Genomic DNA, 288,358 nt, shown 5'->3' on the forward strand with positions numbered 1-288,358 from the left:
CAGAAATAGAACATAATATTTGGATAGCTGAAATCAGCAAAGGACCAGAAAGAAAACGGTTACCTGGCCCTTTAAAGAGAAGATTGAAGTGCAAAGTATATTGTGTTAGTCAAAGATACAAAGCAGAGGAAGATATTGACTAAGCCCATGCTGAGAGACCACATACTTGTGGAAACAGGTAGTCACAAAAAGAGTTTGCCAAAAGAGTAAGGAATATTTTGGCAAGTGACAGACATGAGAATGCAGGAGTACCTTCTCATTCAGTGCACAACAGACTTATACTGAATATACTCAATAAATATTGTTGCATAGGCTTTAGGCTTTGCCCTTGACAGACAGATGTACCTTCATTAAAGCTTATTTGAGTTTTAACTTCACATACAGAGAGAGAGAGAGAGCAAATATTGTACTGTACATATTGAGATTCTGAGCCTACATACTATGCATACAGCTAATTTGTGTAATTAGTGTGTAAATTAACATTGTTTAACAATTAACAATTTACATTAATTTCAAAAACTGTCCAACAAAAAACAAAACTGACCTCTTTGACAAAACATTTCACAATGAGGGCCAAGATCTTAATTATTTAGCAGGGAACTCATCAGTTTAATGATGTAGGAATACCACAGTTCTTATCTGTCTGAAGGAATACCTCACTTTGTTATATGTCTGGGTTCTCATTCCACTAACAGGGATGTTGCCTTTCAGACATGCTTTACCTACATTTGCTTGGAGATTTTGGAGAAAGTCATTTTAAGTATGTTCCTCTTGTTTCAATTATGTAACTGAAGGTCTCAAGTAAGTCATGGTCTCGGCCTGTGTCCATTCCTAAGTTTGGCTGTATAGCAACACATTTAATAGAAATCACCTCATTCATTTACTTAATCAATTATCCATTTAATTGCCAGCACACCTTCACACCAAAGAACTATAAGCATTAACATTTACATTTATCCATTTGGCAGACACTTTCATCCAAATCATCTCCAGGTGAGGTACGATTTGGAGGGAAGGTAAGGGGGCAGGCGGATTCTTGTAGAGAGGGACACCCCAGCTCTCATAGCAATAGGTAGCTTGTTCCACAGTCAGGGAACCATGGATGAAAAAAGCCTGGACTGTGAGTGTCTTGTGTGAAAGGATGGCTGAGTGGAACATTCTTACAAAAGTAAATGTTTGACCTCCAAGTCCATGGATTTGTTGGTATTTAAAAAATGACTTCAGAAGGGCATTCAACCTCGTCATACTTATTTTCTTGTTTCAGACAAAAGAGGCATTCCGGTTTTTGTATAGAATCGACCTGGGGAGTTGTTATAATTATGAAGAATGAAGAAAGACTGGTAAGATGTACTGTAACCATTTGTGGAAAGAGTGTGGACTGGGATTGTGTGAAAGCATGGCTGAGTGGAACTGTTTTGTTACGATGTGTCTGGTTGGGAGGTGAGAGAATAGATGTTTTGTCACAATGTTTAACATTCTATTGTGTTTCCGTTATGGTTCGTGCATTTCAATAAGTGTTTTTATTTCAAGTTGTCATTTTACAAATCAAGCCTTAACTGTCAATTCGCGTGACCCGTTTATAACTATAAATAAGACAAACGAACTAATCAGTTCAGCCAATTCAAGCGTATTATTTAATGTTCGTGTTATCTACAGCTAACCTGCATACATCTGGACCTTAACAAGGCATCGTTGGTATGTTTTATCCTTTGTTGTGAATTTTGTGAGATACAATATATGTTTATTTAACCTATCGTAACTGTATGCAATGACTATATGTTTATGCTAGAATTTATTTGTCTATGTCTTTTGTAAATTTCAGTTTACACTTCCTATCTATTATCATTAAACCTGTGGACTACGTACATCTTCAGAGTCGTGATTTGTAGGAAGAGTTTAGCTGGCTGTCAGCGTAGAGCTTACCGAAGACGGCACAGTAAACAACGAGCTTTCAACAGGCAAGATAACGCAAGCTAACAGCTAACCGCCATGTCGTCGCCAAGGGCAACCAGTGGACGCACATCTTTAAATACACGCTCGGAAGCTCAGTGCTCAGTGAGATCCAGCGCATCATCCATAAGGTCTGCGGCAGTCCAAGCTAGAGCAAGAGCCGAAGCAGCAAAGGCACGTCTGCTCTACTTTGAAGAAGAGGCTAAATTGAAATTGAAGTTGGAATTGCTTAGGCATAAAAGAGAGGCAGCTGCAGCCATTGCTGAAGCGGATGCACTTGAGGCTGCTACTGATGAGAATAGTGAGGGAGACAGGTGTGGGCTAAACATGGACTCTGTCCCATTGGTGGCTTCAGAACGCACAAAGCGATATGTGGCTGAACACATCAAAGCTGAGTCGTATCTGCATCAGAACAACACTACTCCACATCCTCTCCCCTCACAGCAGCCTCTCATCCACACAGAAGAGTATATCCATGGGCCACTAGCCAGGATGTGTGAAGATGCTGATCCGCCTCGCGTCGGGTTCAGCGGTGAGCATGTTGATCCTGCACGCCATTCCAGGCCACATAGTTGCAACAGTCCTTCTCATGCATGTTATGCCATACCACCGAGCTCTGATAATGGCTATTCACATGTAAATGACTTTGTAAGATATTTAGCCCGCCGTGAACTTGTGGCTACAGGCCTACTTCATTTTAACGACAAGCCACAAAACTACAGAGCATGGAAACGCTCCTTTCTGAATGCCATCAGTGGCCTTAATCTGACACCGAGTGAGGAGATGGATCTTCTGTTTAAGTGGCTGGGCAAGGAGTCAGCAGAACACATTGAACAGATAAGAGCAATCCACATACACCACCCAGAAGCAGGACTGGCCATGACATGGAACAGGCTCGAGCAAACGTACGGCTCAGCAGAGGTAATAGAAAATGCTCTGTTCAAACGCATTGACAGCTTCCCAAAAGTAACAAGCCGAGATGGATCTATGCTGACGAAGCTGGGCGATCTATTAATGGAACTGCAGGCAGCTAAGGGTGAAGGAGACCTGCCCGGCCTCGCTTTCCTTGACACGGCGAGGGGCGTCAACCCAATCGTACAGAAACTCCCATCTCGCCTTCAGGAGAGGTGGGCGACAGCAGGCGCAGCCTACAAGCGTCAGCAACAGGTGAATTATCCTCCCTTTGCCTTCTTTGTGGATTTTGTCTGCCAGCAGGCATGCATTATGAACGATCCCAGCTTCAACTTCATCGCCAGCACAGACACGGCTCCCTGGACAGAGAAAACAGCATGGAAGCCAAACAGACAGCGAGAGGTCTCCGTTCACAAGACACAGGTATCCCCCAGAGCCACATCTGACATGGGTGAGCCACCTACAAACAACGGTGATAAACTGTGTCTACTGCACAACCTGCCACACCCTCTGCGTAAGTGTCGGGCATTTAGAGAGAAGCCCATTGAAGAGCGCAAAACACTGCTCAAAGATAACAATGTGTGCTTTAAATGCTGCTCTTCATCGTCCCACATAGCAAAGTACTGCAAGATCAACGTACAGTGTTCTGAATGTAAGAGCGACAGACACAACACAGCACTTCACCCTGGACCTGCACCCTGGAAACAAGAGGTCGGCCATGCTTCTGAGCACGGCGGGGAGCAGGAGGGAGCTTCACCACAGTCTCATGTCAACAACAAATGCACTAAAGTCTGCGGTGGCGAGCTCACAGACCGCTCGTGCTCGAAGATATGCCTCGTCAAAGTGTATCCGACTGGCCATAGAGAAAAAGCAGTGAAATTGTATGTGATCCTGGACGAACAGAGCAACAGGTCACTGGCTCGTTCACAGTTCTTCGACGTGTTCAACGACCAAAGTCCAAGCGCTCCATACACACTGAGAACATGTGCTGGAGTGAAGCAATCAGCAGGCAGAAGAGCCAATGCTTATGAAGTAGAATCCTTTGATGGAACTGTTCGCATACCATTACCAAGTCTCATAGAATGTAATGACATCCCGAACAACAGAGAGGAAATTCCAACCCCCGAAGTGGCTCTCCATCATGCTCATCTAAGGTCATTGGCACACCGCATCCCAGACATCGACCCCCAAGCCCCAATCATGCTTCTCTTAGGACGGGACATTATCAGAGTGCATAAAGTCCGCAAACAGGTGAATGGCTCTCACAACCTGCCCTTTGCACAGAAGTTGGACTTGGGGTGGGTCATTGTTGGAAATGTGTGCCTAGGCAATGTCCACAAACCACTGACAATCAGCACGTTCCACACGAACACCACAGAGCTGAAACGCCCCACTCTCTTTGCTCCATGCCCCAACGTGTTCCATGTGAAAGAGAACTTCAGCAGCGTCAACATCACTGGTCAGCCCCCAGCGTATCCTGCGGACCACCTCACCTGTGAAGCCGATCACCTTGGATGCACGGTGTTCAAGCGGACCAAGGATGACGATCAGGTGGCTCCCTCCATTCAGGATGCCACTTTCATGAAGATAATGGATGAAGGCCTATGGAAAGACTCAAACAACAGTTGGGTGGCACCATTACCTTTCAAGAGTCCACGCCCACGGCTCCCAGACAACAAGCCACAAGCGCTGAGGCGCCTAATGTCTCTCAAGCGGAACTTTGACAAAAGCCTGAGATGAGAGAACACTTTCTCAGTTTCATGGACAAGATGTTACAGAACAGCCATGCTGAGTTAGCTCCTCCTCTCAGTGAAGATGAAGAACGGTGGTATTTACCAACGTTTGGGGTGTATCATCCGAAGAAAACCAAAGAAAATTCGTGTGGTGTTCGATTCCAGTGCCCAGTACAACGGCGTGTCACTCAATGATGTGCTGTTAACGGGACCTGACCTGAACAACACGCTGCTCGGAGTGCTGATCCGGTTCAGAAGAGAGGCTATCGCCTTCACAGCCGACATAGAACAGATGTTCTATTGTTTCGGGGTAAGAGAAGAAGACCGGAACTTCTTACGTTTTCTTTGGTTCCAAGACAATGACCTCTCCAAAGCCATCGTGGATTACCGCATGAGGGTCCACGTCTTCGGAAACAGCCCTTCACCTGCAGTAGCTATTCACGGCCTACACAAGTCTGTTCAAGTCAACGAGTTCCACATCGACCCAGATGTGAAACACTTCGTGATGCGGGACTTCTACGTCGACGATGGGCTGAAGTCCCTGCCCACAGTTGAGGCGGCTGTCGACCTGCTAAAAAAGACACAGGAAGTTCTCTCCAAGTCAAACCTGAGACTGCACAAGATCGCAGCGAACAGCAAAGAGGTCATGGAGGCCTTTCCATCCAGTGACCACGCAAGTGACCTCAAAGACCTTGACCTCGATGCAGACATGCTTCCGCTCCAACGCAGTCTCGGACTCGACTGGAACCTCCAAACAGACAGTTTCCTGTTCAACGTCTCCTGCGAGACAAAGCCTTACACCCGCCGCGGTGTCCTGTCAACCATCAATAGCCTCTACGACCCGCTTGGATTTGTCGCACCTGTCACAATCCAAGGCAAGGCTATCCTGCGAGAGCTCACCGCTGAGAACGGCGACTGGGATGCACCCTTGCCTCAAGCCATGGAGGATGCCTGGACATCATGGAGAGCCTCTCTGTCCGAGCTCTCTAAGCTTTCCATTCCCAGATGCTACACACAGGCTTCACCGTCAGCAGCAGTAAGAAGAGAACTGTGCATCTTCTGTGACGCGTCAGTCAAAGCCATCGGTGCTGTGAGCTACCTCAAATGGGATGGGAACCACCAGATCGGATTTGTCATAGGAAAAGCTAAGCTGGCCCCCCGCCCTGAACACACAGTGCCAAGACTTGAACTTTGTGCGGCGGTGCTTGCTGTTGAGTTAGCAGACTTGATTTCAGCAGAACTAGACCTGCAGCTTGACACCATAACCTACTTCTCAGACAGCAAAGTGGTCCTGGGCTATATCTGCAATGAGACCAGGCGCTTTTATGTCTACGTCAGCAACCGGGTGCTACGCATCCGAAGATCCTCCGCCCAGACCAGTGGTGCTACGTGCCAACAGACCAGAAACCCGGCAGATCACGCAACACGTTCTGTTCCTGCTGGCCACCTGAACGACACCAACTGGCTGAGTGGACCCAAATTCCTGTATAAGCCAGAGCCCAGCCTCTCTGAGAGTGCCTTTAACCTTGTTGACCCAAGCTCAGACCCAGACATCCGCCCTCTGGTGTCTACTTTAAGCACCATAGCCTCGTCCAAGCAGCTTGATTCTCAACGCTTCGCCAAGTTCTCCACCTGGAAGTCACTGTCTCGTGCAGTCACTCGCCTCATCCACATAGCTCGTCACTTCAAGACGACTCAGAGAGAAAACAGTACATGCAAGGGCTGGCATTACTGCAAAGCAGAACTCACAGTTGAAGAATCAGAGAAAGCTTCAGTCATAATCATCCAAGCAGTTCAACAGGAAATATACAGTCAAGAGATAAAGTGCATTCAAAAGCAAGAAAAGATGCCAAAAACAAGCCCTCTCAGAAATCTGGATCCGTTCATTGACACACATGTCCTTCTCAGAGTCGGAGGTCGCCTTCTCCTTTCAAACCTTGAACAGAGTGAAAAGACTCCTCTGATTATTCCCGGTCAGCATTGCATCGGCACTTTGCTCATCAGACACCACCACGAACAAATCCATCATCAAGGCCGTCACTTTACAGAAGGGGCGGTCCGCTCAGCTGGCCTTTGGATAGTTGGTGGGAAGAAAAGAGTGAGCAGCATCATCCACCAGTGCATAACCTGCAGAAAACTCAGAGCTCCACTCAGCATCCAAAAAATGGCTGATCTGCCAGCTGATCGTCTGTCAACAGACCCTCCATTCACAAACGTGGGTCTGGATGTCTTCGGCCCTTGGAACGTTTCATCACGCAAGACCAGAGGTGGCTTCGCACACAGTAAGAGGTGGGCGGTGATCTTTACGTGCATGAGCATAAGAGCTGTGCACATTGAAGTCATAGAATCCCTCGACACGTCTAGCTTCATCAACGCGCTACGGCGCTTCCTTTCGGTACGCGGGCCAGTCAAACACATTCGTTCAGACCGCGGCACGAACTTCATCGGTGCCTGCAAAGAGTTGAAGATACCATCCAACATTGACAGCTCTGCGGTAAAGACTTACCTGTCAGACAAGGGCTGCACTTGGACCTTTAATCCTCCGCATGCATCCCATTACGGCGGAACATGGGAAAGAATGATAGGACTGACAAGGAGAATTCTGGACTCAATGTTCCTCCAGCTGAAAGACAAGCTCAGCCACGAAGTGCTGGTGACTTTCATGGCAGAAGCAGCGGCGATCATCAATGCCAGGCCACTTGTTCCAGTGACAACGGACCCTGATGACCCACTCATACTCACGCCAGCAGCTCTTCTCACGCAAAAGATGAACATTCTTCCTGCTCCTGCCGGTGAGTTCGGAGTTGCTGACCTCTACAAGTCCCAGTGGCGACAGGTTCAGCACCTGTCAAACACCTTCTGGGACCGCTGGAAGAAGCAATTCCTCCCAACACTACAGGCGCGCAAGAAGTGGCAGTCCACCCAGCCAAACATTCAGCCAGGAAGTGTTGTTCTCCTTAAGAACAGACAAGCACCCAGGAATGAATGGCCTCTTGGACTGATAACACAGGCCTTCCCTGGCAAGGACAGTAAAGTGCGCCAGGTCGAGGTGAAGACCATCAAACCAGGAGGGACTAGTCTCTTTCTTAGGCCAGTCACTGAAATAGTGCTCCTTCTACCTCCAGAGGCCCAGTAAATGAATTGTGTATGGACTTTTGTTGTGACGTGTATCCACGTCAGGTGGGGAGTGTTTTGTTACGATGTGTCTGGTTGGGAGGTGAGAGAATAGATGTTTTGTCACAATGTTTAACATTCTATTGTGTTTCCGTTATGGTTCGTGCATTTCAATAAGTGTTTTTATTTCAAGTTGTCATTTTACAAATCAAGCCTTAACTGTCAATTCGCGTGACCCGTTTATAACTATAAATAAGACAAACGAACTAATCAGTTCAGCCAATTCAAGCGTATTATTTAATGTTCGTGTTATCTACAGCTAACCTGCATACATCTGGACCTTAACAAGGCATCGTTGGTATGTTTTATCCTTTGTTGTGAATTTTGTGAGATACAATATATGTTTATTTAACCTATCGTAACTGTATGCAATGACTATATGTTTATGCTAGAATTTATTTGTCTATGTCTTTTGTAAATTTCAGTTTACACTTCCTATCTATTATCATTAAACCTGTGGACTACGTACATCTTCAGAGTCGTGATTTGTAGGAAGAGTTTAGCTGGCTGTCAGCGTAGAGCTTACCGAAGACGGCACAGGAACATTCTCACAAAAGTAAATGTTTGACCTCCAAATCCATGGATTTGTTGGTATTTCAGGTGAGGAGTGGGAAGAGAAGAGAGATGATCTGTATAGATTTGATGGTGTTTACACTTCAACATTAACGTTTAGATGGTTAAACAATGGTTGACAAGGCAGAGGCATTCAACCTCGTCTTACTTATTTTCTTGTTTCAGACAAAAGAGGCATTCCTGTTCTTGTATAGAATCGACCTGGGGAGTTGTTACAATTATGAAGAATGAAGAATGAAGAATGAGCAACACAAAAGCCACTGCAATTCAGACATAGAGGCCTAGGTTGGCAACACAAGGTCAGTGGAGAGTGGTGCTATACAGTTTTGCCTATATTCCACATTTCTCCAATTCATTCTCTGCCAAGCTAATTTCTGACCCCGTTGACACAAGGCCTTTGTATCTGGGTATACTTAAGTTGAATAGCATTTACTTGAAATAGTGCAATCAGAAATGTCGTTTAGTGATTTTAGAACATATTTAGTATACATTGAGTGCACATATGTTGTTTCTGATTAAACTTTTAGTTGACAAGTCTTAAATGGTGAAGGAGAGAAATGCCATATAGCTGTTATATATAGCTGTCTAATATTAGTAGTGGTTAGAAGATTCACTGATGAAGGCTGTCATTTTCTTGTGCACGGCAACACAAAAACTCTTTCTACCCATGTAATTCATTGGTTCAAACAAAGAAAACACATTTGCAAGTGTAATTTTGATGAATGTGGTCAAATGTGAATATGAACAGTATGATCCAGTGCTATCTGCTCACAGGAAATGGCATAAAGGCAGTGGTGGAGGAAGTACTGAAGTTTAGTACTTAAGTAAAAGTACAAGTACCCAGGAAGATAAAAGTAAAAGTAAAAGTAAAAGTACTACATCAACAATCCTACTTAAGTAAAAGTAAAAAGTACTTACTTTTAAATCTACTTTAAGTATTAAAAGTAAAAGTACTCACGCAATGGGTTGTCTCACAATGTCTAGGCTGTGCCATTTTGATAAAGAAATAGCTACTGGTAATAAATGCCTCTACAGATGTCACTACTAGTAATAATTATAAGCAACAACATTTGTTAATTGGAAAGGTTGGTGTACTTATTGTGCCTACCATCTGTAATACTGTTCACACTATATCTTACAATTCTGCGGATGACAAGTTATCTACCAGGGATTATTTGCAAAGTTAATACCATTAAGCCAAACCAATAAAGACACCATGTGATATCTTTAAATCTTTGTAATTTGTAATTGTAAAAGTGTAAAAAAGGGAAACATGGAACATGAAAAACAAATGTGATTGTAAAACTGGACAGAACAAGGCACGCTAGCTTGACATAGCTAACCTACCAGCTTTATCTTACCACTACGTTAAATATATAATGAAGGTCCAATCATGTTTTTTTGATGCTATTGCTGTATGTCAACATGCATTTCGCTAGATAACATTATAATATCATGTCAGTAAACTAATTAAATACATATATCAATATTCAAAAGTCAGGGACATTAACTTAGCATAGCAATCACTCTGCTTACCTCGATATGCTACTTTAAATTTGAGGGCGAATTATTGAAGGCTAGCAACTCCTTTTTTTGAGGGAGACAGGAAACGCATTGAAACCTCCAGGAGTCATTCTTGGGGCCTTTGAACTCGAACATATCTTTTAAATAGGGCCACGGGTGGCTCATATCAGAGGGCTCAGTTCAGGCCGACTCTGGATCCATGTTGAATAGGCAGTAGTCAGGCTGAATGTTCAACTATAACAGGCAAAGCTACCGCTAGTGCTGCTGCCAAACGCGCACTCTGATATCATTGGAGTTGATAGAGCCACCTGATTGGTTTAAACTTCCAAAACAGTAACGCAATCCATAGTTTTGTGTAGGCAACATTTTGGCGAAACTATGTTCATAAAATGTAACGAGTAACAGCACATATTGTAGAAATGTAGCGGAGTAAAAGTATAGATAATAGCTAAAAAATGTAATGGAGTAAAAGTAAAAAGTATTCACTATTATTTTTACTTAAGTAAAGTACAGATACGTAAAAATTTACTTAAGTAAAGTAACGAAGTAAAAATACTTCGTTACATTCCACCACTGCATAAAGGGGGCCTCTGTTGAGTCTATGACCCATGTCTCTATCAACTGAAGGGAAAAGTATTCCAATACTTGATTGTTCTGTCCTTTGTTTGATTGTTCTCTCCTTTGTACGTCGCTCTGGATAAAAGCGTCTGCTAAATGACTAAATGTAATGTATGTAATGCACTTAATTCAATTCAATTCAATTTTATTTATAAAGCTCCAAAACAATACAATTGTAAAAATGTGTCCTTAGCTCAAACTCAAACTCATGGTTTTTCAGCAGTGTTCCACAAAACTGTGGTTTAGCAGGTAAGCTGTGTCATGTTATTAGTAGCTAGATGACTGATTGAAAGGGACTGTGGACTGTGGACGGTTTGATATGATCCTAGACTTCCTCTTTGAAGCTATTGTATGAGCTTTTGTCATCGAAAGAAGTCCATAAGATCAAGTGTGCTCTAGTCACTACTGATTGTTTCCTTAGTGTAGTGCTTGAAACCAGGGTTGTAAGATCCTAAAGTCAAGTCAGAAATCATCTGCATTCAGATTTCAACATCAGGAGATCAAATCAATATTCCAATGCACCTTTTAGCATTTCAGGTCTCATGTGTATGGAGCGCCAAATGGAACAGACATGTGCAACTCCAACCGTCACTTTTGTTGCCTTCCTAAAGAAAACCATTAAATAGTTACTGCTAAGGTGGCTGGTATACTCCTGCAGACTCGGTATGACGCAAATGTCATCTTCAGCAGAGTTTTGAGTCAGCACGGACTGTGCATGTGCTTGCAAGTTTTCAAGCACTGGATCAGGGTCAAGACAAAACTAGATCTATTTAGGCTATTTGTCATTTAGCACAGATTGAGATGCAGTACAAATGCACATTTGTATTAGTATTTTTGCTCCTTAGAAATAAAACTACGGGAAACCCACAGGTAATATGACAGTATTTTAAGGTAGGAAGGGATTGCTGTTTAGATAGAGAAGTAAACGGTTATGAAAGAGCAGAGGAAACTATAGGCCTATAAAAAAGTGTTTGCTGTAGATTCACATGACGCAGAGATATTATTTCAAATTCTGAATGATTGAAATTGTGTGCTGAGATGCGTCTCCTTTGGAGAACGGATCTAGTGTTTTCTGCCTTTTCAGTAATTTCCATTAAAAAGGAGGATTTGTTGTTCACTGTCATGACTTACTAAGAGCAAAGGCTCATGGTAAATGATGATACTGCAGCATTTAAGTTCAAAGTGAAAACTCTTTTTGTTCATGCTTGAGATGCTGACATGGTTGAGTGCAAGGCAGAGATCAGAGGCAGCACCTGGAAATTTAAAAATCAAACGCCTCCTCTTGATCAAAAATGAATGAGCTCTGGCGAGATCTGTGACTTTCATTTTCTTCTGGGACGAGGATGTCGGAAACTTGAACTTGACAGTCTAATTGTAGCTTCCTTGGTACAGAAAATTGCTTTCATTTAAAAGCTTCTCTCAACATCTTCACATCAGTGTAGCTGTAAGAAGAGAGGACATTTCTCTTGTGGTTCCAATAAAGAGCAGCAGTGAAGCACATGGAACATACTCTGGATTCAGCTGTGTAGGTCTGAAATACAAACCTCCCAAACTCTAGCCATACTGTTTAAGATACCTCATGGACTGTTAACATAAATATCCTATGCTTCTAATGCAATCAGGTCTGGCAACATTTTGTTGTTATGTTTGATAATTAAGCTTCTCTGACCCTTTGTCTGATATGATTCTCAATGGCCTACTTCCATTCCCATACTACAATTGGTGGCTGTCGCTCATACCTCAGTTTGTTTCCTGAGCCCCAGGTGTCTGAGCAATTCCAGAGTGGGAACCTTTCCTTTGTTACCATGACAAGATTACCATTTGAAAGATTATGGTGACCATATGTTTGGTAGTCACAGCAGCTGCTTTGCCATGTTTCTTCATCACAGCTGAAACTGGAAGGGCACTCGGAGAGTGCAGACCTCCACCAAGGCCAAATGTCTTCCAAAGTTAACGAAAGTGAAAATAATTGTCCCTTGATCTGCATCGGCTGCTAGCTTTGATGTTTTTTTCCCTTGGTCCATGCTCCACCCCTGCACCAAGTTTGATGAAAATCGGCCTGGTAGTTTTTGCAAAATACTTGCTTACAGACAAACATTCAAACTATGAGAATAGAACCTCCTTTGTGGAGGTAATAAACAAGAAAACAGTTGACTGGGCTGAAAAATAAGACAGTACCCAGGCCCATACTTGTGTTGGTCATTCTTGCAAAGATGGTGTGCTTTATAGTCAGGCCACAGAGCAGGTTCTGTGGGTCAAATATCCTGACATTTACATTAATTGTTAGGGCTTGCAGAAAAAGACCCAAGTGCAGACCAGATGCAAACAAGAATTTAGAATTTATTTTCCAAAGGGTTAAATTTAACAATCCAAAAAAAAGTCAACACGCAAAAGACCCAAGCTAAATTAGAATTCCAAAAAGAGAAAGCACAGAAGATCCCAAACTTAGAAATCCAAAAGGTAAAAAACGTATCCCACACGGGCAGAGTATCCATGGAAACATGGCAGAGAAATAATCCAGACATTCGCAGGGTTAAACAGGACTCTCCCGACTTAATGTTACATTCTGACAAAGAACAAAAGACAGACTGAAATTAAATAGCAGAGGGGAAAACAGATCATTGGACGAACGCAAACAAGGGGCAGGAGAAATCAATCAGGCTAATAAACAGGTTAATTAAACCGAGCAGGTGTGGTAGAAGGTGACGGGAAAATCCAGGAAGTGGCAGAAGGCAGGTGGGGGCGGAGTTCAGGACAAAACAAGAAGGCACATGGCATAACAAACAAACACAAGAAGCACATGGCAGCCAGAGTCCCTTGGCCCAGCAGAGGGGATACTAACATTAATGACAACAATCAACTTCAATCAATCTCTCACCTCTTCCCTGCTTACATACAAATCAATCAAAGTATGTGAATGTCTTTCTTCGAAACTGGAAATCAATAACACAGTGATGTTTTCTGCACATGTTGTTAGCTTTAATAATATGTTTTTTTTTAGCTTTAATAGTATGGTCGTTAGCTTTAATAGTATGGTTGTTAGCTGGTATATGGGGAAAAAATGATGTTCGGTCGTTGCAACAGTACAATTTTGGTATGGTTCCCGATTCTGTATAATCAAGTGCAAAGTTTTCTTCAAAGAAGCTTTCAGTGCAGAGGTTTCTGTGTATTGTGAATCTGAATTGTTGTCAACTTGAACTGGCACTGGGATGACAAATAAGAACATCCCAGAAAGATCTGATCATTTGATTTTAACACCAGTGCTGCGTTGGGGCAAAATCTTAATAAGAATAATAATTAATAAGACGGTTTGGATATTTATTTATGTGTGGTCAATCAAAGCAACAATAAGTCATTCTAATCATGATTTTGAGAAAAATATATGCGCACCAATGTTTCTGTGAAAACTGCTTATTTTAAAAGATATGGAAGGAAAGAACTTATACTGAGGAAGAGGCATATCATGCATTAAATGTCTGTCCAAATAATTGCTATCTTAATTGCTATCTTTCTAAACTGGTTGATAGGCAGATTGATGACTTGTTTAGTTGTTTGATTATTGTTTAGTTGGTCCGATAGATCGGTCACAGTGCTATTGTTAAATGTATACAAATGCTAATGACATTATAACTGAAATAAACAGCAACACTAGCTTGTTTTACTATAGTGCTTATGTCTTTTGCCAGAGGAATCTGATGGATCTTTCTCTTCGTCATGCACAGGCAGTGCCATCTCTCTATTTCACCCTGAGAAGCTCTCAAAGTTCGGGACAACATGGATGAAGTAGCATTGGAGATGGATGTCTGGTTAGACCCTGCTGTGCCCCTTATTGATATACATTTTTCCTGGACTGGGAACTATTCCAATGGCTCAATGAGCAACATCTCCGCTGGCAACAGCTCTGATCACCCATACCCTTACTATCAGCATTCCCCTCCTGTGGCGGCCAGTTTGATCTTGGTCTATCTCTTCATCTTTCTACTGTGTATGGTGGGAAACGGCCTGGTGTGCTTAATCGTGGTAAAGAACCGGCGCATGAGAACCGTCACAAACCTCTTCATCCTTAACCTGGCTGTCAGCGATCTGCTCGTGGGAATCTTCTGCATACCCACCACCCTTGTGGACAACCTCATCACAGGTAACACTACACTAACAGACACTCTTACAGAAAGAGAATGAGAGTTTAGTTCTATTTGGATAGATGTCTTGTCAGTCTAGGATTATATGGGAAAAGTGTACCTTGAAACTGATCTCTGAAAACAAACTTTGCTGTAGATTCACACAACGCAGAGATATTATTTCAAACGCTGTGATTGAATGATTGAAATTGTGTGCTGAAATGCGTCTCCTTTGGAGAAGGGATCTATAGTGTTATACATTTTCTGCCTTTTCAGTGATTTACATTAAACAAGGAGGGTTTGTTGTACACTGTCATGACTTACTAGATGCAAAGGCTTATGATGGTAAATGATGATACTGCCGCATTTGACTGAAAAACTGCACTAAATGGAGACCATAAAATGGAACCAGTAGATATTTCACAATATTTGGGCAATTTCTCTATTCCTCTCACTCATCTCCAAATAGTTATTTGTGCTCCTGAGTCATTTCTACATGAGGTTTTTGTAGTGTGTGTTGGTAAATCATGTCATTGGAGCGGGGTGCATTTCAATCGATTTGATTGATCCATTGTTTTCTCCAATATATCAGCCTCAAACAACCATGTGGTCCAGGACAGGGAGCAGAGAGGGCTCTTAAGTTTTGCGTTGACATTGACACATTTAGGTTACCTCCGTTTTCATTCATGAGGGACATTTTTTAAAAGCTTATGTTGAAAAAGTCACCTTCTGTTACGTGTAAGATGACAGGAGGCACATTACAACTGAGTCCCTGTCACATTGTTGCAACCTCTCAGAAATAGCCACCTGATGCTTGTGAGAAGTAGATAGGGCCCCCAGTACATTTGGGCATAATTTATGTTAATGCCAATACCAGGAATTTTATCTCTGCAGAAGATTAGTATTTGTATGCATGAATGGTACCTGAGCGAACCACACTCGTGTCTAGTCTGAGAGATCCCAGCAAGGGCTCATTTAAGGCTTGTTTATGTACAGAGGTATGGATGTAAAAGCGTCCTGGCCATTCAGTGCTAGAAGGGGCAGGTGCAGCTCAGATATGAGAAATCAAACCATGTTTGGTTCTGCCAGGGGGAACACTATCAACCCACTTACTCAGATAATGGACTTGCAGACCTTTAATCAGGCCCTTTGACACCTGAATTTGCAAAATATGAAGATAGACTGTGGAGATGAAGGGATGTCTGGCACTCATCAGAAAACCATGCGAGAGAAATCCCAGAATCCAAATCCAGCTGCTTTTTTCAGCCCAACTCTACCATAAAGACTCGGGAGGCAGATGTGATTGATTTGAATGTTCAATCTGAAAGAGGATGTTACAAAATATAAAAGAAACAGATATGTGTGTTTTATGTAGGCCCTGTCCTTGGTTCCACATGAGAGGTAACACCATTCTCTGAAACCCTGCCGACAGCTGTGAACTGAGTTATCAGGACAATGAACAACTGAGAACAACTGATGGCATTGTGAAAACAGGAGAGAGGCCTGTTGGGCAGGAGTTTTAAGGGAAGGATTTGAAATTGGTCAGAAGTAAGGAATGAAGGACACAAACGACAAATTTTTCCTGGTAGAACTTTCACATAAGCTGCCATTTCCTGGATGTGAGGAGAACTGTAATGGCATGGAACTGTAGCTCACACAAACCGACCTTCAAACATGTGATCCAAAACATATAAACTTAAACATGACTTTGCCTTTGCTAAAGCATGAAACAATTGAAATGAAACAATAGTTGTATAGCACGGAAAAAGGCAAAAACAGTTATACCTAAGAATAAAACACAACTTCCCAATGTTTGCTCATACAATATGGAGCGGTCACCATGAGGGGTCACTATGAGAGGTCATGCCAATAACTGCCTTTTCCCATACTTCCACCTACACCATATCTACATGTGTTTTAAATGAGTTAATCACATACTTTTGGAAAAAAACTACACAAGAAGGACAGAGTTAGACTCTATAAAGGTAGACAGAGATAACATGAATGTCCTGTGTGCAGTGTTCATTGTTCATTGTTGAAAAAAATACTGGGTCTAGAGAAACATTTAATAATGAACAGAGAATGACAAACTCATTGTCATTTTAGTTGTTTAGCTGAAAGGATAAAGATTTAGGGAAGCACAGCAACTGTTTTTTTTTCACCCAGTGGACTTTTTAGAGTTCCGTAAAGCAATTTTCCTATGTTTTGTAAGACAAGATTGAGACAGACATAGTATACAGCATATCTTCAGCTATAATAGCAGAGGCCCAGGGATCAATGACATGTTTTAAAACAAGCACAGAAAACAATAGGCCCTCGCAAACAATCGATCTATTGTACCATTTCAGTCCATCTTTCTATGAGACAGGCTTTGTTCCAATGAAAAAAGGAAATACCATCTCTTATCAGTGATATTTACATTACCTCTACTCTAGGCTGGCCGTTTTCCAACATGGTGTGCAAGATAAGTGGCCTGGTGCAGGGGATGTCTGTGTCAGCGTCTGTGTTCACCCTCGTGGCCATCGCTGTCGACAGGTTTGTGGAGATGGAATTGTGTAAAGATTACATGGGTGAAGGTGTGTGCACACATGGGAACTGGGAAGGTTAACAGAGACATATTAGAATCTTGAACAAAGGCAAGATCAGTTCATATTTTGTGAGCCAAGGCATAGGAATACCAAACCTGGCCTTTATTATTATTATTATTATTATTATTATTATTATCATACTACATCATCCCCTCCAGCTGGAAACAGGGTAATTCAGTAGAGGAGGACATTATGTGCGTTATAACTGTGCAGTCTGCTTCACATTTGTAGTGAGCAAGCCCCTTTAGCTCATTGCCTCTATCTCCTGATTCAAAAATTGTGTAATGTAGTTGTGTAGATGGTTGACGGAAATGTAGGGAGGACCTCAACTCTCTGAATGAGCCCCAGAGTTTTAGGTCTGAGATGGGGATGCAAAGGTTTGCTGCTGAGCTTGCTGTCTTAGATCAATTGCTTAGCTGTGCTAATTAGCCAAGACACAAAGACAAACAAAGAAGAGTCTTCTTCCAGGTGTTTTAAAGCTTCTGTAGGCCAAGTTATAAGCGTTCTAAATTCAACCCTGAACATGCTGGAATGCTGATTTGGATCAACGGCTATTCTGAAACACCTGCCTGCTATTTGTATTCCCCAAGTACTTTTACTTCTCAGGACACAGCATACATATGTAAACAGCATTTACTCACATGTTCATGGCTCTAGAGTTTGATATATATGCTGAGGAAATCCCCATTGATTTATTTTCAATCTTTTCCAATCCCTCCCTTAGGTTCCGGTGTATTGTGTATCCTTTCCAGCCTAAACTAACTCTGCTTGTTGCCAAGGCAACCATAGGAATGATATGGGTCCTGGCCATAGTGATAATCAGTCCATCTGCGGTGATGCTGACTGTGGAGCGAATGGAGAACCACTACATGGTCCACAATCAAGACTACAACCACACTTACCCCATGTACAGGTGCTTTGAGAACTGGCCCGATCCCAAAATGCACAAAATCTACACCATGGTGCTGTTTGCTCACATTTACCTGGTGCCGCTCAGTCTGATCATCCTGATGTACAGCTGCATCGGGGTGAAACTGTACACCACCACCGTGGTGTCAAGCGGGGAGCCTCACGAGACGCAGCCACACGGGGCCAGGCCACTGGTGTCCAACAAGAAGATCAAAATCATCAAGATGCTTAGCATGGTGGCTCTGCTCTTCATGCTGTCATGGCTTCCGCTGTGGACTCTGCTGCTTCTGATCGACTACGGCGACCTGAACAAGGACCAGCTGGAGCTGCTGACGAGCTACTTCTTCCCATTCGCTCACTGGCTGGCCTTCTCCAACTCCAGTGTCAACCCCATTATTTATGGCTACTACAACGAGAACTTCAAAAGAGGTTTCCAGGCCATCTGCCAGACCTACTCCTGCTGCTGCCACCTGCAGAGTGGGCTCAGGCCCAGAGACAGCAGAGAGGGGGGCCAAGCCAACTTAGCTTACGGCCTGAGAAACATGGCGACTAACACCAACGCCCTGAACTTCGCAGTGAGAAACCGAGTGCACACGGGCAAGGACCTGCAGGAGTCGGTGCACATCGAGCTGGAGCCACGAAAGAAACCCTGGAGATATGCTGAGACTGGCGAGTCGGAAACAGTGCCAGGGGACAGCTCCAGAGCCAGTGACATGAACAATAAAAAAGGTCCTCAGACTGAGAATGTGGAGATGATGAGCCCAAACAGTGCCAGAATAAGTCAGGCCTGGGACCATTAAGGGCTGATGAAGTGTGAAGAAGCACAAAGACAAAGTGTCATGGAGATGAAATATACACACCTTGACCAGTGCAGTATTGTTGTTTGTCATGTTCATGTCATGTTCTCCTCGTTCAAACTACTGAGAACAAGCACATGAAGAAAAGTACTGTAAGTGTATGAAAGGACAATGAGCGATAAGGTGAAGAACAATTCAGCCTTTCACAAATGTGAAAATGTATATAATTTTCTCCAAAAAGCACTTTGGGACATAAAATGGGTTAAGTTTTCAAGATGCCTGTTTAAAGGTGACACTGAACTAGAGTTGTTGTAAAAACAAAGGAAGCAAAGGATAGCCTTGGGTAAGGGCATGGATCATAACAATGTTGGGTGAGTGTTTGGGTTGCTGTTTTTTGTGTGCACCTCGGGTGTGTGCGTGAGTGTGTGCATGCCAGTTTCTGGCTGTGTGTATGTGCATTGAGTGTCTGTGTGTGGGCATGATGTAATTACATTATATGCTTGGTGTATTTTTCCAGTGCTCTACGCAAGTCTTGTTATTTCAGTGTCGCATGCCAATATTGTGGCATATGACAGAAAAAAATATGTAGACAGTTTATTATTAAATGTATGCATAATTTAAGTGAGGTGTGAATCTCATCCCAATGCCCTCTACATCAGCCTGGTGATTCACAAAACGTATTGCATTAGCACCTATTCCAGGAATACTTGGGAGTTGTGGCACTCACTAGAGCAATTCAACCGAGACCCTTAGGGCTGAATTTAACGGAGTACACAACCTCCAATCCAACAATGGTGTCACTTCTTTGATGTTCTTGAAAAGTAAAAAAAAAAAAAGGTGTTAGTTGAAGACGAATTCAGTTTGTCATTCTAGTGATTGCATAGTTTTACATAGTACATAGTTTTGCTCCTGGTCTTACAGCAATGAATTTAACACTGCCTGATAGGTCAACTCTTTGTGAACACAGATGTTATGACCAGGATCTACCAAAAGCTGTGAAGCAGAAAACTATGTCAATGATGGCATTTGATTGTATTAAGGGTAACTAGGCTGGCAAACAATATGTATATAAGATGTAAATAAACAGAGGAGAAATTGTGAATAGCATTAAGTAGCTGTAAGCAGAGGGTTTCTGTAAGTGGATCAGGTAGAAAAGACTGCAGCAGCATCCCACAGTGGAGATGGTCTAGAGCAGTAGGGTAAGAGACAAAGTGAGTGGACAGAGCTAGGTTGCCTTATATGTGTATATGTAATTACAGGTTATGGTGATGAGGAATAATGTAATCACAGTCATCAGCATTTGCTGGCAAAGGTCCTACTATATAGGAGAGAACATGTTAGTAAACAGAATATTATACATACACAACAAAAGATTTCACATGTGTGTATAGACGATGCACTAACTTATACCTAATTATCTAAACATCAATCTCATTACACCATGGCATGCCACAGGCTATCCAGGGTAAGGGGTGTGAGGGTAACACCCTCAGGAATACAAACCCGGATTCGGGTAAGGGTAGGAATTTGATACAGACCTAGGTTAGGGTAAGGGAAGGGGCTCAGGAGAGCCTCCTATTGTGCTTTTTGATACTCTTGAAACTCTAAGAAGACTTGCACTCTGGGAACAAAGAGGTCTTGGTGGGCATTAGTGGACAATTCATTCCTTGAAGTAATTTGGAGCAAAGCCATTTAGAGCATTGTACGTTAGAAGGAGTACATTGACATCAATTCTACTTTTGACAGGGAGTCAGAGTAAAGAGGCAAGTACAGGTGAGGCATGTAGTAAGTGTACGAGGAGCAGCGTTCTGGATTAGTTGGAAGCTCTTTAGTAAGTTGTTGCTATATCCAGACAGGAGTGCATTGCAGTAGTGTAGTCGCGAAGTAATACATGCGTGGAATTAGGGCTGAACGATTAATTGAATTTGCGATTAAATCGCGATTTGGTAAAACGCGATTTTCTAACCGCAACGTCCGCGATTACAACGTGGTTTAAAAAAAAAGAAAAAAGATGGTTTTAAAGATGGAAAAATTTGCACACAGTGTTTAAAAAGTGCATGCCTTGTGTTTATACTTAAATTACTTAAATGCACAGTGGCAAAGCCACCGATTTGTTGTTCTTGTTTCTGTAATGAGCAGTTAAAGAAAAATGTAAAATGTGGGAAAGCATATTTTACACTAAATGTATCTAATATTGTGTTGGTCATATTTAAATCAAGTATTACGTTTTGTTGGGGAAAAAAAAAGGATAAAATAAAAAAAATCGCATATTAAATCGCAATCGCAATATTGGGGGAAATAATCGCAATTAGATTATTTTCCCAAATCGTTCAGCCCTACGTGGAATCGTTTTTTAGCATCTTGAAGGGATAGGACTTTTCTGATTTTGGCATTATTGTGTAGATGAAAAACTATTCCTTTGAGAACTGTTTAATGTGTGAGTCGAATGAAGTCTTGGTCAATAGTTACATCAAGATTTTGGTGGATGTTAGTAAGATGCCATCAAGTGTGAGTAAATGGCTGGACAGTGTCATTCTAAACTAAAGTGTCCAGGGTCTACAATCATAACCTCAGTTTTATCAGTGTTAAGGTGTAGGAAATTGTTAGCTACCCATGATTTGACATCTTTCAGGCAAGCTTCTATCTTAGGTAGTTGTATAGTTGTGTCAGGTTTCATGTTTAGCTGGAGTTGGGTGAGAGAAGAGCAAGGCAGTTTACTGAAGAGGAGCAATGCTGTTTTGTCAGCACATGTTCCATCTGTACAAACCCCTTTTTCTGCAACAGACTGGGCTATCTTCTATTTGCCTTGTGTGATTGAGAGTATTCAATTCAATTCAATTCAATTCAATTTTATTTATATAGCGCCATAACAATACAATTGTCTCTAGGCGCTTTACAGAGCCCAGAGCCTGAAACCCCCTTAGTGCAAGCACAATGGCAACACGGGCAAGAAAAAACTCCCTGTTAGTCAGGAAGGAACCTTAAGCAGAACCACGGCACATAAGGGGGAACCCATCTACTTGAGGTCGGCCGGGTGGAGATAGGAAGGGGGGAAGGGGGGAGGGTTGTGTGGCAGAAGGGGAAGGGAAACAACAGGTGTTGTACATAGCCTGCATTTGGTAGATGTACATAATATATATACAGACATCCAGTGGTAAACACATGATACAGACAAGACCAGTTTAGTGGATATACACTGTGCTGATAGGGTTACTATTACAGGGGTAAGGGGAGTAGGAACAGAGAAACATGTCGATGGTGGCAATAATATATATTGTATATAAATACTAGCATAGGGTATGAGGTAGCGTAAGTGTACGGCAGTGCGGTGGCGGTGGGTGCAATTGGTCGAGGGTTTTTGCAGGTAGACCGGGTAGAGAGACTACAGCAGCGTCCCATGGCGAAGATAGTCTTAGTATCTAGGATAGGATAGTATTCCTGCACTGATTGGAAGAAGCAATGCTAGAAAATAACAATTATGGTAATGAGTGTAACCGTTTGCTATGATGACCGTGATTATGTTGTGTTACGCAAAGAGTAGAATATTTTTTAATATTTTGTGTCATTTCCATGGAAAATGTGTGTTGTTTTTTATGATTCTGACCACTGTATGAATGAGTCCTGTAAATCACTCTTAAAATATGTTCTTAGCTAGATTTGACTCAGTGTCAAGTGAACATTGTTAACCCTACACTGATTATAAAAATTGAAGCTTGAAAGTCTTCAAGGAGTTGTTTTATAATGCACCTGGTTTCTTTCCAACGGCAACACCTGAAGATGCTCTGACAATCTCCTAGTCCTTGTCTCTGTCTTCATCACTTCAGGGACTTCACCTAATTTGAATCACTTCAGTGCCATTTACAGAAAAGTATGTGGGTGAATTCATATTTCATTCTGCATCAGATTTATTTGAATCATTTCTAATGTTCTGAATTTCCCTAGAGCACCCAATACAAGGTACTGTGTGGCACTTACGCACAATGTTTTGTTTTGGGATAAAAAAAACGTGTCTAAATAAATTAGGCTTTGTTTTCAGTCAGTTAATTCAGAGTTAATTCCCTCAATTTCAGATTGTGTTTTAGATTAGACTTGCTATTTTTCTTGCCTGTGTGACAGTGAAATGCTTAGCTTTAAAGTGGTTAATATTGCTTGATAAAATATTTTGTGCCTATTGTCATTACAATGTGTTACTGAAAGTGCTCCCTTCTAACAAATGTATTTGTAGTGTGTGAGGACAGTGTTTCATAACTTTGACAAGATATTAGCCATGGTTTCCTCATCAAACTTCATTGCTGCCAGCTGAAATCACAAGTCTAACAATCTACAGTGCAGTTGTTTGGATGACTCTGCATAATGCATACAGTGTTGTATTTATATACCCTCAAGGGACTGCCACATTGAGTGTGTAGCGTTAGGATAGTTTAAGTCACATGGTAGGGAAAGCACTGATTGACAGGCGGAGCTTCAGTGATGTCACTACCTGTGGCTAAATGGGCGAAACCGCACCTGTCCTGTTAGGAGGCTCAACATGACCTGGAGCCGGCAGCTTTGAAGTCCCTTATTTGTGTTTGCTGTTTGTGAGTGAGGCAAACCTGTCCACCATTTTGCTTCGTTCCGGGAGCACCACCACCTACAAAAACAACATCCAAACCGGAATCCAAGAATATAACGCTTGGAATGGCCCAGCTAAACAGAGCCACCGGGCAGGGTGCGCTACCCAGCCACCAGGTGAAGGACCACTCTGAGGCTCCGCCAAGTTGTCTCACACACACATCCGCATCCACACACGCCCGGTCCTATTTTCACAGTTTACATGGGGCAAGTGTGTAGGAATATGTATTAGATTGTTGTTCCATCGTTCACCTTACTATGAACGGAGACATCTCTGTTTCGAACAGCTCTGGACAATTTGCCTTTCCTCAGCGTCGTAACAGTGGCATGGACATCAAAGATCAACTTCTGAATGTTTCCTTGTGCTTTGAATGTTAACTTACTTTTCCATGTCTTCATTGTGATACAGTGATGAAATAAAAAGAAAATGTTTTCTTCTGTTTTCTGTTGCTTGTATTGTGTCACCAACATTAGTATAGGCTTAGTCATTTGACATATAACATGTCACTTAATTTTGTTCTGACCTGTATCAACCTGTTTCAACAAAATGCTTTTAAGTAGCTTAAAGATGCTCTTGATGTATTGATTTATATTTCAAAGATAGTTAGCATATATGCCAATTAATGCACCCAAAATATTGAAACTGTATATAATTACAGATACAACCTTTCTGAAGGTTGACAGAGTTTTAGCCCAACCGGTGCTTTGTGCCCAAATTTTACCAGCTCAATATTTACTCTAAGTGTTGGCCGGGAGTAGAAAATTGGCCATCAGCAATCTGCAGTGAACATTGAAAGTTATGTTTCTTGAGGAAAAAGATGTGAACAAGAGTGGCCGGTTGATAGCTCAGTTTTTACAACACAGTATTATGGTACTAACTACCACTTAACAAAATATCACACCTTGAACGAGTGGTTTACAACACGGGAAATTGTGGGGAACACCAAGCTTTCTCTCGACACTTTTGGGTTGTAGTTTGGCCAACATTAGCCATGAACTACCTCTAGATACACCTATGAAGCTTTTGATGAGAATGTACACCAGACACCAAGACTTTTGATGCAGGAACTGGACTTTATTCTGCTCAAGCAGTTTGTACATGTTTGACACACATGACTGTCAACATCAATATTACATTGAATGAAGAATTGAGCTATGCATTAAGTTATGCAACATGACCGAGACGGTTAGACTGTGTTTGTCCAAAAAAGGTAATTACCTGAGAGAGGCAAAACCCACAGCATTATCACGCATGTTGAAGACAGTGTAGTACTCTCTGATGACGATATCTCTCAGAATCCAAAGGCCAGAACCGACTCCATTGCTGAAGCTACTCTCAAAACCAGTACTGCACCCACACTTTTGAGTCTGTAGAAATAGTAATTAATTGGGTTAGATCAGTAAACAAACTCCCTGTATTTAATAAGATATTCAAACTATTGTTTTGATGAAATTACACTGGGAGCATGTCATTTATTGCTGACCATCCATTCTCTGCACTGCTTTTCATATAATTATTCATATTATTCTTTGATTAGAATCCTTTGATACAATTTCATTTTATTTTCGTGTTGTGAAGTATAATAGAATAGGTATATAGAATATGACATCATGTGGCTTATAACATACATATGATAACACACCTGTCCATTTTGATAAGTCTCAGAGAACAAAGGAATCAATCTAAGATCACCATTGTAATGGTCAGGGTCATATCCACCAAAGACCATCTCACTGCCAGTCTTTGGGCTCCTGTAGAAAAACAGATTTGACTATTTTTATAATAGTGTTGATAAGCAGGGACGTGCACAGGAATTTTGAAGGGCAGTTGCTCTGCCCTGGAAAAAAGGGGCAACACGTTAATTTTTGTCACTGCCACTGCCACGCCCCCGTCCCCTGGAGGCATATTTTGCCTATATAATTTTAAACTCTCACTAACCGCTTCCGCCACGCCCCCGTCCCCTGGACGCTTATTCCGCGATTATTTTATCTAGGCATACATGAAGTTCTGCAGCCCTAATACTATTTTAAAAATATATATATTTCCTTCGGAGGGGCAACTTCAGTCGAGGAGGGCAAACAGGCAGTTGCCCAAGCAACCTTAGCCCCCTCCTGTGCACGTCCCTGTTGATAAGGTTTCTAGAGAGAATTGAGATGAACCTAAGAATTTGAACCTGCTCAGGTAAACTGAGAAGTAGTTATTCTCAATCACACCCTGTTTCACCATATTGTTGAAGACTGGCATGACCCCTTCCACTGCAATGCAAATCATTTTCAGTAAATATTTGAGGAACAATTACTTGATTACATAAGGCACAACATGACACAATTTTGAATCTTTTTGAAGTGAAATATTTGGTCTGATTAGGCTACTGAATCTTTTTGCCCAGGACAAATGTTGCAGACTCAGCGTGCCCTCACTATTAGTGTAAAATTCCAGTGATGAAAGTTTAACACAACAGGTGTAAGACCAGCAAGTCTTTTAGGAAGAGCTGTTTGGGTGTTTTGTCCACTAACAACTAGATTTTTTCTCCGTGTCACTAATGGTGTGGATGGGCTATATAAGCCATGCATGTTACATTAGCCTCTGAAGTCTTTTCAATGCCTCAGGGGGCTTCAGAGTCAAGTAAGGTTGGCACTTACCATAACCATAACCATAACCCTGTGAGAACACTAAGATCCACTGGAGTGGAATATACATTATTGCACATACTGCATTAGGGTTTCATTCACTTGGAAAGACTGCACTGCTGTGTCAGACTTATGGACCTAGACCTGTTATGCATTCACTTTTGCATTTAGTTTTGCATGTGTTCTATATTTGTGTATCACTGTTAGCATGACAACCTAATTTCCCTACTGAGGGATCAATAAAGCCCTACTTTAACCCTAATGTGTTTTTTTACCTACAATGACTTTTACCCACCTACGAGGACGTTTGTCTGCAATTTATGAACAAGATATAGCAGTTTCAAAGAAACATTTAAGTTTTCCAATTTTGTTATCCTATATCAGACCTGTAGTGAATCACTTTTATCACTGTAATCAAAATTCATCGTATCCATCGCAAAAAACAGCACTGTAATTGGCATGTTCATGTACTTATGGTTGGAATTATAGTCAAAACAAATTATTCTTTTCTTTCTGGGGACCCCCTGGCACCCCATCAAGAAAAAGGATCCCTAGGCTATGGGCCCTGGATCCCACTTTGAGAGTTTGTTGAACTATTCTTAGGTTTGTTTTTGATTATCTAAAATATGTAAATGTATACATACATACTGTATATGCTGTGCATCATCTATTAAGAGGATATTATATTAAAAAAATGAATGTTAATAAACCCGTTTGTACTCTTTACCCCCCCCCCCCCCCCTTGCCCAATGAGAATTGATAAGAGAATCAATAAGGAATCGGATCGATAGGCAGAATCGAAAATGGAATCGTAATCGATTCCCATCCCTTTTCATCGCATCCATCGCATTCACCGCATCCATCGCATTCACCGCATCCATTGCATTCACAGCATTCACCGCATTCATCGCATCCATCGCATACTTTGAGTGTACCATCAGCACACATAAACGTACTTATTTTAGTATTTTCATATTTCTTAAACATACAGTCCATTTAGTGTTTGGTGCTGAAGTGAACCTGTATTTTATATTTAGCTTATGTTGAATACTGATATTCCAGGAGCAATTCCTGATGCTTTCTTATTTTTCTCACTGTACCGTCTCTCTGGTGTTATTGTTCAAGAGATGAGGCTCTGCAGAGAGCAGAGAGGTGCAGTGTCCTTGGCGGCAGCCCTCAACCTGCCTGTGTCATCCATCACTTCATCCCTCTTCTCATCACCTCCGCTGTCCCTACGCAACAGCCCAGTCCTGTCAGATTATAGACCTGCGCGCCAATCACAATGGACTTGATAGCACAAGAGTCTCCAGCATCTCACACAATAACAAATGTCCCAATTACGATGATTGCAACAAATCACTTTAGGTTGATTGGCTATTGGTGGGACCATGTCTGTTACTTTGTCAAGCCTCTTGTACCATTTGTTATACTTACCATTGTTTTGGTATCCCTCAAATTCCATTTAGATAGTCATTTTAGCACCAGGATTAAATTAATTGAATCAGTCAAAACCCTTTTGGTCAATGTATTACTGCTGCCAGAAATCAGAGGACAAATAATGGAGTTGATGATTTTAAGTGCAGTGTTTATGTTTGTGATATTTAAACATTTGTATTAGTTTATTTGAAATTTTTAAAGGTGCATTGTGTAGGATTTATTGTCATCTAGTGGAGGTGTTGCAGATTGCAACCAACTGAATACCCTTCCGTCACCCCTCCTTTTCCAAATGTATAGGATAACCCACGGTGGCTGTCAGATGCCATAAAAACGCGATAGGCCCTCTATAGAGCCAGTGTTATGGTTGTCTGTTGTGGGCTACTGTAGAAACATGGTGGTGCACCATGGCTCCATGGAAGAGGACCTGCTCCCTATGTGGATAGAAAGGGCTCATTCGAAGCTAAGGAAAACACAACGATTCCAAATTACAGGTGATTATGCACTACTGAAAACATAATTCTGAATATTACATTCCATTTCTGCTAGATCACCCTAAATCCAACACACTGTTCCCTAAAGCTGAAGATGATAAAGCCCCCCCCCCCCCCCCCCGCATCTGTGATTAGTACATTGTCCTCAGTGGTTATCTATTGGTAAGGTGGCAATTCTATGGCAACATCACTTTATGGACTTGTGTTTAAAATTGCCAAGATACATACTGTATCTGCGGCATGCACAGTGAGGGCTGTTTCACTTGTGGTGATAGTATAATGCTCTGATAATATTGAGAATTTCTGCACTTTCTGTAAGATTGTGTGTTCCGATTAATCGCATAGTAGCCTTCTTTGTATAAATCACCAATCTACATGCTGACACTCTTCCACTTCCTTGCATATTATACTTGGCTGGTGCCCTGGCAACCATGAGAAGGAGTCTTTCAACTGAAGTGACATGTCACTGTGTATCTGCGAGAGTCTGGAGATCAGGATGTGGCAGTCAAGAGTCACAAAAACTCAAGATAAATAGATGAATGTGCTTAGTTTATGAAATTGTTATTCTGTTTGTGTGTCATAATTATTGTAGTTTTGAAATTTTCTCTAGTTTTTGTTTAGTCTTTGAGGTTGGTTTTTGATTTTACTTTAGTTTTAGTTAGTGAAACAGAACAGGACAAAGTGCTATAGCAACCAAAAAGTGCAAATCAAGGGGAAATTCATTTTCTTTTACCTGCAATTCTATTTCATTTTAGTTCATGTTCCATTGAATTATTTGAAAACTGTCTTTTATTTCAGTTAACAACCTCATTAACTATAATAACCCTGGCATGTGTGTGGTGGGTGCAATGATGTGTGTGTGTGTGTGTGTGTGTGTGAGAGAGAAAGAGAGCATGTGAGGGGATTGGCATGTGTTACATTCATAGAAATAGTTTTTTGTAGTATTCATATTGGGTTCTATTGATATAGTAGCAACACACGTGAAACCACTGACTGTAAGCCTTTTGAAAATACTGCAGCACAAATATGAAGACATAATGAATGGAATGAACCTTCATGACTTTAACCAAGAGCTCACTTCACCCAGTGGGCATTTGTCATCACCTTGGAATAAGGCGAATGGGTTGGCCATGAACCTCTGTCAAAATGCCAAACGCATCAGTGGGATAATGACTGGTACGGCACTGGGCAATTTTGGACAAGACTCTTGTAGCACTCATTATCCCGTTTGATGAACTTGATGGCAGCAGATGTCATCAGGTCTAACTTTTGCCTGTGACTCACTGTCCATTTGATTTTAAGCCTCGGATCAATTCCTTTCACTGGTCAATTAATCACACCAAACTTGAAATGTTAATTAGTGCGCAGTGGCAGGTCACGGTAATTGTGTTCCTTAGTGGCTGTGAGGACATAAATTTCACACAGAAAAAAGAAAATTGTCAGGGTGAGATGGCTTGCACAACATTGGAAGCTCTATGGGGGTGAAAGTGTTTCCTAAAGCAAAACATGCATATCTGAGATATTCTATTGTATGAATCGTTTGTTGTGTCCTGCTGCTAACTGGCAATCTGCTTGGCTTTTGATTGCAACATAACTGCCTGTATGAAATCAACTGAGGGTTTGACAGGCTAATAATTAGTGAATTAACAGAGTGGGCAACAATGTTGGTTGTGATCAGTTTAATTGCACCACATATTAGGACCTTGCTCTGCAGCAAACAAGACATCATAATGAATATGCTGAGCAAAAACACTGCTACTCATCTGAATAGTACTGATTTAACTATGGAGATAGAATTTTGCTTGAGGTTACAGAAGGAGCTATTGACTATCTCGCTAATATTATTTGCACCCTTGCGAACACTGAATAACTAATCAGAAAATCACCTTGAGAAGGTTTTTCTTTGATAATTCAAAAGGTGAGCCAACGTGCAGAACGTAAATTGAAGATGACCTTATAGTAGACCTATCCCTTACAAAAAAGATGATTACACTTTCCCATTGAAAGACAGGACTGCAAATGCTATAATTACATGTATGGAGGGTAAGAAAAGACTATGATGACAGATGTGTGCAAATCATGTAAAACATTACTGAATTCCACAAAAGAATGATTGACGCCATCACTGTCCATTCAGAAATCAGACTGCATTAAACTATATAACTATATTTTGAAATTTCTGTTGCACATTATATTATTTTTTGAATTGTATTACTTTGCTATAATAATATGTGCCTTCCATTTTTACCCTCTACTTTGTACGTACTAGTATGCTCTTGTGAACCTTGCAGACTTTAAAATAGAAATTTCTTTTCACATATACAACAGTCTTAACGCTAATCCTTCTTGTCCATCTGACCTGATGCCGATGCTACAACGTGTACAATGTGTCCACTATTAGGGAGAGAGAAGAGAGAGAGATAAAGGCCTATCACGAGGCTGCACTTTTCTTTTTTTATAGAAAAAGTCTGAGGTAGCCTAGATGCATCAAAGCAAACTTTATCTATGGGCTAATCAAGCTTATTACAAGGCTGGGGAGTTCCCGTGGACAGCCGTTCTTGGTAGTGCGGGGAAACTCTTGTAAGTTGGGTTGAGTAGCCGGCTCCTGAAGTGCAGGCAGGTCTGCGGGTGGACTACTTTGTGGATTCCCACAGAGAACAGATTAAGGAAGGGTGAGAGGGTGCAAGGAAGAGGTTGAGGGCACAGGGTCATCATCAGATGGCATATAGGTCTAGATTCGCTCTCTCCACATTTTCCTTTGTGTGTGAGTTTTAAGGTAGTGTCAATCTGGGCCTTATGTGGCCTTTCCCCTGGTGTGCAGAGTTCAAAATGAGCTCCACATCCCTGAGATGGAGCATGGAAACTATCCTGAGGGGAAAATCCCTCAAGAAGGAAAGGTCTCATAAGTGCAGTGTTGGGGGAGTAGCAATCAAAGTTCTATCTCAACATCGCACAGGGTGATGACCTCTTGATCCAGCACAAGAGATTGCTGTACACCATATGAGGTATATATTAATCATTCTGAAAAAAAAGAAAATGTGGAAGATACTGTTTCGTACTATCTATGAATAAGAACCCCATTTAAAGGCAGAATGAAATTGATTTCGGCATACATTCAGTGATGATTAAATGGATTGCCTGCAACTTATTTGCCAGCTGAAGAAGCAGAAAATAAAATAAGAAATCAGTTTCTAAATTTAAAGACCCCTTAATATTCATTAAGGGTTGCTTCATAATCAGAGTGATATATATGGAACATTCACTCACTACACTTTTCCTTTGTTATTATGTGAAATTCTATAAATACCATGTCATGGATCAATTAATATTCAAGCAATGTCATAAAGCCTCTCTTCAAAGTCAAGTTGACATGGCTGTAAACTCCTAATTAGAGATATAGAATGACACTCTTGAGATATGTGATTCAGATGGATGTCTTTGGGGTGACCAAAGGAGTGTATCCTATTCTTTAAGTAAGTTAATAAATTAACCTTGATGGTCAAGATTGCATTCCGCTTCCCTTCTCTCTCCCTGTCTTTCCCTGCATGTCCTCACATTCAACACCTGAACATCACACATAATTTGCAACAGGTGCTTACTTTCAGGTAGAAACACACGGGATGTGATGGTCCGTGAAGTGTGCGATTTTGGACTGTTCACATGGCTATTCCTACCCTTTTGAAAGCTTGTGAATACGGAACCCTCCACAGAAGATGGAAAATGTTGGATACGGACATTTAGTATACATTTTTGTTTCTGTCATTTTTGTTGTTGCTCACAATTGCATGACTTCACAATTGATGTGATATGATTTCATGTTCAGCGTTGAGTAGGCTATTAATACTTAACTATAAATACAATACAATTTTCCAAAAAGATTTGTGTTGATTTCAACCAATATTTTCATTTTCTCTGTCATAAATTATTCTTAAAGATTCTATATGTTTGCTAGCTTGCCAGCTTGCTAGTTCTCCAAATTATGTTTAACAACAAGACCATTGTTAATTTATTAGCTTGCCTGGCTACACACTCACTGCAGTAGTCTCTGTCGATGGGCAGATTTTCAGTCAACCGTTATTTAATATGGTTGTTGGTTATAGTAACCATCGATATAGAATAAGGATTAAATTTTTTCACCAGATCAACTTCATAGGTGTCCTGTTATAGAGAATGAATGGACTCCTGCCAGCCAATGAGAAAAAAGTGTTTCTCAACATATTAAAAATAAAAGTATGGTGTGCTATTTCCTTATCTGACCAGAGTAGGTCTGTTGAGGACCCAACTGACGTCATTTTCAATGATGCTCTGGAGTAGGGGAGATATGGAGTAGGAAGACTGATGATAAGGGAAGACACTTGAGCTTTCTCAAGGCTTCAGCAGCAACAACAATCTTTATGGATCATCACACTTTCATCCCTTTGGACTCAAACCTGATTTTCCTTTCATTTCCGCATGAGACCAACGTGCAACCATTCCATTACAGGTCTAGCACCCAGACGATTGGGTTAAACCACCAAGAAACTAAGAAATAAATGTAAAAAATATTGAAGAGCAGGCCACAGACTCAGACCTTTTGAGGGGTCCCTTGATTGACACAGTCAAGCAGAGCACAGGAAAAAGAGCAGAGGGAGTGAATGAAAGAGTGATAGTGATATAGACTACAGGCAGAATAATCATCTTTCCAGCCCTACTTAGAAGGTTATGCTCAGTGTGCTTCTGTGATGACAAAGTAAGACTCTAAGGTTAAACCACTTAGATTTAATACGAGCCAGCATTCATTATTGATTAAGGGTTATTTCAAATGGCACAGTCCACCTGCATTCCTATAACCAAATGCAAAAGGTCAGTCTTGCCATTTTTGCTTAATTCTATAATTGTACTGAATGGAGGTAGAAAAATTGTTGTGCCATTTTAGGTGATGTAAGTGCATATCCATTTAGTTTCATCTACCTCCATGGAAACAATTCATTCGAATTCCATTGAGCAACAGTCCATCTAGGATGTCTAACCTAAGGTTAATATATAGAGTGCTTCTCTATCAAAGCATAGAGGATATTCCACTACAGCTATGTATTTCATAATAGTCATTAAAATATATTGTAATACACGATAGGACAAGATTGTTTGTTTGGATTTATTGTTCAACTGAATATCGTAACTTGTTGATTATTCTCTTTTGCATGTTAACCAGTGGAGCCAGTGTTTGGCTGTCAGTACTATGTGTAGGAGGGTACAGATCAATGGTTACAAAATGGCAACCTGTCATATTCCATTTATTTTAATTCTAAATGCTTGCTGATTATTTTGTTTAATTTTAAGTAAGATTCTCATGTTGGGTTTTCCTGTAAACCCCCAAAAAGTATTTTTAAAACATGTAATATTAGCAATGATAAAATTATCTCATTATGTAGAGGAGTCTTTTCATCCATCGTTGTTGGAAGAGGGAGTAAAAGATCGAAGTGTGAATAAATTGTGTGAGAACTGTTCAAGCAAGCACTGAAGCAAATGAAAAAAATTAGAAAGAAAAACAACCTTTTCATTATATTAAGATAATTCCAGTAAATTACATTTTCGAATAAACCATCCTCATTGACAGAATGCAGAAATGCTGTCAAATAGCACTGATCCGGTTACAAACCTGCCCAGTACCTCCACATCCTAGTCCATGTTTATCCCTGTACCCTGTCATGCTGTTTCTGTCTTTCCCACTCTATGCTTTTCCATAGAGCTGGTGCTTGAATTTTGATCTCTACCTGCCTGACCTGTGAGATTGTCGCAGCCCCTGTTGTTCTGTTTTCTGGTATCTGACCATTGGCCTGTCTTTATTTTGGATTTTGTCTACTCCCTCGTTCCTCTTCTCTGATGGATTTTCGGTGTAACAAACTTTGGACTGTTTTTGATCTTGAGTTCTGCCTATCGGCTTGTACACTGCCTTTCATTTCATAGCAATTACTTTTCCACATCTGTTGTGTGGGAGTTCTGCGTTTGGCCAAGGCCGGCTGTGACAGGTAACAAGTTGTGAAAAAGTGGATCTAAGTTAGAGAGCTCACACACAGCATACTCACAGTGAAGATGTAGTTCGCAATTGTGTGGATGATAAGTGGTGACAGTTTAATTTTTTTTCCATATCACACGTTTGAAAACAATCTGTCAGCAAATGCTGAACAGATGCAACCATCAGTGGCTGTGTTGTCAGCACTACAAATTAGTTTCATATTCAGTTTGATAATCTCTGTGAGCTCGTACATATTCATGTGTCCTGCTGTGTCTATCTATGCTTTCAAGCTTTTATAAATGCCGTTTGTATTAGGTTAATTTTCCCCAGCCCGAAAGTGCTGGAGACTTTCTGGCACCGAATAAATGTATTTCTGTCAAGCCTTTAAAACATAGCACAATGAAAGTTCATACAGGCAGTAACAGATTTGTAGCAATAATGTATTCATTAGGTCAATTCTGATTTTATACACTTATTAGGGTGAAAGGGTGGATGTGTAGAGGGGTATAAGCACACAGACCATGAATGTGAAAAATAGTAAATTTACCAGTTTATGGTTTGGTACCTTGGCAACTGTACTCCAACTGTGACCCTTAGTCACGTTTTTGCTCAGATCCCCTGATCTTCTCTCTATAAAAAATCTCTCCCTCCTCATGCCCTTAACCAGCCAATGAGGCTCTTTCTCTGAACAGCCACAGTACAAAGGAAAATCACTAGTAGAACACCCCAGTTACCCCGGTATATAACACTACAAAGACGAACAAACGAGAGCTCAAGCTGATTATCAAGTGAATCCTGAAACACCATCTTCAGAAGCTCTCCTGCAAAGGATGGGAATATGAAAACCAAAACTGATTGATGTCAGTATATATGATGATGTTCAACACAAATGGTTATCATATGGATCCTATGCAGACTGGCCACACAGGCTGTGTGTGTGTGTGTGTGTGTGTGTGTGTGTGTGTGTGTGTGTGTGTGTGTGTGTGTGTGTGTGTGTGTGTGTGTTGAGGACTTGTATCTGCTCTCACTGATGATTGAAAGCAGCCTGTGGGAATTGAGGCTGATTGTTCTGTGTATTCTGAACTGCATCTTCATCATATTCTAAAGTGTACAAATGTAAAATCCTCATTCCAGGCACTGCCAATTCGATTTTCATTTACTCCTGTAAACCCCTGTAGTTATGTGGAATTGTGTACTAGAAAAGGAATGTGAATCTTACAATTCTTGTTTAATTTCAAAGCCCACATATTTGTAACAAAGGTAAACATTGCACCTTTCGATTAGGTTCAACCACCAGAGTTGAACGGGAAGAAAAGCAAAAGGGCATATATGGCCAGGAGCCATATATTTGTAATAACAAAATACAGATGATAAGGAGTGTCCCCCACACCTGTTAACAGAAGAAAACCCTACACACCTGCAGATGCAAAAAGTACTGTGAAATAAGGACAGCGTGTGCGTGGGCACCCATTTGCACAATCATGTAGATTATGGTCTCAGAGCAAAAGAATGTGTCCTTAGGGTGGTAAATGTGTGATGATCATAATGATGATGAGGATGTTTAGAAAAAGCCATAATGACCATGATGATTGGGGGCTCTGCATGTGTGTGAGATCTGGAGAGAGACATGGATGAGTAAAAAGATAAAAAGAGGAGGCTTGAAGAGAGTAACACACACACGCACACACACACACACACACAATAACGCACACAACACCCTACTCATCTTGTGTTCACAAATTGAACATCCAATAAGCAAACAAATGTTTTAAGATACACAGACAAATGGACTGGCAGACTAACAGACAGATTGTCTGAGAGATCAGGCAAATATGAGTTGGGTGGATATTGTACTTTGATAAATTACTTGTGGGTGGGTGTGCATGATTGTTTGTACATGCGTTAACTGGTCTGTGTATGATTGGGGTGTAAATATTATAGCTGCAACGAACCTACCAGATCAAGTGCGAGCTGTGATCCTGTCCACCTGCTATGTGGGGACCTCTTACGGCCAGCACTAGCGTAAAGCCTTGGCAGAGCTCATTGGTATGGGCGTCAGAGCAGTGAGCACATACTCAAACACAGTGTCAGAGCAGTGAGCACATACTCAAACACAGTTAGATCCTCTGTCACACTGCCCTCCCCTTCTGGAGGAGTCCCAGTTATGCTTCACACACCCCATAATATCACTGACGCACATTTGCAAAGTGATGCACCAGACACCCCACATACACCCATAGCTTCACCCATCACTGGAGTCCCTTGCACAGGGGTTCATCTATCCTGTTAGATCTTTGCTGTACACTGGGCATACCACCAGTGGGCTTAGTGCTGCATCACACAGAAATGCGATTATGTGGTAATTTACAGAGCCACAGGTCTACAACTACATCAGTTTCATCAGTCAAGAGCTTTAACAAGTTCTTTTTGTTGTAAGGAATGAAGCCTATATTGCAAAACAACCCTGTTGTAAAAATTTCTGAGTTGCTTATTCTGAGAAGAAATTATGTTATTGCTATGTGATCCACAGTTGTTATTTATGGGTAGATGCCCATGTGCTGTTTATAATGGATATGATTGAGTTTCTACAGTAAAGTTAAACATGATTGTATTTTTTCCCCTTGCTACAGAAACATCTCCCCTTGATCTGACTCACTAAGTGAGTCCACAGAATTTTGATGTGGAGTTAAAATGGAGGACTGTAGGCATAATTCTGTGACCTTTAGACCCCCCTGGCCCAAGAGTGCCTCTTCACCACTAAAACAATCCACAGCTCTACTCTTTTTTCTTCATAGAATAACAGGAGTTCTTTTTATTTTTGTTTGTGTGACTTTCACATTCATTTTCTAGTACACAATTCCACATAACTACAGGGATTTACAGGAGTAATGAAAATCGAATTGGCAGTGCCTGGAATGAGGATTTCCATATGTACACTTTAGAATATGATGAAGATGCAGTTCAGAATACACAGAACAATCACACACAAAATTAGACTGTCCTATACGTCCTAAATATTTACCAATGAACAATCTGATATTCTCAAATTTATGTTGATCCTGACACATAAATTAAGATAGTCGAGGATAATCAATAACATTAGCCAATCAGTTTAAACAACCCATTTCCCACAGGCTGCTTTTAATCATGCAGGAGTATTGCCAATCTGCATAGGTTTCTGTTTACATTGGTCATCATGTGTGTCTGCAGCTCAGGTGACTGGTTCTTCATATGTTTGTGCCAAAACTTAAAACGCCATGAAAAACGCAGTCAGGGGTAATTTTAATACTTCCTGGCTGAAGAAGCTAGCATTGGTCATTTAAATGAATGAGACTGGTAATCTGTCTCTCACCAGCTGTATATAATACCTCCATACATTAGGCATCATGGTAAGCTAGCAGGCGCTAGCCAATCAATACCATTAAATAGTTTCATTCAAAATATTCATACCCACACAAGCTAATTCATTCACAACTGCCAGGACCGCCATTCCATCAACCTAGATTTTCTACATAAATTCTACCAAGGGAAAACATTGCAGAACGATGTGCAAAGCTGGTACAGTCTTGCTCCCGAAGTCTTAAGGCTGCTATTGCAGCAAAGGCGTTCTCTACCAAGTATTTACTTATAGAAGTTGAATACTTATGCAAGCTGTAAAAAGGTGAAATCCCCCCTTTCCACCATGGCACAAAAAGGGTGTTTCATGCATGTTGCCCTGCCAGAGACTAGGTCTCCCTCACTAAGATGTTACGGTCCGGGCTCCCCCACGCCAATGGATGGATCCAATTGGGAATAATTGGACCAATTTAGCCCCATGGGCAGCCTATTGAAAGGGTTCCTTCTTCTTAGCAGGAGAGCAGCACGTGAAGAGAGAGGCATGTGAATTTAAACTTACCTGATGTGAGGATAAGTCAGAACTGGGTATACAGTGTTTAGATGCGTGAACACTGTGCCTAGTTTTGTGTGCCTAGAATGTGGGTGCCTAGTTTTGTTGCCTTGTTTCCCTGCTTAGCCTGTGCCTAGAATGTGCCAGAGATTGTGCCTAGTTACCTAGTGTTTGTAAGTACCTTCATTGCTTTGTATGTCTTTGATTTATGTTTGTTCCTTTTGATTGCACTTCTTTGGGGTTGATGTACAGAGTCCCATGTAAATAAATAAGATATATTTGTACATGAAGTCACCATCTCCCGCACTTTCTTTTCCCCATCTTCACCACCAAGTCCAGTCGCACACATCCCAAAACGTGGGGTGGCCGCTTCGGTCCCTCACACAATTATTGAAAAGTATTTATTTATTTTTCATTTTAGTAGAAAAAGAAGTAATTATATCAGTGTTCACAATGACAATACTGATTGGAAAAACATGTGCAAGTATCTTTTGTTAAACAGAAATTGGGGGTGACTTTCAGAGGGGTTGAATACTTTTTCAAGCCACTGTATATCATCCCTCTGTTAAGAACTTCATAAAACTGCAAAGTCAACATCTGACAAAATCTTTCGGAGGATCTCAAAGGAAAACAGAACTAATGTTTGGTAAGTAGCAAACATTATCTAACGTTTGCTTATCTCAAGCAAGCATGACTAGCTAACCAATATTGTGAAAGTGAAAGGTCCTGTAAAGTTTTTGGGAAAGCTATGTTGCTGTGAGTCAACTTTAGGGCTGCGGTCATATAGTCCATCCTATCATATTTGCTGACCTATCATTCTATCAAACACTTTTCCTTGACCTCAATGGAAGGAAATATGTGAGGGAGAATTCATAAGGAGTTTATTCAGGAAAAGCCAACAGCGGTGCTCAGAGAATCTTGGGTTGTTGCTGGCGCAAGGAATTGTGGAGCGGTTTTCTCCTTTTCTTTCGCAAAGGATGCTCCAGTGTACCCTATGCTAAAGGATATATTAAAGGAAGAATTGAAGCAGCTTACCTAAACCTTTAGAGAATTCAACCCGCTCTTAGCATGGCTGCCACTTAGTCACCTCTGGATTATTTCACTCAGCTGGATCCTTCCTGAGCAAAAAAGACTATCCGAACTAGGCCTAAATGTGAGTCAAGCATGTGCCATTTCATGACATTTTACAACAGCCCCTCTACAGTGCTGCCTATTGACAGAAAGCATTTATTGGATAGGGCAAATGATGCAGAAATATCAGCCCCTGCATAAGATGTCAACCAGCTGGTCATTGCTTGAATAGCGTAGGTCACACCAAAGGAATTGACACTGCTGCTCTTGGTCAGGTTGCACTTCTGACATCTTGTGGCATTTTTTGACACTCAGTGCAATCAATACACAGGGCAATCGTCTAGGGTAATCCATGACATATTTCAGCAAACTCAGCACAATTGATGCTGTAAAGAAGGCCTTGGTTGATAACTTTTCCGATATCAAATGCATCTTCAGATAAAACGTACTCCCTTGATGCTTCTAAACCAGTATTCCACTTAGAAGTATAACTGTTGAACCTTTTTTTTTTTTTTTTTAAATGTTGAACTATCACCTTTTTCTAATTTAGATGCCAGTCCCCGACCTTTGACCCATCAAATTGTGATGTCCAAATAGTGGCCAAATAGTTTAATTTGATTATTTGTTTAAAGACCCAACTCTTCAGAGAGCACCTCCCTTCCTAACTGACACCTTGACTAGCGCTTAACTTGCACTTCAGCAGTTACATTCCTGCACTTCTTTTTCCTTTCTAGGTCGTTTTTCTAATTCTTATGTAAAGTAGTATTTATTGTTACACCATGTTCTTTATTGCTCTTAGCTTGACTGTTCTCTCCATTGTACGTCGCTTTGGACAAAAGCGTCTGCTAAATGACTAAATGTAAATGTAAATGTAAAAAGTCCATATGAAATCATGTCAAAGATGTTTTGCAAAAAGAAGCATTGTGACATATCAGAAATATTAGTCTGTATGTATCTAAGTTACTCTGACCTCACAAGCTCAAAAGGTGAGGATTTGTATTGTTTGAATTGTCAAAAAAGTAACAAAAGTTCATTATAATATTATAATATAGTTAAAAATGATTTAAAAGCCTTGTGACATATGACCAGTGCTTGTAAGAATTGGTTAGACATAAATACATCAATCAGTGCAAGGGTGAAATAAATGTTTTCAATGTACCGTATATCAAAAATTGGAAATAAAACCAACTTTACCTCTGTATAAAATTACTGAGGAGACCAAAGTGACAGTTCAGCCACAAAGCAGATCTGGAAGAAACTGTCAGTAACTTTGTAAATGTTGTCTTTTATCGAATATAGCCTGCATACTGTGTTTAGTTAAAGAGTAGGTAGTAGTTTGGTCTACTACAGTTACAGGACACGTTTCCTTGTGTGTGTGTTGAACTAAGTGTTTTACGATATCAGACTAAATTAATCAGTGACCATGTTGCATTTATAGCTAATCTATGACCACAAGGTCCACTTCTAAATATTCCCACTGGTCTGCCTGGCTCTGTCCATGATCCCGAGGTTGAGCTCAGAATATTTGCTGAAGCTGTATCGATCATCTGGCTGGCTTGACGATGAAGGTTATTCTTGCCTTAATTCCTCCATTTGGTTAATGACACTGTTAGATTTAGGCATTTTCATAACTTCACATAATCTAATTACATCTCAACAAACTAATGCAAATTAGTTTGCATAACACCAGACTAGTGCCATCGAGGTGGCCCCTGGCCTTTTGTCTATGTTGATGAGCCATCAGACATGGTTCCTGGCTTTTGTGTGTCTTGGAGCTAGAAACATTAGCTGGCTTTTGTCTACAGCCACGACAGGATGGTCGAGGCCACAAGGCATTAGCATCTATATGGCCATACCTGACTATGGCCCTTGGTCAAACTAGGCTTACCCCCTTACCCCCTGACCTCCAGACACACCCATTCACTCCCCTTCACACATATGTTAATTCTACAATATAAATGTATGTACATCTCTGTAATGTTTTGAGAAGATGAAGCAAGGAGACCAAGCCGTGAGCAGACGTGCCTAGCGCATGCTCGTGCTGCGCCGAGCTGACCGTGGCTAGTGACTGAATAAAACACATTCTTTGGCTAAGCCGTCTTCTACAAGTCTGTTATTCCTGAACAAACTAACTTGAACCAAGCGTGGGCATCCGACGAATTCGACGGAGGACAGTGAGATCTTTCAACACCATATAGAGAGCCTGTTAAGACTGCTCAGACACCGGTCAAAAGTGAGGTGTGTAATGGAAGTGGGCCTTTGGGATGACGACTCAGTGGAGATGAATCTTCTTGAAGGTCCTTGAGTAAAATAAAATAAAACATATGTATGTTTGACAAGGTCAAGCAGATGATGAACAGAGAAAAGGTATTGGTGTTCTGCAGGCAGATATCTAAATGAGTTGTTGGTGGTGAAAGGCTGCAGGATGGCACCTGGTTATTCCCAAAATCCCATCTGAGTTTCTATGCATGTATCCGTCGGCTGTTAGCCAAGTTGAATGACAGTCTGAAATGGATGAAAGGATAAAAGTGAAACCTAGCAAATGTAGAAGTGTTTCTATCAGTAAGGGAAAACTGATGGAAGAGTTGTTTTATGTTGATGGTGAGGTGATTCCTTCTATTGTAGAAAAACCTGTGAAGATTTTAGGCAGGTGGTACAATTCCACATTGAGTGATCGAGGACAAGTTTCAGAGCTTAGAGAATTCAATGTTAAGGCTATCAGTACTATTGCTAAGACCTTCTTGCCTGGTAAACTGAAATTATGGTGCTTCCAGTATGGGCTTTTGCCTTGAATTGACGATTACCTTTAACCTGGATGCCTCCACATTAAACAACTACAGGCCCATATCCAATTTACCATTCATAGGCAAAATCATTGAAAAAATTGTCTTTAATCAGCTAACCACATTTTTGACACTGAATAACTGCCTTGATGACTTTCAGTCAGGTTTTCGTGCTAATCACAGCACTGAAACAGCTCTTGTTAAAGTTATAAATGACATATGCCTAAATACAGATGCAGGTAAAGCATCAGTCCTAGTATTGCTGGACCTTAGTGCAGCCTTTGACACTGTTGATCACAACATATTACTTCACCGACTAGAACACTGGGTTGGCGTCTCAGGTGTTGTTATCAAGTGGTTGAAATCATACTTACAAGACAGGAGCTTTTTTGTTGCAGTTGGCAACTGCACCTCAACACCTACGTCCCTGACCTGTGGAGTCCCCCAGGGCTCAATTTTGGGTCCACTTCTATTCAACCTTTATATGCTCCCACTTGGACAAATCTTAAAGAATAATTTGATCTCCTATCATAACTATGCTGATGACACCCAAATTTACTTAGCTTTGACACCTAATGACTATGGTCCTCTTGAATCTCTTTGTGATTGTATTGAGCAAATTAACCACTGGATGTCTCAGAACTTTCTCCAGCTAAACAAAGACAAAACTGAAGTAATAGTTTTTGGTAAAAAGGAGGAAAGATGTAAGATTGCCACCCTTCTTAACAAAAAAGGACTTAAAGCAAAGGATACTGTCAGAAATCTTGGTGTCCTCTTAGACAGTGATCTAAATTTTAACAGCCACATGAAAGCAATTACTAAATCTGCGTTCTACCATCTCAAAAACATTGCCAAACTTAGGGGTTTTATGTCAAAAGATGACTTGGAAAAACTAATTCATGCCTTTATCTCCAGTAGGGTTGATTACTGCAATGGGCTGTTCACAGGCCTTCCCAAAAAAACCTTAAACAGCTTCAAATGATACAAAATGCAGCAGCCAGAATTCTTACAAAAACAAAAAGAACTGACCACATAACCCCTATACTGAAATACCTGCACTGGCTCCCAGTAAGTTACAGGATTGACTTTAAAGCACTGCTGCTTGTTTTCAAGTCACTTAATGGGATAGGGCCAAAGTATCTATCTGACATGTTTCAGCAGTACGTACCACTCAGATCGCAGCATAAATTTCTATTAGTAAAACCCACTATCTAAACTAAACAGGGTGAAGCAGCACTCAGCCACTATGCGGTTCACCTCTTGAACCAACTTCCAGAAGACATTAAAAACGCTCCAACTACTTTCAGTTTTAAATCTAGACTAAAGACCAAACTTTTCTCAGATGCCTTCTGCTAACTGGCCATGACTAGTGATTGTTATTATTCTTTTTATGCATTTATTTCCTATATTTTACTATTTTTATGCCTTAATGTTCTCATACTTTTATTTTCTATAATTTACTGTTTTTATGATCATGCACTGACCTTTTGCTTTTTTTTTTATGTGAAGCACATTGTTGTGCATGTATGTGAAGCACATTGAATTACCACGGTGTATGAATTGTGCTATATAAATAAAATTGCCTTGCCTTGCCTTTAAAGATGCAATTGAGGAAGCCTTGAAAGGGAGAGGCTAAAGTATGTGGAACTGGTAGTGGAAGCAAAGGAGCGAGGTTGGCAAGCACACAAGACCAATGGAGATTGGATTTTGTAGCTAAAATCAACCACAACACTTCTGTTGGATTTAGTTTTTTTGTGAACGGCCACTCAAAAGGAGCTTTAAATGAGTTGTCTGAGCCAGTGGTTGTGGCTTAGGCGCTTGCAGAGTACTTGGGGGTCGCAGACTAACAGTGAAGCTGCTGTTCCTCTTCTTGCTCGCAAACAAAACTAGTTACCATCTGCCTCCTATTCGGCAATGAAGCCTTACTCCATGCTTTCAAACTGTCACCTAGCTCAAACCCCGCTCTTCCACTCTGCACTTGCGCCTTGTGCATGTTGAACCGCTTTTCATGGATTCCACCTCTTCCGTGTTTTTACTCTTCACTGTTTTCCTGAGTAGTGTTCTATTGACAGTCATCTCTAGGCTGGTCTTAGCACAGTTTAACTCCTCCACCAAGCTGGTCTTTGGTATCTTCAAAATACCTATTCCATACAAAGCAACAGTGCGGCACAATGTGGTAACCCACTCCATTTCCTAACTGTGTTATTTATGACTCTCAGATATCCCCACCTCTGAAATAGCAACTTCAAGCACAAACTGCAAGCACATTTTCCAGGCAAGAGGGTCTTACAGTTTTTCTTGATTGCTTTGGCACATTTTTACCTCTGACAACATACTACAATTTGGGTTTTGTACTGAGCACTCTTACTTAGGGAATATACTGTCAGAAAGTATTTGAAATCTGAAAATTTGTATACAGTAAAATATTGTAGTTCTGTTTTTGTATTGCTAAATACTATAAAATATATTCTAAACAAGGACCTGTCAACACCATTGATTTACATTTGTTCTACTGTGTACAAAATGGCAAAGATTCTGACAAAGATATTTATTGCTGTCATTTTTCCACATGTATATACTGTAAGAAGTCAAAATGACAGGTTTCAATGTACAGTAAAAAGGTCAAATCTGTTCTGCAGTGAACATTCTCCCCCTGCCACCAGTGTGGGCCAGTGTGTTGATTCTGTAAAAAATAGTGCAATAGGCTGTAAATACTGTAAATATACAGTAATCAGAATTCTACTGTATATGTTGTAAATTACTTTAGTGAAACTACAGTACTACATTGTATTGTGGCAACACACTTTACAAAAGTATAGAAATGGTTGTTGCCAAGAGTGCAAGAGTGCAAATACAGTGAAACAGTACAGTAAATTGACTGTAAAGGCCAGCAAAGTGTCATTGCCTAACGTTCAAACAATTGATGCCACAGTATGACGGCTCAGGTTTGGCTGAACCCTTTGGCCAGCCTCTCTCATGGAGAGGTCATGATTGACTACGTGATCAATGACTGTTGCCCTAATTTCATTAGAGCATCTTACACAAATGCCATGTCCCCTGACAGGGGACCCTCTACCTCTACCACAGCCTCTTCCTAGTCCTTGCTGAGGTTGTTGGTGGTGGCCTCCTCGATCCATGCTTGGTATCAACTTCAATCTATTGACCTCTTTGAGAGGTTGAGAACTACTTGATAAGTTGTGCACAGAGAGTTCACACAGGTGCTGACGATATTTAGAATATAGAGAGCAGTTTCAGTAGGCTGCTACTAAGTGTCTGCAATGTGTTGACATGGTTATTCAATTAGGTTTCGTGTCTTTCTCTGAGAAGTGTGTTAACTGTTTTGAAAAGTGTGTTAAAACTCAAAGAAATTTGTGTGAAAGCAATGAGAAATAGTTAACCCATTCGCCAGAGAAGACTCTTGCTGTGCAAAGAAGATGTGAGCATTAGATTAAGTTGACCCATGATTTGCTAAATGTATGTAAGCAATCGAGAAAAACTGTAACATTGAATTCCCTATGCTCTGAAGCTTGTCCTCGGTCACTCAATGTGCTACCTGCCTGAACTCTTCACTGATATTTCTACAATAGAAGGAATTAATATTGTAGAACAGTACTGTCAATTAATTTTGACCCCATATAAACTCTACAGACTTAGAAGCTTAGGACACAAATGACCTCACAGTGCCTGGTAATTTAGTTTTATTAATATCATATTGTCTTTCATCTACAGATTTATTTGGTTATAAATTCAGCTTGGTGTTGACATTGGTGTTGAAAATGGATGAGAATAGTCAGTTTGCTCATCATTGCAATTACAACCTAACTTGAGTCAGGACAGTTTAAAAAATGATCATGCAGTGCTCCCATCTAATTACCAGAGGGTACATGTATAGGAGAGTACATGATTGAAAAAACTCTGATCATGTTTTGAAAATCCTCTTAGTCTCGTGTGACCTTGGTCTGTTCAACCATGCCCAGATCTTTTCCCTGCTTGCTCAGGTCACCAGCAGTGTATTGGGCAGGGTGACTCACTCTCATAGCGTCTCATTTGCTGCCACACAAACCAAAGCTAAATCCTATCCCTAGCAGAGGGGAGAGCAATTTCAATTTGAAAGGGGGCGAGTGGTTCCATTCACCATCACCTTGGGTTGATTGTGAGCCTGTAGGTAATTTACTAGGGCATCACAGAATGCTGTCAATGACAACAGTGAATGAAGTGAGGTACCTAATTCAATGATTTGTCAAATTGGCCCCTTTGTCTTGAGGTCAACCTGTTTTTGCTTGATGAGGGTGCTGGCAGCTGTTCCTTTTCAGTGGAAGGTTTATATTCGTCACCTGTTGAACATCAGCCTCTATTTTATTTCTAGTCGAATACATTTGATGACATGAGAATACTGTGGAACTGATTGGCTGTGCATCAGAGAGGCAGCAAAGCAAATGTTCTCAAAAGCAGGACAGAATGCAGTGCACCTAAACATGTAATATTAGACTAGCATAGGACACCAAGATAGTGTTCCTTAATTTAATTAATTATTATTCATTATTTTATATAGCGCCAAAACAATAACATTGTCTCAAGACGCTTTACAGAGCCCAGTGCCTGGACCCCCTTAGAGCAAGCACAATGGCAACAGGGGCAAGGAAAAACTCCCTGTTAATCAGGAAGGAACCTGAAGCAGAACCACCATATAAAGGGGGGATCCATCTGCATCTCCTTAAAGGTTGAGTCCGTGATTTTGGCAAAAGGTTGTTGATGTTTAAGCTCAAAAGCCAAATCAAATTACACACATCTGTGTGCTGATTGGCCTGGTTTGTTGATGGCTCGGTCTAAGCCATGCTAGAGAATGGTGAGTAGCAATTAGATGAATTTTACAGGAAGTGTACTGGACTAGAATCATGGACTGCACATTGTAATAGATGTATTGGCAGTTGCATTACATTGACATGATAAAGATCAAGTGGATTCTTTGGCAATGTCAGTGGAAAGTCACCCATTTAATAAAATAAATGACAATGTATGAAAGCATGAGCTACTGACAGACAAGGACACTGACTATTCTATCGAGCTGAAAAGATTCACTCTAAGCCCCTGCGGAGAGAAGGCAACGTAAAGGCTTATCAAGGACTCCTGAAATAATAATTATACTTGTTGAGTGTTCACAGGGAAGTAGGAAGTGCCCTTGACTCTTGGGTATAGGTAGAGATGCTGGAGACACGTGCAATTATGTCGAGGTATATCTAATTTGAACAAGCACACTCATGCATCTCATAACCAGAGTGGATGATGAGACACCACAGGGGTGGATGCTTAAATTGCTTCTCTGATGCCTGGCAGTTCAGCCTGTGCAGGGGAGCTCCATATGTTCCTCCTGGTAAAAAATAATAATGAAGAAAAACTTGGCACTAGGCATCTAGGCACAGTGGTCTCAGTGAAGAGACTGGCCACTTCATCCCAATAAGTGGGATCGAATTAAATCGAATTAATATGCCGCCTCGAGTGGAAGCCTGTCTTAGCAGCTCTCCGTTTATCTACTTTTCCCCCCTCTTTTCGTGACTAATTTTTCTACTTTTCTTAGTTGTTTGTATTGGGGTAGTGCGCTGCTCTACCTAATTGTGGATAATTTTTTTCGTGGTCTTGCTTGGCCAGTTGGACTTGACTTTAAAGACCAGCCGGCATTTAATAACTGAATTGGTTGCCATGGCGCAGCGAGTGGCAGTCTGTTTGCGTAGCCTGTTTTAGCAGCTTTCCTGCAAAAAAAACCCCCAACTCTCTTGCTAAAAAAGACAAAACAGCTCCAAAACAGCTCTCCTGTTAAAAAGGAGTTTTCATAGTCTTGCTTGGTCAGGTGGACGTAATTTTGAGAACGGCCAGAACTACGGACACAACCTGCATTATTTAAAAATAACTTAATTGGTTGCCATGGTGCCACCGCGAGTGGGGGCCTGTCTTGGTGGCTCTCCTGCAGGTGGACCATGGCCTGGTGGCCTGGATCACAGACTGCCTAGCCGGCTGACCAATGTGCCTGGGACTGCGAGGCGGAGTGCAGAGCTCTGCTGGAGAGTTTTGTGGGGCGGTGTGCCACTGATTGCCTCCAGCTCAGCGTTGGAGAGACCAAGGAACTTGTGGTGGACTACCGGCAGAGCGGGAAGGGGAGCCCCCCAACTCCTAACTGGATGGCCTGGAGACAGTCGGGGAGGAGAGAACTCGAGGAGGCTGAACTGTTTTTATTTTGTTTGTTTGATTCCTATTCCTATTCTTATTTTTGTTGTATGTCTGATTCCCATTCACTTCATAAATCTTGCTGCTATGACACCTGAATTTCCCTAACGGGATTAATAAAAGTTCATCTTATCTTATTCAGAACCTTGACTGAGGCCATTTCAGATGGGCTTGACTGAGGCCATTTCAGATGGGCCCTGAAGCCAGATTGGAGGTATTTTTGGATAGTTTTTATGTAGTTACTTTGCTATTACTTTTTCAAGTATTTTTGACAAGAAAGGCAGCTTGGATATATGCCTATAGTTAGCCAAGTTAGGTTTTTTGAGATATGGTTTGATCACTGCTATTTCGAATGATTGTGGAACGTATCCCGAAATTAGAAATAGTTAATTACTTAAAGTAGTGTCTCATTTAATATGAGCAATGCATGTTTAAGTAGTTTTGAAGGGATGGGGGTCAAGTAGACCCGTTGATGATTTAGATAAGATCAGGGAAGTGAGTTCAAGGAGGTCAATAGGTGTGAATGATTCTAGGGGTACACCAGACTGTGGGGGTGTTACAGACGTAGTCATAGTGCATCCTGAAAGGCCTACAGGGTCATCAGGAGGAGAGTTCAAATTCTGTTATTAAAAAAGGTCATAAAATCGTGACTACTACAGGTTATAGGAACAGAATGTTCGATTGCAGTGTTTTTTTGTTAAAAATTCCATCTAATGATGCACGAAAGTTGAATAACATCATCAAAACATTTGATGATCATTGCAATCCTATCATAAATGAGACTGTGGAATGTTGTTGTTTCTTTACAAGAAACCAAGGCACCAGTAAAACAATCCCATAGACAGTTATGTTACGGAGCTTAAATTGTTTGCTAAAACATGCAACTTTAAACTACTTGCTCATTCGGGATCGGATTGTGTGTGGGAGCAACATTACAGGCATGAGAGACAGACTGCTCCGTGAGAAGAAAATGACAGTCGACACATGCGTAGTTGTGCAAGGCCGCTGAGTTGTCTGTGTTAAAGCTCTCTCCAGACCATTGGTGGATGAGGTGCATGCACTGCAAGGGGCAGCATGTCCGAGACAAACTAGCAACACGATGGAATGCAAGATATGCATTTTTACATTTAGTCATTTAGCAGACGCTTTTGTCCAAAGCGACGTACAAGGGAGAGAACAGTCAAGCTCTGGGCATTAGAACCCTGGTGTAACAATAAATACTACTTTACATAAGAAATAAAAAAAACGAAATAGAAAAGAAAAAGAAGTGCAGGAATGTAACCGCTGTAAGTCCAAGTTAAGCACTAGTCGAAGTGCCAGTTTAGGAAGGGAGGTGCTCTCTGAAGAGTTGGGTCTTCAAAAGCTTCTTGAAGGTAGAGAGGGACGCCCCTGCTCTGGTAGTGCTAGGAAGTTCGTTCCACCAACGTGGAACTACAAATGAGAATAGTCTGGATTGCCGTACTTGCACACACGGCAGAGCCAAACGACGCTCACTAGACGAGCGCAGCATCCTGGATGCAACATTTGCCCTTACAAGAGCATTTAGGTAGGTGGGAGCAGAACCAGCAATCACTCTGTAGGCAAGTATAAGTGACTTGAACTTAATGCGAGCAGCTACAGGCAGCCAGTGGAGCTCAATTTGTAGCGGGGTGACGTGTGCCGTCTTCGGTTAGTTGAACACCAGACGCGCCGCTGCGTTCTGGATCATCTGTAGTGGTTTCACCACGCAAGCCAGCAGGCCCGTTAGGAGGGCGTTGCAGTAGTCAAGGCGGGAACTCACCAAGGTTTGCACCAGCAGCTGGGTGGCATACTGGGTTAGGTACGGCCTGAATAGTGTATAGTGCAAAACGGCACGACCTGGAGACAGAGGCGATGTGGGCCGTGAAGATCAGTTGGTCATCAATAATGACCCTGAGGTTTCTTGCTGTTTTGGATGGAACAAGAGATAAAGAGTCAATATGCAGTAAGACACATGAACAAAGCAAACAGAAATGCATGGCATACGGTAAGAAGTGCAAAAAAAAGTGTGTCAGACAGCCACTTTGTGTAGAACAAGCATAGAATAATGAAAAAAAGAACAGATACACAATGTAGCACATTGCAACAGTGATGAATATAAAGAAAGTCTCTGTGTTACAGAAGCAGAGACAAAGAATGTGACTGCAGTTGACACGAATGAGAGTGCTTTTTGCTGGCATGCTCCTGGGCAAAAAATGTGTTGCCAATATGATCTCTTTCTTAGGTAAGCATAAAACTGCATGACTAGTGTAGCTTACACCACGCACCCACAAAGAATCTTAATTTCAAGTTAAATAGCCTGATTTTCTAAGCCTGAGCACCATTGCCCTACCTACCACTTAACCGCTGTTGCTACTGAAGGAACCAGAATTTAAGATTTATAGTTAATAAGGATATGCCATAGTCAATAATTCAATGTATTTTATACCTAGTTGTAATTGTTACTTTTATTTGGACTTAAGTTAGAATGTAATCATTTCTGGTTAGAGAAGAGAGATTATCCTGAGGGAGTGTATTGAAAGTGTCAGCAAATGGCTCACAGATTTGTGTCTCCAAGACCTCATGAATATAGAAGTGACACCCCTGGTTCTCAGAGAGCATTTAACAGAAATCCTTCAATGGATAATCAGATATGTCTTAGGTGAAGCTCGAGTGAGTGGAACTCAGGCTCTGTCTCACAATGGTGGCCACCGTTGTTCAAGATTAAAGCCTGTTTCATGACTCCTAAAATCCAAGACTGGGTCTCCAATATATGGTATAAAATGAATTGCTATTAGATGGAGGTTCCTACCCAAAGATACATTCTTGTATTTGCTGAGATTTGAGTTTGCTGTAAGAGTCCTCATCACCCCGGCAGAACACTGGTAAGAACTTTTTTTAAAATTCTTAGTACTTACCTCATCTTGGGAAATATAGGCCATAGATTCAAGTCATTTCCAACAGGAAGCCCCTGTGTGAAGTCTCAGACAGGTTTGAGCCTGAAGTCTCATTCGAGTATGTTTGAGCCTGAAGCTCCATACTCGTATCAGAGTGTTGGAGTAATTCTCCCCTGAGCCTGAAGCTACACTCCATTCAAAGCTTTTTTAAGAGAGCTTTATGAACATCTGATCCAACACAGTGTGAGCTGTCGGTTGTATCATTTGTTGAATCTAGTTTTGCCGCTCAGATATTTAATCCCAAAAGAATAGAAGTGTTTTTGGTCATAAGGATCTTCAGCGTTTAAATATTTGAAGTTAGAAATTGTTCTAAGTTAATTTGCAAAAAAATTTTTAGGTTAAATTGTGGAGACCAGTTCTTGGATGTGACCATCTAGGTTTCAAGACATGAGATTCCTTTGAGTGTCCAGATTGCTATGGCCAGTATTAGAAATGATAAAAGGCATGAAAAAGTTAAATCTGACAAGAAGAGAAAGCGATTCTCACACATTCTCATTAGTAGATGGATACAGAATTCACAAGGCTTTTGATGGAGTCAGATGTTTAGGCTGCTAAAATTGCTAGACTGTTAGCGAACACAAAGCATACTATAAAACCAATAGTTAGACAGTGCTCACGCATACAATTTAATTCACACTTCAGGTCCAGTAGCACCTGTGACCCTGATGGCCCATTAGGCTGAAGTGATCACACCCTAACCAGTTACCAGGACTGGAGACTTTAAGCATGTTGGGACTACACATGATTTTCTTAATCCGAGATAAAATCATTGTATGAAGTGTTACAATTATGAGTAATTGCTAGCATATATATTTTTTAATGGAACAAAGTCTTCGTCCTGCATATACGTGTTCAAGGTACATAAAAAATTGGCTGGGTTATGATCTCACAGCAGCAGAAGACTGCTGTTAGATCAAAAGGGGGAGGAGCTGAGCTGCAGAGTGCAAAGCAGATTCTCTTGTACTACTAATGTTGGCGGGGAATAAAAACACACAAAGTCCAACAAAATTAAGAGTAAGGGTTCTTTATCTGATAGATATAAAAAAAGAGGATTTGTATAGAAGTACAAAAATAAAATGACATCCAATATAAAGCTATGGTACACAAGCTAAACTTATCCCCAAAACTGTGACCAGACTAGCAGTATAAAATAAAACAGTAAATCTCAACAGTACAAAACGGTAGTGGTGATAATGCTCTTAACACGCACACTCTAGCCTCGACACGTGTGCTCCCAGGATACCAGTATGGCTATATGTCTGCAGCAATATTAACCAAGTACCACCAAATCTCCCTCACGCCAGCCACCTTCCCTGATGCACCGCGTTCTCACTCTAGTCTTAATACCCAGAATTCACCACATACTAACCCAGGAACTACAACATGATGCAATGTAGTTTTCTGGCATTTAAAGGAGACATGTCCCATTACAACCCGGTTACACTAATGCATACCTTAATAAGATGATACCTGCAGAATGTGTTCTCAAAACAGGTCTTAGCTGCTGAATTTCTGACTTCATCAAATGATGCCAGGAGTGCTGAATTAATTATGAAGAGCAAAATTAAGGAATGCTCAAAAGGGGGTTTGGCATTCACGGGCCACTGGAATCTGGATGGAAAAAGGACCTTATGAAATAATTTTGTAACTTAAACAGCTTGCTTCCTTTCTCTAGGCATGGACATCAGTCTATTGAGCAAGCAAATGGATGTGTGTGTGTCTGTGTGCCGGCCGGCTGTATGAAAGAACTTACAGGACTGTTTCACTGAATAAATAACATACCACTGACTTTGTTTTCAGGGGAAACTGTTTGAATTGGAAAAAATTTAAAAGCTTTCCATTTCTTTCAAACATTCAGCTTCTTTCTAATCCCCACTCTCAGTTATTGTATTGTGTTATTCTGGGTCTACGGCTCTCCCCTTTTCTTGTAGATGCAAATGCCCAGACCTTGCAGATAACACGATGATGTGATGTCTCTTGTCTGATGTGATGTCTCTTGTTGTGACAAATGTTCAAACCTGCTTTTGTCTGCGAATTAACCACATGGATGAAAAAGGGCGCCACGCTCATTAGCATCCAAATGATTACTCTGGGCACAGACCTTGCTGTCTGCAGCCCTTCACACCCAGGGCAAAGGATCTTAGGTATTAATTATGTTAACAGATTTTTTTTTGCTTCCCATCTTACGGAAATGGGCGACACCATTGGGCTTCTTTTGATCACAGATAAAGCCTGTTGCTTAGGATTAAACTGTTTTTCTGAGATCTCTTGCCAGTTTCAGGAAGTTGGAGAACAGCTGGAGGACAACAGCCCCATTCAGCGTCTCGTCACGATGACAATAGGAAGCAGGAACTCGCCACAATGTCAACAGAGGGAACAGCAGGACCGTTTGAACTTCAAACAACGCCATGCAGCATCTCACCAAGATGTCGAAAGGGGGACAAGCATCACAAACAGCCAGCACCCTCCAGCCATCAACCACATCAACACCTCTGGACTCCACAGGACCACGGCAACACCAGAAAACGGCTGCCCCACCCCCTCCCAAGGAGCTTTGACGAAATACCTCAAAGGAGAAAGACATATCTAAGCATATCAGGAAATTGCCGAAGGCGGAATGACCCCATATGGAGCAAGTATCCTTACAGACAGTCCACCCTAGCCTTTAAACAAAGCACGACACAATACACGGAGAAGACCACAGGAGGCGAAGGTGCGGCACGGCGGGGGAGAGAACTGTTGTAAATGTAGTATACCCCCATGATTTTTCTGTTGTCCTGTCCAAGATTTTGTGGCCTTCATTTTATTAGTTATAATGCTGTTGCATGTTTGCACCAATAGACGGCATTCTGAGCTAATAAATAATGCAGTTCTAAACCACTTTAGTAGGCCAAAAAAAAAACTGTAACAACAAATTCGTAGCCTAATAAAAACTTTCTCTGCACAAGTGAGCAGTAGGCAGCAGGCCTATTACATTTCCTTTGGGATGTTATTTCACTCTAAGCTACTTAGGACCTTCTCAAACAATGGTCATGTTGTATTTTTTCCCTTTTGAATTAACATATTTAATACGACCTCATACCTGTCAAGTGTCATGATTCATCAAAATTTTTTTCTTCCCACGTCTGACGTTTGAATGCAAGCCCAATGACATGATGTGATACCAGGACTAGACAACTGCTAAAACCAAATTATGGCGCTGTGTTTGCTTCTTTATCATTTAATTAAATTCTAGTCAGTGGAAGAGTTTTTTTTAGGCTATTATCATTAGTAGCAACATGACCAAATCCAAGACTGGGTCTCCAATACATGGTATACAATGAATTCCTATTACTTCCTTGTCTGTTGGTCTCACCTCCATATCCAGTCTGTCCTCCAGATGAAGGCAGATTGAGAGCTGACGTCACTGATCCACACTGCCTTTGAATGTTCTGCTGGGCTGTTGCTCCTTGGGTTCTTGAAGTGGCACTTCACCCCAATGACCGTCTATTGACTGAACTAATGTGCTGGTTCAGTGGGCATGGAGTCTCCCGGGTCAGGAATAATTGCAAACACTTTCAGGGACAAGGTAAAAGGGATAGAAATAGCTGCTACAATATGGGAGACCTGATGAAGGAGCGGCTCACCAGAATTCAAAAAGCCGCTTCCCCGTAGCCGTGGGATTGAGGGACAGGTGTCCACATTCATTTATTTTGTTTGCTTGAGACATTTCCCATAAAACAAAAAACCATACTGTAGAGTTGAAACTAGTTACCTCTAAAAACTTTGCTCTGTCGAAGGCCAAAGAAAGCATAAGTAGGGCTCTTGAAAGGTTTTATTAGAAAGCAAATTAAATTCTAAGGGTAAATTCAAACCTGGCCTTTAAGACAACGTCAGTCATAATCTTCAAGCCAACCGGTGATGGACATTAATAGGCTGCAGGCCTAGACATTGCCCATTTTACACACCACATTTTCCAAAAAGTGCTGAGACAAATGTCACTATTTACATGATCAACTCTGAGCGTTATTGACCACGATCTGATTCCAAATAATTGATTCTAGACCTCTAGGGCCTGTGTTTTAATGAGGGTGACATTAACCAAGGATACCGGTTAGAAGCCCAGGGCACTTGAAAACTCAGTGTTGCAATCGAGAAGTTGTACTTTGCGTCATCAATTCAGCAAGGTCTTGGCCATTCCTAATGAGGGGGGGGGGGGGGGGGGGCAGACTTCCCTAAGCCGGTTTTAATGGCACATTCTCAGTAAATGGCAGAAGGGTACCAGTATACAGGGGCCAGATGTCAACCGAGACACAAACAAGCAGAAGCTAGCCTATAGAATGAGGTGTTACATGATGGTAACATTTCACTTTGTTGTGTACTTTCTGTATAACATAAAACATATTGTAAGATGACAAAGCAAGACGTGCAGTCAAGTATTGTGTGTCATGTCTGGCGACAAAGAACATGACCGTAGAATCGGTGCTATATCCAAAAAAAACAAAAAAAGTTACACACATAATAAACAATAGCACAACCTGATGGTCTGGTAGATCCAATATCGAAATATGATTTTCCAAGATACAACAGTTCAGTTCAATTTAGAAAGTGCATGAAGTAGATTTCAAAGAAAATGAATTAAGTATAAAACCACTTGCTCCAATACATCTACATGTGTGAAACATGAGAAGGTACAAACAAAAACAAAACAAAACAAATAGTAGAAATGACAGGGGACCCAGAACATTTTGAAGTGACGGTTTACTTTTTTTGAATTTCATGAGATCAACAAGCTCAGACTGAGAATAAAAACAAATGGCATGTGCTGCCAATTTTGCCAATATATTGTTTATCTGGCTGTCAGTACCAAGCTAAAGTGGAAACCAATCTTTGGGTTTCACTTGATAAGATAACCAAAGCTGTGCTCTAGTCTAACAGTTTCTCCATCTTCAACCCCACCAAATAATAAATATACATCAACTGGTTTAAATGTACACCAGTTAACCAACAGTTAAAATGTAACAAGAAATTTGAGTTGATTTGAATAGATGCTCTGAAGAGAAATTATGCAATTCCTTTCTGCAAACAGCAACTGAAATAAAATCAAGAAACAAGAACACTTTATTTCTGATGGTCATGGTAACAACATAACTAAACGCACAAGCATTCAGACCCCTTGTTGACCTAAGCATCATCGTGCAGAGAGATCTATTTCCAGAATAGCCGATAACAGAAACAAATGGCTTTAGATTTCTGCACACTCTACTATTTGAAGAGCACAAAGGTCTCCCGATCAAACTAAAGCTGTGAATCATCTCCGTTAGGGATTCATTGCACACTACACATAACACCATTCAAATGTGTAGTCAGTGTTTTGGTTGGATCACAATTTAAACCAAACAAACAAAAACAATGCTCTTTTTGAACAACCCCAAGAAATGTCAGATGTCCTATGCGTGCAATGACCCTGTTTTTCAAATTCCACAGTAACTAGGACTACTGAAAATAAAAAATACCTAATGTCTTTATAATTATACATTAAAATAACATCGCTCCTACATTCACAGTATAAACAGGAAAGTGTAGTCTTGGGAGGGACACACCAACATTACTGAACAGCAATATTTTGTAAAACATTACTGGAAATAATCTCTCATGCTCATCTTTCTCACTCCAAAGTCACAAACATCTTCAAACACATATACCGCAATGGGCACACATAATTAAGGTGTCACATGTCAGCAGAAGAGTCATATTAAAAATAAAACAAAATAATAATAAAAATAACAAAAAAAAAAGTTCAAACATTCATTGTAAATTGAATCCGCTCCTTTGCCACAATCACACGTCAGTGTGGCACAGTATTGTCTTAACAAAGGCCATCACTGTACCTTCTCATTCAGTACCCCACTTCCTGTCTCTTCCCCTTCATGGCAGTCTCCTCTCCGGCATGGAGGGGCTGCTACTTGGCCCCATCTCGCAGGCGACAGGCCACGGCGGTGATTAGGGCAGCGCCCTTCCCACTGCCGTCCTCCGACTGCACGAGAGTCACCTCGCACTGCGGCGCCAGTTCACGCAAAGTCTCACGCATGATGGTGGAGAAACTGATGAGAGAGTAGGATGAGAGGGGAGACAAAGAGAGGCAAGAAGAGTGGGTGGAAAGAGACAGACATGGTGAGAGAAAAATCGGAAACTGTGAGTCACCAGTGAACAATTCAAGACACCTGTTACATTGTCACCTGCGCACACAAACACACACTTTCGGAGGCTGTTACTCACTGTGGGTGCAGCTTATAGAGCGTCCCATCCACCCCCACGGTGACGCGCAGCTGCTCGAGCCGGCGGTTCAGCCGGATCTTGTCCACCACCGCGGCCAGACCGGCACCGCACAGCTGGGCGGCGCGGCGCGACACCACAGCGCACACCTCCTTCACCAGGATGCTGTCGTCGCATGTGCTGCTCGTCAGGCCCAGGTGCTGCAGGATGGAGCGCACCTGACGCAGGGCCAGACGGTCGCTGACACACACACACACACACATAGACAGACACACACACACACACACACACACACACACACACACACACACACACACACACACACACACACACACACACACACACACACACACACACACACACACCAGGTAAGCCCAGAGGGCTGCAGACCTCAGGTACATCACAGTCCCAAACAAACACAGTTGGCCCCCAGAGCTCAGATGGCCCTGATGGCTTGGCACCGGGGGTCCTGGACATTGGCACACTAGGCATTTACCAGCATCATGCAGCTATACTAATAACAGTCACTGGTGGTGATTTAACTCGGTATCAGGTGACGTCTGCCATGCAGTGAGACAAGCACAGTGAGAGGTATTGTGCTTGTACTATTGTATGCTACACACTGTTAAGACAAGGCAAAGTGCCAGAAGTGCTACAAAATCTGTACCTGCCATTTCCATGTACCCTCTTGCTCTGTCCACTTATCCTCCTTGACTTTGCTAAATTTTCTTAGACTAGCCTTTATTCTATGGGTGACTGAGCATTTTATTGCCCTTGCCCACTCTTTAGAAACTACCTCTCCTTTGTAAGAAAGCAGAAGACAATCTGGACTCTTACTAAATTTAAGTCTATTATCATCTTTCTGGTTTTGACAGTGTGTCTTTGCACCGTTTGTCTTTGTTTTGAGCACAACAGAGAAATAAAATAATAAAATTGTATTTCAGAATAAGGGGATCGGTTTGCATGCGCTGTATCAGGGCATGACACTACACTACACTGTTGGTGTAGTGAGGCAATGCCTGGAGAATGGGAGTGCCTTCAGGCACAGAGAGGAAAACAGCTCGGGGGTGGCATGCTCCACTGGGCTGGAAGGACAGATACATTCCAAGTCCCTGACTTATGGCTTCTTTATGGAGAACAATCATCTCTGAGCACAGGTGTGTCAAGCATGGGTGGACTGGCTGCAACGGCTTGGTGCTCACATGCCACTCGCACTCATTTATATGCATAGGAATAGAGATACATGTCAATATACACACACACACGGTTATAAGTGCAGATGCAGACGCACACACACAAACCTCTCGATCTGAGAGAGAAACTTGGTCTCGAAGATGCCGCGCGTCTTTAGCCTCTCTGAGAGACGGCCGCGGAAAAGCAGCCCCCTAGTGGTGAAATCCAGCAGCACATTCCTCACTATCTCCCCCAGGTACATGCCACTGATCATCTTCTCAAACCTGTGCAATACATACAAACACACACACACACACACACACACACACACACACACACACACACACACACACACACACACACACACACACACACACACACACACACACACACACACACACACACACACACACACACACACACACACACAGACAGAGACTCACTGTAATTAACTTTGCGTCATTATCCTTCCTCTTCCACAGGTTTATATAACAACTATTTCCCCCCCATCTCAATTAGTGGTAAGTCTCTTGAGAAAGGAAGGAAAGTTAAACTTTTAAAAAATTTTAACATATGTAGGTCTTTTTTTCCTTCTGGGTGTGGTTGTAGGAGGGGATTGTGATGTTGTCATGCAGCCACGTACCGCTGCCTGCCGGGGTTGGCCGAACGCTCGTCCACGGCGTGGTCGAAGGGCGTGCAGAAGTCATCCAGCTCGCCATGGTCGCCGAAGGCGCCCCACTCCATGTTGACACACATGCGGCCATCGTCCCCCTCCACCAGCTCCACGTTCTCCATCTCCTCCATGTAGCATGCATTGGTGCCCGTGCCTAGAAATCATTGAGACAGACGCGCACAAACACACACACACACACACACACACACACACACACAAACACAGCATGAGTCATTGGTGACATACATGAATATCTTTGCTGAGAAAGAACTGAGTTTAATATTCCCTCCCTGACTCATAACACACCGCACCACATCTATAAAAAGCTTCAAAGATAAAAATTCTAATCAGATTTAGAGATGTGAACTCTTAACAGTCCCAAAAGCCAGGACAAAGACACCTGGAGAAGCAGCTTTTAGTTTCTATGCTCCCAGCCTTTGGAATACTCTGTCAGAATACCTAAGAATGGCTGAAACGGTGGAAACCTTTAAACGTGCACTTAAGACATACCTCTTTAATCTTGCCTATCACTCTCTGTAATATGTATCTGTTCTCATTGGTCTGTAGTGGGCCTGCTGTACATGTGTGCATGCCTTGTAATATGCTTGCACTTACATAACATGGTTTTTCATCCCTCTGGAAAATCTGTGTTTGTAACCCCCCCCACCCCCCCTACAACTGCTATACCACTAATTATAAGACCGTTTATTTGTGCTCTACAGTGCAGTTCTCAGCACTGGCTCTATGATTCAAACTCCTCAGATCACTTTATTGATGTGAGATGAATGTGGAAAAAATACACGTCTCCCAAGTTTTACTAGTGTTTGGCTTTTGTGAACAAGCACGTCTGAATTCCATGAAAAGTGCAGAGGCTACACTGGTTTTGGCCAAGCATCTACAGTAAATTCATGTTGCAGGATTATGTTTCATGGTTTTTGGAGACCAAGGGACCTGTAAGACTCATTACCATGGTGACAGTTTAACACCCCCCCCCCCCACCCAACTGACAGCTCCCTTGTTGACAGAGAGACCAGCTGTTTACCATACAGCATTAAACACTTAAAATACACTTCACTATGCAAAACAATAATCCATTTATATTAAGGGGTTTTTTATTTGCAAACATGCCCCCTTAAGGGTCAAATTAAGTGGTTTTGCCCCTTTAATCTGTGCACAAATCTACTTTATTTTTCCCCTGAAAAATCAGTATTATTTTTAGGGATAATTCAAGGTGTAAATTAAGGGGATCTGTCTTGTAGTGGTTGTAACACCTGACTAGGTGACGTTAGTAGTCCACTCACCCACAATGAGCCCCACTTCACAATGAGAATCCTCATAGCCGCAGGTCATCATAGTGCCCACTGTGTCATTCACCACTGCTACCACATCCAGATCAAACTCCTGGGAAAAGGAAGAGGGGGGACAAAGAGGAAAGAAGAGAGAGGGAAGCAGAGACAGAGACCAACATCATGGTGACCCACAGAGAGTGAGACAACCAGAGATTAGATGAAGAGAGAAAAGAGGCAGTGAGAGAAAGGGGGGACAGTTAGGCAAACGGTGTGAGGAAAACAGAAACCAAAAAAATCTCCCCTTGTTCCGTAATTTTTATTTGTTTACTCGTTTTTCATCCAGACAGGAGCGTAAATAAAGACAACCGTTATTTTAAAGCAATAAATATACACAACCGATATTTTAGAGCAACGTCTTCATTTAGTTGGTGGGGGGCGACAGGCCATGTGAGGTAGGCGGCTTTACCTCGTGCCGGTGGATGGCGTCTTTCAGCAGGTTCACCACGTCCTGTCCCTCGCAGCCAGTGGCCTTGAAGCCCTTTGTCCACTTCAGCAAGATGCCCTGGCAAACAAGAGGTAGGCGGGTCACAGATACAGCCATGTGAGTGTGAATACGTGCCCCATACAGCCATGTGAGTGTGAATACGTGCCCCATACAGCCATGTGTGTGAATACGTGCCCCGTGCCCCCCTGCTGCATGTCCTAGCCTCAGTGCCGGTACCTCACAAGCAAACGCTGGTTTTGTTCGAGAGGATTTGTGTCGGCGAAGGGCAAGGGAAGAGAGCGAGCCATTGCGAGAGTGGAAGAATGAGTGTGGGAGTGCTCCCAGCTGCCACTCACCTGGTCCAGTTTGTTCTGCTGGCAGGGGAAGGAGAAGGTGAAGCCCAAAGGCAGGGAAGCCCCCTTCATGCCCATGTACTCCAGGAAGTCAGCGATGCAATGGACAATGTGGTCAAACAGCTGACGTGGCATGCACAAAAAAAGAACACAAAAAAGAGAGAAAAAAAAGGACAGCGAGAGAAAGAGATACAGAGAGAGAAATTCATTAATAGCGGCTCTGGAGATTCCCAAGCCTTTGTGTAAATTCCTTCACATGTATTAGAGGCCACGGTCTCTTGCAATATACAGCTACAGTGTCTGATGTCTGTATTCCTAGGATCTGTGTGATTAATGACCCTTGCTCTTTGGAGATTTGGAAAGTGTGTGTGTGTGTGCGCGTGTGTGTATGTGTGTGTGTGCGCGTGTGCAAGTACCTCGTCTCCAGTGCCCTGCATGATGTCTTGAGGTATGGCGTAGATCTTGTTGTGCATCTCTACGCTGCGCCTCTTCCCACTGCGGACCCTCACCAGGAGCACACGGAAGTTGGTTCCACCCAGATCCAAGGCCAGGAAGTCCCCTCGCTCTGAAAAGCACAGAGCAAAAGAGGGAACCCAAATCAATACAGAAAGGGGAAAAGAATGTTAGTCATTGCTACATGGGAAGCCACTCGGTACAATCAAGAGTGATCTGTCGTTATGGTTACAATGTGTTCACATCCCTGTAAGCCTGCCTTTTGAAGAGGAGAGGTTTGCAGCACAATCACATAGGTTTAGGGAAAGTTGTGTCCACCTTGTATGACTTTTTTTTGGGGGGGGGAAAGCATTATCCTACAAAGAACAACCTGGTCTGTAGATATAACATCTAATTTTGGATAGTTTATATTTTGAGAAACTATTCAGGGAAAAATTCACTATATTCGGCTATGTGCAAATATATTACTCGGACCCATTACTTACTTGAACACTATATGTAGGTGAGCTTTGTTTCAATTTTATTTGTTAGGCATATTACTTACTTATATATTAGTGGCACTGATACCACAAAGGTTGTAATACCACCTGCTAAAGAGTCTAAAAAATGTGACATTAGTTCCACAGCCAAAGCGAGAGAACTTTGTTCAAGTTCAACTTGTTTTTGTCATTAGTCACAACTGCATATTCAACTAAATCAGTCTTAACATTAGACTCAATTTATAAACAGGTATATTTGAAAAGTTAGGACTATCTGTATATGAGGCGCAACACAAAATGAGAGGGACGGTGATGCATCCGTTGTCGCTTCTTTGCGCATCACAGCGCTGCCTATTGGGACACCCGTAGTGAAGAAGTCAGGACTCTGCATGCCACGGGGGGCTAAACTGATTTGTTTGTTATGCACTGGACTTGGAGATAAAGGGGGAGGCTGTAGCTTCGAGACCTTACCCTGGGTAAACTGAGGTCTTATGAGGCCTGAAGCCAGAAACACAAACTATGCCCCTTCTACATCATGCAAGTGCTTGAGTAACTATTAGTGTGCTACTTTTGCCTGTTTTTTGTGGAATCAAACAGAACGGAGGTAAATTCCTGAAGCCAATTTCTACTAGAAAAGCAGGTACTACGACGCCCCTGAAAAGGAGTGTAAGGCTCCACAATTGGGACAGATCAGCCATAGCAACGCAGAGTCCTGGTAAGTAAGCTAAAAGAATAAACGAGAGTTTAAGAGAAAGACTTGAGTTCTGAAAGAATTAGTTATGAGGGAGGCAACGATAGGCAGTGAGTTATATAGCCCAGATAGATGGATAGAGACTCTGTCTATTCCATTTCTTTAATTTTTTTTTGTCTCTCTCTACCTCTCTACCTATCTACCTATCTACCTCTCTACCTCTCTACCTCTTTATTTATCTACTTATTTTAACTTTTAACTTTCTAATTTATAATTCTTATGAATTCTTTATTCTAATACACATTTTCAATAGGAACACATTGAAATTAACAAAGGAAAATAAAAAAAAATACAAAAACAATAGATCCTATACTAAGAAAAGAGCAAAATGTTAGAACATAATCTTCTCTGACATACCAGGGGAGGCTGGGTTATCACTTTACTAAGCTGAACTAAACCAGCTAGAAGACCGTGAGGGCATGAACCTTGACCATGTGGTCTGCTACATGCCATTAAATGATATTAAAGATTCTAAAGATGACCATGATGATTGTCTGAGTTTCCTAGGCCCTGAACACCTAAAAGAGGCCCCTGTGACGTCATTAATTCAGGACAGTCTCACGGTTATTGATTCATCCACCACTGCCCTGTCCAGCTATATAGAAGGGAGAGTTTGACTAGAGTCTCCATAGTGCTGACCGAAATGGATTTACGCTTTGCCCTGGGTGAACCACATGCCCGTGTCAAACTGGAAGCCGTGAATACAACTGTGGATGGTTGTTGACCTTGTATCCCAGCTATATGGTGCAACCTTTCAGCCTATGCAGACCTATTGAAAATGCCCTGGCTATGATAAAGCTAGACCCCACGCCATTTTAGATATGTTTTAGTGGTCAATACCTTCAATATATTTAATTAGTAAAGGATACGGCTGGAATATAAGACTCCAGCATATCATTCGTTGTGGGGGTTCCTCATTCGGTCAATACACACCAAAGAACTGTGATCAGTTTAGACCTTAATAAAATTATTATTATTATTATTCTGCCATGCCACAGTGGAATAACCCATAACCGGGTGTTCAACACCCATCTGAGCCCAACTGGAAAAGTACAGCGCCAACACCGTAGTCACTGGCATCAACAGCCAAATGAATAGGTTCTTCAAATGCTTCTTTATCTTGGAAAAACTTTCAGATATTACTGTGAGTTCCTTTTGTAAGCTGTTCCTTATCCAAATCTTGGACTTCAAGCTCAGCATTCTGTTTTCTATCTGACCCTCAGATTCTTCCTGTGCATTTTCCAGCTGCTGCTCCAAAGAAGATATGATTTCTGATTTTTCTTTCACTACCCTATCGACCTCCTTATGCTCCACCTGTTCCTCAAGCTGCTTTGATAGGATCTGAACGTAATCATTCTGTTTGTTAGCCTCAGCCAGAAGCTTGTTTCGCTCATCTTTAAATTACTTCTCGCTCATAAAGTTGCTCTTTCTCGAAAAGTTCTTCTTTTAAACTGTTGGATTTCACCGTTTTGTTTGAATGTAGCTTACATTTTTCCTGTCAGCTCTTTCAATTGCAGCTTCTGAATTTTGGTCTTCTCAGACTTCGCCTTTGGCTTTTTCCAACCCAACAGACTTAAACTTCCTCTTCTTCAGTGCATGGCAGAGATTTTGTGCCCTGACTTTTTACAGTAAACACACATTATATAAGAATTTAAAATCAGGTGAATTCCTTTGAACCCTAGGTGGGCGACACAGGGTTAGTTATACCAGGCCTCAATCTGCCCTTGACCGGAGCTCTGTACCTACCCTGATTATCACCGTATCTATATTCCTGTATGCCTCGGAGGGTCAACACAAACTCATCCGCCAACACGAATAAGGTGGGCTGAGAGAGAGAGAGAGACACAGGTGTCTACAGGTCCTTTTATCTCCCACACCTCCCCGGGTAATCAGTCCAATCAGCCAATCGTCCTCCCCCCTGGTGGCCTGTAGGCCATGCTTTGACACTACACAATCTGCAGGAGGCGCAGGGGGTCGTAACACTCACCAATTTACCAGATCAGACATAGCTCAGTTCATTGTAACATTCATACAATGAGATCTACAATGATTGCAACAACACAGTCAAATGACAGGATGACATGCAAAACAGAACAGTAAAATTAAGGGAGTGCCACAATATGACAAAAGTACAGATTAAGGATTCCACCCTTTCAAGGACACTTAATTCAATTTCCATGACCTTTCACAACCTACAGGTACACAAAATTGTGTCCATTTCTCCAGTTGGACATAGTTATTGAATACAGAAGTTAAACAACCGATTCCATTCCTTTTCTCATAGGTAAGGTTATGTCAAATTGAACTGGCTCACGGTGCAGAAATGTGCTTAATGAAATATGATCTATGGAAGAGTACAACAGAATTCATTTAATTAGACCTGCATACGTCAGTTTTTCCCCCTAGGATTTGTTCAGCAGCTGTGCTGTCTTGGGTGTGTGACTCTAGACCATCAGTGCTTTTCTTTAAAAGAATATATTTTACTTCATTAGTAGTATTCATGTCAGTGCATTTCATGTGTATCCATTATTAATATATTAACCTATATTTTGCCTTATTTACCTCATTAGAAATAGTAAATATACAAACAAATGTTAATTTAAATCATCTTTAGTTCATTTGTACACGGAGTGGGCCACTATGCTTTCTCACTCCATGAAATGAAATGGGAATTTGAATATGTAGTATTCAAACATATCCCATTCAATGGACATTATCAACTTGACAAGAATAGATAATGCACCAACCATTGGGCATGCTATTGCAACTTCAAAACATGATTGCATGAAATTATAGGCTACTTTTTTGAAGTGCAATAAAAATCGTCAAACTAGTTTATATCCACATCTACAATTGCTAAGCAAGCCAAAGTTGTCATTTTTGACAGGAAAAAAAAGGTTGCGCATGAATTGAATGAAGGTTTAGCCATGAATAAAATGTATTTTTCCCTCCCTCCCCTTACTTTCCGTTCCTACACGGTTTACTTGTATTAAGAAGCAATCGGATTTTGTGGCTCGCATTAATCCATAAAATATATCCTTTATCTCCAATACCCCAAGTATGACAAATTTCATGACTTTTCCAAAACTTTCAATAGTTTTACTGAATTACCGGGCATGGAAAATGGGATTTCAAAATGTCCAGGTACGTGGGAACCCTGTGCAGTTTAAAATTTTACAAGTCAACATAAACAGTATGTTTGTCAACATAGGTAAAAACTAGGGCTGTCAGCGTTAACGCGTTAATCTATGCGATTAATGCGGCCGCGATTAACGCGATAAAATATTTTAACGCAATTCACGAAACTTTTGAAAATTTTTTTAATGTCTTTATTTGGATAGGACATGAAGTTATGACAGGAAGCAGGGCGGAGAAGAGGTGGGGAGAGGATTGGGAAATTACATCAGGCCAGACTTGAACCTGTGTCCCCTCGGGCAATGTAGCCCGTTAGTAGGAGGCTTGGCCTACCATTTTATGGGAGCGATGAGGGACAGGTGGGGCTTGAATAGCCCCCCTTGTTCAAAGTGGGGAATGACACAAAAAGTCTGAGAACCACTGCGGTAGTTGAAGATGGAGAGAGTGATTGTTGGGCGGTAAGTCTCTGTTTAAGAGTCAAAATGACAGAACAATCGACAAAACTAAAGTTGAATGTAGCATTTGCCAAGCTGAATTTAGCTATCACAAAAGCAGCTCGTCTTGAAGTTATCACCTTAATGCAAAGCACCCGACAGAAAGCAGTCCCAGGTTAGATGATCGCCAACCCACACTCCATGACTTCTCTAGGAAAATAACTAGACCAGTCCGTGAAAAGGTTACCATTTGGGTTGCCGGTGACTGTCGGGGACAGTGGGCTGATTGAGGTGATTCGAATTACTTCAGGGGAAATTCTTATGATTTACCGTCGAGGGGCAGCATTGTGTTTAAAAAAAAATACAATTAAACAACAGTTTCTAAAATACACGCTGTCTGAAGTGATTACTTGTTTATTTATAAGATTTAGTCTTAAGAAGAAAAACTAACTTTTAATCACGATTAATCGCGATTAATTAATTAAAAAATGTGCGGTTAATTAGTTAATTTTTTTTAATCGATTGACAGCCCTAGTAAAAACCCATTGATTAGGCATGTTGGTGGTGTGTAATCTTTGTCATTGTATGACTTTATAAGAAAAACGTTATTGACCACATTAAATACCACTAATAAATACACAGATATTGCTCGACCAAAAGTATAATTAGTTTGCTCTTAATTTACGGTTTACTGGCATGGCTTTCCGGCAGCATTAATGTGACCACATTAAAACACAGGCATCTGTTCCAACAGCCCGTTCGACGACAGACCAATAGAACTGTTCAGTGACTGATGTAACAAGGAGACACTTTGTTTCCCGGCAACATTACTGCCGTAACCTGGTTGTAATTCCAGAGAACTGCTGGCATTGGTGTTTGAATGACGGCAGATGAAGCAGTAATCTTGATTTTGAAATTCAGGCAGTTTTCACATTGTGCAAAAACATAATGCTTAATAAGAAAATATGACATAAGGGCAATATTTGCATCATGCAGAATTTTTCACCTCCCAATCTGAGCTTTGGGCTTGATGATCTAGTCACGGGAATAGGATTTCATTAAGGTTTGGTAACCGCATTGACTTTGTCTGGTGACAAGTGCCATTCACAATGGAACTGCATTCTTCATGCTCCAGCCCCAACAAAGAAAGGCACCTGTGCAGAACGCACCACAGAGAAAAACATTAGGGCAAATTTGGACAATGAATGGCAAATTAGCAGTGTGAAAGACAGTGGTGTATCTCATTAATTAAGTAAATGAAAGGAAAGACAAGAATGAAAAACATTTATGTTTTAATCAAGGATATAAATTCCAGCTAATTATTTTACTCATGAAAGGACATTGTAAAAAACTATTCTTATTTATTCCATGTCTCCAGGCCTACTAATTGCTGCTCTCTGCTGCAGATTTGGAGGTTGTGCAAGCTTCCATTCAGCTCTTCAGCCTTTTGAATTAAGAAATGTATTCACTCCATTAAAGATGCAAAGCCATAAGCAATAAACCTTTCATGCATGTTCACATGTTTGTTAGCACAACATTTCACAACGGTTCACAACATTTTGAGTCTGCATATGGACTACCGCTCCTTCCATTTCAATCAGTTCAAAGCCATAAGTGCAGCCACTTCATATATATATTCAGTTTAGATTGGTTGGCAATGTGCAATAATATGCATTATATTTACTTATCTTTTTTTCCCCTTTTCTGCATTTCTCCTTCTATTTTTGTTTGAATACAAAGACCAAAGCATGTTGTATTCACAAGAGACTTTGTTCAGCATTTTTTACATTATTAAATATGGAACTTTTTTCATTTGGAGTCATTTAAGCTGTAATTTTCATTTCTTTCCTTACATCCAATCTCTAATAGGATGAGCATTACCCGCATGACCATTTTCCATTGGACTTGGTGATGGAGATCATTTCCAAGCACTGTTAATGACTTAAGAATATATGAATCAAGTGCATTGTATTAATATATTCCTTGTATGAATCATGTGCTTATGAAAGCAGGAACATGGCTTTTCTGTGTGCGTGTGTAACTTAGATTATTAGGTGCCACTTAGTCTGCATATGTACAAGAGCATGTTTAGAAGGGTCGAACTGTGCTTCTTCCGACCTTGCAAAACTTCCATCCTTGCCTCGGACGTCAGAAATCCACCTCGTGGTTATCCCTGCTGAACGCTCAACTTCTGTCTATATAAACCTTTTGCGATGATTGCTTCACTTTCAGCCTTGTGCTAGGAGTGAGCCCAATTGCAATTGTTGTTGTTGTTTGTCTAATAAATATACTTATATGCAGCTCCAGAGTCCTGAGGTAACTAGGGTGAATTTTCACCTAACACTTGGTCTACCAAATAGGTAAGACTTGAAGCAGTGTATTCCAACAGTATATTGAAACTGCATGAGCAGTAACTGAAAACCTCAACAAAATGTTATCACACCACAGTTGGAATATTCTCCATCTCTGTCAGTTCTGATCTCTCTCTGCTGGCACTGTTGTGATTATGAGTTACCCAACATCTAGTTCCCCATGTGGACGCATCACACATTTGCCATCCCGCTGCCCATACCCACCTCTCAGCACACAATATTGTGCCGAGGAGAGCTTGAACAAATAGTACAATAAAAAAATAAAAATAATATAAGGCTCACTGAAGTTCATGTGATGACATTTCTTCAATTCCCATGGGGGGTGGGGGCTTGTCTAATAATATCTGCAGAAACAATGTACGTAATCCTGATTCCTGAACACACACTGAAGAACACTAGCCTGACGATGTTATACTCATAATTCTAGTCAGAATAAGAGTCTGATACCGCTCCATTGGGCTGTGATTATGGGGCGTGTTTCAACCGAACCAGGAGAAAAAAATGCCTCCTCGCTCAATTGGTTACCTACAACCAATCAGAGCAACGTAGTATGTGACCAGGGCCAGCTGATAAATTAAACTTTTACCGGATCCCGTAGCAAGGAAGGCAAAAACATATTTTCGAATGACAAATGCCTTGATCGCGTTTCTCTGTTCCTCTTTCAAAATGAATTCACTGTCAATGTCTAAATGGACTCTAATCTATACATTTAAGCTCTCCAGCGGCAGCCATGTTTGTTGAAAACGAATTCAACCCGTGTGTTGGTGACGTGGTTGATTATGTTACGGTTGATCATCTGTCCATCATCGTATAAAGCCCGCCCTAGCAATTTGATTGGTAAAACCAGCTTCAGGTCGGGCATAATTTCTCCCCAATGGAGTGATGCCAGACCGAACTTCCCGACTTCAAATGTTGTGGGCGGGGCTAAGTTCGGTCTGGAATCCAGCCTAGAAGAACACTGTAAACACTACAAATATCATATCGGGAGCCACAAGCCACAACAGTAACCCTCTTCCTGTGTTGCCAGTGAAGCAGTGGAATCTGAAGAGGATCAGCTGCTTATTAAATCTTTCTTTACAGAGGCACACGCTTTGGCACGCCTGCGTTTGGCACCCTGAGAAGCACACCACATCACAGATCAGTGCTCAGCGCTCTTCAGAGGGAGAACAGGAAGCGAAATTGATCACACTGGTGTTATGTGTTGGATTATTCATCCTGGGCCCCATCATTTTTACTTTCCGTCAGCTTGTAAGCTTTGGTGAAGCGGTAGTGTCGGCGGTAAATACCACATACAGGCCTGTGTTCCCTCGAGTCCCCCCTTCCCCACTCACTGACCTGTGCCGTTGGGTGTGGCCCTGACGAAAGTGGGCAGCATCTTGACGGTGGCGTTGGTATGCGTGTTGCGGTCCAGGCCACGGTTCATCTCTGTGTTCATGCGCCTCTTGACCTCCAGCAGTTGGGCACTGCTCAGTCGCAGTGTGTCGAGCACGTGCTGCCGCTCTGTGTGCTGCTTGGCCAGCCGGTAGGCCACCGCCGTCACCATGGCGGCGCCCTTTCCACTGCCATCCTCGGAGCGCAGGAAGCGCACGTCACAGTCGGGCACCAGCCTCCGCACCATCTTTTGGAGCCGCCGGGCAAACCTGGAGGCAGAGGTGACGAGGCACGGGGGCACAGTGAGACAGGGTCGAGGAGAGAATAGATTAAGACAAACCATTTTTTCCAAATAATTTCTTTAGTTTAGTTAAACTGTGACTGGACCATAAACTCTTGATGAGTGCTAGCCTGTGTGAACTAACTGGGGGTGGTTCTTGTAGACGGAGCCGTCCACTCCCACAGTGGTGCGGAGCCTCTCGGCGGCCTTGTTGTCTCGAATCTGCCGCAGGACGGCAGCCAGGGTGGCGGCGCAGAGATGGGCAGCGCGCGTGGACACGATCTGACACACGCGCTGGGTGGTCACGCAGTCCTCCGCAGATGGGCTCAAACCCAGGCCCTGCAGGACCTGCTCAGCATTCAGCAAACCCTCATTATTCCTGCAGAGAAAGGGGAGTAAGGATCAGAGATCTAAAGAGACTCACTAACTCACCATACATCAGCAAGCCACTGGTATTTCTTACAGGCTGTGTCAATAGTGTGCTCCTCAAGAGGAAACACACACACACACACACACAAAAAGAGAACCTAAGGACATCAAAAGGACCACGTGAAGAAAGTTATACACAGGACTGAATAGTAGCAAAGCCTACAGTATTTTTCTGCACCCACCCGACCTGTTATGAGAGCCAATCTGCACCTCCCGCCCGGCAAAAATACGCAACTGTCAACCATCCGAACCCACCCCCAACTGCTAACCACTAACTGGAGTAATCCCAGTGGGTCCCACTATTAGCCTAACCTATTTGGAGCAAGGCTGTCTCTTTCTATAGATTATTTATACCTTATAATGCTGCTTTGTAGATTTTTTTACCTGACCCATCCAAACCCACAATATTTTCTGGTGATCTTACCCAAACCCACCCCACCAACGGGTTGTGGGTCGCCCCGCGCATCCCTAATGGCCTATATATCGGAGACATTTTTGATCAGGTCTGAAGAAAGGGGAGACTGGCTGAAATAATCACTAACCCAGACAGTACTGAAGGAACCCGAGAGAAGCACAAAGATAAGGACTGATGATGGCAATCAAATATTAATTAATTCATTATTTACTGACTTATTTGTATAATTATAATTAAATTAAATAAAATAAATAAATAAAACTTATTCTAGGCAGGTCAGGTCCATTTGGGAAACATCCAGGCCATTAACTCTTGAATCTGTGTGTTAAACTCTACTATACTATACTTTCAAATCAAACAGTAGAAGAAACTCAGCACCTTCTCTGTGGTATCTGAGCCACAGGAAGTGTAGTCTTACATAACGAGACATACAACATGCATTTGGGGACAACCCTGGGGGAATCTGCTCTGAATGAAGGGACCTAGACCTTCCAGCTGGAGTTGAGCGGCAGAATGATACTGACTTCTCGTTCTCGATGGCGGAAACAAAGCTGGTCTGGAAATGTCCCATGGTCAGCAGCTCAGGCGTGGTCTTGCCCTGGAACACAAGCTCCTCCTTGGCCATCTTCACCAGGATGAGGCGCACAAGCTCACCCATGTACAGCCCACTGATCATCTTCTCAAACCTTTCAGAATCATAATGAAGATGAATGGGTCAATTGAACATGAAACATTTTGTCTAAAAAACATAGGAACATAATGATACTGACATCCTTCACTGATATGATAAATTGGACTTTTTAAACATGTCACAACCCAGGACGCTGCGCTCGTCTAGTGAGCGTCGTTTGGCACTGCCGTCCGTGCAAGCACGGCAATCCAAACTATTCTCATTTGTAGTTCCACGTTGGTGGAACGAACTGCCTAGTACTACCAGAGCAGGGGCGTCCCTCTCTACCTTCAAGAAGCTTTTGAAGACCCAACTCTTCAGAGAGCACCTCCCTTCCTAACTGGCACCTTGACTAGCGCTTAACTTGCACTTCAGCAGTTACATTCCTGCACTTCTTTTTCCTTTCTAGGTCGTTTTTCTAATTCTTATGTAAAGTAGTATTTATTGTTACACCATGTTCTTTATTGCTCTTAGCTTGACTGTTCTCTCCATTGTACGTCGCTTTGGACAAAAGCGTCTGCTAAATGACTAAATGTAAATGTAAATGTAATGACACAAAAAAATCTGAGAGAAGAAACTGAGACAATAAAAGAGTGACTGATAATGATTTAAGAGTGCATAAATTCCATTTGGTTCAAAACTTCATGGGTCAAGTATTTACAGAAGAAACAAAAATCACACTTTATATTTATTATGTGTTGCATTCTGAAAGACTTAACTTTAAGACTGAATAATGAACTCATGTTTGTGGTCTGTCTTTACTTTGTTCGATCCAGCCTGTAAACAGGCAGTGAGCCTCTTACTGGCTGAACAGGCTCCAAACTGTCACTTACAGCTGCTTGCCGGGGTTGAGCGAGCCTAAATCGATCTCCACGTCGAAGGGGGTACGCAGGTCGTCCAGCTTCCCATCGTCCCCGAAGGCGCCCCACTCCATGTTGACGCACATGCGGCCCTCGTCCCCCTCCACAGTCTCTAGGTTGCGCATCTCCTCCATGTAACACGCATTGGTACCCGTGCCTGTGTTTTGGGAGAAAAGAGATCTATTTTTATTTAGAAGGGAGAAACATCAGGTGTCTCGTGGCTCGACAGCCACCCAACCGGGAGCGTGACTCACCCACAATGAGGCCAATTTCACAGTGATGGTCGTCATAGCCACAGGTCATCATCGTGCCGACAGTGTCATTAATCACAGCCACGATGTCAATGTCAAAGTCCTGAAGGGGGGGGGGGGGAGGGTGTTAGGAGTAACAAGTCAGTGTTTCAACTATCTTTGAATAAGGTTAATAAATTGTCAGCCTGCAAACGCATGCATGGAATGGCTGGACTGAATGAATAACACATCATTTTTTATTTCCATGGAAGGTGCAGCACAAGATGACAGCATCCAGACAAGGTTTTTTTTTTAGCTGAATGAAAAGTTCACTTGCACATCTTATGAAATCTTATGAAATTTCTAAACCTCATCTCACCCCTCTCTTTTTGATGGCTGTTCTTAACATGCCGACAACATCTTTGCCTTCAACACCACTAGCCTTGAACCCCTTGGTCCACGACACCAGGATACTCTGCAATGAAAACAAACATGTATGTTTCCGTTCAGTCCATGAAAAACACAAACAAATGTCAAGGATAAAATAGTTGGTAGCTGCTAGCATGTGTAATATGAACTCATATTAATATGAAGTGAATATGACATTATGTTAATATGAAGCTGCACAGGCACCCGGAGGATTTCTACTTGTTGCAGATTTTTAACCATCCAAGCCAGTGGTTCCCAAACCAATTTTTGTAACCGCCGCCCCGTCCCCCTCCCCCCGCGCACATATTCAGCCTATAACACTTGAAACTGTGAAATTGTCAGGGTAGGTCACTAACCTACCTGTAGCTATTTTTGGCAGTGTAATTATTTCGCTGAATATGGGTATACATGAGTATTTTTGGCAATGGGACTTGGCTATTCAGACTATTTAAGATTCCATGTCTTATAATAGCTCAGTTTGAAAATGTAATGGGCTTTTTCACTATGAAAAACGCAAATCAAATTTTCTCCCCGCGTACCCCCTGAACCACTTTGCGTATCCCAGTTTGGGAACCGATGATCCAAGCCATCTCTAGCTTAGGGAACCATCTTAACAGTTGGCAGCTGCTAGCGTGTGTTAATATGAACTCATGTCTTCATTAATAGTCTTGTTACCGGAGTGGGAAGGAGCTACAAACTCTTTTCCTCCAAAGACGGCGACTAGCCTCAACTCAATTCTAAACAGATTCTACATTCAACTACTGTGAGTGTATTTTTGAGTAAGCTTCGGATGGTGTGTTATCCGGCAACAGGTAAGTCAGTTAACTATGACATGTATGAGTGGGTTCGCTGTAATTTGGCAATTGGCAGTTTTGTGCTACTCGCCTTAACGCTGATCTTCAATGTAACTAATCTAAGTGCCAGGCTGGAATCCACTCTGATAAAGAAATGTGAGACTTTAATCAAGTATGTATGTGTGTTAATCATATGCCTTTGTGAACTGAAACATGACGTTTCTGTCTCTGTTCTTAAGTGCTGACGTTTTTAACTCAGTGTGCGTAAGCAAGGGCTGATAAGAAGAACTAGTAGTCCTTGCTTGCATTATCTTGCAGAAAGCATAGTAAGATGACCTCGGACGTGAGAGACCCCACATGGTTATCCCTGTTGGGAAAGTGTTTTGGTGTCACAGAACATCAACTTCTTTCTATATAAACCTTGTGTGATGTGTTTAATTTTGCTTCTCTCCTGTCTGCCAATACATGAGTGAGCCCGACAAGCTTGTTGTTGTTGAATAAATATACGAATATACAACTCCGGAGTCCTGAGGTAACTTGAGTGAATTTTCGCCTAACACACTCCTGCTGTTTTCTGTTACAGTGAGTTGTGTTCTTGCCTTAACGCATTCAGCTAAAGGAAACAGGATTTATTCACCTGAGATTTGTGTTTACGTAACAAACTTTTGTTAAGATAATTGGATGGTAATTTGTTACAACAATCAGCCGCTCTTGGCTCCTCTAAGCAGTTGCCTAGCACTCTGAAAAATTAAGATAATTGATACCCACAAAGCAGTAGGCTACAAGAAGCTAGCAAAGAATTTAAAAAGGTAGCCATTTCCTCAGTTCGTAATGGAATTAAGAAATGGCAGTTAACAGGAACTGTGAATGTGAAGTTGAGATCTGAAAGACCAAGAAAACTTTCAGAGAGAACTGCTTGTAGGATTGAAACTAAGGCAAATCCTGTCCTGAGTTCCCCATCACAAAATTAAGCATCAGAGGTTTGCAAAAGAACATCTAAATACGGCTGATGTTCCACTGTTCAAATATAACTTTTTTTGGCTGCAATAAGCAAAGATGTGTTCGGAGGGAAAAGGGTGCAGAATTTCATGGAAAGAACACCTCTCCCACTGTTAAGCATGGGGGTGGATCGCTCATGCTTTGCCAGTGGTACAGGGAACAATTAAGTCAATTACATACCAGCAAATTCTGGAAGCAATCATCACACCTTCTGCAAAAAAGTTGAAGATGAAAAGATGGCTTCTACAACAGGATAATGATCCTAAACACTAATTAAAATCCACAATGGACTACAAGAAGCATAAGGTGAAGGTTTTACCATGTCCCTCACAGTACCCCGACCTAAAAATAGATAGATAGACCTCAAAGGAGCAGTGCATGCACGATGGCCCAAAAATCTCACAGAACTAGAAGCCTTTTGCAAGGAAGAATGGGTGAAAATTCTGTGAAAGTGAGTTGCCAAAGGGGGTGTTACTAAGTATTGACCATGCAGGGTACCCAAACTTTTGCTTTGTCATTTTGAAACTGTAAAAGATGAAAATAAATAATCTCACTTAAAATGTTCAAGAAATGTGTCGTCTTTTAAGCCTTTTGGAAATCAGGTAATCTTAGCTATTCACAGCAACAGAATTCTTTACCAAGGGAGCTCAAATTTTTGCATGTCACTGTAATATTAGAATTTCACTGGCATCATTTCACTGTAAGGCATTTGCACAATAAAAGCTGCTTGAAGGAATCTAAGCCTAGTAAAGCAATAGATAGGACATGTTTATGGTATGCAGTGATTGCCGGGCCCCATCTTGAGTCTGAGGATGGCCATGATAAATGTCCCTCTTGCCTTGGTGTTGAGCACTTCAGGGTTGTCTGAGCTGGCATGCATGAATTGCAGCTGCATGAGCCAAGCAGTGAGGTCAGCCACACTAGCCCAGCTGTCTGAGCTTTTAAAAATGAAGACATCCTGTGCACAGTTTATTAGTGTTACCGCTACAGTCGCACCAGAGTCTCCCCTTGAGGCACTGCCTCCAATACCGTCACCAGCCCATGAGGATGCATGCATTCTCCCCTAGGTCTTCTGAACACCTCATTATCAATGGAGGGTGTGATGAGGCAGACGAACCTCCAGGAGGCGAGCCACAGCTCACTGAAGGCCTCAGACACTAGCCAATCGTCAGTCAGGCCTGCTGTAAAAAAAATGGCTTTGGCACCCTTAGGGTTGGTTGCAGCACCTATCCTTAGTGCTTTTTTTTCAAGACCTCGCAGTCTGAAGCCTTTTGCATTCCACCCTCATATTTAGGAGATACTGGGCAGACCCCAGATGTTTCCCTCATCTCCAGGGGGACTGTAGAGCACTGGCTAACAGGCATGCAGGATGCCATAGCCTTGACCACATATCCAATATAAAGCCGGCTGTTGCCATCCAGGAGCTGTTGCCTGATGAAGTACTTTGGCCTAATGCTCGGAGGTCTCGGTGCTCCTTAAGAAAGGTGTCATTGAGCCATTACACAATTGTTCACATTACAGTGGATTCTATTCCACTTATTTCATCCTTCCAAAGAAAGATGGCAGACTGGCCAGAAGTGGATCTCTTTGCCTCAGTCAACGACACTGTCCTTTTCGGCTTTCTCTGAGGGAATCAACAAGGGAATTAAGGGTGCTCAATGACTGAGACCTCCTCAACAAAACCCAGTGCCCTCTTGGGCCTTGCCTCTCGTATTAAAGACACTGTGTCAGCCCCTATTTGAACCTCTAGAGATGTTGAAGTTGAGGTGGCTTTCTATTTAACAGCTTTTCTCTTGGCCATGGCGTCAGCCTGACATGTAGGCGAGTATCTGTAAGTGGTTCAAGGGAAACAGGTAACTTTAGGGCCGAACCCTTCTTTTCTTTATCTTATGCAAACCCGCCCTGCAATCTGTAAGCTTTTGAGCCCTCAACTCAAGAGGATGAGCAGGGGCTGAGTGCATACATCAAACGACAGCTGAATTTCGGCAGTCAGACTCACTGTTTGTCCATCATATGGGACATAGGCGAGGTCACGCCTTGTCCAAGCAGCGGCTATCAAAATGGATTGTGGATGCCATTATTTATGCCTTTAAGTGCAATGGTCTCCCAATCCCTCTTTTTGTCTGGGGTCACTCAATCAGGAGTGTGTGTGTGTGTCTACATCATGGGCGGCCCTACAAGGGGTTCTTCTTTCAGATATCTGTGTAGCTGCATCATGGGCAACAATCTGCAAGATTTTATAGATTTAACGTGGTCACTCACAAGAAAATTGCCAAGAGGTCACTTCCAGGTGCCTAAAATATCGCCTCTTGCAGTCATCCAAAATTCATAGAACCGCTATATACGTATATACCGTTATATACGTAACCATAATTTTATTTACAATGATGACACAGCCGTGCCAGTTCTTGCTGGGCTTAATAAAGGTTTGTCTTTATAAATAAAAAGCTTTAGCAATTAAGGACTTCAAGATCAATCAAAACATTTGCCCTGCTGTACATGTGTTTTTGTCATATGCAGGGTAACAAATCATCATCAAAATAGTTTTAATGCCTAGTCCATTTTCACTCATTGTATCCATTTCTTGTTTCAGACACTCATGTACTTTCATCTGGGTGTACATTACACTCCACACTGACGTCACAGTTAAATGGTAAATCGTTACCTTTTTTCATTACTCATTACCAAAAATCAGTATTGTAGGCATCACTGACTGTTACATTGCTTGAAATAATTTGACCTTTTCCTTTTTTAATACAAACACACACTATGGATGAAATTAGGCCTACCTTATGCCATACCTGCCAAAAATATTTGATATATGATTTGACTAATCATTTATTTCTATTTAAATATTGCATTGATAAAATATTTGGTCATCGTCAAGAATTAAAAGAAATGAGATTCCCTTTAAGACGGCTGACTTTCAACAATGTATGAGGCATGGAAAGAGGAACAGGGAAATTACATGGGCCTGTAATATTCAGAAAGACGGCAGTCATTTTGTTCACAATAAAACTTTCTTTGGTTCAACTGTGCACTTTTACAACTCTTGAAGTCCCCTAGCTCTAAGGCTCCCCCGAATGGGAGGTAGAACAGCACACCAAGAGCTCATTCCTCTGATTGCTTTTATCACACTGCACCAGGAGACTGGTTCACCTTGAGGTTAAATCATATAGCCCCAGCCCATCACCACCACCACCACCACCATCTGCCATCGCTGCTGCTCACCTCATCTAGTTTGGTCTGCTGACAGGGGAAGGAGAAAGTGAAGCCGAGTGGAAGCTTCTTGTCTTTGATCCCCAGCTTATCCAGGAATGTGGCCAGGCACTCGGCGATGTGGTCAAAAAGCTGCAAGGTGAGCAGAGCATTTATGAGAGAGTTTATGCTGCTGCACTGAATAATCATAATAATTAAAAAAAACAGAGTTCCCTTGCCAATGGTTTAATGAAAAAAGGTAACTTTACACTTAAAATGAATGCCACTACCTGAGGCAAACTACAACTCTAGCTAGATAAAACATGACAGCCACGTATTCATACTGTTCCATTAATATTAATTGCATAATGCTATTGTTTCAGTGGTCACCAAAGCACTTTAGGTTATTGGTTCCTTTGAATCCGTTACCCAGAGGCTAAAATGACTAACACTTTGTGCTCCATGTTTTATAGAGGGCGGTTACGCAAGTCTTGTTATTGAAGTGGATTATTTTTGTTCCTGGCCAAATTTTGTGACACAGGCAGAAACCAGTGGGGTGTGAACTTAAGAGCGAAGTGTACACATGTGCACCCTCTTTACCCCTGAGCCGCTACCCCTCCTCAGGTCCTCCGGAATGGCATAGATCTGATTCTCCATCTCAACTTTCTGCTTCCCGTTAGCAGACACTCTCACCAGCAGAACCCGGAAATTGGTCCCGCCCAGGTCAAGCGCCAAAAAATCTCCATGTTCTGGTGGAAATAAGAGAGATAGGGAAGATATTAACGGAATGATCATTGTATCCATGTAAATGTGATTCAATAGTACAATGCACATTACATTTTAATTACGTTAATTCAATAAAATTAATTTAAGTTAAATTCTTTCTCTGTTTATTTAATCTTTTATGTAACAGCACAAACTGATGCCAACCAATACAAAGAAATATGAATGGAAGGTCATGCCACCTCAGTATATTCAACCAGAAATGCTTACATTTTTGCCTTAGTCCAATTACAAGCAACACATACAAAATGAATATAAGATTCATTGGATTATTAAATATTGTCAATCATTATAAGCTCTGACCCATTAATTCTAATTTTTCCCAACTCCTTCAACACCTTATCTTTATGCCCTGCTCTGGACAACTGAGGCTGGACATGCACCTATAGCTGCACTAGGAAATATGCTTGCCCTCGATGATGTTTGCTTTTCATCTATCAAAATCACCTTTTGTAGGACCTATAGATCTGCTGTCCTTAAAGCCACCTTGCCACCTCATATCATCTTTACATATGAACCTTTTCCACCACGACATAAATCAGTAAAACATATTCTGTGCAGTTACAGGATCGATAATCAACAGCTCTGCATTTTCTCCAACAGAAGCATGGAGAAAATTAAATGAACAATTGTTACATCTTCATTTCATTTCTTTGAATGGTACAGTGCTCGATAACACATGCTTGTTTTACCAGTTATAGAGTTCTAACTCCAATATTGGATCAATTTTGATAGTTAATTGTCCTTGGTAAAAAGTTGGATCCAAAAATATCTAAAACTAGGGCCCAGGTTGAAAAGTTTCCCTTTAATCCCCCCAAAAGGCACACAAATTTCTGTTCAGTGCCTCAAACACAGACAGGAAAAAAAAAGAAGTGGCTTTTTACTTTGTACACATTGGAAACATAGCAAAGGGAACACCATGAGGCTGCTGCAGATTTATCAGATTTTCATTTATGCTGCAAATATTTTGTTCCACCAAATCCCAAAGTGCTCTTACAGACTGAGATCTGGTGACTGAACGCCTATGGAGCACACCGACCTCTTTAGTATGTTGTAAAACCTACCGAAGCATCCTGCTGGAAGAAGTAACTAGAAGATGGGTGGCTTGGTCATAGAGGGATGCACATAGACAGCAACACTGCTCAGGTAAACTGTGGCATTTAAACACTGCTCAGTTGGTACTGATGGGCTAACGTGTGGCAAGAAAACCATTTCACAAACACCTGCCTCAGCCTACAACACGAGCATTCATGCCGTTTATGGCAAATTCTGACCCTATCGTTTGCACATCATAACAGACACAGATGTTTCTTTTTTTTAAATCTTTTAGATTTTTTAAATTTAAATAGTCCAGTTTAGTTGAGCCTGTGCATTTAGTGGCCTTGGGTTCCTGTTTTTACCTGACAGTAGTGGTGTGCTGCTGTAGTCCATTCACTGTCAGGTTTGAAATGATGCTCTTCTCCATAAAGCTGTTGTTACAGTGTTATTTGAGCTGTTGTCACCTTTTCCTATAAGCTTTGTTAGATTTAGGCATTTTCATAACTTCACATAATCTAATTACATCTCAACAAACTAATGCAAATTAGTTTGCATAGCACCAGACTAGTGTCATCGAGGTGGCCCCCGTGCTGCGCCGAGCTGACCGTGGCTAGTGACTGAATAAAACACATTCTTTCGCTAAGCCGTCTTCTACAAGTCTGTTATTCCTGAACAAGCTAACTTGAACCAAGCGTGGGCATCCGACGAATTCGACGGAGGACAGCGAGATCTTTCATTTGGTGTTTCCACCCAGTTTCAAGAAGTTCAAAGGACAAATACGGTGAGAGAATATTTGTATTTTTTACTTCGCTGAAAAAAAGAACAGAAAGTTGCTGTGTAAAAATGTAGAGCCAGTTAGCAGGAATACGAATGTAAAGCTGGGCCTACAGTGATTGTGTGTACGTGTTACGATTCCACAATCGTAAGTATTTTGAGGTTCCTTGTTGAATTGTATTGTTTAAGGTATCTATTATTAGTAATATTACCTTTTCGGAAAAGCATACATAACGGTGTAGGCTGTGAACAAACGTTTGATAAATTACTTGGGACTGAGGTCCGGGCAAGGGTAATTTGATCATAGCGTTGCGTTTTTGAATTGCCATCAAAGGAGTTTAAACACGTAATTCAAGCTGGCCGTTGTGAGAGCCTATGAGCTCGTTGAAGTTAGAAACTTCTATTTGATTTAGTTTATAAGAGTTTTGCTGTTTGCAACAGTTGTATGTTGGTGTTGTTTCTATTCTAGTTCGTCCTAGTCTATATTATTTGGAAAATAGCTATTATTTTAACCGTAGGGGTACTTGTGGATGCTTCACAAAGCGTGGCATTTTCATTTGGCTGGCTGGAAAAGCAGGAATTGTATTTGCAAAAACAAGTTGCTGTATGTAAGCTACGGTTTCATTTGTTTCATTAAGAGATTGTTTGGTGCTCCGATGCGAGACTAAACGTATATTTGAAGGTTATATGATAATAGTTTGGCCGTGCTTGACTGTCCAGTAGTTTTAATCGCAAATGTCCGTATATCTCTATTCAGGGTGTGAGCTTGATAGATGAAATGAAGAACTCGGTTGCGTGTTGATGTGGGCATTCATTCATTGGAGCAAGATCATTGATCGGAACCTAACGTTTTAAATTAAGATTTAAAACTAAAATAAGCAAGTGACCAGTTGTTGGCATAGTTTTACTTGAAGGTATTTTGTGTAACATCTGTGAAGAGAGAGAGCATTTAAATTGCTGAGAGCGCGACGCGCATAACTCGTCTGAAATAAATATGTTCAGGAGAAGTTTTAGCCAGGCCAAAAACATCCCTAATATTGAGATGGGTGATTTGGCAGTGCGTGATTTTGACGAGAATACCATGATTAAGACAATAAAAGGCTTTTTGAATAGTCATCTTAAGTTGAATGAGACAGAGAGGAAAATTGAGCTGCAGTACAACATTCTGCCTGACCATGGTTTTTGGCCACTTGATGACATCAGGCGCAGTTTTGAAAAGCTGTTGCACGAAAAAGATAAAATTAAACTTTCTCTTGTTACCTTAGATCAGATAATGCGCCGTCAGAGGGCACAAGAAAAAATGGAATCAGACAGAGTTCTGAAGATTGAGAGAGATAAGGTATCGTCACTTGAAGGTGAATTGGTTAAGGTAAAACATGAAAAGACTGAGCTAGAATGGCGCCTGAATGTTGAGAACAGCACAGTTCGAGCAATTGCAGAGGATGTGAAGGCATTAAAAGCAGGGCAGGCCAAGAACTCGGCAGACATAGCAAGCCTGCAAGAACCCAGGGAGGGGGAGAGACGAGAGGCTTTTGAAACAATGCCGATGCTAATTGCTAATTGTGGGTCAAAGAACATGAATGTAGACTCAGGTGTTAATGATGGCCTGGCCAGATTGAGAGCTTTGACATCTAGGTATACTGGTAGAAATGTAGTGCATTCTTATAAATCTGCAAAGCCGCAAGATATTGACCAGTGGTCAAAGGACCTGCAGCATCCGCGTAAAGCAGGGATGAATATCTGGTCCAAGATCACTCGTTTGCGAAAGATTTATCAGTTGCACCCATATGATGGCGTTTCACTGTTGTGCACTGTGTTAAACAACACAGAGGCTGACAAGGTGAAACGGGGTGTTGATATTGGGTTAGGAGAAGATCAACAGAACCTAGATGATGGCTGGAAGGCAGTCCGTGAGTGGATTCAGGAGGCTACCAATGCGAGTACAGATTGGGGGAAAATATCTGGTTGTAGACAGAAGGCTAATGAAGCGGTGGATGAATTTGCCCAAAGATTTGCTGAAGCATTCTTAAGACATTCAGGCATGAGCGGGATGACAGAGGAGAATGTTATGACCAATAACAACGGTGCCTTGAAGGCAAATTTCTTGCATAATACTGTCCCTGAGCTCAAAAGTATTATTAAGTTGACCACACCCGGTTGGGAAGACACAACGTTCACCTTTGAGATGCTAATTAATGTAGCAAGGAGGATAGAACGCAATACAGAACAAAGGGTCAGAAATGTCAGCACACACTGCATACACACAGATCCAGAGTTCATGCTTAGAAATGTGAAAATGGGAAATCAAGGTAATCCTAGAAGCATCAGAACAAGGAAAATAGAGACATCTAGGAATGTATGCCGTAAATGTGGGAATTATGGCCATTGGGCAAGAGAATGCAGGTCTCAGGGCAGAGGCAGACATGCTGCTTATTTTAAATATAACAAGGAAGGAGATGATGAAAGCATGTTCTGTAAGCTTTTGGAACTTAATGATTGTAAGGTAAATGATAGGCCAGTTGAGAGTCAGTGCGGTACAAAATTGACGAGAGCAGTGCAGAGAGCCAGAGTGGTGTGCAGACATCCAGAGCCACGTGATGGGGAACGTACTTTGTGTGAGAAACCACGAAAAGTATTGTCATTCCCTTCTGCTGCTGCAGTCATGGTACATGGAGAACTGACGGCACCCACAGCACACAATGCATTGCCCCAGAACAACCATCTCTGGTGGAGCGCAAGAGGGAAGCAACTTGACTACGGCTAAAATCAAGTCATGCTCTTTTGTGTTAATCATATCATTACTTTTAGCAATGATATGATGATTGGATGGGAATTTAGATGATGGACTTGATTATAGACATGATTATGAGATATGGGTTGATGATATAGGTCAGAGCCCTAGTATTAAGGCAGTTTTAATGTTCAGTGATGTTTTTTCAAAATAGTTTGTTCTGGTCCTATGAGAGAAATGCCTAATTTCTTGGAAGATGTGATACTGCCGCAGTTTTCCCTGTTTGTTTTTTCAGAACAACAGTCCAAGGAGCAGCATGAGGGAAATGGGAACGCAGGAACCATTGACCCGCTGCATTGACCAAGCCATCACCGTTGTCCAGATTCACCTCACCCGTTGGACAGCAGTGACGATACAACATTCAAAGACTTGACCAACAGAAACTGATGAACCAGAGATGCATGGTCGCCATTCACAGCTCGCGGAAGGCGGGGGTCGCTGTGCAAAAAAACAGGGCCGTGAAATAATTTTACCCAAGCAAATTATGGGATTTTCGATTTCACCTGAGATAAAGGACATACATACTGGTTGCAAGAAACACCAGATCCTGACTATTGATCCCAATACACTATAGGAACATAAATTGATATCACTACACTATAAGAACATGTGTTCTGTTTTAAACCTTTTTACCACTACACTATGGGAACACTTGTTTGTTGACATTTTGTAACAATGTTGGATTGTTTGATCACTATGTCTGATTATGTTCGTTATGGTTTTGTTAGGTTTTATTGTGATCATGATGTATTTTGATTTATGATCAGATGGGGAAATTGTTAGATTTAGGCATTTTCATAACTTCACATAATCTAATTACATCTCAACAAACTAATGCAAATTAGTTTGCATAGCACCAGACTAGTGTCATCGAGGTGGCCCCTGGCCTTTTGTCTATGTTGATGAGCCATCAGACATGGTTCCTGGCTTTTGTGTGCCTTGGAGCTAGAAACATTAGCTGGCTTTTGTCTACAGCCACGACAGGATGGTCAAGGCCACAAGGCATTAGCATCTATATGGCCATACCTGACCATAGCCCTCTGACCTCCAGACACACCCATCCCCTCCCCTTTACACCTCATGTTAATTCTGCAATATAAAATGTCTGTACTTTCTGTAATGTTGGAGAAGATGAAGCAAGGAGACCGAGCCGTGAGCAGACGTGCCTAGCGCATGCTCGTGCTGCGCCGAGCTGACCGTGGCTAGTGACTGAATAAAACACATTCTTTCGCTAAGCCGTCTTCTACAAGTCTGTTATTCCTGAACAAGCTAACTTGAACCAAGCGTGGGCATCCGACGAATTCGACGGAGGACAGCGAGATCTTTCAGCTTCAAACAGCCAGGTAATTCTCGATAATCCTAAAACTTTCCACTCCTTCTGCTCACCAATTTTTTTGGCCTTTCCACACTGTAAATTCTCCACTCGGTAGAGACTGTTGTGTATGAAAATAAATCCTAGTGGAAGATCAGTTTCTATGATCCTCCGAGAATCAAACCTTTCCGCCTTGACAATCCACACTGGCGTTTCCATCATTTCTGTGAACAGAGCTATGCCATTAAACAACCCCCTTGGCAGGCATTCGTCACACATCAACAACAACACCTCAACATCAATGATGACAGAAGCAATGATATGCCAAGTGTGGTAAAGATATATATATATATATATTTTTTTTTTATCTGATCTATGTGTCTGTCCAAAAGGAAATTCCATCAGTCTTTCATGCTGGCAAAGATATTCTACCTGGGATCTAACTAAACACTTAACATTTCTTTACCATCCTGGTATTGATGTGATAAGGTATTTGCATTAGCAATCAGGTGTACTGGTGTTACCACTTAGACATGCAGTCCACGATTAAGTTTCAGTTTCACAAAGGATGTTGATATTTGAGCTCAACAGCCAATTAAAGAACGCCCCTCCCTTCCGTGCTGCTGAAGCACCATGTTGACTGGCTGGGAATGTTTTTGACTTGGTCCGAGCCGCTATGTTTGTTTCCCGTTCACAGAGCCAGGGCTGTGTACGAATAGCAATTTTTCTTCTGAGTGCAAACACTGAACGGAGAGCTAAAGGACTGTGAGAAGCAATTCACTGAATCTGTCAAAAGATCTCTGGGATGAGAATTGCAGTTTGCACCTTAAACTGTGCATCAACGCTTGATGATTTTCAGCAGAGACCATCAAGAAACTGTAAAATCCCTCAAACGGTAGAGGTTTGTGCCACACTCAGACACACACACACAGACACAGACCCACTTATCTCTTAGTTCCTGCCCTCTGTGAAGTGTCTCTCCTTAGTAAATCATCATTTTGACAAGATATAGTCTAGGCTAAAAAAACACTAAGAAATGGAATACAAATTATTCTGAACAGTGGATTTGAATTTTAAATTCTAGGCTACTCCAGGGGTGTATTTTGTTGATTAATAATAAACCGCCTATACTATAGTATACATGCACTATTACATGGAGCACATGAGGCACCTGGATTTGCTAAAGCCTTTTCAACAGAGTAAAGACATAAAGCATGGCCTATCTGGTGACTGTAGTATCTGTTAGGAGACCTGTAGCAGGAAATACAATCTTATGACAACCTAGGTTAGGTTAACCTCCAACACCAGAGACTGTTAACCAGTAAGTATGATGCATCACAGTGTAAACAAACAGGCAGTGCTATCTGAATGACTGTGCTGTAACGTGCCAATAATGACCGGAGTCAACAGGCTGTGTAAACAAAGGCTTGGCTTGGACTTTCCATTTCCTTCACAGGCCTGCGCAACCTCTAGTGTTGCTGCAGACATCTGTCTGGTACCACTTCTGTGACCAATTTGGCTATTAGTCTCCGCAACAATTTACTCACTCTTAACGTATTTGAATGCAGCAGCAAAATCTCCTCTTGGGAGTTCCACTTTATACAGAGTCAGGGGCAGGCTTACTTCACTCAACACGGCAAGTGCTTTCCCCATATTACAAAATATTATATTGCGGCTAATGGCAAAAGACTAAACAAAATTGCCAAATCACAGAAGAAAAAAAAAAAAAATGAGTATTAGTTTGTGTAGATGAGATGTGGACTCTATTATTCATTGTAGTGCAAAGGTTACAACAACCTTTTACCAAACATTTAACTATTCAACAAAACTATAACCTTTCGTTAGCTAAATAACTTAGAAATGTCAAATAATTGAACATTCAACCAAACAGATTTACATCAACTAATGTAGCTATTAACAACCACTGGTTAACAAATTAAATGTCCTCACATATCCAGTACTTAAAAAAAGGGCCATAAGAATGTAGAGGCAAAACTAAGTGTTTCGATTTTAGTTTAGAGTTCATTAGATGTTTAGACTGACCAGTGTGCATTTAAGTTTTACACAAAACCCATTCGTCTGAACATCTGCCACAAAGGAGTTGCTAAATATAAGAACATTTCTGGATGACTCATTAAAGGTCACTGAGTTCAACATCACCCAGGGAAGAGGAAGTATAAGTATAAAAAGGAAGTATAATAGTGGGAATTCCTTCGGTCGGTTCTGAAGGCCTCACCAGTTCCATCAGGTGTGGAGCGCACAAACGTGGGCAGCATCTTCACAGAAGCTGTGGGGCTGGTGTCCCGGCCCAGGCCGCGGTCCATCTCACGGCGATACCGCATCGTCACGTCCATCAGATTCTCCTCAGACAGTCGAAGGTGGTAAAGATACTTGTCAACCTGAAGCAAGACGGTAAAAATAAATATATGAATGAGCCAGTATTTTATTAATATGCCCTGCGCTGTGCTGTGTCTATAAAAGGGACTTTTTTTTTTTTTTTTTTAAGAGGCATTGCTGGACATATTTTTCTCCATTACTTGGATCATTTGATCACATATCACAGAGATGTGTCTGTTAACAGACAACACCTTGCTGTTGTTTTGGAAACAGATGCCGAAACATTGTGGTAAAGTCAAAATGAAGACAGACTTTGAAGATGTCTCTACATGTAATGAAAGTACTTAATTCTAACATATTACACTGAATTATTTCGTAACCTGAAAATCTCACAAATATATTGACATAAAATACACCAGTATCACCAAGTCAGAGGCATTAAGTAAGGGACAATGAACTGAAAAGCCTTCCTCTTAAAGTGTTTCCACACCTCACCTTAACAGGCTCTACAGGGGAACAAAATGTCACACAGTCCTCGACAGTGTTGCGAAACCCACAAGGTAGCCAGTATTAAATGACGCAGGGAAGCTTGGACTAGGGCAGTGAGATGAGAATGACAGTACTGGGCTCCTGCTCACATCTTAAAATGATATACTGCGCCGAACCAGACATATAAATACTCCCTTGCATAGTGACACGGTCAGTGGCATGAAGGTAGAAACATGATCAGCCATAGAGCTTGACAATATACCTACACCACACAACATACCACTACAGATTACACACATACTTGCAGAAGGACTTTTGTGCCAACATATATCCCTGTATGGAAAAAGGAGCAATAAACGAAGAATAACATTAAAGTGTGTGCTTGCATTGCATGCTTCAAATCGCAGCACCACAGTCCTATCTTGTGTATGGTCTCCATTTATAATACAAATAAAGATTCTGAATGTGGCACTTAATACAGCACAGAACATCATGTAATTTGTTGATCTGGTCTTTGTTTAATATCAACAAAGATAAAGCCCAAACTACCCCTCGAGAAATAAAACTTCACCTTTTGAAAGGGTAACTCAGTCGAGGCAAAGAGACCCTGTAGGTCTTCATTTAAGCACTCAAGCTTGATCGAGCTGATAGTCTTATTATGAATGTCAACCGGTGGGCTTTTTCATTGGGCTTATGCCAGTGACTGCATCCTTGCTTTGCTCTGCTGTATTCACTTTAATGACTCAGTATTTCTTCACATTCTTTCTTTACATTCTGTTGCCCTTTCTATTCGCTTTAAACTGAAATTCTTACATGTAAAACAATATGTGTGTTATAGCCACAGAAGACATGCCACTTCAACAGAGTCGGGAAAAGATTAGAGTGAATCAGCTTTAGGGGTCATCCAATTACACCCTGAATGAGTGTGGATCACAGAAGGGGGTAGTCTCATTGCATCCACCTTGCTATCTCTTATATCCAGAGTCTGTCTCCATGGATTCAACTCCCTCGTTTCAGTGAGGAAGCTTGATCTAACACGGGCAACATGGACACTGGGGCTTTTCATACAGCCTGCTCAAGGCGGGAATGTTGCTCCGTTATTCCGCCTCCCCGTTCTGTATAAAACGTATGAACACGGATCGGGGTCACTGTTGTTCCACCATCAAGCCGGCAGCCAGAGAGCCGAATTGACGTATGGGTAAACAAGTGTGGCAACAGGAAATGGATCGAATATTTACTGCTTTTCTTTCATTGTCCATCCCAGCATGGAGAAAATACATAGCCTAAGCTATTAGCATAGCTAGTAAAGTCTTGGCAGGAAGCCGATTTGTTTTATGGTGTTTATATAGTCTCCTGATCCACTAGCACCTCTTCTGCCTGCTGGTATTGCTCTACAAAACCAATTCCACAACAATACAGACACACTCAGTGCTCACTTGCCAAAATTAAAGCCCAATTTCGTGGGAATTGTAATTTTTTGCTACTGAGTATAGCTCACTTTTACACCACTATCCAAAATACAAATCATGCCTTGAGACCCCCTAATGGACAGTGGTACACGTGTATTTGTTGACAAGCTGAAGGATATGGTACCGGCAAAGCCAACGGCAGAAGCCAAAGAAGCAAGTAGACTGACAAGGTAGTAATGTCACAAGATTTTACACAAATATGACTGCAAAGTTCTATTTATTGGGACATTGGAGTTGAATGCTAACATAACCAAAGAATAACAACAACAACAAAAAGAATGACACATTTTAATTTAGCTGAAAAACTGCTTGCTTTTTCAGCCCATATACATTGTTTGCTAAGTGTTTGTGGAGTATGTGTAATCTAATAAAATGTTTTTGGCGACATACTCAATATACATTGGAAAGTGTAATTTATTACAAGCTAGCCGAGTTAGGTTTTCAAGGTTGCAAACTTCCAAGGTTTTTTGGTGTGAAATTAACAAAGGCTTTTTGACATGAGATTAATTTATTTGGATGCTAGCCTGAGACATGACCCCAATAAGGTTACAGTGTAGATTGCACTGTTTCATAAATAACATTGGCAGGGATGTTTATGATGGAAAAACTAGCGAGTCAACAACTTTCCTAACATAGCCAAACATCAAGCAAGCCTGAACGCTGACTGAACACTGTCCATTACATTTTGTCAATGATCTACTTTTGTAAACATGAATCAATAAAATACATGTAGATACATTTCTTGTTGCACATGTAGTAGTCATAATGCCTTTTGAACAACTGGAATAACGGAAAGGGGGAAAAACAGCTGATGTGTGAAAATGGACAGTATAGATTAGTTTCGCTAACCAAGTTTATATGTTAGGCAGCAGTTCAGAAGGTTAGTTAGCCACACTACTTACTGCTGAAGAGAACATTGTATGCATGAAGCGAATAAGCCTGTTTGTCCAGGGGGGTATTCGTTGTACAAGGTTTAGTGACAAACCTGGATAAGTTAACTCAGAGTAAGGTGTAAACCTCCTAATAAAAGAACCCCCATTGGTTCATTCTCCTAGCAAAACAATGTCAGAGGGCTCTTCTATTAGGAGGTTTACCACTTACTCTGAGTTCATTTATCCAGGTTTGTCACTAAACCACATACGACAAATACCCCCCTGGTCAGTTGATAAACATAATAAAACAAGTCCACTGGTTGATATTTAATCAATCTGTCGTTGTGTATTTGTGATACTTATTTGCAAACAACCTTATAGGCCAGGCTACAATTAAACAGACTGGCCAAACTTTGAAGCACTTTAATGGACGTCAATTGTGCGTATCCCTGTGCAAAGATGATTGACAGTAAATCTGACAAATTAGGTTGTTTGATTACTACGACTACATTCTGTGGATTTCTGTCAAACTTCAGTTGTGCTAAGTTACAAACATCAGTTTGACAATGTATTTGCTTTCAGCAAGCATTAATGTGGTCGACAGGATCTTTGCATCGTGGCAAATTATTATGGCCCAATACAAAAAACTAACAAAAAGGTCATCTTAGGGCTGGGCAATATGGACCAAAAATGACACACCAGTATTTATTAATATATCAGTGTACCTTATATACTGGTATATCGCCCAGCCCTACCTTGTCTCGTCAACTACCAAGTCTGAATGCATTCAACGCTCGAGGCCGAGTCCAAGACCGAGTTATTAGAGCTCAGGTCCCAGTCGAGTCAGGACTCCAGAAAATCAGGACTTCAGGAATTAGGAATCGAGTACTAAAATAATGCCACCTATAATCAAGGTTTCTGTTAGGCTCTGTTATGTTTGTCGTCATATTAAGTGTCATGCCTCACTGAGGTCAGAATTATTATTTATTTTCCCTGACTTTGAATAGAATAGAATAGAATAGAATATATTTATTTGTCATTGCACAAGTACAACGAAATTGAGGTAGCAGCTCTCAGACACAAAAACAATACAAAATATAGATTGAACATATATATATACATATTTACACTATAAAAACACAAGACATATAACACAACAGAGAGACAAATACAGGTCAGTTTTGTGCATTGTTAAGTGCTGACGCCCTGATTGTACTCTCTTGTAGACACCCACACGAAGAGCAGCGGACAGCACTGACGCGTAGTTGTTCCTGTCATACTACTTTCTAGTTGGTGCCTATGTAGCATAGAGGTAAGATTTGGAGGGTGCACTCTCTGATGACGACATTTACGTCACTCGGACCCCAGGGAACCCTTGCATACTGTGGCGCGCAAAGTGTAACACTGACCTGAGTTGGAGCGCCGATTTCTAGTGGTGCTCTAAAGCAATTTTCGGAGTTGGAAATATCTGAGTTCTGAATGGTCACGAACACGGCATTTCAAGTCATGCTACACGCTATGTTTAAACGTCACGCCTCTGCCATCAGAACGCCGGCATGCTGTCTAAAAACACACACTAGGGCAGCATTGTGCCGGCTTTGTTTAGTTCAGTGTAAACAAGCAAAGCCGTCATTACGACGTATTTTCTTTATGACGATATACCGAGATCTTAGTTTACAACGGACTACTGAAATCAAGTTGGAGCCACTGAACTCTGCTTGTGACGTTCGCTCATGGTAGAACAAGGCTCATGTTACAAGTTGCGAGAGCCAGAGCAATGAGGTCGTAGTGGCACATCGAATGATCAAAATAATTTGCTGTAGTTGAATTACCTACCAAAGCTAATCTAGCTATCTACACACTCAAATTCACACATTCTACTTGACATACAAATCATAGAGAAAGACCTGAGTATTTCCTGTTCAGTGAGATACCTGAACAAGCTAATACGTTATCTACACTTAATGCCAAAAACGCGGAACTATTCAGCTTCTCTGACGTAGCCGACAGACAAGGCTGAAACTGAATGTGAAATGGCTAGTTAAGTTAGCACAATTAAGGATGAAACCGCCAAATAATTCTGAGAAATAAAACGCATCGTCCTAAAAGTTAGATGATTTCCATAAAGTGTGTTGTGAACAATGTAGCTAACCTGACATACATGGCCAAGGTTAGTTAATTCAGAGACGGCAGGCAAGTTTACAGTAAAAGTGATGCGGAGAAAACATTAATCACTAAGGGTAGTTCCATCACATACATTTGTGGCTTGTGGAGGGGACACAACAGACAACTTAGTAATAATTAAACGTACCTTAGCTTGCTAGCAATGTAACATTTCGATTCGCTGCCTAGCGATAATTCTCAAGATAACATGTAGCCATCACAAATAAGTTACCCCATAAGAAGTCAGTCAGATAAATAATCACCGTTAGAGATTAATGATTTGTGTTGGTTGGTTAACTTAAATCAGCCAGCATTAGCTAGCTAACTACTTACTTTTTGTACTTGGTCATGGTGGAGCTCTGTGAAGTAGTAAGCCAGGAGATGGGAGGCTATCATCGTGGCAAGTCCTTCTTTCCCTATGTGATCAATCGAGATACCTGTTGAATAACTCTTTTCTGGAGGGCCTGCTTCCTCTCTAAACTTTCGTATGCTACCACTAGACAATCATTCCCGTCACGTGTAAGAAATTGATGTTAAGTCTATTCGATCCGTCCTAGTCATGAACACACTGAGTCATTTAATCGCCAGAACTTCACGCATCTCTCAAGTGACTTTAGCATTTTAGCGTCATTGGAGTCATTGGCAACTATTGGTCACAAGGAAGGTGTGGCGGAGGGTGGAAGAGTCTGCGTGGATAGGTTAACTAAAACTATTTTGGCCAACAGACTATTATGCTAGTCACCCTCCTTTCATACAGCGTTCTGTAGGTTGATATACATTTTCTCACTGTCTATCTTTCTAGCTGTCTATTTCTCTGTCGGTGTAAAGTGTGTGTGTGTGTGTGTGTGTGTGTATGTGTATATGTATATATATATATATATATATATATATATATATATATATATATATATATATATATATATATGGCATATCTGTATTAATTTGGCATAGCCTAAATTCAAGGTTAATTTCACCAACAAAGACTGAGAGTATATTAAAATACAGGCTACATTTTGGACATGTTACTGCTTGAACTTTCTGGACCTCTCCTGTAAGATATCAGAATCAACATTTTACATTGTAGCAAGGCACACCGTCAGCACTATACCATTCACATTCCTTTTTCTCTGGCCTAGCTACAATAATATTCAGTCATTACACAAGGATAGCAGATACTTCACCTTGGACCCATTGTGGCAATTTCAGTGTAATTCAGTGATTCTCTGGAGAGTGAAACTTCTAGCACACGAGGTCACAGCTGTTTGAAGAGCACCAGTCATTCCACTGATCACACCTTCAGCTTCTTTGTATCCGAACAAGGGAGTAATGCAAACTCTGCTCTAATGTCCATTTTCAAGGTGTATTTGGGAGGATGTTTCCCAAGGCAGCATCCTCTTTCTGCACACACTATTCTGCATATTTTACAACCGTCTCTTCAAATCATTTTCCATGTTAAATGCAGTGAAATTCAGAAAGCTGTGTTCACGCCAGTTAAAAGCATAAAAATAAACAGAATAAAAGCGTGCTAGTGGAAATAAATTTGCCAAGGTAATTAATTCACACTTATAATGATCTCCATTTTAGTGTTTACTGGTTATGCTAATATTTTACATCCTCTTATTTATACTCATGTTTTCCTTCAGTAAAGACTGACCCAAACTAAGATTTACAATAATAAGGGGTAAGAGATTAGGGGACCTAGAGTTCTAACAATTTTGTGCTATAGTACATAGACACCAGCCAGCCAGCCAGCCATGATATGGCAGTGGAAGAGCATGCACTGGTCCTTATAAAACCATTGCTTAACATTTGTCCTCGGATAGGATCAACTGTATTTTATACAGGTGTAATCTGCAACCATTTTCTTCCTATATAATACTGTGACTCTCTGTTGGGTCAGCCTGTGCAGTAGGCTATGCGTTAACATATATAATAATTATCAGAGAAGAGCTGCAGCCTCACCTGAGTTTGCATGTTTGTTTGTGAGTAGACATGAACCTTTTTTATTCTCTGTGTATGGAGAAGGGTCAGCTATAAAAACATTATAGAAAGGGGAGTCACTTTACATGAACAGGGTATATCCTTAAATCAGAGGCCATCTACTCCCCAACAGACACCAATGGGTACACACCTACACACACACACCTACACACACCTACACACACACATACACACACACTCTCACACACACACTATGCTGTGCCAACCATATGGACTACATCTGAGCATCTTTATCACTGATTTATTTAGGACTACTATACCTCACATTAGTATCAGCTGAAAAACACTCATATCAGAGAGTTAATCATTTTTACAGTTTTATTCACTACCATTCACTGTCTTAGCTCATCGGAGCACAAAAAGGTTCTCTAGGGTAAGTGTAATCCATGATGCAGGCATTAAAGGATTAGCTATTTATAACATGAGATCTCAGAAGGCCTACAGGTGGACATAAAAATTAGAAAGTAGCCTACTAAAGGCTTTTAGTTGTTAACATACATTTAAAAGAGATGACTTACACCCTGCTTAGTTCATGATGCATCGCCTGTCTAGAAAACATACACGTCTGTGCAATAACATGGTTGTTAAATGTATTGGAGGCATGTGGATAAACCAAAGTTGGAAATCATAACAACATCATAAGCAAAGGAACACAGGTATTCACAATTACTATTATTAAAAAAAAAAAAAAAAAATCAGGAGTGAAGCTGTATTCGAAATCTACAGGAAATCTATCACGTATACTCACAAATTTTACTGATAAAGATCATGACTCATTACTTTTAGTTTTTTTTACATGAGGTTTTATAAACAGTAAACTGCAATGCGAATAAAACAATCAAAGGCAACAGAAAGTCCATGAGTAGGCAGTCGTTTAATCCGTTTGTACCCAAACCCTGACATCTAGTGGAGGAAATAGAATATTACACTCAGTACCCTGTTGAAAGCTGTGAGAGGGTGCACCTTTGGTAACGTTAATTAGGTAACCAAGGGTTTGTAGGTGCACACCTGTGAGATTTAGTTTGACGACTCCGCCTCAATTCAGTTGTTCACTGCTCTGAAGTGGTCTACTGGTTTTGAGGTGTTGGAGTTAACGACAAAGTTTCAAACTTGAATTGTTTCTTTGAACATTGTGTGCTTTTCTTTTACATTATACAACATTCATAACAGATTAATATGTCTGGTAGAAAGATTAAGGCCATCTTAATGAATGTTCCTGAGCGAGAGTTAATGGGTGATATTTTGTTGCAAGAGACCGGTGAGCCACTGCTTCCTGTTCATGTCAATATTGTTAAATTAAGGCACACGAGCGGCGGCGTTTATGTTACTGCTGAGGACAGGGATGAGGCCGTCAAGAAAAGACAGCTGGCTAATGCCAAGGAACGATTAAGAGTAAGTGTCCATGTCTGTTAATTCATCAGTCCAAACGTATAAATTAGTCACTACCCCTCAGCTGTGTTGCCCAGCACAGGATTCGGAGACTTGCCTCATTTGATTATGCAGAAGTAGCAATGCCGCTCTCGATATCTGATAACGGACATACCATCAAAGAACTAAACGAGGCATGTACACTGTAAATTAGTTGTTTTTGCCATGTACAAACTAGATGGTCTAAATAGGCTGAACCATGGCTTCAATATGCTGAAAATGACTATGCATGGATAAACCGTGAATCGCCTAAATCTGTCACTGGTGATGAAGACTGACTTTTTCCTTTCCTTTCCTTTCCTTTCTCAGGTGAAGAGCCTGAACTCCATGTTCTCTCACCTCAAGCGCATAGTGCCAGTGATGCCGCTTGGCCGCAAGCCCAGTAAAGTGGACATGCTGAAGGCGGCCACCGAGTACATCAGGCTACTGTCAGCTGTTCTCCGGGACACCTGTGTGAGTAAACTGACATTGTCTGATCATGTAGTAATTTCCCCCTTCCCCCTAATTTCTTCGAACTGTAGTTCTATTAACAACAGGATAAGGTTAAGTTTAACATCAGTTTACCTATCCTCTCAGTTGCTACACGTAGGAACTAAAGAGCAATGGTTTGTTATCCACTGCTATGAACTCTTACTTCACCACTGTATAATTGTTGCCAAGTTGTATGTGATCTTTGAAATGGTGTACTACTAGGCCTAATTCAGTCTTGCCGTTAGGATATGCTACCTGTAGGTTATGTATTCATAATCATCAGAAGTTGTGCTGAAAATAATGAAGTAATATGCTGTTCTGTACTGATATCACTAAACGGTCTGGATTATCACTTGCATTCATTTATATTTTTAGAAAAAGGACTGAGGATTTGGGTTTCATTTTGCAACCCCCAATTAAAATCACTAACTAAAATCAACAAAGGCAGAGTAATCTGTTATGTTGTACATAAATTCAGAATAGGAGAATACAGTCAAGGGGAAATAAATGATAATGTTCTTGCAATTGTTTCACTGAAGGACAGGGAAACTCCAGACAACGTCCTTGAAAGTGGAAATGGTCTGCCAAATACAGGCGACAGACTCTCAGGTGTTTGGACTGTGGATGAGGTTAGTTTTTGTGTCAGACATGCCCTTTACTCACTCCTTCAGTATATGCATTTATATATAAAGGGTTCGGAAAGGTAACATATGAAGACAACTGTAATGTTTTAGGTGTGCGTCATTAGGAGTCCTTGACACTTTGTTTTACTTTAGTATTTACATAGAATTTTGTGCATTGTCATTGAATTGAAGAGGTGGTCTCTCTGTGTGGTGCATTTGCCCAGATGGCCTTATAGGCACTGAACAATTTACATCTACTTTCACCATTGGTTGTTTTCTAAAATACTTGCTTACTACATGCTATTACCCAAAGCAACTCACTGCAGTAAAGGGCAGTCTAAATTAACTGTGTATAAAAGCCATGGTTTAGCAATACAGCATAACACAATGTACTATTTTATGTCTCTGCTTTCTCCCCATCTCCCCCCTCTCAGATACTGGACTCCATGTCCAGCACTGTGCCCAATGAAGTTGAATCTGCTCCCACATTAGTGGTTGCTCCAGGATTCCACTTTGAGGATCCAAAGCCTAGTGGCTTGGTGGTGCAATGTGTGAAATCTACTTACCAGTACATCGTTCAGTTCGCCCCAGTGGACCATGCCACACTTCAACCTGCATGTTCCACTCACCCAGACCTTACCGCTCAGCTTCAGCCCCAGATTCAGCTTCAGCCTCATTAGAGAGTGTGTGTGTGTGTGTGTGTGTGTGTGTGTGTGTGTGTGTGTGTGTGTGTGTGTGTGTGTGTGTGTGTGTGTGTGTGTGTGTGTGTGTGTGTGTGTGTGTGTGTGTGTGTGTGTGTGTGTGTGTGTCATTAATTTGAAAACTGTGTGATATTGCTTGCCAATTGTGTCTGACCTGTTTGTCTCTATACCCTGTCCTTCCAAAGTGAGGGTTTAAGGTCCTTGGGTGTTGTATAACAGCCTTTGCTTTCACAAATGTCAAAAGAAGCACTATGTTTAGTATTTATTTATGTTAGTATTTATGTTTGTAATATAAATACACTGGGACATGAGAGGGATGTTTCTAAATACGGGGAAGTTATACATTATTTTTAAGTAGTAATTTTGGTGGTGGATATATACCTTCTTTTCTGTAGGTGGGGGGAGAACCCCATAATAAATTCACTAGCATACACAAAGTGATGTCGCGTGTGCTTTTCTAGCAGTACACCAGAAGACCAGATGGTGGAGCCATTTCTATCATTTGTTTAGACACAGCTGCAAGGTTCTGATATGTAAAATATTCAGACTTGTCACAAAACAACTGCATGACAGTGCATATCCATTTTATAAGCGTTGGGGCAACAATCGCATGAGGGGAAAGACATAAACGTTGTCATGATATTGCTGTAGCACTTTGTTGACCGGAATGGCTTAAAGGACGGAGAAGGTGCGTGGTGGATGTTTGGTTCAGAGATACATGCAGGTCAAAGCGTTGGCAGGCGTGGCGGTGGGCTGGACTAGGCTGCAATGAACGACGACAAACACAGGAGCTGTGCTATGAGCGGGAGACATTAAAATATCAGGAGTCAAGAGCGATATAGCAACTCATTGTTTTAAAATATAATATTTACGAAGTTTATGTTTTATCAATGTAGTAATCTATAGCATAAATTAGTATTATCTGCTATTTTCCTAAACGTAGACGTAGACTAAAGAAGCTATACATGCTCAGAGAACAAGGCGTTGGAGAATGCTGTAAGGTAAGGTATTTACAAAGATACTGATTCTATTATATAAAACGCAAGGATATGTTTATTGTGCATGCAATTGCAACGTACAGCTGACACGTAGGCCAGTTTACCACATATTCTATTTGAAAAGAAATTTGAAAATGTATAAATTATAGATTTGTTTTAGTCCAATGTATTTTCATTTTAGTGTTGTAGCCTAATCTACACATTGTCTTTCGGTCAAAGGTTCAATAACACAAAATTGTGAAAATGGCTTTGCACAAGCCTACACCTCCCATCGTAGGTGGAAAAGAAATCAGTCTTAAGCACCCATGCAAAGAACATCACGAGAATCTGGACAACATCCGGCAAACGGATGTCACATAGGCTACATATTAAATAAAAATAAACACATTTTGGATAGCTTGCTATGTTCACCACTCATAACCCACTCGCATTTCGCTGGAGGTTTGTATAGAAGCGCTAATTGCCCCTATAAATAACATCAGGTATTTGTTAAACAGGCACAGAGGCCTGTAGGCAATGTTGTTATCTTTGTTTTCCGTCAATAGCCTAATGCTATTGAATTGTTTTAATTCAGCTTGGGATCTGATTGACAGAGCTCCATCGAAACGTGCAAGACTAATCAATAGTAACAGGCCTAGTCTACGAATACATATTCTGCAATCTCATGTATCTGTTCTGCTGCACACTGAAACAAACTGATCCTTGTGAGAACCAGGATATATCACTGCAAAACGAACATCGTGTGCTTAAACGTACGAAGCGCATTACAATTTATTTTCAACGTGTGGTGATGGGGAAGTAGCATTACGCCAGTGAACGACAGCAAAGTCATAAAGTCATATAATTATGGTTGCGAACAAAGATTGATTTCCCGTGCAATATGATACGGATAACCATTCTGTTTAATGGAGATGGCCATTAGTTAAATCCCTGGCTACGTCCGGACAACAGTGTGGAGTGGTGCTGATGTTGCAGCGGTGCTCGCGTTGTTGCTAGGCAGCCATGCACTGGCCACGGGGCGGGAGAAGAATCTTGAACAAGGAATGGATCTAAGCATGATTTATGAGTCAAGGAATCTGCAGCTGTCAGATTGTTGATCAGATCAGATGTTGATAATGTATCATTTCGTTTTAATATCGCGCAGTGGGAAAGATTAGACTGATTGTCGTGGGTTAGCATATTTTCCTTAGACCATTCGGTCACGCGACTACAACTGATTATTCGACAGTTTTGGGAGGCCCGTGATAATTAATGAAATGGTTGCATAGGATTGATGCTGGTTTGCTATGGACGATTTTAAGTCCAGAGGGAGGTGGGTGTACAGGGATCAGTGACGTGATCATCACAGCATCTGTTCCTGGCACGAGCCCCCTTGCTCCCGCGTGGGGGCTCATCTTCTCCCTGGGCGACCCAGCCCTGTCTGAGAAAGGACTTCCGCTCAATATCCTGGATTACTCGGAGCACTTTTGGCCATTCACTCACATGCACGATTGTTGTGACTACTAGACTATTCATATTTTCACGATCTCATCACAGAATAGACTGAGTGGATTCAGTGTCTTCATATGCTTTTAGTTTGTGTTTGTGGAGATGTGGCATCACGGTGTATGGACAGGGACAGATCTGTGGATGACAGTGACTACCAGACAGAGAACCTATTTGCATGAATTAGCCTTTCACATTGACCTTTCAGGTCATTAGTTGAAATGAAGTTGATTTGATTTTAAGCATGGTTTTAGCTTGACAAGCCTATTATTATTATGCATTCCATTCCCCATGTATGCAATAATAATAATAATAATAATATAGCACTTAATCACAAACCATGTCAAACTAAAACAAGATGGGTATATTCTCCTGTACAGTTCCTAGTACATCAAAAGGGGAATGAATGATCATCATAAAAAGTAAATTACATTAGCTAGGGGAGTAACAATTATGCTGAATGTATTTCAGCCAAAAAAAGATGAAAATGTCTGACTGGACATTACAGAATTCCTTTTGGCACGTACTTTCTACCACGTCACAGCATTGTTCCACTCAATGATGAGAACTGGCAGTATCCTGCATTACTTTGATTATAGTGTGTCCTGACAAAAATCAATCAGGCGTTACTTATGCAATTATATACCACTCACTCCTAAACGTCTCCCCGCAGTCGCCCTGTTTTAACCAGATTACTCTGGTTGGGTCAGAGTCAGAGAATGGGTTGTGCTTCATCCAGACCAATGTAAAAAAAAAAATCAATACAAAAGGCAAGTGCATGCACAAACAAGGCTGCTGATGGGTCACTTAGCCTTCTGTTTTTCTTGCCATGTACCCCTGGTAAACAGGAAATGCTTAACAGAACCTTGCCTCGGTCTCTGTCTCGTTTCATGTGTGTGTGTCTGTGTGAAAGTCTGATTCAAGGGCTTCGTCCTCTAGCTCATACACACAGATATTGGTGGTACACTGCATTGGGAGCGTGTCAGTGCGGGAGCCCAGCCATCAACTCCCCAATCATTGTTAGCCTCCCCAGAGGGTGGGCTGATGTCAGGAGAGATCCCACAGCAGATGTTGCCCCATTCTTTCGCACACAAAGACTCTGGGGTCTATGATGAAGTAGGCTCCACTATAAGCACATACAAATTTAAACAACATGGTTAACTGAGTCCATACAAATATATTCTAGCTCTGTTCCTAATATCTATGTTACACATAATAACTATCATTATCATGGATGCATGAGCTTCTTTTGAGACTAGAATATCTGGTTTATTATGAGCCCTCTTCCCCACTTTTTTGTTGTTCTGATGTTATTTTTATCTCTTCACTTTTATGGTGTGAATAAAGTGAAGCTAAAAATGCTCTACTTTAAGGTTCAGTGGAAATAATAGAATAAAACCCATCCCACTGAAATAGAAGACTGAAGGGAGCTACTGCATAATCTTCTTACAGTGTATTGCTTTTCAAACAAACATTTACTGAGTACTATCCATGATATAACTAACGCTGTTGTGTTGCAGAGTTACATGTTTTTTTACATGGTGTGTTTACATGGTTAGTCTTTTTGCTGAACATTAGCAATAGCAATAGATCTTATTCTGGCATTTAATTTCATGAAAAAATTTAAATGAGTAATCTGAAGAGTTGTCATTGGTGGTAGTTGGTGTATTAAACCGCCATTCACTGGGTGGGGCACTTTACTTTATCTGGTTCTTGCAGGAGTTTCTCTCTCTCTCTGCGTGTGTGTGTGTGTCAGAGAAAGAGAGAGATACAGAGAGAGAGGCTTATTTAGGAGACATAGGATACTTTTAGAGGTTCTAATCTTTCTTGGCCATGTCAGTGTGTTTGGTTTTCGACTGACTTAATTGACTTTTCTAGCGTTATGATTTCAGTTACTATTTTACAAGTCAGAATTTATTTTGCAAATAAATGTTGAACCATATTGTGTTTCAGGGTAAATTGTATTGCATTTTCTTACATGGTTACCACCTATTTCTGATCTCCCCCCTGTCTCTGCTTCCCCTCCAGCTCTCTCCTGTCTCCTTGTCGTGGTAACCTCCTCTGACCTGAGACACCATGAGCACCTCCTCTAGTCCAAAGGAGACCCCGGTCCAGCACAGCCCCAGTGATGGGGAGGGTGCGGACACGGACACCATTCAGTCACCCCTACAATCCACCCCATCCACCAGCCAGAAGAAGCGCATCTCCAGCCTCCTGCAGAGCCCAGTGAGTACTAGCCAGGCTGTGTGTGTGGGTGTCTTAGATAAGGATTTAATGTGTGTGTGTGTGTGTGTGTGTGTTTGTATAAGAGTGTGTGGTGTGTAGGTGGGGGTTACAGTAGATATGGTGTTGGCCTTTGGCAAGCACAGGATTTGTATTTCTGTGTCTGTGTTGTGTTTCCTGTGCCCAGCTCTGGAGAGCAGAATCCCTTTAAAGAGATCTCAGCTCCGATCCTCCTTTCAGCCTCTGTGTGTCTCTACCTTCACATCCCCCACCCCACCCTGGCCATCCTGCCACCCTTTAATGTCCTGCTTCCAATCCTTCTACCGCCCCACCACCACCACCACCACCTCTCTCTCTCTCACTCCCTTCCCCCTCATTACATTCCCAAAGATATGATTATCTCCACAGCTCAGATTTAATCTCCTCTGAATCACCACTTGTGCGCTGCAACTGCACAATGGCAGCTCCAACACTGGAGTGAGTGAGTGGGAGGAGAGCGATAAAGTTTTTTTTGTCAGTGGGAGGGTGACCAAGAGGTGGAGAGGTAGAGGAGACAAGAACAACAGACACAGTAAAAAAGAATGAACCGCTCAAAAGAGGAATAATGATTCAAAGGAAATGTGACAAAAGGAACTAAATCAAGTGGACGGAGCTGCTTTCAAACGGTGCCGGGGTGTCCTTGGCAGTTTTGTGCATGAGTGCACCCAAGCGTTTGCACTCTGTGGTGGATTTTTGTTGGTGGGCACATTAGTTAATGCAATTTCAGCATTGTGTGTATGTGGTGTGTGGGTGTGTGTGTGTGTTTGTGTGTGTGTAAGTGTGTGTAAGTGTGTAAGTGTGTGTGCTGACTCTGACGTTCTCTGCGTAAGTGAGTAGGTTGTCTATGATGTGGGTTGTATGTGTTTGTGTTTGTGTGTTCCAAGTACTTGACTTAGTAATCACTGGTCTTCTGTGCGTGTGTGTGTGTGTGATGGTGTGTGGGGGTGGATGTCTCTCTGTCTGTGTGCATGTGCTCTTGATAGTCCTTCAGAGAAGAGCTGGATGTGCTTATCCAGGAACAGATGAAGAAAGGGGGCAGTGCCTCGAATCTGTGGGCTCTGCGGCAGATCGCCGACTTCATGACCACTCATGGCTCTCCTGCTGCCCTTCCTGTTTCACCATCATGTAGGTTTCTCTCTCTCTCCCTCTCTTTCTCTCTCTCTCCAAAACACACACACACACACACACACACACACACACACACGTTCACTTTTACCCTTCACACATTTGTCCCTGAATATTTTTTTTCAGGCTTTCGTGTAACTGACCTTGTCCCCTGACACCCCATGGTTAGTCACAAGTCCTGTCACAGAAAGAAAGCAAAAAAAAGTTGTAACAGTATAAATATATTGCTAATTTATAGGTCTATTTATTTCTCATTATAACTAGTTTGAGACACTCTTCTTTTCATGCAGTAAAGCATAATAAGAGCAAAACACCTTCACAGGCTTGTTCACACCTTTATAATGCTGTAAACTGCTTTGCATAAGAGCTCATTTTTAGTGCATTGGATTACATATGACTGTAATGATAATTAACTGTTTGGTGTAGCTACGAACATGGTCACCCCCATAAATGACATGCATGGCTGGGAGCCGGGCACCATGGTGAAAGGGGAGCGTATGATGCGTTGTAAACTGGCCAGCGTGCATCGTCTACTGGATCTGTACGGCTGGGCCCAGCTCAACCCCACATGCCTCACGGTCAGTATCCCCTCCCTGTTCTCAACACTGCAACATTTAAACAATGAGTGTGTGTGTGTGTGGGGGGGTTATTGTGAATAACGTCACTCTCAGCTTTATCTTTGGTGTGTTGTGTCAAATAATTCACCTTTGCCTTGTCCCTTTGACTAGTTCATAACCATGATGTTATTCATGATAACATAAAATCTGAACAGTATTTCTTTAACGCAACAGCTCCGTAAAGTAAAGCAAAAACTGTAACACTATAGCCCAGTCCAGTACTGTCCAGTACCAGTACTCCATATATTCAGTCTGAAGATTCTCTGCTGGAAAACTTTCTTTGGGTATTTTGGTGTCACCAACAATCCTCCTTTAACCTGTTGCTATAGTTACTACTCTCACTGCTTAACCAGCCACTGTACGTACAGATATAATCTTTGTTCACAACTGAAGGCTTCCAAAAACATGCTGTTATGCATCAGCATTAGCAAATGTGATAACACTTTTCACCAAAGTAATGACAAGGTGTGTCTCAGTTATGTTACATAGATAGATCTGAGTAGAGGTTGTGCTATCATACTGAATATCCTAGATGCACCTTTGGGTTAGGCGAAGATGTTGGTCATAGGCTAGGATATATAATGTATGGGTCAAGTGATGGTTAGGGTTGCCAGGTTTGCAAGAATCAGGGTTAGTTGTTGACAACTGCGTGATTGTTTGCAAATTATTTACTAACTGTTTGTAGAATGCCTAAAACAGGACATCCAGTAGATTGTTACTGATATCTACCATTGTGCTGATTATAAGCATCATCATAGGCATCCTCTAGCATATGATCAAACTATAACCATTATTAACTTCAGTATAGCAATATTTCCTTCTTGGTGAGATTACTTGAATATGTCACAACATACTGTAGAGAAAAAAACATTTTGTAAACGCTCTGCAGCAGAAACTGGCCTTGACCGATGCGATGTGAAAGTTTGCAAGCAGATTTTGATAGCTTATCTCAGCATTTTTTCCCCCAGTCCCACTTCATGTCTATTACAGTATGAGCATTTGGGGTCGTAAGATGTGAACCTGGCCATGAATAAGCTCTTTCTGCCACGACTGCTCCACTTTGTAATCACATTCAGCTCACATCTGCTCATGTCCCTGCCCTGCAGATACGCGTGAGCAAAGAACAGGAGCACTTCCTGGTATTGCCGGATGGTCTGGCTTACGGGGAGGCAACGGCATCTGGCCTGGTGAGTTAAGACAATTAGATGTTATGTTTTATGCTGTTATAATCTGGGTTATCATAAGGCACAGGATTGAAGCGTTTCACATAAAAATGTTCAGGTATGGTCAGTTAGCACAACTTCCATGGCTAGATCATGATTGGCCCATTCCATAATGTGTACTGTGGTTTTATGACTGTGACCAGTTTGTTAGTTTCCATGTAAACTGATTTTAAGCTACAAAGTAGTTGGAATGTGTAATTGATTTAGCTGAAGCTGCCCACATACACAGACACACACAGACACACAGACACACAGACACACAGACACACACACACACACACACACACACACACACACACACACACACACACACACACACACACACACACACACACACACAAATCAATTCTGTAATTAGAATTTTTCAGCGGGCACAGCCTCGAGCTGGCAGATTCAAAGAAACGAGATGCAAATGCAGATGTGAAATTTCTGAAGTTCATTTGAATAATCTCCTTAAAAGTCCTACGAATAGGCCTCAGGGTGACACTCGAGAGCTGAAGTAGTCATGTGGAGGCAAGATGATGTCTTGGAAAACAGGCTTTTCTCAAATGGAAAATTATCAGTGGCAGGCTGAACTCAAGGATTATAAATTGCTAAATTAAGCTGTATAAACGGCTAGGGATTGCGTTTCTGTGCTTGTATGCATCTGTGTGAATTGTGTAAGTGTGTGTACTGGTGGAATACTACCCACTTACACTCAATAAATGCATGGCTGCTGTCTTGCTAGCCTTTTAACTTGAGCAATAAGATGGAAATCATTCTCAGCCTGGTTTGAGTCAATTCTGACGCTAGACCTGCTGTCTGGTCCTCAGGTGAAGGTGAATATTCTGGGGGAGGTGGTGGAGAGGGGCAGCACCGCACTGGGTGTTGACCTGTCTGGATTCAGTCTGCACTCGGCCATCTACTCGGCCCGTCCTGATGTCCGATGCCTGCTCCACCTCCACACACCGGCTACTGCTGCGGTGAGTCAAACCACACCTTATCCTTCACATAGTGAACAATCCCCCCTAAAAACATACAAGTAGATCGTACACATCAAGTCAGAGTGCATGGAGTTCAGTGTTAGATGAAAGTGTAATGTGTTTTAAGGAAGAGCAATAAATCCTCTAGGACTGTACACCATTCACCATCTTATTGCATAAGATCACTGCTGGTTAATGACATTTTTATGTCTGAACCTAACTTGGTCTTTAGGTTTCTGCCATGAAGTGTGGCCTGCTCCCCCTATCCCATGAGGCTTTGCTGGTGGGGGATGTGGCCTACTTAGACTACAATGGAGTGATGGAGGATGAGGAGGACCGGGTGGAGCTGCAGAAGAGTCTGGGGCCCACTTGCAAGGTGCGTGCAACTGAGAAACAGTAAGAATGTCAGGCCATAACCTGATCTTAACAGGCGGATACTGTATGTTTGAATGACTCTGTCAGCGAAAAAATCAACATATATTAATTGCTAATGTATAAAAGGGAAGTCCATTACTCAGGAGGGAACATTAATAAATCAATAATCACTCAAAGGGCAGATTCCTGGAAGAAATGTACGGTGTAGAGAATGGAGAGGAGAGGAATTGAAACAGGGTTATGGGTAGCTATGGAGTGATGATGGAATGGCTTTTTTGTATGGGGATCTTTTATTGGGTTTTTCTATGCAGGTCCTGGTGCTGAGGAACCATGGGATTGTGGCTTTGGGAGAGTCGGTGGAAGAGGCCTTTTATACTATCTACCACATCCAGGCTGCATGCCAGATTCAGGTGATAAAGCTCCTGCTGCTGCTGTCTCTCTCTCTCACCCTGCCTTTTTTATCTGTGTGGGTGTGTACACGTAGAAGAGGCTGTGAATGCATCAGTTGAATCTCCTAGTGTGTGTGTGTATGTGTGTGTGTGTGTGTGTGTGCATTTGTATATATATACGTTTGAATCTATGCGTGACAAAGTGTGCATGCCTGTAGCCTTTAGCTTATCTGCCTGAAGCCAGACTCGGTAGCAGCTGTAGTCTTGTGTTGCTCTGACAGGTGTCAGCATTGTGCTGCGCAGGAGGGGAGCAGAATCTCATCATGCTGGACCGGGCCACCCACAAGCCCAACCCCATCGGCACCGTGGGCCGGGCAGGGTCCACATTTGGCCCGCTGCACAAGAGCCGTCTGGGGGAGCACGAATTTGAGGCTCTGATGAGAACCCTGGACAACCTGGTGAGATGATAGAAGCAGTTGCGTGTGACGAGCTGCTGGCCAAAATAATGAAAAATCTATTTAGGCAGCTGCAATCGTTTGACTTGCTTTGATGTCAACAGTACTGCAAGCAATCTCAGCCCAATCCCAGTGAACCCAAATGACCTAATGAACCCAGACCCTAACTTCTGCAATAGGGAGTGATTTGATCATGAGCCAACCCAGACCAATGCACAAGATCTAACTCCTACACATATCCTGTTTCACAAAGCCTCACCATGGAGATATTGGTTTCAGTCATATGGGTGGGGCAAAGACGTGTTAATGACAGAAACATTACATTTAATAAGGAATGTCATGTCATACATACTAGGAATATGCTTCCTTGCTCTGATGATCAATGAAGAATTTAAATACAAAGTTTCATGCAACTAAATATGTCAATGTGAGTTGAATTCAAATGTATTACACATTTATTAAATTAGGTAAATATAACCAAGCTTGCTCTCAGTTTTTCCAGTTTAACACAGGTGATTGGGACTCACTATAGTAATACTCTCTGGGCTCTGTAGTATATCTGCACAAATCCACTGCCCCATTATTATTCACAAGGTCCTCCAGTTTTCATGGAGTATCATTGTCTGGAGGCTAAAATGTCATGCTTGTAATTGGAATGCTAGTTGCCATGATATAATTATGAAATACCACATTCTGTCTTTAATATAAGTTATACATTGCTGTCCTGCTTACTGGAAAATTGTAAACTCACAGTAGGTGTAGGTGGCCAATTTGAGTAATTACATCATGATCCAAAAGGTTATCACCACTAAAATGCCCCCAAAAACCCACCGAATTATTAACTAAAGCTGAAACTGATTTATTAACAAAGTACTGTAACGACGGATTGGCTCAATAATCAGAGCAACAAACACATGTCCCTCTGCACACTGACAGGGCTACCGCACTGGCTACGCCTACCGCTTCCCTGTTCTGCTGGAGCGCTCCCGGACCAAGCGGGAGGTGGAGATCCCGGCCACTGTCACATCCTTTAACTTCAATGACGAGGGAGGGAGCGTCCACCCGCGCCTGCACCCCCACGCCCAGAAGCAGCAGCAGGAGAGGACGCGGTGGCTCAACACCCCAAACACGTACCAGAAGGTCAACCAGGACGAGGCAAGCCCTGGGCATCAACGCACAACGGTGAGCGTGAGGCAAGGGAGCCATCACAATCATGCATAATGAGGGGCACCAGCGACTAGCTATATGAGCATTTGCAATACTCTGTATGAATTTCAAATTCACTGTGGGTATGTTGTGTGTTGCATCACTCCATGAAGAGCTAGTTTCTCTTGATTACATAATATAGCCCTGGATCAGGCGGCTGTTTGACATCTGTTTTCTGCACATGGTTTCTCTTGTTAAGCAGAGATGGAGTGAGAGCCTACATGAAGGCGCACTGTGCTGAGAGAAAACACCTCCCAGGGAGGAGAGTGGCCGTCTCTCTTTTCTCTTTGTAATCTTGTGTCCCCACCCAACGCTCCTCCCACCTGCTTCCTCTCTCTCTCTCTCTCTCCCTCTCCTTCCCCTACCCTCTGCAATGCAGAGAAAGCCCAGTCCCATGCCAGCCACTGCAGCATCTCTCCCGCCCCCTGGTGGCTTAACATAAACATGTCATAAACAGTGGGGGTTCAGAATGCACTTCTGCTGACATGTATTGGGTCCCCATAGCAGTAACATTAACTGTCTGCAACAAAAGAAAGGTAAAACAATGCATTGCTACTGCCAAACTTAACACTGTATGTTGTGTCTCCCTAGTGGTTGAAGTCTGAGGAGATCACCCAAAGCAGTGGGACAGCCATAAAGATTGAGACCTCTAGTCAGTTTGTCCCACTCTTCACCAATCCAAAGGAAGTACTGGAAACCAGGAACAAGGTACAATAGAGGTGCCATTTAATTAATAAAAAACAGTGCTTGAGATGTGCCTGACCTGAGATGCATACCCTTTTGAATGTGAGCAGCACAACCAGTGTAAATCAATGTACTGTCTACTACTGCATTGACATTATTATTATTTATCATTCAGATTCGGCAGCAAAATCGCCAGGACATGAAAACAGCTGGACCCCAATCCCAAGTGCTTGCAAGTGTCACGGAGAATAGTCCTCCGGTAAGGAATCACACTTTGGGAAGGGAGAAAAAGACAGCGAGTATCTGCAAAAGTACAGCATACCACAATGAGCCACCCACAGAAGGTAATAGCTGAGCTCAATCTAAGATGTGTTCATGGCCTCTTTCCCTCTAGTCTCCAGAGCTTTCACCGATGCCCAGTACACCTGAGCCTGAGCCCCCTAACCCTTTCAACGAGCTCACTGACCAGGAGCTGGATGAGTATCGCAAGGAGGTGCAGAGGAAACAAAAGGGCGACGGAGATGGTATGACCCTGTTCTCACTTACGGCCTTACCCTGGAAATTACTCACTCGGGTCTACATACAAACACACTTAATGAGTGCATTCTCTTCTAACTCTCTCACGCACCTACGTTCACTGACACTCGCCCACATTCACTCTCACTCGCAAGCACTCTCACTCATTCGGTAGGTCAGATTTGTCTTCTTGTTCAACCTTTCTTCTGTGCATGAATGACATCTGTAACTGCACCTAAACCAGAGCACAACCCTGTCGTGTCGCATATGGATCCCTAACTCTATGCCTCCACACTCTAACTCACACACACGCACGCACGCACGCACGCACGCACGCACGCACGCACGCACGCACGCACACACACACACACACACACACGCAAACATACACACACACACACTCAATCCCAGTGCACTGGCTCTCCACCCACATCCCTGTGTCTCCTTCTGTTCCTCTCTCCCTCTCTCCCTCTTGTCTCGTTCGTCTGTCAGGTGGGGAGGAGGCCAACGAAGCTGGGACTCCCCCGGCTTCCTCCCCCACAAAGATCCCTTCCCCCAGCAAACCCCCACCTGAAGGTGAGACCCACCACATTCACCCCCTGCTCACCCCACCCCTACCCACCAGTTTCCTCAACTCAGGTGCATGTTGTCAGGACACGTCAGCATCTGCGCTCCACTGTCGAATATTCTGTGGGCTGCATCATGCCTGTGTGTAGAGACAAAAAATACACACGCACAAGACCTGCAGTTCAGCCAGTTTAATGTGACATTCAGGTATTGTGTGGATCATGTATGGTCTGATGAACATCCTTATGATATGTTATCAGATCAAAAGACTCACATTAAAGTTGCTGAACAACCAGTCCGGTGCGTGGCTATCGTTCTCCCTGTCTCTCTGTCTGTCTGTCTGTCTGTCTGTCTGTCTGTCTGTCTGTCTTTCTCTCTTGTGTGAATGAACATAATGAACATACGCAACGGCAAACACCAACTAAGAGTTGGTGTATGTGAGTCTTACTTCTACATCTTGCTCTGTGCGTATGCCTTCTCAGCTGTATGTTGACAACCCCTGTTACATGTGTTTGACATAGGTCCCAGGCAGCAACATGTTAGTATACACTCAAACAGTGCAGAATAAACAAAGGAAATGTAGACATAAACCAGCCCAGTATGTAGATCCACAGATAAAGACTTCAAGGACTGTCCTCACCAGTGGTACATTTTTTGGTGGTCTATTTATTATTTTTAACACTTGTGGGGTTTGTAGCTGAGTGCTTACCATCATACAGAACTAAACCATTATCAGGATTCCCACATCAATACTGAGAAGTCCCTGAAGTTTGGATAAACAAACTCAAGCTCTTTAAGCTCACTGAAGTTCAGCAGAAAACCCTGAAGGTTGCTTGAGTTTTCTGTCAACTACTGCATACAATTATAACGCATTGTCAGTATGCATGTATATCAGTGTGTGTCTCTATAGAGACCTTGTGTCTGAACATTATGCATTGTGCACTGTTTGCATTGTGCACTGTTCGGAATGAGGTTCTGTTTGGATAACATAATGAATCATGAGTTTGAATAAAGGGTACTTGATGTGATGCTCATAAGTAGCCAAAAGGATGGAAACCTGGGGATTTGCATAGTCTTTAGTCTTTATATGTGGATCTACAGTTTGAGCTCTCAATCCCTACCACAAGCAACCGCTGTGTCTTCAGACTGCTTGTTGTCACTGACATCCATCAGTCTGAAGACTGTCCTAAAATAGCCACTTAGCGTCTTTTTGTGAGATTGTAAGAAATATTCTTGATCGAATAACTCTTTGTCGACTTCTAGCTCTCAGCTTCTTTTATTTCTGGCGGCAAAATTGCTTTAAATGTGAGAGGTTATGTTTTTAAAATTTGATTTTTTAGTACTGTAATATGGGATGTCTGATGTGTCTGTCTCCCTATCAATGTTGACATGAAGCATGACATGAGCTTTTTGTGGCATTCATCTGTCTCCACACCTGTGTCCATCTCTCCCTCTGTCTGTTTGTCTGTCCTTATTTATGTTTGTCCGTACTGAATTGTAGGGGTGTCCTCTGGTACTAAGATCTTGTCCGACTAGTAAGTACTGAGAAACTGTAAGACCGTTGCACACAACTCGATAAAAAGCATGCTTGGCAACAGCTGCACTGCCTTGAGCACAGACACCGTGTTATGCAGCAATGTCCAAATGATTTAAGCTGGTCCTCTATTGCTTTTCCATTTCTTACAACATGCGTGCCAACATGGCTCTTTGTTTTGCCTCCAGATGGCTCGAAACCCACCGATGCCAACGAGGTTGTGAAAAACGGCAGCGTGGATGATGAGAAACAGCAGCAGGAGGAACTGGAGAAAGGAATGAAGGCTCTGACCACCAACGACACCGCTCCCACCCCCACACCCCCCAACAAGCTAGCCGGGGTGACTCCCGAGGGATCACCTTCGAAGTCCCCCTCGAAGAAGAAGAAGAAGTTCAAGGCTCCGTCCTTTCTGAAGAAGAGCAAGAAGCAGAAGGACAAGGACAAGGTGGAAACCTGAAGGGGCGCTCCAACAAGACTCACAGACAATGATACCCATTCACGCCAGACACACACACACACATATTCACATTCAGAATGTTGAACACTCAGACTCACATCTTGGTATTCACCTGCTAGTTCGGCTTCCTTCTCTCTTTCACACACACCTACTCTAACAGCAATTACCCACCCCCCTAAAAAAATGTTTTTGCTTCACAGACTTCACAACAAGCACGAAAATAATGCAAATGAACAGATGCACCAGGCAACAACTATACAAACTGAAAACAGTAATGTTCCAAACTAACATTAATATTGTATGGCTCAGCATAACCATGCACTTAACACTTACATTTTGGGGGGGAAAAAGAATGTTATAAAAACACTCACTTGTTTGTCCTTACTACTCAGTCACGTGATGGTCACAGACATAGGATGTGTGCTATACACAGGTTTAAATGGTCGTGCAGGTGTAATTCTTTACCCTTAAATGATGATTGAATTTCATGTTTGAACTGCAGGGATAAGTACAAATGAAAATGAACCAGAAAATGAACTCTGAACTTAATCTTGGCTTTTTTTCTGGTCAAATAAACAGAAACAATTCTTTGAAACTGTCCAGTGACTGAAAGCCCAATTCTGAAAGGCACTATACATTCCACTTCTTTTCTTTTTCTTAACGAAATGTATGTATGCAAAGCGCTCCTCACAGCTGTAATTATTTGTATGGTCTGTTACTATTATTTAAACGCTTTTGTGTATTTGCTGGGTTAAAATGTTCATGTCATATTAGAATGTAAAGTGGTTACTGCTAGGTTCAAATGTACCAACCATTAAAGATGAAAGCAATCAAATCAGAGCTTCACTGTAATCTTTTCTTGTATTTTTCAAGAGTGCAGAACCCATTTATACTTCTGTTATTTTATGAAAGATCCTTAAGACAATCAGACAAAAATTAGCATTTCGATTATGTAGAACTACATTAATCTAGCAATCAGATTGAATTTTTCATTCAAGATTATTTCCCCTACTTGACTTCCTCTACTTCATTTACCACAAATAAGAGACTCACTTACTGAAAAGCATAGCACTTTTTACATACCATAGAAGGGAATGGTGGACCGAACTTTCTGGCATTCTTCTGGATAACACACTGACCTAATCAAGGTCCATATGATATGGAATGTGGGCTACTGACAGTATGAGTTTGAATAGGTAATGGCAGAATGTTAATTTAATACATTTGGATGATTCTTCCCATTTATTTGCTCTTACCCATATACACATCTGCTAGCTTCTCTGACCATTTGAGGTAATTACAGCACAATTACTCAGCTGAAAAGACAAAGCTCTTTTGAGCCCAAAAAAATTACAGTTCAATCACTGTGGTTTTGGCTTCTCTATGATGACTCTCCTAATCCAGTGCTAAAACTAGGTAATGCATATCCAATGGAAAATTTGGGATCTTTGAGCAGTCAAATTATCAACAAAATAAATTTGAACTTACACTCTAAACATTTGCAATGACAGAATAAATTGCTGATATGCATTGGCAGCTGGCCATATGCCACAATTATCTCAAAGTCTTGGGGGGCTGTGAAACACCACATCTGAAAAACACCTGGCAAGAGATCCCTTAATTGGATGAAAAAACATCATAGCGTAGAAGAGTTGTATGGGCAGCTTATAATTTCATTTTTTACACATTGTTGGTTGTCGATTTCACCACCATTTCTTTTAAATGCAGAGTGAGTGGCTTTGTTTAACTCTATTTAAATCTGATTTTCTATCTACTTAATTGTTTTATACCTGGAGGATTGGTCTGAAGCGGTCTATAAGGTAGACCTATATATCGTTTTAGATCTGTAGCCCATCCAAACATATTTACCAGTAGGTGGCGGTAATACTCCTTGGAGTGAGCGCGATTAACAAGACGAGGGAACTAATATAACGTTACCCTTGTTTCCTAGGGGGACTAGTGAAAATGGTCCACGAGAGGGATTTTCCTTGACAATTATTTTCGTCGTCGGGCATTACAATACGGAGCATTTTTTTACCCACATAATCTTTTTGTGTAAAGGCTGAAACATGGGACGAAGTCGAAGCAGATCACCAGCACCACGACGGGGTTTGTTTTAGTTATTATTTTGTGGTTTATAGGATTCGTTTGGGGTAAAAGGAAGATCAGACGTCTGTTTTGATTAGTTAGCTAACAATAGCTAGCTTGCTAGCTAGTTAACGTTAACCTATTTTACGGCTTGTCGTTTATGTTAGTTATTCAGGTAGTTAGTTAAATACGCTTTATCATGACATCTAAAGCCAATCTTTATGAGGTTCTCCATCTTAGCCAAGTCAAATGGTCAATCACAGACACCTACAAACGTTAGCAAGCTAGTTATTGTTTACGCATGGCTGTAGGTGTAACGTTAGCGTTTAACAAGTTACCATCTACCTGGTAACCACTTTGCTTTGGACTAGTAACAGCAAGCGTGCAGCCACTAATTTAATACTAAGTAGAGTGGGGTCTATTTAGTTTATTTTACTTGAAATGAGCTATCAATTAATGACCTTTATGTGAAATGTCAACTTCATACTGCTACATGCTTAGTTAACAAAGATTGTTCAACCTAGGTTAAACGCACATTTACCTACCTACATGTTTTTTCAGCCAAGACACTAAGTTCGGTAACTTTAATTTGTTAACTTGAATGTCCTGTTTTAATCACCCATGCGAAAGACGATTATGGGATTGTTTTGACTACTACTCAGCAAATTGTGACATTGGTGCTCATGTCGTGTGCTGTTGTTTACAGAGAGGCGTCGATCGCGTTCGACTTCACGGGACCGCGAGAGACGACGTCGGGAGCGAGAACGTTCCAGGTCTCGAGACAGACGTCGGAGCCGTTCGCATTCTCCACACAGGCGGCGTTCCAGGTGAGTGTTATAGAAAGTTGAAAGCACGTCACATGAGCTATATTAATATAATAACCGGGAGACCTTCGTGGAGACATTGAGTATATACATGGTGCTGATGTCTCCATTCCATGAAAGTTATAACCTTGTCGGTAGCTGTGGCTTTGTTCTTTCTGAACAGGTCCCCTCGCCGCACCTCCCGCTCTCCCTCTCGACAAAAGGATAGACGTGATGACGACAAGAAGGAGCAGAAAGACAAAGCTGTGAAAGTACATGAAATATCGGGTCAGTAATAGCTTTCCTTGTATCAGTGGTTGTTTTTTAATTGTCGAGTCTTCTTAGACTTAAAAACGTTTTTTCCCCCACCCTTTCTGCACAGAGGAAGACATGCAGGGCAAGACTGAAGATGAGATAGAGATGATGAAATTAATGGGATTTGGATCATTTGAAACCACCAAGGTGAGATGTTGAGCTGATGCGTGATGAGCTCATCCTCTGGGTGGGCATCATGTTCCTGCCCGGCCTTTTCTTTTCTTTTTTTCCCTTCTCCTAAATTTCCCTTGACATTATTTATAGTCTTGTTGTGTTTGCTATCCATTCTAACCTCTTGCATTTTGCATCCATTAAAATACACAGTGACACGTTCCTGGTTTAACAGATTAAACTGAGCTAATTATTTGGGCTGCAAAGTCTGAACTTCAGTTGTGATCTTAGACCTGCAATTTACTGCGGGTGTCTTGAGACTAGCCACATGGTGGCAGAATTACTTAGAAGTAGAATTGTCTTGCTCTACATTGAAATGTGTGGCAACAGGACAGTATGCTGACTAGGCCATGCAATTATTTCACAATAAAGGAAGAAAAAGTGTGTGCAATTTGTTAAATGGTGTAAGGGTATGGGGGCAATGCAATGAGAGATGCTTTTATGAAACTATTGGTGGTCTCTGTTTCTCTGACTGTCTGACTGATTATGTTTTACAGGGTAGGAAGGTAGATGGATCAGTCAATGCACATGCAGTCAATGTCTCAATGAAGAGAAAGTACAGGTTGGTTTTACAGTGACTTATCTTTTTTCTTTCTTTGTGAAGTATAGCTGTCTTTATGAGCTGAACGACTTTGAACTGTGTATTTGTCTGTTCAAATTTAAATTATACCTGACTAAGTGTTGACACATATGAGACATGATTTAGCCCAGTGGCGCCTACCTGAAAAACATCCTCAGCCTTAAGGCAACCTGTGACTGTGCCAAAGGCAGCTGAGAAATCAACTCCTATTGGCTACTGCTACTTGTAAATATGGAAAGAACACATTTGGAATGGACCAAATACGATAAATGTAATACTTTTTAGTTAAGCATGCTCCACTAGTCGGTTATTTAATCACAAATGCCTGGCCCTATATTGCCAGATACCATTCTTGTGTGCACATATTTTACATTAATATGTAGATGTGAGTCATATACAAGTCGTTATGAGCCATAATTATTTATTTCCCCGAGCAAGGGTCACATTGTGGTTTTGCGTCATGCCGTGCATTGTGATCTCTCATATTGTTTGTGTTACCTTTCAAAAGAGACATATTCATCATTATTCAATATTTATTTATTCTTAATTTTTTTTCTTCAATATGTGTTGGTAGAAGCCAACTGTCTTGATGTAGTCACAGGAGGGATGGAGTGGTTTGGGGAAGTCCCTGTCAATCACATTGTGTTCTGTGTAATGCAAGCCCTTAGGGGATATTGTTGCCTTTTTGTGTGATTTGGCCATATACATCAATAAGCTATGCTTAGCGTTTTGTTATTTTTGTTTTGTAAATATGTTGTGAACATTCATGGGAGCAGGCACAGATAGTTTGTACTTGAGTTTTGGAGCAGGTCATGAAGGAATACAGAGCACTATAACAGATTTGTGCTTTAGGCCTAGAAACCGACCACAGCAGCTGTTCACTTGTCATGAAGGTCATATCTTTGCCCTTCTAGCTCTTCCCTGAATTTGTTTGTAAATCAAGTCTGCAGTGTGGGTGTTTCAAGGCAGTCAAAGTTTATCTTAACTTGGTTCTTTTCCAGGAGGGGGGTTAGAAGAGGTGGTGGAATATCTTCTTTTTTTTTTTTTAATGGAAGTGCATTGAGGGGGTATATTTTCCCCAATGAAGTGATAGGACTGCTCAGCAGTTTATTTCTTAGAATATTGAGCTAAATTACACACAGTTCCTGTTGTTAACAAGAACCTGCTTCCAGAGCTTGGCGTCACTTAATAATTTCAGCTGTATTCTGTAAAAGTAAAGATACCCCCTCTTAACCTTGAATATGGGATCATGTACCTTGATTGTTATTAGTCCTGTAGTAGCATGAATAACAGAGAACATGGGCATGCAGAAAGATGGGGCAAGACAGGATTCCCCTTGCTGTGTTTGTCACACAGGCATTGTACGGAGGCTTTGTGTTTGTCTTTGCAGACTGGGGGGAAGCGCTTGTATGTGCAAAAGTACACTTAATACCAGACCAGACAGCAGTCTTTAACACTGTAGCCAATCGCCTCAGCAGGTGCTAAAATGTCTAGCGTTCGGCATTCCCATTGGTAGCTGATGATGTAATGTGTTGGTGCAGGGAGGAGATCGATGATGTAATCATATTTTCTTTTTTATAGGCAGTACATGAATCGGAAAGGTGGATTCAATAGACCACTGGATTTCATCGCCTGAGCCTCTGCAAACAGTGATTGGGCGTTTTTCAAATGTATTCCAGGACTTCTTAAAATGGTGTGATCAATGCACTATAGATGTGTTTTATACTAGAGTGTCTGTTTTTCCTCCTGGACCACTGACTGATTTCCACAGATGTACGGCTAAGATTTAGATCCCAGAAGCATACAGTGCTGCAGGAGTTTTTGTTTTATTTTAAGGAATGACACGGCAGAGAGTCTCCTTTCCAGATGTCAACCTATGTGCAATGTTCATACTAAAAATAAACCATGAATCCTTGAATTCCTCCTGGAGTTTCATTCTTGCTATTATTTGTAATTTCTTTGGGGTCCATTTTTGTCCTTATAAATGTCCACTCTGCATCAAAACAAAACCCACTGCATCAAGTAGAATAAGACAATATTATCTGAAATTGAAAATTCTACCTCTTCTGCACATTGCTTGTTGAATGGGCTACCAAATTAAGTAATTTAATGTATGCCTCCTTAAAACAGAACCTTTAATGAACCTAAAATGCTCAAATGATAAGAACTACATTACTACCACATATTGTAAAGTTGTATCATTCAAATTAAAAAAAGGGAGTGATCAACAAAATCATTGTGGCCGTTTCAACCAAGCAGACCACCGAATGCATACATGGAAACACTGAGACCACAGGTAATTTGTTAAGATTGGGATTTGCACTTGCTAGGTGGGACCGAGAACCTGCAGTGTCATCAGACATTTGTGGGCCAGATGGACGCCAGCTCTGGATTGCTCTTTGTAACTGGATATCATTAACTATTTACAAAGAAGACAAATTAATACACAGAGACCATGCGAAATTGACCTGTTCCTCAAGTGTGGATGTAAGAGGCAGGCAAACAGAAGACATGGAAGGGGGCGTGGTCCTAAAAAAAACTTTATGGGTGTTGCTGTTATTACCCAATCCCTAGTGACATACAGTCAGGTCTTATGCATCATTTTCAAATTCAATCAAAATACAACGTTAACATAGTTGTAAGGAATTCCAAGTCACTTACAAATTGTGTCGTTCTTCAAAAGAGAAGAACTTCACCTGTTGAATTGCAAGGCTTATCGTGTTATTCCTCTCATGGTCACGGATAGCAAAAGTAGATGTCAATCTGTACAACACCGATTGGGCCACTTCGCCAACACAATTATATAAACTGACAGTGTATTTGGCCAATTGTGGAGCGCCTGACTGTGTCACTGGACCAATCGTAGTTCACTCCACACAGTCCTTTGAAACGAGTACATTCTAGCCTGCATTTCTGCAACCGGTCGGCAGTGTGGTGAACGGTAGTCTGTGTTGAGAAGCTTACCATTTTTTGATAAACAAACTGCTTGCTTGGTTGCAGGTCGCTTCTTATCAGCCTGAGCAGCTCGAGACCAAAAAGAATGTAACACGTTCGATGTCTTGCGAGCGATTTTATACCAGCTAGTTACCTAGTTAGCTCTCCAAGTTAACGTACAGTTTTCCTTCTAAAGATACAAATAAGAAACGAATATTATTTTTCATCATTTTACCAGCTAGCTAACGGTGATTAACTAGCTACGTGTCAGCGACACATTTTTAGGTAACCTCCGATCCTTTAAAAGCTGCCAAGATAAATTACGCTAAATATACGTATTTCAAGTTCAGGTGACTGGCTGTAATCAACACTGCTACCATTATAGTTTAACATTAACTGTTGGACATATTTGAGAGTTTCGAGATCAAGCTGCGAGACTGCTAACATTGCCTAGCTAGCTACCAGTCTTCAGTATTTGTTTCACTTTTAGTCAATTTATAAATAAGGTTGAGCATACGAACAAAACAGTTATAGAATACCGGCAGTTTCTGCCTGAGGATATTTTGTTCATTGAACTACCTGAGTTATTGGCTACCTATCCAGCTAACTTGCTAACCACTGAGTCGATGGAACTTGACAGGAATATGTTGCTAGCTTGCTCTTACTAGCTAGCTACTCATTTGACAGTTCACGTAGACGAGGCACCTTGCTAGCCAGCTCGTATCAGTTGGAACAATTTAACGTTAAGCCTAACGGTAGTGAGCGAAGACTGCTGAACCTACTGTAAGGAAGTTACTTTGGAACAAATAGTCAACATAGAATCAACTTGGATTTTCAGTATTTTTCATTTTTCCAGGCATATAAGCTTGTCGTCTTTTGTATCTTCCAATTCGCCAAATTTCCAGTTAACAAGCTAACGTTGGGTTGTGCAGTGGTTAGGTCTAGGCAACACTGTAAAGATAAATAGTTGAATGGGAATTCATTCAGTTAACAAGGGCATTCCCATAGCAGTCACTTCAAACCAGCAGAAGCTCCCGAGGAAGCTAGTCAGCTAGCCTATTAGCTACTTTATTTGACCGTGTTTTTTTTCTTATAAGCTGAAGCAACACATTGAAAGCCCTGCTTAGTAAGCTTGAGACAGTATCTCAAAGCTTACATATCTATCACTTGTCACTGTGTGGCAGAAATATTAGAAAACGTTTTATTTGTATTCCCTTCCAAACGGAAACAGTCGAGAAAAAGCACAGTTGTTTTCTCAATTCTGACCCGGATTGTCATTTTATCGGTGTTATTGTTGAAAATGGCGGCGATTGGAATGGTGCAGATGTTGATCGAAGCTGCAGAATACCTTGATCGCAGAGAAAGAGGTACAGTAACCTAGTCATTTTACATGTTATGTGGATGTTGTGTCTTTGATTATTACCCATGTTGATCTCAAAATGATGGACAGAACGTACAGATTTACTGTATGTCTGCCAGCAATCACTCAAAAGAAAACAAATGTTGGACTGCCCTGCACTTTTTGTCTGTGTTAAACCTTTAAAACAATCCAGTTTTGTATCCAAGTAGTAATAACAATGGTTAGAACCCACCCCCTGAGCAGAGAGGCTACCAACATTGCATCCACCATCAGCCGACTAACGTGTTTTTCTGCAGGGGATTCTAGCATGTTGTTTTGCTCAGCTCTCAAATCTGTTTCCGATTCATAAGGGTGTCTGAGTGATGTACTTGCAATACTTACAATGAGGGAAGATTGATTTGTAATGCTTTTCTTTGAAGTTCATATTCAAATCCTGTTGCCCTCTCTATTTATTTGTTCCTGGACGAGACTGTCTTTGCGCATCCCCCTCCCCTCAATCTGTTGTGGTTTGGCTGGCTAGCGGGTTTACTCGAGTTCATATGACATCATTGACCCATGAGCCATATATTCCCTTAAAAACATGTATTATTAACTGCGTTTAGCAAGAGGGCACCTGTGCTTGAATTCCAGGTAGAGTCCTTGTGTTAAATGCACCATGCTAAGCAAGTAGAGTCTAATGCTTCTTTCCACCCTGCTGTTTTCCTTTGCAGAAGCAGAACATGGTTATGCCTCTATGTTACCCTTCACCAGCAACAAAGAGAGGGACAATCTAAAGCGGAAAAATAAAAACAAGAAAAACTCCAGCAGCAGGTACTTTGACCTAATTATGCAATGACCGTTTGAGGTTTTCATTGTAAATGCTCACCCTCCTTCCTCAGAACATCACAGTGACAGAGTATCACACAACACCTCGAAGATGTGAGGCTCAGCCAGGCAAAACCTATGTCCCAGATATGCACCATAGTTCAGTTATGCAGTGCATGGTTTGAGCGTTACGTCCTTTCTCACAAGCATTCTGTAATGGTGGAACCACGCAGGCAGCATTTCATCCTCCATGTGCTTGAATTCTGTGTTTGGCTCTGCGCTAGGCAAAACCTCAGAACGTTTATCGTTTGTGAATGTCAGGTGGTTTCAGGTTTAATGTAAACAATAGGCACAGCTGAAAACCCAAATATACCACAACAATAATCAGTTTTACAACTGAGCCAAGCACATCTTTCAATGGACAGTGAGGTACAGTGAGCTGTGCTATCCCTGCCCCATCAGAAATCTTTGCAAAAAAAAAAAAAGGAGGATTTGTAAGAAAAGCTCTGCAGACCAAACAATGTCAATATGACTTTAGAGAGCTTATTACCAGGGTGAAGGTCTCTTGAGAGTGTAGATGTCTGGAAGAACAGCATTGTCGGCTGTTATCCAGATTAGGAAGATACCTAGCTGTGAAAGCAGCCACCTTCGTAATCTGTGTCAGGATGTCTCTGTAACCTGTAACTCTAGATAACTGGATATTAAACCTAAACCAGGGTAAAGGTGGGGTCAACACTATTTATATCTTGGCAGAAGTGAGCAAGGGACCCTCTGTCTTTTGAACATATCAAGTTTGGTTAGGTACAGTCGTTAAGTGAAGTTCTCCCTGCTCAGAAAGCAGTCTGTAGTTTTCAAGGATTTACAGATATGTTTGGGACTTTTACTGAAAGTGAAGGGCCCCTTAGGTTGAGGTTGCATGTGCTGTGCGGTCTGCCAGTAATACTATGAATGTGTTGCAGACCCCAGTTCAGTCCAGGTTTGTAATTACCAGCATTCTGGCCAGCATCCCCTGGATAGAGTGGCAGAGCACTAATGCCAGTTCTCCTTCTCAAACTGGATGTAGTTGTGCCCACTAGTTAAACCCTCAGATTGAAAATGAAAATGGCAAAATGTACACCTTTTCTGTTCTTGAAACCCCCCCATCCTCCAGACATGTTCACTATGGTTAGCCTATGATGCACCCCCTGAAAGCTTTCTGTAATTGACAAATGCAAATGCATTTTGTTTGTAGACCTTTATGATATGTAGGGCAGCCCCATTGGAAGTCAGGTTACTGGTAGCTGCATAAAAGCCTTCAGCACTAGCTGGTTTTGTTTCCCCATGGCTGGTGGGGGAAGGGAATCAGCGTGTATGTATGTATGTATGTGTGTGTGTCAGTAGTAGTGCTTTCCCAATCCCCTCCCCCTCTCTGATGCTCTCCTCCGGCAGACCCAGGCAGCCACCAACGCTACATCTCCTCCATTATTGAGATGAAGTCCGCCTCCTCCTCTATCGCTCTCTCCTCACTAGCATGTATATACATTCATGCATGCACTCAAAGAGGGTCTCACAATATCCTGTTTAACAGTAGGAACCCAACACACAGCTGCACAAGGAGTTCTGATTGTGTTGAAACTGTTGGTGCACAGTGTTACATGTAAATAAATGCTATGCAACATGGCTGTTACATGTTTAAGATCTCTTTACCCTGTCTTTTTAGTCCATGCTATTCTTTAGAGAAACGTTAACTTAAAATGCTACCAGTATTACATACGTTAGAAGACCACTGTTGCAGAGTAAAAATAGAACTGCCCAGTTTCTTACTTTGCACAATTAGCTATGACAAAGATATTGGCAGTTAACAATAACATAAAATCACAGAAGCTGGATATTGATCCACTTGGTGGACACCATGTCCAAAATATACTTGTTTGGAACAAATCAAATATTCTAGGATTTCTTACATCAGTTGTTGAGAGCAAAACAATACATAGGTTTCCTTATTACATTTAAAACATAAATGTTTTTTTATTATTATTTCGATGCTGCAGAGCAGCCTTCTTATTTAATCTTGGCTTTCTTTTATTAGTGCCTTCAGGTGCCGACAAAACAACCGCTCATCATCGTTGAAACATTGAAAGATGACAAGCTTCAAAAATGCAGTGAGCTTACAATGATGATCATTTACATTTTCAAGTCTTTTATTGTCAGATGCACAGAACAACACAGAGTTGGACTGGGCACTGAAATTCTTAAGACAACACACCGCACAACAACCTGCCATAACATAAATATAACATAAAATAACATAACATGCATTAGTGGAACAAATAACATATATGAATGTTGGCGCTGCCCAGACCTGGCACACTAGATCTGGCTAGACTGCTTATTTTCCTTTGCACCTGAGACTTGCAACTTTTTGGACTTTTTAACTGTGAAAGCTTCTTCACCCATGGAGAAGAGCTCCTCAACAACAAAGGATGTTGGAGTACATTCCCAGTTCCAAAAGTCATGTTGAAGGAGATGGTCCTACATGACAAATAGGCTGAGGACAGGGGCATATCAGCCTCTCTTGCCCAGTGTCTGGACAAGACTCAAATGTCAACCAGATGTGAGGGACTGTAATGTCTGTTGTTTAACCAAGACGAGGCTGACACTCTTGGTACCAGTCCATGCATTAGAGCTTTTTTAACGCCATGCTGATATTACAAAGCAGTCTGGAAAGTCGAGAGATGGAGATTACTACCTTGACTAGAGGACTGAAGGTGATGATAGCTGAGAGCTTCACACAGGCCCCCCCCCCCCCCAGGGCTGTATCCTGAGTCCCCTTCTCTAATCTCTGTACAGACGTGACTGTGTGGCTAGGTAATACAACTATTACTGCTCTTAGGTTTGCTTACCACGCAGCTGTGGAAGGCCTTGTCTCAAAGGTAATAAGAATGTATCAGGAGATTATTTATTTAGAGGGGACCCATGTGAAGAAAGTGAAGTGAAGAATGTTTCAAATACCTTGGAGTCCAAATGACAAAGGATGAAACTGACACTGCATGCTCTTCTTGTGATTCTTTCAGTTCAGAGTGTTTACTCAGACATTTATATGTCCATCAGAGAGAGCATCCTATCAGGGAACGTCACTGACTGATATGGAAGCAGTGGGAACAGCACCCAGATGGACTGTAAGGCTCTTCTTAGGGTGGTGCTGTCTGTAGAACATATCACCAGGGTAAGGGTGTCTAACCTTTTTGACATGCCCGTCATGGCGGAAGAACCTGGGCAAGTAGAATAGTAATGTAGCTTTGCCATCGTCCCTGGCCTCATCTCCATGCTGTGTTCGGGGAGACAGTGGGCCTCATTCTCGAACGTAGTTAAAAACAAACATGCGTAACATGTGGAAGTTGCATATTGCTAACTTGTCTTTGCAAAAGGTAAACAAAACATAAACACCCTTGAAGGGGTAGGGTGTAATACAGCTGCAAACATTGGGATGCCCTTGACTGAAAAAGCTAAATTTGAAATAAAATCTACGTTTTGGAGACCCTGGGAAATATAGGATTTCTTTCCCTTTTACTCCTTTCATTATGTGTGTGTGGAGTTGCTTCTGGCCCCCAGTTTCTCTTTACATTCCTCAGCCACATGGCATACCTGTTGCCCACCCAATGAATATATGCCTGCATGTCATCATTGTTGAACCAGAGTGCCCAGGCCGTTGGCCTCTGTGTTGTGCCTACAGGGCTGTTCGTCCCCCTCAGTGGGGGTGATTTATCTGAGAGCTGACCAGGCGATGACATGAGTCCAGCATTGGAGCTCAGAGGTCAGGTATTTTTGGAGTGGGGGTCAGTGGACGGGCTGGAGAGGGGGGGGTGTCAGATGGAGGTGGGCTGGGATGGAGAGTAGAGAGTGTATGGCTTTCTCTTCCTCTTACTTACAGTTGCTCACTAGCATCAGCTGTTTGCCCCATTTTGCTGTTAACTCCTTTCCGGGTAGAAACACAAACAGGTTTCTGCTATGTTGTGCAGCAGTGCCGTGGTCTACAGCCATATGATTGTGTGTAAAGTTGGCAGAGGTAATCAGACTATTTCTCTGTTTCCACTGAAATATATTTCCTCTGCTTTTTTTTTTTTCACTCTGAGGGGCGTACTCATTCTTGAGCAGTGGCCAGGCAGTCATAGTACGTGCCACACAGCTACCTTGTAGCCAAGTCGCCTCTGTCCTATGTTTTTAGTTACTGTTGCTAAGTTTACCCCCTGGGCCTCAGTGCATATATGTGCGTGTGAAAAAGAGGGGGGAGGTATAGAAGGAGCATGTGTGCGTAAAAGGGAGCTGTAAAGAGAGAAATTAGTGTGTGTCTTTGTGCTGTATGTATGTATGTGAGAAAGTAATAGAGATGTATGTTTCTGGGTTAGTGTGTGTGTATGTATATGGAGCCTTTATATGGGAGGACGATATCAAGAGTAGATGTTGTAAGGGGTGTTTAGAATCGTCTGCTTACCACACGTTTACATCTCGAACAGACTCACTTGTAACTACACTATTAGAGCTGTATCCAATAGCTCCTTGAATGTCATCGTTGTTTTATTTTTAGAGCACCCAGCAAAAACTGTTAACAGCACGTAAACCATGAGGGGACAGTGTTATTTAATAATAGTTTACTTAAGTTCCATTCTTACCGCAAAGGAACCATGTGTGAGTGTGTGGTATGTAAGAAAAGGAGATTCCGATGAGTGTGTGGGAGATGTGTGTATGCGTATGAGAGTGTGTTTGCTGGCATGGCTTAGTGGCCACTTCATTTGTTCTTAAAAATACCCGGCTGTCTATGTGCGCCTCTCCCATTTAACGCTCCCTCGCTCCGTGTTGAGCCTCCTTCGACTCCACTCCCACACGCTCACATCCCAGCTCAAACAGCCCTCAGTGCGGCCCTGTACACACACACACACACACACACACACACACACACACACACACACACACACACACACACACACACACACACACACACACATACTCTTTACTGCTGGTCTCTTTCGTCTGAACTCCCACACACTCACATACACACACGTTAGTTAGAGCACTCTCTACGACACACACAAATACACCTCTGTTCACCCTCCAGTTCACTGATGAACAAGGGGTACAACAAGAACAAAAATTGAGTGTCTGAATTCTGCTCTAACATGCTGCTAGTCTCTGATTCATTCACCTTAGTGAGATGATAACCTCTGCTCTTACTCTCCTCCCCCCCTCCCTGTTTCCCTCACTCCCTACAGATCTACACATAATGAGATGGAGAAGAACAGGTAGGACCCGGCCACCTGTCTGTCTGTGTGTGTGTGTGTTTGTGATTCCAACTGCTGGTCTTGTTAGACATTTTCTCCTGTGTCCACACGAGTGAAAAATGTGGGATGGATTAGGTCTTGGTGTGTTAATGGTTGATTGGAGCAGATTTAAAAGTTAATGATTATTCTGTAATGTAAAATGACATCTCTTTGCTAGTTTTACCTCAGCCTAAATAATATGGTCCAAAGCATTCATCAAATTGTCTTTATTGTTTAGCTGTAAGTGTATGAATAACTGGTTAATGCTACATGTCAATGATGATGCTGACGACGTGGATGGCTTGTATGAACTGAGTGTCTCGCATGAATTGAAACGGTGACAGTGAAGGTTTTTTGCAGCAAAGTTTTTACATTTCTGGGCCGCTGTAGCGCTAATGATCAGGGCTGTCCCTCATGCCCCGCTCGGTCCCTCTCCTCCCTGAGCGGCGGACTCTTTGGGCCCACGTGGAGCCCCACTCAGCTGGGCTCAGCCCTTCAGCTGGCAGACAGCCTGAATAATACATGCAGGCAGCAGCTCAGCAGAGTGTGTCTGGAGCCCTAGCACACAGGCTCATCCGTGCTCCACACACACGCACGCACACACACACACGTACACTCATACAGAGACCCACTTAGGCACAGACACACATGGCTACACACGGTCACATATGTGCAAATTTACAGTTAACACTAAGGCGAATACAAGGACCCAGTCACATGTGTTGCACTGCATGCATACAAGCACACACACAAACCTGCTCATGTACGCACACACACACACACAAAAACACACACTCTCATGCACACAGTTAGGCTAACAATGCATGGCAGCTAGCTTAACCCACCGCCCCCCTGTCATTTCCCACAGCCAGCCATCAGAAAGCTCAGTAATGCCTGCCCTGATCCTTCTGCTGCTGCCTGCCAGCCTAAAGACACGACGTGGCATAAAGCCCACTGCACAGTCCTGTTGTGCATCTTATTCAGTTTTATTTTTGTCTTTTATGACTCCCCCTTCCTCACATCACGCCATAAAGGGTACATGTTGCAGACAAAAACAAATACATGGGTCTGATGATCTCAGCCTATTCAAACAAAATGGTGGATTGCACAGACCTCTTTACAGGCACAAAGCTTTTTGCCACAGAGAATTTTGGAAGGCCTTGGTATATTGCTAATCATACCATCATAGATATATTCAGTGGTGATTTGGAGAAACTGGGCAAGTTTGAATTTGGAGCATGATTTAAACCTTTAGCTTTTAAGCAAGTTATTATGCTGCTATAAGATGAAGCCAAATGCTCCATTTATATGGGCACAGTGGATCTGAATCAAAGATAAGAACTTTAGTATCTAAATCTGTGGCATGGTATGAAGGCATACATTTCCCACCAGCCCTTCATTGATTTCCAGGGATGGATTTTTACTTGGAACGCATCTGTATGAAAATTCTGGACTGCTAAAGATAATTGACCAGTTACAGCCTGCTGTGACTGATATTTGTAATCTTTGTCATTGTAAAAACATTTCCCCTAATCTGATGTGCACTGAAGGCTAGACAAGCCTAATATCGAGAATCTACAATTTTGGGCTTTTTTATTTTTATATAACAAATAATTGCTCCTCCATTGAAATGAAAAGGTCACTGCTGAACTAAAGGACGTGAGCAACCTAAAAATGCTCTGTATAATTTGGCCTCGCCATGTTGTAGATAACAGAAAGTACTTAACAGGATAAATACATAATACATTAATGAACAATACAGTCTTATAGGAGATTACGTGATTTAAAAAGTGAACAATGATGCATCATACATTACCTGTTGGCACATCCTCACAAGTTTTCTTCCTAAACGCTGAAGAAAGGTGGGTTTATTTGTTATTAAAAACATCTAATTGTATGGACTTTACCTTGGCATTGCAGTTATTTTGTAGAGCTTAAATTATTATTGAATTCCGCCAAAAGCTGTTGTTAAAAGCTTAACCTACTTATAGTTCAATTTGAAACTTTTAATTGGTTAATAGCTTAACAGAGATTGAGTTGAAAGCCAATTAATCATTAACAACCCAATTTAGAAGCAATCAGAGGCAGCTTTCCCTTTCATTCTAAATGTGGATGGTCACAGCTCTGTCAAAATCATTCAGCTCCAATCACATACAGTCCTGCGGGGTTATTTCAGCCTTTTACACTACAACTTCCGTATTAAGATTTTACAAAACAACACTACAAGCACTACTTTTTCCCTTTAGTCAGCTGTCTTATTGGCTCTAGTCAGAGACCCCCCCCCCCCCCCACACGAGGGGCCCCTCTGAGGGGTTTGAGAGCTCAGGCTCATTGATACGACAGACATAAGGTCATTTGACATAGACATAAGTCATTAGATACCACGGCCAGGCCAATATTGCTCCCCCCTCAGGGTGAAAGGATGACTTTCACACCTGACGGCCTAAGTGGATGAATGTATTAGACAGGTAGGTTTTAAAGTAGGCTAATGTTATTTCGATGGAAATCCCATTGTAAGCTTGAAGTTCAACATTTTTATTTAGGCTAGCCAAGAATTAGCCAGGTTTTGATCGAATCCCATTGCTTTATCAGAGTGTGTGTGTATTTTCTTTGTTTCACATTTGCTTTTCCTCGTTTTGAAATTTTGTTCTGCTAGCGAGCTTCCCTCAAACGGAATGCTTGTTTCTCTGCAAGTTCAGCTTTGGCTTGGTAGAACAAGCTAGCCTGGAACCTTTATGAATCAGAAAGGCCATAATGGGCAGTGAAATGCAGTTGTTAAAGTGTAACAGTTGTTAAAGAGTTAAAGTGAAATGTCCGCTTCTTTTTACAACCGAAGGCAGAGATGCTCATCCATAGTTAGATAACTGGGTGTAGTGCTGTTATAATGACCATTTATCCTCTCGTTTTGCATGTCTGATCCAAACAGGAAGTAAATTAATCAAGTGACATGTAGGCCGGACAATCTCATGGCCTACTAGAGTCTGAAATCGGAGAGGTGTCGGGCCGTCTTTGTGCATTTAAGTTTGAGCTGTTGAAACATCTCCCAAGTAGAATGCGCTGCCAGAATCGCACAACGTCGTTTACGTTTATCATTTGAACAAATTGCCATCCGTGATGATCGGATTCAGGTATGAGGCTGAAAAGAGCAAGTAATATTAGGTGGAAGCACTATTGCTGTTGCATACTCCTCAATAAATGAGTCGTTGCTCAGTCCTCCTCCTGGAGATCTTCTGTTCTCCATGTTTTAGCCTGAACACAAAGACCACAGGACTGCAGGATTTGGCTGAATCGATTACAAGGAATGGATGTAGTGGAGTAACACCAACAGGGATTGCATGTTTGTAGCAGCTAGAGAGAGATTCAGACATTCTAGAGACTTTAGACCAAATCTGAGACATTCTCTGCTTATATGAGATGCCCCATAATGAGCCCCAGGCCTAGCCTAGATACCAGACCGAACTTAGCCCCGCCCACAACATTTGAAGTCGGGAAGTTCGGTCTGGCATTACTCCATTGGGGAGAAATTATTTTCGGACAGAAATTGCCGGACCAATCAAATTGTCAAGGCGGGCTTTATACGATGATGGACAGATGATCAACAGTAACGTAATCAAGCACGTCACCAACACACGAGTTGAATTTGTTTTCAACAAACATGGCTGCCACTGGAGAGCTGAAATGTGTAGATTCGAGTCCATTTAGACATTGACAGTGCATTCATTTTGAAAGAGGAACAGAGAAACGCGATCAAGGCATTTGTCAATCGAAAAGATGTTTTTGCCTTCCTTCCTACGGGATCCGGTAAAAGTTTAATTTATCAGCTGGCCCTGGTCACATACTACGTTGTTCTGATTGGTTGTAGGTAACCAATTGAGCGAAGAGGCATTTTTTTCTCCCGGTTCGGTTGAAACACGCCCCATAATCACAGCCCAATGGAGCGATATCAGACTCATATTCTGACTAGAATTATGAGTATGACATCGTCAGGCTACCCCAGGCCCTGTTTAATGTCTTAATGCATCCGTCACCAGAGACCAGACAGGACATGCTGGGTTAGTGTTGGCTGGCTGTAACCAGAACCCTCAGGGCCACAGTTCTTGCTTCTCACAGTTCTCACTTCCAATGGTCAAGGCAACTACCCAGAAGTCAAAGGGACAGAGGGCAGGTGAGGTAGGGGGGCCCCTAAGAATGTATAGCCATCCAGATGCCGTTCTTTTGGCGTGACCAACTTTTGCAAAGATTGCTTCACAGACGAGAGTATGGCCACCAATTTTTGGAAATTGAACAAAGGAGCTTAAATCGCTTCTGTGAAATCACCAACAATGGCCATCCACGATTGACTCTCTGAATGGAAATGTCAGGTTTTGTCCAGTGTAAAACATTGTCTTGTTGGTATGCAAGGTCGGATACTACAGCTAGAACTGTCCCTCCGAGCTCAGAGCTAAACTGCTCTGAGAAATTGCACTCAGACATCTCTCCCATTATCTCTCTCTCTCTTTACTGCGGTTACGTGTGTCTGTGGGCGGATGGGACAGCCTGCAGTTTTTCTGTGTTTAACAAACATTAGGCTCCTAAGCCCTGTTATGTCATAGCCGTAAAGTGAAGTTGTTCCCAGTAAAGTTATGTAAAGCCTGTCTACTGCCCTTTGGACAGACTTGTGGAAAGCAGGACAGGAGAGGACAGGGTTGAAACCTTCACCCCTTGCTCTACTTTGCATGGAAGTGGCTATGGGAGTGTGTTTGCATGCCTTTGAATAAGGGTCAGGATTGAGTGAGTGACAGTGGTGTGTGTGTGCATGCTTGTGAACAAGAGCCCAGGACCAAATTTGAACGTGTGGGAGAGAGTCAGCCAGTGAACAAGGGACAGAGAATAATGTGTGTGTTTATGTGTGATCTGTTGACCTTTACTGCCCGCCAACTCCCAAACCCGTAGGTCTGGCTGTCTCTCACAGTTTAATACACACACGCACACACACCTTAATTTATTTCTAGCGCTGAGGACCACCTCTCCTCTCTTATGCTGCTGCCCTGTCATTTAGGCCGGCCTTGAGCCATAGTGTGGATTCAGCAGGAGGTTGAACTCAAGAACAGCCCAAGAGCCTTTTCGCACCCACGTCAAACTCCATTTTAACACATGATTGGTATCAGTTCAACATTCATGGGAGGCCTGAATAAGACAACACATGAGGAACATTGATTAGTTGCACAGCAAAAATAGTTTGGATACTAAAAAGAAATGCACAGGAGACTTTAGAAGTAAAACCTTTGACTTGATAAGCAATGCACTCCCCTCGGGACACTGGTTTCTCACATTTGCACACACAGAAACACGCATATTCGCACACACAAAAATGCGGCTTTAGCTCTCATCCAAAATGCACCACTCTGACCACTCCTCAATGCAGTGATTCATATACAGACAGTAAAACTGCTGTTTGTTCTGTATGGAGCATTCACATATGTGTACACACACACGTAGGCACACACACACACGCAGGCACACACACACGCAGGCGCACACACGCAGGCACACACACGCAGGCACTAAAAGCGAGAGGTGCTGACCCCCCGCCTCCATGCGTATACAGTGGCAGCAGTTCTGTACTTTGAGGTGGTTGCATAACAGCCATCATGTGATCACCGCCACCCACCACACCCTAGCAGCTGCCAAAACCGTCAGCATAGACAGCACAGAGGGAGAGAGACTGAGTAAAGCAACGGGGGTGAGGGGGAAAGGAAAGGTGTAAGCATAGAGGCAGAGAGTGGTGCTGCAAATAGAAATTGAAATGGAAGTATCTGAAATGAATGAATCACTTAATCGTTGAATAAATATATCCTATTGTATACGTTGTGCTTTACTGCTATCCACAATAACTAAAGAAGACCGAGAATGTTTTTATGTGTAAGTAATACATATAACTAAATAAATGGGACACAGAAAAATGTTAAGGGAACCATAGGGTATCCTGGTGTCTGAGTGTCTGTCTGCCTGTATTTCATTAAGGCTATGTTTATCTGTCTCTGTCTCAGGCGGGCAAACTTACGGCTGTGTTTGGAACGCTTAAAATCACTTGTACCTCTGGGACCAGACGCCAACAGGCATACCACTCTCAGCCTGCTGATGAGGGCCAGGGAACACATAAAGGTGTGTTAAATTCTGTATGCATCTAAGTATGAGTCTGTCAGACATGTCTGTAGATCAAGGCCGCAATGAAAAGCCACATGAAAAATGTGTTTGTGTCAGTGGGTGTAAAAAGTCTGTTTACCTAATATATGGTTGTGTTGCAGAGATGATTCAAAGCCTTAGTCTAACTCTTTTGATGCTCATATCCTGAATCCGACTTAGGGGTGTCAGATTTGGGTATCCCTGTTTGAGCATGCATATTTACGTGTGGGCGTTTTCTAGTTTCATATTTACACGTGTGTGTGTGTGTACGTGTAGCGGTTGGAGGACAGCGAGCGGAAGGCGCAGCACGCTGTCGAGCACCTGCAGCGGGAGCAGCGGCACCTGAGACGCCGACTGGAGCAGCTGGGTGTTGAGCGCACGCGCATGGATAGCATGGGCTCCACCGTGTCCTCCGACAAATCAGACTCAGACCAGGGTAAACACACGTCCACACACACACACACACACATACATACACACACACACACACACACACAGACAGACATGCACGTACAGACAACATGGGCTCTACTGTCTGTTCAGACAGGTCACTCAGACCAGGGTAAACACACAAACACATACACACACAAAGACAGACATAAATGTAAACATGCACAATGCGCACGCACACACAAACTCACACATACACACATACACACACACACACACACACAAATGTGCAGCTCGGGCCACATATATCTGTCGGAACCTGACCCGAGTCTAAGACCGTAATAACCGAGCCAGACTGGTATTCTGTTCTGTCATCGGTCACGGCAGTCTTGGGTTGGGTATCCACCTTCTAACACACACACATAGATATAAATGTACAACCAGCATGGACTCCTCTGTCTGTTCAGATAAAACAGACTCCGACCATGGTAAATACACACACACTGACACACACGGACAGATGTATACAAACACACACACACTGAAATGTACAGACACCATGGGCTCCACCGTCTCCTCAGAAGAGACTCCGACCAGGGTAAACAGACACACAGCGCTTAGGGTTCATCTCATCACTCACACTAAGATAAACACACACATACAGATATCTGTATACACAAATACGCATTAATTTATTTACATGAACATGGACAATACAATCATATCAGCTCCATCACATCAGACAAGGGAAAATATACAGGCACACACAGATATAGTACAGCTAGGCAGCATGGTCTTTGTCGTCAGCTCAGACAAATCAACCTCTGATAAGGCTAATGACATACGCACATACACACCCCCTAACTTTAACCTTAGCACAGGCTAAACACACTAAACATCAGACGTCCGTGTTCCTGCTTGCACTCTCATCAGAGTGAAAAAACAGTTACTGCTCTTAAGGCTGCACTGGCTATGTTTCTCTTCTATTTTTTTTTTTTTTTATGCCTCTCTGTGCCAAGCTGTGGCTCTGCTTTTATTCCTGTAACGCCATTCCATTCTACTCCTACATTCTACTACTTAGCATCCGCAGTTTCAATGTGTTTCAGTTTGTGAGTTAGTTAGTTAGCGATAACTAGGATAGTTCATAGCTAGGTTAACTGCCATTAGACCTCGCATGTTTTATACGTTTCGTTGCGGTTTACACTCAGTAGCATCAGTTAAATACAGTCAGGTGGGAATACACGACAGTAGAGACCTTACGGTTAAGACTGATTGGGAATGAAAAGTTGTTATCTATCCCATGTTGTTTTTACCTGATACATTATGGGTCTCATATATGAAAGAGACTTATGCTAGCCTATGCAAAAGCCTATCCTAAAATCACACATAATACATTATGTTTGTTAAATGATGCCATGTACATGTATGTTAACTTCTCGTGTGTGTGTGTGTGTGTGTGTGTGTGTGTGTGTGTGTGTGTGTGTGTGTGTGTTGCAGAGGAGCTCGATGTGGACGTAGACGTGGAGGGCACTGACTGCATGCTGGGAGACCTGGAGTGGAGCTGCTCCAGCGTGAGCGACTGGGACGAGCGGGCGAGCTGGCGCAGCAGCGGCAGCGATGAGGGCTACTCCAGCGCCAGCCTGCGCCATCTGGCACCCCCTCAGGAGAACAGCCCCAAGAGCCCCGTGGTGGGCAGCCTTTAGGGGTGTCAGAGCATCTCTGATGCCCCCCACTCCCACTCCGATCTCCCCTGCCACCCTACCCCCAGCCCACACACACACCTGCCCCTCAGGCCCAACCCCTGCTCTTGTACGCTCCCTCATGCACTTCACTCTCTCAGCCTCACTCAGCCCTTACAGCTGCGGCCAATGCCAACAACCTGTCAATCAGTCATAGTGCCCCCACCCCCTACATGCCCACATGCACAGCACAATTCGCTCCCACCCATTGTTTTCAGAGCCAGTGTACCCCCGTCAGTCTCGTGCTTGTACGGGATCTTATTAGCTCCGTCCCAGCCCCAGGCCTTGACTGCTAGGAGCTAGCTCCCTAGAGCTGTTTTTGAAGATCCAGCTACTCCTCTGTTCTTTCACAGCCATTCAGCCAGTAAGAATCTCTCCCTTACTTGCCCATAGCCAGCCACCTGCCACCTGTTCTCAACAATCAGACATACTTTTTTTTTTTACACACACACACCTACATACACCCCACACATACTTAGTCACTCTTGCTTCATCTCTTCTCAACCACTTCAGTAAAAAAAGAAAAGAAAAACACAAACAAACAAAAAATCATACCTCAGCCAGAATGTGATCATTACCTTCACTCACTCCCTCACTGCCTGTCTGCCTGCCAGTGTATGTGGGCCACCTCTGAGACTCTTGGCTTCAGCCAGCACTAACTTCCTGATTCCTCTTCATCCTCACAGTCCTTCCCCGTCTGCTGACCCCCCCCCACCCCACCCAGCTGCAGGCGCGGCACACACAGGGCTGGGTCACCTGACCCACAGCTGACCTATCAGAAGATGGGATTTTGCACTTAAAAAAAGAGTACGGGAAGGCCTTGTCTGGGTCAAGAGCTGTGTTTATGTTGTTGTTGTTTTTTTTTTTGTTCTTTACTCTTCATCCCCCATTTTGTTTTACGTTATTGTCTCTGCAAAGGGACTGCAGCTATAGTAGAAATGCACTGGGACGTAGTGTTTTTAGCTAGTCTTAAAAATGATCTACCTGCACTGTCCCCAGCCCTACCCCCACCTCTCTCCCATGGGAGTTTATGGACTCTAAGCATGTGTGATGTCATCGCCTCCCACAACCACTAGATTGGTGTTTCCATAGCAGCAGTGCTGCAGCAATACACACTCGCCAACCAGGTGTTTTTCTTGACGCGGATCCCTAATTCAGGTGAAGTGTACTTTGAACTGCTGAGAGATGGCTGGCCTGTTTTAGCCTGTTTTTAATTCATTAGTGGTTCTTTTGATGATTTCAAACAAATGATAATTTATTATATTTAATGTTGCCTAACCCAGTGCTTTTACTCACACTCCCGCAGCTGAGTCTTTTATAGAGAAGGCATATTGTTTTTTGAGACTTGTGTGCAGCATGAGATTGTAACAACAGTTTTTTGGAGGGGGGGGGCTGGAGGGTTGGAATAGGGCTTGAAGACATTTTATCAGGGTGCTCCATCTCTTTCTCTCCTTTCAAAGACAGTGACGTTTGTGTGTATGTTTGTGAGTGTGTGTGTGTGTTTATTCTGTTTATATTTTTATTACCTGCATTCTATCCAATGGATAGAGAAAGAGAAGGGAAAGACTAAAGCAATCTTAAAAGCACATTCCACATCTGACTGAAGAGGGAGCAGTCAAAAGAACACTACCATCATGGTGGGTGAGGATGGGTGTGTGTGTGTGTGTGTGTGTGTGTGTGTGTGTGTGTGAGAGTGTGTGTGTGTTGGGGTGGGTGTATGTGGAGTGACTGCTTACAGTGAATGCATGGGGGTGCAAGAATCGACAGAATTGGTTTGAGGTCACCCAACAACACAAAGGGGGCAGCTGACTTAACTTGTCCTTAAAAGGAGTGCACTCTCTGTCGCCCGAAGGCTCAATGTCACCATAGGTGTGTGTGTGTGTGTGTGTGTGTGTGTGTGTGTGTGTGTGTGTGTGTGTGTGTGTGTGTGTGTGTGTGTGTGTGTGTGTGTGTGTGTGTGTGTACCCTCCAAGCTGTACAGTGCTGCACTGCAGTACCACTCCATCCATCCTGCCCAGACTGCTCGTATTTATTATCTCTGCAAGATACAGTAATTTTTATGTAAATAGTTTACCAGAGAGAAAGAAGATATATCTATATATCAAGAAGTATTTATATTTGATCGAAAAATACTTTAAAAAAACAAAACTATATATATACATATATATGAATATTTAAGTAGGAGTTGCCTTAGTTGTTTTGTTTGTTCCCGTGGTGAGGTTTTTTATGTGGAACTTATTTTACACACAGCATTGTGACTCTATTTGGCGTTATAGCTATTTTGTACTTGGAATATTTGTGTACATTTAGAGGTTCAACACAGTGCTCTTTAGAATCAAAAACATTTGATCAGTTTTGTTGATACTGAACATTTCTTGCAGTTTTTGTTCTTGTATGCAAGGGATATATTGTAAAAGTCTTCTCTAACAAAAGAAAAATACAAATAACTGAAAAATAAAGACGGGGGGGGGGGGGGGGGGGGGGGGTATAAAGTTCATAAAATGGTAAAATGGAAGCCTTGTTGTGGTGCTGTAGGTGATGCTGCTGTAGTGAGAAGAAGCGTGGGTGGGTTGAGGCCCTTTTGGAGTGCCTGAGTGTACGACAGAAAATGTCTTCTCATTTGCTGTTCCTACCCTTAGTTTTGGCAGTGTGTAAAATGGAGGACATGGGGGGATAGGGATGAGAGCGAGAAGAAAAGAGACTCTGTCTCCGAATGTAGTTAGTCATCCTTTCCTCAAATCATTGCCAGTGGGATCTCACTCAGCCTGCAAAATTCTCAAGAACTTGAAAGAAATGCACCAAAAAAGAATTTGATAAATTAGATATGTATTGGTATGATACATATTATTAGTAATGTATTAATATTATTATTCACTATTTGTGTGTGGAATGCTGCTTCTTGTGTAGTTTTATTGATAAAATAATTAATATATTCAAGTTTGAAAAGTAAAGATGTAGCCTTGGGGAATTTGGGATGCGTCAATAGCATTAGTGGAGGTTAACATTAGCTTGCCTGATAATGTGTGCCCAGTTTATGGGTGCACTGGCATGTTTTGTGTCATGTTGTTGAAATGTGTTTGATTTTCGTGCGCGTGCTGTCACTGTCCAACAGAACGAGAGAAAGAGCCCTGGAGGGGTGGGGGGGGTGAGGGAGGGAAAATATCAGGGTTTTCTTTTTCTTTTTTTAAAGCCATTTCTGTGGATATGCTTGGTCTTGTTTTTATTTGTTACAAGTATAAAAAGGTGCAAAATGAAACAAAAAAGGCTCGCACTCTCAAAAGCTGTTAAGTGTGAAGTCATGTCATGTCATGTCATGTCTTGAAGCCACCAGTGCGCCCCTCCCTCCACGCTAACCCCCTCCAAAAACACGCACGCACGCATTCGTATGGGCGCCCCCCACCCATCCCTCTAAACATGGTCCTTACCTTTTCATCCATGGTGCAGAGACTCAGGCTTGGCTGTCCCCGGCCTGTCTGTAGACTCCTCTGGAAGACCTTTTTGGTGCTTCAACATCTGTCCTTTGCAACAGATGCGGGATCTTTGAAGAAATGACTACTGTATTTATTAATGATGGAAATAAATATACATGCCCAGAGTTTGCTATCGCTCCGTCCAATCACAGCTATGGATGTCACCGTGGGAAGCAAATGTCATTTTGTTCTCTTCTGTTTTTGTATATATAGGTTTATGTGCATAGGGTACAAAATGGCTGATGCCTTAAAGACACACAAAATGTATGGGGATGAATATAACATGACAAATATACATTTATGGTTAGCAAACAGATGTATATCAAAAAAGGTCATTCCTGCCTGAGACTGTCTCAGCTGTGTTGCTCTGTTCAGATGCACACACATATACATACACATGGACACAAAACACATAGACACAGATTCGGCGCGGACTCTGCCTCGGTCAGGTTTGAGTCAGAGGTGTGTGTCTCCTGTAGAATCAAAGATGGACATTTTTTGTGCTGTCAGTTTTTAGAATTGGACAATTTGGATGTTGACTAAATGAAATTCAATAAAAAACAATGTTTAAAAAAAAAAAAAAAAAACTCATCTCTGTCATTCTTATTAACGAAAAGAAACTCTAGGCAATACTGGTCCACTATGGAAATAGACATTAACTGATTACAACCACCAGCCACTTAATTCTATATATTGTATTGGAATGTTAACATCCATATATGTTCAGACAACTGCAAGCAACCTTTTGATCACTGCCCATCAAGCTGTTGTAGGGATTCTGGAATTATAGGCAGAGCATATTTGGACTCAGCAAATCCCTGGCAGTGGGCAGGTGGAGCGTCCTTTGCTCATTTGCTAGATTGGATCAGGCATGGATGAAGGACAGAAGGGTTGGTGTGAAGTGCCCTCACATTGCAAAGTGGAAGACACGCCTCTGGTTTCCAGAGATGTTGGTTTCTCCATTAGTTTCACACTAGCAAGACCAGAGTAGTTGGAAATGGACATGGTTTTGGTTCCACAAGGTGTTGCACACAATCCTTAGATTCTGCCCCAAGCTTACCAGATAGCTGTTTCACCACCACTATCAGTCTGAACTGTTGTGTTGAGACAAAGCAGTAATGGACCAGGCATTCATGTTTAAGCCTGACACTACCTATCTTTAGGTCACAACAGACAGTTATATTTGATGGATTTTTTAGTATTGAACTATCCAGTTAAAGTGAGCTGTTTCTCCCTGTGTTTTAAGGTTTGGTGGCAGGAGTAAAAACCAGTATGGACTTTTGTTGGTGTGGTCTTAAGTTTCTGAGATATTCTGACATGCATACCACGTCAGATGAACCTCTTGACCATTGACAATGCCTCTATGCATTGAGTAGCTGCTATGTGGTTGGGTAATTACATTTGCATTGACAAGCAGATGTACAGAACAGGTGTGCCTAGAAGCATTCCCTCTGGCTGAATGTCTGTGTATGTCTGACAACTTTGCCAACCCCCCTAATGTGATGGCGCCAGAATGAAGGGTGCTATTTCAGTTCTGTCTAAGAACCCTGTTAACACATGTATGTGTTTGAAGAAACTTTTGATTTCATAGTGCAGTTTAATCTGATTCATTTTGAGAACAAACATAATGGCCTAGAAAATCAATTTGTGTCAACACAAATGTTTGGTGAGAGTGTAGGAGTGTTCTTGGCCTAACACGTCTTTAAATTACATTACAAAATGTCTTGACGTTATTTCCTGTGGTTTATAAGATACTGTGGATGTAATCAAGATTATTTTAGCACATCTGGTTAAGACGTTAAATCTGGAAATTGTTTGTCCCTGACAATAGTTTAATACACAATACACCAACTGACACTAGCCCATTTTATCTGACACTGTAGAGGTTGAGTGTATGTTTACCGTGACCCAGAGGTCAGAGTGCATCTGTGCCTTTCAGGCTTCTCTCTCTCTGCCCTCAAAGCTGTCTCAGATTAGTCAAATCCAGCAGCTTATCTTGTTCATGCAAACTCCAGTCGACAGCGACCTTCACCTGTCAGAGCCATGGTGGCCCTGGGAGCTCTCTGCTGCCGCTGCCACACACACACACACATATGGCTGGGTCACTCATCCTGCACCCACACTGAGCTGTAGACCAGTGCTACAGTTGTCCACATCCTTTATTACTCATACAATAGGCCACACTGGGAAGGAATGACAGGCAATAGTGCTGCCAAAACCAACTGAGTGACAGCAGATAATCAGAATTTGTACCAAGCATGGTGTATCAACTCTGACCACTGTGAAATATTTTTCAGAAGTCCCAGTCATCATATTGGCAAACAAAAGATCTGTACATCTTCTGCCTGTTTTTACTCAGGGCTTATGGTTGGTAATGATGGGATCATCACTTTGATAGTGTCATTTATTCGTGTATATATTTATGCAGACCGACACAGCCTTTAGCTCTCTGATACACTGCAAACACATACAATCACCTAACCTCAGCTATGGACAAACACCCACACACTAAAAAACCATACACACAGCATGATTCAGTGAAATATACTTAACATCCTCGCTGGATAACAATACTGGGTAGCATAGCACATGTACTGCTGCAATAAAATGAACCCAAGAATGACAGTAAACAGCACTGGATATGGATGTTAGATGGCTAATCCTCTTCAGCTGCTAACGAGCCGTACACAAGATGGAGTACAGCAAAGCCACGGGGCCTACTGACAGATGGAGCCAACAGACCAACTCTTCCCGAGGGGAGGAGAGGAAACACTCCTTTGAAAATAACTACGAGTACACAGGTCATGTTGCCGTATTTAGGACAATGCACTGAAGCAGCTTGGGAAATATACAATGTCTGCTGCTTCCTTGTCACACAGGGAAGGAACACAGATAGAAAATCGACTTACTGACTATTGCCATGAGGGGGTTGGGGTGGGGCCAAGATAAGTGTTCCATGCAGTGACAATAAGGAGTTCAGTTTTGGGAATGTAGACGAATTTCTGCACATTTTCGGCTCGTTTGGTTGAACATTTATGAGCTGAAACGACAGACACATCTCCACGTCAGCCCCTCTCTGAACTGACAATACAGCTCTGCTGGTATTGTTTTAATGTCATTCTGAAGGGCCGCTGCTCTCTCCACAGTCGACTGGTCAGGTTCCAGACTACCGACTCTGAAATCCCACGACATGGCAAATAAAAAAACTAAACCCTCACGTATTAAAACACCTTCGCTATGCCTCTGCTGGACAACCAAGGAACTGAACACTCACAGACAGAACATTGATAACTTGTCGTTACCTGCCACCTTGTGGCCTTTCTGAGAATTAAGTGAAATGACGAAAAGAAGGAAAGAGAAAATACCAAATGAATTAACACTTTGCGTCCCACATTTTCTGCATGACATTCTATTTTCTGCAAATATAACAAATTCCTCGCGAAGCCGTTTGTGTTTCAAGATATGATTATTTTAAATCCATAGGCTTATTAACTATTCTTGCTATGGAGCTATGGAACGTGCAGGTGTTTTAAGACAAAATTATACACATAACATACCCTACACTAAATCATATCATAATTTGGTAACACCCTTTTCAATAAAATAAAACTCTGTTGGTTGTTAGAATAATAGATAGATAATATGAAATAAGTATCATACCCAGCTAATTTATTCCTGAAATATAATTTTAACTCACCAGCACAAGTGTTCCTGTTACTTGTTATTATCATTTTTAAGCTGCGTCCATAGAAGTGTGTTCACTTGATTTTCCACATACATTTACCGTAGTTGTGGTTCCACATCCAGCTCCTCAGATACAGCTGAGGTCTTTCATGAATGTTTCATTTAGTCTGCACCTCAAACCCCTCTGGCAGCCTCTGGCTTTCTCGTACAACATGCGAACTGACTAAGCAGAATCAGGAGCATTGGTCACTGGGACATTGCAGTGGTGAAGATGTCTGGACTGCGGCTCTGGAATGCACACAGCGCGGCCTAGAAGAGCAGTTAGGGGGCTGCTGATTGAACGCTTGAAAACCTGCATTCCCTGGAGTGCCAGTGGTGTGATGTGCTGCCCTTGAACAGGGCGTGGCTGGATGCTCTGGCTCTGTCCCAAGGTGTGTTGCTGTGCTGTGATATCGCTGTATGCATGGAGAGCACTGTTCTCCAAAGCTCCTTGCTGGTGTGATGCAGTCTTCACTAAATATTAATGTTATTTGACAAAGCCCTTGTTGGAAATGCAATATTCAAATGTCTGAAACTTTAAAAATACTAAAATGATTTCGACAAAATCAAACTTACAACATTCATTCTCTCTCTCTCTCTCTTCATGTGTGTGTGTGTATTTATATATACACATCTACTGTTTTACTGTTTACAAGCAAAGGCCTTTTAATCGCTGCTGCTAAGGACGTCCAAAGTACACGAGACACATATTGATTTTAAGGCCACGCATAGCATCTTGTTGGTTCATGTATCTGAACCCTTCGTGTCTCATTTCTAATTCAGACAATGCGGAATAGTGCGTTATGGGTGACAGCACCCAGCATTATAACAGTGTCACGCAGACACACACACACACAGAGACAGTGTGACACGCCTTTCTTTTGACGCACATGGGTCGATCACCTCAACTGCTGTTGCAGCTTAAAAAACTAAAAAAGAGGGGGAAACTGTTGTATTACATATGTAAGCCTAAATTAAATGGCACCATGCCTACCAGTGGAGCAAACAACACCCAGGGGACTCCAGCAGATACAGTAAGATTAATGCTTGGATAGGTTTTTATTTTGAACTTAAGTGTCATATATGGCATATTCTATTGTCGGGTTGGGGCTTTAAAAAGTAGCCTATATCCCTATTTTGCGTGGACCACCCGAACAACATGCCTTTGACAGAAAAGGATGAGTTGCCAGAACTAAAATGCAAGACAAGATCAGCATGAGTGATTTTGCCCTCCCTGGGGAGCTTGGCTTTTTGCAGGAGCTTGCAGGTTTTCCCCTCTCTCCTGCTGCGTCTGCGTCAAATGATGCTCAACTTTCAGGCCTATATATAAGCAGCTGTCTGAACGGCACTTGCATCTCACTTCTCTCATCCTACCTCTTTCTCTCTTTCTCTCACTTCACTCGGGTACTGGAGATAAGTCAAGCGAGGACCAGCATTTGAACCACCGCAACCATGAGTTTTATCGACTACTCCAACAGTTCCTATCGGAAGATGTTTGGAGAGGCCCCCCGCCACTCCGGTCGCATCTCTGTCAGCAGCAGCCCCTCTCGATTGTCCTCTGGGTACCGCTCCGGAGCTCACCGCACCTATGGCTCTCCATCGTCCATGCTGTCCTCTAGCTACCGCAGCAAACTCGGCTCCGGCCGCAACCTGCAGGAGCCCATTGATTTGACGCAGTCTACAGCCGTCACCAACGAGTTGAAAATCATCCGCACCAACGAGAAAGAGCAGCTGCAGGGTCTGAACGACCGCTTTGTGTCATTCATCGACAAAGTACATAATCTCGAGCAGCATAACAAGGTCCTGGAGGCTGAGGTGGCACTTCTCCGCCAGCGCCACAATGAGCCGTCCCGACTCCATGACCTGTATGAGCAAGAGATCCGCGAACTCCGGGCACGAGTGGAAGAACTTACCCACGAGAAGAGCCAAATGCACCTCGACTGCGTGCAGATGAACGAAGCGTTGGACCGGGTGAAGGAGAAGCTTGATGAAGAGACGAAGCTCCGGGAAGAAGCCGAGAACACCCTGAAGACATACCGCAAGGACGTGGACGATGCCACCCTGGTCCGATTGGAACTGGAGAAGAAAGTTGAGTCCCTGCTGGACGAGATCGCCTTCCTCAGGAAAGTCCACGAGGAGGAGCTGCAGGAGATGCAGGCGTCTATGCAGGCTACACAGGTGCGCAACTTTCTTTAGTCACGCATCTCTCTTCCATCTAGCCTACTCACGTCTAATTAAGTGGGGAAAAGTCACGCACCTTTTCGTACTAGTCCTGTGAGGCAAACCAATTGTCCTCTTAAATTGTTGACTGCACTGTTGTGGTATGTTTTTATAATGGTACTACGGAAACCAATTATGCTACAGTGTGTGTCGAGCTGCCCTAAAATATTGAATGAGGTTTTTAAAAATACAAGACACGTTAAAGCCCTGATCACCGTTTAATTCAAATACGCCGCATGCTACGAAACAACATTTCCAAAACGGTGGGTATAATTTCTGACGATTATTGTTACTGAAATAATGGCGTGCCTTTTTATTACATTCCATTATATTATAGTTTTCACATTAGTCGTGACGTGCGGCTTTTTTAGTAATTTACAGCACTGCAGCTTCCCAAGTGCGCATAGCAGCACCCCAGGAAGTTGTCTGCAGTGCAGCATCGTGACAGTTGTCCCATTGCCACACTAAACGTCTCGGCAACAAAATTAACAGATGAAAAATAGAGTCAAAATATAACTCCGATAAACAGCAGGAGAAAATGGGAGAATTTTGCAGTGACTGATGGCGTTATGAAAAGTAAATGATATAGAGGAAGGAGAGAGAAAGTGTGCGTCAGAGAGCGAGCAGCCTTAAAGCATTCACAATGCTGTTTGAGGTGTGGCTCTCCCTAGATGTTGTAGGTCTGCAACATCTTAACCACATATGATAACCCCTAAATAGCATTAAATAGCCTAATTTTGGTGAGTGAAAAGAGTTAAGGAACTTTTTTTTAGAGCTCTGGCGTTAAAAGTAGCAATAAATATTCAAATGGTCACGACCGACATATTATCACCAGTGCATTTTTTTTGTATCTGAACAGGAAAACGTCTTGTGCATGAGAATTAACTAAACGTTTAACTACACATATCCTCCCTAACATAATTTGTGTGGTTCATTGATTGGTTTATCTGGCTTTACCCCAGGTAGGTTCTGCTGTCTCAAAGATAAAATGAATGCACTTCAGCGTATTTTCATACGGTGTGAAGTTCATGACTCAGCTGCCAATACATCAGCTCGAAGCATTCAAGCTTCGTTTAGACTGTACACTCTCACTCTGTGTCAAGTAGCTCTATCTTCTCTCTTCACCATGGTTAATAGGTGAAATTGATTATATATAAAAATGTCATGTGTATACGTATTTTGAAATATCTCTACAAACTTTTCAGGCTAATGACCCATGACTTCAAGCGATTCAACGATGGAAGCTCATTTCAACCATTGTATTGAAGTTCATAACTGACATCACTTTAGTCACTGGATAAAAATGTAGATGCGGTACCCAGATTTCTCTAAAAAAAGTTCCAATATTTTTCTGTAGAGATGAGTAAGTAGCATAAACTTACAGTGGCCTATCCTGTAGGGTTTATGCAACATTTAGATATATGCAAGAAACTCAGAAATTATTCAATGACATATAGGCCCTTCTCATCTTTAGTTATTTTCCTGTCACCTAACTTTTTATAAATTGGTGTCTGCATCCCCTCTCTTCGTCTAGGTGTCTGTTGAGATGGACATGAGCAAGCCAGACCTGGCCGTGGCTCTGAAGGACATCCGTGCCCAGTACGAGCACCTGTCAGCCAAGAACCAGCATCAGGCTGAGGAGTGGTACCACTCCAAGATCGCCAGCGTGAGCGAGGCGGCTGCCCGCAACAACGACACCATCAAGCAGACCAAGGACGAGCTGAGCGAGTACCGCAGACAGGTGCAGGCCCGCACCCTGGAGATTGAGTCCCTCAGGAGCCACAACGAGGCCCTGGAGAGGCAGCTGGCTGATATGGAGGACCGCCACGGCAACGAGACCGGAGAGATGCAGGTGGGAGGAATTATATGGTGGGACAGATATAGTATACAGTGTGAGTCTGCAGGGATAGAGTAATTGAGATGAAAAAAAAAAAGTAAAAAAAAAAAAAATCCCCACACTGCAACTACAGTAACAGGACAACAGAAAGAGTGCATAGAGAAATGCATTGTAATTGTTTCGTCATATTTCAAGTGATAGATATATGGAGAGAGCAAACAGTTGAAAGCAATTGAAACAATGAATGATGTGCCTATTTAATAGTGGTTAATAGTCGTTTCATTAATCATTCATTAATTTATTCATGATGCGTGGGCCAACCCAGGACACAATCCAGCAACTGGAGGCGGCCCTGCGCAGCACTAAGGGGGAGATGTCTCGCCACCTGCGCGAGTACCAGGACCTGCTCAACGTCAAGATGGCCCTGGACATTGAGATTGCTGCCTACAGGTCAGACACACAGCACGCCTCAGGCGTCATCTCAAAGCACCTTTGCAAATGTATGAGTAGGAAACAAAGAGCTCTTGACCCATAGAAAGAGTTCTGAACATGTTTCTACATCTCTCACTCCATCTATCTATCTATCTATCTATCTATCTATCTATCTATCTATCTATCTATCCATCCCCCCTCTCTCTCTGAATGCAGGAAGCTTCTGGAGGGTGAGGAGTGTCGTCTGACCACCATGGGTGGGGCAATGCTGCAGTCGGGCTACTCCGGCTTCTCCTACTCCTCCCGCCCCTATGCCCTGGGCTCTTCTGCCCCCTACAGGAGGCGCGGTGCCAAGCCCGAGGAAGAGGACGAAGTAGAGGACAAAGAGGAGGAAGAAGGAGAGGGAGAGGAGGAGGAGGTTGAGGGAGAGGAGGGAGAGGAGGGAGAGGATGGAGATGATCAGGAAGAGGGTGAGGATGATGAGGGAGGAGATGATGAAGAGGGAGAGGATGAGCAGGAGGATGAGAAGGAGAAAGAACAAGAGAAGGAGAAAGAGAAAGATAAGAAGAAGGGAGGCTCTGCCATCAAGAGCAGCAAGTAAACTGCTTGTTGTGACACCCGCTCCCTCTTCACTCTTGCACTCATTCACTCATTTGCTCACTAATTTCACTCACTCAGTCAGACACTCATCAGGATCACTCTTGTGTCACTCTCTCTCTGACCAAGCTAATGAGGAAATTCCTCTCTGTCACAGACACACAGACACACACATGCACACACACACACACACACCACACATGCACACACTCACAAACACAAAACAGCCTATTTTTGTCTCATGTTTCTGACTTTGCTTTTTGATTGGAGAAGGTCTTGTGAACACAGGCTGAAAATGATTTAGTCTTAGAGAGGAACTTCTTTATCTGCTTTGTGGTAAAAGGGAGGAGACTACAGCATGCTTCTTCAGCCGGTATAGAAAGGGATATTTTATCTATGTAGCAAACTGAGGATAGTCAAGGAACCGCAAACAGACCTTTGAATGTTCAGATGGCTAGGAACTGAATGCCTTAAACAGAGCGCTTATGAATGAGGAGGTACTGAGGCACCAGTGTGCCCAGAGATACCCATTTACAATGTGCCATTATTGCCAATATAGCAGTGTCGATCAAATAACCCTTGAAGGTGGCTGTGGGGTATTCATTTGGTAGCCTACTGCTGACCATATGGAGATCTGGTGCAAGAGGACCAATTTTAATGGTCCCAACTTTAAGGTGCTATCTGATTTCCAACAACAAAATAAGAATGGGAGATGAAGTAAGCATATAGTGTCATCAGAAAAAGCGCTTGATAATGTGCGTCTAGTGAATGTTTAAGTGAAGAACCCAACAGAGATGCAAATCATCCCGCGGTTGGTGAAATTTCATAATTCAGATGAACCCCCTATCACCTCTGGCCACACGGCTTGTTACTACACCTGTGTGTTTGTGAAATTATGCATTGCACCATGTTTTTTTTCCCTTTCACTCTTCTAATGAACAGAAAACATACAACAATAAATAAGTGGTTCCATTCCTCATCAATCCATCTCTCTCACCGCGTTGGTCACAGCACGGCAAAAGTGGCACCTTGGAATTTCAAAACAAAACTATCCAAATAAAATAGATATTTAGTTAATTTGGAGGGCACAGAATTTGGAGGCCGGTGTATTTTCGCAACAATGCTCTTGTGGAATGATAACAAAATAGAAAATTAAAAAAACGTCTGCTGCTATATACTGTCCTATACCTTTTCTGTTTGAAAATGACTTCCTCTTGATTGATTCATTTGTCTTCACTTTCATGCCCTCTCCCAGATTAGTAGCTCAAATGGTTTCACTCTCCGCCCTGCAGTAGATCAGCAGAACGGCACCCCGATCAGTGAGCCCCAGCTAGCTAGCCTGGGTATGTGAGTGTGCGTATGTATGCTCGGCAGCCTGTCTCGAACAGGGTGAGGGGCTGGTAGCTCTTATGGTGAGGCAGGTGGTCATGACGGTGACAGCACTCCATTCTCTCTGCTGGTGACAGCCAGACGAGAGGTCACGCAGTGAAGTCACTGTCTTATCGTTCCGCGCCACAGTTAAGGGCTATTCAAAACCACTATTTCCATTCCCTCTACCACACTGCAGTCCAGGCCCGAATTCACAGACGTCAATGTGGTCAATGTGGTCATGGAGGTAGAATGAGTGACAGAACAACCCTACAGAACTGTAAGAATAAGAGCTGTGTTTTATTTTTTCATTGAGACGATAGCAGTGAATGTGTGGTTGTGGTTAAAATGCTGTAAAGCGCCTTGAGACAACTTTATTGTTTTGGCGCTATATAAATAAAATTGAATTTAATTGAATTGGAAAAAAAAGAGTTGTTAGATGATGAGTAAAAATAGCCGCTGAGGACAGCTAATTTGTCTACAGCGTTTGGCCAATTTCCTATAGGATCATGGAGCAAAGTGAACTTTTCTCAGAGTTATTCTTATTATCTCAGCAGGGTATGTGAGAGAATGTCTGTAATTGTTTTGAAGTTTCTGAAAAGGGAATTGGATGCGCTGTGGAGAGAGTCTTCACATTTCACTCCCCCTGATTTTCTCTGATAGGTGAATGAATCAAGAGCAAGTACTTGCATGGCCTGATTCTCGGAGCTTGACAAATATGAGAGGATAGGATAGATTTGCTTGTTGTGTCTAAAAAAATGTAAATGCCTTAACCATGAACGAAAGCAGTCTTCACTTGCATTGTCACATGTTGGAGGTGGTTCAGGAATGCTGACACTTTACAGACCGTTCTGCTATACTACTGTGACTGTATGTGCTACATCATACAGTGATATTCTTTCCAAAGCCAAATAAAGCCATTTACTAACCAAAGTTTGTGTCATGTATTTATGTTACTTTGCCCTGTTTGGGGTATCCGCACACATTTTCATTGGAAAAATGTTGAAGTGTTGGGGGAATTTACTGGGGCATATTGCAAATAACATTCTCAAATCAGACGAATCAATGAATTTCACACAATCTTCTTTAAACAGACAAGACATAAACTTTATTCAGAGCATACATAAATAAGGAATCAGACAAAAAAGAAATAAAACAGTCCCTCTGTGTCCAGGAGAGGTGAATTTGTATTATAGAAAAACGTTATGAATGTTTTCAGTCAGTATCAGCAGCTCAGAGCAGAGGTGTTTGTCTCCACACCTGTGGGCTGTGTTGAGGTACAGGTCACGAGCATGCCCGTATTAAGACTTCATGGTGCCCCTGGGCAACAGTGACTCTCTGGTGCCCACCTACCCCCACCCCGCAAAACACAAACCATACCTATCCACCGGGGTAGTAATTTGAGTAGAAATACTTTCTTACTGTACTCAAGTATTTCTGAGTATCTGTACTTTACTTGATTGTTTTTTTATACATACTTTTTGCTTAATACTGCTCCACTACATTTTCCATACATTGATGTAACCTATGTAAAGAATAATGCACTGGGAGCTAGACAGTTATAGGAAAATAACCGTTCAACACGTTTACCCCCCTGAAGTGCGGTTATTTTCCATAACTCACTTGCTCCCAGTGCATTATCCCGCTTATAGCAAACTTGCCAAAGTAATTAATGCACATGCTGTAAATTATGTTTAATGTAAACTTATGTTATTAGAAATCATAACTTAATACAGTGCAGAACTATTGTTTTATCTTTTGTTGACCTTAATGAAATATCATTACTAATCTCAACAGGTATATTATTCGTCTAAATCATAATAAAGTTTATACTTTTACTTTTGGTACTTAAGTAGGATATACAGGATATACAGTACACATCTACTATAATCTACACAGAAAAGGAGAACATGGGCACATGTACAAAACAAATCAAGCTTTATTTATTTAATCGAACTCGCCCAAAAAACAAGTCAGAAGCCTGCCAAGTAGCCTACATCTTTCAACCAGTATGTGGCGACATTAATAGCACTTTCTTAACAATGCATAGTAAAGTTGTCAATCTTCTTTGCAATTATAGCACACCAATCAATGAAATCTGACATTACAAAAAGCAATCCAACGTTAGTTGGATTCAGTTATCATTAAACCAACTCACAGCACCGCGAATAAGCTTTGCAGTTCACAAAGCTTTCCAAAACTTAAATAGCTAACAAGAAGTGATGACGGCTATCAAAAACATCGGCGAGGTTATGCATTTAGTGACACCCACGTACACTGCTCAAACCTTTGCAAGCGCAGTCTACTAACGAACTATCATTTCAGAACCATTGGAAGCAGACAGCACACACACACTTTGCCTTCTGAAAAACACAGATTTACACGGTTCAAACCTTTGCAACCGCATTTTTTAAAAAGTTGCCGCATTTCTACACTCTTTAACTTTTTTGCATTACCGCTGCCGCTTCATCTTGATCGTTCTGTTGGTGCCTCTTTCGCTGAGTTTGTGCATTGTGTTTGGAACGTCAAATTGTGCTGACGTGGGGTCAGAATGAAAAAAATATAATTTTTTTTTAAAATAAAAAATACATCGGTTGCTTGGTGCCCCTGGAGTCTTGGTGCCCCTGGGCAGTTGCCCAGTTGCCCATATGGTTAATCCGGCCATGGTCACGAGGAGGACATGTATGGATGGATGGAGGGGAGGGATGCATGGCCGTTGCTCTGCAGTAACCTGTGCAGCTGTCAAGGGCCAAGGCTTCATTTTCTCCATCATGAGCGATCACACCAGGAAGGACAGTACACTCATTTATAACAGATGAGATCAGAAGATTAAGAGATAAACAGAACATCTCGCTATAAGGCACTGACAGGTTCCCCCAAAACTGAGACAAATCTTATGACATATTAATGTTGTTGTAATAACGTTACGATACTTACGTATGGTAAAATACACGTCTGAAATGCTCACATGGGTCAAAATGATTTATGTCACAGCAATATTATATCAGATGAGCATAGTTTTAGGAGACCATTTGGTAAAATTAGATGTGATGCCCATTCTCCGGTGTCTCAGAGAATCCAACATACCGTAAAGTGCCAGGCAAAAGCAAGGTCAGTCAAGTTCTTGGCTGTCAGGCCTCCTCTACCATAATGATAATTCAGCTTTAAATAGAAATGTAATTACGGCCTTGAGGTGGCCCATCAACATGGCGTGATGTAGGAGGCTGTTGGGGCGGACGGTCCAGGGATTTATCGTTCTATCACTGCAAATCTTTGGGCTGGCTGTGAGATAGGCCTGATCAATTATGCATGCCTCTCCAAAGCGGCAAACCTGCTGACGGCATATCTCCCCATCCGGCCAGACAAATCAAGGATGTGGCTGCGTGCCACAGTCACAGGGCGCGAGGCTCACGTGGGCTCATTTTCTGCTTGTTTTCACGATAAATCTGTCCGATCCGGCATGCTCTTCTTACACTTTTAATCTTCCAGACTTACGCCTGAGTGAGCTGTCCTGCATCATCCACACACCGAGTGTTTAATGTTACCTCTTCTGACCCCCCCTCCCTCGTTCTTTCCTCAAACAAAACATTTACAATGACAATTTGGTGTAAATTATTTAAGGTCTTGCTTTATTTACCCCATATTTGTCCTAAAAAATGTGTGTTGTACTCAGGCACCCAGGATAAAGATGTTGTAAAAACTATGTTTAAATTTTTTTTTTACTGTTTGATAACAAAAAGTGAAAGAATGTTTTTCTTTAAAAGATTACCTAAGTGAAACTGAATAAAACTGAGGAATTCATATCTAAAACACTTTACAGACAATTAGAATAAAATATAAGGGAATTGAAAACACTTAACATATTCTGTGAAATTGATAGCAAAGAGTCTCAAACACAACCTAAAAATAAAAACAAAAACATAACCGGGATGTACAAGTCCTTAATATTCATTGGGAGCATTGCTTGGGTTCATTACTTCACTGAATCTTCAGATTCAGTTCAGTTGCTCATTCATTTATGTATTACCATATTAGTTCTGATTATAAAATGTATTTCATGCAGCGAAAACATGCTATCATGCTCATGTTATACTCATTAAGAATCCCCCTCCCCTCCTTCACTCTCTCTCTCTTGCTTACTCTCTGTCTCTCTCTCATTCATGCTCCCCTCACCTACTGCTATATATAGACTTCTGCATTGCAGATGTCCCACAACCCAGAGCTGGAGCCCTGCAGTCCTGTGGAAGCTACTATTGAGTCTCAGCCAAAATCTACCACTTCATGGAACAGCCCAAACCCCTCCCCTGCCTCGATAGCCCAGCATGACACAGCACATAAACAGAACCAGTGTGCCAGGAGAACGGCAGAACCGGTCTTCAATCTGGTCAGGAACAAGCCTAAAGTTCCCTCTGGTGGTTGGGGTTTAATAATAAAGCTCTGCTCTATGTTCTACACATGGTCCCTTGGGTAACGCTGAGTTATCTTTGATTAACATACTATGGCCTTGACCTCTAAAATATCATATACATGCGTAAGTGTCTCATGCAGCACCACTGGGTGACCGGTCATGGCCAGCTTCACTGCCAGCTCACTGATACCGTCTGTCAATCTCACTTACACACACGCTTACTCATTCACCTCCTCATTTACTCTCCGGTTCACCTGCAGGCATGCACATCTGCATTGGGCTGGCATCGTGCCATGGCCGCTATGGGCCAGTCGGAGCAAGGGATCCTGACACAGCACTGAGCCTGTTGGTGTTGAGGAACGTGAGCCTATTTCGCATGAAGCAGAATCTGCAGACACCTTGAAAGTGAACAAGAGGAAGGAAAGCTGCTGCATGCAGAGTTACTTATGTGGCTTTGCATGTCAGCACAAGTCAGGTCCACTGTGGGCCATAAATTGACGTGAAGAGTGGGGTGACCTATAGCAGGGCTTCCCAGCACTGGCGGAGCCCCTGCTAGATTTACTGGAAAAGCAATTGCAGTGAACATAAGATTTACTCTTCGGCATGCCTGCAGGACAGGGTCCTGGAGTGTTACATAACCCACAAAACAGCTGAGACTGTGTGACTGCTGAATTGGGCTATGAATTTTCTCTGAAAACAGAACCTCATACCCAATTTACGGCAAGGTATTAGGTATTATTCTTTGTTATTTGCTACAGCTCTGAGATTTGAGAGGACATAACATGGACAGTTTTTGTCCGCCTTGGTACATTTCTTGAAACATCCATAACGTTTTCAAAAGAGTAAGTGCATTCCTCCACACATTGTTTTACCCACAAAATCCTTAGGTAATATGTCAAATGAAATATTCATGTCAATGTCAGTGCCATCAGAATGAAGAGTCCTTATGTCATTATTTATGAACAATGTAAAAGTGAACCCTGGAAGTGTCTTCCTTATTTCCAGATATTTTTGCTGTCTATTTCATTCACTAACAATGATGATTCTTTTAACTTGTCTCCATCTAACTTTATTATATGTAGTGTGAGTTTAATGTCATCCATGTCACTAATTTCAAGTATCCAAGTGGTTTATTACTGTAAGAATGTAATGGAAGGATATAAAATAACCTGAAAGTTACTGGACAGTACCATTTACAATCATTTACAACCTGCTGAAGTAATTTTACAGTATACATTTACAAGACTGATGACTGTGGACATAGACATAGATCACTGCAGATGATTCCCAGGAAGGTACAATTGTGTGTGTTGTTAAGCCAGGCAGAAGAAGAAGGGGGCAAAGGTGATAATAGGGAGATGAGGTCAAGAGAGCACCAAGGTATGAAAGTGATGTACAATGGGTAAGCAGAAGCTCAGGTGGCTTAGTAAGTGTCAGGGTCGTGTCATGAGAACACAGCCATAGAGCCCTAGAGCTTTTAGATTAGACTACTAGACCACTAGACCACTAGAACACTAGACCACTAGACCACTAGAACACTAGAACACTAGACCACTAGACCACTAGACCACTAGAACACTGGACCACTGGACCACTGGACCACTGGACTACTAGACCACTAGAACACTAGACCACTAGACCACTAGACCACTAGACCACTAGACCACTGGACCACTGGACTACTAGACTACTAGACTAATAGACTACTAGACTACTAGACCACTAGACCACTAGACCACTAGACTACTAGACTAATAGACCACTAGACCACTAGACTACTCCAAGTTCAGCATCCCATAAAGCCTCCCTGATAAAGATGAGCCAAATAGCGCTAGTGGGGTAGTCTTTACATTAAAAAAAGGTTGACAGGTTATAGAAGAACATAGCATGTAAGCTAGCTGTGTGTTGGCTCTCTGTTTCTTTGTGTGGTTTGGGTATATAGTACAGTGGGTCACCTACACTATAATATATTTAAGGGAAGGTGCATGCTGTAATCAGCTGTGGTGGACTGTTCTGAGCCAAAATGCCAGGGACACATTTCCTGCATTTGGACATATTGGAGCACGCCGTATCATCAAAAGTAAAACATCAAAGACAAGTAATTTACAGTTTTTCTCGAAACATCCTTAACATTTTCAAAACAGTATGTGCATTTCTCAAAACAATTTATACCACACAATGGATTACCTGCAAAAGCCCGTAACTCACTCTAAATGCTTAGTTTATGTCTAAAAAAAACATTCATACATCGTTTGGAACTAAGAGAGTCAACATGCTTAGTCATGTTGTCAACATAAAATGTAATCCTTAAAGGGTATTCCTTATTTCCAAATTAGTTTTGTACTGTATCTCTTTCACTCTTTCAATCTATCTCCATACCAGATTGTTGCATAGCAACACATACAACCTGTTGAGAAACAATGGGACAGTCTTGCATGCCAAACATATCCTCTGAGAACCAAGCAATGTTATCCAGTCATGATGACCATAGACATTTCACCTGCATTCCGAAAAAAAAGTACAGAGTGAAATCGACAGAACATTAATCAGCATTCTTTTGAGTCCACCAAACCATTGGGGGTCAGACTAAACAGCAGACGACTGTACAAACCTTTCTGCATGAATGTACAAAAAACATTTGCAAAATATTCAAAACAATGAGAAATTGGTGTTATGATGTGTACAAGTTACTACATGATGTGGAGGTTGAACAATTTGAGAATATTCATTCAGATCTGAGAGAGTGCCAAAGCGACTGAGAAAAACTATATAATTAACAAACGTTCAAAAAAACCAGCATCACAGAAATATTTGCTTGACAAACAATGATAAATGGTTCAATCACTTTGCATGTCATGGCATACACAATGAATAGATGCCTAGATGATACCACCATTCAACAGAAAAGCTGCATAAAGAATTTTGATCAACATGCAATTGATAATGTTGGTAACTGCAGGCAATAAGACACTCATTTGCATACATATACCAAAAGTGTTTGCAATTTGTTCAAAAGAATTGTGAAATTATTATGAGAAATTGCTGTCATCAAGAGCTCAAGTGACTAAACGATGTCAAATAGTTTTGCGAATTTCAATTTAAAAAATGTACCAAAGCGACTGAGACTAATATACACATTATGACACTTCTGACAAAGGATTTTATTTTGGCTGTGGTCCACTGTCTGGTATGTCAATATTTTCCATGTGCACACACACACACTCACACACACAGTAGTATATAAACACTGTGTGTGTGTGTGTGTGTGTGTGTGTGTGTGTGTGTGTGCGCGCGCGTGTGTGTGTGTGTGTGTGTGTGTGTGTGTGTGTGTGTGTGTGTGTGTGTGTGTGTGTGTGTGTGTGTGTTAAAGAATCATACATGGGGAAACATGACTTGAACTCACAGCACGGCTTATCCCAACAGATTATAGAGCACAGTATGAACACAGCATCCAAACATATCAGTAAACAACTTTCAAAACTATCACACATTTACATCCTCAAATACCCGTGGCGAACATACATTACCACTTGAAACAGAACAATTTTGCTGTAATATGTACACGAAGGTGCTTTTTAATTATTGAATTTACACTTAGGTATCCTGAACCTTCCAGATGCAAGAGCAGATTAGAGGGGTCAGACATTATTTTTTCATCCTGTCCACATCTGCACATTACATAGAAAGACAGAGATTGTAATTCTTAACTCTGAGCAGTCTGTACCAGATGAATAGTCTGAGATTGTCATGGTACAAATAGATTACATAACCATGCTGTTATCCATATCATATATGCTGATATACTCAAAGGACAGACACTAGGCAATACCAGTGCATGAACTGGCCTCTAAACACATGCTACACCTCATGGTGACATGACCCATGTTACGTATCTGAGAGATGCTCCTTATAACTGGGTCAAAGAAATGTACAGCCTTAGGTCAAATCTAATCTAAAATCTAAATCCAGTCATTAAGAAAATATAGTCACCAATAATTGAGTATCCTCTTAAGAGCATATTTGCTTTTTCCATGTATGAACTGCTTGAAACACTGAAACAGATGTGATTTTTTTCACTGAAATGTTGGTGGGAAATGTCCTTAAATGGGAAGCAAATCATCCTGCTGTGCTCAGACCCCTAAAGGTATTCATGATGTCTTGAAATGAAGGGATTTGCTGTCATCTAGTGTCAGATTTTAGATACAGAGAACAGAATCTCACCTTTCCAGCACATTGACTCTGTACCCCTCAGTTTGAAAATAACGCATTGCATTAGGTTTTAGCTGTACGAATGGGTATTCGTTATTATTTTGTTTATTCACTGATACAATTTTACTTTGTGTACTGCTCAGATATTGATTAAATATCTCTACTTGCTTGTGGAGTAGGTGGGGCATGGTATGGACCAGTAGGGTAGTGCGCCGTCGAACGTGACGAGGATGTCAGTCAGTGTGTAAACTACAGCAGCTAGCTAGCCAGCTAGCATCTGCTTGAGCGTATGCTGCAAGCAAATCTGTAAAATATATCCAACTTTGTTTATTTTCTTGAACGCAACATTGGACTCTTTGTTGTGAGACAGAAGCCATAAAATGACAGAACTACGGCATCGCGGCCCCACGGAGAACGAGTTACAGCATCAACAATCAGAGGACAAGGTAACAAGATGGGCAGCTAGCTTACCATGACTTAAATCACGTTAGCTTTGAATTTAACTCGTGCTAGCAGCTAGCTAACACTAGCCAGTGGGTGCCACTTCTAGTTATTCTAAGCCCGCGTCTTGCCTGTCCATACAACTGATTGCTAGCTACGTTTGAACATATCGCAGTCTAAATGTTGACGTACTCTACTGGTTGTATTATTTGGGCAGGTGGTCTACATTTACTTAGGTAACCTGCCCGCAGCCTTGTAAATAACGTTAGTCTTGGTGGGGGGTTGTATTGGAATCGTATGCTTGCAAGCTGGGACCTGCCTAGCTAGCAATTCAATCATGTCTAGTTAGTAATGCCTTGACTCAATTCAATAGATTGTGGACATTCCCCGAGACCCGACAGGCTACTGGTGGCTTGGGTGTGTACCAAATATATACCACTGGTCGTGATTTTTTTAAGTGGCTACCGTTAGTAAACGCATTACGTGGTGAATTACATTTCACGAGCTGTCCCCGGACGAACAGCACTTAAAGTTATGAAGATGTCGCTCCTGTAAGCGAACCTGGTAGTGGTAGGTATTCGTGAGCGAGGTGACTTAGTCTATATTTAAAGCAGTTTACTATTATCTGTTTCGTGTTTTCCGAAACCACAAAACATCTATGTCTTCATTGGCTTAGCTTGTTTGTGTCACCAAAGGTTTCATGATGAAACTTATTAGTCTAAATCTGAGAAGGGGCGTGGTGTTTGTGGTAAGTAACTTCACTTGAGAAGGCTAAGATGAAATTCGCTTGCAACCCAATGTTTATCTTAGCCATAACTTTTTGTCTTAAACTCTTAACCTGCCTAGCATTGTCCTCATTGGACTAACCAGTAATCCTGTAACTAATCAAGCTACTACTGAATGTAGTGACAAGTAATGTTACTTTGTAAATGGCCGGATTGTGCAAAGACTAGTAACGCAACCACATCATGCAGCCTTTTTTGCTTGAGCATAACGTTTGAGTGTCTACGAGAGTATACATTTTGACATTTAAGCAAGCTCAGAAATTCTCAGGGGGAGTTAGAATAGTGTGTCATGAAGAGATAGCTTTTGGAGTTGAATGTGGTGGTACAAGATGTGTTGTTTTTGTCATCTTGTACCGTGTTCGTTTTGAGCTTGTCACAATTTTGAGTGAATAATTTCACCTCAGAAAGAGCTCTTTGTCTGTGCGTTAAATGTTCAGCCAAATTAGTTCGTCCTTCACACAGGGTTCTCTTAGGACTTAACTCTGTTAGATCTAGCAGCATACGAATAGTCATGTCTCCTGGGTGTACCAAAGTAGTTTTACTTGTCACTAAATTGACTGCCTTTTACAGTTGGGCTTACAATTGTGACCTCTGTCGCCGAGTAGGGTTGGTATGTAAACACTCATGGTAGGCTTATTAGGTAGAGCTAATAAAGAGTGTATGTTAGGACATACAAGACAAACACTTTTGTGTTTTATCAGCACAATGTGTTTGATGTTCTAGCCAACATTAGTAGGTAGGTAGGTAGTAGCTCCTGCCCCACCAGCCTGGATACTGTGTTTGGTTCCCATGGGCACTGAACACTGTGGGCCGGAAACTGTGAAAAGCAAAATTTTCCAGAGTTCTGTCCTTGATTCCTTTTGAGAAGTAAAGTGACGGACAGCTGATTTGCCCCTAGGGAGGTGCCTTCCTGGAAGGGAAGGAAAAGATTTCAAACAACTTCAGCATCAGATGATAGCACATAGATATAGGCTAAATGTGTGTAACTTGTACACATAGTCGACCATCAGTTGTGCAACCCAGTTGAAGCAGTCGGGCCTGATATGTGTTAATTTAGCTCTAGCAACGTTAAGCTCACACAGGATTGCCACACGCACTATTAAAATATGCCTTCAAATGTATATCTCTCACATCAAAGCTGTTTGATGTTTTCCAGTACTTGTCAAAGCAACAGATGGACAACCACCAGTGTCCCCTTTTGACTCTTGCTTAAGGACATAGGAGACGGACAAGGAAACAGACATGCCATCTCCCATCCAAACTGATCAGTGGGAGGACTGTGCTAGACCTCACACTGTTTCTCACACACACATATAGGCTGACTATTCCCTACACAGGAAGCCCGTAAGGGTCTCCTCAGTTCCTGGAGTGCTATTTGTGGTCTGGGTGGAGTCTATTTTTAACATGGGCATCCTGAGTGGCAGGATGGGGTCTCCATGGCAACCACTGAGCCTGGAGGTCCTATCAGTCTGATTGAGAGACTGAGTGTGTGTGTGTCTGTGTGTGTGTTTATATGTCACGATTGGTACCCCAGGCACAGAAAAGAGAAACTGTGTTTTAAATCTAGGGTGTGCTTGAGAGGAAATCATTTGTAAGAGGGATGCAAAGAGAGACAGCAATCACAGGGGTGATAGAAAGAAAGCAAGACAAAAGAAGCGGCACAGAGAGATGAAATAGAGAAACGATGTGGATGAGAGAGAGAAAAAGACAGAAGGCGAGATGGAGCAAGAATAGTAGCAGCTGCTCACGACTGCTTCTCTCTAATGACAGTTAGTAGGCGGTTGCCATGGAGAGGGAGACAGGGTCATCTGGATTCATGCCATTTTTATGGTGGAGACCTTTTTAAATGGATTTAAACAAACACCGCTCCCAGCACTATCAATATGTAGCCTAATGCAATATGTTTTAGTTGCTTCAATCATTGTAATTACTGCAAGGTTGCTTCCTCCATCTCACTCTTCTATTTTTAGGCTTCCTCTCAGATTGAATCAAGCCACCAGTTGATCCCCTAATCTCAGGCATATATTAATCACTGTGCTAATGCTCATATGCAGTTTCATCTGGTGCAAAGGTTCCATTTAATAAATATCACATCTCTATTAATTGCTTTTCCAGCTCATTCACTTTTCCCTCTATGATATACGTTCATTTTACAATGCATACAATAATTATTTGAATAACTTAAAAACCTGACCGCAATCGACCCTTACCTCAGTCGGCGAGGCTTTTCTTGTATTAGTTCTAGAGCCTTCTAGAGCTCTGCTTTGTCAGTCACTCTTGGTTGTCAGTCATTATGAGTGTATCTTTCCAAATAGTACAAAATAATTTGTTAAAATGTCCTCTGCATGTGCAGGGGTCAGATACGGAAGGACGGGTCGATGGGGCATCAGACAACGAGACCAAAGCTGACACAGGCGTCCCCGAAGTCCCCATTCCCTCTGACGACACGCCGGAGGTCCTCAACAAGGCCCTGTCAGGACTGTCATCAAGGTGACGTTAATGCATGTTGTTGTGGGACCTCCTTTTATGAGTCTACATGATTTGTGTGTGTGTGTGTGTGTGTGTGTGTGTGTGTGTGTGTGTGTGTGTGTGTGTGTGTGTGTGTGTGTGTGTGTGTGTGTGTGTGTGTGTGTGTGTGTGTGTGTGTGTGTGTGTGTGTGTGTGTGTGGTCTTCCCCAAATAAATTGTTATGGTTGTGACATTACACGCCGTCTCCTGATATTTTACTGTTTATTTGTAGTGTGGGAGGCTTGTTGGTGTGTTGTGTGATTTGTCCTTGTCTTCAGCTAGCAGGGCTTGTATTGACTTGCTGTATTTCCTCTGGGGGATGTGTTTGTTGATGATCTGCTCAGTATGTTGAATCACTGTTCAACAGTTAGTGTGCTAAATGTGCACACACCCCTCCTGTTGGCAGTGTTTGATACGTGGTAGCGTCTCTCATTGAACTGTCTCTTTCTTTCCATCTGTATCTCCCCTTTTTCCCTCGGTCCTGTGTGTTAGAACAAAGAGTCTATCTTGATGTGTCCTTTTCTCCCTTCTCTCCCTTATCCTCTCGGTCAATGTCTGTCTTGCGTTCCTTTTCTCTGTCCCTCTTATTTTGTCCCTTTCTTTTAACTCTCCTTCTCTTTAATTCTGCTCTCTGTATGTCCTCAGATGGAGAAACTGGTGGGTGCGAGGGATCCTGACTCTGGCCATGATCTCCTTCTTCTTCTTCATCATCTACCTGGGCCCCATAGTGCTGATGATGATTGTGAGTGTTCTCACGCACTTTACACAGTCTCACACAGGATTAGTCATCAACCATGTCAGCATGGCCTTTGGCTGCTCAATGAAAAACGACATCATTAGCAGCCCATGCCCATTAACATTCATGTCTAATTACACTTTGTTGTAGGGGCAATGCTTATTGGCAACAGTGGACACAGAGTATTTGTTGTGGCCACTGAATACCGTTGGATGAGATTCAACTTCATTGTCATTGTGCTGAGTATGGGTTCAAAGCTAATGAAATGCAGTTAGCACCTAACCAGAACTGCACATATAGTATTATTTACAGATAAGTGCAGGAAAAGTAAGTACTACAACATAAGTGATGCTATATCTTGATGAACAGTGGAGAGTTATAATATACATATGTAAATATTTTAAATACGTACTGTATATACAGAGTAGAAGTGGACAGAGTTAAAGAATAGAAAGTGCAAATGTCAAGTTGTATGTACAGTATGAACAAGATGTCCAGTTGGTTATATGTGCAGTAACATTATTTGAACAGTGTATGTGGTTCAGTCGGTGCAAAATCTGATTAGTGCAAATAACATGTAAAGTACTGTAAACAGTGCAGTAATGAGTGCAATGATGCTGTTAGAGTGGTGGTGTGGAGTTCAGCAGGGTCACCTGAGCTCTTCCTGAGGCTGCTGGCCCATCCACAGCCCAGATCCAGCAGAATTCAAGTCTACTCGGGTACCTTCAAGTCCAGCGGATGCACTTAGGTCCACATAGATGCCTTCAGTGGATGTGTTCACAGTCCGTGCTGTCAGACAAATCCGTTAGAGCAGAATGAGAAAACATACACCCACACGTACATACACACGTTCACATTCGGATACACGCATGCATACATGCACACATAAACCCACACACACACACACAAATGCAGTGCTCCTAATGTCTTCACCCCCTACTGTGGAAAAGGCTGGGACTGTGTGAAGATGGCAGTGTTGTGATTGAGCTGCTCATTAGACTAGGACTAGAGGTCCTCAGGAGGAGGAATTTGCACTCTGTGTCACATGAGCTTGTGGCAGTAATGACTTGACTCCCTCCTCTCACCGTGGTCAGTCAGACTGATGCTCTCAGTCACCATTAGACCAACCTGAAATAGAAAGGCTTCTGCCTCCTTCCTTGATCATCATAAGAGTTTTATTCTTGTGTGTTGCTTGAGGAAATGAAACTATGGGTTGAAAGTAGATGGCCATTCTCTTAGCGGTTACTCTCCTCCACAGCCAATTACAGCCCTTTTTATCATGAACCTTATTCTATAAGTGAACATCTTTTGAAACTTGGTGTGTTTGCATCTTGGTTTCAGCTAAATGCTGTAAACATGTAAACATCTAGAGATGTGGGCACATTGTTAAATTAGATCTACTTCTTCACATCGGCAGTGTATAGTTAAAAAGCACTTTGAAAACTCACTGTACCTAGCATGGCTGTGTAACACAGGCTGTTTCCCTGCGCAGGTAATGTGTGTCCAGATCAAATGCTTCCAGGAAATCATCCACATCGGCTACAGCGTGTACCACTCCTACCACCTGCCCTGGTTCAGGTCGCTCAGCTGGTGAGGGCTCACCTTCTGTCGTTTCTTCACACCCAGCATCCCTCCTTCTCTCTCTCTCTACCTCTCCCTCTCTCTGACCTCTGTGTCATTCTCTCACTTTTTTTTTCTCTCTCTTTAATTATTGTTGTGTTGTGGGTTACAAGTGGGATGCTCTGCTGAGCGTTTGTTGGAGTGTGAAAACATGTTGACACTCTCTGTGCACTTTTCCACAGACTAAGTGATAGATAGATAATGTATGTGGATACTTTAAAAACTTCTTCTTTTTTTTAAATCATGCTTTTTGGTTTTCTCGCATTTTTGTTTTAGATGTAGGTGTCTGTCAGTGATTTGCAATCTTACTGGCAGCCCAGGAAATCATCATAATGTTTATAATCCTCTTGTTTGTTCACTCAGCTGCCTTTCTATCCCCCAGCATAAAGGTAATGCTAATAGGATATGAATGTCCTCAGGACGTGTAGACTTGGTGTTCCCCTAACACTTCAACCCTTTGACAACCTTTGTAGAAATTCCTCTTGATTTGGAGCTGTCCCTATAGGCTACACAGACACCCTTTAGAAATGTCTAGCAGGTCTGAACTTATCCTGAAAGAAATTAAGTAGTTGTGTTAGGCCATACACTGTGGCTTTGTACATTACTTAAGCAGACACTGCTGTTAGCCTGACAGTGTGTAGGGTCGTATGCTGTGCTCACACACCCGGTTGTTTGAGCCCAAAAAGTGACTGTGCTGTTAACAGCCGTCTGCCATTTAGCAGCACGCTCCAACGGGCGGCTGTTGATGTCTGACTGACACCTCGTCTTTCCCCTCTGCCTGGAAGGTACTTCCTGTTGTGCGTGAACTACTTCTTCTATGGTGAGACGGTGACGGACTACTTCTTCACGCTGGTGCAGCGTGAGATGCCGCTGCGCATCCTCAGCAAGTACCACCGCTTCATCTCCTTCGCCCTCTACCTCACCGGTGAGCCCCACCAGTGGACAGCAGGCAGAGATGCACATATATATACTCAGACACACATACACACACACACACACACACACACACACACGCGCGCACACTCACACAAGCGCACTCACACAAGCCCACAGTGACGGTGACATTGGCATACATACATACACACGCACACACATGCATGGTATGTACATGGTATTACACATGCATACTCATGCATATACACGTTACACATTCCCATTGGGTGTCACACACATGCATAGATATCGCATATTGCACATGCATCTGAACACATGTATTCATTCTTACATACACACACCACATACTTTAGTCCATGTCTATAGGCCTACTTATATCACCTACCCAACTACTGCTATTCACTGGTACTGTTTATACCAAGCAGACAAATTCTGGAATGTTCACATCCACCCTTACCCCAGGGTTATTTTTAGCACCCACCTTGGGGAGAGATTTAGCCAAAAACACTCTGATGCAAACATTAGAACTTAGACCTTATTTGGCTAAAAAAACATAACATGGCCAACATTGAAGGATATGATAAGTAGATACATTTAGTTTTGTCTAGGGGAATGAGAATGGTAGACTGGCTACAGCTTAAGAAACCAAGTGCAGTTTAGCCTATATCTACTGTTATCTATTGTTTGATGTGAGTCAGTGCAGCCAGTGCAGAGGCAGTGGAAGGAGGGGGAGGCGCAGGATGTGGTGAGGTCGTGCTGCAAGGCTCTGTGCTTAGCTGAGCCAAGCTGTGCTGAGCTGAGTGTCTGAGTGTCTTGAGTGCTTCTGTGTGGTAAAGTCTGAAGCTTCAGGATGCTGTACCTCAGACCCACCATTCTCTCAGGTTTAGTTTTAAAACATCTGCAGATCTCCTGCTGTCTTAGGGCTGTCTCTCTCTCTCTCATTTTGTCTCTCTCTCTCTCTCTCTCTCTCTCTCTGCTCTCACCACCTTGTCCAGTACCCCTCTCATAGCCTCAGTGCATTTACACCTTAATTTGTCACACTTCAGCCCAATGTGTCCTTAAGGTCTCCTACTAATGTCGAAAAGCTAGACCAGTAATGGTGCACCAGCTAGCTTGCTTGCTAGTTTACATTCATTTCCAGTGATTTTGACAGAGACCTACATCTCTGACAGAGCCCTAGTTAGTTCTAGAAGACTTATTTGGACTCTGTTATGGTGTCAGTCTTCTCACTGACCCATCCTGCCCCTGGCTCAGTCTCCTCTCTCCTGCCAGTCTTGTTGGGAGGGCTCCTCTGAGCCAGCCAAGGACAGCTATTACAGTAATGATGCCGTCAGGTCATACAGGCCGTTTGTTCTGCTAAGTGCAGTGATTCATTTCCTGTCTCTGCTTTTTCTGTCCATTTCTGGTGTAGCTACACTTGTGCAATTGGATGGAGAGAGGAGGGGTTTTTATTGTAGCACATAATCTGCTTAGTCTTGGGATTTCTGTACCTTCAGACTGATGACATGATCTAAAACCTATTGCTCTTTGATGTGTTCTGCAGCGAGACAGTGATGGAGATGGAGATGGCCTTTTCCTCTCTCCAAGCAGAACTGCCGCGGCTGCTTTATTTCTCTTGCTAATAGCACTGTTTACAGTCTCTTAGGTCAAGAAATATTATCTCTGAACAGCAGATTCCTTTTATTCCATATTTGTAACAAGTTGTTCAGTGAAGCTGGATGCTGGGCACGAAAAGATGAAAAGGATGGACCAGAATTACACTATTAACTGACTGATTAATGCTGTGGAAATTTTTTTGTGGATGCATAGTGAACATTTGTTTACAAGTGTGCTACAGAACACAGCCAGTAGTTAATACTAACCGTAATGTCACCTGGGTTGCATACAGTGGGGAAAATAAGTATTTGAACCCCTGCCGATTTCGCAAGTTTGGCCACTTGCAAAGAAATGTGTGATCTATAATTGTAATAGTAGGTGTATTTTAACAGTGAGAAACAGAATATCAACAAAAAAATCCAGAAAACTGCATTTTATAACATTTATGACTTAATTTGCATTTGATGCAGAAAATAAGTATTTGAACTAGTGCTGTCAAACGATTAAAATATTTAATCGCGATTAATCGCATTTATGTCATAGTTAACTCAAAATTAATCGCGATTAACCGCAAATTTGTATCTATTCTAAATATCCCTTTGTTTATTAATTTTTTTCCATCATTTTATTTTTATTTTAATGCCCTTATCAACATGGAAAAGTGGATTGGCTTGCTTTATGCAAATGTTTTATTTTATTGAAAACAAACATTGCCAAACAGGGCGGTACAAAATAAAATTATAAAGTGCACATTTCAGGTAAACAAGGACTCAGCCTATAGTGCAGTTAAACCATGGCTTAATATTTTCTTTTTTTCAAGTTTGCTGGGAACATAGCAGTCAGGCCTCTTATTTCAGAAACAATGAACCGTAACAGTAAGGTTACCAATAAAAGGTAAGCCTACTACTTTCAGCCAGCTGCCTGTTGACATTTTCAGACAACAGTGAAGCTTGCTTCTTTTGCACAACACAACTTTTAAAAGTAAACTTTCCATTTAGAAGCTTTTTATCATCCATTTCGCCGTATCACGCTCACCATTCACTCAAACCGTAACGTTAGCCTACTACACAGTTTGCGAGGCCAAAAAGAATGTTTATCTAAAAAAAAAAGAAAAAAAAGAATCGCGTTAATCTCGCGATAAAAAAATTAACGGCGTTAAAATGGGTTTGCGTTAACGCCGTTAATAACGCGTTAAACTGACAGCACAAATTTGAACCCCTAGCAAAACATGACTTAGTACTTGGTGGACGTCAGACTTTTCTTGTAGTTGGTCACCAGGTTTACACACATCTCAGGAGGGATTTTGGTCCACTCCTTTTTGCAGATCCTTTCCAAATCCTTAAGGTTGTGTTTTCAATGGGAGGGAATGAGGGAATGAGGTTCAAGCCCAATATTCCACGTTACATGGCCCCATCCATAGTCCCCTCGATGCAGTGGAGTCGTCCTGTACCCTTGGCAGAGAAACAGCCCCAAAGCATAATGTTTCCACCTCCATGCTTGACGGTGGGGATGGTGTTCTTGGGGTCATATTCAGCATTCTTCCCCCTCCAAACGCGGCAAGTCGAGTTGATGCCAAAGAGCTTGATTAGAATCATTCAAGTGTTCATTGGCAAACTTCAGACGGCCCTGTACATGTGCTTCCTTGAGCAGGGGGACCTTGCGAGTGCTGCAGTACTTCAAACCATTACGGCGTAGTGTGTTGCCAATGGTTTTCTTGGTGACTGTGGTCCCAGCTGCCTTGAGATCATTCACAAGCTCCCCCTGTGTAGTTCTGGGGTTATTCTGCACCTTTCGGATTATCACCGATACCGCACGAGGGGATATCTTGCATGGAGCCCCAGACCTAGAGCGATTGACAGTTGTTTGGTGTTGCTTCCATTTACGAATAATCGCACCAATAGTTGTCTGCTTCTCACCAAGCTGCTTGCCGATGGTTTTGTAACCCATTCCAGCCTTGTGCAGGTCTACAATCTTATCTCTGACGTCCTTGGTCAACTCTTTGGTCTTGCCCATGGTGGTGAGGTTGAAGGTGTGAAGTATGATTCTTTGGACAGGTTTCTTTTATACACATCACCAGTTGAGATCAGGTGTACCTTGTTAGGCCTAATGAGGACTAATCTGTGTGCTTCTTGGGCACATAACTGGTCATTGGGAGCCAGAATTCTTGCTGTTTGCTTGGGGGTTCAAATACTTATTTTCTGCATCAAATACAAATAAAGTCATAAATGTTATAAAATGCAGTTTTCTGGATTTGTTTGTTGATATTCTATTTCTCACTGTTAAAATACACCTACCATTACAATTATAGATCACACATTTCTTTGCAAGTGGTCAAACTTGCGAAATCGGCAGGGGTTCAAATACTTATTTTCCCCACTGTATATGGTATTGTGAAAAGTTAGTTAAATGTTGATCGAAAGACCAATGTAGGATTAAATGTCAGCAGGGTGACATGACAGGGTTCTTTGGTTCAGCTGTGTGTGTCTTTTGTTCCTCTTCTTTTATCCAGGGTTCTGCATGTTCGTGTTGAGCCTGGTGAAGAAGCACTACCGCCTGCAGTTCTACATGGTGAGTGGAGGCTGCTGCTGCATTATTAAGGGGCTCAGAAGCACTCACACACACACTCTCACACTCTCACACACTCACACACTCACACACTCACACACTCACACACTCACACACACACGCACACACACGCACACACACACTCTCACAGTCAGTGGCTGTGCTCTGGCTCTGGCCCAGGAGCTGCAGGCCCGCCGTCATGCGGTGTGGCCTGCCTCTGGGCCCTGTAAACCAGGACATGCATACACACACACACACACACACACACACACACACACACACACACACACAGACTTTACTGTCCTTACACACACACACACACACACAACCCACATACTACTTGTGTAAGTACACCCACTTTATCATGTCATTTTTAAAACTCAAGCTGGAGCTCTTAATCACACACACACTAGTATTTACAGTAAACCTTTCCAGAATAGCGAGAGAGAGAATTTATAATGTATTTTGGTGCCATTGTTAACAGTCTGACTCTTTCTCTTTTCCCCTCTCCCACCATCCCCCTTTCTATTTTTAACTTCCAGTTTGGCTGGACTCACGTGACTCTGCTGATTGTGGTTACTCAGTCACACCTCATCATTCACAACCTCTTCGAGGGAATGATCTGGTAAAGAATGTCCCCTTTTCACACTCTTATACACATACACACACACAGACAGTCATATGAGAGGAAATTAATTCCTGGCTTGTGTAACATCAAACACACATTACGCAACAATATACTGAATGTACACAGAGCACCTCACCTAATCTGTTCAATCAGTCACTTTAATGATTTATTGGGCATTTCATATGCGCTTCATGTCGGGTCAGAAGGCCAACCTGCAGCTTTGTGGATACGTTTTCCCCTTTCCTTCTGTAACCCCTCTCCCATTGTCCTCCTCCCAGGTTTATAGTACCCATCTCCTGTGTCATCTGTAATGACATCATGGCCTACATGTTCGGCTTCTTCTTTGGACGCACCCCCCTTATCAAGGTAGAGGGACAGTCTCGGCTCCATGCTCTGTGGCTCACCCAGTCTACATCAGTGACTTTAGTAGTAAAGATGTATGCTGTTATCAGTACCCGTTCTGGCTTATCAGTTAAAACTGATTGTTCTGGTACTCTCTCTCTCTCCCTCTCAGCTGTCTCCCAAGAAGACGTGGGAGGGCTTCATCGGAGGATTCTTCGCCACAGTTGTCTTTGGGATCCTGGTAAGCAGCAGAAGCCTCAAAGGCGACCGTACGTCAAGTTGCTAGAGACGCTCAAGGTTCCAGTCTCGCACTGTGGCTTTCACTGTTATTTACAGTCTTCACCAGAACACGTCAACTAGAGGGAGGGGTCAAATCAACAGCCAGACGCTTTAGTAGCTGCTCAGTTTGCAGACGTTTGAAGACCATACATGGAGTAGAATAGGAGAAATGCTCACAATGGCTCTTGTACAAGATGCTCTTGATTCATAGGATTCAGTCACAGTGCATGGACAAGCTGTTAATCTTGTCAGGTTTCTCTTGGTAAATGCTTTTAATGATTCTGTTGTGTTATTATACTAGCACAGTGGCTGATTCAAGCTTATTTGAGCTCATGATGTCACATAGTTTTCGAGAGCTTTTGTGCGTAGTATGAGTAGAGTATGTTTGCCTGGAATCCATACAAAAAGGTCTTTCAAAAAGACAGATACATAATACAGTTTCTATCTTTTGTGTGTCTGTCTTCTATCCTCTAGCTGTCTTATGTGATGGCAGGCTACAGTTACTTTGTGTGTCCGGTGGAGTTTAACAACGACTCCAACAGGTTTGAAGTGGACTGCGAGCCTTCTGAACTGTTCCAGCTGCAGGACTACACTCTCCCCACCGTCCTGGCGTCCTTCACTGGCTGGGTGAGAGCTCATACAGCCCCCATACATGATCCCTATGCTAGGTGCTCTGACCCAAGTAGTATGCCAGGGAAGTATGCCATTATTATCGTTGGTTATCTATCCTGGTTAAATATCCTCTATTTAGTTTGCATACCTAGTGAGCATACCTTTTCTGTGAACATCTTGGACAGACTCCCTGAAGTGATATTAAGCCTGAAGCATCCATTAACCATACTATTCCTTAGAAATGTCGACTCCTGCTATTATTTTCAAACAGCTTCTCTCCCTTGTATACATTGGTTTATGAGATGTTATGACTTACGTGAAAGCACATTGAATCTTGTCTGTGAGGACATGAGATATTAATGTGTGTTGTGTTCTGAAGTCATGTTTGTGTGATGAACTGATCAGACTTGTCTCTCCGCAGTCCACCGTGCGTCTGTACCCGTTCCAGATCCACACCATCGCTCTGTCCACCTTTGCCTCCGTCATGGGACCCTTCGGGGGATTCTTTGCCAGTGGTTTCAAGAGGGCCTTTAAGATCAAGGTGGGTAGAGTGGGGGTCCAGGTCACCAAACACCTAGTACTTCCCATAACACCTCTCCACGACCAGGAAAGCCACCCCTTATAGGGAAGGGATATTTTTGTGCTCTACCACTAGTTCACTGTCACAGCGCACCTCTTCAATCCACTTAAGAGATCTTCTCCCCCCTGTACTCTTAGTCCTAACTCTCTTAGGACTCTTAGTCTTAACCCTCACTGACATGTCTCCAATGTACAGATGTGCCCCCTAAGATTTGATTAGTTGAATCAGGTGTGTATAACCTGATTATTGTTGGCCTGTAAGTCAATTCTGCTGGAGTGTAGGATCTCCAGGCGGAGGGCTGGGCACCCTGGTGTTGCTTGTGCTCTTTCCCAGAATTCATCTGTAGGGACTGCCCCAACCTGATTAATCCCAGGGATGACTCATGTCCCAGTTACCTCACTTCAGTTGTGTGTCTGTCTGCCTGTCTGTCTCTCTTCCTGTCTGTCTGTCCCTATCCCAGTAACCAATTTTAGCGATACCCCCTGCTCCTGTCCTTTGTGACGCTGTCCTCTTTGCTCTTCCAGGATTTTGCAGACACTATCCCTGGCCACGGAGGCATCATGGACCGCTTTGACTGCCAGTACCTAATGGCCACCTTCGTCAATGTCTACATCGCCAGCTTCATCAGGTATGGTACCGCCGCTATTGGCACAATTATGCATGAATGAATGAAGCCTGATCACGCCCCTCACTCTGGTTCCTTTTTTTCTCTCCAGGGGACCCAACCCCAGCAAAGTGATCCAGCAGCTGCTGGCCCTGCGCCTGGACCAGCAGCTCAACATCTTCAACTCCCTGAAGACTCACCTCACAGAGAGAGGGCTGCTGCCCGCCGGAGAGGAGGTGGCCTAGGGCCGCAGCCCAGACCCCTCTCACCTCAGGGTGGATGTGGGGGGTGGAGGTCAGGTGGTGGTGGAGGTGGGGGTGTCCATGAGATGTGGTACCCCTCTCTTAAGAGATGAGAGCACATGAACACAAACATGTACCCCCCTAACACCATCCCATTAACTAAAGCCTTTGGTCATTCCATTTGTGTGAGTGACTGTGTGTGTGTGTGCGTGTGCGTGTGTGTGAATGTGGCTGTCAAGAGACACATGGTCACGCTTCCGTCTCTGAATGTGTTGTGTGAATGTGTATGTTGTTTGTCACACTTAGTCAGTGTTTTGTTTTTCTTGTGAGCCACTGTATATTTTTGTGTTGCTGTTTCTCCCATATGTCAGGTAGAGCACAGTATATAGCCATACAGTGCACAGTACACAGTACTTCCTGAGGTCAGCTGTATATTTCCACGTGTATACAGTACAATATTATATTCTACTCCTATAATGTGTGTGAAATATTTTATGGTACATGCTTTTATTTTTTACTTTTTGTTTTAATGCACTGCTCTCTACAAGCCCACACTGTTCTAGTATGTCTTTGCAATGTATTTGCTTTGTGCTCTTTTTGTTGATGGTTTGTTCAGTTCGGGTCAGAGATTTTAGAATACCGTATCCAGTATTTTTTCCTGTCTGTTTGGTGAGTTAAGTGACAAATCTCTGGTCATCTTTGTCTCCGTCTCTCTTTCTCTTTCTTTTTCTCTCCCTCATTCACACAGTGCGTTTCCAGTCATGTCTGTTAAAGAACACGTAGCGCGGAGCGAGAGCCATTCATTCTGCGGCAGCAGGTACACTAAGCAGTGGAGCTGTGGAGGCACTGTGGTTGGGTAGTCAGTCAAGTCAGAGAGGCAAACAGTGCTGCTAATGAGTGTATAGATTGGCTAACGTCAGGGCAAGATGGCGTGGTGGAATGGAAGTGTCGTCATGCTGGGTCCTAGCACTAGTGCAGAATTGAGCGATCTCCAACTGAAGTGAACCACACATAGTGTTAGTGGAGGTAGGTGTAAATCGCACCTTGACATGGCAGTCTCGCTGAGTCTTTGTCGGGGATGTAGTGGCTGAAAAGAGTCCACGTCCATTGCTCTTGCTGTTTTTTAAGACTCAGGTCTGCAGAAGAATCAGTACTGAGCACACTTAAGAGAGATGCGTCCAGTCATGTGATGGAGCCTGAATGTAATGAGAGAGGTGAAGTTTGTGGTCCAGACCCTGTACACAGACTCGGTGGTCTATACATTCAGCTGGTGGTCCAGGACACCATGTTCTATATAGTGTAGTATCTGCAGTCAGGCTGTTCTTTAATCATATAAGAGTTAGTGTCATTTCATTCATATTTATTACGAGTGAAGATCTTTTTCTACTGAACCATTTACAAAGAATAGTGTATGTCATTAAAAGGTATTGTTTACATTAGTTCTTTTTAGTTGATGGGTCAATTTGTTTGAATTAGGAAAGCTAAGAGACAGTTACAAACTACCTAATATATACTTATTTATATATGTAATGGGTGAAGCCGAGAGAAAAATGTATGGTGAAAATGAAATAGGATGGTCAATGAAAGTGAGCAATGGATTTAAGCCTCTGTATAGCTGTGCTAAAAAATGTGATAGCTGAGCTGAATATATTGTGCTCCCATCATACACCCTGTACGTTTCTGAAGGGACCATTCTCCAGTCTAGACAGGAGACAAGCCCAGCCAAACAAGATGGTTTGAATGAAGTTCAGAAGCCCCAGGTTCACACCCTCTCCTAAATGACTCTCACTGTGACGCTGTGTCATATTAAAGGGATGATTCTCTCAGCGGGAACCAAGCATGACCTTAAAACATTATCCCCACTCATTTCACTGCCACATAATTAGCCATTTTTTACTGCTAGTATGAGGGTCCAATTCCACTTCACAAAATGGAACATTTACTTTGTTGCAGGTCTTTGGTCTAAAAGGCTATCTATACTGCCCAAACTAATTTCAGCCATCTTAGTCACCATGTTTGCGAGACTTGGGTGATGAGCAGGTGTTTGTTGGGGTTTGTTGATCGTCATAGGGCTTTGTTTGAGAGCTTTTAGTGTGTTCGCTCATTTGCCTGTTGTCAGTGAAATGGTAATTTATAGGATACCTAGGAAAGAGTTGCAGTTACACATTAGCCAGATCATGTAGCTAATGCTGAGGTAATACTTTGAATTCAAAAAGAAAAAAAAGGAGAACAAAGTTATTTTCTCTTGCACAACAGACCCTTGTTTACTCTGGTGGCTTTTTGGTGGCTACCAACGTTAACATAGGTGGCTATTTTAGTGGCTATTGACATCAAGAGGGAGCTTTTTGGCAAAGGGTTTTTCCCTCATTTCAGAGACAGTTAACGGGAGATGTTGAAAATAGATGCCATAGGACAGTTTTCCCAGTATCTGTATTTTTGTTGTTACTGCTTTATTTAATTATTTTTGCACTGGTATGATGACTGGGATTCTTTCCCTCCCAAAACAGTAAGCCATAACTTTGCAAGAGTTGGTTTTGAAATGTTTTGTATGTGCAAGAATGATTCTGCCAAATAATCCAAGTGGGGGGACATTATTGTTTGACAGAATACACAATTCATTAGTTTATTCAGTTTTGCCACCTAGATTATGAAGATGTTCTGTGGCTAACAAGAGTTAGCGCAATGATCATAGCAATTTCTCTCAACTCATTACCTTGTAAAGACTAGGACGGTCATATTGCTAAGCAGGACCACCACAAATCTATGTGCACATACAGAAAAACCTGGTTATTACACTCACTGATCTATCCCACTGCCATCCATATTGTAATTATATAGAGAATATATCAAGTGTTTATTCTTATTATTTCAACAGGTGTCTTGTGCTCTTTTCTTTTTTGTAAACCTTTAAATGTTGTAAGGATATCAACATGTTACTTGTGATTATATTAAATGGGTTTTTAAATATGATGGTGCAGAGAATTTTTTCAGATTGTTTTGTGTGGTTTGTTCATTGGCAATTATGTTGCTATCTGCATTTTGTTGTGAAAAATTCTATAGCAAAATATTTAGAAGATACTACAGAGAAATATTTATATGTTGTATAAAGGTATTGCTTTACTCTCAGTAGTTATATGTTGAGTATGTTGTGTTTTTGCAACTCTGCAAAGTGCTATCTGGAAGCAATGTCATGGACTAATAGAATAGAACTTTTGATGTAAGCTCTAGCTGCTTCAGAAGGTGAATACTTGAGGGGCACTGATGGGCAAACAATGGGAGGAGTTGATATTGCAATAAGGGTTTGGGAGTTGACCACGGTGGTTTACCTGTAGATGACCACTAGGGGACGCTGGCAATCCTGCATCCAGAGAGAATCAACAGCATGTGGCAGCACTACAATGGAGACCTGAGGTGGTGGTTCCGCCCCTGCAGGTATAGCTGTGGTTACGTTCCCCATCATAGTGTTGCATGTGTTCTGAGGTACACTTTCTTATGCTTGCTGCAACTGTCTATACCTAAGTATTTAGCCCACAGATATTGCTTCAGATGTTTTCGGTTCATCATGTGAAATATTCCATCATAAATCTATTTTGGTTTGGACTCTGCATCGGTTGCCTTTGTGAACAACTGATCATTGATCTTTATTATTATTATTATTATTATTATTGCATATGTTGTTAACTGTGCTTTCCCCTGCAGTAAATTGTTTTCCATGTGTTACATGCCATTAAAAGGAAAGCAAAGCACATTTTTGTCCTTGTCATTTTTTCTTCCTCTGTGAACTGTACTGACTTCCTTTTTTTCTTCTTCTAGTTAAACAGAGCTTCTCCTTCTAGCCCTGATAAAAAAAGTCCTCATGATGTTGGTTCTGGCTAAATGTGATTTTGCTGTCAAGATACTGTCCTGTCTTGAGCCCCTATGACTTCACATGGTCATTACCAGGTGTGAGGGCAGGCCTTAGGCTTTGCTGATTCTGCCCTGTTATGAAATTCTGTGGCCGTACAGTTTGCAGAATTTCATTTCCATGTAAAGAAATGCAACACCGAGCCACTGGGGTGCAGAATGACAGTCACTTCCTCGTTTTGAAAGACAGAATCACAGGGGTTAGATCTTGACACCGGTGTACTTAGAGAGTTTATAAATGTTTGTTGCTTCATGTCTGTAATCCGTGACTGTTAACAGTGCTGCGTTGTTTCAGCGCTGTTTACAAGCATGATAAATGTCTGTCCCAGACACAGAGAGGGCTCTTTCGAAAACACACCTCAGGGGAGTGGAGGTGCAAGAGAGAACATGTTTGAAAGAGTCTGAAAAAACGAGTAATCGGTAAAGGAAGAAGGAAGTGTGGTACAGAGTGAGAGAGAGAGAGAGAGAGAGAGAGACGGGGCTCGGTGTGTCAGTGGAAATAACATGCACATGCGAGTGTGCGAGTGACTGAGTGTGTGTGTGAGTGCGCAGGTTCTGTGAGCATGTGTGTTTGTGTGTGTGTGCAGTCGAGAGACTGACCTTGAAGAATGTCTCTCAAGCTGCCTCGGAACTGGGACTTCAGTACTCTCCGGGCTGAAGCAAAGATGGGTAAGCCTGAAGCTCAGGGCTATGTGTTTCCCACTGCCAAAGGAATTTGGGCTGCCCATCCTGTTCTAGGGGCTGGATTTGCTGTGTGTGTGTGTGTGTGTTTGTAAAGTCAGTGTATGCATATGCTTGGTTAAGCACTTTATTGAAAGAGTGTGGCTTGTGGTGACTTGGGCCAAAGTATTTACAATAGCGGGTGGTGTTTTACTGAGGTTTTTTTTTGGTCATTTTTAGGGCAAGCACCGATAGGATTTAAAACGATATGCTCAGACTAATTGACAACTTGCAAACCTATCGAGTAAAGTTTAAGTGTGAGAACCATATTTCCTACAAAATGGCCCCACTTGTTCAGATGTGTACCTTAGCTTGGCATTATAGTAGAACTTAGTCAGATCACACAGTTTTATAGAGGGGCTTCAGATTCTTGATACAGATATTCAACCCATTTCCATCACAAGCTGCTTAGTCATGTGTGTTTCATCTTCTTCATTTATTTATCGTCCTCCATTACCATCCTTCCATCCCGCTGTTTTTGTGAACACTGAACAGTGTTCTGATTCACTATTGCATATTTTTACATTTGATCAAGCTTCAGCTTGCTAGAGAGATAACCATAGACCCTAAAGAGGTGGCATGTTGCAATGCAGCTGTTGATGTTATTTAGAGTATAGAAATAATTTTAGTTAATCAATAATTCTCTTTCATCTTATCAATAATCATAAGATGCTTTATGGATTCACGAGTAGAGGCCTTAGATTGAGAGAAGGCTTATGTATATTGGCACAGAGTCCCTGGCTTCCTCTCTTCTCTGTCAAAGTCAGCGGTGACAGGAAACTGACGAAATTCTCTTGAAAAACATGGGCCAATTTCATTTTAAACAATGGCTATATGAAAAAGTGCCATGGGTGACCCTCCTCCACAGGGCCATTCTATGGATGGATGACACAACAAGTGATAAAAGAACAACATGGTGTTGGCTGGAGACAACCTGAGAGTCATTCAGCCTGCAAAGGGCATGAGTTGAGGTCAAGAACAAAAGCAGGATATACAAGACTAAAATAAGTGTTTACTTGCTTGATTATGGTGGACAATTGAATTTTAGTCTTAATTGTGATGCTATTATTATTATTAGTGTTGTTCATTATCCATATATTGGGGTTAACAAACGTATAGTATACGTAGACATGCTTTTATGAGAGAGTTGATTTAACATTTTTTGCCTGGTTATTTTGTCTTGCGTTGGGAATCTTTTTAATCATTTAAAAAAAAAAAATGTATTTGGTGTCTCGAGTCTTCTTAGTCCAGAAAGACGGCTCTTCAAAGCTTTGTGAACGTTTTTTGATTGGGTGCGGTCGGGCACATCACTGTTCACAGTGTGTGGGCCCAAGGTCTCACAAGAAAGCATCAAATGTGCAAATGCACCAGGGAAAGAGGGCCCTGAAAATAGACCAAAGCAAGCACATATTAGGTGGGGAACATAGAGAGTGATATCTCGGTCTTACAAAGGCAGATGATGCAGCAGTTTCCTGTTTACACGAGTCTGGGGCTCGCCACTGGCCTCTCATCTACAGACGCAGGTCACAAGTTGAGTTGTCCGCCAACAGCCGAGCAAAAGCAATCACTCACAATCACACCATCTCACAGGCTACCACCCTGCATGTCAGTCTGGCTTCAACTCCTCCACGACTCAGCTGTCTGTCTCTAAATCCCTAAGAGCGTGTTTGCATGCGTGTGTATGTTCACTAATACTGGGCCTTGGCCATTGCTCTTGCCAGCTCTCAAATCACGCCCCACCATACACTCATGCACACAAGTCAGATGACAAATATAAACTAAATGGTCAACACAATAGCTATGAGGTCACTTTGTTTCAGCTCCGTGAGCAGGGCTACCACAGTGAAACTAGCTCTCTGGAGGAGAGCAGGAAGCCCGTGAGGTGAAACATAGAGTAGTGACTTCCTGCCAAGCTAATACGTCTGCATTTGTCTATCTGCCGTTGAATATTTATTTTCAGACACAGCCGTGATTCGGCACAGTAAATTCATTGCATGATATGACTCACTATTCCTCATCTGTTCTTCTCGTTAGCACGATCTAAGAGTATCATGCCTGGAGAGGGGAGTCCTAAGTCGTACCCTAAAAGGTCACTGGAAAAGCCTGTAAAGACAGGCTGGCTGAAGAAGCAGAGGTCCATCGTGAAGAACTGGCATATGCGCTACTTTGTTCTAAGGGGGAATATCCTGATGTACTATAAGGACGACCGGGAGGGCTCTAATCAGGTGAGACAATTAAAGAAAAGCTGGGCAGACAAATAATATATTTTGTATTGTGTGTATATCGCTTAGTAGTAGTAGTGCTGTTAGTTTGTGTGTAGAATGTAGTTAAGTGTTTGAGAAATATTTTATTTGATTTGAATTGATTTTCACCCAAAGAAGTATTGGCTCAGGTCTTCTTCCAGTCTAGATATTTGTGTAAAATGGAGTTTCTATGAGAGCTAATTTGCCAAACAATATCTGTTTGCAAAACATCTGGGAAAAACATCTGCACAGATGTTACTTACTGAATACTTACTTAACTTACTTACTAAATTTCATCTCAGAGAACTAGAGTTCGGTGTAAATCATGATTTACTGAAGACATTTTATTGTTTGATCAGCAACATGTTAGATGCTAAAGTTAATAACTCAACATGATTTCCAAAGGGAACCATCGAATTGAGGTCCAGTAAAGTTCAGGAGCTCCCCTCCAATGCCGACGACAAGTTCTTGTTTGAGATTATCCCACGTAAGGCCAAAAGCTTCTTTGTTTATATCACACTGTATGAAAATAGAATTGCCAAATGTCCCAGAGAGACCAAAGAACTTCAGTATTTTCAGACTGTCCTTGTTCCCACAGCGAGTTGTGGAGATCGCGAGCGTGATCCTTACGTTCTCATGGCTCGCTCTCAGGCAGAGATGGAGGAGTGGGTCCGGAGCATCCGGAGGGTGATTGGAGCCCGATCCAATGGAGGTAAAGATTTTCATTCTCTGGGTATGCGGAACAGTTAGCATGAATATTCAGTGCATACAGAAATGTTCAGACCATTTCCAGTTTTCCATATTTTGGTATGTTTCAGACTCCTTATAGAGTCAATCTACTTACAATATTCTACAATGACAAAGCAAGAACAGGTTTTTTGGAGTGTTTTGTAAATTAATTCAAAATAAAACACATTTACATGAGTATTCAGAACCTTCACTTAGTACTTGGTCAAAGCACCTTTGGCAGCAATGACAGCCTCAAGTCTTCTTGGGAATTATCCTACAAGCTTGGCACACCTTTTCTTTTGGAAGGTTCTCCCATCTTGGCAGAATCGCCCAAGCTCAACCAGCCTGGATGGGAAGCATTGGTGCTTCCATCTGGCCACTCCACCATTTAGGGCTTCATTGGTAGAGTGCTGCTGCACTGATGGTTGTCCTTCTGTAAGGTTCTCTCATCTCCACAAAGGAACTCTAGATCTCATTCATAGTGACCATTGGGTTCTTGGTTACTGGTTTGACCAAGGCCCTTTGTCCCTGATTACTCTGGCTGGGTGGTCAGTGGAAGTGGTTCCAAACTTCTTCCATTTCAGAATGATCGAGGCTACCGTGGATTTTGCTACCGTGCAACTTTCAATGTTGCAGAAATGTTCTTGTATCCTTCCACAGATCTGTGTCTTGAGGCAATCTTGTCTCGTAGGTCTACGGACAATTCTCTCAACCTTATGGCTTGGTTTTCACACATCACACAACACCATCAACTGTGAGACCTTCTATAAAAAGTTGTGTGTGTGTGGGGTCTGAATACTTCTGTAAATGGGATATTTCAGTGTTTTATTGTTTTTATAAATTAACGAAACACTCCAAAAACCTGTTTTTGCTTTGTCATTGTGGAGAACTGGGTGTGATGAGAAAGAAAATGTTTTTGTTTTTTTTAAGATGAGTCTGAAACATGAAATGTGGAAAACTTGAAAGGGTCTGAAAACTATGCACTGTACATCATGCAAACAAAAAAATAGGCAATAGTTTACTCTGGGGACCAATAATTCTTGGCTATCATATGCTGTCTTTTGAGGATATTTGAACAATAAAGGCCACATAAAGCAAGCACAAGCCTGTGCTGGTGTAGCCCATGGAAGCTCAGCATGGCCTAGTACGAGAGTGTTTTCAGAGCATAAACCAATTTAAAACCAAGATGCCCTGGTTTAGTTTAGTTTAGCCACGGCAAAAGTTCTTAGAACTGCACCAGGCTAATGCTAATGCTGGTATTATGTTTCATTTAGTAAATAACAGTAGTGTTTCACAGCTTGAGCTTGCTACCTTCATTAAGCCGGTCAGCTACATAGCAGTGTTTCATCTTCTACTGGGCTGGAACACCTGCATTCAGTTGTCTTTGTTATATTCATACTTGGTTTTCTGCGTAGCACTGCTCCATGCTGTACCATCTGCATGTGATAATGTTACTTGCACGCTCTGTTGTATATCTCAAAGAAAATCTCATGGCATAGATACCCTTCCCTATGGTGTCAATGCTCTCAATGACATTAAATAACATTAATAATTTCCCATTATATTGATAAAGTATAACGTTAACAGAATGCATCCTGATGATACAGTATTACATTTGTTGCCCTATTTTGTTACCGTCACAGCAACTATCGTGAGAAGGAACTTTCCACTGAGGTCACAGCCAGTGGTGTTCGAGAGATTCTGCAGCCAGATAGCAGATGTAGCAGATATGTACTGTGAATGAGTGTGCTATATAGGAAGCAAACTCAAAGTAAAACCAATATAAGAGTAATTTAGGTCTTGATGAAATACACATTGTGGGGTCATTTTTAAAAGTACATAAATGCCTTAGTTAAAAACATACTATTATCATATCGATCATCCTTCTTCCTCACAATCCTTCCTCTCTCTTGTCAGTGTTTGGCAAGAGCCTTGGGGACATGATTGTTTATGAGAAGAAGTTTGGGCAGCGCATGGTGCCCATTCTGGTGGAGAAGTGTACCGAGTTCATCCGGGAGCATGGGCTGAATGAGGAAGGCATCTTTCGCCTCCCTGGTCAGGAGAACCAGGTGAAGCAGTTCAGAGATGCCTTTGATGCCGGAGAGAGACCCTCTTTCCCCAGGTGACTACATAATCATTTGTTCCTCTCTACAAACCACCAGGCTTTGTGTGATTTCAAATGAGGCTTTTTCAATCATCTGCAGTGGCTATTGAATAGAAGTGGGTAAAATAATGCCTTAAGCCAACTCATGGTAAAATAGCAGTAAATGTGGTTGGTCAACCTGCTAGGAAATTAAAGTTTACCGTCTCACCAGCTTCAGGTGAAATAACTCAACCAAGTCAATGATCAAATGGCTGCTGCTGATAGGGTAGCCTAATGATTCACTTCATTAACTAACTTGAAAGTATGGCCTTATTCGTTCATTTGCCAGATGATCCAACATGTGACCTTCCTGTAAAAAAAGTATGAGATCCTCCAAAAACTGCTGTGGTCTACTTCAACATCAATGACTTAAAACATTTCCTGTTCTTATTCAGTGCAGTTGGCTAAGGATAGATGTTTTTCCATAAATAGCAGCCCAGCTGCTTATTTGGTATACCAGTATAGTCTACAATATGCCCTAGGTGTTTATGTAGCCTGAGCCCAAGGGAGAAAAGCATATTTTACTGAATCAATATTAGGTTATTTTTGCAAAAATATACTTTTGTGTATTTCTCAAATGTATATTTAAAGTAATTCTGAATTAGGATTCACCTCAATGAGTGTATTTCTAATAAACAAGCATACTCAATCAAAAGTTAGATGTATAAGACATCTAAACTGTCAATACTATCTTCAGGTATTATTTGTGTTTTTATTGAGTGTATTGTGTATTTGTGTATTATTTAGCTAGTGGCAAAGATCATATTTATCATTGAATGGGGGAATACGCTATTCTTTCTTTTAGAAACCATAAACTCTGAGGCAGGAACGTGCTTTCATATATTTAGCTGAGGGCAAAACCACAGTGGCAAACATAATGTAAAACAAGTGCATGGAGGAACAACCGACTATTTGAGGTCAAACCACGTTCTCTACTGCCTAGTTAAGATAAATAGGCCAATGGTTGGCATTACTGAAGCACCAATGCTGCACCAACTGTTGGGCCTTCTGTCTTCTGTCTTTAAAACAGAACAAATAAACAGGCCAGTGATATTCTCTGGCAGGTTATTAACAGCAATACAACATAATTTGTCATGTTGCAGCTTTAAGTTAAAATCATTTAAACTCCCCCCCCCCCCCCCCCCCCCAATCAATCTATACTTACCTCATAATGAGAAAGTGAAATCAGGACTAGAAATTATTGCAACTTCATTAAAAAAGGAAAAACTGAAGATCACATTGACATAAGTATGCAGATCCTTTGGCAGCCATTAGAGCCGTGAGTCTTCTGGGGTATGATGCAACAAGCTTTGCACTCCTGGATTTGGGGGATTTTCTGTACATCATCTCAGCCGGTCAGGTTATCAGTCGACAGCCATTTTAAGGTCTCTCCAGAGATGTTGGATTGGATTCAAGTCAGGGCTCCGGCTGGGCCATTCAAGGACATTCACAGAGTTGTCCCTAAGCCACTCCTGCGTTGTCTCCGCTGTGTTCTTATGGTCATTGTCCTGTTGGAAAGTGAACCTTGGTGAGGTGAGCTGAGATGAGGCCCTGAGCGCTTTGGACCAGGTTTTCATTAAGGACATCTCTGCTCCATTCAGCTTCCCTCAACCCTGACCAGTCGCCCAGTCCCTGCCGCTGAAATACACTCCCACAGCATGATGCTTCACCGTTGGGATAGATGGGATGGAAGGTGTCAGGTTTCTTCCAGACATGACGCTTAGAATTGAGGCCAAACAGTTCGGTCTTGGTTTCATTAGACCAGAGAATCCTGTTTCTCACAGTCTGTCCTTTAGGTGCTTTTTTTCATAGTCCAAGTGGGCTTTCCTGTCTTTCACTGATGAGAGGTTTCCATCTGGCTATTCTGCCATGAAGACCAGATCAGTGGAGTGTTGCAGTGATGGTTGTCCTTCTGGAAGTTTCTCCCATCTCACACAGGATTTCTAGATATCAGCCAGAGTGACTAACAGGTTCTTGGTCATCTCTCTTACCAAGGCCCTTCTTCCCCGATTGCTCAGTTCGGCCAGGCAGCCAGCTCTAGGAAGAGCCCTGGTTGTTCCAAACTTAAGAATTATGAAGGCCACTGTGCTCTTAGGAACCTGATACACCAGACATTTTCTTGTAAGCCTTCCCCAGATCTGTGCCTTGACACAATCCCATCTCTGCACTCTGCAGGCAGTTTATTTTTTGTGTGGGTGTGTGCCAGGTGTGTGTGCACAGGTATGTGCCTTCCCAAATCATGTCCAATCAATTTAATTTAGAAACACCTTAAAGATGATGAAGAGAAATGGGAAGCACCTGAGCAAAACTTCAAGTATCATAGCAAAGGGTCTGAATACTTATGTCAATGAGATCAGTTTTTCCTTTTTAATAAATGCGTAACATTTCTAAATTCTGTTTTTCTTTGTCATCTCACACAAGAGCTGAACTCAATATATAGTATATGTATCTCACACAAGAGCTCAACTGAGATGTTTTGGTGCCTGCAGTGATACAGATGTCCACACGGTGGGGTCCTTACTCAAGCTGTACTTGCGGGAGCTCCCAGAGCCAGTGGTGCCTTGGAGCCAGTACCAACATTTCCTGGACTGCAGCCATCAGGTGGATGCCAGCACTGGTCTGGTAAGACAGCTTAGGCATTTCAGTTTCACTCTGAACCCTAGGCTAAGGATTTAAGTCACCTTCTGTAAAACATGCCAATGATTCAGAAGCTCTTCTGTGAAACACTGAGGTGAAAAATGACCTAGGCCAACTACATGATCTAGATCAGATTTCCCACATTTTACCGCAAAAATATTGTAATAGATTGCATGTGCATCATGCATGACATCATTACACTGCTCCGTGGCCTATTGGAAGTCAACTGAGTGGATTGGAATTCTGGATCTGGAACACCAGTCTCATTGTCTAACCACAGTTTACATGCTTTCCTGTGAAATTCAGTCCAGTCAGTACAGAAATATTCAAGGGACTAATATTTTACCGTGGGACTAAGGCTAGTCATGGAAAAGATTACACTTCACTGTCACAGGCTTGTGGAGGTCTATTTTAAGTATGTCTATTATATATTTATTTTTGTTTGTTTTGGCACATTATCACTTCAGGGAAAGGAGTATTTGGAGAAACAGATAGCTCTCCTTCCAAGAGTCAACTACAATCTCCTCAGTTATATTTGCAGGTAAGACCAATTTAAACATACATTTTATTCTACGATTTACATTTTTTTAAGTCTATTTTAATTTTTTGGGTCAGAGCTGTGTTCAGAGCATAATTGAAAATGAACACAAATATGTTGGTGTTGAACAGGTTTCTCCATGAAGTGGGACAGAACTCGAAGGTGAACAAGATGAGCATGGAGAATTTGGCCACCGTCATCGGGGTTAACCTGTTCAAACCACAAATGGAGGACGCCATCAGCATGATGCAAGGTGGGTGTATCTGTGTGCATGTAAGGTATAATTCTGCCATTAATCCAAAAATCTTTTCTGTCAGATGCATGATTTATTATTTGTTTATACATCTTTTTCCACCGAGTGCATGTTCTCTGTGTCTCGGCTCAGTATGGGGTGGCTTGATCATGCTTTACCCTCCACTGACTGGAGAGGATTTTTTCGGTTGCATCCTGCAGGGACCCCTCAGATCCAGAAGGTGATGACTGTGATGATCCGGCATCATGAGCCGCTCTTTCCCCCATCCAAGGATGTCAACCCCACCCCTCCCCCAACTAAAAGCAAAAGTAAAAAGTCCAGCGGCCCACGCTTTGTGGGATGGGAGTCAGCCGAGGTAACAGCCATCATCAATGTGTGTGGTGACATTTCTTGCAAGCATGCAAGGATTATTCCACAGTTGCCTCAGAAGAACATTATGCCCAAACACATGTGATTAATTATACACAAATGTCTCAATAAAGCGATAATTAAAAGGAAAGAGTTGATTTCACACAGAAATGAAGGTGAAACTGAATGCCTGTGATGAGTATGGAGAAGTCTGTTGCTGGTATTTTTCAGTATTTGTCATAGGGTGGTATATCATGCTAACAGAACAGTACAGCATACTGTAGTAAGAGAGCTGTTTTAGTTTGGAAGTATTACAATATCTAAGGCTCTTAATGGTCCAGAGTTCTGTAGTGTTCTAAGTTCTGTATGTTCTGGATGTCAGCATATGTATATGTTCCTCGCTGAATAAGTGACACCTCAGTAAGTTACTTTCCATGCCAGCAGGGTGACAACTCATCTTTATCAGAGTCTCCCGAAGAGGAGGATGCAGAGGCAGATCGAACCGATGGCTGGGGATCTGAGGACAGGCCCCACGTCACTCCCACAACCCCTACCTCCCCCTCCTCGGACGAATGGGGCCAGAGCCCCCGCAAGCGCACCCAGACGCTCCCCAACCTGATCAGGGGCGCCACGGCGAGTCGTCCCCCCCCCCGTGACGAGGCCCTGTTCAGGTGGAGCCGCATCCAGGAGAGCTGCGACGAGAGGGATGAGAAAACGTTCTCCGAGGACATCTTCAAGACCTTGGACCTGCAGGGGGTGTCTCCGTTCTCACCGACGCGGGAAATGGAGAAGGAGGAAACTGAGGGTCCCGCTGCTATGGACAGTGAGGGTTCCCCAAAGCCGCCAGACCTCGCTACATCCAACATCGCCCCTGCGCCAAAGGCTCAGTCTGCACGGCACCCTGATTTATCTCCAGTCAGAGAGGAGCCAGTGGGATCAGCCACAGCCTGCCAACCACAACACACACCAGACAACCAAGGAGAAAGCACCGGAACATCTCAGCACGTCATTAGCAGGTTTGTGGCAGCAAAAGCACCAAGTGACAAATGTCCAAAGATATATAGTTACATATCCATGCCATTTAACATTACACAAGATTGGTAATTTCCTTTTGTTAGTATTCGGGGGGCTTCACAAAGAAGCATCTCATTCTATGTCACGCTCTTGGCCTTAGTAAATACAAGAACCACAAAACCCTCAGGGTTTAGCTCTGTTCAAAGAACAGCAATCCTTTATCTGCTCCAAATTCAAAACTTTCAAATGTCAATTCTAACATAGTTTTCTGCTGACTAATTTGGTTTCTATAGATTGAAGTATGTAAGACATCATTATATGTGTAGAGAGATTGGTTTTTTTCATGCACGCAAGAGGAGTTCCCCGAAAACAGTAGTTACTAGTCGACTAGAGTTTATCACAGTGGAAAATGGTCACACTGGCTGTTTTTGTCACTCTCGTTTGTGTTTTGTGCTTGTATATACATGCATGAATGTATCTGCATGACTGTGCATGCTTGCATGTTTGTCTTTGTATGTTCACTGGTGCACGTCTATATCGGTGCAAATCTGTGTGTGTGTGGTAGCTTGCAGAAGCAGAACAGGGAGCTGCTCGCCAAGGTAGCAGAACTGCAGTCGGCGTTGGACGCTGAGAGGAGATGCGTTTCCGCTCTGGAGGTCCGCCTGCGCAACGCAGAGTGCAGCCGCGATGGAACTCAGAAACGCAACCAGGTGGCCCCCACTGGCCCTCCGTAAAGCAGCCCATCCAGGCCACTGATACAAATTATAATTTAATAACCGTGGATGCCAACAAGTCATTTGCACGTGGCCACTTGAGGCCTGTGGAACTCCTCAGGGGACAACATGACCAGTGGGAAGAATCACGGACTCAGACTCAGGGAATCAGTTAATAAAGGTACTTACAGTTCCAAGCTGTAGAGTATCCATTTCAAAAGTCCGGCTAAGCCAGGCATGAGGTGCACAGAAGTGTACATACAGTACAGACTCAGCTCTCATACATTTAGCACACATTGCCATGGTCTGTCATTTTCACAATAAGAGCAGTGTTTTTTTCTGTGTGTGCTATGTTGCTCAGTTATTCAATGTTTAACTGAATGTTGGTACTGCACATGGATATAATAAATATGATACATTGTTCAGAGTCTTTTTAACTTCATGTGGTCCGGTGCGAAAACTCATTTGCAACTATAAAGGTAAGTGACTTATCCGGTGGTACTCCTTTTAGTCACACAACTTTGAAGGTAGGATTCGGTGTGGACTGGATGCATGAGATGCTCCAGGGAGCCTAGCCCACCATGCCGAATGATGACGTCAGGACCTGGGGGAGTCTGAGCTCTGCTATTGGATGAGGACTGACAAGGCATGTCTAAAGGTGTGGAAGTAATGGTAGGAATGCCTCAGCGGTCACAGAGGAATCTTGTTGTCAGTGTGTGTGTGTGCGTGTGCGTGTATGTGTATTCTCTGTCTATCTAGCAGCTCAAGTACATATCAGGGGAAAACATTCTCCCAATAATAACATAATAATGGGGTATCATGTAAGGAATATCAGGAGTGAAAATACAGACAGTACAAGTACAAGTGTAATGAATATCTGACAGAAAGGCCCACGAAGGCTTATTAATGATCAGTGGAAATGCCGGTTCGAAAATATATTTTCTGGTTATAATGACACAGGAAAAGGTGGTTTAAAGGTCCATGAGCATATATCACCATCCTATGATTGATTTAAAAAAAACAGACATTCTAATCAGCGCCAGAAAAAACGTCCTCTACAATGAAGTTAAAAGTGAGTTTTTAATAGTGCATGTGTGTATGTGAGGTAGATGAGTGACAGTTGTTGGTTACCAGGTCAGTGTACAGTACCTTGTATGGTCCCATCTATGACACTTCTGACCCTTTGCAGTCTCCCTTATCAGCCACTCACAAAGCCTCAGTGAATCCTTACTAGAGCTCACTTCAGAATGCAAGTTGTTAAGATGTTCTTGTCTTCACATGTATATGCATTCTCCAAGGCCTTTGTAAGCTAGGCTCAATGACCAGCCGGAGCAACAGATATTACCATAACATATATATCCTTTTCTCAGTGACCATCAGGATTTAAACAGAAGCTGAGGCCCTGGGCTCTGTAATGCGCCTTAAGACAATTTGATTGTTTTAGATTTTTTATAGATAAAATTGAATGTAGTTGAATTGAAGCTCAGAGAAATTCCCAATTGGGCATCAAGTATGAAAGTCTAGAGAGTGAACGCAAGTAATGGACACTACACAGAGAGGAGGAAGAGGGAGCAGTTGACAGGGTACTCACAAATCTGACTCATGCTCGTTTCATTTGCAGATATGGCATTTCATAGCTCTCAAGACCGGGAATAGATGATGCTTCATAACTAACATTCCCCGCACGTGTTCTCCACAAGGCCATGTTTGGGTGGCTTTATGTGTTCAGTGCCTCTGTGGAGGTGTCTTGTCTGGGCAGTCCACATAACTTGGCTTCTGAGATATGGAGATAATATATTTCCCAGCACTTCCGATATGTATGTTTGTTTGTGCCTCTGCATGTGGAAACACCCCTGGAGTTAAGAGCGCTTCCTTATGTGGGATGCACCATGGAGAGGCCGGAGGCGTGGGGCAGCACATGGGCCGACGCTGTGAACAGACACCTCTGAGTGGAAACAGTTTCTCATTTTTCTGTTGTGCAAGGATGGTAATGTAGCACCCTCTAAACTCATGAAATTGAGAGAATAAAGCAATAATGGACAATATCACTTAGTGTTTGCTCACTGTTTGCCTGAGTAAGTTTGCTATCAGACTCGGGTCGTTAGGTCTAACACACCTCATTTCATACCAATTCCATTTCCACAAGACGTATCCTCCTTTATTCAACAGCATCGGAAAGTTAGGGAGAAGTCGTCAATGAAGCAAAGTTCCATCTTGCAAACTACACCATCATAAAAAACAACAACACAAAAACAAACAAACAACTGACCAAGATCTGCCCTGGCTCTCCCACCCAAACAAGAAATCAGCCTAACAAGGAAGGGCCTACTGCAAGGACAATGTTTATAAAAACCTCATTAAGGAAGAGGGCAGATAACACCCGCCACACACACACACACACACACACACACACACACACACACACACACACACACACACACAAGCATGCACACACACACGCTCACACATGACAGCACACACACACACACACACAGACACACACACACACACACACACACAAACACAGACACACACATACTTATAGATAAGGAACAGAAAGAAAGAGATAGAGCAACACACACACTCAGAGAGAGGGAGAGAGAGAGAAAGACGGACAGAGAGGAGACACAAAGCAAGGAATAACACCAGAAAAGAGATGCCACAGTGGGACGCAGCAAAACCACCCCCCAGCCGAAGTCCAAAGTCTCCCGATATCAAACAGACATCAAAAGGTGTGCAAAGGGATAAATGCCCCAACATCAGGAATAAGGCCAGTTCGTCACTGTAGCAACGGAACTTGGGGAAAAAGCCACAGCAACTTGCCTGACGCCCTCAACCAAGGGTGGACGCAGATCCCAGCCTCTGGACGCAGCTGCTCCTTTGACACCCAAGTGGAACTCGACAAAACCTAAGGGTTTAGAGGTTGTTGCAGGGTGTACAAAATTCTTCCAGTCAGCCGTGACCCGCCACGGTCAGCACCTGAGGCTGACAGAGAAGCTGAGCAGCTTCTTTGGCAACATGGTGGTGGGTGTTGGGCTCATGCAATCAAGGAGACTCTCGGTCATCATGTCACCCGTCCTGCTAACCTCGCTGGTGGTGCTCCTGTGGCCTCCGCTTGGGGGTTCCAGCCCCATCACAGCGCCTAAGAGGCATCGCCCAGCGCCCGGGCTGGATGATGGGCGTGGGGGTGTGGTGGACCCCTCGCTCCTGGAGCAGGACAGCGAGGTGGACGTGCAGAAGCTGCTGGAGACGCTGAAAGGGCAGTTCCTCCGCACGTTCAACCTGTCAGGGCTGGGACTGCTTCCGCAACCGGGCACCGAGCGCATGGAGCCTCCCGAGTACATGATGGAGCTGTACAACCGCTTCGCCAATGACCGCACAGCCATGCCCACTGCCAACATCATCCGCAGCTTCAAAAATGAAGGTATGTGCTTCTCTGTACTCTACTACTATGAGAGAAATATTTTTACAGATTCCAGTGTTTAGTTTGCTTCATGGAAATGTCAATCACTTGCCTCTTTCCATTGTTATTGTGACAGGAACTACAGGCATGAAAATAAAACCCTTTGTAGGGACACAGAACACTGAATTTTCACTCTCTATCAAACAATATTAACAATATTCTTTGTTTTATATTGTACGCGTCTCAAGCATGAAATGCATTCACAGAACATAGATGTTGAAAAAATGAGCATGATAGAATGAAGTTGGCCATGAGAACAAAATAATAATGTGCATGACATATAGCACATAGTATGTTATGCAACACATGATGTTTATTGCTTTATATTAAGGGGAGTAGATTTTTTCTGTTGTCAAATTCTGACGAAAGTGTGAACAGATTTGTTCCAGTACATCCAACGTGACATGTATTATGCTCCTTTCATTAGCCTTTTTCCTAAGCATTTATTTATATAATTCACTTCCAGAATGTAAACTATTGCAACATGAGAAACAAGAATTGTAGGGTTTACTGGAATAACCTAATCTTAAAACTTGCATCATTATTTTGGTCTTAAATTTGTATATGTTTGAAGTATTTGGTTGTACTCAGTCTAATGCATGGACTATAATGACCTGGATACTTTAAGTGTCTCATTATAAATAGCTCAAGCACTTGTAAAGCATGGTGCTTGTATGTGATAAACCAGTAAACAAAAGATACCAACAGAATGAGAGGAGCATATGGGTGTATATCTGCGCTGTTCACCAATCTGAAAGTGTGTGTGTGTGTGTTTTGCTGCACAGACTCCTCCCTGTGCATTGTGGGTCCACGAGGTGTGAGAATACACCCGCTGCTGTTCAACGTGTCCTTACCCCACCACGAACGAGTTACAGCAGCCGAGCTTCGCCTCTACACCCTCGTCCAGACCGACCGCCACCTCTACACTGGTGTTGACCGCAAGGTGACTGTGTATGGGGTGGAACAGCGCTACCCTGACAACAGCAATGCTGGTGGTGATGGCGGTGAGGGTGAGGCCAGACGGGACACCCTGGAGGTTAGGCCAGATGCTGGGTCCAAGGAGCCAACGGAGCTGGTGGAGCTGGCGTCACGGCAGGTGTACGGCATGGATGACGGCTGGGAGTCGTTTGACATGACTGCCGCTGTGCACCGCTGGCGAAAATCAGGCTTTGGCACCACCCACAGGCTGGAGGTGCACATCGAGAGCCTCGACGCGGACGCGGACAAAGACGTAGAGGGAGAGCCTACGGAGACGGAAGGCAAGCGGAGTGGATCGGTCGGTGGCACAGGAAACATGGAGATCGAGACCAGCCAGGAGGACCGGCACAGGCCGCTGATGATCGTCTTCTCTGACGACCAGAGCGGAGACCACCGCGGTGACCGGCGCGAGCTGAACGAGATGATCAGCCACGAGGACGTGGGCGCGGGCCTCCAGGACAACCTGAAGCAGGGCTTGAACGGGCTGCTGGAGGACCTGGGTGAGATGGGCCTGGGGGCCACAGCAGAGGGAGACGACAGCACTGACAACGAGCCCGACGAGGAGGCGCTTATGCAGATGCGCTCCAACCTCATCTACGACACCTCCTCCCGCATTCGTCGCAACGCCAAGGGCAATCACTGCAAGAAGAACTCCCTCTACGTGGAGTTCAAAGACATCGGCTGGGACAGCTGGATCCTGGCGCCCAACGGCTACGAGGCCTACGAGTGCACGGGCGTCTGCTCGTTCCCCCTCACGCCACACGTCAAGCCCACCAAGCACGCCCTGGTTCAAACGTTGGTGAACATGAAGAGCCCGCAGAAGGTGGCACCAGCATGTTGTGTGCCCACTAAGCTAGACCCCATCTCCCTTCTCTATCTGGATGATGCTGGGGTGGTCACCTACAAATACAAGTTTGAGGGCATGGTGGTAGCAGAGTGTGGTTGTCGATAGTTGAGAGAACACAGGACTTTTAAAATGTCTTAGCCCCGTGAGAAACCCAACTTAGATGACCTAGGATGTACATAACCAAGTCACCAGTAGAGCGTCGAGCAAACAAAGCATGAAACGTGCAAATTTGAGACAGAGTAGGCAAAAACACTTAAGCTAGAGACATCAGCCAGTATTTATATTTGTGTACAGTTCGATCAAACGTTTAGTATTTGTACAATGTGTATATTTGGTATTTCAAGACAGAGATTATTTTATCATGCCATGTACAGAACATTTTCTAATCATCTGCTAAATGTGAATGAAATAGCAAACTGTAAAAAAAAAAGGAAAGTAGTTTATTTCTCTGACACATTCTCATGACTTTTTCTGGTTGGTTTATGAGTAACAGAGGGGGGCCTGAAGAATCATTCAGAAACCAAATGTTCTCAGACATGAGCCAAATTGAATGGGAACAGGCCAAGGAAGAAAAAACAAACAAAAAAAACGCCTTCCAACATGAATCAGAGATCATATCTGGGGGGCATGTAAAATTCCTTTCTGCATTGCTGACGTCACTGTCAGCAAGAAACTCTCGTGTTGCGTGTCTCTTTAAGTGGGTGTTCCTCTGGAATGGCAGCCCAGTGGAGTGGGTCTCATAAACTCCAACACCAAGGGGTCCTAAATGTGACCTCTGGGACGACAAGGCATGTGAAGAGGATACAAGCATGTGAAACTGAGTGGATTAAACACGGGAGAGGGGGAACTTGAAAGGAGCAAAGACATTGCGAAACATCAAATTCACTATTGACAGTCTGGATAAAAGACAACAAAACAGCCGATGCCTGCAAAAGTTTGTTTCAACAGAGAGATTTTCTCTGGAGGAAGCTGCCTCACCCAGTTAAAAAAGAAACTATAATGGCATTCCTAGGGTCACTGAGGAATCTCCATAGTCAGTCTGAAGAGAGAGAGAGGGAGAGAGAGAGCAGCCGCTGTACCCCCACTGGCCATTCCTGTCTCAGAGCGTGCCTGTCCCCCCTGAAACGCACATTCACAACACACATGGAGTTACGTGGCAGTGGGATTAACAGAGGAATGTTGTGGTGTGGGGGGCAAGCAGATGAATGAAATCGTGAGACATTCCACCATTCCTATTTTAGGCTAGGGATTGGGGTACAGGAAAGGAGGCAGGGAGGGAGGGAGAGACAGGACATTTTTCTCTACCTATCCTTCTCCTCCCCTTTGTTGTTGCAGAGCAGTGTTTGGGGGTGGGGGGTTTGTGTGGGCGCCTCTAGGTTATCACCCCTCATCCACCTTCCCGGGCTACAGGGAGTCACATGTGCCTGATCCCTTCCCCTGTTCTTCTACCACCACCACCCCCGACCCCCATCTGCCCCCATCCTCTGCGTGGCTGGTGATAAGGAGGTGTCGGCACTGTGAAGCATGTGTGCTGCCACTTGGGGCGGCGGAGCACCGGACGGCGTTTGCTGCTGTACTGCCAGGGTGGTGGTGGCGGGTAGGGGGTGGGTGTGCGAGTGGGAGTAGGGAGTGTGGCTGAAGAGGCCTGAGTGAGAGCTGTCGAGATTCCAGGCGGCGGCCAGGCGGATGGGGTGGGCAACCTCGGCCGCCACCGGAGGAACTCTTTGGCCCTGGGTCACCCCCTGCGCCGACCTCAGGGCCTCTCATCTCTCTCTGGTTTCTGTGCCATGTAACCACCCACCCCCCAGCATGCACACACACACACACACACACACACACACACACACACAAACACACACACACACACAAACACACGCACACACACACACACACACACACACACACACACACACACACACACACACACACACACACACACTTTTATGGAAAAGATCTGCGTTTGGGCTCTTATCACCTTCAGGCGGAGAGGATGAGTGGAAACTGTGGCATGTCAGGCTGTCCTCCCACTCCTCTCCATCTCAGACACTCCTGTCATGTCAAGCCTAGCAGTGCCCTCCTACAGCACAGCGCTGGGCTCATCCCAGGCTCACAACCCACAGAAACTCACAACATATGGAAGGCCTTGTTTTCCAATCATCTGGGCTCTCAAAGGTTAAACACCTCCCTGTTTTTGCTGCTTTGATACCAAAAGAAGCCTATTTATTGATTAATTTATTAACTTTTATTGTCAAGTTTGTGTAACAGTATATGGTATGCGGACATTTCGAGACTATGCATCATACCCAATTGTATTGTAGAGGGCTTAATCAGAAAGACGTATTTAATTTATGGAATAAATATGTTTTATTTTGTAAGGATTGTTCTCGTTGTTTTCCAATAAAGCCCCTTGTAACACCCTGGCGACAATGTCTTAGTAGTTTTCACACAAGACTTCATATCTAGTGCTAATTTAAGTTAAATGTTTAAAATAGTGACTGTTCGTGGAAAGACCTACAGGTCACTGTCCTCTTCGACTGCCCTCTGAACTGGTGGATAATTTTAGACACAGACTGTCCATATCTAAAGCTTTGGGAAAAAAAGTGGTTGGGGCCTCCATTCAGAAATCTAACTGACCACTGAGAAATGTCAGCTGCCAGGCCATAGTTTACATGTGTCGGACAAATCTAGAGTCATGGGAACCCCACTGGAAGCCCAGCTAATGAACACAATGAATGGTCTGCTTCTTGTCTGATGGACTCCACACCAGGACAGCTTCTCTAAACAGCCTGCTCAACTCCTCTCTGTTTTTGCCAGTGTTAAGGCTAGAGGTAGGTAAAGAATGTATACATTTGGCAGTGTCATGAGCAATTAAAATGTATTTCCCTACGCACATTATTGATGTAAATAAAAAGAATCTCTTTTAAAAAATGTAAGCTATTGTCATGTTTAAAACAGTGTACTTCTTGCACATAAGGAAAGCAAAAAGCTGCACATTCTAATTACCTGTATACGCATTTCCAATGTAATGTACTTATTTGTCAACCTGAAAATATGTTCTATTTTAGAAAAAAGGCCTCTACAGAGAAGCTTTTTTGTTGCACTTGGAGACAGAAACTATTGGCTAGTCATCCTAGTATTCACCAACAGTATCCAGTTGTCTCCTTGGTAGCAGGGCAACAAAACAGCACACCAGGCTCTAGACTGGTATCGCCTCTCTTGACAAAATCGTTAATCTCTCACACACTCTCTTGTCACCTGTCAACAAACCACAAAGTGTGTAGTGGAGGAAACAAACAGAGAATGTTTTGACCAGGCCTCTGGCAATGAGAAGAACATCACAGGCCAGATGATTAAAGCCTAGTCATATACATAACAACCATCACAAGCACACAGCCACCCAGCTTCTCTGGGCAACTAGATTCACAATCACCCCCTTTGAATGTTAAAATACAATCTGTTTACTGTCACTGAGGTCTGACTCCCAATAAAACACGTGCAGACCTTACATTTACACGTTACATAACGATTTGGAGACACTCCACACCAGATCCTTTCATTTAATCAAAAAGGACAAAAGACAGTCAGCGGTGGCCCTTTTATGTTGACCCAGTAACAGAAGGCCCTGCTTAGCCATCCACCTACACATCTTCCAGCTCAACTCGAGAAACTCTTGGTCTGTTACTCAGTCAGGCAGGACTGGTGTTTCGCAATGCGGGACAGAAACAGTGGTGGGAATTTTCCCATTTCTTCTCCATTGGCTGCTAATCAGTCCACGCAAATAGAGCTGCATGTCAGAGGTTAGTCACTTGGTCCAATTATCGCGAAGCAGTGAATGGGCTCACCAGCCCTAAGCCGCTGCTCGTTAATGAAGTATTTACAAGAACTTCTAAAATGTCTCGGCCTGGCCTCTGTCTCCTCATGCTTTGTCTCCCATGGTAGATGTTTAAAGGGGAAGTTATTATTATGTGACGGCGATAACATGCACGCAAACTGACGGCATTTTCTTTCGAAGTACACTGTTGTCATTTACCGGCTCCATATTGCGTTACTGGCGAGGAAACTGCTTTCTTTCCATGGACCTTGGCAGTGCAGTAATCAAAATTAGGCCAAACTAAACAGTGAATTGTATTCTGAGAAGATGTTTAACCCGTCATAGTACAAATTACTTTAGCTGCAAAGTGCTTTGAAGGCGAAGTCATTCATTTCAGTAACATCAGTGCAAATCTTTATCGCGGGTGAGTCAGGACTGCTGTCGTAATGCAGCGCAGTGTGACGCGAGTCTAATTAAGCCTGTCGTCTGTCCCTGGGCATCACACCCCACCATATCTGACCATCTCTCCACAACACCTCCACCCAGCCCAGCGCTCTCATCTTCCCCTCTCCCCCACCCCTGTCATGCCGTGCCCAGTCTGGCCTGGCCTGCCCTGCCCGAGGGGAGACCACACAAAGTTGTCTCCCAAACTTAAGGCCAAGGCCATAAACGTGACTTCACAGTCGTTACAACGTTAATAACCAGAATAATTGGTATTGTTGAGTTGTTAAGTGCAACGTTAAGTGGAGTGCAAAGCAATGTTCAGTAAAAACTGTAACTAGATAACAAGGCTATTGAGGCTTTCACTAAAAAAACGTCATCCCCTGCCAAGCCCAAAGTCGTTACAATTCTAATGATGGCCATTTAGTGAATGTAACATTTAGTTACATGTAATGAATCCAACATCAACAACAAGCAGACTATTAAATCTGGTCAGCATGACAACTCAAGAGCAATATACATAACAGAGTACCAAGGCAGATTTTAAAACAACAACAAATTGCCCACATGTTCTTATTCTGGTGATGATCATCTAATACATGTGCCATGACAGAGGCAATGTTGTGAAGGCAAAGCAGAAACCAAGGAGAGTGTGAGAGAAAGAAGGATAGAAAGAGGGACAGACAGAGAGCATGTAGGGAGGGGGCACCAGAGACAGAGAGAAAGGGAGTGAGAGAGAGTGAGAGAAAGAGAGAGTCGAACGTGGTTATTTACATGAGAGGAAGTGGCCTAATTGCCTGTAATAGAGACAGGGATGGTCTGGCAGAGGGCTGAGGATGCGTCCCCCCATTCAGGCAGCTCCCTGCTCTCTGATCAGGCTGATAATGGGCCTCAGCGCAGAGGGGCCTGAGGATCCGGACCTGCAAGTCGTCCCGCTGGGGGCTCACAGGACCCAGGCTGGGGCTACGTGTGGCTCTGCACCCGTGTAAGTCGCCCCCCTCCACCTCCTCCATCTGCTCTTCCTTGCCATAATCCATCTTATATGGCCACACCTCTGCCAGGACAGACGCGAATACTCCCGAGACCTGTCTGTTCCAACCCCTAGCTTCACGAGACTGCGGGCACATTTGCAGTCCGGTTACAACGTCTTATCTGGGCGCCACATTCACACAGTTGAGTGATTCTCAGGCTGCTTTCTACTGAGAGAGCAAACAAACAAAGGTAATGATATAAATAAAGTGAATAAATGTTTTTACACAGGGGAACACAACAATGAATCATTTCAACATAACACATGATAACATGCCAATATCTGTACATTCTGGAGGTACGAGTAAAACAAGGTTCACCTATCATGCCTCTTTGTGAAGTAATCACTGTCATTAACAAGATCAAGTCTCATGAGTTCAATTCGTGAAATAGATTACAGACCAGTGGTGTACTGGTCACTGCCGGGCAAATCCCAGTGGCTTGCTGCATATGAGGGCCGGTGGGGCCCATCAAAACAACATGTATATTGAGTTTTTACTAGCCCTCTAGCCAGTGCTAGCAGACAAGTGTAGGGTCGAATTTCTTTCCTAGTACATCCCTGTTGCAGCCAAACACTAACCTCTCATTGTGGCAAATTATTTTTATTGTGGCCATGTGTATAATATTAAACATAGATGATGATGTTTGTTGTGGATAAAGGGTTGTGGTGTCACTGGCCTTTGTGCATGGCTCAGCAGGGCCATCCTGTGGTCTGAATGTGGTAGAGCTCCTTTGGACAGACCGCATCCCATCCAACAGAGTGTGTGGCTTTAGTTCAAATAAATCTGACTGTCTACAGTCTAAGCTCAGTTATGAGAGGCAGCTTGGGGAGGGAACAAATCTGTAGTGAAATAAAAGGGCTGAAAATTGCCTGCAATGATTATATACAGCTGGAGGCTATGTGTTAGCTGCCAAGTGCTTAAAGTCAGAGACCAGAGTTTCTAATGATACAAAAATAAAGCTAAAGACCAATTCAATTTCCTGAAAAACTTCAGCCAGCATGAGGGAATAGCCAAGTAGGGCACTGGGTATGCACCCAGTATCTGTCTGTTTTAATGCTATCCTTTGTAAGTAACTGTATGACTACGGCCACTGACACCTTATTTTACATCAAGAACACATGTTTGGAATTACACAGTGGAAGAAAAATACAGGAAAGTGTTGAGAGTGAGTTGACAAGCCCACCTGTTAAAAGTTGTTCTGTATATAATTGTGCTCCTAAACCACAACAGCAACTGGATGACAGAAAGGCATGGCTTGTAACGGGAAAATAAGACTGCCGTCATGTGTTACTAATTACGTGCATTACTATTGTTTTACGACAAGATGGAACATTTCAGCACAAAATGCACATCTGGTTTCACTTTGTGCAGATACAGTACCGGAAGTGTACTAAGCCCAAGTCTTACAAAATCATGCAGTGTCCCTCTGTGGCACAAAGGAAGAGTCTGACATGGCTTGGGACTAATGACCGCATGACCAATCAAAACACTGTGCACAAAATGGGGTTTTACTTTGCCCCCCTTACTCATTCTGCTTCATACCATCCTGTGTGTTTTCTATGAAGGCACTGTATGAGAACCCTGTTTTAGAAGCGTCCTTTCACACAGGACACAACAACTTGGCACAAAAATTGAACAGTGATTCAGAGGCTGACTCAACCTTTGTGTTAGGAGTTTGTAAAGGAAATGAACTCCGCATACAGCCGTCACCAGTCCTTCCACAGCAACTACCTTAAAAAGTGTAAAATAAAGTGTTGAAGCGTAACCTAATAACCAACCTAATATCCATCACATTCACAAGAGACACTTTCACACAGCCGTATAATGTGCTTTAGGATAGCCTTCCATATTCTTCCCTGTCTAGTTCACATAGCACAAACTAAAGACAAAGGTCCCGCAGAGCTCCATGCAATACGTAAGTTATTAAAAGAATATAGCGGTGTGAGAATGGCCCGAGTTGGCCACCCCACGATGTGGTATGTAGGCTGCTGGAATGGGGTTGCAGGTAGGAAGCACACACGGCGCATTTCACCTTCTTACAAGCGGCGTGACTAAAGACTCCCTTATTTTAGTCTGAAATGCCCTTCACTGTGCATATGTATAGCCTGGTATTATGTGGTTCACTGATGTTTCTTGTCATTCTCAGCTCTACAGTGTGAAGCACCACTGAGGGAAACACTAAATCAAGTTCTGCAGATCGCATGTGTCAGGGACTTCAGGCGAGACAGACTTTTCGGTAGCGGAGTTTATTCAGAGGCAGCCAGAAACAGATAACAGGCAAACAGAGTCAAAAGGTAAACTGAAGACGACTGATGATACAACTTAAATGTACTAGGAACAAAGACACAACGCTCAGAAGATTTTCGTAATTACCAAAAACAGTCCGGGGAAGAATTCAAACATAGGAACTACAAAACTAGAAACTCAGAAATATCTTAAACCTGGGAAATACTATGGAGCAAATACGTAACCTTAGAAGGCAATGGAGCAGGAACAAGTGAGTAGGGAGTGAGTGGCCCGGAGCTTGAGTTGGAGTTGGGAGTCCAATTGATTACGTAACTAATACAAAATTGACATATAATTTGTAATCAGTCAGTGACTACTTTTCAAAGTTATCTGACCCAACCCTGTGTACACATCAGATACATTCATTAGGGCTTTGTAAGAATCTGTGAGTTGGGCTGGGTAAGAATCTGGCCTGATACAGGGGTTATGATTCAATATATTGCAATTTACTGCGATACTGTAAGCAAGGACTATAACTTTTATGGTACATTTATTTGTAAAAAAAATAATCCTCTCTTTTATCCCATAAACCCCATAAAATCCAATATATACACATATAAAACAAATAGATGCAATAAAACCAATATAATAAAGATCAGCTACTAAAATCAAATGAATGTGCACTCTGTCTTTCACTACATACTAAAACCTTCCAATTATTTATTGGACATCAATAAAACACTAGTATTTGGCAGACAGTTCAACACTGATCCTTAAAAAATATTCCTGTAAGTGCTTTGCGTTAGCCAAGGCCAGTTCTTCTCATAAGCTCCTGTTTCAAACATCACACACTAAAATCACATTATAGGAGAAAGTCCTCAATTTCCTAATTCCTCCTCCTTCCTCCTCCTCCAGCATCTCTAACCACTCAACATGACTGTGAACTCATGACATTTTTCCAACTCCTTATAATGTGGTCCAGTAGTGTAAGTTAATGAAGGCATGTCCTTGAATGTGCCATTCTATTTGTTTTCATCAAGTTGTATCCATGGTTGTTCTTGTCGTTTGCATGACCTTGATGAAGACAGCACCCACGTTCAGAAAACGGATACAAGTACCACACAGGATACAAGTATCACACAGTGCCCTCCATAGAAGCTCAGGTTCAACCAGTCACACCTCATGGGTCCTTATGTACAAGAAAGTAGAAATGGATACCGGGATGCAACTTTCCAAAATGTTTCAGAACATGAGCTTCATGTCGCTGTCTGTGTCAGTTCTGTCCCAAATATCCAGTCCCAGTGTCTGAAGTATGGTGCATAGTTACCTTTGTACCTTTGGTGATGGGCCTGGTGGTATTGCGCCCCACTAAAACATGGGAGCAGGTGAATGGGCCCCCATGGCAGGTCATAACCACAATGGTCTTCAACGGCGAGATAGGTGTTGAGCAGGTGAAAGAGAGCCTCGCTCAAAGGATGGCATTGCACCAGTGCGGCACTGCCAAGAGCCAGAATCTGGAGTGAGACTAACTCGGCTATGCTGGCATCCTGAGCAGCCAGGGCGAACGTCTCATAGTTCTGGTGATGTGTGCAGTGAACCTGCTGGAACAGCCATGGAACCCTGTGATATACAAAGGATGGAGAATGGAGTGAAACCCTGATAATAACCTGTTAGCTTTGTTAACTATATCAACATGCATAGACATGCACAACTAATATCAATATACTGTCTAGTCAAAGAGCTGTTGCAACAGCTTTATGCAACAGCTCTTTCACCTTTCAGCCTACTGACATGATCGTTATTAAGTAATCATAAAGAACATTAGGCGTTAAGTCATTAAGTGTCTTTTCAGTGGCAAATGTGGCAAATGACACCACTCATCCACATTCAGTTTGTGTATGCTATAAGGTCATCGCCTGAAAATGTAACTAACAAACCTCAATAATTCTTAAATAATTTGAATACAGTGACATGAAAGACGTTATCATCATTACAGTCAATGAAAAATGAATTGCTTCAAAGTGTCTTACCAGTGCATTAAAACATGCCACATGTAGAAAAATGTGTCGAAGAGGAGCAGACACAGGATTATGTCTGTGAGAGCGATGAAGCAAGACGGCGCCTTTTCAGGTAAACTGGGTTCTCGGAGGCTTTGAAAAAGTGCAATAGACGGCAGTATACCCGTCAGGTACTTGAAGAATATTCTCCCAAGGCAGTCAAGCCATCTTCGTATGTGACATGATTCGTAAGCCCTACCACCGATCCTATAGTTATAAATCCATTGGAAACGGCTTCCGAGTAAATCAAGCACCAAATACGGGACGCAGAAAAGAAAGTGGACACAAAACGCGACACATGTGGCCAACAGAGGTGACTGGAATAATACTTGTCTCTTGCGTAAGTGGTCCCAAAGCGACTGAAGCAACGGTTCTGAATATCTGTCAGCTAACAAGCATGTATCATTCATCATTCTGTTTTAGAATGTAAACTGAATACAGCTCAATCTCAAATCGACCCTTGCGTTTTCACGAATCACGCCTTCCACATTTAAGTCATCGGCAAAGTAACTGACGGAAAAAAGAAACCGAAATTGAAGGGGAAAGGGGGAGACGATCTCCCCAAAAAACACGCTTAGACTGTTTCAAGATGGTATGACAATGGGTTATTATCGGGGCCAGTAGCCCATCCCTTAACGAAAGGACAGAAGAACGAAGTGACACTACCCAAAAAAAAACATTCTTTTGAAAATGGTACGTGTTATGGTTTATTCTGATAATTAGTATGCAAGGAAGAACCTGACTTTCCAAGTCAAATGTTACAGGAAATCCCCCTTTGATCTTGTATTATGTAATCACCTTGCTTTAGCTATTTTCATAGTAACTGAAATGACTTTCAGGTCAGGTCACAACAAGAATATCTCAAGTATTTAGTCTTGATCGTCAAGAAAACATGATGTTGCCCTTGTACATGGAACATTTTATAGGGGACATACTATGAAAATGCAAACTTTGTAGTGCAAGTGAAGTGAAGCTGGCCCCCCTGTCATCCAAAATATCAAAATAGCACTGCTGTTCGTTTGTGCTGGTTTGTGCCGTAGAAATTATCGTTTGTGCTATTAAGGGTTTTGAGTAATTAAAAAAATATATATATTATTTTTTTATTTTATTTATTATTATTATTTTTTAAATGTTTTATTGTAAAACAGGTCCTCCCCAGACCTTCAGTGCTCAGGTGGGCTATCTCCCGGGCCTTTCTGTGTGGAGTTTGCATGTTCTCCCCATGTTCACAAGGGGTTTCCTCCACTAAGAACCCCAACAGAAAAAACATGCAAAATAATAGAACACATGTTAAAAATGTCCAAAGATGTACAGTTCACTTCACCTGGTCCCCGGGCGCTACAAGCTGCCCACTGCTCCTGGGGGGTCCTTGAAGAAGGACGGTCCAGGATGGGAAAAAGCAGAAAATAAATTCACTGCGACCTCATGCCTGCCTGCGTGTGTGTGGGTCCTGTGTCGCCTCCATATATGCACGTGTGTGTTCCAGGGTGTCGTGTATGCCATTAAAAACCTGACAAAGGTCTTAATTATTTGTATTATTATATCTGCTTTTGTGTATATGGAATTTGCCAAATAATATAATCAAATTAGTTATGAATTCAAAATTGTTATTCTTATGAACAAAATAAGAGATTACCCTTTTACAGTCAATTTTAACATTAATTTTAGTTTTACACAATACATATCTTTCAATCTGAGTCCAAAAGGTAAGTAAGTGAACATGAGCAGTGGTAGAACAGATGAGTTAAAGATTCAGAATCCCTATTACATAAGGAGCATTTATTTTCAATATCTAAAAATTTTGATAAATACAAATGTGTTACATATATATTGTGTAAAATTTTAATGTGCACTTGTTTAATTTTATTAGCCATACAAAATTTGTATGGCAAAAGCCAAGCTCTTTGCCAGTCAATGTCATTAAAGATGTTATTCCAGAAAGCTTTCCCTCTGGGACTAATCTTCCTTTTTTCAAATAATGTGCATTTAATATCCATAATGGCTATACCATTTACAAACAAGAGGGGTTCTATCCTTAGTACTTCTTGAAATTGGAGGTGACTCTTCAACAGGTGGATAGGCCATTAGGAATGGCTTTGATCACAGAGTTAAATTCTTTACCAGTTACAGGAAAGGACTTAATGAGAAGGAATCGATCATAGCTAAGCAATAAACCATTGGTGTCAAATAGATCATTTACATATAATATACCTCCATCAAACCACTTCTGCCTGAAAATTGACTTTTTACCAACAGTTATGTTAACATTATTTCATATGATTGTTTTGTGTGGGGAAAAGTTGTGTGTGTAACATAATTTCCACCCTAGGAGGGCCTGTTGAATACATTTGGATAATTTTATGGGCAATTTGGTAGTCTTATAATTACAGGTGAGTAGAAAGTGAAAACAGCCCAATTGTTTGGGGTTTTGAGTAATTGAAAATTAAATTTTCTGGCCAGTGACATCACTCAGCCTCCCCGTCCACGACCAAATCTCATCAAAATAGTCTCAATCGTTTGTGCTACGTTTGTGCTGGTTTGTGCTGTTAAAAGAAACTTTTGTGCTGCTATATATCTAGGCTAATCATGCTGGGCCCTACGGCAGTGCACCTATGACCATCCAAATCTACCGGTATTTCTACTTTATCCAGACAGTTAGTAGTCTCACTTTAAGACAGATATGGTATAAAGCTCTGAAAGAAAACTTATCAGGTAATTAGGCAAACTCAACTGTATAACTGAACAAAATACATGTTGTAGGCCTATACTATATGAACATACAACACAGTTGTGAAATTCCTTAAGTGTCATCTCTAAAACGTTGGGGAGGGCACAAAATGCTACCTAATCTGGTTCTCCGTTCCTGAGGTGCGTGTGCTTCACTGGCAGGTGTGTTTGCCACAGGATCTGGTGCATTGTCCATTGTTTGGAGATGCAGGCTCATTTGCCCCAGGCTCACATCTCCGATAGACATAAGGCAGTGAAGCTGAGAGTGCCGTGAGCTGGGAGCCAACACTCTGATTGGGCCCAGCCTGGATGGCCTCAGGAGTAGTGGTGGCCAAGTTACAAGTCCATGGTGAACGGTAGGGCTTCAGGCGATTATAGTGAACCACTTTAGGCTTTGCCCTCGGGTCCAGTTGGTCTTGTAGGTTGTAATCAACTCCAATTTCCCCTGAGGATGAGTCAAGGCGTTGCAGTACTTTGAAAGGTCCAGTCCATCTGGGAGATAACTTGTGTCTGGCAAGTGCAGGAAGATTGACACATGTAGCCTGTGCACCAGGCTAGGACTAGGTCCCTTAGTCTCTCTCTGCCCTGAGCGCTCTCTTCCTAGTGCCAATCACGTCACTAATTGGGGGGTGGAGTGGGCATCTGGTAGGCCATCTAAATGCTTTCGAGGCAGGCGTATATATAGACACCTAGGGGTCCTTACACCGGGATGTTGTCACTCTGCTGCCGGCACCAGTGTGAGGAAGCCATGCTGTGGGTGCGGTCTTGCTCGTGTGTGTGTGGGAGCAGACGCTGACCGAACCGTGTTTTACCAGTGTTTGCGTGACCATCTCCCTATACAAGCAACCGCTGGGTATTGTGGCTGCCGTGGGGTACCTGCTACAAACGCAGTGTTCCTCACTGACTAACGTGAGCGGCAGACGTGTTTAACGGCAATGGGAATTGTTAGTTGCTGTTCTCTACATGTACGAGTGTGGTGATTTATAGCTTGACGAGCTTGTGGTTTGTTTTTCCTCTAGCCTGTGATTGTAACTAGTATTGTAAGTGAGAGTGCAGGTATTGTACATCACAGGCTAGAGTGGTTTCTTTTTTTATTCATTTGTTTTGTCCCCCCTCCCTCTCGTGTAGCCAGCCTCGGTGGTGGTGGAGCCAGGGTAACATACAGGGCCCTTTTGAGAAGGTAATCTCCCTAGTTCCCCCCTCTTGCACTCAATGGGTATCTTAGACGTGTGACGGGAAGTTGCTGTGAAGTGTAAAGTCTAAAGTCCTTAAATCAAGTTTATCAGAGTGACATTAAGTTGCAGTGTGTCTATAGACAGATCACGTGTGATATTGGGACCCTAACCCTTCTATTGGTGGTTCTCATTGTCCTCTCTGGCTCCTGTGCGGTCAGCTTGGCGATCCCCCCCCCCCCCCCCCCCTGTATGTACTGTTTATGTATTTTATACTTACCTGTTGACCAACCAAACCAACACCTAGACCATGCATTAATAAAAGATTGTATTTTTATACTTTTCTAAGAACCTGTGTCTGTACAGATTATTGGGACAGAGTTCCCCTTGCTCTGGCAATAGCACAGACAGATGTATTTCAAGGGGTGGTGTAGTCAGCTGTACACTAGGGGGGAGCTACACACACAAGGTTACCTGCTTCATAAGCATTGTGCCTCATGTGACGGTCATAATAATACTTCTGTTTAGCACCTGCCATAGCTATGTTGTCTGCTACCATGTTAAATGCAGAATAAAGTCTGTGTCTCACAACCGTGGCATATTCACCAGGGGTTCCAGGTGTAGCATTTGTAGCCATTGGCAAGTCCCGAAGGATGATGTCTGCCGGCAAACGAGCTTCTCTACCATGTCAGAAAGAAAGGAGTGTGACTAGTTGATAAATGCACACTTGTATTATATGCAAACCCAACATGGCGTAGATAATCATCCCATTCACCCCCTTTGCTGTAGAGGAACTTGGCTAACTAGTCTTTAATAGAGCGGTCGGCTGGTTCTACCATACCATCTGACATAGGATGATAGGCGGTTGTCCGTGTCTTGTGAATTCCAAGGTGTCTGCATAACTCTTTGACCAAATCCGAGTCAAACTGGTGGCCTTAATCTGTGTACAGACTGCATGTGTCTACTGATGTAGTACTCAAACAAACATTTTGCGACTGTTGTTGCTGGTTGGTCAGGCAGTGCATATAAATCCATATATTTTGTAAAGTAATCCATCACAACTAGTATGAATGGTTACCCTTATGAATGAGTGGCAGTTCAGTGAAGTCAGCAGCAATTTTCTCAAAAGGCCTACTTGTCACTATGTTTTGCATTGGGGCCTGCTGGTGTGGAATCGGTGGCCTGCGTGCCTCACAAGCAGTACACTGGAGACACCACTGGGTGATGTCTGTGCTCATATGGGGCCAATAATACAGAGTTACTGCATTCTGTAGTGTTCTTTTGCTTCCAAAATGTCCAGATAGTGAATGTCCATGTAACATCTTAAAAACTTCATTCTGCAACCTATTTGGGACCACCGCTTGACATACAGGGTCACCTGGAGGGGGCCGGCCCCTACGACACAAGATGGAATCCACAATGACAAGTCTGGGAAACTCTCTCCAGTAGTGGCACAGCTCAGACCTCTCGCCCTTCAGATGTGAAAAGGGTGGTCTAGTGTCATTCAAGACCAATTCACTGATGGTTTTCAGGATAGGATCTTCCTTTTGGGCATCCCGAAGGGTGTTTCTGTCTATGTCATTGGGTACAGGGTCAGCCGCGACAGGCTGTACTGACAAAGTCAATCCAGTACGTTCTGGTGACGCAGTCGTAGGACTGACACTCTTTGTTTGTTCCGACACGGAGTTCACAGATACGGTCTACCTTATAGGCATACTGTCTTCGTTCATACATGGACGCCGTGATAGGGAGTCAGCATTGCAGTGTTTAAGACCTTGTTTGTGTTCAATTGTCCAGTTATATGGGTCTATTTTGAGTGCCCATCTCGCCCTGCGCCCAGTCGGATCACCATCCAAGGCCATCTTTCTCAATCCTAGGAGAGGTTTGTGGTCTGCAATGATTCGGAATGGATGACCCGTGAGGTACTGGCGGAAATGCCGTATGGACCACACAATGGCCTACATTGACCACCATCTCTCAGTTGATGTGAGGGTATGGCTGCCATAGGCAATGACATGTTCCCTGCTGCTATCATTTAACTGTGAGAGCACACATCCAATAGAGGTGTTAGAGGCATCAGTAAAAAGCAAGAATTCTTTAGAGAAATCTGGATATGCCAGAATGGCAGTATGTGTGAGGGCATACATTAGTTCTTCAAGTCATTTGGAGTCTTGCTGAACACATCAGTGTATGACAGTAACAGAGATTTAAGTTCAGAAAACTGAGAATCTGTAAGACTACCACACTTCACGTCAAACTGTAGTAACTTGGCCAAAGACACGACCACCAAGAATGATGTATCGAGTTGTAGCTTTATATGAAATAGCAGATGTAGCATGACAGGTACTTTTCTCGTGCACACAGAAGCAGAGGAAGTGCAAAGCTGGTGTTACTTTATACTAGAGCTCCGCCTAGTGGTATAACAAAAGACTGACATTGTAAATCGTATATCGTAAACAGTACCACACTCCTCCCCCACTAAATTCCAACATTCCACTAATACAAATAAACTTGGAAAATTAAAGCTAATTTAGTGTTATTTTCTTTTATACACCTTAACTTTAACAACATAACTATTTGGCATACCCACTTACAACTAGCACATGCACATTCAATTCAAGTTTGTCTGTCTGGAGGTTTTCGAGCACGCTGTGACCTGCACACTATCTCCGGTGCTGTAGCTTGCACTGCCAGTGTAGGGGTTTTGGGTGGTTCAGGTGCCGGGGTCACAGGAGGTGTCTGTGGGTCCATAGTCAACTGTCCCTCCTCTCCAGGGGGCGCAGACACTTCCCAGAGTGACCTTTCCTCTGGTGATACTCCCACAGTAGTCTGACAACATATGAGAGAGGACCTCTCTGCGTCAGAATAACCCCAGGTAGCCATTTCTGATTAGAGTTGCTGCTGAAATTTCTCATATAGATATTGTCACCTGGTTTCTCTCTTGTGCATGTTGATCATGCCCCTCCTTCTGCTTTTTTTCTGCTTTCTCATCACCGTGGCCTTTATGTCTGGACGCAGTAGGTCCAACTTTGACTTAGGCCTACGCCCGGTCAACATCTCTGCAGGAGTACGTGCAGTAGTGGTCTGTGGCGTCAGGTGGTATTTAAACAGGAAACGTGAAAGCCTTAGAGAGTCACCTTTCATTTGCTTCAGACCCTCCTTGACCGTCTGGACAACTCGCTCCGCCAATCCATTCGAGGCTGGGTGGAAAGGAGCTGTATGAACATGCCTAATTCCATTCTGTTCCATGAACTCACTAAACAGCTCACTGGTGAACGTCGGATCATTATCCATGACAACAGTGTCAGGCAACCCATGAATTGCAAATATTTGTCTGAGCTTTTGGGTTTGGTTTTGGGTGCTGTTATGTTGCTCATGATGTGCGTTTCTATCCACTTGGAGTGGGCATCCACCATTATGACAAACATTTCCCCCAATGAACGGGCCAGCAAAGTCCAGATGTAGTCTAGACCAGGGGTGGTCTGGCCACACCCAAGGATGCAAAGGGGGTGGTGGCGACATGTGCTGATTAGACTGAAATTGTGTGCATGATTTTACCTTGTTCTCCAGGTCCAAATCTATCTTTGGCCACCAGACATAGGACCTTGCCAGGCTGTTCATTCGCGACACACTCGGATGGGTCTCATGTTTCTCTTCCACAATCTGTGAGCGATCTGGGGGAGGGACGACTACCCTCGCATCCCAGAAAAATGCAGCCATCCTGTAGGCTGAGTTCGGTCTTGCGTTTGGCATATGGTTTCAATTCCTCACTGTCAACCAAACTGGGCCAGCCCAGTAAATCAGGTAAATCTTTACTTTGGACAGCACTGGGTCTCTCTCTGTCCACTGCTTGACTTGGGCTGCCTTTACAGGTGTCTGTGACAACTTTTCCAATGAAAAAACAGTCTCTGGAGGCACATATGTTGAGACAGGTGTCTCTGGCAATGGCAGGCGACTCAACGCATCAGCGTTTGCGTTGTCCTTCCCTGCTCTGCACTCTATGGTGTACTGGTAGGCTGACAAGATGAGTGCCCACCGTTGGATTCTGGCTGACGCTAGCGGCGGAATGCAGCGCGTTTCACTGAACAGGCTCATCAGTGATTTATGGTCGGTGTAGATCTTGAAAACACGCCCATATAAGTACTGATGAAAACGCTTTACTGCAAAAGCAATGGTTCTTCACCCTCCAGTCAGGGCCTCCAACCAGATGCCAAAATCTTGTTGAAGTACGTAACTGGCCATCCCCACAAACAGCGTTTATTGGGTTGTGCTCGTTTGTTAAAGATTTCTCAGTCATAGCCGCCCTACTTCATACTCTGACTCAAAAGGGTGCTGTGTTTCATTGGTCCTGTAAGTGTGACGATGCCTTCCAGTCTCTAAAACATGCTTTGACTAACCCCCCTATTGTGGCTCATCCTGTATTTGCCTCTTCTTGTTCAGGGTCTGTGTGACGGAGCGCATGGTGAACGTCACGGCAGCGATGCACTGCCTCCATTTACGGACATATGTGCGAGTGCAAATGTTTGCCTATGTGTGTTTCATGTCTGTTATTCGTGTCCTTATAACGTTTTTATATGTTTGGTATCCATGTCATTCATCATACACAACGTGAATAATACTAGCGCTATTTCCAACCATTACACCTCTTTACCGTTTAAAAACATCCATACTTTCTTTTTTCTGTTAAAATAACCCACGTTACAATGTCTTGTCTCATAAATGTTCCGTTTATTTAGTTTAAAATGTTACATCAAACTTTCATATTGCATAGTTCGTCTTACCATTGTTCAGTGTCTCGTTTGTTTAGAGAATGTCCGGCGCCTAACAGCTGGTTTAAAGATGTTATGACTTCCGGGTTAACCGGAAATTAACCGTTGTTAGTAGTTTATATGATGTTACATGACTAGTTGGCTATGCCTTCAGCTAGCAAGTATGCTTGAAATATGTTTCTGCAATTTTCCAGCAATTTGGAACAATGTTTTGTGGCTGTTTAAGCCTAATGGTTTTGCCTGCCTGAGACACCCCTAGATGCTTCTGTATATTGGCATGCGCCAATTGTAGGGGCGTGTTTAGGCATTATTTAAACATGGTTCTTCAGTCTTTCGGGAGAGCTGGTGATGTCGAGACGCAAGTCTTAGAGCTCTGAGAATGTATCTGTTGACCAGTGATTGTGGTTATATTAGTCAGCTGACTGCCTATTTGATTAATTGTTTGTGACTATTATGTCAATTCATTTTCTGTATTGAAAAGTATATATTTTTTTAAATTAGTATTTTCATTATTATTTCTGCCTTATTGGCCATCATTGGGAAAAAATTTAAATTCCCATCTTCTACAACTTAACCTCTGATGGAGATAATTTCCAAACACTGTTAATGACTTAAGAATATAATAATCAAGTGCCTTGTATTATTAATTACCTTATATGAATCATGTACTTATGTAAGCAGGAACATGGCTTTTCTGTGTTTCTGCGTGTGTGTAACTTAGAATATTAGGTGCCACTTAGTCTGTACATGTACAAGAGCATGTTTAGACCAGAAGTGATAAGAAGGTTCGAACTGTGCTTCTTCCGACCTTGCAAAACTTCCATCCTTGCCTCGGATATCAGAAATCCACCACGTGGTTATCTCGCTGAACGCTCAACTTCTGTCTATATAAACCTTGTGCGATGTGTTTATCAGGGCTTCACTTTCATACTTGTTTTGTGAGTGAGCCCAATTGCAATTGTTGTTTGTCTAATAAATGTACTTATATGCAGCTCCGGAGTCCTGAGGTAAATAGGGTGAATTTTCACCTAACATATTTGGGGGCTCGTGTCCGGGATTCCAACAACCTCATCGACTCTCCACGCTGGGCTAATCATCAGGACCTGAACCGTACGGAGGCTTACGAGACTCCGTTTTTCTTAAGACCTCAACCTTGAATTGGAAGGAGGCCAGGGCCTGCCAGCATGGAGAGCCGAGAGTGAAGGAATTGAATTGAACTATGGGGGGTGGACTCCGAGCTGTTTGTGAGTATATTGTTTAGTTGTTGAAAATGAACGCCACTATATGGTTCTTGTTTGTTTTTGTTTGTATATACTTGTCTTCAAGTGGGGTTGAGACTAACTTTTTGCATGTTTGCTGCGGGGTGTAAAGGGGAACAACGGTTCGATAGGACTTTTTCTTGCATGCCTCGTGTGTTGAAACAAATTGCTAAAGTTAGAGAGACTCCTGTTTTGTAGTTTTCATGTTCTTGGAGCGCTAAAAGTGCTGAATGCTATAATCCTCCTCACCTTCTTGTCCCCTGATAAGGGAAAAGAGACAGAAGGGTAGCGTTCATTTTGGAAACGACTAAAGGTTATAAGTAAATAGAAGCCTGTTGCCAAGGAAGGTTAGCGCGCGCAAATCGATTATAAGTACTGTTCACCTTCTTGTCCCCTGATAAGGGAAAGAGACGGAAGGGTATCGTTCGCTGAGGGAACGCTAAAGGTTATATCAAAGCGCTGTCCACCTCCAGATGGAAGGTGACATCTGAAGTTGAAAACTCTCTAGGCCTATTTCTCCGGATTTTTCTGTATATTTGCCTGTTCGCCTTGGTTGAAGGGAACTAACTTCTCAAATTTCTGTTTTCCTGTGGGATCTCCTGATAAAATAATCCGGAGTGAGAATAATACTACAAAATGGGAAACAAGCAATCTAAAAAAGAAAAAGACATATCCCAGTTAGAAGGAGATATGAAACATATGGAAATACAAGCAAATGCTGACTGTGCAAACATACTGACGAACTTTTTACCATGGGTAAAACACAGATAATTGTAGTCATAATTTATGTAATTAAAGATTTCGCATTACTGAGATGCCTTGACCCGGAACCAGTAGGGGACTGATCACCCCAGGGAAATTCCCTGGCCTCAACCTCCTCACAAAACGAGAGAGACGGGGGCCCTCTGGTCGGGCTCGGGTTGACTCAGCATTGCGATCTCAAGAACAAACTATGAGAGTCTGAAAATAGAAACATAACTAACCCTAGTGTGAAGAATAAGATAAAGTTAATTTAAAAGATCAGTTATTATTAGAGGTAATAAGAGAAATACATAAAATAACTTACAAATGGGAAAAAGTGCGTCAAAATCAGAAGACGCACATGATAATGGCAATAAGAGGTGATTTAAAATGTCTACAACAAGAAGAAAATTGTAACACTGATATGAAAATGTTTTTACATTATTGGTTGCGCCAAACAGAGCAAAGCTTACGGTAATGGTGGCAAGAAAGCCAATGATTTTTTGTTTTGTTTTGTTTTGTTTTGTTTTGTGTGACTCTGATTACTCTAATTAGATGCCCAGAACAGTAAGGTTGTAAGAAGAAAGAGACATATAAAAGAGTCTGAAAAAGAGAGATATTTAAAAAATACAGATTATGTTTCAAAAACATGCCCTACAAACTTATTAGGAAGAGATGTGATATGGGTTGGGCATTAGAATTGTTCCAACAATACATGGGTTTTAGAATAAATTAAACAATGGTGTCTCAAAATATTACTATGTATAGAATATACACTGTTTAGCCCCAAAAAGATTTAAAGAGAAATTGAAGCCTGTCACACTAACTACATTAACCTAGACTGATGCATTGGACTAACACAGACTGGGTGGGGGTTGAGTGCTGGCTCAAAAGAATATGCTGTTCCTCCAGATAAGAAGACCTGTAAACAACATACCCTGGTGTTGTTAAGATTTTTAGCAGAAACAAGGCCACAAAATTTGCAGCTATGGCCCACTAAAATAAAGCTATCTTTAAAAAGCACCACAGCCACAGACAAAGAAATAAAGTATGTCTTAGCACATCCAGGACATGACAAAGCCATTCGTACAAACTGTAGACTGTAAAAAAAAAAAAGAAAGTTATATAACATCTGTGTTAATGGATAAGTGGGGACTTAAAGTTGATACCAGTGGCATACTATTCAACACGGCTAGATCCAGTAGCCCAAGCAATGTCTGAATGTTTACAAGCAGTAGTGGCTGCAGGCCTCTGCTCCTATTGTACTAAACAGACACTTACACTGAAAGTTACTTATTTCTTTTAAATTTTTTATTTTTTGTTTGCTCACTCAGCCTCGTATCAATATTGAGCACTGCGTGACATTTAACCCAGTTACACTTTTACTTACAGCAGAGAACAGATAAAACTATGGCAGCCAGAGCTGACCTACAAGATAAGTCTTTTCCAGAAGCTGATTTAACTATTGTTTGTTGATGGTTCAAGCAAATAAACCTTGAACGCATAGCCACTACTTCCACACTATTCCGCACAAGCAGCAGAACTGATTTCCCTGATTGCGCATACACACATGCAAAAGACCCGGTTTCATTAGGAAACCAAAAAGCTGACAAGGCCACAAACCAGGTTGCACTACAACAACCATCAGACACGTACACAATTGAAGAATTAGATCTCACAATACTAAAAGATATGCTGTAATATTGAGCCATGGTGAAAACATGCCTCAATAAGTGGGGATAGTAAGCATATATTTATACTTCTTATATATATTTTATGAGAAATATGTTTAATCATTCATTATTGATTTTATTGAGTTAAATCCCAACGAAAGAAAGAAATATTGTAACAACTGCTACTGTCAACACCTACCGCAGTCAAAATAGCTGAGAGAGCCACGTGGATACTTCTGGCTCAATGCAAACGGGTAAGCCTGCACACGACTGAGGCAGAGGAATAAAGATCATCTTTCTTTGCTGTTTCCAGGGTGTGCCCACTGTGACAGAAGACCAGCCTACAAAGGGGTTTAGATGTTTAGATTCTATTCGTCTCAACCGCTGGCAGAAGATACAGTACTGTCCTGGGGGATTAGAACCTAGTGGAAATTGTGGAGTAAGAGGTCTCTTCCTCTGCAAGGTCATAGGAGGTTACGGAAAGTGGGCCAGAGGATGTGAGGGACTCTTAGCAACGACTGTAGGATTTTACATTGTTGTTCTAGTAACATACTTATGAATGATACAGCAAACACAGGCCCTGGACGAATATCCACGATGGGGCCTGGCTAAAGATCATCCGTGATGGAAATGGGTGAATCAGACCGTCAGAACGCAAGTACCACAAGTTAGTTTAGTCTGTTTAGTCTGTGCAGGGCCCAGGATGCCGACCAAACCACTCCTGGCGACCCCTGTACCTTATGAATATAGAATAGCGGGGATGTGTTTGAATGGCAGACTTCTAGAAGTACAGGATATAGCCATAGCTGATAAGTGGGGATGGTGAATTAAGAGCTACACTACCTGTGGGTTGGTCTGAGCCTTGTGCTAGAACAATGTTGGTACAACCTTTTCAGATTTCCCCCAGGTCCAAGACTCACCAGTACCTGAGGAACGTTCCAATGCATTCCGTACGAGGGAGGAGAGAAGCAGGGGATGACAGCGGGATCTGGTCCGATGGCCTGGGCATTCCCTGAGGCATTCCAGACCACTACAAAGCCTTGAACCCAGCAGCCAATGGCCTGGCATCTACCCTCTGCCCCTGGTGCGTCATCGGAACACACACAGATTGGATTAACTTCCTTTACTACGCTGAGATGAAGTTCCAAAACCTGACCAGAGACAGACTACAAAAGATCAGAGAAGAACTACACGCCAACTCCAGGTTAACGCGGCAAAACACAACCGTGCTTGAAATTCGCACTGCCATGAATGGAGGCATTTGTGTCATGCTTGGTACTGACCAATGTTGCACATATGTCCCTGATAACACCCGATAATGGGAAAGCCTTAGATCTGATCCTACAAAAGATGCAAAAAGTTGTCCAACAGAATGCCTGATGGGGAACAGGGCCTTCAAGGACACAGCAAAGAAACCTTGTTTGAATGTTATCTGAAGCCTAGGCGAGCTAATGACACACACACAGTCGACATCCACTATGTTGGCCTACAAATGCAAAGTATACAAATGTGTGATGAGAAATATGATGACATTTTAAATGATTAACTTATCGAGTGATGTTCAGTAATGATCTCCGAATGTTCCGAAAATCCATGTGATGAAGCTCAGAGTGATGATTTTGAGGTTATCCATTGAAATTGATAATTGACGAATTAAGAAAGATGATTTGTGATTTTGATTTGAATTGTGATTTTGATTGTGATTCTGAATTATCCATTGAAACGGATAAAAGGAGGGACTGATGGAGATAATTTCCAAACACTGTTAATGACTTAAGAATATAATAATCAAGTGCCTTGTATTATTAATTACCTTATATGAATCATGTACTTATGTAAGCAGGAACATGGCTTTTCTGTGTTTCTGCGTGTGTGTAACTTAGAATATTAGGTGCCACTTAGTCTGTACATGTACAAGAGCATGTTTAGACCAGAAGTGATAAGAAGGTTCGAACTGTGCTTCTTCCGACCTTGCAAAACTTCCATCCTTGCCTCGGATATCAGAAATCCACCACGTGGTTATCTCGCTGAACGCTCAACTTCTGTCTATATAAACCTTGTGCGATGTGTTTATCAGGGCTTCACTTTCATACTTGTTTTGTGAGTGAGCCCAATTGCAATTGTTGTTTGTCTAATAAATGTACTTATATGCAGCTCCGGAGTCCTGAGGTAAATAGGGTGAATTTTCACCTAACAACCTCCTAAGTCCTCCTGAGAGTTTTTCCATCTTGCTCAAACCGCACAAACACATCTACCCATCAGTCTGACTCTGGTTTAAAACGGTGTGGGTACACCGTTGTCTCAGTCTCCATCCATATTTTCCCTAAAATACAAGTTTCTATTGTAGGTCCACCCGTGAATGAGGGGGGAGGGGTTAGCTGGCTCATTAGCATTAGGCGCTCAGAACAGGTCACTCTGAGCAGGGCTGTTTTAGGCAGGGTAAAAGGGTGCTGGTTTTAAATTATCCTTGTGGAATTTTGACCAAAGTATGTTACAGACATTTCATTAAGATCCCAAGGAACCATATCAACTTGTCGTAAAATGGGCATAGTAATGCGTTTTCTGAACTAAAGAAAGGAACTGAAGAAAAATCCAACTTAAACAAAATTCCACCATTACACATCTTTATTGTATAAACAACAAAATACACTCATTCCCACCCCACAATATCATTTAAGAGTGCAAAAATAGTTTCCTTCAAGTCATATTCAAGTCATCCTGAGCTGGAAGCCACTCAGTGGTTCATGACAAACTACTGCAAGTATCAAAACAGCAGACATCCATCCAGTGTGATCAACAGGTGCTTCTGATGCAATTGACCATAAGAAACATTTCACACAGCATTCATGTTCCTGTTTCTGGAAACTAAACAATGTACCACTGCTAAACTGCACTTATTTTGGGAGGGTTAAATTGTCATTTAACAAGGAATGACACTTTTTGGTCAGAATCCCCTCACAACTTAATTCATGCCTGTGTATCAAAACTAATAATGTGCACGTTTATTTAAGTGGTCATTAAAACAATTCTATTAACATTTGCCAAGTTAAAAGAATGACAGTAGAACGAATGAATGAATGAATGAATTTGACAGAAGTGTCGTTCTTCAGTGCCAGTAAATCAGTGACAAAAAGAGAAAGTGCCACGACAGGAGCAAAAAAAAAAAACATTTTGGTCCACATTAGACATGGCCGCTTACAAAAAATGAAAGCAAACACATCAAACAGTGAGAGAAGGTACTGGAGGCTAAAAGTGGAGAGAAGTTACTGGAAGCTAAATTAAAAGAGATGAACACCACCTCTGACCTGGAAGGGTCGTGGGACATCACTGCCTCTGAAATGTTCCCAAAACAAAGCCGAGGATCAGAACGGTACTATAAAATGACCATCGCCTTGATTCACATTTGGTCTCCTGCCACGCTGTAGCAGGATGTGGATGCCTTTCCCATGAACAATGCTGTATAAGTTAATCAGTGAATACCCCCCTCTGGCAGTGGCCTACACAGCCAAGCCTGGAGGAAATTATTTGATCAGTTACTTTGTAATTTTTTTTATTTGTTGATCTTTAAGAGGGTTGAGGCTGGTAGAGGACTCTGGACCGACATTTATGATGACCAAAACGGTCAATAGTCTCTGCCAGCACGGCCAAAGGTAGTATTTTGGGTCCCACAGAGTGCGGTCACTTTTCAAAGTCTCAATTTGAGAGCGACACTGCAAACTGGCTTCTCTGTCAGTCAGTGAGACATCATTTCTTTCAGGTTTGTCATGAATTTGCTGATATGCAAAACGGTGCAGGAGCAGCATTGCAGTGCGTTCCATTTCACACCGTATCACCAGGGCTTTCCCTTTACAGATATATGCACTTCTCATAGGTCTTGGTACTGGCCAGGCAATAAACATATTTGGTGGAGTGAACTGAATGTGGCCAACGGTAATGACAAACCAATCTCGCTAGTCTATTTCCTCAGAGTTGCTCTGGAGTAATCAACATGGGTGCTGATGATGCTCTAGTAAGAAATCCAAGGGAAAACACTGCTCCACTACCCAATATGATTATAACACAATAATAAAAAACACATTGCATAACATCGCCCTACATTTAAATGCCTTCAGTGCAAGGAATGACTAAGACAGCAGAAGGAAGGGTTATGTACAGAACAAAGGCGTTTGTGGGCACCATGTTAAGAATAGTTACATTCCATTACTCTAAGGGAAAAGCCAGCATCTGCTCCTGCCACAATCTGTCAGGTGACCAATTGAGTTTCACTACCGGTTACACCAGCTGGGGAGGGGGAGGGGGGAGGGGGTTGTCCTAGCGGGACTCCATCACTGCTTCAGGCCCAAGGAGTGGTGCTTGGTCTTGCCCTGTGTTAGTCACTCAAAGTCCAGGACTCCCTCCGACAGCATGTCCATGGCCTTAGAGGACATTGGTGTTCCCGTGGAGCCCGAGTCCACAAACATGTGGGGGATCTCACTGCCAAAGTAGATTTTGCTGTTGGCAGAGATGGCCTTGAACTTCATCAGCTGCAAGTATTCCGGTGTCAGCTTCATCTGTGTTCAGCAGTGGAGAGTGTGAGGGAGGAGAACAGGATAAGAGAAAGGGAAAGGAGTTTAGGAGTTTGTAGTGGAATAAAATGCAAACGTATGAAATCATGTTCATGTGATAGTCACACTCTGTTCATGGGGGGGGGGGGGGGGGGTTCGAACCTTGTTTGCCTCAGCAGTTCTCTGGGCTGAGTAGAAATCTGCGTCAGCTTTCGCCTTCTGTCTGGCCATGTAAGCTGAATCTGTGTTGGTAGGGGAGTCGAGAGGAACAGTCAGTCGAAGACATAGGGAGAAAACAAGCATGAAAAACAGCAGCAGGTCAGTTTCCAGGGCTCAAAAAAGCAAACAGAACATATTGGGAAACAAACATGAGGGTTTGATGACAGATTGAGTCTTGTGCCTTTTGCCAAAGAGTTTTGTGTCTTCTTATCTTATTTATTTAAAAGGGAGAAGTCTGGAGTGTCTCACAAGTGTGCTCCTCTAAGACATAGCCCTTCCACAGCTGTTTCACATGCTGAATGACCATGCATCACACATTGTTATCTATGCTAGCATGCGCGCATGCACACCCACCTTCAATTTCAGATATCCTCTTCTCAGTTTCCTTCTCCTTCACTTTCTGCGAAAACTTGATCTCGCCCACCTGGGCGTGCTTCTCGGCCTCTGTGGACAAGGGGTGGGGTGAGGCGATTCAAAATGGTAAAACAAAAAGGCAAAAAGGTACAGATTAGAGAGGCTGTGAGAAACTGAGAGAAAGACCAAACACGTTAAGCAAAACATTTACTCCTTTTGTGTTCATTTAATTTCCTAATTTAAACAGAAAGCGCTACCTTGGATGCTTTCCCAGAAAACTACTAGACTGTGTGTCTAGAGGGACACAACAAATCTATAGAATTATATCAACAGCAATAAATCAAGACATCGAACACAACACCCTTGATGATGGTAAAATAAAACAAAGATTGCATCCAGCAAAATAAGCATAGAACACATGTTATTGGCACTCACCTATCACTGCTTTGATTCGCTCAGTTTCAGCCTCCTTCTCCACAACCTTCTGAGTCTCTGCTGCTATGAGCAGCTTTGTTTTCTCACTCTCCCTGGGTGACACACAAACATACAACTTCGGGAACATTCACTGGATTCAATTCAATCCTTCTGTCTTGTCCAAACAATGCTTAATTAAAACAATACATCTACTAAGTGATAGTTCCATCATTGAACTGAATTACATGTTATAACTAGAAGGGCACTCTGAGAGCGCAGGACAAATGCCCTCTCTTGCAAAGTTAAGGAAAGTGAACATTTTATGGGTACATCCTTGGCCCTTGTTACATCTTTCTACCAATTTTTATTAAAATCGGGGAGGTAGACAAAAAGACCAACAAATTGCATCGTAAACATAACCTCCTTGACGGAGGTATATATATTTTGACATTGTACTCTTGCCTTTTACACCGACAGCCCCTTTGATCCACCATTTTCACTAAGCTGATCACCTCCGCCATTCAACTCATATGATTCGTATGCATTAACATGTGCAGCAACGAACCGCTGGTAGTAGCTGCTTACCGTCCAACCTACCAGCTGTTGCAGTATTTTCTATTTTGTATCACTGTTAATAGTATTATAGCTTTATGTTTTACCCTTGACCTAGCATTGCAATGCATAGAGGCATTGTGTTTCTAATATTTCTTGATTTTTACGTTGTATTTGTGCCTTCCTGGTATTACAAAAAACAATCTGTTGTATTGACTGTGCCACTACCACAGCACACCTGGTACAGCACTGTGTGTGACTTTGGTAGACAGGGCGCAATACCTCTCTGATTTATGGCACCACCTCACGCAACAACAACTAGATCCTATGAGAGGAAGCTAGCACAGCGACAAAGTCTTTGTCAATCTCACACCAACTCAGCTAGCTTGTAATAAATTACACTGTCTAATGTATATTAAGCATGTCTCCAACAACATTTTAAGATTACACACACTCCACATTCAAACACTTAGAAAACAATGTATACAGTTGCAATCAAAATTATTCAACCCCCATTGCACATTAGGTTTATTGGCAAAATGTACAATTTCTCAGCTGTTTGCAATAAACAAATTACACAAGAACTGTTTAAGTAGTTCAATGAAACTAATATTACAATGGTTTTTATCCAAATTCAACACAAAATGCTACTTTTAATGACTACTGCCGTCTCAAAATTATTCAACCCCCTCATGACAAGCATCTTCAGTACTTAGTAGAGCACCCTTTTGCTGTTATGACCTGCTGCAAACGTGATGCATAGCCAGACACCAGCTTCTGACAGCGTTCCTGAGGAATCTTGGCTCAGTCCCCATGGGCAATGGCCTCAAGTTCAGTAATATTCTTGGGTGTGCGTTTTGCCACCGCCTTCTTCAAATCCCACCAAAGATTTTCTGAGAAGTAAGGCGACTGACGGCCACTCTAGAATCTTCCATTTATTCTTCTGAAATCAAGCGTTGGTGGACTTTGAGGTATGCTTGGGATCCTTGTCCTGTTGGAAGGTCCAATGAAGCCCAAGCTTCATCACAGACGGCATGACGTTTTTTCCTAAGATTTCCTGATACTTGACTGAATCCATCGTGCCCTCCACACACTGCAGGTTTCCAGTGCCAGAGGCAGCAAAGCAGCCCCAGAGCATCACTGAGCCACCGCCATGCTTCACTGTAGGCAGGCATATGCTTCATTCTCCAGACATACCGCTGATCCATAGCTGATCCAAAAGTTCCAGTTTTGTTTCATCGCTCCACAGAACAGAATTCCAAAACTTTGGTGGATTATTTATATGGTTTTCAGCATATTGGAGCCGACTTTTCTTGTGCTTTTGGGTCAGTAGTGGTGTGCGTCTTGGAGTCCGGGCATGGAACCCCTCAGTGTTTAGTATGCGTCTTACTGTGTGCCTGCTTCTTACTCAGTGCCTGCTTCCACCAAGTCTTGCTGCAGGTGTTTTGCAGTCACTCAAGGGTTTTTGACCACTTGCCTCCTCAGGAATCTGATGGCAGCTGCTGATCGCTTCCTCCTTCTGCCACGTCCAGGTAGTGTAGCCACTGTTCCTTCAACTTTGAACTTGCGAACTATGCTTCCAACTGTATCTCTATGGACATTCAGTGCTTTTGCTATCTTTATCCTTTTCCTTGTTTGTGCAAGGCAATGATCTCTTCTCTGAACAATTATTTTGACTTAGCCATATTTCTAACATGCAATCAAACGTCACTCTCAACAAACCATGGTAATATTAGTTTTATTGAACTATTTAAACTGTTCTTGACTACTTTGTTTATTGCAAACAGCTGAAATATTATACAATTTGCCAATAAGCCTAATACTCAATGGGGGTTCAAGAATTGTGATTGCAACTGTATGGGCTGAAAATGCAAGCAGTATTTCTGCAGTCATTCCTTTTTTTGTTATTCGTTGGTTATTTATGTGTTAAGATGACACAATAAATAAAACTATGCAGAGCACAGCCTGTCCAAAATTTGACTAATTACCATATTCTGCATCCATTTAACATCTGGTTGCTTGCTACAACCTCTACCATAGTCACATAGAGAATCTAAGGATGTTATGTGCAAATGTATATGAATGTAGTATATTCATGTTTGGTCTTTAATTGATCCTTGTGATGTGGGCAGCAGTCTGTTTGCATGCCATTACGGTGACACTATCTTATATAATACTTTGTAATACTGGAGGTCATTCGTAATACTGGAGCCAGATTGATTGTATTTTTTACAATATTCACCACTCTAATGCATTCTTCTCTCCCATAAAGTTCAGACATGCTGAACTAATTCAGCTCTTTAGCCACATTCACGATAGACAATCATGCATACTGAAGAGACCTCATTCATTCTGAGGAGACCTCATTCACTCACTCAAGCGTGAGAGAGAGAGAGAGAGAGAGAGAGAGAGAGATACAGTGGGGAAAATAAGTATTTGACCCCCTGCTGATTTCGCAAGTTAGCCCACTTGCAAAGAAATGCGTGATATAATTGTCTATTTTAACAGAGACAGAATATCAACAAAAACATCCAGAAAACTGCATTTTATAACAGTTATGAATTGATTTACATTTGATCACGGGAAATAAGTATTTGATCCCCTAGCAAAACATGACTTAGTACTTGGTGGAGTAACCCTTGTTGGCAAGCACAGACGTCAGACTTTTCTTGTAGTTGGTCACCAGGTTTACACACATCTCAGGAGGGATTTTGGTCCACTCCTCTTTGCAGATCCTCTCCAAATCCTTAAGGTTGTGTTTTCAATGTCCTGGCTGAGAGAAGGAGGTTCTCGCCCAAGATTCCACGGTACATGGCCCCATCCATAGTCCCCTCGATGCGGTGGAGTCGTCCTGTACCCTTGGCAGAGAAACAGCCCCAAAGCATAATGTTTCCACCTCCATGCTTGACGGTGGGGATGGTGTTCTTGGGGTCATATTCAGCATTCTTCCCCCTCCAAACGCGGCGAGTCGAGTTGTACCAAAGAGCTCGATTTTGGTCTAATCTGACCACATCACGTTCTCCCAATCCTCCTTAGAATCATTCAAGTGTTCATTGGCAAACTTCAGACGGCCCTGTACATGTGCTTTCTTGACCAGGGGGACCTTGCAAGCGATGCAGGACTTCAAACCATTACGGCGTAGTGTGTTGCCAATGGTTTTCTTGGTGACTGGTCCGAGCTGCCTTGAGATCATTCACAAGCTCCCCCATGTAGTTCTGGGGTTATCCTGCACCTTTTGGATGATCACCGATACTGCACGAGGCGAGATGTTGCATGGAGCCCCAGACCGAGGGCGATTGACAGTTGTTTGATGTTGCTTCCATTTGTTAATAATTGCACCAACAGTTGTCTGCTTCTCACCAAGCTGCTTGCCGATGGTTTTGTAGCCTATTCCATCTTATCTTATCCTATCTATTGCCCATGGTGGTGAGGTTGAAGGTGTGAAGTATGATTCTTTGGACAGGTTTCTTTTATACACGTCACCAGTTGAGATCAGGTGTACCTTGTTAGGCCTAATGAGGACTAATCTGTGTGCCTCGTGGGCACATAACTGGTCTGTGGGAGCCAGAATTCTTGCCGTTTGGTAGGGGGTCAAATACTTATTTCCCGCAATCAAATAAAAATCCATTCATAACTGCAGTTTTCTGGATGTTTTTGTTGATATTCTGTCTCTCCCTGTTAAAATAGACCTACCATTATAATTAAAGATCACGCATTTCTTTGCAAGTGGCCAAACTTGCGAAATCGGCAGGGGGTCAAATACTTATTTTCCCCACTGTATGAGGTCTCCCACAGATTCTGCAATTCAAACTTCAATGGGACATCAGATCTACACCCCAGGTTTGTATACTCACATGAGTTCATAGTTCCTGCGTATTGACTCAGGGATGTTGGGTTTGGTGACGCGAACCGCCTATGGGTCAAGAAAAGATTGAAAAGTGAAGTGTGTTGAATGATAAGAAGCAAAAAAAAAAAAGGCTGTTTCATGGAAATATTGATTCTGCTTAATAGAGGCGCTGTCATGGCAAAAAGTGACCGGGTGCCAAAAAGAGCCCGGGTGATGTAATATTGGCTTTCAAACGACTCTTGAGTGACAGTTGCTATACCAACACTAGCATTACGTAACCCGGACACTACGTAACCCGGGCACTTTTTGGTCAGTCTCAAGTCGTTCGAAAGCCATCAGCTACTTGTTAGTCACTTAATATTGTGCCTAAAACTATTAAGTATTCCGTTTTAGCTACACCTGCCGGTATCCTGTACATCAACATTTGCAGTCAATACTACTTTTTGAATGCTATATATTGTGGCTAAACACATTTTTACCCGGTAAATAAAGTGTTCCATTTTAGCCGTTTACATCATCATTTGCATTTCAATTGAAATTGTTTAGAGTAGAAATTTGTTTTTATAAAAAGGAGAAAATATACTGATATACGGTGCTTGTTTATCTACCGTTTTAGAAAGCCAGCCAGTTAATTTGCTAACATCTTAAATAATATACGGTGTTTGTTCATCTACCTTTTTAGCAGGCCAGCCAGTTAATTTGCTCACATCTTAAATAATATACGGTGCTTGTTCATATACCTTTTAAGCAAGCTAGCCAGTTAATTTAATAACATCTTAAATAATATACGGTGCTTGTTCATCTACCTTTTTAGCAAGCCAGCCAGTTAATTTGCTAATATCTTAAATAATTTAAGATCTACAATTATTTGTTGATATAGGCCTATTTAGAAAGACTTGGGAGAGTTCATACTAGCTTGCTAGCTATACACTAAGTAAAATAATGTGCCCCAGCTAACGGAGGAATTGCTAATCGCTAACGAGATGCTAGCGGCGAAACCGGTTGAAATTTACTTACTTTGACACTATAACAAACTTGTGAGTTAACAACTTTCCTAACACAGTCAAACATCAAGCACATGGTTGTTTTGCTTGGTTTATTGCAGGTAAAATACAGGCAAGCTGGTCTCAGGTAGCGAAGTATAATGCAAGATGCTCTGGGGTAAATCGCGTTATTGAGGTAGTCTGACTTCCTAAAAGAGCCCGGGTGACGTAATGCTAACGTTGGTATAGCAACTGTCACTCAAGAGTCGTTCGAAAGCCAACATTACATCACCCGGGCTCTTTTTGGCACCCGGTCACTTTTTACCATGACAGCACCAATGAAATGCACAAACTATATAAAAAAAACTATCAATCTGTGCCTCTTCAAAATACTGAACATACCATGAAAACCTACTGATCCATCTGATGACTTTCTGCCTTTTGTTACAGTCGGTTTACTTTTCAGTGATTTATGCTTCGGATGTTAACACTCCTCAGGGTCTACTATACATGTTTTGGCAAACACATCCAGATATAGCCCCTTTTGGGAGAGGATAAGAGGACCAAGCAGGAGTAGATGGAGTGGAAGCAGGATTGGTGAAAAATCCCAAAACGTTCCAGGTTGAACATAGTGTTCTGTGGAACTTGCTAGTGTTCGTGAGCGGCTTTTATTTCTGGGGATGTGAATCTAGTGTTTCCTTCTGGGTCTCATCTATGTAGTGCGAGCTGACTTTGCCGTCAGTCCAGCTCTACTCTGGCTCACTACGGCGATGCTGATGAGAACTTGATATCCTCCATCATGTCTTGTCTGTGTGTGACCTCCCTGCTGGTTTGCTCTAAAGTGGTCTCTGTAGTTCCATGACAGAGAGGATTATAGACATCCACTGGACTGGAACTAGGGCTGGGCGATATGGACAAGAAATTTAATCTTGATAAATTCACAATTGTAGTCTCTAATTATGTCTACATGAACTCAAGACAAAACAACTACAGAACCAGACGTCAGGACGAAATGCAAAACATTTCAAGTGAAATGACGGGAGTGCAACAAGAATACAGTTCTACAGTTCAGTACAGTTTTAAAGCAGTCGACATGGACAGTAGGCATAGTAAAAGCCCATCGATTATACCTGTTTGTGATGTGTAATCTTTGTCCTAGTGTGACTTCACGTTATTTAGCACTAACAATTAAATACACCAACATTGCTCCACGACAAGTGTAATTCGCAGCTAACAATCTATATCAATCTACCGGCAGCGTTAACTTGACACAAACTTGAAAAAAGGCAACCGTTCTAACATGTCTGATGAAGGACCAGTTCGACGACAGACCAATAGAATTCTTCGGTGACTGACGTAACAGGAAGAAACTTTGTTTACCGTCAACTTAACTGTTGTAACTCTAAGGTAACTCAAAAAGAAGTGCTGCCGTTGAGTGTCAGCAGAGGAAGTACTAATCTCAATTCTGTGATTCAGGCATTAGGCAATAGAATTCATCTGATATACATCGCCCAGCCTTGACTGGAACTTGTCAGTCAGTTAATCTAGAGTGCAATTGCTGACTGAGCTATCCAGGTTCACAAAAGGAACGACACATGCCGAAACAGAAATAAAAAGAAAAGGCATGGAGAGCTGACCAAACAGTCAAAACAGTTCAAGCCCACTGAAATCTAATGAAGTCTTATTTCTGGGAAGTCTCTCTCTGGGCTAATGCCCCCATGCTGAGAGGAATAAAAACTCAATGACTACAATCGGAAAGGGGGGGGCTTTTCTGTTTTGCCACTTCTGCCATTGAAAATACAATGAGTGACCATGCATGTGAGGGAGGGGCTCTAGTTATATAATTATTGTTTTGTGAGAAGAGACGCTCCAGCCCAGCTGTATTTTCTGGGAATCCATGCAGTTTGGGCCCACTCCTACTTAGCACTATTGTCTGTTTTTGAGTGCTTCCAGATTCATTATATTTGTATATAACTCACATGCAAGTACTACAATAGCAGTCTTCTATACAAGTTTGCCAGGATATCACAAACACTGATGCAATTGAAAATGTCTATCGAATACAAGAGTCCCTACTCTTCCACTACTCCAAAAGAGATGCGATTATCAAGAACGATCACCCAAAAGTATAGCAAAGGTTGTAACACAGTCCAGAGGAGTGACGTGTAACGTAACATATTTTGTCAATCTAACAATTTACAGTGAAAACCTTTGATAGAAAAGTATGAATCAGCGTAGCACATCACACAGGCAGCGGACACACCTCGTAAAATTAGAGCCCTATGGCTTGGTTTTGATAGGAGATTGAAGCCATAGGGCTACCCTATTAGGAGGTTCACCACTTAATCTGAGTTGACTAACCCAGGTTTGTCACTAAACCATGTACTTGGAATACCCCTGTTATTTTAGTCCCTACCTCAGTCATATCAGAAATGTATAGGCCTACAGACTTTCCAGGGTCTATGTGAAAGGACCACACATTGTTGTTTCTTGTGCATTATAAAGATCGGTTTCATGAGGTTTGACACTGCATGCACACAGAGAGAGAGAGAGGCCAAGTTAGGCCTCCAAATAATGACTGTGTTGTATTCTGTGACATCAAACTACAGTTTTACTGGCCAACCAAGAAAATATTTATAGCTTTCATTCCCTCATAACCATATGCTCGAACAGCATTACAATTCTAACAGTGAGCACTAAAGTCAACTTCAAAACACAGAGAGCCATACAATTTGCCATTAAATATTTTTAGTAAGCTTGCAATGCCATCTACAGAGGTTCTGCGGAACTTCATCTGACTCTAGGACGACACTACTGGCTGAAACTGAAGCAGGTCTGGGACACAATTTGCACAACACCTCAGACCATATCTCCCAGTCTTAAACAACATATCTGGTGTTCATACAGAGTCCTAGCTTTAAATGGGACAGAGTAGCTCGGACCAAGCCATACACTATTCCAGCCAATCAACGCATTGCTTCAGGAACACGGAAGGAAGGGGTGCAATTTAACTGACTGTTGAGCTGAAATACAAACAACCTTGCGCCAGAATTGCAGACTGCTCCTTTAACTTTGACAGACACCAGGACCAACTAACCTGGATGATTATCCCAGGAGCCATGTTTGTCAGTTCTTCCTGTAGAGTCATTTTCAGGTTCTCATCTATTTGGTCTGGAAAAGAAATGACATCAAATAAATCATATGCAGGTTACAACCACTACTTCTGCAGAGCAGCATGCAAACTATATTGTGTAGATTCACAGTTGTTATTCATCAGTTTTTATTCAATTATTCCATGATTATTCAAAGAAAACCACAGGTTTGTACAGATATAAGCATTTACACAGATATATGAAACACCAAGTTACAAAAAAAAAAAAAATCATCAATGATCACAATTCCATATTACATACAATGCAGCCAATAAAAGTAAATACATCACATTTTCCTTTACCAAACAGTCCGATGTAAACCTCTTGCAGATTGTGCACACTACAGAACTGGTTCAGCTCATGGTGGACCTTGTTGAAAATCAGGGCCTTGTCGTAGTCAGCCGTGAAATTTTTCACAATATCATACACTGCAAAATATATGAAGAAATGTCTTTAAAACATGAAGTAACACTGGCTGGAGTTTTTCATTTTTACAACACAACTTTGTTTACTGACATCATTCCACAGATACCCAAACACTACTATAAAAGCTATTGTATAATCTGTGCTACACATCACATGCACTTTTTCTGTGATCAGTTACATAGGCCTGAGGAAAAAGCAGCCAAAAAAGAATATTGACTTTACCAGCTGATTGCACAAGGTAGTTTACGACTTCTATCCGATCAAAATAAATCATCACACCCCCGCTGTTGGACACAAATTGGTGCAATATGAGCAGGATGTAATAACAAATACTTACAATGGCAATGTGATATATTCGATGACACTATTATTATTTCGATTACATTGCCATGTGTCACACATACCTTGTGCCACACGGTACATTCTTAACTTCATCCGTCTGTAGAGTAGTCTGCAAAGTAGAAACATGCTTAAGCAGCTTAAGACAACCTGCAGCATATTCTGACTCACTCACACACACACACACACACACACACACACACACACACATACCTGTACAGGCTTGAAGGATGTGATGAAAGGTAACATAAGGTGGAAACCGGGGCTGCTCGTTGTGGTTAGGAGTGCTCCTCCCCTAGTCATTACACATATAGAGATTGTATTAAAGCCCAAAAACACTTTATGACTGAGTTGTTACTTGCTTGAAACGTCACGCTGACATTGATTGCCAAAAGCCAACAAGTCTACTTTACTATTAGGACCACTTTACACGGCTATGCCTTGGGCAAAGATCAGAAGGTGCGTGCAAGATTAATATAGCATCAGCCTAATTACCTGTAGTAAACGCCAGTGTGTCCCTCATCTATTTTGTGCACGGCTGAAAAAAGTGCTGTTAATCCAATAGCTAGGATAACGGAGAAGACGGCACCCGCTGACATCCTGAAAGATAAATTGGGCAATAGAATAACATCATGTTGAAAACAATCGACCGACGTTAGTTGCTAGATTAAGTCACGTTAGTCACATCGTCGATAAATAACAATGCTAACTTAAATGTATCTGATTGATGCATTTCTATAAGAATTTAAAACATTTCACAAAAATCCTACCATCCTTTCAGAGTTTTTAATTTGGTCAGCTTTGAGTGCCATCGAGAATGCATCCCAAGTGCGACATGTGAAGAAGGTAAACAGCAAGCCAGCTAACGTTAAAGTTAACGAAAATTCCCCGCATTTCGGTGTCGGCTACGTCAAATGACCTTACACCCTGGTTAAGCGGATTGACTCAGGAAGGGTAGAAAATCTGTCACCTCTTCTGTAACAGTTCATTTACGTTAATTATAAGTAGATGCCTCCACCCACTGACTAGCAGTCATACACATTTCAATCATGTTCATTCACCTTCGAAACCCAATACATGCTTGACTGACTAAACCTAGTGGTTAACGCTAGCGTGCGCGCTAATTATGCTAACGTTACTGTCTAGTGATAACTTTGCTACAAGGTCTACTGATTTAATAGTATTGCTGTCCAATGAGCTTCTGTAAGCTTCAACATATCGTGCTAAGTTTAGCTAGCTAGGTAGATAGTGCTAAAAATAGCGTTGCTACATGAAGTAAAATTGAGACCGTATCTGATAACAGTGGCGAAAACTAAGACTCGACAATGAGCCTTGCAAGACAGGCCAAATACAGCTAAATTAAATAACGTTAGTATAGAATAGTTGTGGTTTTCAACTAAAGCTAAATATCGCTAGCTAGCTATCAACACTGAACTTCACAATATACATTCAGTGGCCTTCGCTGAAAACAAGCTAACTAGCGATAGCTATCTAGCTTTTTAGCTAACACTGTGAAGCTCCAAGCAATACAAACGAAACAAACGTCAGCTAACTACCGTTGTCTGATAAAGTGCGAAATGATTGTCGATCAAATATAAAATGGCACGATAGACGTTCAGCTGAACTTCCGGGGGCAAGCTATAGACTACAAAAGATATCTAGCTTAACAAATTAGTTATCTAGCTACGTTACCTGTCTGAACTTTACCTCCAGATGGTAAAAGTGGAGCACCTGCTGTTCGACACGCGTTGACCGTAATCTGCCAAACGAAGCTACTGCGCACTTGATATTTCGCGCACCAGCTCTGCTATTAAAATTGTGCTATACCAGTCCACCAGGTCTTGGAAGAACTAGTAACCTTAAAGTAGTAAGATATGTAAATATATATGACTATATGTATCGTGCATTTATTGAGTGAACAAGGAGGACAGCATGCCATTGGAATGTCTACGTAAGATAGTGGTTGTGACCAATGTAATATTAACAATGGTCTCCTATCATCAATGAAAGCTTAAACAACGGGTTTCACTTTTGAATCATATCTCAACTACTGAGAGGGTGCACAACTCATACTACAAAACGCAATTTATCAAACATATTAAATAAAACATTCAGTTAAAGATCATAACATTTATATTATTGTGTAACAATTGCAACATCTCGAAACTCGGAATCGTTTATCAATTAGTTACTTGGCCAAACCAACGTCGGGTTAAACTGCTAAAAAGCTAAAAAGTTGTTGGTTCATGTCTCAAGTTAAGTGGCCGATGTTGCAAACAATATGACCACCAGATGGCGAAAAAGACAACATTATCATCTAGGAAAATATATTATCCATGAACGAAGGCCTCAGTAATAACAAGGCATTTTCATGAGAACATAGAATATAATTTACACAATAGTATTGGAATATAATATAATGAGAATATAATACAGAATATGTGACTATCTATCTATCTATCTTTCGAAGGAACTAATATTTTTGAGAATCACGATATGTATTATCACCATACAGACTCAGTTAACAGGGTAACATTAGGCTAATTGAAGGACTCGTCACTGAGGTGCTGCCATTGCAAAGTTTCAAGGAGTGCTTTAAATGGAGAGGGAAATGGAGGAGCACAATGAGGGAAAAGAAATTTGTCAGAGTTCATTAAGTGTCAGGGGAACATCGCTGAAACTGGCAATGTAAGGCGCACTGGGCCCAACTGCCATTAATCACGACTGACAAGGAGCCAGGCGGGGGTGCGGGGTGCGGGGGGTGTAGTATGCGGGTGCTGCTGCCAGGGACTCTGTTTGTGATTATAGGGAGAGGTCTTGCACAAGTGGAGAGAGGCAGTCCAGAACACAACACCCCTCCCCCTCCCCTGACACACACACACACACACACACACACACAACCCCTGCCTGAATTATGATCACTACCCAGGCCACTACTACATAGCCTACTTGCTCCTTCCTCAAACGAGATATGCTACAACTATGGTGCTTGACATCATATATGTTCTGGACTGTACTGTCAGTCAAGACCTATTTTGTACTTGCAATACTCCTTGTTGTACTTGAGTGTGTCTGTGTGCATGTGGGAGAGAGAGGGGGAGGGGGGCACTGAACATTGCTGTTGTTGATGGTTAAGTGAATATGGCAATTTGTTATTGATTATGGATTGTGTTTTATCTGACATTGTTGCAGATTTCATATGTGAAAGAGACTAAAGAGAGAGTCATCTTTGAGCCTGTGGTTGGTCAGTACTTCTAGTTCCCTAGTGCTCCGGTGGCTGAGTGCCTACACCTCTCTGCCACCCCAAATGAAAAAAGCAAATGGAAAAGAGAAAAAAGAGAGCTGGATGAGAGGAGGAGAAGGAATAGGAGGGAGAGAAAGCCCATGACTCGTGGAGATGGAAGCCTCTGTTAAGTGCTGTGCTTGAAAGCCCGTCTGGCCTCATTAGTTGTCAGTTGTAACAATACTGAACTGGCAGCGAAGACTGCTTGGAGTCTCGCAACCATAAATCACTGGCTGACAGCACTCTGACAGGCTGGGAACCAGTGCACATGCAAGAGTACTGCTCTCTCCCACACTCACACAAGCACTGTGCTGAGAGAGCCTCACCAATCACACTCCCTCTCTCTCTCTCTCTCTCTCTCTCTCTCTCTCTCTCTCTCTCTCTCTCTCTCGCACACGCGCTCTCTCGCTCGCTCAATGATGTTGTAATGGACATAACATGCCATTTGAACACTTCATGTCTTCATAAACAGTGTCACTCGATAGCTTTATTTTTTAGGCTGGGGTTGAGTGTGGTTTTTTTTGGAGCAAGTGTGACTGTTAAGTTGCTGAGAGACTGTGTCCACCTTTGCAGAAGCACTTGCGCATGTACCAGTTTGTCAGTCTGAAAGTGTGTGTGTCTGTGTGTTTGTGTGTGTATGATGTGTGTGTGGGATTGGCTCCTGTTCCACGTCAGTCTGCCTGTGTCCATTAGGTTGACACGTGACGGTGTGTGTGTGTGTGTTTGTGTGTGACATTGCTGGTGAGGAAGGAAGCAGGGAGAGGCCTGTGGGTCATTAATCACAGGCCCCTGACACACAGAGCAGCACGGGGAGGTGTGTGTGTGTGTGTGGTATGGGGTGCCTTTGCTCACAGCTGGCCTGCCCTCAACCCAACAAGGCACACTGACATCCCCACCCTGTGCACCCCACCTTCTGTGCTCTTCTCCACCTCTCTTCACCACCCTCTCTTTCAATCCCCTTTCTCTCTTTCCCATGTCTCTCACCATGCACCCAGCACTCCTCTCTCTCTCTCTCCGCCCTTTCTCTATCTCCCTCTTGCGTTGTCTGACATATCCCTTCATCACAGCCATGTTATGACAATTACAACACCAAATGGGAACCTCTAGAGGAGTAGCTGAACATGTCAAGATAACGCACGCGTCTTGGACAGGGGTGCTCATTTGTGATCTCCCCATTTGTAAAAGTGCCTTTCATTATCGCTGTAGTTAGTATTCCAGCCCTCCCTGTCTCTCCCTGTTATAGTGTAGACAGATAGAGACTGTCCTTGAATGGAGTTACACAAACACTGGCCTGTTCCCCCTCGCTGCATCAATCTTCTCCCGTGCAGCAACAGAGCTTCATGTAACATCTTCCATATGGGTGCTTGATGGCCTTTTAACATCCTACACACACAGAGAAAGGGAGAGGGAATATACGTGTGTGGGTGTCCGTGGATGTGTATTTGGGGACTTGTGGATTTTTTGTGTGAGGTACTAAGATGTTGTCTTTCTCTCCATTTAGGGAAAGGCTAAGAGTAGAGGTCTGCTTGTCACACTCTTTGACAAGAAACAGTGAAGCTCGTGTGCTGCTGTTTGTCATGTGTTTGGAGAAGTACCAGTGGAGGAGTGGTCACTCCATTCCAGTGGGGGAATGGTATCAATCCATCATCCAGCTGTTGAGGAAATAGTACTGAGCGTGAGTGAGTGGAACGGATGGCTGTTTGATGCCTTAGCCTACTGTCTATCAGCTGTGGCTGATAACTAATCCCCATCATCCTTGAAAACCGATAGGGCAAGGAAGACTTTTCCTTTCTGCAATTTGACAAAGGGAGAGTTTTCTCTAACTTTATTGACTTATATCAATAAAATAAGAGTGAATATGTCCCTCCGCTGCAACAAGCGTGCATGAGAAGAGTGTGTGTGTGAGTGTGTTCAGTGAGTCGGTTTCCTTTACTGTCAGCATGGCAGAATTGGTGTTCGACAAATCATCGCTCTTCTCATATCCATCGCTGAGCGGCCTCTAATCCACCAGGAGTCTCTGTCATCCGTTGCAGTGTTGTTGTAGCTGCCGTTGCTACGTAGCCAGCGCGAAGGTCAGCAGAAATATAAATAAGTAGGTATGAGGCGTTTCAGCAAGTGGGGAAGGGAGTATCAATCACTCCAGAGGTCAGGCCCGCACAAGGCATCCTCTCTTGTCTTTCTCCTGTCACCTCCCCCTGATGAATGCAAGTGAGCTTCTTGAGGATAGATTCAACAGGAAATGCCTCAAGTGTTTAGCTTTTTAATAGACTCCCTTCTAATAGCGTCATCTACAAAGACAGTTATTTGACATGCACTGAACTAAACTTTTTTTTTTTTTACAGAAAGCCTCCTACTCTTCCTTTAAAATGTCAACGTGTATTTTAGAGGGAAACTCTGGCCGCTATGCTATTTACCCTTTTAAGAAAAAAAATAGTTAGAGTTGTTTCCTTTTGCGTTCCAAACTCCTCCACCTCCAACTTTCCTCTCAGCATTTTACCTTGTGTGCCATAACATCGCTCGACCACAAATCCCAGCGCTCCCTCGAAAAACGCACCCGTTCCCCCCTCCAGCACACATCCCCAGCTCTCCGTCGGCTAACCTCATGGAGGCCTCACAGTTCAGCCCTGCCATAAATCAATGGGCAGGATCGTGTCTGCCAGTTAGACTAAACAAGAGCATTTGTGAGGATTTGCCCGCGCCCATTAATCATCCTGACAGTTTGAAAAACACATTTCCCCTTTAATGACTGTATTTGGATAATCAGGTCTGTTTCCCTCCACTGCCAGACCCCTCCTCTCTGTGACACACACACACTCCTTCTCTCTCTCTCTCTCCCTCTCTCTCGTGTCCAATCCCCTCCCCTTGTTTTTTTCCTCTCCTCTTTTCCCCACCCGCCGTAAAGTGGCGTTACGGACAGCTGGGTTAACTTACGCCCCCACGGCGTGAGGGTGGGGGTGATAGGAGGAAGGCGGTGGGCGTGGTCACTCTTGAGTCCAGAAACGCACTCACCAAAACAACAACAAAAAAATCCTAGGTTTATAAGGGGGATAAAGCTACTTTCTAGACTCTGGTGGCTCTAATAACATGACTTCAGATGTGTGCGGCGCCGCCTCATTCACACTTCAACTCAACGGGCAGACAGAGCCTCTTGCATAATTGGCCCCTTGCATGTGTACGATCGGCCCGCGCACACCGGAGCTGCTGTATGTTACGCGCTGTCACGGACGAGAGAAAAATGACAGGGTGTTGACAAGACCAGTTTTATCTCTATATATTTCATTAGAGGAGAAATGAGAGGCCCCCCTACCTTCCTCTCCACACAATCCTCGGGCGTGTGCACTAAAGAACAAGCCGTACTCAGCCCTGTACCCAGGTGAAAGTTCAGGGCTCCTTCTCTACTATCTGCGTGATGAATGGACTAACCAGAAATGTAATTTTCTCGTAATGTGAAATGATTAATGTACTGCTCTCTGCCGAAAGGAATTTATTTGATAATAAAATATTCCCTGTTGATTTATGCTCCGATGTGCAGTTGCGACCCAAAATAACACTGACCTTGTGCTGTACTCTCACGGAAAGTATGTGAATGATTAGAGCATAACATCTAAATGTAGCTCCGTAATGACTTTGCGAAAATGAAAAACATTTGATTCAGATCCTAGTGCCAGATGTTCATGAAGAGCACAGTGCTCTGTACTGTAACATATATCGAAGAAGCAGAGCTAAATTGACCCATGAATGTGGATGGCGATATTTAAAAAGAAACAGCGGTCTAGTGAGTAGATGAAATGATGGGAAAATGGTATGGTACATATTTTGGCTCTGTCAGTTGCCACTATGATGAGATGCGAACACACACGCTCTCTCTCACACACACCCACACACACGCTGTATTGAAATATGGAATGAGCACTGTGTAACCACCAGACCTCTTAGAGAAGAGTGAGGTAGAGGCTTGTCACCCTGGGCATGACTTGTGAGCGCCCCGAACTCTGCCCGTCCCGTTGCCAAGGCACGTTTTTCCGTGCGCGCCGTGTTCCTGACTTGTCTGCCGGCTCTCCCAGCGCGTACGTTAATGGAACCCAGCTGCGCCTGCGGCGTGCGCATTATTAGCGGTGCACCATAATTGCGGCGTCCTTCTCCCTCACTCTGTTGTTACTGGGTGGACGTCTGTCGGCACACACACACACCATTTTGGATCTGCAGATAGATAGGTTGGATGAGGAGTGGTTCTGTTGCTCTAGTCTCTGTCTGTGTGTGTGTGTTTGTTGTAGAGTTATTTATGGCTTTTTTATTGTATGAGTAATGACGGCCGCACAGTTAAAGTGTAAGTGGGGGTTGTGGGAATGAGTAAGATGGTGCATGTCAAAACTGCAGTGCTGGAGGACATTTTGACTACAAGTTTGAGAAATAAAGCAGAGACTCTCTCTCTCTCTCTCTCTCTCTCTCCCTCTCTCTCTCTGTGTATGTGTATGTGTGTTTATGGCAAAGATGAAAGATGTGTTCACATAGCATCTGGGTTGCTTTATACTGTGGTCATTGCAGAGAGAAAGCCATGAGTTGCACTGAATCATCACAGTGAACCATCATAACTCTGCCCATGGTTGTCCATGAAGGATGATGACTAACAGAGAGAGGGAGAAAAAAATAAAAATGTGTGTGTAAAAATTAAATAAAAAGAGCTCCTAACCCTGTCGACTCAACTGAAAAAAGCATGGAAAGAGTCCATCTTTGTCTCACTGTCAGTCTCTCTCTCTTTCTCAACACACACACACACACACTGATACACACTCACATAGACACACACACCATGTCACCCTGGTGGGACACTGTGGACTGGGTATCTGATTGAAGAGCAGCTCCTCTCGCTGCCCTCATTAATCATTTGGGCTGTCGGCTGTCTGCCCACAACCTCAGTTCACCTCGGCCACTCACTCACTCACTCACTCTGCTGGGGTGGGAGGGTTGGAGGAGGAGTGCTCCCAAACTCAGCAGGACGCAGCACTAGTGGACTATCAATCTCACAGGTGTGGCCTCACTCTGAAGACACCATTAGGTTAGGGACTAAATTAACTGGTCCCCTCCACATCGCCAACCCCCCTATGTGGCTTGGGCGACAGAAATGGAGTATCTGAATGTTGACTCAGCTGGAACTGTGAGAGGAGAGAGATAAATGGAGGGAGAGAGATTGATGAGACAGAGGGATGGAAAGAATAGAAGAGAGGGGTTTGATGAACGAGTGTGAGACTGTGACAGTGGGATTAATTCCTCCCCTTTGGATAAGATGGAAAGTTCTCCCCTCGGTTTCACCCCATGTTTCCCGCCCTCTGTGCTAAGTCGAACCCTTTAGAAGAAAATCTCCCGGAGACAGCACTGTGGAAAAGCTACAAGGATCTCTGTTATTATAATATATCACCTGTTTTTGACGACATATACAATTAATAACCATGATTTACATCACTGAAGACACAACTATGAGACTGCTTCAATTATTGCCTGCAGTTCTACTCCAGACCTAGTGGGGGCAACATAAACCACATTATAACTTTAATGTTATTACCCAAATTCTGACTTTCCCAGTAGGAGTACAGTGAAATAGTTTACTTTCTTGATTTCCTGTCTTCCATGACCACTAATCTAAAATGCCTGGATTAGTCAGCGGTAATTCAGGAGAAAAAAAGCACACACTGCCTTGTGGCTTTGGGGAATTGAACAAACACAAGCCTTGGCAGCTGCCATCTTTTCTCGTGCAATAACATAATTTCACATTTCCAGATGAAACCAGAACCCAACTGGCCCCCCGAAGCTAACTCGCTATCTGCCCGTTACAGTTTGTTTGTCATCCATCATTGCCAGGCCCACCATTCTCTGGCACACTCGCCCGCCTCCACTCATCTGCTGGCCATAGCTCCAGACACCTGGGCGTGAGGATGAAAACTAAGTGTGCCGCTCCCTGATTAAACTCACTGCGCTGCTAGCAGGACACCGTGACCTTGCTGGACCGGCCAGGGCTAACTGTGGCTCTGGAGGGTGATCTATTTTGTTAATGGCCCTGTCAAGTGACACCTGTGCTGGCTCTTGTCCTGGGCAGGGTGCTAATGAACTCAGAGAGCGGGGGGTGCGTACGGCATGAGGGGTGGGGGGGGGTGTTGGGAGGGGGTGGCGGAGGGGTATGAGGACGAGATCATGGCCCACCCCAGAGAGCCAACTGGATCCCCCACAATCCACACATTCAGGTCGACGAGACATAAAGCACCCTGCGTAGACTTGAGGACTGTATGCTGGGACAGTGGCTCCTCCTATGGCCTTTGTGGAGCTGGACACATATTGTGGCCAGACGAAGAATGCTGGGGCATAATTCAGCCAGTGGGTTTAATTCACTGGTGAATCGGTGTCCACACCCACCAGGCAAACTGTTTGTGACTGGCCACAAAGCCCATGGCTTTTAATGGCAAGCGTGTGAAATTGGACTAATATTTCTTCACTAACAGCTTTCCATTGTCATCTTGGCCTTTGTATTGTGGGACAATCCATCAGACAGGGGACTGAGCATAGTGTTCCCCTGGGTAATTATCTCTATCCTAAACACCTAAATTTAGAACAGAGAGGTCCCATGTGTAGTCATCACTTCTGTCAGCATAAATCTGGTTGAGACTAAATGCTGTCTAGTCTGCATTTTTGGGAGAGGGTAAGAGTGCCCACTTAAACAACCAGCAACACTTCTTTAAAAGTAGGAATGTTTTTCATGTTGTATGAATATTAATAACATTATTAAGGTGAATGTGAAAGGTAACCATTTCAGTGAGAAAATTGAAGCAACAGCTTTAAATATAATCAAGTGTCATTTATTACACAAAATAAGACTTTCAGGTAAATGGATAGCTCTGCCATCACTACATTTATATTCTAATTTCCTCTGTCTCCAGTCTCATATTTTGTAAGCCATCCAACTCGCAAACTCCATTACAATAGAAAATATATCACATCTTTGTTTTTATTCTTTTGAACTGTACAAAATAAATGGCAATTTTTCAAGAACACTCTGGTTGTCATTGACGACATGCGCAAGGGTATTTCATCAAAGGAACTAAAAAGCAAAGAATTGGACAGAAAAAAAACCATACTGAAGTCAAAGTGAAAAAAGTCATTGTCTCTGAAATTCACCTCACCATGAAACCTTTTCAAAGAGTGTATGATGACTGTAATAATATTCATAAATGATTATTATAGCAAGAATGATAATGGGTGTGTTCAAATAGTAAACTTCTCCCAAGTTGAAAGCCAAGTGCTCAGAAAATAAATACATAGTCTCAGTTTTTTTCAGTCCAGGACAACAATAAAGGGGAAAAAGAGCCTCTCTTCAAATAAAATTGAGACCATAGTGCTGCCTTCTCCGGATGTCAGTCTTTGATCTATCCAGACAGGCAGCACTCATCTCTTTCTTCCTGTATTTAATAGATCTCCCTCTCTCTCCCTCCAAACATTGCGATGGACTGCAGAATCACGGAACAGGCCACTGGAACTCCATTCAGATGAATCTGCTTTGTGAACCTGCATACTGCTTGGCTGGAGATCAGACAGGGCATATTGTGGACTAGACCTGAGCCAGCTCTGCACATTCATAGCTTGTCCGGCAGGCAAGTTTCATCAGCGGTCAAAGGAGTCTGTTCTCCACTCGCAGTCCGCTGGCTGGTCACTGGTAGCCCAGGGCTGAGGCCGAGCCTAGTCTCTGACTGTAAAGCGTGTACGGGGAGTAATAGGGTGAAGAGCCCGGGAGTGAGTGCATGGGCAAGGACGGGGCCCCTGGCAGATGGGCCTTGCCATAGGGGTGATAGCGTGCCAGGCTCAGGCTGGGTGAGCCGCGGAGGGAGAAGGAGCTGTGGAGGGAGCCTGGGCTGGTGGGGGGAGGCAGGTGGAGGTGACAGGAGTTGGCGGAGGAGACAGACGACGGGTAGGCTGACAGGAGCTTGCCATCGACGACCGGCAGAGCCGTGTGTGTGCGCAGATGGGACAGCAGCTCCTCGGAGGTGGAGAAGCGCTTGTCACACGGACCCCCCACGGACACCCAGTTGCAGGCGTGCTGCTGGTGCTCATTGGGGAGCATGAAGCCGTAGGTGTAGAGCGGGTGGGAGAGGGAGGGCGTGCTGCTGGATGTTAGGGCCGTGGGGTGGAGCGAGGGCAGGTGTTGGGAGGGGTACATCAGGGGGAAACCGGACTTGAGGGAAGAGGGGTCGTGGACGCAGGTGGAGCAGTTGCTGCCTATGTGGGGAGCGTTTGGGTAGGTGATGCAGTAGGGGTCCCTACATAGACCCTGCATGAAGGATGGGGGCGAGGCTCCCGTGAGGGGACTGGAGTTGGGGTGCTTCCCTGGAACCCCCATTCCTGCCCCGAATTGCGAGGGGTACCCAGCATACGCCCCAACGATAGACCCATGGTATCCCATAGAGGAGGGTGGCAGGGGGAAGACAGAGTGACCTGGTTTGAATGGGGACACGGGGGCCACATGTCCGGCATGGGGGAGCTGAGCGTCGGCCTTGTTGTCGGGCTGCGGGCTGCTAGCGGAGCTGGCATTGCTGGAGTTGGCACTCGCCCTGGCATGGCTGGAGTTGGCGATCTGTGCATGGTCCAGGCCTGGCTTGCAGTGCTCAGTCTCTTTTTTCACCGGACCACTGTCCCCAGAGCCCGGGTCAGCGCTCCCCAACTTGGAGTCTGTGTGCTGGGACTGAGCGTGGGCTGTTTTCTGGGTGGGGGAGGGCTGGGACTGCCGGTGAGATTGGGGTGGTGTGTGTTGAGGGGGGGAGCTGGTTCTGGGAGAGGTGGCGTGGGGTGGGAAGGAGGGGCACGTGACTGCAATGGCGCTGCCACCAGGAACCCGAAAACCAGCCTTGTCTGCCCCACCATTCAGGACTCCATCTTTACGGCACTCTCCACCAGTCTTGGAATAGGGCTTGAAGCTGGACTTGTCATCGTGTTGCTGGTCTCCAGACTTGACAGAGGATCCAGAGGACCGTGTGCCTGAGTCCTTGTCACTGTGGCCACTGGAGTTGAGGGAAGCGTGTTTAGAGGATGGAGGTGGGTCTGGCTTCCCAATCTGAGAACAGGTCTGGGCCAGGAGGGCTAGAGGGCTCTTTTTGGCATCCAGCTAAAACAGCAGAAAAAAAGGGGCACCGTGAATAAATGTTTATGTTTTGCATGTACATTGTTTCGGTACATTTTTTAATACAAACGCGTAAGAGTAACACAGGGCATGTGCGTTGACTCAAAAATACATTGTAATTTACGTGGGTGAAAAACGACCTGGAGTTACACACTACATGAGTCACGTAGTTATGATGACCAGTTTGGAGCGTCTACTGGCTCTTGACAGCTGACTACTAGGCTATTGTTATTAATTTGCGCAACCAACCAAATCATGAACAGCATTTTTAAATGGCCTCATGAAACATCTGTTTTCTGCATATAAGGGAATCCTCTGATACATAAAACTCATGTTAAAGAAAAAAGTGATAAATAGTAACGGGCACGGCGCACGTATATTTGGCATTTAAGTGAAATATAGACGATACGTTCCGCAACCTCACACGGCTCAAGATGTTTGTGCGCTTTTACTATATAAACTGCGCGAGATGAAACTAAATAAAATAAATGAGCAAATTGGTAAAAGGAACATATTCTGTACAAATACACTATTTCATATTAAGAATTATCACATAAAATAAAGAACTAACGTAAAGACTTACATGCATTCTAAAATAGTCTGGAAAGGAATACATTGCCTTACCTCAATGCTAACTGGTGCGGAACTCAAGGGTTGTAAATACTCCGGGTGAAGTATGTGGCTATGAGTCAACATTTTAAGAATCCGGATGGGTAGTCTCTTTTCTTGGCGTAAAGGATCCGAGGGTGCCAATACCGTGCACAAGGACTTCTGTGTCCCAAATATATAGGAGAAACTACCGCTGTCAGTGATATTCTCAGCGCTCTCTGGGCTCCGACTGCGTGAACCGGCTTCAGACCCGAGAGGAGAACTGTTCATCTGGATCCAGGCGGAGCTCGGACCAAGGGCGGTGGTTGTGGATGGGGTGCTATTTAAATATCATTTATAAATAACAGGCAATGATAGTAAAGTCGTCAAAGTCATCGTATTCCAGTCTGTGTTCAATTTATATCCAAATGGGAATGCCAAACATCCACACAAAAAGTCCTTTTTAAATGAGAATACGAGGATATCGTTCCGCTCCGAGTCTGTCGTTTTCGCTCACCCGAGATGACCGCTGTCCCTGTGACTGGCAACGTTGAATAAAGCAATAATATCCGTTATAAATCAGTATGAGCCACTGAAAAATAAAATGCAGAAAATGTATTTTCAATTATATCCCATATAGAGACTGGTACAGGCATTCACAATTCCTTCGTAACATCGGACTGAACTCTTGTCATCTCCGTGCACACTGCGACGCACAACACACAGCGAAGATCTGCTACTTACTACACACACCAAAGATCTGAAGGGAGAACTTCAAAGCGAAAAGCTGCGCACCAATCAGGGCAATCCGCATTTCTAATCAGATGGGCGGTGTTTGTGAAGGGGGCGTGGTTTTTAAATTCGTTCAAGCTTTCTTCGAAGACTCTCCACCTCCTCAAATCCGCATGACCTGTTATTTAAATTATTTGTATCATAAGTAACTGGGACACCGCCTTGTAAAACTGTCGACCAGTGCTGGTAAGTCAACCTATGTGTTTTATGTAGTATAGCTAGAGAATAATTCCCAGAACTGGGTAAACCTGCATCAGCATTTGGAGACTGCTCGACATGTCTGGACAAGAGGAAGTACATTACGCCAGTTGAAATGTCAAAACTGCTGATTAATTTAATTAGTTTCATTTATGAATGTCACTGCCAGCACAATGACGGCCTATGTTTGTTTCTGCCTCCAGTGACGGAATGTTAATGACTTTATTACATTACTGCTAGCTGATTTGCCATTGGAGTAATTCGGCTAACTTAATTACGCAATAAATTAGCTTAATTACTTAAAATGAAAGCTGACAAGGGTTAATATGGTCATACTGGCACAGCTTGTGTCTTGAAAATCTTTCAGATGCTGCTCAAATATTACAAAAAGCAGCACAGTACAGTATTTTGACTGGTTTGAATTATTTTAGACCTATTGCCCCTGTGTACAACGGTCCACATAATGGTATGTTGACCTGCCTAATGGGCAAACTAGATTGGAATCACTGTTGTCACTTTGTGGCTGTCAACATCATGATTCATGATATGCATTAAGAGTACGCATTGTCTCAGGAGGACAACAACAGGAAAACCAGATTAGTCAATAATCACAAAGTCACTGTTATCCATTAAATAATTAACCAAACAATCTTCCCCCATGCCCGTCTCTCCCAAGGCAACTGAATACCCCCTTTCAAACTGGGCCTGGCACCTAGTATAGGCGCTTTTCCACTGCAGAAACTCAGGGCACTTAGCACGAACGTTTACAGAACAACCCCCTAATCGGACCTTTCAACCTTGCTGTGTCCATTGCAGTGAAGGAACTATGGACTTACAAGTGATGTAGCGTAATATTTTGCTCTTCAATCGCAAATGATAATGATATATTTCTCCAGTGGCAGCACCAACATTAGACAATTAAACCAGAGATTTTCCAGATAACAACAGGATTACCTCAAGGTCGAGCTGACAGTAGAATTTTGCTATAAAGTTGCTAACCCTCGATTGAATGGCTTCATGACAGCTGTAATTACTTGATAAATTAACATACCAGCACCATTATGATTGATCAAAGCCTATATTTGAGTTGACATTTTGCTTGTGTTCATTCAGTGACTGTAACCTCAACAGGATAACTATGTAAGCTATAATGTATTTAGCTGTATTCACTGCTCAACCTCTGGTAAATCTTTTTCTGGTTTTCTGGGGATTGTTGTTAACTTCCACTCACGTTGTGTTTAACCAATCAGCGCTAACCGTCACTGCAAGCACCACCCAGCAGTTTCAGGGCCACACAGAAGTACCTACCCCGAGGTAGGAACTTATTTTGCCCCTGTAAACGGCCCTGAAAGAGTTCCTACAGGAGTGGTTCCTGCAGTGGAAAACCATTTAAAGGTGCCGACCCCTCTAAAACGGCCTGTGAATTCCTGCAGTGGAAAAACCATTACAACATTTAATGAAGATCCTTCTACTTTATTATAAATCACATACGACACACACATGCATATGCATACAAACACACACATGCCCCCCCCCCCCCCCCATACACACAGAGTGTTGTATTTTATATATTTCCGTGCATTACATTTAAAAATATGTACTGAAAAACAGGAACGCCAATTCAATTAACATTCACATAAAAAGACAATGTGTGCTTTGATGTTAAATGGGAATATGGAAAGCAACCACTTGCCTGTATTGAACAAGGGTGTGAGAGTTGCAGAGCATAAACAATACCTGTCAAATGAGTCATGGTGTGTGAAAGAGGCCTGTAGGTGAAACAAAGAGCACCTGGGAAGCCACATGAAAGCTGACGATGCTTGGCACGGTGTAATAAAAATGACAATAAGACAGAATGCATGAACTGCTGACCTGGAGTTGCAGGGAGGAGCTCAGTCAGTCTTGTATTTAAAGCCCTTTTTTCCTCCTTCACATAGCTGGGCGTCAGAGAGAATATGAACTTAATAATGGTGTGTAAGTAGCTTTAGGTGCAGCCTGCAGACGCTGTTACAACAACTTAAATGAGCAGGTTTTTTCTGTCTTGTCAACAACCTGTCTCTTTGATTTACGAGCGTATGATCAAAGATAATGCAAATGTCATAAAACTAAGCCATATCCGGACAAGTCTCCTCGTCATTACTGTCAAGCAAATCCTCATGGAGTAGCGTGACTGAGCCGCAGCACAAAATAATCCAGGGACGACGTCTAGCGTAGTTACACAGATAAAATGGACTTCTCTGACAGCTGGCCGAGTTTAACATTAATGTAGATTCTGTAGGATAGCTCTTTTCTTCTCCCTTGCTTGTAATCGGGAGACTAGACTAGAAGTCTGAGAGTTGATGCCAAGGCTTATCTGCGGCTGTCAACGGGGCTCTCAGTGACGGCAATGACTAATGCGATTTGTCCTCTGTTGGGAGGGAAGCGAGCAGGGAGCTAGGGGTGGATGGAGTCACTTTCCCCTTTGTCAATAGCCTCACTGTTTGACTTGTCATTATTAGTGTAGCTCATCACTTATCACCTACACAGAGCCCATAATGCTCGAAAAACCTCATAGAGATCACGGGACAAGCAAAAGCAAATGGTTCTCTGGGACTTAGCGTGAGGTGATATCTACCTGCTCCTTTTAAATGTCTGCTTGGTTGTGCTTTGCAACCACCACCATGTGGTATCTGGAGGTCAGGAATAGGTTGACATAGGTGGTAGAATTAGGAAACGCTCTTGAGTTCAGGTATTTGGATCCCTGTGGAGACATTAAAGGTGTTTCATTAAGTTGCCGTGAGATTCACTCAGTTTGTTCAAGAGTTCAAATGTTTGTTTGCAGTTTTAGAGCAGGTGTTATTTGTCTTTGAAAAGTGAACATTTGCTTTTGGTTGAATGCCTCATGGCAACATTTCCAAATAGGCACCGAAAGGCTCAATTAATTTCAAAAAGAAGATCCTCGGAATAAGGAACCATCAGTGGGCGGCGGTGGTGGGGGAGGAACTTGAAGGAACTCGAAAGGAAACCTGGAGGAGGGCAGGACTAGAAAGAGAAGACAGGGGAGAAAGAGCGAGAGAATGAGTGGAGGGAGGGCTCGGAAGCAACGGGGAACTGCTCCTTTCATGTCTCGCCTTGAAGTGGGCTGCTAACAGCTGTTTTGGCATATTGATGACTGATGGCTGTTTCCTGTTGTGGATATTTAAAAAGGCAGGTTTCCCGTTAGGAGGCTGGGCCGTAGTATCCCTTTAACCCCGGAGGCGTTTGCCTATGCATGTCCATATCAAAGCACAGGTCCTTAACATAACAGTGGCCGAGCACAGGGCCTGAATGGTGGAGCTACATACACCCCGAGAGCTGATCCCACATGCCCCTGTGATCCAGTGATTTACACACCCAGTGAGGCCCTGTCACAGGCGATCTGTTGGACTAACCCAGCTCACCCTCAAGAGCAAGAAAGCCCAGAGGTGTTACTGCAGACGTGTGAGTGGGTTTGAAAAGGTCGACACCGTAAAGTCATCATCTTCTTGAAGTGAAATAAAAAAAACAGTCCATGAATAAAACCAAGTGTTTGTAATGGCCAGGGCAAGGTAGGGCACTGGGAACAGTAACTCTCCACTGAAAGGTGCTCGTTTATTTTCATGCAGAAGACATGCTTTTGTCTATTCGAAGAAAGGAAGCATATTCTTTCTAGGATGGCACCCTTCCCTCAATTGAGTAGTCATCATGTCTGACTAGGACTTCAGTCAGCACAGGTTTATTATTATGTATTTATACTCTTCCTGTTATTATGTTTTATACTGTGCTGATTGTATCATGATCCTTAAAATAATGGATGGACCGTGACTTTAGCTATTTGTCACACTTTAAGCACAGAGAGGGAAAAGAAATAAAAAAAACAAGCTGAGAGTGAGGAGGAAAAATGCATGTGAATCACTTCTATTTAATTTTCTGTGACTGATTTATGGGGTGTGTGGTATGGAAATGGCCGCCAGAGGCAGGGACATTGCTGCTGCCTTGTGTGTTCTCCAGAAATAATAATAATTTAAAAAGAGAGCGAGAAAAAAAAAAAACAAGGACAGGTTTATGGGGTGTAGCTGACATGCGAGACCAACCCTGGTGAACTGTAAAACTGGTTCTCTTTCTTGCTGTGGTTTCCAAAAAATCCCTGTCCAGCAGAATCCAGAGTTCCTGGACCAAATATTTAAGAGACTAACAGAGGGCCACATCCCACAAAGACATATATTTGTGCGTGTGTGTGAATAAAGTAAGACAAGAAAGCTTAAGATGAGGGGAAAATAGAAAACAGAAATATAAAGACAGATTCAGGCCAGTGATTTTGCTCTATAGAACATTTCTATTGTAGCAATTTAATAGGGCATGTTCACGTAGACACAGACTAGCATCTGGCAATTGTTCACGGTGAAAGAATGACTCGCCCAGGTGTTTGGTTATGCCCATCCTTAGGCAAAGAATTCACACTAAGCACAAAGTAAATATTTAAATTACTTTGATGGAATTCCAGACACAATGTAAATATAACATATTTAAGAATTTAAAGGCGGAAAAACACACTTCCTCAGTAAATTACCTCACACTTTCATATCGATGTTTACTGTGGCCTGTATTGTTATTATATCATGATAGCATTATATTATTATTTACATATTTGGTACCGCACGGTCTGCATCTACATTGCTCACATGAATGTACTGCCGTGGACTTTACATTTCAACATTCAAAGTCTAAAGGCCTTCGTTACTGTTTAAAGGAATAGTAAGTCCACACTTCTTTTTCTTCTAACTTTCCATATTGTTGATTCTTTAATACAGGTACTTTGCAATAATAAATCAATTTGTAATAAATATTATTTGTTTTTAGAATGCTAACCCGGCTAAGTAGGACATAGATGTTTTTAGCATGCTAACACTGCTAAGTAGGAGATAAAAGTCATTGTTAACACACTTGGCACAATTGCTTCAAAACATGGTTAATATTGGTAAATATCATATGAAGGCTGCCTGAATGTATGCTTTTAGACTTCTGACACAAATAACAAAATTACACAATGACTGCACAAAGCTGTCATGGCTGTTATGTAAGTCACTCAGCCCCACTGTTACCCAACTTGAAACTCTTAACCTGTACTAACCCTGCTACTTCACAACATAAATGGTGCTTCTCATCGATATGTACATTTTTGGAGATATTCAATACAGTGCTAATGTTGGGCCTGTGGATTTCGGTTAGTTGTCAGCAATGTCAGCTTGCTAACACCTAACAAAAGTAAAAAGGTACTGTGTTTATGCAGTAAACCTGTCTTGCAGACGGAAAGTCAACAGAAAACTGATCTTTTGGCTGAACTGTTACTCTGTTACCATTCCCCTCACCCTCACACTCTGTAACTCTGTCAACTGTTACACAGTTATGGGTTGAGCTTATATTTTCACACAAACACACACACACACACAGACACAAGTGAACTCAAACACAGCCACTACCTCCTCCTCAACCAAACAAAAGAGGCCATTGTGCTCCAGATGGAGAACTTATCAGGAGAGGTGGGTGGGGAAATGCCCTTGGAAGACCTGGTGCCAGATCACACCACAATTCAAATCAGATCACTGTATATTGTTTCACGAAATCCGAGCGGTGATCAAAAGACGTGTTCTTTCACCGCTCCCACAAGGACGTTTGAGAGAGCCACAATCAAGCCATTCACAGTCCCCCCTGACAGGTTTCAGAGGAGGAATGCATAACGCAAATGTAATATCTCGCATTCTTCAAACACTTTCTGCCTGTGTGCAGACAGCCTCTCGACATCCCCATTGCTCCTCTGTGGCTACACTTTGCTTTTAAACAGCAGTCAGGCCAGCCTAACACACAGCCTCTTACACCCTTACTGGCACGTGGCCTAGAAATATTCACAGCATCAACCCTGGGTAAAATAATTAAAGAACGTCCTCACTTTTCCTTCAATTTGCCGCTCCATTTTGAGGTTGCACAAAGAGGAAGTAGGTAACAAAAAAATGACAGAAAATAGACATTGCTTGGGCAAGCTTGAGTCGTGCGTGTGATGTTGTGTAAACTGCTGCACTGTGCTGAAACCAAAGTCGTGCTTCTGTAGTGGTCCAGGCAATAATAGCAATGGCACATTCTTGCTGGGTCATAAAAATGCTATAAAACACAGATGTTTTCATTTCCTTCATGGCATCCCACGAGCCAGGCTGAGAGCAATATCCATCAGCAGGACAACATAACTCTTTGACAGGGGACCTAGGCACCCCATTAAAATCGCAGTCCGTTTAATATGCTCACCTCTTATCCAACACAAATGTCTTCAGGTCCATCATATAATGTACCAAATATATTCCCTTCGGAATACCTAAGTTAATATTTCAGTATAGCAAATATTACAAAAGTATTTCAGCAATGGTTGATGGCGATGAAGGTTTTGGAATAGATGTTTCCGCCCAAGCTGAGTTCAACATGATGGACAACTGAAGATATGACTAATATTCACTAATATGATGCAATCCTTCAAATTTACCATAATTAATGCATTTGTTTATAACTTCCTCCTACAGTATTTAATTGCAATGCAGTACTTCCTTTGTTGAAAAACAAAACAAAACATAATCCAAGCTTTTTTTCATGTAGGCTATTGTCAATCAAGTTAACCGAGATCCTGACGTGTCAATGGTAAAAACTTAATTCTGCAGGGAGATTTTCAAACCGGACTAGAAACCCGGCCAATGACATACTGTTAACTAAAGAGCGTCACAAGTTCATATTTTATTACATGCCTTCCCTACTGTGTAGCAAATTCAAGGGATTCGCGAAACCCTTTGGCGCTCAGAGCCTATTGGCAGTCCTCTAGAGTGTTAAGGGGAAAAAGTTCGGCAGGCACATTGGTTTCTGTCAGTCAACACACACTGAAGTGTACAGGGGTGCCTTGTCGGTCATCATGCCTTTGATGTGACGAAAGATGGAGGCGCTCAATTAAAAGCCTATCAATGTGTAAGTAAATCAACGCCTATCAGTCATGTCACATCAAACAAACGGTTATTATACTGATCCGCCCATCCCATTAATCTCCCAGTGTGCGGTTGCCAAGTCAGGGTCACACCGGAGTGACGGAAATCCTGGTCTGGATTACTCTGACACAGCAAAGAAAAGTCATTTCAGAAGACTAGAGTTACATTACATCAGAGTACACATCATACTAGTTTCTAACACACCGAAGCTGATGATGTTTGGTTTTCCACGTACATCATTCTTTGAATGTACAAACCGCCTGTATAAGTTTCTAGTTTATAACTTGTCATGTTCTTATGGTTAAAGAAAAAAACATTGGCCTGCACAAAACTAGTTTCTTAAAAAGCAGTCTCTGAAATAAGTAGCATATAACTAAGGAAGAGCCTTAAAGATGAATACTTTGTCCTGTGTTCTTTTTGGTGTTGATTATTATTATTCACACACCAGGTCATCCAATATGGGAAAGTAAAACTGCTCCATATTTTACAGCTCTCTTGTATAATCTGCTGTGCCCCAGAATGTCCCACTGAGCTGTTTGTCATTGGAGTGTGCATTCTCATTTCAAACACAGAGTCGAGGGCCGTGGGCCAAGCTGACACACATGAAATATCCTCTCAGTTTAGCCCAGCTACTGCTTCACCTCAGCCATCAATTCTCATGCCTCGACTACAAAGAGCAAACATAACGGATACCTTGCAAAAATCATTACTGTGTGTCTCATTCCAATCAATAGAATGTCTGTCGAATGCTTCAGGGATGGTAATGCCTCATCATTGTTTTACACCCACTCTATTTTACATACAGCCTGTTAAACATGTTGTGTGTGTTTGTGAGTGTGAGTGAGAGAGCAAGAGACAGAGAGAGAGTACGTGATTGTGTGCTCGTTTATGAGATCTTCATCTTATTCTTCCACTTGGGTCTTTTCCCAGTTTGTCCACTGGCCTGGCTAGTTCCGCAGGGTTTTAGTTAATAGTTGTTGGGTGAGGGGGAGAGAAAGAAAGAGAGAGAGGAAGCTACTTCTACAGAGTCTGCCAGAAGGTTACACTGCTGGTGCGTCATAAATTACAGACGACAGCCCAACTAGAACAGGGGGAAAGGGGGGGGAGGAAGAGGGGAGGGGAAAGGGGGTGAAGAAGTGGTTGCAGTTTTCTTTTTGGTCTGACTTGATGAACGAGCTTCAGAACAAGGCAGAAAATACATCATATCACCTTTAATGGGTACACATTTCCACGACCATAACTCAGCGTTTAAAAATAGAAAAAAGAGTGAAATATGGCGCCGTATATTCCTCCCAGTGACACTTTTACGAGTCCTCCCTGCAGTATAAAGGCATTGATTGCTATTTCAAAGTACCGTGTCAGGCAGACCTAGTGCTGAGTACTACCAGCTGCCATGGTGGGGAAACTGAGAGGAGGGGTGTTGGTGTGTGTGTGTGTGTGTGTGTGTGTGTGTGTGTATGTGTGTGTGTGTGTTGGGGGGGGGGGTCATTGGAAGGGTTGGTGGGGGTGAGAGAAATTATGGGCCTTGTGATTCGGCTGATCTTTCCAGAGAGTCATTCACAGCTGTAAATTTACACTGTTTGCGCTAACTGTTATTAAAACCAAATCCACGGCCTGGTGTCGCTCATCCATTCCAGGCGAACAGCTGGAGAGAATTCTCCGGCTGTCAGAGGCTCTGAAAGGTGAGGGGGGACACAAATAATGCGCAAGACAAAAGGCTGACACTTTTGTGGCTCTTTTGTACGGGGGGCTTTCAAACGCCTCATTCCAGGCGCTGAGAGGCACAGGATTAAGCAACGTTGTACGTTTTAACCAGACACGGCTGGCGGCCATCTTGTGCGGCTCCGTGAGCTCTATAATTCTCCCTCCCCTGTGTTTTGCTGTGCTCTTTCTTTTCAATTTTATGGGAATTCTGACCGTGTGATGTATGCAACCAACCCCCGCACTGGCAATGTGTGACCTAAGCTTCCCCTGTCATAAACTTCCCTCCGGCCAACATACATTTCAGTCTATGTCAGACTCCCAAGCACTATACTTTAGCATTTTAAGAGGCCCTTCATGCGGTCTGTTTCTCCACCGAAAAGGGCCCAGAAAGGTTTGTCACTGCCTTTGTGTTTGTATTTGTGATTTTATGTATCGTTCAATGTTCTTAATGCTTCTATCTCTCCGTCAGATTCATGTAGCTTTCCCTTGCCTGCCTTCCAGCTACCTTCCCCCACCCCAAGCAGATCAGTCTGTTAAACCCTATTCTGGACCCCTGCCACTGGCACATCATTTATTTAAGCTCGGGCCAAGAAGAATTATTGTTGTGTAAATCTTAAAGCCTTTTAGAAGATCAAAGTTCCAAGACATAAATCTCATTTCCCCTCAAATCCAAAACTCACACACCAGTCACACAGAGGGGAAGAGCATGTACTCACTCACTCGCACACACACACTCACACACACACACACATACACACTTTTTCCCATGTGTGGAGGTGAGGAAAGCAGGGCTCTTCTCTGTTGTTTCCATTCAACAGGCCTCATCTCACCTCTCTTCTCTCAGGGTACTCACAATACTCACCGCTCACTTAGTATGCCTCTTCCTTCTCTCTCTCTCTCTCTCTGTCTCTCTCTCTCTCTCTCTCTCTCTCTCTTTCTCTCTCTTTCTATCTACCATTTTTCATTTTTGTCCTTACCATCCACCTTTGCTGTCATGATTTACTATGTTTTTCTTTTTAAGTGTTTTTTTTTTGTCTTTCTTTCCCATAATCCCTTGACTCACACAAGACAACATCTTTTGTGGAGATTTAGAGCTGTTTGTCCTTCACCAGCAGATGAAAGCTCTCATTAGATGTTGAGCATCAATCTCCGCACAGTAACAGATTCCCGCTTTGACTGGGGAGATTTGAATGCTGTTTTCAACCTCAGAGAGAGAACAAGGGATTAGCCATGCAAATGTACGCAATGCAGGTGTTGGGAGTGACCTTGCCTCTTCTGCGTTTTATGTGTCAGACAGTTAGCTCACGGAAATAAAGTCTTTTGGCGTTTCTACGGCAGTCAACCTTTCACGAGTGTTAGGAGTGCACATGTGTGAAAGATCAACAGCAGTTCATTAGTAGTGAAGAAGATCGAGTAGCTCCGGGAATTCACTCATGCCTTTTATTGATGGTAGTCTACTCCCTAGTCAGTGCTTACGCCTCGAGCCAAACCATTACGGGCGTCGGTTTGAGGAAGAAGCTCTAGGTTAATCTTCCGGGAGTAATAGCACATTATTTCTTATTTCAGGCATATTTTTTTTGCATCTCATTCAGCGTCCTCGTGATTCAGGCTCCCTCCTATGAGAAAATACTTTTTTGGTTTGCTCTTTCAGAAATGCATGTTGGATGAATTAAATAACATTACAAACAAAGTGATGATTGATAGTGTTGCACAAGTCAAATGAATCACAGGAATCTCTTCATCAAGCAAGTGCGCCTACAGTAGAATGTGGAGGAGGCAACTTCGAGGAAAGTTTTGAACACTGGCTGCTGTGCAGATCGCACACAAGAAAAGAACATCATGGGGACATACGTACCTTTAGGGCAAGAGCCTACTGCATTCAGATGTGTGATCCACCATAGCTCGCGCTGGCTGTCAGGCTTTATCAGCAAACAAGCCTGGCAAACACACAGGCAGACACAATAAAAAAAGGGGGTTAGCGATAAAACTGTGAAGGATTATCTGTCATTTACCAGCGCCTGTGATGTGGAATCAAAACGGATTTGGTGGAAAACATTTGACAGAGAGGAATATGACAGAGGAGGAATGGTTGAAGGAAAGGTGGAGGGTGGGATAAGGTGGGGTGGGGTGGGATGAGTTCGGGGAGGAGGCAAGTTGTGTGTGTGTGTGGGGGGGGGGGGGGGGGGGGTTGGGTTTGTCAGACAAGAAGGATTTTGTTTTCCATTGAATTTTCTTGTCTTCTTGCCCCTCAGACTCCCCGCTTGTGCATTTTTTCTTTTCCTTCTTCCTCCCTGTCGCACGGAAACCTGCCGAGTAAATATTCTGAAATGATTGTTGCTGTCAGTCACAGTAATTTGCCGCACTCGGCCCGGGCGGAGCGGAGAGGCAATGAGTGGCCTGTCTGCTGCAGCTCACTCAGCGCAGCTCATTCATGCCTCAGATCACCAGAGACGGCTGCGCCGAGACAAGATAATGTCTGTAAATGCAGATTGTCTCACTACAAAAACACTGCGTGCGCCGGCATTCAGGGAACAGCACAAAAGCCGTCTCCCGCGAGGAGCCCCTTTTTGACTTTGTCCTTGCCTGGCCTATCCGTACCATCGGGGGCTTTGTTAAAAATCAAGATCGAGCACTTGGCAAAGGATGAGAACGCCTTGGCCCCATGCCAACCCCCTGAAACGCTACAGTATGTATACATGCCCACTGATATGACGGAAAGGAATATTAAAATTTAATCTGAATGGTAATTGTAGTCAGGTCTGGTAAGTCAGGTTTTGGTGGAAGCCAAGATGGAGGCCATTTTTTTTTCTCAACACCAGCCTGTCGGTGTATTTACACCCAGGGTCGGACTTGCAGAGGGAGGAGCCGCTAGAGTGGCGTTGTGAGCCCCAAAACGCCCTCTTTAAACCAAATGGGCCTTTGTGTTAAACTTGCCACCCTGTTGACAAGCCAAGCTCCTCACACACACAAACACTCTCTCTTTCTTCCTCACTCTCACTCTCTCTCTCTCTCTCCCTCTCTTCTCCCTGGCTGAGCGGAGAGAAGTCCACAGGAGCTTGGGCAAAGGTGTGAGGCACGACACTTGGACCCATCAAAGTCAACGGCGCACATTTATAAAGCTGTGACTTGGGCCACCCCGGGTCATCGAGCATGAAAGGCGGTTTTAGAGCCTCCAGCTGGTTTCCTATTCAAGCAGATGACACTCTGGTCAAAGGAAGACCCCCTGTGGACCGGGAGGGGGGTGGGGTGGTGGAGAGGGTGTGGGCTACTCATGTGGCCTCTACTGGGACTGTGCTGAAATCATGGACACAGTGTGTTGTGAGTTGTGTTATAAATGGATTGCGAGAATGGTATGAGGGGACGCATGCTGTCCCACTTGTACCCAGAGATCACTTGACATGCTGGCCATAGCTCGGCCTAATTGAGAACCAACGAGGGATGCGTTGCTCACGAGTGTGCTGTAGATAAATCTGACGGGAGTCTAAAAGGATGAGCCCTGTGTGGGATGCATGCAAAGCAGTGTCTTTTTTTCGTATTTGTTTGACTTTGGAGCCACAAAGGCCTGGTGCGTGCACAGACAGAAAGGGGTGGGTTGGTGAGATGGTGGGTTACGTGTGTCCAGAAAGTTGTTGGAACACGGCTACACGAGGGATTGGGCACATTTCATGTTTCTTTCATCCGTGCTGCTGCCAGAAAAAATAGAGCGACTGTTCCCTCTTTCCCCTGCCTTGTTCATAATTTCACAGTAGAAGGGAAAAGCAGGCAGGAGGCAGGCTGGAGTTAATGTTAATTAATGATTGCTCTGTCCAGTCTTCATGCTCCAGGCAGAGCTCACTATAGTACTGCTGCAGCAGCACACCGGCTCCCTTTCCAACGCAATAAATGAAAGGGTAACCTTTCATTTCTTTCCCCTCTCTCTCTCCTCTCTGCAATCCTTTCGTCTCTCCTCGGCCTGTCATGCCTGTGTGATTGTCTGAGCCGGTGGATTATGGGACTGGGGGGGAGAGGTGTGGTGTATGGTGGTTCTGGCTGCGGGTGGGGAGCTGGGGGGGTGGGGGTTGGCGCTCCTCAGGTTTCACTGATACCCGCCAGTCTGCCCGGGGCGACGGGGGCCGTGTCAGCCGCCCCTGCGTCCAGAGGAGCATGTGTCAGCGGCTGTCTGTCATCTCGCTTGCTGTCAGCGCCGCCCTGGCACCCAACAGTCAGTTTGAATTACCTCCCCGGCCGTCAGACGCGACTCCGCAACAGACAGACAGGCAGGCAGGCGTTCCAGCTTCTGCGTCAATGCAGATCCGAGCTTCGCCACTCACCCTGCAGACGATACCTGTTACATACCTGATACATTAAAAGCTGTGAACATGTTTGTTATTGTTGTTGTTCATTTTTTGGCCAGCTTTTTTTGTGGGGAAAAAAAAAAGCACATCCTTGTTTCGTTTCTCTGGCAACACACTGGTTAGCAATCGTCATTGGGGTGTTTTTTTTTTTTTCCGCTTGTTGTTTTTTGAGTGACAGTGCGAGTGAGACGCGGCCAGGTGGCGGCTCTTTGTAAATTTGCGCCTACCTTTCTCTTCACACGAGTCCCTCCCGGCAACAAACTGTCACGGCTGACAGCTCGCACAAAGGGAGGAGAGGCGCGTGAGAGGCAGGGGGTAGGAGGATTAGAAAAAAGTTTAAGAGATGAAATTAAAGTAAAGAAGAGAACCTGACAGCACCTTGAGAAGAGGCATTGTCTGATGGGGAAATGGATCTGTGAGAACAGCCTTTGATCAGCAGAGGATGAGACGGAGAGGTGGAGGACAGGGGAGGAGTGCTTGTAAACCCAGCTCCTCTGCTTATTGAGAGAAGAGAGGAAAGAGACCAGACCTGCAAGTACCGCCGGCGTGGAGTTAAACTAAAGGAAACAACGCTGCAACTAATGGCTCTACAACATGAAGCATGGGTGGTTAAGGACACTGGATGATGTAGTGTCTAGGTGTGGGTGGCCTGGGAGGTGTGTGTGTGTGTGTGTGTGTGTGTTTGACGTCACGTGGGTGTAAATCAGATTTTTGTTCAAGACCTTAGCCTTGTTTTTGAAACTCTGTGGAGGGCACGGTGTGAGATGAGCTGTGGTGATATGGGTACAGAGTCAACATCCAACCAGCCAGGGGAAAGAAAAAACACACAGCGAATGCACTTCAGTGTGTCCTTGAGATTAAAAAAAAAAAACCACTAAAGCATTTGAAAGAATCTGTGAGGGTACAGGGGAGAGTGGAATAGCAAGAGGGAAAGGATTTTGAAAAGATAATGCCTCTGTGGAGGAGAGGCTAAAGGGGTGGGTGTGGGCTGAGATAATTCACTAGGACTACCCCACTCCCCTGTGTGTGTGTGTGTGTGTGTGTGTGTGTGTGTGTGTGTGTGTGTGTGTGTGTGTGTGTGTGTGTGTGAGAGAGAGAGAGAGAGGCGTGCTGCTCCAGTGCCCCTCAATGCCCCAGCAGCACTTTGATAAACAAAGCAGGCGGGTGAAAGGCAGCCTCACGCTGGTATGATCTGAGGACACTGTTTACTGTTGTCTGATCTGATGAGGGGGCTTTTCCTTGCTGGGCAGAGCCACTCACCGGAACCTGGCTTTGATGTCTCTCTCTTTCTCCCCTCTGTCTCTTGTTTTCTCTTTCACCCCTTGCCTTGGCTTATCGGCCCCAAAGCAGTTAGGGCGGTCAGCTATATGGATGGACTTAAGTGCTTCTTTATCTTGGGGAAATCCAATTAAATGCTTCATTCCTCACAAACACTGGCTTTGGGGCAGACATTTTCTGTGTCTGAGGAATGACAAACATCAATGATGAAAATATTTGATCAAGAAAGCATACTTTATTGCTACGCTGGATGTTGATGTGTGTTCATATGTGTTTGTATGCATCTCTCTCCTTCTTTATCTCTCCCTCTCTCTTTGTGTGTGTGTGTGTGTGTGTATAGGAATAAAAGTGTAAGGAGGGTTAGGTTTATAATAGGAGAAACAGAAAATAAGTGGAATGTAGGCATGTGTGTGTGGGTATGCGTGTGTGCTATGACAGGGGTCAAATAGGGCCTGTCAACAGCCTTGCCGCTTTAATGTGACATATTAATGTGACCTGCCAGTCCCAATAAGTCACTACAGGCAGCACATGTGTGCATATTTATAAGAGTCCATAACTTCAAACCCCTCGTAAAAAATTAAATCTCCCCGTGTGCCGGCAACTGCTGAGTGTGTCCATAAACCATTGAGCCAGCGTTTTTTTCCACTTCTTCTTTTTTTTCTGGCCACAGTAAATTTGCAGCGAAACCCCTGGCAGACTACGTCTGAGCCACCTTCCATAATGTAGTCCAAATAAATTTGTGCCACATAAACGTGGACATGTCAGCAAATTGATATGTTTAACAGAGTTGTCTTGTTTATGAGGCAATATTCCTCTGGAAAGGGAGATGAGTCGGAATGAGGCGGGTGGTGTGTGTGTGTGTGTGTGTGTGTGGTGGGGAGGGAGGGGGGGTACAAACATTGAAGTTCACTTTTGAATTTAATGTCAGGGTTCTGTCAGTCTTTTCCCTGTGTTCCTCTGCTTTTAGCGCTACTGTCGAAGAGAGAGCACTTATGCTGATCTGACTGACAGCCACCACCACAGCTCCCTACTGTCTGTGAGGAAGGACCAGACCTTTCAGAGATCACATCACAGGGAGCACATGTTCCAAGCACTCTGCTAATAAGCTGAGCTATTTCTTTCATAGACATAAAAGATCTGTTCAAATTTTTGGCAGAGACCCTCTAAAATTCTGATGGCTCGCCTCTAATAACCTCATTGACGTGTAACAAATGACTCAGGTCTGGCCTTTTGGACAGGCCTTTGGCTGTGACAGACATTGGGGTTTTAACAGCTTAAGGGAGATTTAGATAAAAAGGCATGAAAAATGACAGAAATCTGCACATATATTTCCTGCCGGAAATCTCCGCTTATTAGCCCTGAGGCCTGAAGTCTCCACCGCTCGCTCCTCAGACTGAAACTGAAGCCAGCTCTGGAAATGGAGATTCTCCACAGCCCTGGAGTTCCGTCTGCAGCGCCATGTCCTCAAGCCGGGAGGGGGGGGACAAGCAAGGAATTCCGGGACAGGGTTTTTTATGACTCGGTTTGAGCCAATATGTTTGTTTACCATCTACAGAGCCAGGACTGTGTACAGATACCAAAGTTTTTTTTTAGCAAAAATGCTGACCGGACAGCTAGAAGACCACGAGGAGCAATGGGCTGAATTTAACAAGAAGTATATAGGATAAGAAACGTGGACTGCACCTTTAAGGGTGAATCAGGAGGTTTGTGAGTGCCACTGGGAGTGCATAGTGTTTAATCTGGTTTGTTTGACCACTTTTCCATGCGATGGGAGTCATACCAATAATAACAACCAACAATAATAATAGTTTTCTCCCATTTCCTTGTCATTGTTTTCTCTCGCTCGAGACATGAGCTTAAACGGAGACAAAGCATTGCTTATTTTTTTTACTAGGATGTCTATGTCTTCTCTTTCATGCGATCCCAAACTCCATTTTTTTCCTTTTTTTGCTGAACCATCTCTCCTGGTGTCCCGATGCGATTTTCATGTGGATCTAATGTGACGGCAGAGGAACACATGACACTGGTTCGCGTGGAAAGACGAGAATTAGATCAGACATGTGATAAAAATACAGGGAGGTCACGAGGCCCCGGCTCCCCAACGACTCTGCTCACGATAATTGTAAACGTATGATACACAACTGCTCAGAGACTCCCTCTCACAAGAAGCCGAATGTGCATGACTCGCTATCTAGCCGCCCGATCGAGAGAGAGAGAAACAGAGAGAAAAACGTGGGCTTTGCGATGCCACGGCAAGCCTGTTGAAATGAACAGTGACAGCTTGACACATAATATGGCACCAGTAATGCGATTAGGGACGATGCGCCCACTCTTGTGCTCTCTCTCTCTCTCTCTCTCTCTCCTCAACGCTCAGAGGGGGAAAGTTTGGAGTGGCCCTGCCAAACGCGTTACCACAAAAAAGAGGGGCGAGAGGGCCTTCTCCCTGACTATAGTTTATCTTACGATGTTTCACGCTCTTGGGAGATGGAGGATGATGCTGAGGTGGAATCAGAACTGCCGGTCAGCAATTGCAAACACATGTGCTGCGGAGCGAGACGTCTCCTGGTCTAGAGATGTTAAGGAGTTGGGAGCAGAGCGGAAAGCACAGCGATGGCAGGAATAGCAAAGAAGCCATGGCGGTCGTAACTAGGGCTGTCTTATTCATGTTACAGCGTTTCACCACTCACTGCTCAAACTGGGGTCCCGTAAGCTTGGGGTGCCAGAAGAATGGTGAGAATGAGAAAAACAGAGAAGAATAAACCACAAGGAAAGAGAGAAACATGAAGAACGATAGAACTTGAATATCCCCCCAGAGATTGGTAAAAGGCTAATGTGTGTGTCGAGGGGGGGGGGGGGGGGGATGAGTGAGGAATGAGTTGCTACTGCAAAGGAATATTTGACAGAGAGAGTCAACCCAAAAAATATATAAATAAATGGATCGGTAGAACTGGAGGGAAAATGCCTCTTGCAATGAAAGTCCAGCAGGAAATTCAATAAAAATTCTTCAAAAGTGGACGGATGACAGTGAAAAATAGCAAATCTCCAAAGCGGCACAGGATAAAAAAAGAGAGGAGTTATTAAGCTTGGCGGTGAGGCAACGGGGAGGTGGGGTGCAGGGTAAAGAGGCGCTGCAGGCCACATTTCTAAATGAGCCTTCACCCATTGAGAGAGTTGGTCCACATAGCAATTGAGCATGGGCCTACAACCCCACTGCCCGCCAGCCACGGCGCACAAGGCTCACTAACACACACTCCACACACCCATGGAAGGGGAGAAAATGAGCGAAAGAAAAATAGAGAGGGAGAGAAGAGGAGCGAGCAAGAGGGAGGAATGAGGCAGAGGTAGCAGAGGAAAGAATCTATCTGCAGCTCTCACACAGCAACCCCCTTCATACGTCTCTCTCTGTTTTCCCTGGCAGTGGCCCGCTGTCACATTAGTGTTGACAAGATGAGAGATAGAGAGAGAGGGAGGGAGAAAGAGAGAGGGGAGAAGCAATAGGCAGAGAGAAATGTGACTATGAATGGCGTGGCCTTGAGCACGGAGACTGCTGGGAGCCTGACGGAGGCCACGCTGCCAAAACACAGCGGATGCTCTTAAGCCCGGGGTTTCACGAAATTAGAGCCATTCCTCAGCTGGGTTTGAAAACGTGTCACCAGGGCCTTTGGAGACCCGCCCCGCAACACCCCAGCCCTGCTGGTTGTCCGTCTCTGTGTCCCCTTTTGTGTAGTTCCACCCCCTTTCCTCAACCTGAGATTAATAAAACACTACGCTGGCATGACTTCTTAACTGTATACAAAGGTCACAGTGAGCGGATAATCATAAAAGTAAATGAATGCAATCCATCATGTTTTGCACTTTTGCGGTCACTCATTCTTATTGCACACACTCTCTCCCTTTCACATGCACAAGTATGCACACACACACACAGGCACACACACTGTGTTCGTAGATGCCTGGACTAAGTAGTGCACCCACTCAGTCTCACAACCCTCAGTGCCTTTGAGTGGACGGAAAAGGCTGTCAGAAGAAATCAAGCCCCCGGTAAGACATCGCTGACCATATGTGACAAGCTGAAAGAGGCTAAAATGGTGCCCTAATGACTGCAATAATGGCACGGGTAAGCATAATCGGGGGGCCGTGCTAGCGGTAGCATAGCACTAGGTGAGTTCCTGCCGTGTCCGGGCGTGTCCTGGTTCGAGGTGACACACGCGGCACGGAATGGGGGGAGGGGGTGATGGGTGTGGGTAGAGAGGAGGGGGGTTGACTGTGCTCCAGGGCCCCTGACCCTCCCCATACACCCCCCCCCCCGAATGTCCTTCCCGCTCCCCCCACCACGGGCTGCTCGTCAGGGAGCGCTGTAGCAGAAAATGGGAGCTGACAGTTTTATTCCAGGGTTGGAGGCGGCACCTCCTTTGAAACGGGGATCCGGGTGACCTCTCTCTGGTCCCCGGCAGCACGTGTTAACCGTTCCCATCCCGAACTAGGCACAGCACAGGTTGGGCAGAGAGCTTTAGCCATAATGCTGTGGTGAGACTAGCAATCACTGCAGCCTTGTCCCATAGGAGGACAGAGACAGACAGAGAGAGAAAGAGACAATTCAAGAGACAGCAAGGGTTTTGAGTTTGCCAAAAAGGTGTTAGGAAGAAAATTGTTTGTGTAATTAGGTCATCACTTATCTTTCAGCATACCCAGGAGGGAAGGCGGGAGGGGGAAGAACTGTCAACAATGTCAAGTTTTGGAGGCCGCACACAGGTTTTGAATAACAGGGGAAATTAATTTGTCTTTGGGGCACTTTGAACGTGAAACAATTACGCTCGCTCACAGATGCCCAGCCTCTGTAGTTGTGTTTGCCCTTGCCCACGTTTCTGGCAGTGTCTCTGTGTGTGTGTGGGTGTGTGTGTGTGTGAGTGTGTGTGTGTGTGTGAGAGAGAGAGAGAGAGAGTGTGTGCTCAGGGGTGTGACAGCACGCCCTGACCCACGCAGGCAGCGGTGGCCCTGGGTTACTGGCGCTGCTCCCAGCCACGTTACTCACAGAAAGGCCTGGATCCCTGACCTCATTTCTCATTCTAAACGCTGCTATGTTTACCCTTCACTGCAGAATGTCACACTCCTTTCAAAAAAAAAAAAAAAACACACACACACACACACACACACACAACAACTCCATGCAGTAAAACAACTAACACACACTCTACGGCTTCTGAGAGTCTCTAAGTGTTCAGAGTTGAAGTGTTTAGCTAAGTCGTCAGCCCATCTCTTGCTCTGCTTTCCTTCTGTCTACATACTCTGTCGTTCTCGCTGACTCTTCTCCTCCCTTTCTACTCCCTGTGTGTGTGTTACTGTGTCTGTTCAAATGTTTTCCTTTTCTTTTTTTCTCCACAACAGTGAGTTTTCACTCCAAAGACAGAGACAGTGATTCAAACTCACAGATAGCCCAGGGTTTTTAGTTTTTTTTTCTTTCTTCTTCTCGTGTCTGTGTGTGTGCAGAATGGCAAACGAGAGGTGAAATGGAGCATAGTGTTCTGGGAGACACACGTCAGGACTAATCCTGCGTCTCCACAGTCTCAGGTAGATGGGCTTTCTGCCTTGGCTGGCGGCCATCCTGTCAAAGTCACTTTCGCAAACTCCAAGTGACGCATGTTGCTCGGAGCGGCGGAGCTAATGTTACAGTACCAGTAAAAGAGAAAAAAACGTGGCTCATATTTTGGTGTTTGGCATTGACGATAACATCTCTCTCTCTCTCTCTCTCTCTCCTTCCCTCTCTTTCTCTCTTTCTTTGACTACCTCCCTGGGTCTCCATCTTGAGAGCTTGGTACAAACATAACCCAGCATGTAGCTCAGGGGTAAACTGAGGAGACAGTTTGCTGACAAGCTCCGTGCCACTACTGCACAAGCCAACAGGGGAGACTTATGAAAATATGCCCCGTGTCGTCTCCCATATACTGACTTTCTCTAGAAACATTACTTTAAATGTGAAGTGTGTGCCTCTCTGTGTGTTTGTGTGTGTGTGTACATTTGTAAAGATCTGTTATGTGACAAAAGCGAGAATTGCCACCGATGTATTCTGCTTTGAACATTTGAATCTCTCAGCTGTTTTTGAACAGTCAAAGAAAGCCCTTACAAACGATCTCACTCAAGTCTCGATTTGAAACGAAAGTGAACCGTTTCGCTAATGTGGGGTTAAATCTGTGACGCAGCCTAGATCTTGGTCCTTTTTTACACCCAGCACGCCCGACTGTCAGCGCTCTCTCTCTCTGTGTTAATTCAACACTGCTGTCTGCGCCAGCCGAGCAGGGTTTAATTTCATTGCACACTGGAAATGAGTGCTGGTGACAGGGATGTCAACAGCAGTTTGTTTCGCGCACTGCCAAAGAACAGTACCCGTCTCTGTTCCCCTGTTGCACAGCCACCTCAGTCTTCCCCGTCTCTTTCTCATACTCAGATGTATGTGTGTGTGTGTGTGTGTGTACGCCAGGCAGTATTACTGTCAATCTCTGAAGTGTACAGTGACACACAAAATCGCCCCGGAGACACCTCAGCAGTTTTTTTTGTTTTTTTTCTAAAAACTAATCCACCTTTTCGGCTGTCAAGAGAAATTGGACGTTAAATGTGGCATGGGCAAAATCTCAGAGAGAGGCTAGCTGGCAGAGAGAGGAGGGGAGGGGAAGGGTAGAGAGGAGAAGTGTGACAGGTTTGGCTCTCTGCCCCTGGGCACTCTTCCCCATCCTGTCCTGCTGTGTGACTTAGACCTAAACAGCCATGCAGAAAAGCATCAAATACACACATGTACTCACTCAGCGACACACACACACACACACACACACAGACACACAAACACACACAGAAACACTGTCCCAGTTACACACATTCATACACACACACACACACACACACACACATACTGTCATTTGTCAGGTTGTCTGGTCACGCATAAACAGGTGATCATTAGGAGTAGTTTAACAGCAGAAGAACACACGCATGCACACGCAGAAACATAAACACCCCCACACTACCATAAAACCATCCTCACTCTCATTAATCAACCTCCCTGACATCTGGTACTGTCAGAGCCGTATTTCCACTGACACTAACATTCCTCACACACACCTGAAGTCACAAGATGCAAATGGCCTAGTGTCTCAATTAGTCAAGGCTGAGGCTCACACCGGGGTCGCAAGGGCACGGGGTCAGGGAGGAGGCTATGCCTCAACAGATACTCACATACCTGCCACCTGGACCTGTCAGCCCAGAAGAGACCTGATGCAGATTTGTCAGCTCCATGATAGCATCTCCCAAAACGTCTGATGCTCTCCCACGCGTGTGGATCTGAAGGTCCTGGCCAGGATAGGGTGAGAAGTTCAGGGAAAGCTGAAAGGAGTCTGTGTGTACATATAGGTATATATAAATGAATAAATATATATATATATATGTGTGTGTGTGTATAAATGTGTGTATGTGTATATATGTGTGTGTGTGTCTGCATGTGGGTGGCCAGAGGTGGTTTGAGGAAAGGTGGGGGAGACGAGGCTGGTCTGGAGTTCACCGCCGTCCTCAGGATATTATCTTGCTAAAGGAGGGATCACACACACACCAGACCATCACAGGACAAACATTCCAGCAGCGGGACATCGCATCAGACACGCAGACGGGGGCCTCTCATTGACACAACAAAGAGAGGTTTGTTTTCCACTCGAGCGCAACACATGTCTACGGAAATGCGCCGATACACAAGGCCGAGACGGTCGCGGTGCGACGAGAGTGCAAGCAGGATTTCATGCCTGAGCGGCCGCCTGACTGCTCCTTTTATGAGACCCAGCAGCTGGGGCCTCGAAGGCTCTGATCTGTTCCACTCTCGAAGGCCTGGTAGAGGGGACCTTCGCAGCCCCAGATGAAAACTGATTTCACATCTCTGGGTCTTTTGGCTGGCCAGTTTACTGCCTTGACCAGATCAGACACACAGGTTACAGTGAACTGCTGATGAGAAGCTGTTTGTTTACTTGTTTTGTCTTGGTGTGTCTCCTAGTAGTTCTCCACGCTCAGGATCAGAATAGAATCTGGACGGTATCCATCCTGAATGATGTAAGAGGAGCTGAAAGCTCTGGGCGTCTGTTCCTAATTCAGAACCAAAAGTCCAGTCATCAGGTAGCATGTTTCATTTCCCAGCAGTCGTACTGAGATTATGTGTTCAGTTTCCACTGACTAAATCGCTGACTGTCCTTGTGGCTTGTGCGTAATTTTGGCTTTGTGTGTCGGCAGAACATTGGGAAAAGTTGAAGCCCACTGGGTGTCCATGCATCAGTCTGTGCTGCGCAGTGGGGGATTAGGATGGGCTCATTCCAGTCAGCACAAGCGAAGGACAAATAACTCCCCTCAGATAATCACCACAGACTCCTTACTTCAGACCCAGTTGTCATTTTTTAGGGAGGGGAAACGGGCGCACCGTCCCCCGTTACCGCGGTTCACTTTACTGTTTTGAGTTACAGGCGAGCTCATGAATCAGACGTGGCCTTCAAAGCGTGGACAGTGGCACCCCGGCATTAGTTTCAAATGAATCCCGAGCAGAACACCGCATCCACTGTTCAAACATGACCACCCAATCTCCAAAAACCGTTCGGCTGAAATAAGGGAGTCTTACTAAGGATTTAATCGATGGGGAGGAAAAAGGGGGGGAAAAAATCACATTTGGAAAAAAAAATAAAACCTGATGAATGAGTTTGTACACTCATCAACTTGTCAAGAGTCTAAATTATGAGGGAACAAACCTCCAAGTGTTTGGCTTGGACGTTTAACACAGGCTTCAAGCGGCTCTCGGAGGTGAGTGTAAAATGAAATATGGAGGCCGCGGCGCTTCTTATTTATTTATTTCTGGGCTCGGGGCTTTCACAGAGCTATTTGTTTGAATTCTCGGGAGCGTTGTAGCCGAATCTGATTCCTGTCCCCATTAATAAAAATAATGTTTTGCAGAGCAGGTCTAATGGTCAAAAATGTCACTTCTATGGCCCTCCCTTTCCTCCCCTTCTCTGGCCATAACTCAGCGGCCACCTCTTTTATTTTCTACTCCTGAAAAAAGAATGAACAACCGACTCCCCTCCCCACCAGCCTTCTTGCTCCCTATTACTTCTGTTGGTGTCTTGCTGTGTATAAGGTGATCCAAATGTCACCCTATGTTTTGGCAGTTAGATATATATGAGCAGGTTGAAATGGTCATTTAGCCTCTCTCTCTCTCTCTCTCTCCCTCTCTCTCCCTCTCTCTCTCTCTCTCTCTCTCTCCCTCTATCTCTCTCTCTCCCCCCTCCCCACTATCCCTTGTGTTGGCTTTAGATGCCTCTGGAGGGTCATGTGGGCTGCTGCTCACACCCTGGCACAGGGCCCTTTCATCAGCGGAGCGACAGGCCCGTGGCCTCCTGCGGGCCCCTGCCAAGCCGGAATAATAAAGGAGAGGTCACGCTCAGTGCCGACTGCTGCCGTCATGTTTGGACGAGGGGGGAGAGAAAGAATGAGAGGGGGAGAAAGGCCTTGGTTGAGGGGAAGGGGGGTGAAAGCATGAGAGAGAAAGAGAGGCAGAAAGGGAGAGATCAAGACAGAAAAGTTCTTGAGCAAAGAGAGAGAGACAGAGACAAGACATGAACCCTTTTTTTTTTTAAAGTGGTCTGTCACCCTTAACCAGCTCCCCCCAATGAACTTAAAATCCTCTTACCCAACCAACAGACAACTATGTCTTCATCCACCCTCCTGGTTCTCTGAAGAAATTGAGACTGTTGGTTGGCAAAGTAACTGTTGCTGCTGGTTCATTGTATTTCTTATCTTTCAAATCACTGGGAAAGAGTTAGATCAATAATTGTACAATAATAAACAACACAATGCCTCTATCAGTATTGAGATAAAGCCAGAGAGAGAGAGAGAGTGCAGCCTTTTGAGTGCAGTACAAGATGAAGGCTACGTGCCTGTGCAGCCTGCTGAGGGGAGAGCAGAGGGCGCCCGGTCGGTCGGCGGTTGGCTTCGGGCTCTAATTGAACACTTAAGAGTTGTGAGGCAGCACCACTTTGCCAGCGTGAGTGAGCCACGACCCCACTGACCTGACAGTGCCCCCACCTCTCTCTGTCTGTCTAATGGATGGATGGAGGGTCTGTCAGTCAGCAGGGAGTGAGGTGTGTGTGTCAGGGAGAGAGAGAGAGAGAGAGAGAGAGATAGAGAAAGTAATACGGGGAGTAAGAAATCAATAAATGTATGTGAGTAAATATAAACTGTGTGTATTTGAGAGAGAGTGCACTATTTGTTTTTCTGTGTGTATATGTGGGGTTTTAATATTACACGTAAAGTATCTGTTTGTGTGGTTTGAGTTCAGTTTGAGAGGGCAGGGTGAATTCCTCCAGAGTTCACGGCGAGGGCATCCCCATGGCGGAACGCCGGGAGAGCCCATTAATTACAGCCGCAGTGACACGGGGACGGCCTGGCCTGTAATTGATGCCTCCTGTGCAGCAGGAGAGCCGGTCAGTCACGCAGGGAGAGGGGTCAAGGATCTGCCACAGAGAAAGGGGAGGAGAGCAAAGCAGAGGAGGAGAGAAAAAAAGGAAAAGAAAGGGGAGGTAAGGAGAATGGAGTGGAGAGGAGGAGGGTGTTGCACTGTGCAGAGGGAGGGAGCACCACCTCTCCCAAGGCCTGGAGGAACACACATGACTGCCTTATGCCTATAGAGGGGGAAATGTGGGCTCCATGGTGCAGTCATGGCATTTGGCCTCTTAGGAGAGTGCCATAAATGTTTGACCACGTGACTTCATTGTGTGAACATGTGTGCGTGTGGCTATGTGGAAATGTGTGTTTCTATTTATGTGTGCGTGTGTGTATTTATGTGTGTCTGGTAGGCATGTGGCTCCCTATGTGTGTGTGTGTGTGTGTATTCCCCTCTCATCCATCTGGGATGAGCGATGGCCTGTCAGGCGGGAGGATGGACTCCTGCTTGTCAGGGGTCTTCCCAGGGCTGCTCTTTGATCTGCCTGATGAATAATGAATAACGAATAAAAGGGCCGGTCAGACACAGCTCCCATGGCTGTGCGGGTGAGGGGGCAGGGCGGGGGTACCATCAGCACTGCACAGGGGTTCCTCTTTCAGCATGTGGGAGGGCCATGGGCCAGGAGCAGGGGCCCCCAGAGGCCCCCACGCCGCCCCGTGTCTTGTTGCAGCCCCCAGCGGAGGCCGAGGTGTCTGAGCAGACAGGGCTGATTGAGAGAGGACAGGAGAAGGGTCGACGGGAGGTCATCCAGAGGGTTCTCTCCCAGGCCAGAGGCCAGGGGCCAGGTTTGAACCCTCGACTCCCCCCCCTTCCCAAACACCACCCCACCGACGTGCTCCTCACTCAGACGAAACATCCCAGGCTGCTGACTGCACGCCTTAGAGGAGAGGGAGGAACTGGGTTGACATTGGGTTATCGCACAGATTTTTTCGCCCAGTCGTGATCTATACTGCAGACAGCGCCGGCACTATTGAAATGATATGGCTCATTTGAAGGCTCCCCAGTCCAATGCTCAATGGCACAGACATGATGTACATGCTTATTAGAGCAAGGAAAATCATCTGCAACTTAAAAAACACCACATGTATCCCTACATTGGTAAAAGACCACACGTTCTCTCTCTCTCCCTCTCTCTCTCTCTCTCTCTCTCCCTCTCTGCTTCTCTCTCCCTCCCTCCCTCCCTCCCTCCCTCCCTTTCAGTCTCTTTCTCACTCACTCATGAGCAGTGAAAGCTGCTCTCCGTCAGCATGTGAAAAGTGAAAAGTGTGAACGAGATCCAGGTGTGTGTGGGGGCCGCCTGGCTGACCCTGTGCACCAGGCCATGGGGCTCAGACAGGGGGCTGAGAGTGCAGGACAGAGGCAGGGAGAGCTGGAGGGCACCTGGCGGCCTGCAGGTTCCTGTTTGTTAGCTTAGATTTTAAGTGTCCCAGGTGCCCCAGGGCCACTCCTGTCAGTTCACTGGGGAGACAAGGGCCCACAGCCGACCTGTGGAATGCTGGTTTAGAAGGACGTGCGGTGGTGGGGAGACAGGCAGTTAGCTGCTGCCTTTTCATCTCGCTCTTATTCAATTAGCCATTATGGGAAATTACATTGCAGTGGGAGGGCCTGTTACCGGTTAGCCAGGGCTAGCGTGGCGCAGCCTAACACAGTGTTGTTTTCATTGATTTGCCATAAGAGGAAACCTCATCTTGTCACAGCCGATGCTTGCTTTTCTTTTTTTTCTGCCCTTTCTTTTCAATAGACAGCTTTATCATTCCAATTACCGGGCCGGGCCCTCTGTTCTTGACCCCAGAGCACTTGGGAGAGATCACACGCGCTGTCACACACACTGCTATTTCCCTTTAGGCGCTCCGGCGTCTTGATGGATTGAGGCACGCGGAGCGAGATGGGCCTCTGGTTGTGTAGTGTAAATGCATGCTGATGTTGATGTGCTGGGTCAGTAAATAAAATATCCCCCCACCCCCCAACACACACACATACACACACACACACACACACACCACACACACTCTTGATTGGTTACTTATCTTTTCTGATTCGACACTGATGAAATGATCTCACTGGGTCAACAGCAATGTCATTCAATTTGATTCTTTCTAATCTGCATACATTTTTTATTTCCCAGCAAGCAGGGTCCTGCCATAAATCAAGCAAATTGCCTCAATGTGTTTCTTCCCTTTATTTATGCATTTGAATGATAAAGCAGAGTGCTTTGAGTGTGGCTGGCCCAGTCTGTGGATGACTGATCACCCCTGCTCTACCTTCCAAGCATATGCAAAGAAAAAAGAGGGTGGGGAGGGGGAACACTTTTTGGCATTTAAATTGCTAGCCCAGGCTCCATTCCTCACATGGACTCCAGTGAACTTTTCACACCAACCCTTCAAAGGGGTGTGTGTGTGTAAACAAAATCCTCTCTCTCTCTCTCTCTCTCTCTCTCTCTTGCGCGCGCTCTGTGTCTCTCTCCAGAACGTTTACAGGGTAAATTAGCACCGGTAGAGAAGTGTCCAAACACTCTGAGTTATTATCTCGCGGCAGACACTCGGTGTGCGACTCAGAGAAGGTGCTGAGTAAACGCATCCAAAAATAAAAGTAAACAGGAATAAATCTTAACAGCTTGGCGCACAGGAGGAGAACAGGAGGGACATGACAGAGGACAGGGGGACACAGTAGGGGGGGGGGGGCACAGATTTATGACCCTATTGATGTTACATTCACCCCTCCATCACCACCAGAAAAGCCCTCACTTGCCTGCAAAATCATGCTGCCTGTGTCTCTCCACAACAACTCCCCCCCCCCTCACACATACTCCCCAGTCCTGACTCTTGAACCTCAGCCTGCTGACAGCGATTCACCCTGACAGGACATTCAGAGCTACGGCAAGCAGCTGAGATCAAGAACACTCGTCCACTGTCACAGATGAAGGATGCCAGGCGCCTGGAACACCAGATAACACTGACGTAATTTCCAATAACTGTGTGTGTGTGTGTGTGTGTGTGTGTGTGTGTGTGTGTGCCTGAAAGAGAGCGAGGGAGAGAGATTGTCAAACTGTGCAAGGGCACTCGATTAATACCAGCATTGTGAGTTTGGGGGTGTCGGGCGCTTGGCGAAGGAGAAAACCTAGGGTGTCAAAGTGATGTAATAATAGTTACCAACCCGTGAAAGAAGCCTATGTTTCATTTTCCAGAGTAGAGAGAGGTGGAGGTTGGGGTGTGATGGTGGTTCGGGGAGGGGGGGGCAGAAAGAAGGAAAGAACGAGTAGACCGAGTGGAGAGAGAGAAGGAACCAGGGAGAGGGGGCAACTGTGCAATATCTGAGTGTTGAGAGAGCAGAGGAGGAGGAGGAGGAGGAAGGGAGAGGAGAGGTGGAGGAGGAGGAGGGCGAGAAGGGGAGCCAAAAGCTGGAGATTTGATGTGGGCGTTTTTCTGACAGCTATAATTCTCCAGCCCACAGAATTTCATCAACACAAGTTGTGTTAAATCTGTGCCGCAGGGGCCCTGGCCCTTTCAAGTCTCCCGCACTGACAGGTAGATTTATTAGCCCTGAAATTTGTATGGATCAGACGTCACTCATGGCAAACTGTCAAAGTGTCAGCATGCAAGCCTTTCCTGTAGGGCCCTTTCTGCTTTTCTCTTTTTTCTACTTCTTCTTCTCCTTCTTCTTCTTCTAAGCCATTTCTGCAGGGACAAAGAGTTCTCCCTCACTCTCCAACTCACAGTGGTGAAAGGGGGATGGCAGAAAAAGGAAGCTATTTTTAAAAACGGGTTTCTAACAAGAACTTCTCACTAGAATAAGGGAATTCATACCACCCCCCCCCCCCCCCCCCCCCCCCCGCCCAAAATGTTAATCATGCCATAGTTTAAATCTCCATAAATTTGATGGAACTAGTTGCTGGTACTTCCATACTTCTCCATGAATGGACAATGCTGTTCACTTAAAGTCGCTAGGTCTTTTCACATACATTTACATTTATTCTGTTTTTGTTTGGGGGTCAGGTTACTGTCCCCTGGACCTCATGTGAAGTCAGAGCGGCGCAGAGGCATGAAAAGGGAGGTTCAGTCACGGAGGTGCGGCGGGATGGATTTGCATGAGGTGTTGAGTGAAGGAGAAAAATGAGGTAAACAAGAGGCAAGTGTGTCAAGGGGAACTTCTCACAGGATTTACAGGGAGGTGAGGAAATTTGTGTTGGACACGTTAGTGACAGGACACACAACCAGGGGCGAGAGAGAGAGAGGGGAGGAGGGGGGGGGCTCACAGTGAATGCTGGGAAATAAAAAATGGGACATGTGCAAAACAGGCCAGATCACGGAGGATTGGGGAGGGGGGGAGAAGGGGTGTGGTCTTGGATTGGCATGTTCTCTTGGCCGCCGCTTAGAAACTTCCTTCAGCTGAACATCTGGTTCTTATATTTCAAAGTTAATTAGTCATATTGGGGTTGTCAGCAGATACATTTATCATCCCGGGAAAAACACAAACAATTTGAAAAATGAAAGGAAGTGAGGTGACATATCTTTGAAGCTTAAATAAATCATTTCAGAATGATTAAAACCTTGTGCACCTGATAGAAGCTTAGAGAGACAGAAAGAGAAACAGAGAGCGAGTAGAGGGAGAAAGAGAGGAAAGATGGAGCGAGCTGAAGGGAGGGGAGGGTCCTCGATCATAAGTAAAGCCTTGTCTCTATCTCTTAATTACCCAGCCTGCTGTGTGTCAGGCCCTCTCTCGGTCTTCTTCCAAGTTCTCATGCTCCATGAACTCTGCTGTAAAAAAACATCCAAAACATCTTGAAGTTTCCCTGTAAAAATATGATTCGCCTATTGTTAGTTTATGGTTCTCTGTCAGTCTTCATCCCTCGGGTCGCTTTGTTTTCAATCTCCCGTTGACAGAACTGGACACAGGGTAGGATAAAAAAAATGCATTAGCATTAGCGTGCGTTTGTCAAGCAGTGTCGCTGTTAGTCATTGGGCTGACAGTACCTTTGCTTCTAAAGGAATTATGAATGGAATTGATGATGATGAAAAGTGAAATTGCAAGTTGTCAAGTCAAAATAAATGGCCTTTAGAGGTGCTCGCTTGCTACAATCACTCCACTTTATACAAAAGGAAGGAACCGGAAGTAAACAAGTCACCATTACTGCGGTGGCATCTGTTTGAATGCAAGCTGTCCTCGGAAGTGTAAAACATTTTACGTTCACCTTTACTTTCTTTGGAATGTTACTTTTGACAACGATGTGTAGGAAATTGGGAACAACCTGTGCAGTTCTCAGCTGCTCCAACAGGCAAACTTCAACTTTGGAAGAAAAAAACTAACGCAAAATACACACGCCTTTAGTTCATGAAGAGTGTCCCTGTCTGAGACCATATTCTTTACATAGATTCCATAGGCCTGCAGGGGACCAAGATGTTCGACAGAAGTGGATCAAGAATATTAGAAATGCAACTCGTGAATGAGCTAACTAGCTAGTACAGTGATTTGGTGGCTTCATTACTTAAAATGTGGTTCACGGTCAAGTGGTCTCAGTTTTCTCTCTATTTCTCCATTCTGTATTTCTGGTTATTTAGTTTTAACCAATGTCTAACTTTGGTCTATCGTTATTATGTAAAATTTGAAAAACATTAAGATGCCTAACTACCCCTGCTGCTGTCACTGTCACTACAACTTGCCACTGCTGTAATGGCAGCACTGCGAGATGGCGGAACACACAAGTCGGTCGCTGGGGTCATCTATAAATTAAATCAAATCAATCAACATGTCTTTTGCATTATGTTGGCGGGTGGGGGGTAGATCACAGAGACTCTGAATGAAGACTAAAGTGGCCACAGTGGTAGAACTGTGAGTGACAACAATAACAACAAAAAAGACACACCAGAGGAGAGGAGGAAAGGCTACTCTGTCAGCATGTCTTTTCTGAGTTGAGAGATAATTACACTCCCAGTCAAAAGGCACACATACATACACACACAAACACACACACACACACACACTCCCTCTCTCTCTCTCTCTCTCTGACAGTTTCATTAAAATCTATCCGCCTGCCCTCCCTGGCAAATAGGGACTGAGAACCCTCTATGAGCGAGACAAAGAGATAGATAAAAAGCAGGAATCTGAAAGAAAGATAGAGGGAGAGGGTGTGTGATCCACTAGAAAAAAAAATAGGAAAATGTGACTGGTTGCCCTTTGAGGACGTACAAGAAGAAAAAAGGTGTTGATTAGAAATTTGTATATTCAGCTGTCTTCTCTGCAAATTTGAGTTAATGTTTAGGAGCACGGTGGCTCAGGTGCTTGCACTGCCGCCTCACAGCAAGAAGGTCATGGGTTCGATTCCCGCATGGGGCGCTGTTGGCTCTGGGGGGCAGGTCCTCCCCAGACCTTCAGTGCTCAGGTGGGCTATCTCCCGGGCCTTTCTGTGTGGAGTTTGCATGTTCTCCCCGTGTTCACAAGAACCCCAACAGGAAAAACATGCAAAAACAGAACATTCTCCTGTCCGTCCGTGACCGAGACGCACGGTTCACTGCTCCTGGAGGAAGGATGGTCCGGGATGGGTCAAATACAGAGCGTACATTTCACAGCGACCTCAGGCCTGCGTGTGTGTGTGTGTGTCCTGTGTCGCCTCCATAAAATACACGTGTGTGTTGCAGTGTGCCGCTTGTGGCAATAAAAGAACTGACTGAAGTCAGCCTTGTTTGTTGTTGTTTTTAATCTTTGAAGATACCTTTTTTCTTTCATTAGTTTTTTAAAGAGATCTTGGGCACCCTTTGGTCTGACCACATGAGTGCTCTTTATGGTCCTGGAGCCTGGCATCAAACAAAACACAAGGCCTCGATGACATGGTGGATGGAGTTTTTATGGTCTTGGGCAAACAAATGTTGACATGTTGTTAACACTTTACACTCTAATACGCAAACATTTGTTATTAACTAATGGCAAGCATTTTAAATTCATGATAGTTTCGTTAACAGCATTTCAGATTTGTCCAAACATGCCTTTGTCTGTGCCTTTGTATCTTTTTATTAGGTGTGTGTATATATGTGTCTCTATATTTCTGTATTCGTGTCTCTATGTTGTGTGGGTGTGTAAGTATGATTGAAAGCCTAAGGGTCTGTAATTACTTAGAGGGTAGAATGTAGAATCAGACTGTGTGAGAGACAAAGTGTGAGTGTGTGTGTGTGTGTGTGTGTGTGTACACATGTGATTTGATCCAGGATGACATTCTGAAAAGCCACAGTGCATATCAGACTGACACATCCAAACACCTCAGCATTTTCTCCGCCCCCCCCCATACACCCCCCCTCCCTGCCTCCAACTGTTTGTGCCATTGCGCAGTGTGTGTATCTTCATCAGACAGTGTTTATACAGTATGTAAACACATCAATGAACACATTTCTGCGGTCAGCTATCACTTCTGATTCTGATCTCCTACAACAGGCGGCCCTCGTTGACAAACGATGCCTTCATCTGATGAGCACAAGGAATGTTCACTTTAAGCGCGAAGCACGTGATGAACACGTGAAATGGATGTGGGTGGGGTTGGGTGGCTGGGATCGAACACCCCTCTGGACCTGTTGTGACAGTGAAGGCAGCGTAGTGGAGAGAGTACAAGGAACACGGTCTGGAGAGTTGGAAACTGAAGCCGTGATGGATTTCACCAAAAAACAAGCCTGCTCTTGCCAGCTCCTGATACGAATCATTTATGAAATCGTATCCTCTGTCCCACCAACACACACACACACACTGGGAGAGTTGGGTGTGATCCTCAGGCAGGCCAGGCACATTTTGTGCTCTGTGTTTTGTGTGAATCTAACCCCCAACCCCCCAAGCATGTGGAAATCTGCAAGTGTTTCTGAAGCTGTGCAGAAAACTTCTGGAGAGACCTGGCTAAGGAGGGGGAGGTGGAGAAGGAGAGGGGGGGGGGGGTGGTGGCTGAGGGCAACAGAAGCAGGATTTACAAGCTGACAGAAACAGGGTTGGCGGGGCTGGTGGTGGTGGTGGTGTGTGTGTGTGTGTGTGTATGCGTGTGTGTTTGTGTGTTAGAGGAGAGGAGAGGGGGGCGTGAGTGGGGGGAAGCTCTGTCAGCAAAGTCTGAGCCGGGGCTGAAAGTCATAGCAGCCGGGCAGGAGGGATTGGTTTACTGCCGCCTAATAAACCTGTGACTTCATTTACAGCTTGATTAATGGGCGCAGGCTAAATGGGGCAGTGGCGCTGACAGGAAAGGGATGGTCCCTATGACCCAGCAGAGGAGAACGCGGCCCAGCGCGGGAGAGTGGAGACAAAGCAGGGCTGGGGATTCAGTAGAGATGTGTGTGTGTGTGTGTGTGTGTGTGTCCTTACACCCCCACTCTTAAACACATACACGCACACACACACACACACACACACACACACACACACACACACACACACACACACACACACACACACACAGATCCACTTTTCTTGCATCATACATTCATTTAGACACAGAGACATGTATGGTCAATTCCTACACACACACACACACACACACACACACACACACACACACACACACACACACACACACACACACACACACACAAACGCATACCAAGAACTGCACACTCACTCATGCAAGCACAGCGACATACATGCACAGACATTCTTTAACATAAACCCTTTTAACTAGTACCCCACCCCATACACACACCAACAAAAAGCAGTACACTGGACACACTCTCCCTCTCTCTCTCCCCCTCCCTTGCATACCGGTGTCCACTGCCAGGCTGACACATTGTCACTGAGTGATAGGGGCTCAGTGAGGATCTGAGTCAGGTGTCACCATCATAAATCATCCCCTCAGACCTCTGTGAGATAAAAAAAAAAACACACACACACACACACATACACACACCCCAACTGCCACAGAAAGCCAGGCGAAGAAAAGAGGGATACATGGAATTCCAGAGATGTTCGTGTGAATGCCATTCAGGCTCAAAGAGCCCCCTGCTTCTTACCCTCGCCTCCCACTCCAACTCCCCTCTCTCTCTCTCTCTCTTTTCTCCTCCTCCTCCCTTTCTCCTGTCCTCTCTGCTCCCCTCCTTTGACAGCGAGGTTGACCCCGTTCCACCTGTCAGTGGCCAGGTATAATATGTCCTGTCACATGGGCCCTCTCTGCCCCCTCTGCCTCAGCTGGGTGCTCTGCAGGAGGGGGGCAGCACGGTAGCAGGAGGGGTGTGTGTGTGTGTGTGTGTGTGTGTATGGGTGTATGTAATTGCATGTATGGGTGTGTGTGATAGGTAGGTAGTGTTAGTCTGTTTGATCACATGTATGTATGTGTTTGTGTGTGGGGGAGGGAGAGAGAGAGAAAGAGAGAGAGGAGGCAGGGTGAGTGGGGAGGGGTGTGGGTCTGTTTGTGTTTATTAAGCCAGCCCTTCCATGAGGGAACCACCCTACTGGGTTAGGGGGTGAGGAGGTCTCAGGCCTGGAGGGTCTCAAAGGACGATTAGATAAAGGGAGCCCTCTCTGGAATCTCACGGAGACGAGAAACAACAAGAGATCGACAAACAAGCGAATGAGAAAGGAGAGAAGACAATGGCAGTTTTCCTGCTTGAGTTGACGTTTGTGGGTTCTGACAAAAAAAGGGTGGGGGGCAAAGGAGGACCTCAGATTCATATCTCCAGGCTGAGGAAACAGAGAATGAGGCAAAGAAGAAGAGTGACGGCAGATTGACAGGTGCTATGCAGAATATTTGGGAAGGTAGGAGGACATTTCCTTCCTTGCCAACTCTACTACCGACCCACACTACTGCCCACTCGCACATCAAACAAGATCGTCAGCGATCCCTGCACAAATAGTTGATGCTTCCTCTGTTTGAGATGCACAAGAAAAGGATATCCTGTGGAGCTCAGGACTGCGTTTGTGCACGAGAGTGTTTGTGCCTGTGTGTGTGTGTGTTGGAGTGTGTGTGTGTGTGTGTGTGTGTGTTGGAGTGTGTGCGTGTGTGTTGGAGTGTGTGCGTGTGTGTGTGTGTGTTGGAGTGTGTGTGTGTGTGTGTGTGTGTGTTGGAGTGTGAGTGAGTGACAGCGTGTGGCGTGGAGTGGAGAGTTTGTGTATTTTCCGCGCAGGCGCTGAGCGCGTTGACCCCATTAGTGTGACATTTCCTGGCCCTCGTCGCAAGCCCGCGCCAGGGATAATTTGCTGCACCTTCATCCGGTCGGAATGTGTTTGTAGCGCGGCGTAATGGAGGCCATCTATTCTGGCTGTCAGCGGTGGGAAACACTTTTTTTTCTTTCAGTGTGAGCAGCGGGGGAAATGTTTGACAGCAAGAGTGCAGAATAGTTTTTTTTTTAATGCACTGGGAGGGAGGTGAGTTTGGCGGTGGGGTGTGTGTGTGTGTGTGTGTGGGGGGGCGAGGCTCTGTTGGCAAATGCACTGGAGTCAGCCAAGTGAAAGGCTGTGTTTGTTGGCGCAAGCTGGCTCTTTTGACTCAGTGTACCTCTAATTTCCTAATGTATTCGTTTGCTGGGTGTGCGTGCTGTACTGCTGGCTTCATTTGTATGTGCCACCGTGGGTTGCCAGCCGTGGGTAAACACAAATAGGCTGCAGGCTTTCCCTTGATGGTCGCTCAGAGCAGAAAGCACGCATTAATACAGTGAGCTCACTTAACAGCTTCTGACAGATTTTGCCTTCAGCTTTTACACTGAAGAAGAAAATGGTTGTTTATTAATACCACTATATCAGTTTTGTTTCCTGATGATGGATGACTTGAGCCTTGATCTAGTTGATGGATGGGCAGATCATGGTACTGTAATGTGACTCTATCCTCCCACCTGCTGGGACTTTTAATAAGACTGACTGAAATCTGTCTCACCAATAAGGAAGAAGGAAGAGCGGGACTGGAAGCAGCGTGCATGTACGCGTGTGTGTGTCCACCATTCAATACCGCTTAGACTCTCAGAATGCCTTTTTGCAGCTGACCTAGGCCTAATGATGTGTGTAATGACGGCTAGATTAGGCGTGCCCCATGGCTGGTGTGTGTGTGTGTGTGCTCAGCGATATGCTGTGATGAACAACTGGCTGCCCGAGAGGCACGAGGCCCGCGGTGGTGGTGGTGGGAGTAGCCAGCGGGGGAACGTTCCGGCAAACATGGCCGCCTGTGGTCGGCGGCCCCTGCTCTTCGTCACAGATGCGGGCAGCCACGACCTTCGCCAAGATCGCTCGGAGGAAGAACGAGGGCAGGCCGTATGGGGGTGGGGGGTGCTGGAGAGGGGGGTACAAATGAGGGAGAGGTATAATTCATGGACTCCACTCTGTGTGTGTGTGTGGGAGGTTGCAGGGAGAAAGAGAGAGGGGGGAGGGATAAGGGGGGTGGAGAGAGAGAGGGGGGAGGAAGAGTGATGGCTACAGCGCTAAAAGTGGTTTCATTTATTAATTAATCCCTCCTCCCCTTTCGCAGGTCACCCCAGTCTCCTTGTCGGCGTGTTTGCGGGGCAGCTCTTGTTAGCGGCAGCGTGAGCAGGAAAGTGACTGTGCCTGACAGTGTAATTTACATTGTCTGTGGAGAGCTATCGGGGCGCACTGGCCTTATTTATGCCACATTAGGGGCTCTGTCTGCGCCGCCGGCTCCACTCCCTATCCATCAGGTCCCTGTTTTCCAATGCCGCTTTAGTGGAGCGTGCCCTTGAGAGAGAGAGAGAGAGAGAGAGAGAGAGAGAGAGAGAGAGAGAATGAGAGAGAGAATGAGAGAGAAAGAGAATAAGCGAGGGTTGAAGAGAAGGAGAAAGAGTGAACATATGTGTGTGTTTTTGTGAGCTTGCACAGGTTAGTTGAATACAATAATTATTTTCAATATAACGGATTAACAGCTAAAAGTCAATTTTCTACATAACATAGGGGAGTCCACTGGAGTGTTCCAGAGAGCCTGACTAGTTGGCCGTCTATTATTACCACACAGTCTCAAAGTGAGTCTATTCCTTGGAGTTTTGACTTCACAGTATAATTCAGTTCGAACACTTATCAGACAGCCTCTGAAGTTCAAGGACTGAATCATCATAGTGTGTGTGTGTGTGTGTGTGTGTGTGTGTGTGTGTGTGTGTGTACGTGTGTGCAACAGACAGAGCGAGAAACTATGCAGCCTAGGCGTGTATCTCAGATTTGTACAAGTATGTGGTCTGTAAAGACTGGATCGTGCGAGACTGCATAAGTGCATGCGCGTGTGTATATGTATGCATTGGCTTGGTTTGTTATCTATGTATAAGTGGGAAAAACAGACTATTTAACAAATAAAAAAAAGTGAAAAACATGCATGCAGGTCTCTCTGTGTGGGTGTGCAAGTAATACAATGAATGTGTGTATCTCCACGTTTAAGTGTGTGTGTGTGTGTGTGTCCGCGTGTGTGTGCGTGTGTGTGCGTGCACGTGTGTGTGTGTGTGTGTGTGTGGTGACTTACGAGAGCATGATAACGAGAGCAGCGGCAGCACCGCTCTCCATTCATCCTGCGAGGAAGTGGCGTGTCAGACGTTAACGTCCAGGGGAACGTCTCAGCGCGCCAGCTAGTGTTTGTCATTTATCATGCGCCTGGGATGTAATTATGAGACTCTTATAAATGGGAAGAGCTGCCTGAGAGAGAGAGAGAGGGAGGAAGGGAGGGGGGAGGAAACTGGAGTGTACAAACACAGAACCTGGTAGACTAGCTTTGCCATACAAGGACACAGTCTCTGGGACACCTGGTGTTGGAGAGATGGGCTTTTATTTTTACCTGGCCGGCTTCGCACTGCACCACTTTCAGAGAACACATGGAGATGCTCACACACACACACACACACACACACACACACAAGCGCATCGACGCACGCGCACACACACACACGCACACGCACACGCACACGCACACGCACACGCACAAGCACACGCACGCACACGCACACGCACACGCACACGCACACACACCCTTTGCTTTCCACCAACAGCTATCCACATACCTTCAGCTTCCACACGCCCACAAGCAAACATTCACATACATCTTCCTGTATGCACCCACACACACACATACTCACAGACATATTCCATCTGTGTCTCTTTCAAACAAACACACAGTCTCTCTCTCTCTGCTCGTCACTATGTGATGTAAATACACTCATCCTCCTGACAAGTATGCTTTCTTTGAACTACAACACTTCATACCAGAACCAACTGTGGACAATCATCCCTGAACATACACAAGTATCCCACACACTCAGTGCATTTGTCCAATGTAATAAAAACACTCACCCCCTCAGTCCATTACTGTGCTTATTTCCCAACGGAGATAGGGTGGAGAGAGAAAGAGAGGAAGTGAATCAAGAAAGAGGTTTGAGCTCTAGAAAGCCACTTTATTTGGTCAAAACAGTCCACCTTAACATCACCCCAGCATTAATGATGATAACGGGTAAAAGACCAAAACAAAAATGAAATGTCCCTGAAGCTTTCAGATGATCCAGATACTATACTATATATACCTATAAATATATACTCCAATTTGAGGCGTGCAGCCACAAATGCAAAAACACACAGTTAGAGGGAGTTTCTTTCTGAGGTGGTGTTGACACTCATCAGTCTCGTGTGCTTGTGTCTCCTCGGCAGCCCTCAGAGGTTCAGGGGACAGCCAGCGATTTAATGGCTAATTAATCGGCGTCGCTCCCACACTGTAAAAAGACAATGAATGGGGGACAAGGGCTTCGCGAGCGCTCTGTCAGTGTGTGTAGCTAATGACTTGTCAGGAGTGGATGAGGCACGGCGATAAATTAGCCACAGATGAACTGCACTTCCGCCACAGGGGGGAAGGGAAAGGAGTGGAGAGGAAAGGAAGATGACACAGCCTGTCACCATGATATAGTGCCAATGTTACACTCTACTGCACAGGTCTAAACTCTTACTCTTCCCACATTTATAAGGACAAGGCAGCTGTACCAACACACACACACACCCACCCACACACTGCATAATCTACAGACTCCCTCCCTCCGCCTCCTTTGGCATTTAGGAGGACCCCTGAGAGGTCGCTGAGAGATGACCTATTCTTCAGGCGTCCCGCTGAGTTTACATAAGCAGCGACTGAAGCCGGGACTCATGACCTCATGGCCGTCGCAGCGTGGGGGCTGCAGCTCTCCGCAGCATCAGCACCTTAGGGCCTGGAGCCTGGGCGGCTGATACTCACGTGTACCTGCTGGGGATGGTTGTGGTCCAGGTGGGACAGAGGACAGGGAAAAGGAAGGATAACCCATTGTGTGTGTGTGTGTGTGTGTGTGTATGTGTGTGTGTGTGTGTGTGTGTGGGGGGGGGGGGGGATTGACTGGGGCGGTTATACCCTCAGGCTAGGATCTGACTGGGCAGAGAGAAGAGAAATGAGACACTAACATAAGGCGAGAGTAACAAGCCCCTGTTAAATTAAATAATGTGTCAGGAACATGAAGTTAATGAGCATTGCTACCTTTTAATTCGCAGCCCCATCTTGATTGGGATGAAGGAGGAGGAAGCAGGCGTACTCTGCTCTCAGCCATCCGGGGATCTCTCTCTTTCACTCTCGTCTCTCTTCTGTCCCCCCGACCTAAACCCCTGCTGGTCCAGAGCCTGTGGAGAGAGGGGTGGACCAGCTGTCAGCACCACTAATGCGCTGGGACAGACACACTCAGCTCCAGACTCAACTAGTTACAGTCACCGCCACACCGCCTACAAAGATAGACGGAGAGAGAGAGAGAGAGAGAGAGAGAGAGAGAGAGAGAGAGAGAGAGAGACAGACAGAGAGAGAGGAAAAGAGAGACAGAGTAAACGGAGGAGAGACAAGAGAGAATGCAGGAAGGAGAGAAACAGCAATGGATTTATTTAGAGTTGAAAATTAAAGTCCTTGTCCCTCTGACAGTGAGCTCTGGCGCCTCTGAAACAGGAGCCGTGGGGTGCGGAGGTCACGGCAGAGCAGTCACCTGAGCCAATGGCTCTCCTCATGGGCTACATCAGTCTGTCAAGCCCCTGGAAGTCAGCCAACTGGAAGGTTGATGTCTTTACACTCCCCAGCCAACTTCAGCCAACACTTCTCTCCAATACAACACAATTATCCAGCACTGGATCCAGAGACTCTTTTGTTTCAGTGTGTTTTCTTCTCTGAGGATTTATTGAATGTGGGGCTGTCAAAGATGGAGAGACATTTGTTCAAAGGGGACATTTGTTTGCAAGTTCCCTTGTAAACAGGCTTTTCTGTCTGCTGGAATGCTTACAAACAGAACTGTATTGGTCCCTTCAGAGTTGAACTCAGCAGCTTTGTAGAGCCAAGTTTTAACATCCCAGTTTTCTGGGCTTAGACATTTCGATGACACGGCATGAATCACAATCGCACAACTTCATCAAAACCCTTTGAGTCTAATTTAAAATTAGTCATGGATGCATGAACAAGAGGCTAAGGGTCATTCATGCACAAACAAAAGACGCTTTTCCTTACTAACGGGCAGTTTTTAGAAATGTCCCATTCAACAACTTACCTGATGTTAAGTGGTTAAGCCTAGTTAAATCAGTATAAGACCCACATTGATTTGTGTTTACCCGTAATGACCCAGAGAAGGGGGGTGGAGTGGGGGTGGAGAGTGAACGAGAGAATTAGATAACGAAATAGAGGGGAAAATTGCAAATAAGATTAAATGTGAATCAGAGAAGAAAAATGGTTGCCGGGTCTATGTCCGCCTAATTAGACGGCGCGCCAATCTTTTCTCTTGCTTGCTGTTAGCGCTGTGCTAACGAGGCGAGCTCAGTGGCAGTTATGCAGATAAAAACTCCCCGTGATTGATCCGAGCGGGCTGCTGAAATGTGTTCCACTCCAGCCTATTGATTTAATTCGGCTTGCTTGAAAAACTCTAATTAATAATGATAATAAAACTGTCTCAGCTCATTAGCATCTTCTGGAGAGAACTTCTTTGTCGTTTTTAATCCCCTTCCTCCCTTTTTTTAAACTTCCTTTTCGCTGCGCTCGCCTTCTTCAGTGTGACCAATTGCAATGTCAACTTGTGAACTTCTGAATGTTTCTATGTTCTGCAAAAACCTCAATGGCCACTTCATGTTTCTTGACAACTTTCTTTCTGTGTTGATCATTGGGGGGGGACTGAGCTGTGCTCAACTTTAACTTCAAATTTATCCAGGAACAGGATCCCTCCAGATGCATATGCACAAACACAAAGATGTGGTAAACACCTTTTTTGTCAGCGAAAAAATTGAAGTGCTGACTTTTCACCCTCCATGTTTTCTTTGAATCAAAGTGAAGCCGAATAATTAGCCGACAGAGACGTGAGTGCTTGATGCGGTGTTTGATATTTGTTGAGCGCTGTGTTTTTCTTTCTGCCGTCTCCCACACTTAGATGTTTTGTGCTTGCCTGGCAGAGTCCTCCCACTCACCTCTCTCCGACTCCCGACCAGAGGGCCTGCCTGCCATCCAGACTTCACAGCAGCTCATCATTCATCTTGAAGGTAATAATTTCTCCTCTCTCTCTCTCTCTTGTTTACTCCATCAAGATACTGTACTTTGTTTGTATGACATGCTTAAATTCTGTAGTCATGCACATGCAGTGTAGCCCATACAAATATGCCCAACCATGCATATAATAGGCCTACATTTTCTGAGTTCACATGTAAGAGAATAGGAAGTATCTGTAGAGGAAGAGGCTGACACGATACAAACACTGACTCACTTTCTTTCTTTTTTTTTTTTTGTGCGGGCGCACCGTGCCGCTCCCGGCAAGATACAGCCTTGGGCGGCTGCCGATGTCGCCCATACCTAGATCCGCCTCTGCGACACACACACACACACACACACACACACACACACACACACACACACACACACACACACACACACACACACACTTGTCCCTTCACTACCTCAGCTCTCCTTCGACAGGAAGAGGGAGTCAGTGGCGAAGAGAGAGGAAGAGAGAAGGGGGAGTAGCTGACTACCACGAAGATAAAGCTGTCTAGCGGTGTCACCGGGAGCCTCGCAGTCTCATTCCGACAGTGGGCTAGAGAGGGAGGAGGAGGAGGAGGAGGAGGAGGAGGGAAGACGGAGAGCCTAATCCATCATCGCCACAGAGGACTGACACAACAAAAGACAGAGTGCCGAGCGAGGCTTTTCGGCGGCAAGGGCCAGGGAACTTCAACAATATTTTTTGCCGCCTGTCAGGCTGTCTAATAAAGGCGGCCGGAATATGAACAATCTCGCGCTGATGTAATGCGCCTCATAAATCTAATTTAATTACTCAATGAAGGGACAGGGAGAGGGAGCCCTCACTGGATTTATGGTGTCTTAACTTGGCATCTTAACAACTTTGCGCTTTTAATATCATTACCCTGTCATTTATTCTCCCGCCTTTGTGAGTGCACACACCCTAACTCACTGGGTAACACTTTTATTTAAAGCGGCCATCAAAACTCCGACGTTGTTGAGAGGCCATATTTGGTTTTAATATATTTTTTTTACAGGCTACAGCTTAGTTTCGAAAGCTCGCCTTCCACTGTGGTGAACTTCGAGTGACCCGGGGAGATGTTAGCGGCGGTTCCAGACTTGTAGCGGACTGAAATGGGAAGGTGTAACCTTCATATCCGTGTAAGTGAAGTGCGTGAGTCAGACGAGGAGCCTTAAAATCAGTGGCTCACGGCCGAGTCGTGCCCACAGAGGGCGCCGAGCACATCTGTCACTATCTGCTGACTGTGTCTCGGCACTTCCTTCTCCCCTTCTCCCTAGTCATTGTCCTCCCTTGCCCCTTACACTCTCAGTATCTCCTACTCCTTATGTCTCCATTCTTCTGCCTTCCTTTTCTCTCCTAATCTCTAGCCATCCTTCCTCTCCCCCTGTTCATTTCGCCCACTCTCTTGCCTTCAACCTGACGCTTGTCAGAAGAAAAAGAGGGAGAATGTGTGTGTGTGTTAAGGAGGGGGTGTAGAACATAAAATAATGGAAAACAAGAATGAGAAAAGGAAAGAAAAGAGAAATAAAAAAATGAATGTGGACAGCAGGCATGCCCAGCCGTGCATTGCACCAACCATTCAGAGTTAGCCATTTCGTTAATGTTCTGCACTAAAGGCCTGTGAAGCCTCCACTGACAGTGACATATTACTTTTGCAGCCTTCTGCAATCTGATATCTGGGAGTTTGCCACCATACTAAAAGATTTGATTAATACCGTTCAATTTGGGCCCAGTAATTGGCCGCAACTGTACCAACGGATAATCAGGCCTCTCTCTCTCTCTCTTTCTCTCTCTCTCTCTCACACACACACACACACATACACACACATACACTTTCTTACAGTGAAGCATAGTGAGCTAGTGGGGCGGGAATGCTAATGAGAGAGTGGGTTAATTAAGCTTGCGGCACCATGGCGACAGTTACTGATGACTGCAATGACAAACTGCTGCCTCCAGCCTCCTCCCAACACAGCGCACCAACACCCCGATCCACAGCTAAAACACCCCAAGACCCAACCCAGTGTGCCTTAGTGCAGAGTCTAGAGAGGAGCAGGACTGCAGTATGTTCCCAGAGCTGTGATGGATGAATCACAGGGATGAACATAAAGCACCACTAGCTTCCCTTAGCCTCAGTCAGCTGTCAGTGTCACTCTGGATGTTCAGCTTTGGTGCAACAGCAGAAGACAGGTGTAGGATTACGCTGGCAGTGTCAGGACTTCCACCTGAGTGGAGTCCTACCTGTGTGTTCCAAATTTTGTTTGTCTGTTTATCTTGGTGGTTTTGTTTGTGTTTTGTATTGCCATGTGCCTTTGTTTGTGTTTTGTATTGCCATGTGCTTTTATTATGTGTGCCATGTGCCATTCCCTTCTTGTTACTTCCTGTTCCCTGTTGCTTTCCTCCCATCACCTGTCTTCCTGTTAATTAGTCAGTGTATTTTTACCATGCTGTTTTAATTGTTCGTTGTCAGTTTGTTACGTAATTTTCTCCATTTCCGTTTCTGTGCCTGTTTGCCTTAGTTTGATATTGTCCTGTTTCTGCTTGCTCGTTTTTGTTCCTGATCTTGTTTTCTGTTCCCTGCTTGTATTCTGGATTCTGTTTAATCTGCTCTTTGTACATAGTTAACCTGCCGGGTTTTTGTTGCCAAGTAAGTAAAGCTTGCTTTTGTTTGACACATCTGCCTCTGGTGTCGTACATTTGGGTTCTCTCTCCAGTGAACCCTGACAGGCAGTGGAGTAGCCTGCAGGGGAATGGAAGAAATGAAAGACTTTTAATTACTTGTTGTAAATGTAATGGTGTTTTAACAATGGCCTAACTTTTGAACATTCTGTTGTAATAACTGCATCTCTACAACAGTCTGTTGTAATAACTTGAATAATTTAAAGATTTTTTTGGTTTCCGCACGTCTGTCAAGAAAATTTTTTCCTTGTTAATCAACTTACATTTTACAACTGTGAAAGCTGTAGCAACCACTATCATGAAGGTTTTAGTGTTCATCAGCCTGATTTAGTTTAACTGTAAAATACTCATATTTATACACAACATAAAGTCTAATATAAACCATTAGGTCAACATCAGCCAAGTGCAGACTGGAACCACCTTCCTAGCCTCCTCTATTCTCTTCTGTGCACTAGGGAGAGTGAAGAAAGTGCAAGGCAAACTTATTACCTGTGTGAACCTTCTCTCTCTCTCTGGCTTCATGTGAGCGCTGCAAAGGTGTGTTTCACAGGACAGGTGAGGTCTTGTTTGCTTTGCGATTTAGCTCTCCAAACAGACGGGACTCAGTAATGCTTGTCATCTCGCTGATAATGAGAGTTACCACCCTTGAAATTCAAAGTGCTTTTGTGTGGCATATTGTTGATCACATCTCTCAATTGCCTTTAGCCAGCCGACAACTCAAATGTGACAGTGTGTCATGAAACAACAGCAAATAGGAGATTACTATTACACTGGAATGTCCCTGCCCAGTTAGGCAACATATAATGTAATTACACCCACATTTGGTTGTTCTTTACAAGGGATGCGTGGACTTGGCTTAGTCAGTTTCCTTTGTGGTAGTGTGCGTGCTGCTCAATATGACAAGCTTAATCCTGCCTCAGTACCTGTCTGTGATTAATTTCCCACTGCGTGTGTCCGATTAAGAAGGAGAATTCTCTCTGAGAATCTCACCGCTGTTACTAGTCATGATCCCAGCAATTTTATACTTACGGGCTCTTTTATACCAATTTTCCTATTGAGTGTTTGGCTCTGTATTTTCTGTTCATGGCTGCCAGGAGCATGGTTGTCTAAAGTCAAAAGGGTGTCAGATCAAATGCAGAGACACATCAAAAAAAAAGTTTATAAGTTCTCTTGAATGTAAAACATG

The 288,358-nt window shown here is 43.2% G+C and overlaps 13 protein-coding genes and 1 long non-coding RNA gene across 25 annotated transcripts; 9 read left to right on the top strand and 5 right to left on the bottom strand.

Moving 5' to 3' along the window:
* Positions 1 to 14,233: 14,233 nt before the first annotated feature.
* On the top strand, positions 14,234 to 20,912 carry npffr1l2 (neuropeptide FF receptor 1 like 2). Its single transcript, XM_012815822.3, has 3 exons — positions 14,234 to 14,622; positions 17,038 to 17,137; positions 17,915 to 20,912. The coding sequence occupies exons 1-3, from the start codon at positions 14,259 to 14,261 to the stop codon at positions 18,897 to 18,899; spliced, it is 1,449 nt and encodes a 482-aa protein (XP_012671276.1). The 5' UTR covers positions 14,234 to 14,258; the 3' UTR covers positions 18,900 to 20,912.
* A 35,144-nt stretch (positions 20,913 to 56,056) lies between these two features.
* On the bottom strand, positions 56,057 to 93,726 carry hk2 (hexokinase 2). 2 transcript variants are annotated; one of them, XM_031570412.2, is made up of 18 exons: positions 93,710 to 93,726; positions 87,435 to 87,597; positions 79,101 to 79,249; positions 78,534 to 78,653; positions 73,460 to 73,555; positions 73,105 to 73,204; positions 72,824 to 73,007; positions 71,845 to 72,006; positions 70,622 to 70,855; positions 70,161 to 70,465; positions 61,618 to 61,766; positions 61,205 to 61,324; positions 60,831 to 60,926; positions 60,377 to 60,476; positions 59,046 to 59,229; positions 58,531 to 58,686; positions 57,233 to 57,469; positions 56,057 to 57,057 (listed from the first exon to the last, which is right to left on the bottom strand). In XM_031570412.2, the coding sequence occupies exons 2-18, from the start codon at positions 87,550 to 87,552 to the stop codon at positions 56,916 to 56,918; spliced, it is 2,652 nt and encodes an 883-aa protein (XP_031426272.1). In that variant the 5' UTR covers positions 87,553 to 87,597; positions 93,710 to 93,726; the 3' UTR covers positions 56,057 to 56,915. The 2 variants fall into 2 exon arrangements, with proteins under 2 accessions (XP_031426272.1, XP_012671430.2); XM_012815976.3 differs by lacking the exon at positions 93,710 to 93,726 and adding an exon at positions 92,862 to 93,202.
* LOC122133020 lies at positions 62,982 to 66,137 on the bottom strand. The gene is made up of 2 exons (XR_006152489.1): positions 63,052 to 66,137; positions 62,982 to 63,019 (listed from the first exon to the last, which is right to left on the bottom strand). It is a non-coding gene; the product is annotated as an uncharacterized LOC122133020 (long non-coding RNA).
* Positions 93,727 to 95,573: 1,847 nt separating the features above from the next.
* On the top strand, positions 95,574 to 98,556 carry figla (folliculogenesis specific bHLH transcription factor). Its single transcript, XM_012815882.3, has 4 exons — positions 95,574 to 95,921; positions 96,267 to 96,410; positions 96,968 to 97,057; positions 97,486 to 98,556. The coding sequence occupies exons 1-4, from the start codon at positions 95,706 to 95,708 to the stop codon at positions 97,729 to 97,731; spliced, it is 696 nt and encodes a 231-aa protein (XP_012671336.2). The 5' UTR covers positions 95,574 to 95,705; the 3' UTR covers positions 97,732 to 98,556.
* Positions 98,326 to 113,442, top strand: add2 (adducin 2 (beta)). 7 transcript variants are annotated; one of them, XM_031570415.2, is made up of 16 exons: positions 98,326 to 98,440; positions 98,696 to 98,753; positions 102,264 to 102,461; positions 103,481 to 103,622; positions 104,049 to 104,200; positions 105,346 to 105,426; positions 106,275 to 106,424; positions 106,657 to 106,800; positions 107,111 to 107,209; positions 107,470 to 107,646; positions 108,580 to 108,825; positions 109,441 to 109,557; positions 109,709 to 109,792; positions 109,928 to 110,057; positions 110,542 to 110,625; positions 112,339 to 113,442. In XM_031570415.2, the coding sequence occupies exons 3-16, from the start codon at positions 102,312 to 102,314 to the stop codon at positions 112,605 to 112,607; spliced, it is 2,025 nt and encodes a 674-aa protein (XP_031426275.1). In that variant the 5' UTR covers positions 98,326 to 98,440; positions 98,696 to 98,753; positions 102,264 to 102,311; the 3' UTR covers positions 112,608 to 113,442. The 7 variants fall into 7 exon arrangements, with proteins under 7 accessions (XP_031426275.1, XP_031426276.1, XP_031426280.1 ...); XM_031570420.2 differs by adding an exon at positions 112,118 to 112,151 and having other exon boundaries at positions 98,341 to 98,753; positions 112,339 to 112,457; XM_031570416.2 differs by lacking the exon at positions 98,696 to 98,753 and having other exon boundaries at positions 98,328 to 98,440.
* A 1,110-nt stretch (positions 113,443 to 114,552) lies between these two features.
* On the top strand, positions 114,553 to 118,482 carry snrnp27 (small nuclear ribonucleoprotein 27 (U4/U6.U5)). Its single transcript, XM_012815961.3, has 6 exons — positions 114,553 to 114,716; positions 115,402 to 115,522; positions 115,683 to 115,786; positions 115,881 to 115,960; positions 116,482 to 116,546; positions 118,146 to 118,482. The coding sequence occupies exons 1-6, from the start codon at positions 114,677 to 114,679 to the stop codon at positions 118,198 to 118,200; spliced, it is 465 nt and encodes a 154-aa protein (XP_012671415.1). The 5' UTR covers positions 114,553 to 114,676; the 3' UTR covers positions 118,201 to 118,482.
* A 966-nt stretch (positions 118,483 to 119,448) lies between these two features.
* Positions 119,449 to 139,307, top strand: mxd1 (MAX dimerization protein 1). The gene is made up of 6 exons (XM_012815959.3): positions 119,449 to 120,865; positions 121,569 to 121,668; positions 126,909 to 126,938; positions 132,986 to 133,100; positions 133,398 to 133,557; positions 135,009 to 139,307. The coding sequence occupies exons 1-6, from the start codon at positions 120,799 to 120,801 to the stop codon at positions 135,212 to 135,214; spliced, it is 678 nt and encodes a 225-aa protein (XP_012671413.2). The 5' UTR covers positions 119,449 to 120,798; the 3' UTR covers positions 135,215 to 139,307.
* A 3,736-nt stretch (positions 139,308 to 143,043) lies between these two features.
* zgc:65851 (uncharacterized protein LOC321113 homolog) lies at positions 143,044 to 149,830 on the top strand. The gene is made up of 4 exons (XM_012815820.3): positions 143,044 to 144,621; positions 146,198 to 146,515; positions 146,826 to 146,950; positions 147,149 to 149,830. Exons 1-4 carry the CDS (start codon positions 143,896 to 143,898, stop codon positions 147,531 to 147,533), a joined length of 1,554 nt encoding a protein of 517 aa, XP_012671274.2. The 5' UTR covers positions 143,044 to 143,895; the 3' UTR covers positions 147,534 to 149,830.
* Positions 149,831 to 157,539: 7,709 nt separating this feature from the next.
* Positions 157,540 to 175,692, top strand: cds2 (CDP-diacylglycerol synthase (phosphatidate cytidylyltransferase) 2). Its single transcript, XM_012815992.3, has 13 exons — positions 157,540 to 157,960; positions 161,094 to 161,230; positions 161,894 to 161,990; positions 163,477 to 163,574; positions 164,390 to 164,529; positions 168,604 to 168,662; positions 169,202 to 169,284; positions 169,566 to 169,653; positions 169,802 to 169,870; positions 170,383 to 170,535; positions 170,942 to 171,061; positions 171,625 to 171,728; positions 171,817 to 175,692. The coding sequence occupies exons 1-13, from the start codon at positions 157,895 to 157,897 to the stop codon at positions 171,947 to 171,949; spliced, it is 1,347 nt and encodes a 448-aa protein (XP_012671446.1). The 5' UTR covers positions 157,540 to 157,894; the 3' UTR covers positions 171,950 to 175,692.
* A 117-nt stretch (positions 175,693 to 175,809) lies between these two features.
* Positions 175,810 to 187,610, top strand: arhgap25 (Rho GTPase activating protein 25). 2 transcript variants are annotated; one of them, XM_031570422.2, is made up of 11 exons: positions 175,810 to 176,518; positions 178,604 to 178,794; positions 179,218 to 179,299; positions 179,411 to 179,524; positions 181,459 to 181,663; positions 184,174 to 184,306; positions 184,789 to 184,862; positions 184,991 to 185,112; positions 185,313 to 185,467; positions 185,902 to 186,476; positions 187,040 to 187,610. In XM_031570422.2, the coding sequence occupies exons 1-11, from the start codon at positions 176,458 to 176,460 to the stop codon at positions 187,206 to 187,208; spliced, it is 1,881 nt and encodes a 626-aa protein (XP_031426282.1). In that variant the 5' UTR covers positions 175,810 to 176,457; the 3' UTR covers positions 187,209 to 187,610. The 2 variants fall into 2 exon arrangements, with proteins under 2 accessions (XP_031426282.1, XP_031426283.1); XM_031570423.2 differs by having other exon boundaries at positions 185,905 to 186,476.
* A 2,146-nt stretch (positions 187,611 to 189,756) lies between these two features.
* Positions 189,757 to 193,519, top strand: bmp10 (bone morphogenetic protein 10). Its single transcript, XM_031570424.2, has 2 exons — positions 189,757 to 190,611; positions 191,436 to 193,519. The coding sequence occupies exons 1-2, from the start codon at positions 190,206 to 190,208 to the stop codon at positions 192,578 to 192,580; spliced, it is 1,551 nt and encodes a 516-aa protein (XP_031426284.1). The 5' UTR covers positions 189,757 to 190,205; the 3' UTR covers positions 192,581 to 193,519.
* Positions 193,520 to 199,988: 6,469 nt separating this feature from the next.
* ch25hl3 (cholesterol 25-hydroxylase like 3) lies at positions 199,989 to 202,813 on the bottom strand. The gene is made up of 2 exons (XM_031569956.2): positions 202,015 to 202,813; positions 199,989 to 201,604 (listed from the first exon to the last, which is right to left on the bottom strand). The coding sequence occupies exons 1-2, from the start codon at positions 202,452 to 202,454 to the stop codon at positions 201,241 to 201,243; spliced, it is 804 nt and encodes a 267-aa protein (XP_031425816.1). The 5' UTR covers positions 202,455 to 202,813; the 3' UTR covers positions 199,989 to 201,240.
* A 14,176-nt stretch (positions 202,814 to 216,989) lies between these two features.
* Positions 216,990 to 231,028, bottom strand: erlin2 (ER lipid raft associated 2). Of its 4 annotated transcripts, none has more exons than XM_031570429.2 (12): positions 230,920 to 231,028; positions 229,708 to 229,812; positions 229,426 to 229,507; positions 229,278 to 229,324; positions 229,096 to 229,157; positions 228,738 to 228,875; positions 228,393 to 228,466; positions 224,320 to 224,378; positions 219,935 to 220,026; positions 219,500 to 219,589; positions 219,089 to 219,168; positions 216,990 to 218,932 (listed from the first exon to the last, which is right to left on the bottom strand). In XM_031570429.2, exons 2-12 carry the CDS (start codon positions 229,809 to 229,811, stop codon positions 218,756 to 218,758), a joined length of 1,005 nt encoding a protein of 334 aa, XP_031426289.1. In that variant the 5' UTR covers position 229,812; positions 230,920 to 231,028; the 3' UTR covers positions 216,990 to 218,755. The 4 variants fall into 4 exon arrangements, with proteins under 4 accessions (XP_031426289.1, XP_031426288.1, XP_031426285.1 ...); XM_031570428.2 differs by having other exon boundaries at positions 230,905 to 231,010; XM_031570425.2 differs by lacking the exon at positions 230,920 to 231,028 and adding an exon at positions 229,983 to 230,870.
* Positions 231,029 to 239,324: 8,296 nt separating this feature from the next.
* On the bottom strand, positions 239,325 to 242,990 carry znf703 (zinc finger protein 703). The gene is made up of 2 exons (XM_012815817.2): positions 242,277 to 242,990; positions 239,325 to 241,637 (listed from the first exon to the last, which is right to left on the bottom strand). The coding sequence occupies exons 1-2, from the start codon at positions 242,529 to 242,531 to the stop codon at positions 240,189 to 240,191; spliced, it is 1,704 nt and encodes a 567-aa protein (XP_012671271.2). The 5' UTR covers positions 242,532 to 242,990; the 3' UTR covers positions 239,325 to 240,188.
* Between the last annotated feature and the right edge of the window lie 45,368 nt (positions 242,991 to 288,358).

Source organism: Clupea harengus, chromosome 7 (genome assembly GCF_900700415.2).
Source record: "Clupea harengus chromosome 7, Ch_v2.0.2, whole genome shotgun sequence".
NCBI lineage: Eukaryota > Metazoa > Chordata > Actinopteri > Clupeiformes > Clupeidae > Clupea > Clupea harengus.

Coding starts and splice junctions, on each gene's coding strand:
- figla (XM_012815882.3), top strand. CDS start 95,706: ATGTCTGGTAGAAAGATTAAGGCCATCTTAATGAATGTTCCTGAGCGA. Junction 96,411..96,967: donor CTGTTCTCCGGGACACCTGT/GTGAGTAAACTG, acceptor GTTTCACTGAAG/GACAGGGAAACTCCAGACAA. Junction 97,058..97,485: donor GTGTTTGGACTGTGGATGAG/GTTAGTTTTTGT, acceptor CCCCCCTCTCAG/ATACTGGACTCCATGTCCAG.
- hk2 (XM_012815976.3), bottom strand. CDS start 92,924: ATGATAGCCTCCCATCTCCTGGCTTACTACTTCACAGAGCTCCACCAT. Junction 70,466..70,621: donor GTCTACAAGAACCACCCCCA/GTTAGTTCACAC, acceptor CTCTGCCTCCAG/GTTTGCCCGGCGGCTCCAAA. Junction 60,927..61,204: donor AGCAGAACAAACTGGACCAG/GTGAGTGGCAGC, acceptor CTTGTTTGCCAG/GGCATCTTGCTGAAGTGGAC.
- znf703 (XM_012815817.2), bottom strand. CDS start 242,531: ATGAACAGTTCTCCTCTCGGGTCTGAAGCCGGTTCACGCAGTCGGAGC. Junction 241,638..242,276: donor CCGCACCAGTTAGCATTGAG/GTAAGGCAATGT, acceptor CTGCTGTTTTAG/CTGGATGCCAAAAAGAGCCC.
- mxd1 (XM_012815959.3), top strand. CDS start 120,799: ATGGCGGCGATTGGAATGGTGCAGATGTTGATCGAAGCTGCAGAATAC. Junction 120,866..121,568: donor CCTTGATCGCAGAGAAAGAG/GTACAGTAACCT, acceptor TTTCCTTTGCAG/AAGCAGAACATGGTTATGCC. Junction 121,669..126,908: donor AAGAAAAACTCCAGCAGCAG/GTACTTTGACCT, acceptor CACTCCCTACAG/ATCTACACATAATGAGATGG.
- add2 (XM_031570415.2), top strand. CDS start 102,312: ATGAGCACCTCCTCTAGTCCAAAGGAGACCCCGGTCCAGCACAGCCCC. Junction 103,623..104,048: donor CCTTCCTGTTTCACCATCAT/GTAGGTTTCTCT, acceptor TGTTTGGTGTAG/CTACGAACATGGTCACCCCC. Junction 105,427..106,274: donor AGGCAACGGCATCTGGCCTG/GTGAGTTAAGAC, acceptor TCTGGTCCTCAG/GTGAAGGTGAATATTCTGGG.
- bmp10 (XM_031570424.2), top strand. CDS start 190,206: ATGGTGGTGGGTGTTGGGCTCATGCAATCAAGGAGACTCTCGGTCATC. Junction 190,612..191,435: donor CCGCAGCTTCAAAAATGAAG/GTATGTGCTTCT, acceptor TTTGCTGCACAG/ACTCCTCCCTGTGCATTGTG.
- erlin2 (XM_031570425.2), bottom strand. CDS start 230,035: ATGCATTCTCGATGGCACTCAAAGCTGACCAAATTAAAAACTCTGAAA. Junction 229,158..229,277: donor AATGTACCGTGTGGCACAAG/GTATGTGTGACA, acceptor TGTGTCCAACAG/CGGGGGTGTGATGATTTATT. Junction 218,933..219,088: donor GAACTGCTGAGGCAAACAAG/GTTCGAACCCCC, acceptor TGCTGAACACAG/ATGAAGCTGACACCGGAATA.
- cds2 (XM_012815992.3), top strand. CDS start 157,895: ATGACAGAACTACGGCATCGCGGCCCCACGGAGAACGAGTTACAGCAT. Junction 157,961..161,093: donor ATCAACAATCAGAGGACAAG/GTAACAAGATGG, acceptor CTGCATGTGCAG/GGGTCAGATACGGAAGGACG. Junction 169,654..169,801: donor GACGCACCCCCCTTATCAAG/GTAGAGGGACAG, acceptor TCTCCCTCTCAG/CTGTCTCCCAAGAAGACGTG.
- arhgap25 (XM_031570422.2), top strand. CDS start 176,458: ATGTCTCTCAAGCTGCCTCGGAACTGGGACTTCAGTACTCTCCGGGCT. Junction 176,519..178,603: donor CCGGGCTGAAGCAAAGATGG/GTAAGCCTGAAG, acceptor TCTTCTCGTTAG/CACGATCTAAGAGTATCATG. Junction 179,525..181,458: donor TGGAGCCCGATCCAATGGAG/GTAAAGATTTTC, acceptor CTCTCTTGTCAG/TGTTTGGCAAGAGCCTTGGG.
- ch25hl3 (XM_031569956.2), bottom strand. CDS start 202,454: ATGATGAATGATACATGCTTGTTAGCTGACAGATATTCAGAACCGTTG. Junction 201,605..202,014: donor TGGCATGTTTTAATGCACTG/GTAAGACACTTT, acceptor TGTATATCACAG/GGTTCCATGGCTGTTCCAGC.
- npffr1l2 (XM_012815822.3), top strand. CDS start 14,259: ATGGATGAAGTAGCATTGGAGATGGATGTCTGGTTAGACCCTGCTGTG. Junction 14,623..17,037: donor TGTGGACAACCTCATCACAG/GTAACACTACAC, acceptor CCTCTACTCTAG/GCTGGCCGTTTTCCAACATG. Junction 17,138..17,914: donor GTGGCCATCGCTGTCGACAG/GTTTGTGGAGAT, acceptor TCCCTCCCTTAG/GTTCCGGTGTATTGTGTATC.
- zgc:65851 (XM_012815820.3), top strand. CDS start 143,896: ATGAGTTTTATCGACTACTCCAACAGTTCCTATCGGAAGATGTTTGGA. Junction 144,622..146,197: donor CGTCTATGCAGGCTACACAG/GTGCGCAACTTT, acceptor CTCTTCGTCTAG/GTGTCTGTTGAGATGGACAT. Junction 146,951..147,148: donor ATTGAGATTGCTGCCTACAG/GTCAGACACACA, acceptor CTCTGAATGCAG/GAAGCTTCTGGAGGGTGAGG.
- snrnp27 (XM_012815961.3), top strand. CDS start 114,677: ATGGGACGAAGTCGAAGCAGATCACCAGCACCACGACGGG. Junction 114,717..115,401: donor ATCACCAGCACCACGACGGG/GTTTGTTTTAGT, acceptor TGTTGTTTACAG/AGAGGCGTCGATCGCGTTCG. Junction 116,547..118,145: donor TCAATGAAGAGAAAGTACAG/GTTGGTTTTACA, acceptor TCTTTTTTATAG/GCAGTACATGAATCGGAAAG.